General features: G+C 38.4%; 1 protein-coding gene across 1 annotated transcript; it reads left to right on the plus strand.

Moving 5' to 3' along the window:
* Window positions 1-3581: 3581 nt before the first annotated feature.
* On the plus strand, window positions 3582-120451 carry TMEM232 (transmembrane protein 232; the record flags this gene model as incomplete). The annotated part of the gene is made up of 13 exons (XM_083353505.1): window positions 3582-3865; window positions 10312-10423; window positions 11509-11614; window positions 16578-16735; window positions 24822-24921; window positions 28364-28533; window positions 37329-37507; window positions 49951-50074; window positions 50260-50479; window positions 64295-64473; window positions 79345-79586; window positions 114754-114847; window positions 120233-120451. Exons 1-13 carry the CDS (start codon window positions 3732-3734, stop codon window positions 120449-120451), a joined length of 2037 nt encoding a protein of 678 aa, XP_083209631.1. The 5' UTR covers window positions 3582-3731.
* Between the last annotated feature and the right edge of the window lie 167907 nt (window positions 120452-288358).

Raw genomic sequence — 288358 nt, forward strand, 5'->3', positions numbered from 1 at the left:
TCCCTAAGGAAGTCTTGAATCCAATCGCAGATGGCGGGGGAGAATTTCAAGTCAGTCAGCTTCTCGATGAGAATGCTCGGCAGAATGGTGTTGAAAGCCGAGCTGTAGTCAACAAAAAGCATCCTGACATAACTTCTAGGTTTCTCAAGATGACTTGCTACAGAGTGTAAAGCAGTAGCTATGGCATCGTCTGTCGACTTATTTCCCCTGTAGGCAAATTGATGTTTATCAAAGTCCAGTGGTAGGCATGTCCTAAGATGTTGGAGAACCAATCTTTCGAAGCAGACGTTAATGCAATAGGTCTGTAGTCATTCAGGCACTCAACTGCAGTTTTCTTGGGGACTGGGACAATGGTAGCTGCTTTCAAGCACGATGGTACACATGCCGTTTGCAAGGAGATGTTAAAAATCCTTGTCAGGACCCCTGCTAATTGGTCGGCACAATTCCTGACCACTATCCCCAGCACCCCGTCTGGGCCTGCGGCTTTGCTGGGATTCACAGCCTTCAATACAGCTCTCAATTGGTGTTCACACAGGGTGAGTGGCTGAGAGTCAGAAGGCCGGCCAGCAGAGGCTACGGGGTCTGGTCTTTTAACCTCATTGCGGGCGAAGAAGATATTCGGCTCCTCAGCCAACGAGGCATCGGTGCTTGCTATGCTCCTCATGCTGCCCTTTATAAACAAAGTTTATGAAGGAATGCTACCAATTTTCTAATGCGTGGCACTTCTGGATGTAAGTCTGTCAATGTTCCAGATTGTTGGCCACCCAGCTGCTTAATTTGATCAAATAAAGTGCTGCTTGATCAAGAAGTCTCTGCTTGGGTTATCTGATTACATTGATATGTATCTGAAGTTCAAGCAAGGAACTGGGACCTTACACTGCTATCACATAATCATTGTTATGGTGTACAATGGTGTACATTGCCAACAGGGATGTTATAGGGTGCTGTAAGTGACTAGAAGGAAATGGTCTTCTAAGCTATAGCCTCAGTGTCCTTCACAACAGAAGAACTTCAGAACTGCGGAGAAATTATGCCTTTGAAATTTATAGGCGGTGAGAGAAATGTCAGTAAATTCTGATAGTAGCTGTGATTGCTGTTGGAATACTGAGCGACTGATAATGCTCTCATTTATTTGATGTTAGGATGAGAAGGAGAGTCTTGGACATTTAGGCTGTGTCTTTCTTCTAACCTGTCACCAGACAGATTCAGGAGTGTGCAGAACTAATGATAAAAGTTCCCTTTCTAGAAATGTACCCCCGTAAAAACAAATCAGTCAGTGCAGATGACCTTTCCTGAGAAATTCTGCATTATAAGCATAAACACTTAATTCCTGATATAGAATATTTGGTGGAAGCCTGTTTGTAAAGTTGTATTTATCTGATAAAATTGGATCAGATTGATATGTATTACAATTTACTGGTTTTATTTATTTCCAGACTGGAACAGTTTTTATAAGAGGAAATTTATGAGTGTGAAATAATCTATACTATGGATTTAATCATGTTTTCTATAACTGAAGTGGAGCATCTATAATTTCCTAAAGCTTAAATTTTAAAAAAAATCCAAGCAGGATTTCTTGGCAGTCAGTAAGGCATCTAATGTTTTATCTGAGGAATGTCCGAGCTATAGGCATAATATCAGTAGTACTCACAAAGGATAGTTATGGCTTGGCTTATCACAATAAAGTATTAATTATTTGGCACTTTCAGGAGCTTATCCTCTATTTTAAATGTCTTCTCTGTGTATTTCCAGATAATATTTTATTCTGTGATTCTTCTTCCTCTTGTTATAATGTGGGCATGTGGGAGCCTGCAAGATATCTGTATTGTCTGTTGGCTGGCACTCACTGATGCTTGTATGTTTCTGGTTAATTGTTTTAATATTTACATGAGTTTGTCTTTGCTGTTTTAATTTGTGAGGTGCACAGAATCATGTAAGTGAGTTGGGCATCTATATAAATTGAGCAAAATAAAATAAATAATTTATAACACTGCTTTTTTCATAAGGAAGATTTTTTTAAGGAAAAAAGTATAATTGCTGCATTATTTATCTTGGTTATTGGTGCTTTCTGGAAGTATCCTTTATTTTCATTCTCCTAATCCCACTAGTGGTATAAACAAGGGCAATTTTAGTTTCCTAATCTGTTTATGTGGTGGGATTCATAGTAATTCCACTGTCTTTGAGATTCTTCTGAACACAGTCCTAAAGAGAGCTCCAATGAAAAAGGCCACAATGAACTGTACTGGATTTTACTCAGAGTAAATATGCATTAGAGTATGCTGAGAAGAGGCTGTAATCCTGACCGTACGATAGAGTAAATTTTGTCGAACGTATGGAATGATTACAGGTCAGCAAATTTAGGACAATATTCAACAAGGGAGACTTATAACGTGCAATGCTTTGATTGTGATATGGACACTTGGCAACCGGGTCACAATTATGACAGTTGTAGCATCCCATGATCACTTGATCAACATTTGCAACCTTTGCTGCCAGCTTCTCACATGGATAGTCAATGGGAAAGCTGGCAGGAGGTTGCAAGGCACTCCTGTTGTTGCTGCTTTCTCACCTGCCTGTCTGTGGAATCCACCTACCAACCTCTGCTCTGTAGCATTTGCCTGTGACCCCTGACTGTCCACCACTCTCACCCACTGCCCTGCTTGCTTGAGACTCCTGCCTTTTCTTCCTTAGCAACATGTGCAGTCCTGGGGTTATGACAGGAACTGGGACTGCTGGGATTGCTGTTGCTGTATGATACAATTACATGACTTCACACTTTATAACCACGTCACTTAGCGACAGAAATTCCGGTTGCCACTGTAATCTGAGGATTACCTGTATTTCTGATGATAGCATAGGTCGGATCTCCACTATAAGTCCTTAGATAGCAACAGCCTTAAAACCAAAGAATGATTTTAAGGGGATCATCTATCATGTGGTTTCCTTAATGCTACGGGCATAATTTTATTATAAGGTATCTCTGATGTGATGATTACTGTCTGCCTTTTTTGGAGGGGCTATAATAAATTATATATCTGGATAACATCTTTATACAGTATATATCCAGTAACTGTCAATGGTTGCCTCCCACCAAAGTTTTTTTTTGAGAGGTATGTTTTACTTGTGAAGTTTATAAGCAATTATTTTTCTATTCATCAACAGCATAGTTTAAATTATATTTTAGGAATTTTTATATTTTAAATAGTGATGTAAGTTTAATGGACATTTCCATTATTCTATTTGTGGATAATATTGTAATTCTTTGATATTATATTGCCTATCACATATCACTTAATAACATGTAAATCGATTAATCAAACATCAAGCTAGTCTGTTGTGGTGGCTAATTAACTGATCAAGAAGTAATAATGAAATAGATTGGAATAAATCAGTTTGGCATGAATCCAGATGCAATTCAACAATTGTATTTTTAATGTAAATAGCATAACACATCGCAATTTTATTTTAGCTATTCTATTATGAATATTTGATTAACATAAATGCCATTTAAATTGTTTTCTAAGTAGAGTGCTAAAAACACCCTAAGTATTTTTAAATTGCTTGTTCCTTTTAGGATATCCAAATTATTGGTTTTGTTTTGTTTCGTTCTTCAATTCCCTGGAGGACATGACAAAAAACTTTTAAAGTTTAGTCTTGTATAGGAAATTGTAATCTTTCCTTTTGGCTGTACTGTTTTTGTTTTTTTGTTTTAAGACTGAATTTACAACACCATGCCTATTTTAAAAGTGCCAGTGTGTTATAACTTTGGCATTGTGTCCCGTGATGAGCACGAAAAGCTTCATCAGAGACTGGTGACTGAATATCTGAAAAAATGTTCAGCTGATTTCAAGAGAAAACCACTTAGGTAAGTTTAAATATTGATAATTGATGCAGTATTTATACCTTTAGTGTTTTCAGGGTTCTCAATCCATGCCTTAAGCAAAGAGCAAGTCAGCGAAACACTTTGTTAGAGTTTAAATAAAGTGTCCTCAAAATATAGAAAATGAAAGATACGGTGTACAATATGATAGATGGGACATGACTTCACTGTTGCCTTTTCAGCCTATGCTAATAGATTCCTGCACCGTTAACAGCCACTAACTCAGCGACTGTTTGAAGTTATGACACCACTGAATGAATGGTACTTATGATCTGTCCTTGAAATTCTGGCCATCCCAGTACCCCTGTGGTCATCTGATCATGATCTGAGCATTGGGAAACTACATTGGCTTGCACTTACAATGGTTGTGGTGTCTCATGGTCACATGATCACCATATATGACCTTCTCTGCTGGCTTCTCAAAAGTAAAATCAATGGGGAAGCCAGCAGGGAAGGTCACATGTCACTCCTGTAAATCACTCCCATTTCCATCAGGACCCAGATTGTTGGGGGCAATAAGCTGACTTTGTAATAATGCCGCTTAGGGTGTGTGTGAAAGCCCTAATAAGCAGGCATATACATAGAATGAAGGCTACTGCTAAGTTTGTAAAGCCACCCTGAGTCTTCGGAGAAGGGCGGGATATAAATGGAATAAAAATAAAAATAAAATAAATAAAAATAATGACCTTGCAATGGGGACTTTCAGGATTGCTGTCGCTAAGCAGTGCTGTCATGCGATATTGTGCTTTACAATTGCATCACTTGGTGATGGAAATCATGGTTCCAATTTTTGATGTTAACTGAGGAATACCTGTAAATCCGTTCTGGATCATTTTCTGGTGCATGTTATTTACTGCATGTAAATAATACATTCCATAGGTACAATAGCAATTTCTTCTAATGGTGGTATCTATACCACTTGTGAACAGGTGGATACTATTGGATTTCAGTAAGAGATAAGAAACGTTAACACTTGAAGAGTTTTATACAAATAAAAGGGAAATGTAACAACTATCTGCTTAAGGAAAAAGGGGAATAAGAAACCAAAATAATCTTAGCACTTAAATTGAGTTAGCAAAAATAAACCTGTCCTCCGCATTTAGGAACTAAAATATTATCCCATGTCCTGGAATTTACTGGAAACTATTAATAAGATTCATGCTTAAGGAATTAGCTCTCTATTATAACTATAATAGGTGGAGTGAAACTTAGAATAATTACTTAGAATAATATCTGTTTGCCTAAATGAAATAGTAGAATCCATATTGAATCTCATCTGTGAGTCATTATCAGCAGTGTCCTGTCAGTTGAATTTAAATACATTTTAAAAATTGATCTTAAGTTTCCATTAAATGGAATTTTATATGACATTAATTTTCTTGATGAGAACTAATAAAATTAATTTCTGTGATACCTTCTTAAAAATAATGTTATGTATCCAAGTCATCTGCATAGCAACAGCCACCAGGGGGCGTTGGCCTGGACGGTTTTGGCAGGAAACCTAGGGCCAACCCCATTGGCTGGTCGCCTACCTGGCTGGGTATTTAAGGAGGCCAGGTAGCCCTTGTTCCGGCAGTACGCTACCCCCCCCAATAAAGAGCTAAACACGTACTCAGGCTGGCGTCTCTTCCTTGCGTCGGACCCACTACATTACAAATAAAGGAAACAGAAGTTTGCTTGGATAAATTACTGTTTGAAGAGGGTGATAATGTTACTTAAATACACCTCCTCACATCCTTGACTAGGCATAATCTGGAATAACCTTTCTTCTGCAGACTTGCTCCTTTCCTGACTTCACTTCGCTATTTTGTAGAGTGTTTTAGCTTAGATCTTGCCATCAATTTCTTTTCATATAGCTTTTTTATATTGCTTTGTTTTGGTTTTTAATTTGTACTTGGATATTTTAGAGTTACCGTATATACTTGAGTATAAGCCGAATTTTTCAGCCCACTTTTTGGGCTGAAAAATTCCACTTCGGCTTATACTCCAGTCAACAAAAAAAACTTACCGAGGACTTGTGCGCGGCCGAGGCTTTGGTGCTTCCGGGATCGCCCGCACCTCTCCCAAGCCACCGCCGTCCGAGACCTGCCGAAGTTTGGGGAGGTTTGGGGAGGTGCGCGCGCACCTCCCCAAACTCCGCGCCTTGCCTGCCTGCTTCTTTCCGCAGCGGAAAGAAGCAGGCAGGCAGGGCGCGGAGGAACGGAGACTTGCCGACGTTTGGGGAGGTTTGGGCGCCTCCCCAAACCTCGGCAGGTCTCCGTTCCTCCGCGCAGACCTGCCGACGTTTGGGGAGGTTTGGGCGCCTCCCCAAACCTCCCCAAACCTCGGCAGGTCTCCGTTCCTCCTGCCGACCTTTGGGGAGGTTTGGGCGCCTCCCCAAACCTCCCCAAACCTCGGCAGGTCTCCGTTCCTCCTGCCGACCTTTGGGGAGGTTTGGGCGCCTCCCCAAACCTCCCCAAACCTCGGCAGGTCTCCGTTCCTCCTGCCGACCTTTGGGGAGGTTTGGGCGCCTCCCCAAACCTCGGCAGGTCTCCGTTCCTCCGCGCAGACCTGCCGACGTTTGGGAAGGTTTGGGCGCCTCCCCAAACCTCCCCAGGTCTCCGTTCCTGTTTGGGGAGGTTTGGGCGCCTCCCCAAACCTCCCCAAACCTCGGCAGGTCTCCGTTCTTCCTGCCGACCTTTGGGGAGGTTTGGGCGCCTCCCCAAACCTCCCCAAACCTCGGCAGGTCTGCGCGGAGGAACGGAGACCTGCCGAGGTTTGGGGAGGTTTGGAGAGGCGCCCAAACCTCCCCAAAGGTCGGCAGGAGGAACGGAGACCTGCCGAGGTTTGGGGAGGTTTGGGGAGGCGCCCAAACCTCCCCAAAGGTCGGCAGGAGGAACGGAGACCTGCCGACGAGCCGCGGCCACACAGGGTATTCCTGTGTATTCAGGCTTGCAAAATGGCGGATCGAGCCTCTGCTGGCGGCAGAGGCTTGCAGAACGGCGGATCGGCTTATACTCGAGTCAATAACTTTTTCCAGTTTTTGGGGGTGAAATTGGGGGTCTCGGCTTATACTCGAGTCGGCTTATACTCAAGTATATACGGTATATTGTATAAATTGCCAAGAGTTGTTTTTAATTGTGGCAAAATATAAATGCAATAAATAATTATATAAATAATGGAGGAAATGAAAGAGATTCCACCACCTTTAACACTTCTCTAGCCCCTGTTAGTCATCTGGACATTTTCAGCCAAGGTATAGTCTCTCTGTCTCTCTCTTTCATACACACAGACACACGAAATCCATCTCTCTTATCGTAAATATATTGCTATCAGTTGGCAGATTAATAATGTAAGAGAATACAGTACACTTATCATGAAGAGTTCATAGCATCCTATCATTACAGGTTATTCCAAGACTGTGGACAATTGATTATTACATGCATAATTAAATTCATACATCAAGGTGCCTTACACTATATCATCATAGTATATGTCATAGTTTGATACAATGATGACTTCCTAGCAAATACATGGTTAGTGCAATAGACCTAGATACATTCATAAATTATTAATGGTTATAAATGCAATCCATGAAGTAATGTCATTAACTTCGAAGCAGCATGATGGTTAACCATAACTTTAATTAATATATTTCTGTTGACCACTGATATAACATATTACTAGCTTCGTACAGGTGGCCTTGTTTAACAAACACTCATTCAGCAACTATTCGAATGTGACGTGGTGCTGAATGAGTGATAGTTATGATTGGTCCTCAAAATATTGGCTGGCAACACCACTCCTGCAGTCGTGTGATTGCGATTTGCAATGTTCCCTGCCAGCTTTCCACAATGAGAGTCAGGGAGAAGTTGACAAGAATTTGGAAGTCATGATCAGTTGAGTTCCTTGCTTAATGACCTATGTGGAACTACTCTTGTTACTATTCTGCCTTGTAAATAATTAAAGGAGAGAGATACCATTTTGTAAGTTAGTCTTTTTTCTTAGTCTGCTAATAGGAAGTATGATTTTTACTCTTTCAAAGACATTCTGTTCTGTCCCTGATTTCTACTATGCCTATGTATCAATTATTTAATTTTTGCAAGTTTGGTTATTGATTAAAAATTTCTATATTAGTTTCTTAATGAACACATATAGATATGAATTACAATATTATATCAAACATTTAACATCTACAAATAAAACTGAATCAATTACTTCAGGCAATATCAGTCAACTGATTAAACAAAAATGAAAAGGCATAGTTTTACTTTAGAATTTCAAGTGATTCCTATGGCATAACTGCACAAAATCTGATATGTCACAACAATTCCCTGTAAACCACCCTGAGTCCTTCGGGAAAGGGCGGTATACAAATCCAAATAAATAAATAAATAAATAAATAAATAAATAAATAAATAAATAAATAAATATAGGAATATTTTCTGTAGTGAATATACACCCCCTTAACTAAGAGTGTATTTGACATTTTTTTTTAAAAAAAAATCCTAGCTGTTACTTTTCTCCAGAAAAAAAATCCAAACTTGCCACAGGGTGGCTCCTTTGTTTATTAAAAACAAGTCAGTGAGAATCATAGAAGCATTCACAGCAGAGGATAAAATCCAGCAAAATTGATGCAGACACACCTATGAATCTACCACATTATTTATTTCCTTTTTGGGTAAGCAGTCTTAAGCCAACTGTGGAAAAATAAGGAAGCAAAATAAGTTTAAAAATGAAATTATAGAAGAGGAAAGGAAATATAGGACACAATTGATAAAAAATTCAAAATAGTCAAAATAATATGGTTGAAGCTTACAGCATGGCATTGATAAGTGCAATAATTGATATTAAATGACTTTTAGGGAAAACATGCCAGAAATGGAAGGACAAAATTGAGAACCTCTTTTCCAGTTCACCCATTTAATCCAAGAGAAATGAGAATAGGAACTGCCTCCTAATGACAACAGTATCATTTATAAATGTATGTTTTAAAAAAGCTAGGCCTAAATGTCCAGGTTCACAGTGGACTTACCAATTCTTTTTCATAATCCTCTTCTTACTAATTTGTCCCACCCACATGGGACTTCATATAAGAATCTGGCTTTATACATATTTTTTTGGTTTTGTGAAATCAACAATGCTTCTTCCTTCACTGTACATATGTGTGTACTTTTGTGGCTCCAGCTACTTACGGTAGTTAGTTTTTATCCTGGAAGAGATTTGAAATTAATTGTACTTGGTACTTGCAGAGATAGTGAATTCTCTTTTCCTTTGGAAAACAGTTGGGCAAAGAAGGTTTTCAATAGCAGTGGAAATGTAGGAGGGAGAACTTGTTGATGATCACATTGTTTTGGTGACTTTCAGTCAAACACTACTTTGAGCAATTCCAAATGAGCTGCTAACTGTAGGCAGAGCTTCACAGTCACACTGAGAGAGCTTAAACCAGTACCTTCCCAGCATATAATGTACCTGTTACATTTGAAACATGTCAAGTACAAGGGAGAGACAATAATAGACATCTTGTACAGAAAGTGTGCATCCTGAAAGACCCACTCTTCAGAAGACAAACAACTGGCTCTTGTTTTTCCAGTATTTAATAACCATTTGTTTAGTGACCATTCAAACTTTAATAACACTTGCTCAGTGATCATTCAAACTTACAATAGTGCTGAAGGAGTGATACTTATGATCTGTACTCAAAGTTCCAGCCATTGCAGCATCTCTGCATGTGATTGTTCAGCACCCGGATTGACATTATGACATTGTAATGTCACACAGTCACATCATTGGAATTTGTGACCTTCTTTGCTATCTTTCTGCAAGCAAAGTCACTGGCAAAGCTGGCAGGAGGTTGCAAAGGTGACCATGTGAGATTGCACTTAATGATGATGTGGGATTTGTTTAACAACTGGACGTGCAGAACTGCCATTGCTAAATTGCAGTCATGTGATACTGGGCTTTACAACTGCATCACTTAGTAACAGTAATTCTGGTCCCAACTGATGTTACCTGAAGATGGAAGTGGTAAAGATGCACAGGAGTGTACCAGCTAGGAGCTTTGGAAAACTCCATCTAGGCCAAAGCCTGGCCTATTTCATTGCCAAAACTAATGAACAGATTGAATTCTGGACAGCAACTTCTTAAGCTAGATTACTTTCAGGATAGAAAACCAGTATTTCCATCTAGATAGAAGAGTGGCCTGTCACACAGATATATTGTTCTGATCTTACCAGGATAAATTGTTCTGATCTTACCAAGATAGAATTTTCAAATGTGTAGAAGCTATAAATTTTTTTGTAAAAGTGAGACAGCAGCAGATAATCTTAAAGACTGACATTACACAATGGATCTTTTAAAATTAAATAAGTTTTCTGTTCTTTTATGCTTGAAAGGTTAATTCTGTGTATTTGTCCAATTAAATTGATATTCTCTTCCGTATATCTTTCTAGAAATCCATTTGAACTTACTGAAAAATTCATTGAGAATTTCAATAATGCCTCAGAAACAGAAAGAAATGAAGCATTCATAGATCTGGCTAAAAAAATGCTTGCTAGATGCAAGGTTTGTATATGTAGGATTCGTAAAAAGTCATTTATAAAGACCATTTGTTGAACCTAAATATTTATGGTGCTGTTTTAGACCTGAGAATTAATGAAAATACTTTTTACTACATCATATTCATTTTCTTTTTAAAGTTATTCATACAAAGATGTGCAGAAAGGACAATGTTAAAATAATTTGTATTTTAACATCTAAAATGTATAAGATATTGCCAGGCTGAAAATGCTTGAAATACTTGTTTTCTTTTTAAATGTAGTCACGTTGAAGTAATTTCATGAAAACAATCTTGGGGTGAGGAAAGGACATCAGAAAACTTCTTACTTTTTAATTATTGCCTCTTGTTCCAGGAGATGAGGAAAAAGAAATGGCCTGACAGACTTTCCTTTCGTAGTCAAGTTAAATATTGTTATGGCAATCCAGTATAAAAATAAGGCAAAGTTACTCCAACTCTGACAGAATTATGTTTTAAAAGCCTACTCTCAAATGCCCAAAGACGTTTCATTGGATTGGTTTTGGGCACCAGTGCAAGTCATTGCTGGAATGCAGAGCTTGTAATTAATTGCTCTTTGTTGCAAGGCACTTCAATTGGTGGTAACAATATAATTACACTCAGTATTTATCTTCTTATTTAAGTGTTAAGCTGAGAGATGAAAACATTGCTATCTCTGCTAGCCCCTGTATTTTCTTGTCAGCAGTTCATTTTAAACGTTATCTTTAAGTAGTGCTTTGCATACTTTGACAATGCTATTTTTTGTACTGCCATTCATTATGTTTCTGTTATTTAATAGAGCAGCTCCACTTTTCCAGTCTGACAAAAGATGCTACTGCTTTAAGAGTCTTATGCATTCCTTAAGCAGCATCAGCAACATGTATTCCAAGCAGAAGGTTGAAAAATGTCAGGCTGCTTTAATGAATAGCTCAGAGGCACTACACTTGTGCAAGGTCTGAAGAATTTCTTCTGAATTCCTTCCGAATATGCTCATTAGTCTTTAGTTCAGCCCCAAGTCTATTGTTAGTTTTTTTTGGGGGGGGGGCGGAAATGGTATTATAATCTTTTGCTTCTTTCTATTTTATATTCTTGACAGAGACGATTGGGGCTCAACGTATTAGGCTGTGGGAAGTATGTGAATCTTCCAGTAGCATGGACTGAGGCAATAATGTTATCACAGTGCAAAGGAGAAATTAGTGAAGGTATGTTACTTTTTCATTTTAATAGATACACATTTTCTCTTTCTGCTGAACAAATACAGCTAAATTATGAACACAGAGACCTCATTTGAATAAAGTATTTGGTGGAAAGAAGCTATTATGTTTGTTTGTTCAATATAAAAATACACAATTAGCTAAAATACATCAACATACATTTATTTATTTATTTATTTATTTATTTATTTATTTATTTATTTATTTACATTTATATACCGCCCTTTCCCTGAGGACTCAGGGCGGTTTACAGGGAATTAAAAAGTCCACCATACAAAAGTTAAAAACCAAATTAAAAAATATTAAATTGACCCTTAAAAACTTAAAAACTTAAAAACTTAAAAACCCCAATTAAAAATTTCTCCTCAGCCTGGGCCCGAGAGCTCAAAGAGCCAGGTCTTCAGGCCCTGGCGGAATGATCGGAGGTCGGGGGCAGTTCTCAGCTCCACCGGCAGCTGGTTCCAGAGGGCAGGTGCTCCCACTGAGAAGGCCCTATCCCTGGGTGTCACCAGCCGGCAATCTCTCACCGGCGGAACCCTGAGCAGACCCTCCCTGTGGGAGCGCACTGGGCGAAGGGCGTTTGATGCCGGCAGCAGGTGTTCCCTCAAATAACCCGGACCCAGGCCATGTAGGGCTTTATAGGTAATAACCAGCACTTTGAATTTCACATGCTATTGGAATAATGATGTCATTATGCAGATGACTTAAATTGATGCACATGACATAATTTGCTTAACATGCAAAATGTTGCCCTGTTTCTTCAGAAGAAGTAAATCACACAGATATTGTAAAATTTGATCAATATACATTTACCTATCTTGTCTGGACTACATTGGATGCAATAAATCCATACTGGGGGGGCACCTAGAAGGAAATTTATCCTATTGTATCCAACTTTGGCTAAAAGTGATACTGTTAAATAGTGTTTAGGAGGTCTTTGCCCTCCCCATATGTTTCTTCTGAGCAAGATGGACAGAGGTTAACCACTGCAAACATTCCACTCGTTCAGTGAAAAACCATACCGAACTCTGATTCTAACAGCTTGCATTTTGATTCTTATTGTTTTTGCAACTTCAAAACAACATACATTCATTATTATTCATTTTGATTTCATTTTCAAATAAGATTGATTTAGAAATCCTTTTCTGAATTTAGATGTGAATAGGCTGTAATTCAGCATGCGTAAGCTACTGAAATAATTTGCCTTAAATAATGAAAGGCTTTAGTTTTTCCCCCAGTTATTCAATAAATAAAATGATAATTGACCCTCAAGATTATGGAGCATTCTCTAAAATATGTTTTGTTCTCTGTCTTAAAATCCTTGGAGAACAGAATATTTTATTTTTTAAAAAAAATGCTGGTGTATATCTCACACCTAAGCTTTTATTTAAAATTCACAGTAGAATTAAAATAATAATTTTGAAAATACAGGGAGATAAGTAATAAAGTGGTTGGATAAGGGCAATAATAACGATTGCCACATCTGAGATTTTCTTCCTTGTTACCTGAAATATATATGCTGAATGAAAAATAAGTGGTTGGTGATTTAAAGCTAAATATGCAAAGTGAATCGTGACCATATTGTACACATAACTACGCTACATTGTTTTGTTAGTTTATGTATTTATTCACTGCAGAACTAAAATGGGATGTCATTCAAAGAGATCTGGAATAAGTTTGTTATGGTTTATCATGGATAGGAAATAGGACTTTAGAATAGGCCACGGCTTTTCCCAGATAGTTCATTTAAACTGGAAAGCAGCATGCAATCCTGATGAAGCACAGGCTGCTTAATACAGATGGTCCTTGAATTCCAACAGTTCATTTAGCGATCGTTAACAGCACTGAAAAAAGTGACTTCTGACTGTTTTTCGCACTTACAACCATTCCAGCATTTCTAGAGTCATGTGATCAAAATTCAGATGCTTGGCAACTGACTCATATTTATGACAATTGCAGCATCTCAGAGTCATGTGAATTACTTTTTGTGACCTTCTGACAAGCGAAGTCAATGGGGAAGCCAGATTCACTTAACAACTGTGTTACTATCTTAACAACTGCATTGATTAACTTAACAATTAAGGCAAGACAAGTATTAGTAAAATGAGGCAAAATTCACTTAACAAATGTCTCACTTAGCAACAGAAATTTTGGGCTCAGTTACAGTCATAAAACAAGGATTATCTATACAATACTGGATGGGGCTGCAATAGCTCTATGTGTATTTATGCAAATTTTATATATATATATATATATATATATATATATATATATATATATATATATATATATATATGCAAATTATTCAAATTGCTAATAAAGAATTTGGGAGGCTAAGATGATCATTTCGAACTATTTATGTTCTCATCAGTTAGTCATACCCTTTATCTGAGATTCGAACCCGGGCTGATTATATATATCAGGCAGTGTTTTAACCTCCTGAGCCACGGGTTCCTTCTCTCTTATATTAGCTGGAAGGCAAGGCAAATGTATGTTTAAGTATTTGTCAAGGTTTTTTGAGTGGACCTTGCTAATTAACTCTTTCATTCCTGTTTTGGCCCGGCTCAGGGCTTATCCACAGGAACTAGTCAACTTATGACAGCTCATTATTTATTAGCAATTTGAATAATTTGCACAAATAATGAGCTGTCATAAGTTGACTAGTTCCTGTGGATAAGCCCTGAGCCGGGCCAAAACAGGAATGAAAGAGTTAATTAGCAAGGTCCACTCAAAAAAACCTTGACAAATACTTAAACATACATTTGCCTTGCCTTCCAGCTAATATAAGAGAGAAGGAACCCGTGGCTCAGGAGGTTAAAACACTGCCTGATATATATAATCAGCCCGGGTTCGAATCTCAGATAAAGGGTATGACTAACTGATGAGAACATAAATAGTTCGAAATGATCATCTTAGCCTCCCAAATTCTTTATTAGCAATTTGAATAATTTGCACAAATAATGAGCTGTCATAAGTTGACTAGTTCCTGTGGATAAGCCCTGAGCCGGGCCAAAACAGGAATGAAAGAGTTAATTAGCAAGGTCCACTCAAAAAACCTTGACAAATACTTAAACATACATTTGCCTTGCCTTCCAGCTAATATAAGAGAGAAGGAACCCGTGGCTCAGGAGGTTAAAACACTGCCTGATATATATAATCAGCCCGGGTTCGAATCTCAGATAAAGGGTATGACTAACTGATGAGAACATAAATAGTTCGAAATGATCATCTTAGCCTCCCAAATTCTTTATTAGCAATTTGAATAATTTGCACAAATAATGAGCTGTCATAAGTTGACTAGTTCCTGTGGATAAGCCCTGAGCCGGGCCAAAACAGGAATGAAAGAGTTAATTAGCAAGGTCCACTCAAAAAACCTTGACAAATACTTAAACATACATTTGCCTTGCCTTTCAGCTAATATAAGAGAGAAGGAACCCGTGGCTCAGGAGGTTAAAACACTGCCTGATATATATAATCAGCCCGGGTTCGAATCTCAGATAAAGGGTATGACTAACTGATGAGAACATAAATAGTTCGAAATGATCATCTTAGCCTCCCAAATTCTTTATTAGCAATTTGAATAATTTGCACAAATAATGAGCTGTCATAAGTTGACTAGTTCCTGTGGATAAGCCCTGAGCCGGGCCAAAACAGGAATGAAAGAGTTAATTAGCAAGGTCCACTCAAAAAACCTTGACAAATACTTAAACATATATATATATATATATATATATATATATATATATATATATATATATATATATATATATATATATATATATAGAGAGAGAGAGAGAGAGAGAGAGAGAGAGAGAGAGAGAGAGAGAAAACTAAAACTGTTCTAAAACTTATCAGTGTAAATAATATTTAGGTAGCTATTTAATTGATCCAAAGATGCTCTTCTACTTACAGAAGGTTCTTCAATCCAGGCAAGACATGGAATTAGCAAAAATCACCTTCTTTTTCTATATTTTTCATTTGGCAAATCATAAAACTGTCTCTAAAATGTTATGGAATTAAGGCAAATATACGTGTTCCAGAATAACGTTGCAGGATCCAATCTGGGTCAGTCACCAGGTTATGGAATTGTCTGGAATAATCTTTCTTATGTTGGAATCTTCCATAATCAGAATTTCCAGCCAGCAGGACTAAAATATGTCTGTGTAAGCTTGTGAGTTTGAGCCCATATGAGAAACAATTATTGTTTAATAGTTTTTAGAAAGCAAAGATGGTGATTCCCTCAGCTTCCAGAACTCTAAAGCCACTGGAGACTACTTATCTTACAGTCTCCTTGCAGGGAGCTACTGCTTACAATAGTTTGGGGTAATCTGAGTCCTCTCGTTTTTCAGAGAAGAATTCCAAGATCTGGTCTTTTCACAGTTCCTCATTCTGCTATGATCATAAGCTCCACTCTCAGTGGAGTCATCTTGAGTTGAGGGTGGAGTTTCGTTCTCTGAGCTTGTGAGTTGGTTTCCAAACATTTCGTTACCAGGTCAGGTAACATCTTAAGTGGAGTTTAGGGGATGTCAGTATTGGTGTTCTTATGCTTATAAGGCCTTAATGTGGTCAGTAGGTTTTGTGATGGGAGGTCACATCTTGTCTTCTTCATTGCTTCCCAGGGCCTCACATTGCACATTCTTGGTGGCCCATTCAACTTTATTAGATGGCTTTATTATGCAATAGTATTTAATTCACATTCTAGCATAAATATTTCAGCAACTGTTGATCAAAATTATGAGAGGGCTGAGTCTTAATTACATTTTCATCAAAATGATAATCAGAACAGGCAAACAATCTGGAGGAAATTGATTCAACACTTGTTATTTGTTTAGAATTTGGCAAGCATTGTGATGCAGGTGTGATAAGTATTGCATGAAATATTAAGATTTTGTAGACTTGTAAAATAGTAATACCAATCTGAATTTGTTTTTCCTTTCCTTTTTTACTTTAGAAGCTCTTGAGATTCTTGGAATTTCATTGGATCATGCCCCTATTGCTCCAGAACACATCAGTATTTTATTTTTTGTAGCGGAATGCATTTTGTATAAACTCTGTTATGATGCAGCACAGAAATCATATCTATTCTCATGTGAAATCAAATTGTTGAAGGTATGCTTTTAATATTAACACACTGGTTTCTTATATAGATATGTGATCTTCAGTGATTATATAGATCTTATATGCTAATATCCCTTTAGTCTTTTATGCAGATTTGCTCTTTCTGCAGGTGTCAATGCTGCAACTTTGTTTTTATTTGCCACAGTTGGGAGGGGAGATATGTGCTTTTAAGGTTAGACAAAACAATAAATTGTCCTGTGGGAACCAAGGTCATTGCTGCTGGGGTTTTGGCGGGTTGTGCTTTCTGTTAGAAAGCCCTGCCAAAGTAGTTTATTGGGGAATGTGATTAGTGACATGTTACTGGGGTGGGAAGTTCAATTTTGTTACTTTGTAACCTTTGAGGGAATTTCAGTCTTGGTTTCACTTTTGATCCTACCAATACTTTGTAGCCAATATGTTCTTTAAGGACACCTTTTGCCTTGGAGTTCTGTTTTTACTGGTCTCATCTATTGGAACTATGACGTTAGGACTGGGAAAGATTTCTTACTTCAGGAAGTGCATCTGGAGATCACAGGTTCAGATAGTACTTGAAACTATTTTCTGGTTATTTTCTTCTTGCTTTTTTTTTTTTGCTTTGGAATGTCATTTAGACTTTTTTTTTTAGTAAGTAATGATTTTTAGTTAGTAATGATTTTTATGTTTACTGCTTTAAAGAAATATTCCAGAAAAGTATTAAAGAAACATTACCCCCCTTTTAAAAATAAAATGAAACATTTGTCGATGAAGATGAAGATTCTCAGTCAACTAGGTAGAGTTGTCGTAAGTTGAGTCATGGCAACTGGATTTCTTTTCTTTTTTTTTTGGTTTGAAAGTTCTTGCTGCTTATTCAAGTAGCTTCTGAAGAAGAAGCTACTTAGATAAGCAGCAAAATCTCTCAGACCAAAAATGAAAAGAAGTCCAGTTGCCATGACTCAATTTCCAGACAAAATGAAACAGTGTAATTGCTAAAATGATGCTTTACATTAGGATAAACTAAAATAAGTCTACACTTTAGCAGATATACTGCATATAATTACTCCCTGAAGACCCAAGTATAGACTAACTTGATATATTGATTTGTAGACTGCTGTTGCTTCTGAAATCAAACCCAAACTAAGTACCAACTAAGGCCTAGGCAACAATTACACTTCAAAGACTTTGTGCATAAGCTATGTTTTCAGACTTTAAAAATTATGCTAGGATAGATACCCAACCCACCCATCAAACCTGCACACACAGTAAAAAAAAAAGCATGTGCAAAATTACATTTCCCCAAATAATGACAACAGCAACAACAACAATCACTTCAACACTTGGGCAATTCCAGTCATTATATATACAAGAATGTGGCTTGGATAAAGGAGGTGAAGAAGGGAAAAAAAGGAAGCTGAAATGACTTTGAACTAGTCCTATTCTGTCAGCCCTAGGCAGTAATAAACTGCTTTTGAAAACGTTGCCAAAAAACCTGCAGGATGCAGTTGTCGAGTTAAAAATGATTTGAGGACACAACTTTTAAATTTGTATGTGGCCTACTGTTATATTTTCTAGTTTATTTATGTGAAGAAATACATATTAAATTTAAAATGTTATTGTTCCATATATTTACAATTTACTTGCATGCTTACATTGTGGGGCACAAATTAGTGCTTGCTTTGGAAATAGTTGTACAAAGCAAAGTTTTACTATACATATCATTGTTTGTATATTGGTTTTTATTTTTTATTTTTGTAAGCTGCCCAGAGTCACTGAGAGAGAATGGCGGCCATACACACTTTTTCAAACAAACAAGTCGGGAAGTAGAGGGAACATTATAATTGACTGAATCTCTGGGTGGAGATTATTTCATAGGATGAGGTCTGGCATTGAAAAAAAACTGTCTTTGGGATCCTGTCTATCTCATTTATGTATTTGGAAAATCTTTTGTGTCCTCACTTGAAACAGTAGGATGTAATGAAATGGTTCCATATGAAGCAGATGGCTTAAACTATCAACTTTGCAGCTTTTTCCAGAATTCATTGGTTTTGAATAGTCCATAAAACTATGAAATAAATTATCTATACTTAATCCATATTTTAAATATTCGAAAATGGTCCTGTAAAATAATGTTTTTTTCTTAGAAGTAGCTAATATTGCCTTGCATAATAAACTTCTCAGTATTTGTTAGGTCTCTTTATTCTTCCACGCAGATTACCATTAACTATAATATATTTTGTTTGGTCACATATCTTAAAGAAGCAGCAAGAGAATTAGCTATTCAAGGGTGAAATTGGTGCCATGTAAAAGAAAATTTCCAAATGAAGACGTTTATTTCTTAAAGCTGAATTGAACTTCCATAAAAATTGAACGGCTTATGGGGACATTTTGCTTAATGGTATAATGTGGCTCTGAGCTTTAATCATATATATTTTTCTTACCATTTATTAAGCTTTCTTAAATAATTCATTTTACTATGACTTCACTAATTTTTCTACTAAATATTTTTGAGAATCTCACTTTAGCAAGTAAGCTGTTAGTTTTATTTTTATTAGATTTTTTAATCCTGCTTTTATTATTTTATAAGTATCTCAAGGCAGCAAACAAACATAATTTTCCTTTCTCCTCCTATTTTCCACACAACAACAGCTCTTGAGGTGGGTTGACTGAGAGAGAGAGTGACTGGCCCAAAGTCACTCAGTTGGCTTTCAGGGCTAAGGCAGGACTAGAACTCACAGTCTTCCTGTTTCTAGACCACTGCTTTAACTGGAAGTAAACATGAAGCATTGTACAACTTAACAGAACATCAAACTGAATATACATTGGAACAGAACCTACGTGATTAGCATTGCACTACACATCAGATAGTTCACAAAATGTAGCTTCATATCCTAGAACGCAAAGAAACAATGGGGGGGGAGGGGAAGTTGTAGAATAAAAAAAATGAACCTTGCAAATAACCAAAGAGTTACGAATTCAGAAAAATTACTTGCCTACAGATAGTTATGCTATTGAAGAGCCTGAAACCCAGCTAGGTGGCAGCACTTAGCCATTTTTGGTCTCAAAAGGCTGGACCAGCTTAGAACTTGGATGCTAATTCACTAGGACATTTTAATACTATAGACTAGACATGAAAGAGAAAACAAAATTCTCAAAAGATAATGGTCATTTTTTTACCTATAAATAAAAGTACATACTGTAGTTATGTCCAAGAAATCCTCAGGAGTTGGATTGACTTTAGAAGCTGAGAGTAAATAATATTTTTTTCAACACAAACAGCCAGCAAATTTGCTCTGTCATTAATGGATGCTTTGTTTTGTCTCTCATGTACTAACAACTATATTTTTGTCCAGATAATTTTGATCAGCTTATTTTTTGATGCCGTTGGAGTGTTAAAAACATTGTATTCAATCTTATATGCACTTAGACACATTTGGAAGACAAGTCTATCAGTTCTGAGGAACTCAATTATTCTGACATTTTCTACTGACTTTTTTATTACTTTCTTTTCTATAATGATGATGATGTAGGCACTCAATTGTCATAGATATTACTGATTCCTGTCTTCCTCTTAGTTTAATATGCTAATGAAGCAAAATACTGTAATCCCTCAAGGAAAAAAACATTTTTAATCTTTATTTTGGGTTAGCAGGCGAATGATAGATATTGAAAAATTCAGAATGCTTTGCAGCCTCACTCTTGTCTCATCACATCTGTTTTTTTTTGTAGTTATTTTTAGAGAAAACTCCAAACACATGCTGTTTCTTTGTCAAAGATAATACACTATTTTAATTCTTGGTGACTAATAGTTAGATACTATCATTTCTCACTCTGCACAGGCAGGAGCTGCAAATACTGCAGCACCACCTCTGTATGATAGCTGAAGAGTTAAGTTACCCCAAAGGCAACTGGAAGAGTTGAACTGAACTGAATAGTGATCTTCAGTGCAGTGAGGACTAGGTAATATGAACTAATGAAACGAACAGTGCTGCTGACTTTAACCTAGTTCTAAAGTGTGAGCAATGTCTTACTTGGCCAATTTTATAGTTCAATTCACTTTTGGTCTCCCTCCCCCACTCTGACCATCTGTATGATACTGTGATGATACAGTCTGAAGTGCTAAGGCGAGACTTCTGATAATTTTCTTTACTTTTCCCTCTCTTTAAATACACTAGATAACAGCACTATTGTAAGAGCACTAATGTAAGTCTAGACAATGTCGGCTGGCGACCCCCAGGGGGAGGGCCTTCTCTGTGGGAGCGCCAGCCCTATGGAACCAACTTCCCCTTGAGCTCCGGATGGCCCCGGATCTCCAGTCCTTTCGCCGCAGCCTTAAAACACTTCTTTTCCATCAGGCTGACCTGGACTGATGACGGGGATTTTAAAATGTTTTTTAATTTTTAACTTCAATTTTAATTTATTCTATTGGGGCTGTTAATTTAATTCTTTTTAACTTTTGTATCGTATTTTATTGTTGTTAGCTGCCCTGAGTCCTTCAGGAGATAGGGTGGCATATAAGTCCCAATAATTAATAAATAAATAAATAAATAAATAAATAAATAAGTAAGTAAGTCTCCTGGAGACATAGTATCTTAGTTTGGTGGCCAAATAAATATATTTAATAAATAATAAAATAATTCTATTTTACCAGTTTTGTAGAACACATAGAATTAATTATTTTTCATAACTGCTTTATATGGCAACTTTAAGCAACATCTAATTTATTAGATAGTGAGTGATCTTAGAAGATATGATGTAATGTTGTCTGGATTTGCAGGAGGAAGGCAATGCATTCCAGAGTAGCAAGAGACAGCACAGCTTGTGTGGAAGAGAAAGGGTTGAAGACAGTTTCTTCCTAGTAGTTAAATCAGGCTGCTTTAATTTGGCAAAATTTCTGTCTATAGGTGAGAAACTGTTTAGAACAGGGAACCGTTTAGAACGGGGAACTGTTTAAAACAGGGGTGTCAAACTCAATTTCATTGAGGGCCGCATCAGCATTGTGGTTGCCCTTGGGGGAGGGGTGAGTGGGTGTGGCCAGGATGAGTGTGACCTACTGGGTGGGTGTGGCCAGTTCGACATCACTCGCTTCAGGGGTGCCTGGGCAGGATTGGGGCAGAACTCAGGGTCTTTGGCGGAGAGGATGGGACCGGGGTGAGAGCTGGGACATGGTCTCTCCCACTCCCCTTCCTTCCTCTGTTCCTTCCTTCCTCCATCCCACACTTCCTTCCTTCCTCCCTCCCTTCCTTCCTCTGTTCCTACTTTCCTCCCCTTTTCCCTCCCTCCCTCCCACTCCCTCCCTCCCTTCCTCCTTCCATTCCTTCCTTCTTTCCTCTCACTCTGTTTCTTCTTCCCTGTTCCTTCCTTCCTCTGTTCCTTCCTTTTTCCCTCCCTTTTTCCCTCCCTCCCTCCCTCCCTCCATTCCTTTCTTCCTCCCTCCAACCCTCTGTTCCTTCCTCCCTGTTCTTCCCTTCTTCCCCTTTTCCCTCCCTACCTCCGTCCCACTCCCTCCCTCCCTTCCTTCTTTCCTCTCACTCTGTTTCTTCTTCCCTGTTCCTTCCTCTGTTCCTTCCTTCTTCCCTCCCTCCCTCCCTCCATTCCTTCCTTCCTTCCTCTTACCCTGCATTCATTCTTCCCTGTTTCTTTCTTCCTCTGTTCCTTCCTTCCTTCCTCCCTCCCTCCCTTTTCCCTCACTCCCTCGCTCCCTCGCTCCCTCCCTCGCTCCCTCCCTTCCTCCCTCCCTCCATTCCTTTCTTCCTCCCTCCCTGTTCCTTCCTTCCTCCCCTTTTCCCTCCCTCCCTCCCTCTCACTCCCTCCCTCCCTCCCTCCCTCCCTCCATTCCTTCCTTCTTTCCTCTCACTCTCTGTTCCTTCTTCCCTGTTCCTTCCTTCTTCCCTCCCTTTTTCCCTCCCTCCCTCCGACCCTCCCTCCCTCCCTTCCTTCCTTCCTTCCTCTCACCCTGCGTTCATTCTTCCCTGTTCCTTTCTTTCTCTGTTCCTTCCTTCCTCCCTTTTTCCCTCCCTCCCTTGCTCCCTCCCACCCTCCCTTCTTTCCTCCCTCTGTCCATTCCTTCCTTCCTCTCTCCCACCCTCCGTTCCTTCCTCCCTGTTCCTTCCTCTGTCCCTTTTTTCTCACCCTCCATTCTTTCCTTCCTTCCCTCCATTCCTTCCTTTGCCTTCTCATCTCTTTCCTTCCCCCGCACTCAGGAAGGGGTGATGGGAGGGGGAAAGATTGCCAGCACTAACATGCTGCTGCCGGCCATTTCTATACCATGTGGGTGGGCAAGGGTGGTCCCATTGAAAGTGATGCCTCGTGGCTGTGAGGCTGGAGTTGCTGGTGAGGTGGTGGCACTGATCTACAACCTGGTTGCATTCATCAAAGCCAGAATGCTCTCAGCCTAACATCCACTGGAACCAGCAAGAAGCTGCCCCCGTGTCTCTGCCCCCCCCAGGTTTGTGCACAGGAGACGGCCAGCGCCGGTGTCCTGGGTGAAGTCAGCCTGCAGGGCAAGACAGCCAGCAGAGATGCCATTTTCCACTTGCACGTGCACCCAGGGACGGGGTGGTGCTGCCCTGTGGATTTAAGGCTAAGTGCATTCTGGCTTTGATGGATGCAACCAGGTTGTAGATCAGTGCCAACCTCCCCAAAAAACCTCCAGCCTCACAGCCATGAGGCTTTTCTTTCACCGGGACAGACCCCCCCCCGGTGGGATAGCAAGACTGCTGGCAAGAGTTATTATTTTGCAAAGAATTCCAAGAGAGCGATCAGACTAAAATAACATGTCATTTAATAATAATACTAGGTTTGAGGTCAATAATTAATATGAATTTGTTTGTTTAAGGAGTTGCTTCTTTGTATTAAAAACAGATTCCACAATCAATTGAAAACAATTGGTAATAATTGAAAACAAAGCAAATAAGTCAACAAAAGTTTTAAAATAGTATACTTAAAACATAGTTAAAAAGCTATAGTACAGAACAGGGCTTTTTGTCACTACGTTTTATAGTAGAATATATGCTTCGGGGTTTCTTTATTTTTACCTGATGTTCACCATGCATCAAATGAACCACGGTTCATTGCCCTCTGATAGGGAGTTTTTGATTTACCCCCTGACACTTTTCAACCAGTGGTACAGGTACCACCCGTGGTACATTGGCACCTAGCAGGTGGTATGCGACCATTCTAGAAAAGTGGTAGTGGGGGAGGGGAATGAGCTGAATCAGTAGTGGCACCGCACAAGCCTGAGCGAGAGATGGCTGCAGCTGCAGGGCTGTCAGGGCTCAGTGGAAGCACCAGGATCAGCACCAGGCTCCAGCTGGAGCTCGGCACTCATCCTGGCCCTTCTGAGCCCAGAAGAAGCATCAATCAGCTGGAATGTTGCAGCATCCCTGGGATCTTGTGATTTACATTTAGATGCTTGGCAACTGATCATATTTATGATGGTCACAGTGTCCCAGGGTCATGTGAAGTGACCAAAACCTGATGCAACCACCCAGCAGATGGGGGAAATAAAAACCACACACCCTCCACCTCACTCCCGCTGCCAATCCTCAACAGAAATGCTCACAACAATGAAAACTGCTGACAGGAGGAAGAGCGCTGCCAGGCGGGCAGGCAGGTGTCTTGCTCGGCTGTGGCTTGGGGGACACTTTTTTTAGTGCCATTGTAACTTTGAACAGTCACTAAATGTACTGTTCTAAGTCGAGGACTACCTGTACTTCATCACTTTTTTCCTCTTTTTTTTTTTGGTCATCAAATTTTTGACACCTTACTAGGCAACTGGTGGTACTTGGATGTTGCCATATCCTAAAAGTGGTACAATGGGTGAAAAAGTTGAAAAGCCCTGATATAGAACAACAGTGAGCCAAATGAGAATGTCTAACTGAATACATAGATAAATAGATATTTACTAAATTGTTTCTGACAACTTATATATGGAAAAATATGCTGAGAATAATGGTTTCTCTAGTTACAATTTTGAAATGGGGAGTGATGGGGGGGGAATCTCACTCCTTGAACATAAAGACCTACTAAATCAGGAAAAATTTTTAAAATGTTACTAGTGTACTGGGACACTGACAAATACATGGACAGAAAGTTATAGAATAAATACTGTTTTTTTTGACAGCTTGGATTTTTAGTCTTTTTAAGGCTACTACTGCTATATTTATTTGGTTACCAGAGGTTTTCCGAAGAACACAAATCCAGGCTTCACACTGGCTTGAAAGGTATTTTTTTTAAAAAAAACATCTGTTTATTTTTGCTATATTTGTAACGTACTTTTAGAATCTTCTCTGACCAATCTAGTTATGTTACCAAAAAAACATCAAAAGAAACTTGAGGGCAAATCCAGTTTGACATCTTCTATTTACTCCTGCCTATTTAGTAGGAACATGCAACCGTTGACATAGGGAGTGTATCTGGTCTATATTTATATTTTATGTCATCCTTAGACTATTTTTATAAGCTGTGTACAAGTGATTGATTCAAATCTTTGGCAAAAGCAACTGTTGTGTTCCAGCCTATGACTGGCCCTGTTTGAATGTCAGGGAGAACCCCTTTTTATAGTCAACAGGCTGGAAAAAACCCAACCAAATTTATTTACAAAGAGTTCAAACAAAAGTTAAACGAAAAGTTCAAGAGTTAAACCACAGGGGGAGGGCGTTCTCTGTGGGCGCGCCTGCCCTATGGAATCAACTGCCAACAGAACTCCGGACTGCCCCCGACCTTCGTTCATTTCGCCGGGACCTAAAAACCTGGCTCTTTAAGCTATCTGGTCTGGACTGAGGGGTTTAATGTTTTTAAATTGTGATTTAATTTTTGCGGCTAGACTTAATTTTATTTTAATTTTATATTGGATTGTTTTAAAATTTTGCCTTGTAAACCGCCCTGAGTCCTTTGGGAATAGGGCGGTATATAAACTGAATAAATAAATAAATAAATAAATAAATAAATAAATAAATAAATAAATAAAAGTTTAAACAAGAGTTAAACAAGAATAACAGACCAGGACTCTAGCAGAAGATCTTCAAATGATTGCCTTCAGCAACCAGTACCTCCCACACCTTCCCCTTTTATCAGCAGTCCCAAGGTGTGGCTTCTCATTGCCTTCTCCTGAGTTGCCTCACTGCCTTTGGCTCTGCTAGATTGCCTCCTGCTCCTAGCGTCCCTGAACAGAGCCAGCTGTGGATCGTCTTCTTCCAATCCCTCGTGCTCACACGGCTGAGTCTGATGAAGAACAAGATGGGAGGGTGAGAGTCCTGCAATGCATCAGAACCTTCCTCTGACACCAAAGGCTCTCCAAACCCCTCCTCCTCCTCTTCAGAATCATCCGACTCAGCTGCCGGAACCACAGGCTGACGCTGAATCACAACAGCAACCTAGCCTTTTCCAGTAAGCATGGGAAAGAGGGGTGAAGCTAGGAAAAAGACAGGAAAGGGCAGCACTGCTCATTATTTGCTCTTCTGCTGGCAAACAGACAAACTGTGTTAATCTGATTATTCTTGACCTTGAGAGAATATAGGCATTAACAGAAAGGAGTTCTCTTTAAAAGAGGCAACTTAAGACAATATTGGCACTCACCACTCTTATTTATTACCACCAATCCTAATTTCCTTTCTTGGGGACTTTTATTTCTTTAATTTGCTTTTAATCTGTTTTAGAAATAATGTTTATGATAGCATGTGGGAGGATTTCATACAAAGATCATAATTGGTTTCCTAAAATTAATTGTAGGAAGAAGTTGTTTTCCACAGTCTGGTCTGGATTCATTTTGCAGTTTGAAATAAAGTTGTTTTTGCCAATAAACCTTTCATTGCAAGTAAAAATAATTGTTGGAACAATATGGTTTCATCACAAAGATCAGTTCCAAATTATAAATAGAATTTGCTCAACCGAATTACCCTGAAGGCTTTTTATTGTGCTGCCATGATCTATCATGTTCCACAAGAAAGGGATACTGCAGCAGGTTAAATAATGTAGCATTGCACTATTTTCTTAAGAGTTCCCTGAAATGTAAATGTGACAATCTGAGAACGTCATGCTGGTTAATGTGACTGAAAGAGCAGCTAATGGCGTTTGACAACACCAGATCAGTTTTTGCTCACAAAGCTGGTATTTCTAATGAATGCTAAAGATTTCCCTAATAGACATCAGATTTTTGGCATACATATGCATAGCCTGCAGTGACTCAGCAGGCTGGGGGTGAGGGAGGGGGGGGGCGGGGCGGTGCTGTTAATATTGCAGTGGTGTTGCAAACTTGCCTCTGTTGTTGGTTGTCATGGCCACACACATTCATTCGCAAAATCAAGAATATAAAGTCAGACAATTAAAAACAATATCAAGGATATATTTATATCTCCCTCATTAAAAGATCCCCCTCCCCCATGTGCAGTAGCCAATATAAAAAGATAATTACATTTCCCCCAATATATTTCTCAAGAAATGCTGTAATACAGGGGTCTCCAACCTTGGCAACTTTAAGACTTGTGGACTTCAACTCCCAGAATTCCTCAACCAGCTTGGCTGGCTGAGGAATTCTGGAAGTTGAAGTCCACAAGTCTTAAAGTTGCCAAGGTTGGAGACCTCTGCTGTAATATGATATTGGATATAGATTTAAAAAATGACAGTGAAAAAAACTTGGTCCACAAAATATTTTAGTAAAAGCAATACGTACATTTCATTAGAAATACCATTCACAGTTTTGGGCTATCTTTATTGTCCTGATTATATTAGTAATTCTTTAAAGTATAATTTCAGAAAAATTTACATGTTGCAGCATTTTGCTATAGAAAAATCTATTTAAAAAGAAGGTTATTGTTCCACTTGTGGTAGTACAGAAATGATCAAGGGTGTGTTCCTTCATTAGATGTTATTGGACAGCTATTTTTTACATTGTATTAGAGTGCATTAAATATTCTAATTTATAATATTTTTAAGATAGATGAAAGCTGACACTGAAATTCACTGACCTACTGTATACTGAAATGTACACAAAACAGCAAGTTTGTATTAAGCAGATGGCTTAAAGTATCAGCCTGTTCTACTTCATTGTTAGCAGCTGTTGCTTAGAGGAAGCACATTGAATCCTTCCATTTAATAAAGAAGACAATAGCCAGAGAAAAATTCTGTGTACTGAGATTGAGGGATAGTAATTCGGATCTGTAATTTAATATATAAACTGAGTTAATTTGCACTTTCTACATATGAACCAGCATGCACCTACACCTCCATTTCTTTTCTTGCCTAAATATTGGATTGCAGTTCTTTTATAAAAGTAGGTGTATAAAAAAATAAATACATTAGGAAACATTGCAGATAAAAAGACGTCCATTAAAGATGATTACAACCTAAACCAATGTTTTTATACAGATTTTTTTTAAAATCTGCACCAAGAGATGTAAAAAGATCGAGGGAACATTTATGAAAAATATGTCAATAATATAGGAAGGAAAATGGACTTGTGTATCTTATATAAATTATAAATTCTTCTAATAGAATTGTGTATGTAGTATTTTGTCAATCCACAAGAGGTCACACAATATTTATATATCCATTCTAGAAAATTCTTTGCTAAAGATTCTTTTCATTTAATAGTGAAGTTTGATATTACGTAGTATCTAAAATTCAACAGGACAAACTAACATGGTGTTGTTGTTGTTTGTGCCATAGCATTAGCAGCATGTGAAATGTGCTATCAACCTTACCCAAACATTCTTTTTATGGTGCAATTTATGCTGAAGGCTGGAGAAATTATCTGTGAAACAGCAGTGGTTTCTGAATCACAATTAGAATCCCAGGAAAATTTAGAAGAAATGGAGGAAAAACCACTTCTTGACACAGTAGGTAACACATAATTGATATACAATACATCAAGCAGCATTACCACGGTTAAATAAGCATGATTAGTAATTCAGTGAAAGCTATTAAAGCTGAGTTGAAGTGGCAGATTGGCAGTAGTTAAAAAAATAAAAAGATATGGGTTATCCTGGTCAAAGCCCAGTTCTTTGAAATATTCCCTATTAGGAGTATGTCAACCTAAGAATTGGATCCAAATATTTCTCTTCTTAACAGAAGTTTGTAACTTATGGAATGTTGCATATACAACCCATTTACCACAATACAATTTAGGTGGCCTCATCACAGAGACTCAAAATCATACTTAATCTTGGTTCCTAGGTGTATCTCTCTCTCTCTCTCTCTCTCTCTCTCTCTCTCTCTCTCTCTCTCTCTCTCTCTCTCTCTCTCTCTCTCTCTCTCTCTCTCTCTCTTTGTATTTTCCAAAGCTTTCTAGTCCTCAGTAAGAGATGTGTGGGGAGTACACGCTTTGCCTGCAGAAAGACAAAAACTCATGAACAAGTAGCTCTAGATTAAAGCTTAAGTTGGTTTAGACACATAATATGAAGGTAAGAGCTATTGAGGAAGTTTCTGATGCTTGGAAAAAATCAAATTGAAAAAGAAGCTAATAGACGTTAAGCTAGTTAGATGTTGTCATGAGTGCTGTCGCTAATGACACAAGCAAGAGCTTACAAGTATTGAAGAAATCAGTTACTAATAGACCATCTTAGTGAATGATACCCCATCAGTCACAAAAAGTTGGAAGTGACAAAAGTGGAACTGAAAAACTCTTGCCTGAAATTCTGGAAAATTTCTTTTGAGATAGACCTGGCATATATAACCTATTGCTCTTCTTCAGGTGCATATGGCTACTACATTATGTAACTTCTAGTCATGCTTAGAGTGGACCTTAGACCAGGAATGGGAGAGTATGAACTTCTGGATTATATTTTCTGGCAATTCCAGGCGATAAGATCAATGATAAGAAATGTTGAAAATTATCTTTTTCGAAATCAGAGCAGGTTTGCTTTCCCTGCTGTTGATAACTTGTCATTCCCCCCATTTTTCTCAATGGCCATGCTTTGCAGAAGTTATAAATCGAATTATGTGGTGTAAGCAGTGGTGGGATTTAAATAAGTGAACAACTGGTTCTTTGTGTAAATGCCACTTCCGGAAGTCCATTCTGGGCCTGGGCAACAAAAAATTAGCTATCGGTTCTGCTGAAGTGGTGTGAACCAGCTGAATTCCACCACTGGATGTAGGGAATCTTGACACTTTTCAAATGAGCTAGTTTCAGATAAAATAGATCTTTTAATTTCAGGAAAGAAATTATCTGAAACTAGCTCATAAAGGAATCTTGTCAAATACTAGAAAAAAATAACCCACATTTTATGTAGGATAAAATATTTTTGGCAACTGATGGGCCTGGATGAACTATGATCTTTGTTACTTGTTTATTCTTCTCATGACCCTTCTGGCTGGCAAAGGCCTCCTGAGAGGTGATTTGGTTAAGTTTTAGTGGTGGGGAATTCTTCTTTGAGAGAGAGTATGGTTCCTTTACCCCTTAAAGAGCCATTGGTCCATTCTTTTCTCAAGACACTGGACTAACATACGCTGGCTAATTTTTGACCAGTATCCAATGTTCCCATTTTAGGTAAGGTTATTGAGAAATTAGTCATGCAGCAGCTTCATAGGATTCTGTATGAAGCAGAATATCTGGATTTGTTTCAGTCAGATGTCAGGCCTGGGTATGGAACTGAAACAGAATTGGCTGTGCTTTTAGATCAGGCATGTCAAACTCGCGATGTCATGTGACGTCACATGATGTATCATGACTTTTTCCCTATTGCCGGCAACGGGGTGGGCGCAGTTTCAGGATGACATATCCGGCCTGCAGGCCGGCAGTTTGACATGCCTGTTTTAGATGACTTCTGGTGGGAGTGGGATGGGGGTAGTGCATTCATCCTTGATCTCTTGGTGGCTTTCCATACCATTGATCAAACTATTCTTCTGGACTGGCTGCAGAAGTTGGGGGTGGGTGGCACTGCTTTGTGCTGGTTCTCTTTCTTCCTCCATGGACTATTTCAGTAAGTGTTGAATGGGAGTGAGAGGTCCTGCCCTTGAACCTGACTTTGGGGAGTGCTGTTGGGCTGGATTCTCCACTCCTGCTTAGCATCTACATAAAACCACTGGAGGAAATTGACCATAGCCATGAGGTGAGGTACTATCAGCCTACTGATGTTACCAAGTTGTATATCTCCACCCTGGTGATGTTAGTGATGCTGTTTTTCTCTGCACAATAGAATATTCTTTATTGGCCAAGTGTGATTGGACACACAAGGAATTTGTCTCTGGTGCATAAGCTCTCACTGTACATACAAATAACGAAGTATCATTTAGAAAGTTAGTGGAAATTAAAATTGAAAAATCTATTAGGTCATTGATTGTCTAAAAGATTTTATGTTAAAACAATTAGAATATGTGTAAATTAAAAACTATGGATATATGTAAGGAAGTTATTTTCTATGTGACTGATAGGATAAAACTTGTCTTTAAATCTACAAATAGTGCATATGAAGGGAAAAAGAGAGGAAATGTTTATGGTAGCAATTTGAAATCTGTGCTAATGATATCTGTATGTAATTGAATTACTACTACCCAGCCACCACGTTGCTTTTCAAATATGTGAATGTAATATTAGAAAATCAATAAAATTTGTAAAAAAACAACAAATAATGAAGTAATATAATCATAAGATACCAATAATAGAAGGTAAAAGATGAGAAGGATGATAGTAATACAGCCCTACTAGATGGATAAATACTTAGACATAAACAGTGTTATGGGAATTAGGAAATTAGTTGACTGTCAGGTCCCCAAAGAAATGTATTTTAACCCTATGCCTGTTTTCCCTTTTCTGAACCCTTTCTTTGTGGCCTGCCATTCTGTTGGGAGGGGGGATCTTTTGGGATTGCTTGCACTGTTTGCAGGATACCCTTCCCCCAGGGAATGGACTGTCTCTCCCTTATCTAAGAGATGGTTTTCGCTTGGAGCCAGGAGAAATCGAAAGTGAGAAAGACCTTGAGGAACCCACTGAAATGACCAGTTACCAAAAATGATGCCACCTGTGGATTGGCTGGGATTCAAACGAACACTGAGACTCTGGGGGGAGGAGTATTGAATGTTGCTTTTAATATATCGCTTCGCGGGTTTTTCTCTCAGATTCCGCCTTCATTCCCTACTGTCAGTAGCCTCTAATAAAAATTCCTTTTGAGACAATGCCTGTTTCAAGAGTTCTGCTTTCTTGGGAGGCTTAGCTGAGGTAGGCCCTTACATTGACATTCTGACTTGGTTATTGGACACTGTGGGCATCTGTATGGGGACCAACAGCTTGCAGCTTAAGGTGCTTTGGGTTTTGGGGCCATCAGGACCTGGAAATTTACCATATTTGTTTCTAGACAAGGGGGCACTGCCCTAGACAGATCTGATGCATAATCTGGGGGACCTTCTGGGCTCAGGACTCCTGTTCAAAGAGCAGGTGACAGTTGTGGCTAGGAGGGCCTTTGCACAACTTCAGGTTGTTTACCAGTTATCCCCATTCCTGGAATGACTGTGGTCAGTCACTCATACCCTGGTCACCTCCTGCATGGATTACTGTAATGAGCTTTATAAGGGGCTTCCTTAAAGGGCATCCAGACGTTTCGACTGGGGTAAAATGTGATGACAAGGATGGCTACCAGTTTGTTTCCAGGTTCAATTCAAAGTGCTAGTAATTATATACTACTTAACCTCTATTATCTGTCTGTAAGCCATAATGGTGCATCACAAGGCAACAGTTTTTGAAACAAGTTATTTCAAATGGGCTAAGTTAAAGAATATGTCCAAAATTGGGCATCTGTTGTTCCATGGAATTAAAATTGAAGGATCTTCATAAAAGTTATATTTGCAAAGAGAAGCTGGCAGAAAGTCAGAAATCACTTCTGCTCCCACTGCTTTTTCCTCTGCTCATGGTCCTTCCATTTATCTATTTAGGTAACAAGAAATATCTCTAAAATGATGGCTCAATGGGTCATGAGTCATCTAGTGACTATAAAGCACTACACAACATGTGATCAGGGTACTTGAGGGACTGCCTCTCATCAATCAAGTCTACTTGTTTTATCAGGTCTGGGAGAAAAGGCAGGTCCAGTCCAAGAAGGAATGTCATGTGAGGTTTTCAACTTGAAGTTGCCAAGTTTGAAAAATACTGACTTAGAGCAAAGGCAGGTTTTCAAAGAGTTTCAGAATAATTGCAGGTATGACCCATATGGATCTCTGGAGAGATGTCTTTTAGGTAAGCTTATTGGAGAAGGTGTGTTACTTCGGTCCTACTAGATGATATTGTTTAATTGAAGGGACCTTGAGCATGGTCAGCCACAGTGTCCAATCTTACTTAGTGGGCAGAAACTGTTAGACAGTCCCTCATAAATTTAATAAACCTAAACCTAAACCTAAATAACCATGTTCAATCTTTCCTTTGAATTGAGAGGTAGCCTTGACATGTACTCTGATATACAAGCAGTGGATAAACTAAAGGGTTTCTCAGGACCACAGATAAAGAATAAGACAGAGATAGAGTCTAAGCTTCAGGTTTTAAATTAAGAGAACCAGTTTTGCTTTAGGAGATGACAACCTCTGACTTATAGCAGCTAGTGAGATTGTTTGCTGTTAAAAATCATTTGCTGTTGCTGTGACATATGTTTTTGATTCCAGCAAGTTCTGCTTAGCCAACCAGCAGCCCTTCACTTGTACAGTGCTGACAGATTCAATGTCTGCTATTCTGCATGGTTGCAGATATACTTCTCCCACAACACCCTGAAGTGGCTTGGGTGGTTGTTTTTTTTTTTTAGTGAACCATGATATTGGTTGCTGGAGTTTTTCTCATCAGCTGTACTGCCATGATGAATATTGCTTTTTGCCCAGATAAAATAAATTTAAAAGACCTCATAGTAATGAGGCATACATTAGGAACACAGGGAATAGCTTCAGTACCAGGCTAGATGTTATCCATCTAGATCCGTATTGTCTGTTCCAATCTTCTTTGCAAGGTGTCCTACTGAACTTCAAAATACAATTCTTCAGTTTGTTAGGTTTTTTTTAAAAGATAAAAATCTTGCATGAATGATAGCTATATGTTTTGGAAATGACTGATACATTGTGACTGAAAATAATAGGTCTGTGCATACTTCAAACATGCAGAGTCACAGATGTCTAGACATCAAATAAAAATATACTGTTCTCTAAATACAGTATTTATATCTAGTTTTTTTATTATTTAGGACCAGCCTCAACACTTGTCTTAGGGATATTCAGAAAACAAAGAATAAATTCTTATTTGGCTTAGCTGCTGTTCTAGAAGAAATGAATGTTTTTGTGAGATAGTAGGTTTCCCGTTAGTTTATAGTAAGATGCTATTGTGCCTTTGCTTCAGAAGGAGATGGGAGATCCTACCATGTAGGAAATGGGACAAAGCATGAGTTCCTGCCAATGCAGGTCCCTTCACCCCCTAGGACAGAAGAAACAAAGGAAGCCTCCATTTATCCTAGTGCAGTAGCTGATATAGTTAACTCTTGCATTTAATTGATTAAAACCCCACATCTTCATGGATACATTCAACCACAGTGCTGATTTAAAATGGTGCCATCCCTGCTTCCAGAGAGGCCCTTATTTGTATCCTAATCTCACAGGCTTTAATGCAGTGCAGAAGCTGGAGGACCTCTTCTGTATATTTCATTGTGAGCTGGAACGGAAAACTCAAGGAATACAAGGTCTGGAAGCTATTTTATTTTAAATGACTCAGGGCTTCTATTTTACCTTTCCTGGCTTCCTGGAAGATGTTACAAAGATGTGTTCTCCAATTTGGAAAAGTTTGAAGAATAATTTATTGCTCAGAACAATTTAATATATTATAGAAACCGTGCTCCAGTAATAGCAATTGAATCACCATTCTGATATTTTTAGCTGTCTCTTAATAATGTCCCTGAAATCTTTTCTGCTCTGTTACTTTTTATAGAGAGATTCAAAATTATGCCAAAGGAATAGGAGTTGTTTAAATAAGGAAACAAAAAGCAAAAATAGAGTAATAAAAGCAGGCTGTATATGGAACTGAAACACGGCGGTGGATTTCACCTGTCTGTTTATTCAGCTCACATGATTGCTATGGGGATAGACTACCTGTAGAAACCTCAGGCATAAGTGATTACGAGGAGATTTTTGTTTGCATGCAAAACATTCATACTTAGTAAAACCTTCTCATATTAAATATGTGTATCAAATTTTTCAATTTAAGAACTTTGTGAAAAATTGGTTCTTAAAATTAGACAATGAAGAAGCCTTGTATCAACTTAAAATTGTAATTTTGCTCATAAATTTCTTCCTCGATTAATTCAGAAGTACCTTGTTCCCCGATATCCCACCACATTTATGAGAAAGATGCTCTTCTTTTTACATGCTCAGTTAAGCTGAGAATATTTTCAAAATTACTAAACTGGATTAAGAATATTGGGTATCTTTTTCCATATACTGAACTGTTGCAATAATACAGGTAGGTCTCCCTATTCTCAGTACAGCCTAAATATTATAAAACAAACATAAATCAATCATACCCCCCTTGAATTATAGAAATTGTGGAGTTGCACAAAGTTGTAGACTGACCATAGGTAGGGGAAAGTAAGTGTACAGCTCAATGTTTCAGTTAATTGTTTTACATCTTTAATTAAAATATTAAACTTTTAAGATTATAAGGAAAGTACAAAAGTAATAGTTTGCTTGAATAAAAAAGCTGCCACTGAAGTTTTAACCTTCATTATTTGAATAAGTGATAGATTGAATTACAATTATTAAATGAAAAAGTGACATTGTGACACAAGCTTTTGTATCTAAAAGTAGGTAATCTTGATCCAGATAGTTTCAATTTCAAATGATGCCTTCTCTAAATTTATATTAAGACAATTTATATAAAATTGTTTTCATGAAAATATTTTTATTTGCATTTAATTAAAATAAATCTTAATTAAAAATTTTGAAGTATTTGTTCTTTATTCTACTTTTTGTGAATGATTCCTAATATGATCCCCGTAGTTGCTTATGATACAACAAGGGGAAGCATCATGCATCATATATCATACAAAAATGTACCCTCTCTCATCTTTTGCAATATTGCAAAGATTCCTGAAAATGTGTATGTGATACACATGCTTAAAATAGCACAGGGTTGTATGTTAATTTTTTTTCAGGCATCAACCTATGCAAATGACTTCTAATTTGTTTACATATGGAATGCATTCTTATGCTATCTATCAGATAAGATTACAGGACAGTAATATATGACGATAAAGTAGCTCTAAAAAGCTAAGGGTGTCATCTGATTAAGTCCAGTTTTCAAAACCAAGTCACCCTTACTATTTTTTGTTCTAATTTATTTATTTATTTATTATTTAAACTTATATACCGCCCTTCTCCCGTAGGACCCAGGGTGGTACACAAGGCAATTAAGACAATATAACAATACAAAAGTTAATAGCAAATTAAAATAAATTAAATTATCCTTGATTAAATCTAAAACCCTTAACTCTAATTAAAACCCCAATTACAATAGGTTAAAAATTAAAAGTTCTCAGTCCTGGCTGGAAAGCTCAAAGAGCCACGTCTTCAGGTCCCGGTGGAACGAACGAAAATCAGGGGCAGTCCTGAGCTCTACGGGTAACTGGTTCCAGAGGGCAGCCATTTGAAGTGGTGGTAAGACTGTAGTGTGTTGAGAGTAAGAGAAATGCTTTTGTCCATTGTACAAAGAATCCATAATTTCTTTATATCACATAAAACGTATTTGGATTGTTCTATATTTGAAGCTACTCTCTTTTGCAAGTAACTGATTTTTTTGTCATCCTATTTTCCATTCTCATTCTACCAATGTTTGCTTCATCAATTGTTTTAAACAGAATTTTGCTTTTCTTCCCCCCCCCCCATGCCTTCCTTTTTTTCTACATCAGCAAATATTCTGGGTTCTAATATTTTAAGAAAATTGGTATCATCCATCATCTCAGAAAGATGTGTATGTGTTCTTTCTGTATTTTTTTTAAAGTGATAGCCACTATCTCTCTTCTCAGTCCTATTTTGGCTCTATTGAAAGTATATCTGAGTTAACATATTAGGCAATGCTATCAAAAAGAATATGGTAGTGAAAAGAGAACTCAGTCAAAATATGCAAGCCAAATATTAATGGGACTTTTTAGATTCCTATGGAAGTGATCCGAAGCAGCAGATATTGCAAGCTGTGTAGTTTGAAACACATACACACCAGTTTCCACAACAGTTGGAAATTTTCATTCTCCTATAATAATCTAATTTCTCTGCTAATTCTATCCTATGCTGGTAAAACACACGAATCTGTCACAAGATGAATTGGAAAAGTTCCACAGAGAGGAAGCAAGATGGGGAGTTCACACACACTTCTACTTAAAAATTAATGCAATACAATGAAAAATTAACATCGAAGAACAAAGTGACTTACAGCAAATGAAATATTTTATTCTTTTGACCTTTGTTGGGTTTATTTTTTTGAAGGAAACAATAACAGCAACAAAATGCAAACCACACAAATCCATAAAGAAAATGAAATTAGAGAAATTCAGTATGAGAATATAATACAATTAAAATAAAATTTTAGTTAAAAAGAGATGCAAATCTGTGAGGAGAGTTGCCAATTAATTTTTTATTTGCAATGTTTTATTAATGGATTTAACTTTTTTGGTTTTTTTGGTAGACATCCACGAATGCCAGCTCAGCAGCTGAGTTAAATTCCAAAGAAAAGCAATTCAGAATTAAGCAATTTCTTTGGCACAGCCTTCTTGTTTGGGTTTGTGTACATAATGGCAGCTCTGAAATAGATGCAGTCCTCATGCATGTCCTATTCTATAAGGAACAGCTCCATCAAAAAAACTGGTAAGGACATCTTATAACTTGATATACCCTTGATGGAAACCATTTTTGTGCTGAAATGTTAAATAACCTTTATGCCTAAATGTTAATCACTCTAAAGTTGCTTGTCAAAAAGATTTACAATTTTTGTGCCAGAAAGAGAAGCAATTTATGTACTTTGTATTGCTTTATTTTATTTAGAAATTGTTTCTGTCTTTTTGGCTAGGACATTTTACCAGTCTACTTTTATTAAATTATGTCTGTTATTGATACCAACTGCATTTCGTGATTTCAAAGTACAGTATCTGTCACATAGCTAAACAGCTGCAGTGCAATGTGTCAATCTTTCTTCTGGGACCAATACTTGCCTTCATTTTTGGGTGCTCTTTATGCAAAGTGTAATAAAACTAATTTTGCATGCTTACAATTAGTTTTATGCTGGAAATGTATTTTGATTGCTTCTGTTAATTGAAGCCTCAACAAGTTATAATTGCAAACTGCACTCATTGGAACTTTGCCTTATGCTTAAACTATTTTGTTAAGAATTTTTTTTTCAGATATACAAAATTATATGGATTTACAGAAAAGCTAATTATATCCCTGTTCTGTGATTTTGGTCTGAGATCTTTTTGGTCGGTTTAGAAATTGGCATATTGGAGTAAAAGCAATGATTTTTGAGGAATATTTTTGTATTTCTTACGTTTAACAATATGGAGGAATGCCAACTCAGGTTATGTTTCAGCTGAATGTCAATTAGATGTGCATGGCTTCCATTTAAAAATAACTTCCATGGTAACTTTAATTTTATATAGAGCCATGAGTTTTATTTCCATTGAATGGAGGAGGGAAGCATGAAATAAATCTGGCATGATTCAAGCTGCAATTACAGATGTTTCAGGTGTCAGACAGCAATGCAATGCAAGGAGGAGGTTCACACTGTTTTGCTTAGCTTAATCCTATAACCAGGCAAAGCATCCCTTGAAATCTGCACATCTCTAATGTGGATTCTTCATAGTGTTGAGGACCTGGAGGCGCTAGACAAAAGTGAGGAGGCATATCACAGTGTAAATACTTGACAGAGGAGTTACTAGAGTCTAGACTAATCTCACTGAGCACTGGAAGGCAATACCCTAACTATTTGCCCAAGCATCAAGAAATACTTTGCTGATTGTGGTCTGGCTCTTTATTGAATGACTTGTTCATGTAAGGAACACTCATCTCAGCTTAATTGCCTGCTAGACCATTTGTTGCCTTCAGGCTAATAGTTGTGACAGTATTTATAACAGTAATATCTAAGGAGCCACAACATCAACATACTGTAAGTTAGTGAAACAAATTCAAGATGATGGATTATTTCTACTGTTTCTGTGTAAGCAAATCTTCATTAAATTCTCGGATACATATAAAAATACTTGTTTATTTTTGCCTTTTTCCTCTGAAAAGTATTATGCATAATAATAGAATGATATTTCTATATACATTAAGCTGATAGATCTTTTTATAAGACGAAATAGAAGTGTTATGATAATTTGGAAGACTATTATTCTTGTTGTCCTTATAACAGTGAGAATCTATACTTATTTCTAACTTGTTGGCTTAATATTGATAAGCAAAAGAAAAGAAAGCTCCATGTTCTGTGAAATGTGCAATCTTTTTTAATGAACCTTAAAATGCTAATGGTTCAATGGATATAAGAAATTTATCCATAATTGCATGTTTTCAAGATGGAGCACCTAAATGCCATGCTGAGAAATATTATCCATAGATATCTTTTTATCTAAGATAGTGAATTATAGGATGCAAGAGAACATACTACTTTCTTTATAAATGCATACAATGGAATGCTTTAAAATGTTTCCTTTCCTTTCCTTTCCTTTCCTTTCCTTTCCTTTCCTTTCCTTTCCTTTCCTCTCCTCTCCTCTCCTCTCCTCTCCTCTCCTCTCCTCTCCTCTCCTCTCCTCTCCTCTCCTCTCCTCTCCTCTCCTCTCCTCTCCTCTCCTTTCCTTTCCTTTCCTTTCCTTTCCTTTCCTTTCCTTTCCTTTCCTTTCCTTTCCTTTCCTTTCCTTTCCTTTCTTTTCCTTTCCTTTCCTTTCCTTTCCTTTCCTTTCCCACCCCAAGAGCCTCTAAGCCCCATCCCCTCCCCCTTACAAACGCCAGACCCTGGGAGCTCTTGCGTTTATTCCAAAGGGTGGGTGGAAGGAAAAGCCCCTTTCAGCTCCGGCGTGGCTGCAAGTCAACGAGCCCGGGAAGGCACGCCCTCCCCTCTCACTGTGGAGGAAGCAGGGCAGGCTGGCGTCGGGCCGGAGCTGGCAGGGCAGTCCTGTGCACGCGCGTGCTCCCCGGCTGCTAAGGAGTGCTCAGGGAGCCGTGGCAGGCACCTCACACCCTTCCCTCTTGAGGCAGCACTGGCGGAGCCGTCCGGCGTTGGGCGGGAACCGGCAGGGCTTTGCACCATCTGCATCAGACGGGTCTGAATCGGGCTTGTGTTGGACACTTGGCAACTGGCATGTAAGTATTTTCCGGCGTATAAGATGAAAAATCTTGAAAATCTTCTCAAAAGTCGGGGGTCGTCTTATACGCCCAGTTGTCTTATACACCGGAAAATACGGTACATAATTTGCCACCATTTTCATAGAGTGGTCCTATAGAAACAGCAGGAACTGCCCTGTCAGATCCTAGCAGTCTTAAGATAGTTCAGTCCATTTTAAAAAATCTTTGAAGAGGTAGTCCCAGACTCTTGGCTGACCCTGGGAAGCACATGAATGGGAGTGGCTCTTCAGAAATCTACCAATTTATTTTTAAGGTGATCAAGGATCTTTCAGACAGCATTGTAAGGTTTGGAATAATGTGTGTAGAATTATATCCCTGACTGAATGGAAAGCAGATTTGCTCTTTGGCAGAAAAGAGATCACAAGGTGTAGAATTAGCTTGTCTTTATTCACAGCAAGGTATCTATGTTGATTTGGGAATGCATAGTTCATTAACATGCCTGGCAAATAACTCAGAAATCAGAAATATAATCTTCTAAGACAATAAAAAGAATATATTATATTATTTAAAAGGAATGAACTATATGACCCAGAGTTCAGATGGTTTCAACATCGTCTTAGATAAGCTCCAAGTCAGTATAAAGATGGATATAACTGAAGCAAGGTCTTCATGAAATCTTTAACTAAGAAATCTGAATGCAAAAACAAAACAAAGAAAGAAATGACAATTCAAGTGCTGTGATAACTGTAACATTTATACACAACAAAGAGGAAGAACAAGTTTGGTTATGTCAGAGAGTATGTATGGATGAGACAGAACAATGATATGAACTGTGATTTCCACCATGGTCAGCCCACACTCATCTTCTACCTTGGTTAGGAAAGGGATCAGCAGGAAGATGTGAAAGAATGATTTTATCCAATTAAAACAACAACATGTACTCCAGTAGTGTACTCTTATCTTTTCTTTTCTTTTTGCTGCAGAAATAGACACAAACTTACACTTGGTGGGAATTCGGCAATGGTAGATAATCATCCAGTTGCTTTTCACTTAGAAATCAATTTGGAGACACAGTTTAACATCTATCAACATCTTTTCCCACAATGTATGATTTATAGTATCAGTCATATATAGGATCATGGATCCCTTAGTTTTAGGGTGTAATGCAATGAATAGCCAAACCAATTTTATCTAAACAACAAAAATATTTCAAAAGATTACAGGGTTTTGAAATCTGCAAGGAGTTTCGTTTATTTATATGAAAAAAGTATTTCAGATTCAGAGAGGATAGAGTGAACTTTGCAACTTATCATTAACTGAGGAAAGGAGTGGAAAAGACATCACTTTCAGAAAGTTGTCCAAATACTATGTATTCACCTTAAAAAGGTTGGATATCTTGTCTCTGGCAGACTAGATTGTAGTACTACATATGCATTAGGTGTCTTTATAAATATATGCTGACCAAAGTAGCATTGTCATATATCCTAAAACTAATAAGCATGAAGTAAGTCATCTTGCTCTTCCTAGAGGCAATAGTTGACATGAATGAGCCATGCTGTATGAATGGTCTGCTCTTTTGACACCATGACATCTAGACATTGGGCAGATGGTCATCAATTTCAAGAGAGTGGGGAAGGAAGAAGCAGTTGAGAGAAGGTGTTGGCATTATAACAGAGTGGATATCTTCCAATGCTTGCTCCAAGTATCACTTCCGAAATAATGCTGTTCCATTCTCTCTATTCCCATAGAAGATGAAAAACTGGCGTGTAACAGAGACAGAGAAAGTAGTAACTCATGAACTGAAGGCTTTGGAACAGGACAAGATTTGTGTTTTCATTTGGAACAAGACAAGGTGTAATGGGCAGAGGTTTTAAACATACAATATTTCTTTCTTCTCTTTCTCCTCTGATCAGTTAGATGATGCAATCAATTTGATTTCCACAGTTTCAAACTGATGGATCTCTGTGGTGTAAGACGTAACAGAAAAACATGAAATATCCCTTAAATAAAATAAAGAATATTTCAAAATAGAATAAATATCCTTAAGAAGCTCAACAAAGCATGCTACCTCTGTGATAGGAAAAATCAAGAAATTAGTAGAAGCTGCTTCTAGCAGTATGCAAGGAAGCAAGTAACGCTTCTGCCAAGCATTTCTAAGCTCCATGCAATGCAGTACCTATTTATATAAGCACAGTGACTGCAAGGAAGAATAATACATTTTTTCAATTTTAAATATGCTTTGTCCACTGCATTGCTTGCACTCCTGGACTGTGCTGCTTTGACAAAGGCATTATTTAAATTTCCCTTTCTTTCACCAGATTCATTAGATTCATACACTAGATTAATTTATACTAGTATAGTATACTGTTATTATATATCAGTTACTTTACACTTACAGTGGACATTTTAACATACTCTTCTGATGTTATTTCCCCTTACAAATCTGCATTTTCCCATACTGCTTTTATTGCAGTTCTTTGGCTCAGTTATAGCTAGCAAGTATCTTGAGTTTCAATACTGACAGGATCCTACCTGGAGAAAGTACACGTTATTTATATAAGCAAAAAAAACCTGAATCATTTTTAAACTTGTAAATTTAGAGTCAAAGAAAAAGCAGAAGAAAACACAGTGATAATCAAATGAATTAAGAGGAAGAATGATTCTAAGGAAGTAACAGATAAAATAGTTTAAAATTCAACAGGAATGATGTAAATAGGAGATATTTTTATTTGTATGGTTAAATAATAGGGGCATTACATTTCACTAATGTAATTGCTTTTCCATGTGAGTAGGAAAGAACCTTCATAATAGTTGGAGATAGCAAAAGGGTTGAGGTAAAAATTCCATAAAGAATTATTTTGGGAATTGGATCTCTGTGTTTGAAAATCAAGAACTGTGGTAGTTACATCCAGTCCTCAGAGTTCCAGCTGTTGCAACATCCTGCAGTCATGTGTTCATTGTTTGCGACCTTCTTTGTTGGCTCCTGACAAAGTCGATGGGAAGCTGGTAGTAGGTTGCAAATGGGGACCACATGAGGTCCCTCCTTAACCACTGATAGTGATTCACTTAATGACAACAACTGGGAGTGCCAGAATTGCCATCACTGTGGCGTTGTGATATGATGGAGCACTTTATGACTATGTTGCTTAGCAACAGCAGTTCCAGTTACAATTGCCCTAGTTAACTGAAGACTACCTGTAGTTCACATTTGTATGTTTGCAAAATAATTGCTTGTTTTGTCTATAAGTTCCTATTTTGTATCCTGTTACATAGGGTATTGAAATGAACTAAATGTAATGTGTTCTTTCATAGTTAATTCTCTTTTCAAGCAGTACTTGCTGTGAAGTACTATGACTCTGTATAACCCATAGGGCCTACAGCTTAAGACCTGACTCCACTGAATGACCTATAATATTACTAAGATGTTGGTTGAAGTCCTGTGCTGATAGATCTACTTCTGACTGCTAAGTTAGAACAATTCCCTTCTATAATCACTTGTAAAAATATTTAACAGCCTCCCCAATTAAAGAAATCTGAAGTTATTGTTTAAGTCTGAGGCAATCACTTTATTAAATTTATGAAGATCAAGCATGCTTAATTTGTATAAAGATGACTTTAGAACATGAAGTGTCTATTTTTTAAAATTCTGCATCATTTAAGCATGTAAATTAAAAAATTATTACAATAATATAGCATAAACCTGTGAAAAGCATCTTAAGGAAAATAAAAATTGATTTGGCTGGCTAGCTAATTGGCTGAATATTGAAGTTAGCTTTATTAACAGGATATAGTTAGAGGAAATAATGATGTTCATGTATTATGCAAAGATTAATACATCTTTCAGAGAGTGTTTATTATATAAGGGGAAATGCTAAAAAGACCCTATAAGCAGTACCGAATTGCAATTATTTCAGGTGTTTCTTTACTGATTTTTAAAGTGCAGTGTATTTGGTTGTTGTTAGTATTGATTAATTACACACACTTCTGGCCTATTATTATTGCTTGATTCCCTTGGGTTGCCTGTATATATTATAAAACTTGCAGAGTTGCTGGAGCTTTTTAAAGAGCTTCAGTAAAAAAAAAAGCAGAAAAAACCACTTTAGACTCAAGGGTCTTTTAACTGATAGTAGAAAAAGCACAACATGATGGGTGAGATTGTAAGCAAACAAACAAAAAAGTCCAACCCCCCCCTTTAAATCTTGCCTTATTTGGAGGGGAGTGGGGAAGGAAGAAGAAAGGGCAAAAAATAAATAAAAGAATAACAAGAATAATGCTGAAACAGTCAGAGAATAAAGACAAAAGGACAATGAATTTATTTTATTTTATTTATTTTAATTCCATTTATATCCCGCCCTTCTCCGAAGACTCAGGGCGGCTTACAAGCTTAGCAGTAGCCTTCATTCTATGTATATGCCTGCTTATTAGGGCTTTCACACACACCCCAGCGGCATTATTACAAAGTCAGCTTAATTGCCCCCAACAATCTGGGTCCTCATTTTACCTACCTCGGAAGGAAGGAAGGCTGAGTCAACCTTGAGCCTGGTGGGATGCGAACCTGCACTAGTTGCAGGCAGCTGGTGTAACTTAAGGAGGCATTAGCCCACTGCGCCACCAAGCTTTATTGGGGAAGCTAATATGTTCAGAGTATCACAAATGATTTGACATTTATATATACAGAGACTTGAACAAATGAGATCGTTGCTGAATAAAATATGGCTTTTCACTGAGTGCTATGGGAAGCAAAGCATAGAGGCTGTTGAAAAAGCTTAATTGCTCTGTAAAAACTTGCAATAGCTTTGTAGAACAGCAGAAATAAGGCAGGAGTGTTTAGTGTCAAAGCCACTATTACTGTAAAGCACTTTATAAGCACAAACCAAACATCTACCTGAACTTAAACTGCTTTCTAAACATTAAAAAATTGGGCTTAATTGTAGCTTAGTTAAATAGAATAGTGAAATTTTAAAAGAAAAGATAAAAATGATTCATAGTGGGACAGATTTAACATTTACAAGAAGTCATGAAATGCCATCTCTCTCTGGAAACTTCTACTGAAATACTATAAAGCTGAAATTAGGAGTAAAGGCAAATATACTGTAAATGATCTTACAACAACATATCAACAGACAGTAACAGATCAAAACGAACTAAGATATCATCTATCATTATAGATGATGAAGTATTTTACACAGAAATATTAGTTCAATGAAGATCTAAAGGCAAAACCTGCCTTTATAATAAAATAGGTGGTATAGTGCAGAGAACCATTAATTCAATACCACTTGGTTAGAAATGAGGACAGTTTTGCTAACCTCAGTTGCTTTAACAAAGTAGAACTAGTAAATGGAAAAGGAGAAAGATCCCGAACTATTTTCTTATCATAATCTTGTCATCTCGGGAAATTCAGAATATTCCATCTCTTTCTATGGGGGGTGAGTTTTTACCCCCTGTAGATAGGGCTCGCAACTTGGGAGTCCTCCTAGACTCACAGCTTTCTTTTGAAGATCATTTAGTATCCGTGACTAGGGGGACTTTTGCCCAGGTTCGCCTGGTGCGCCAGTTGCGGCCCTATCTAGACCGGGATGCCTCATGCGCTCGTGACCTCTCGGTTAGACTACTGCAACACTCTCTACATGGGGCTGCCCTTGAGGACCACCTGGAGGCTCCAACTGGTGCAGAATGCAGCTGCAAGAGTTGTGTTGGGAGTCTCCCGATACTCCCATGTTACACCTTTACTCCATGAGCTGCATTGGCTTCCAGTTGTCTTCCGGGTGAGATTCAAGGTGCTGGTAATGACCTTTAAAGCCCTACATGGCATGGGTCCGGAATACCTCAGGGAGCACCTGCGGCCGGCATCAACTTCCCTCTGCCCAGTGCGCTCCCACAGAGAGGGCCTCCTCAGGGTGCCACCAGTCAGAGAATGCCATCTGGTGGCCCCCAGGGAGAGGGCCTTCTCTGTGGGTGTGCCGGACTTGTGGAACCGCTTACCGGTTGAGCTCCGGATGGCGCCCGACCTTCGCTCCTTCCAGCGCGACCTAAAGACCTACTTGTTCGAACAAGCCGGCCTGGCCTGATGGGTTTGGGTTTTATTATTGCTTTTAATGTACTGTATTTATTGTTGTTTTGTATTGGGCACTATGTTTAATCTTTTTTAATTTTTGTATCTGTGCATTTTAGTATATTGCCCTGTTCACCGCCCTGAGTCTTTTGGGAGAAGGGCGGTATACAAATAAAATTATTATTATTATTATTATTATTATTATTATTATTATTATTATTATTATTATTATTATTGTTATTGTTATTGTTATTGTTATTGTTATTGTTATTGTTATTGTTATTGTTGTTTTTAGAGTAGTATTTGCACCAGCACTTTGACAGAAAGCCATGAACTAAGTGTTACAAGATAGTCTAGGCACCTAGTGTTATTTAGATGACATAATTGCCACTGGAAAAAAAATGATGTGCTTCATCTGCAAGATAGTGCTGCAAAGGTTGGCAATTGATGGCCTTCAAGCATAACACAACAGATATGAATTCTTTGCTCCTAATATTATTTATTGTAGTTACATCTCTGGTGCACAAAACATATAGAAGCATACAGATAATATTCAACGTGGATTATTCAAGCAATCATAAATGCTCCAAAGCCATGAGACATAGTACAGATATTATGCTTTTTAGGTTTGTGATGCCTCACAATATGGCATCAATGTTGTTACATCATATACTGTAAAAAATGACAGTGAATGTCTTGTTTTTGCATCATGATATAGGAAAAAAAGGTTTGAATTTGGTTTGATGATAAGCATTACAACCAGTGCTTGAATGGAAGGGAATTTATGCTCCATCATTCATCAACAGCCACAACTATTAATCTCCAATCCTTAAGACTTTTGTTTACAGCTGTTGCTCAAATGAAACATTGGAGTTTGTTCTATGGTGGGAACAAATGCAAAAGATATATAACCATGCAAATGAAATAGATAATTTATGTTGTAGAGGCAAATGAACAATCCACAGAATCCACATTATATGAGTATTCCTTTGATATTCCTTTTCTGGTAGAAATTAAAGGAATACTCATATAATGTGATTCATGACTGAGATAATTTGCAGAGAAACTAGGAGAAACCCAATAGAATCTCCAAATCAAAGGTTGGTGGTGTTCTCAGGTGATACTTTACATTCAAGGTTGGACTTTCTCAAACTTAATTTGAGAAAAAAATGGTGAGAGCAGCTAACCTGAAAGAAACTGAAATGTTTTGATGCTGGAGCACAATATATTAACCAGCTGAAAAATAGAGATGTATAGCAAGAGGTGAGTGATATAATTGCAGATTCTACTGTAATTTATGAGTAATCCACCATGTTAGACCTTCAAGGTAGTGAGTGCTAACGTTATTGTAAGGTTACATTAGCAGAATCTTGCAAGACCGAAAGTATTTATTTCTTTCCTTTTATTCTGCTGAAAGTTAGGGCAGGTCCCTTCTGAAATGCTTCCCATGCCTTTCACCTGCTGTGGCCTGAGATATCTTTTAATGCACCAGTTGTCCAGTTTGCTGCTGTCCCTCTTTTCTCCTAAGATCATTCTCATATACCATTGCATCCACCAATAAAATCTACTCCTAATTTATTATAGGAATATGCACTGGAAATTGTTTTATGGTCTCCAATATTATCAGAAACCCTAAGCACTCCCATCTGTCATGTTATCTCTTAAGCATTCCAAAGACACCACAGCACAAAACTGTGTTAATAAAAATGGGTTTGTATGTTAGCAAAACAAATGTAGTATATTGGGTTATTGTTTTTACTGACTGATTAAGCATGTATTTGATCTAGCATACTAGCAGGATCACCCCTAGGCTAAGGTATGCATTCTCATTCTTTCAGATTTATTGAAGCTAGTTAAAAGTTTCAGTAATGATGGGTGGGGGAGATTATACTGTAAAGCTATCTTCATGTTTGACATAATGAAGATTTGTAGGTGACTGCCCATCTATTTCCCATCTGTTTGCAATGAACACTTAAATAATTTCTTATAATAATTTATAGTGAAATTCATATAGATCTGTTTACAGTTCCAAAAAGTGCTCTGAGGCTTTGGGAGATGGTAGAAATGTAATACCTATCAGGAAATACACACACATTTCAGTTCATATATTTTCTGGGGTTGACGTGGCAGAGAGCCAGAAAAGATAGTCATATGATTCAAGAAATTATGCAGCTGAGAGTCCCAGGTGCTACATTTGCATGCACACCTCCTTCAAAACATTTTTTTTTATTTTTGTGTGAAGTACTACACAGTCTCAGTTCACTATAATCATGGATATATCTATATTTTTGCAAGGGTACACTTTATTATTTGAATTTGGAGATATTGTTGCCTCCAAGCTAGCCAATACCTGAATATCCTTTCTGCTGACAGACAGTTGGAGGAATGAGGGGGAATGCTTAGAAAAATTCCATGAGGATACATCAAGATTAATGAGAATTCTGGGGAAATTCTGGTTGGCAACTAAAGGTCTCACAATGGCTAAGATAGGTTAGACCAGTGCTTTTATTGTAAAAGAAAAAGGTGCCAGAACTCACACATGTCATACAACCCGCTTTGCCTACCCTACAAGGTTCCATCCAAAAAAGGTGCCGGAACTCCGTTCTGAGCGTTCTATGACAAGAAAAGCCCTGGGTTAGACAGTTTTAAAGGCTGTTGGACTGTGATGGACTGTGGTTGGTTGAAGAACCTAAATCGATCGAGTAGTTCCACTAATTAAGCTTTCTAGGATGTTAGATGAGATTGTAACAAATCTCACCAAAGTGTGCAAGGGCAGACCTGAGGATTGCTGAAATGGAACAATATCATGAGGAAACATGGCTAGATGACTGTGGTGTCTGGGTTGAAGACAGACAGGTGAAACCAGATAAAATATTTCTTTGCTAGAGACTAACCAGCCAGACATTTATCATTTTTTTTACCTGAGACTGGAGGGGTAAAATGCCAACCAAGTTTATAAGCTCTTTTTTTGAACTTAGAGTGATAAAAATAATTAGACACCTGGATGTGATGTTTGTATATTAGAAAGATATCATGTTGTGTAAAAATTTTCTTACCTAGAATTCTTTTGAGAACCACACATATCTAGACAGAAAAATGTGTAATGTACGATAAATTAAACTATGTTTGCCAAGAGAACATAGCAAGAGACTCACTCATAAAAGAATGTAAAAACGGTCAACTGAAAAGTGAAAAAAAACTGACTAACAATTAAAATGATTATTTATTTCTGAATGATGAACTGTGGTGGTAACACAGAGATTAGAATGCAGTACTGCAGGCTAATTCTGCTGACTGCCGACTGCCAGCAGTTTGGCAGTTTGAGTCTCACCATCTCAAGGTTGATTCAGCCTTCCATATTTCTGAGGTCTATAAAAATGAGGATCCAGATTATTGGAGGCAATGTGCTGACTCTGTAAACCACTTAGAGAGGGCTGTAAAGCACTGGGAAGTGGTATACAAGTCCTATTGCCAAGTGCTATATAAAAAAAGAAAAACTGGAATCTCTATGGTGTTTCCTATCACTGCTAGATCCTGAACATGTGATCCTTTGATATTCTGTGTAGCTGCTTTCCTTCTTCAAATGGGCTTGCTATGTGCTTGGCCATAGGTCTTTTATGCTAGCATATTGGTAGTCAGTAGCCCAACTTATTTTGTTGCTGAATTAATAATGTATAAGCATTGCATCAAGGAATGGATGTATATAATGTATAAGCATGCATCAACAAAACTGCTACTCAAAATGGCTGACACTTAAGAAAATACTTTGCATGGGATATTCCATGCCTTCAACTGAATTTCATGTAAAGAAAATGTGGTACCAGCTAAATCCAAGAGAATTTAGCATTATTTTTTAATAATGTTGCATTTTTCATTCGAAAAAGTAGACTGATATTTGTCCTTATTGATTTGAAATATCTAGGTTGGAATCAGTACTGGCCTTGATGGTACTGGGAGAAAGTGCCAAATTAAACATGTCATGTCTGAAAGTTTTAATGGACCTAGTAAAATATTTTATTTCAAGCTCTGTGCCTCTTCAAAAACAGGTAAGAGCCAAGTTAATCTTGGTGTAGAAAGGACTTGTGTTTATCATTGTCATGTCCCAGATGAGTTCCTCCAAGATCTGCATTGATTCTGCTGCAGCCAATGCTCTGTTAATGTTTCTAAATATGTAGTTTAGAACTGTAGTTTTTTTTACACATTTTGGTTTCTATTTGATTTTGTTGCACAGGAAAAGAATAACAAGAAAAAGATGTCATGTTGGCACTGGCAGGTAGGATACATATATACAAATATCCTGAGAGAAATCTGTTTGCATGGCATTAATGCAGATTTACAAAAAACTGCTTTTCTTGGATTCTGTGACTGTGGAAAAGAACATGATAATGACAAAGAATTAAGAGGAGCAAATTTTCCTGATCTTTTGAACTTCTGCCTTCCATCTGATGATTGTAAGTAGCAAAGTAGTAATTTCCTCCTGCATTATGTATGTGTGTGGTTGTACAGTGACCACACTATGGCTCACATGCACAGATTCAGAGGTGGAAATGGCCAATTTGCTTATGCCAACTGGTTGCTGGTTTTTTCTAAGTTACATCTCTTCTTTGTAATTCTGCATTATATATGTGTATGTGTAGCAATTATTATAAAACATACTACTGAAGATTTGGGAGGGGGTCCAACAAGAAGAACAGGGATGGGGTAAATCCGAAGCTCTTGCTGCCTAATTTAGATAATACTGTTGTCTTTATATTGCAATTCTGAACTTGTCACTTCAGTTGTTTTTAGAAGGCGCATTTCTCCTCACATAGCTCTTGATAACATCAACATATACTGTTCTCTAAAATGAATATTAAAATCCTAAACTTACACATACTTCAGTTCAAAGAAATATTCAAATTACCATTCATGCTTCTTTTTATAAGCGCATGACAACTTGTAATTAATCAGCTGCTTCATACTCTGCTTTTGAGAATAGTTTCAGAAGTTGAGATGTCATCTTGATGAAATTCACATTGATATTACATTCTAAGAACAACTAAATCAAAGAAGTTACAAATTTAATCAGGTAACAATAAGGTTCAAGCACTTTCATAACCAGTTTAGGCAATACTACATCTTATGATACAAAGCTAAAATGAACTTAAAAGATAAATTAAGAGAATTCCAGTTTGCCCTAATGTGAGTATGAGCCACCAACCACTTCTTAAAACTAGGAATGTCCTCTTCAGCCTACCAGAAAAGCAATTTCCTCCTGTCTTTTTCTACTCTGCTTCAAAAGTAGCATTTTCTGACTTGTATGTCATAAGCAGCCTTGTCCAGTTCACTTCTTGTGTTTCATTCCATTGGAGAAAGAGGCTTTCTGCCATCAGTGTCTTCTCCTTTTCAGCCTTTGTCTTACATGGACATTGTTTTTACAAGTTCACCACTGGGATGTGGTGAAACTGTTCACTGATAGAACAGAGAAATGGTAGACTTGACTTTTTCTTTTAACCAGGGATTTCTACTTTTCCCTTTTACTACAAATGCAAGTGGAAATAAGTAATTGGAAAAAAAACCTAGTATCTTGCCTACAGCTTTTTGTCATTTTGTCTTTAATAAAGAATATTAAAGCTCAAGTTCATAAAAGAAATCTAGGTGCCAATAGAAACACGGCCATGGCAGGACCCTGAAAACTTATAAAAATGGTACCGCTTTCTCACAAAGTTGAAATTACCTATGCCACATGTAGGCTAAGATCTAGAGCAGGGGTCCCCAACCCCCAGTCCTTGGACTGCTGCTGGGCCATGGCATGCCAGCAACTGGTCCGCACAAACAAGCAAAGCCACATCCGCAAGATGCAGGCAGCACACAAAACCACACACCCTCCAGTCCACGGAAAAACCTCTCTCCACGGAACTGGTCCCTGGTGCCCAAAAGGTTGGGGACCTTTGATCTAGAGGATGGACATTGTAATGAATCTGATGAAAAGATAGCTTTAAATGTTAAGATTAGGTCTTTGTAAAAAGAAATGTTTTCTGTTTCAAATGTATTTGGTGCATTTTTTCTCCTAGCACTGGTGTTTGAGATAATGGGAGAGGTAAAACACCTGCAGAATTGCTAAATGCGTTCTTTTTTCTCAGTGGTTACTCAATTAGCAATGAGCAGAGGGAAATTAGAATATGAAAAGAATCATTTTTCTTTTCAGCTTGCCTGAATATCTAATGAGTCTCTTTTTCCTCTATTCTTTTTAAAGACCTTTGTTGCAGAACTTTTAATACCACCTTCTCCCCTCTGCATATTCACTTGCTGCGTTGTCAGGGACATATTTCTTTCAATATATTTAAAGTAACAGTTTGATAGCTGCCATGAGGTCATGCAAAGCAGAACTGAAGACAGCCTTCTGATGCTGTTGGGAACTTGGATGAATAGTTTTATAACAGATTTCTTTCAAAATGTCTAGACATGTTTATTAGATTACAGTCCACTTTTTATGACAGTCCTAGCATACCACCATCTGCTTGCCTTTGTGTATCTCTCTGTGTGTGCAATAACAATATGACACTTGGCTATTCTAGCTTCTCTTTTCTCTCTTCTTTTAAAAAATCTGTAATAAATTATCAGTGCTTAACTCAACTGGAAAAGAACCAAATGGTTTAATTGTGAGTAGTTAAACTATGGTTGGCTGGATTGGTAAGGTCTACAATTTATATTGTTAATTTTGAGGTGAATTGAGCTAACACAATTGTTTCGCATGCTGTAACTTAGCTTTCATAAAATAAAGACTTAAGAGAGAAAATAAATTGGGGATGTCTATATAAGGAGATTCCCTGAGATTATCATAGTTTATACGTAAGTTTTTACTCTGCAACTTGTGTAAAAGGAAAAGCAACTGGCTCCAAATTGGATTTTGGAGGGAGATTAGAGTATATGAGAGTGGCTTCTGAAGACAGAAATTCATGTTGACCAATCAGTATCTGATGGCTTGATTGGGTGCCTGTCAATTGTTTTCTATAGTATTATATTTTTTTTTTTTGCATAAACCATAGCAGAATCAGCCCGAGATGTTTACATGTAGTTTTGGGTTGTATACCAAACTTATGCATTACCATTTGTTGATTTATTTGTTGACCTATTTATTTATCAACTTGTTTGCTTCAATCACAAAGTAGCTCTAGGTAGCTTATAGAATAGGATTAAAATATCAAATAAAAATAACGGCATCAGCAAAATAGTACATGGCACAGAACAGGATAGATATCTAATGCAAACATGTTCTTCGCCCTCCACTGCAGGACACTTTCCTATCTTAAGGGCAGTGTTGAAAAACTAGCTTGTTATATTTAATTTCTAAGTTTTACCAAGATATGAATATAAGGATAGCCTTGCTGCATCACACTGCAGGAAGAAAAGTCTTCATCATAGTTCCATCCAAGCCGGGTATAAACAACATGGAGACTGCTTTGGGAAGAGGGTTACAGTTTATTGCAGAAGAAAGCCAGACAGGAAGATGGATCCAACAGAAAAAAAAGGCTGACCACATGTAGGTAGTGGGTTTTTATACCTCTTGGGCTCCATTGTTGGGAGTTATTTGCAGTTCCTGTTTGAGGCTATTTCCTGTGTGTCCTGAGTCCAGGTGTGCCCTTCTAGGAATCTTGCTGATTGTGGGTATGTCCCAGCCCCTGCTTCCCTGGGGCTGGAGTATGTAGGTGTTAAGCCTTCGTCTACCTAAGTTCCTGGCTCCAACCTTCTTGATGGCTCACATTTGCATGTCTATAGAACTGGTTTTCTGCTTGTGGGGAAGGAGACCTGAGACTATTAAGAAAACTTGGCATGCTTTCCTGGTTCAATTTCTTTTTAGGAAATATATTTTTCTGCCCTTTTAATATTTCCTTCTCTGGGGAGCTGACTTCCCTCAACACCATAGCCCATCTTAGTCCAGTTGCTTGAAGAGGATACAGGGAATGTGTCTCCATTAACACATAGGGAAGGGACAAGAACTAATCCAAACACATTCAGCATTCTTCTGCCAAGGAGAGCAACTTTCATTGCTACAGTTCAAATAAAATAATATGTACTTCTCTTTTTAGTATATTGTGGTCTTAGCTTAACAATCTTACACACATTCATTTACAGAGTTTCTTGCAGTTTATTAACTCTTTCGGTAGCTCTCTCCTGTATCCACTATCCACAAAATTGATAAACTTCATCACTAGTTCTTTTCTAAACAGTTTAGATTTATTTGCACTTTCATGCTCCTAGCTTTTTCTACATTATATACTTTGGAGATCTTCTCTCTAACTGCATTGCTTGTTCTCCTCCAGTAGCTTCAGTTTCCTTGCTCTTTACTACAGGTGCAGCACTACCCGTCCATATATAGACAGGCAACTATGAAAGTATGAAAACTCCTTTGCTGACAAATATTCTACTGTAGTTATAAATCTTGAACTAGAATGTAGAAATGCTTGCTCACAAGTGTGCTAATTAAGTACACTAATACATCTGGCAAATAGGCACAGCCCCAATGTTGAGACACCACCTCAGTCATGGCAGCTCACTTGCTACAATCTTCTATGTATTTCAAAGTGAGCCCGACATACAGTGAAGGAGGGGGAAGTCTTGCGGCGGCCCGACAAACCCCCTCCCTGCTGCCGGAAAGGCCGCTGTTGCTGCTGTAGGCCTTCCTCTCCTCACGCTGCCTCCTTATCAGGCCCCCAGTCACAAATCTGGGCAGGGGCAGGGGCCGTCAATATAAAGTTAATAGAAGGCCTCTGATCATTTTTTTATCTAGATTTTTTATAGGGTTAGGGAGCGGGGTGGGTGATAAGGGTTGTCTGGCCTTGGGGGGTGGCCAATCAACCATGGTTCAGGCCGGACTTGGGTCTGACCGCGCGGCGGGAGAACGGGATGTCGCTGTCTCCGGAGCTCACGAGCAGGTCGTGGGATTACCAATTCCCACGACGGGGAATGGCAGCAGGCGGATAGACAGGGGGCTGTATCGCTACCAGGAGGGCCATCTCCGCTACTTGCAAGCGGTGAGGCGCTCCGACCCTCTGCTTCTTCCCCGAGGTTCCGGGAGTGAGGATGTGCAGCCTCCTGAGCTCCGGCTGGTGTATCTGAATGCCAGGTCCGTGGTTAACAAAGCTCCCCTCGTTAGGGATTTAGTTGAGGGTGAGCATGCGGACCTGGCCTGCATCACAGAGACCTGGTTGGGCCCAGAGGGTGGGGTCCCTTTGGTTGACCTCTGCCCACCAGGCTTCCGGGTGCTGCACCGGCCAAGAGCTCAAGGTAGGGGTGGGGGAGTGGCGGTTATTATTAGGGAGACCTTATGTCCGCGGGAGACCACCGTTTCTCAGATAGTCGGGTGTGAGTCTCTCTTTGTGAGATTTGGTTCTGGGGCGCAGTTGGGTTTGCTGCTGACGTACATTTCGCCTAGTCGTACAGCGGCAGCCCTGCCCGAGCTGCTCGATATCCTCTCAGGGTTGGTGGTTGAGTTTCCCAAACTTATAGTTTTGGGAGACTTCAATCTACCATCCCTGGGAGGCTCATCTGAGCTAGCTCGGGAGTTCATGGCTTCCATGACGGCCATGGACCTGACGCAAGTAATTTCTGAACCAACTCATGAGGGAGGCCACACTCTTGACCTGATTTTTTTATCTAGACGGTGGTTGGATGATCTTGGTGGGGGCTCTCCATTTATTATGCCCCTGTCATGGACCGATCATCATCTCCTGCGGATGGTCTTCCGTTTTGCCACCCCCCGCCGTGGGGATACGGAACCAATTAGATGGTACCGCCCCAGACGCTTAATGGATCCTGATAGATTCCAAGCGGCGCTGGGGTCCCCACCTGCCTCCATTGCTCACAGCTCGGCGGATGCCTTAGTGGAAACCTGGGAAAGGGTAGCCACTGAGGCACTTGACCGGGTTGTACCCTTGCGGCCCCTGACCCGGCGCAGATCCCAGCGAGCTCCATGGTTCTCCGCGGAGCTCCGGGAGATGAAGCGTCAGAAACGGGGCCTAGAGAGCTGTTGGAGGTCGAGCCGATCCGAACCCGACTGGTTGCGGTTAAGAACCTATATTAGGTCTTATCTCGCAGCGATGAGGGTGGCGAGGTGTAATTACTTCTCTACCCTCATTGCGTCCGCAGATAATCGCCCGGCCGCCCTGTTTAGGGTGACTCGCTCACTTCTTAATCAGGAGGTGAGGGAGGATCCCTTGCAGGGTCGTGCCGAGGAATTTAGTCAACATCTGTCGGATAAAATCGCTCGGATTCGGACCGGTTTGGACTCCAGCTGGGCAGAGTCAGGCGATCAGGACACGGGCGGTCTTGTCAATGTTATCTGGGAAGAGTTTGATTCTGTGACCCCTGATGAAGTGGACAGGATTATGGGGAGGCTGAGCTCCTCCACATGTTTGTTGGATCCGTGCCCTTCCTGGCTGGTTTATGCAGCTAGGGAGAGGACACGAGGCTGGCTCCAGGCGGTTATATCTGCTTCTTTGAGTGAGGGTTATTTCCCCACCATCTTGAAGGAGGCGGTGGTGAGACCTCTCCTCAAGAAGCCTGCCTTGGACCCAGCTGTATTGAACAACTTTCGTCCAGTCTCCAACCTTCGCTTTCTTGCGAAGGTTGTTGAGAGTGTGGTGGCGCATCAGCTCCCTCTGGTCCTGGATGAAGCGGATTATCTGGACCCCTACCAATCGGGTTTCAGGCCCGGGTACAGCACGGAGACGGCATTGGTCGCTCTGGTGAATGATCTCTGGAGGGCTCGGGACAGGGGATATTCCTCTGTCCTAGTCCTATTAGACCTCTCGGCGGCTTTCGATACCATCGACCATGGTATCTTGCTGCGGCGTCTCAGGGGATTGGGAGTGGGAGGCACAGTTCTTCGGTGGTTCTCCTCCTATCTCCTGGGACGTTCGCAGTCGGTGTTGGCAGGGGGGCAGAGATCGGCCCCTAGGTCTCTCGTTTGTGGAGTTCCTCAGGGGTCGGTTCTCTCGCCTCTCCTGTTCAACATCTACATGAAACCACTGGGTGAGATCATTCGTGGTTTTGGAGTTGGGTATCATCAATATGCCGATGATACCCAACTTTTCTTTTCGACCCCAAACCACCCCAGTGATGCCCTCGCTGTGATGTCCCGTTGCCTGGAGGCGGTTCAGGTCTGGATGGGGAGGAACAGACTTCAGCTCAACCCTGACAAGACTGAGTGGCTGTGCATTCCGGCATCCCGGGACATTCAAAATGTTCCATCTCTTTCTATGGGGGGTGAGCTCTTACCCCCCGTGGATAGGGCTCGCAACTTGGGAGTCCTCCTAGATTCACGGCTTACCCTAGAAGATCATGTAGTGGCCGTGACTAGGGGGGCTTTTGCCCAGGTTCGCCTGGTGCGCCAGTTGCGGCCCTATCTGGACCGGGATGCCCTGTGCACGGTCACTCATGCGCTCGTGACCTCTCGCCTTGACTACTGTAATGCTCTCTACATGGGGCTTCCCTTGAAGACCACTCGGAGGCTCCAACTGGTACAGAATGCGGCCGCGAGAGTTGTCTTGGGAGTTTCCCGGTACTCCCACGTTACACCTTTGCTCCGCGAGCTGCATTGGTTACCAGTTGTCTTCCGGGTGAGGTTCAAGGTCTTGGTTATGATCTTTAAGTCCCTACATGGCATGGGTCCGGGGTACCTCGGGGACCACCTGCTGCCGGCTTCAACTCCCCTCCGCCCTGTGCGTTCCCACAGAGAGGGCCTCCTCAGGGTGCCTCCGGTCAGGGAATGCCGACTGGCGGCCCCCAGGGGGAGAGCCTTCTCTGTGGGTGCCCCGGCTTTGTGGAACCAACTGCCGGTGGAGCTCCGGACGGCATCGGACCTCCGAACTTTCCGTCGTGGTCTGAAGACCCATTTGTTTGAATTGGCCGGTCTGGCCTGATGGGGGAGCTGGGTTTTAAATTGTCATTTTAGATTGCATTATTGTTTTTTAATTGGGCACTGATTTAATCTTTGTTTTAACTTTTGTATAGTACTGTATTTTTATTTATATGCCCTGTGAACCGCCCTGAGTCCCCAGGGAGAAGGGCGGTATATAAATTAAATAAAACGTAAACGTAAAACGTAAATGGAGGTACTGCCGCTGCTGGAGGCTGCCGCTGGGCCTCCACATGCATCGCCACTTCCCTGCCGGTCTCCCAGCGTATGGACTGTGTGCCGCTGCCGCCGCAAGCTACCATGAGCTCTCTGCTGGCTCCACCACCTCCCAGCTGACGGCCGAACATCCGGCTGGGCTGCCGCTACTGCCGCAGGCCTTTCAGAACTCTACAGATACTGGCGGGGCTCAGGGGGTGTTGCAGCTTCACCACCCCCCTCGTTCCTCCATCGTGGAGCAGCCAGTGACAAGGCCGGCCCTCAGGGCATAAGGATGGGACCTTACCTGGTTTATTTTCCTACTTGGCGGCAGATTGTTCGATGTGGGGAGGGGAGGCCTGCAGGACGTGCGGAGGATAGAGGCAGCGTAGGGCAGCAAGAGATGCTTTGCTAGGGAACATTGCAAGGGGGGGGGGAGGAGGGATTATAAAGGATTGTGGCCAGATGCTGGTTTGTGGCCTGGGGGCGGGGTCCTGTCTCCGGATGGCTATGTAAAGCGCTGGGAGCAATTCACTCCCAGCGCTGACTTTGAGCTGAATAAAGCCTTTTTTGTTGCATGCTCCTGCTTGGTGATTCCTGCTTTCATCCCACGAAGGATGTGTTTGACAGTTCTCTTTACCTTTAGCCCTGCTTCTGGCAAGTATGATGACCACAGGATTTGATGAAACCATCAAGCACATTCAAGAGCCAAATTATCTTTTTATTTGTTGTCATACAGTTGAAACTCTGCAGAATTTTGCAGAAAAGTGTGATATCTGCTACAATAAAATGCATTTTTATATGTATAAAAGGTAGAGAACATTAGTTTAATTTAAATGGATGTCTTTTTTTAAGTGCAAAGGTTTATTTGGGTCTGTCCCATTCACCAGTCTGTGTTGAGGCACCTACTATTTTTTTTTCCATCCAGCACCCACAATTTTTCATCCAGCAATCATTATGGAATAGTTTCTGGCTCTACTTTCCTGAATTATTATTTTTTCATTTCTTTATGTATGTGGAAATAAACAGCTGCTTCCCATACCTGCAAAACAACAGTTCAACTACCTGGTAACTTTATGAGCTTGATCTTATTTTTACTCTTTTTTTCCAATAAAAAGTTCATTTATTTGGAATAACCCCTGACAGATTGGAATTTTCTTTTCCCAGTGAGAAGCAAAGAACTTCATTTTAACACCCTTTGTACTTTCCCCCCAGGCATCTCGTAGCTGCTGGCAGTCAGAAATCTGGTATTTTATATTTGTTCCTTCAGCTTCAGCAATTAATTAGGAATCTTATTTCCCAGCTATTGTACTGCAATGGTATTGTTACTATTATCTCTTGTATTCTTTTTAAAATGTAAACTATTACCTCTTCAGCAAAACATCTGATCAAATGCTGTCTATAAACAGGACTGTGCCCTGTGATTAATTCAGTTACTTATCATTGTAAGTAGGTGTGCAGCTAGAACATAGCCACGTTTCCTCCAAAATGAGTCTTACTAAGAGGATTTACAGTTTAGGTAAATATGTGCAGCAGGAATGGACAACTGCAGTTCCTATAATCCTTAACTATTACTCACGCTGGCTTGGGCTGATTGGGGCTCTTGTTCAACATTGGAGAGTCACACTGCTTATCTCCATGTAAAATTGCAAGTTGATACCTTGGATTGATTTGCACTTCTTCCTGCTTGCCCTGCCTGAGGACTTTCCATTTTGGAAGAGCAGGAGTGACTTTCATCATCTTTAGACCAGCCCTAGGCTGTTGGGAAGGTGACCCCCCCACCTGTGATTTCTTTCTCTGCATTAAAGTCATGTTTCCCCCTTTCTGCCTGCTGCACTTCATTCTATTTTACACAGTGGTCTCAGTTCAATTGGCGGGTATATGCTTTGGGAGGGCAGTCGCTATAGTCACTGCTCTCTGCCTCCAGTGGCCATTTCATGCTGGGATGCCTAACCTGAAAGCCTGGATCTTTCTTGTGGTATGTGCATTTTGATGTGTTCGTGTGTACGTGTGCTTGTATGTTTTCAATGGTAGAGTAATGAAATGCTGCCTGTTTCTTTTCACTGAGTGATATTGATATTGACAAGGCTTTTGTCAAGTTTCCCTCTCCAGCCCAAGTGACAGGAAGAACTGTAAAACTGTTTTAGAAACTGGCACTTGCTCTCCTGGCATAGGTGAGAGGAGAAAAGCAGGGCTTTTTTTCCCCCTCATAGAACGCTCAGAACGGAGTTCCGGCACCTTTTTTGGATGGAACCTTGTAGGGTAGGCAAGGCAGGTTGTATGACATGTGTGAGTTCCGGCACCTTTTTCTTTTACAAAAAAAGCACTGGAGAAAAGAAACAAGGAACCTATAGTTGAGGGCCATGTTAACTGTGCTCTGAGCAGAATCTTGTAATCAGAATGGAGGGAAGGAAATGTAGGAAATAATTTCTTAAACTGGTTTAAATCCCTGCCAGTTTACACACAGGAGACAACTAGCTGAAGGCTATGGTGCAGAAAAGCCCTTTGTATGTTTACTAAAAACGGGGGGAAAAGCAGTGAAGCACATTACCTAAGCACGTACCCTGTAAATCACAGGCATGCTCCTTTCCCTTGTAAAGGACAAGCTAACCCAGTAACTTTCATGCAGCCTAGGCCAGGGGTAGGCAGCCTCGGCTCTTTTATGACTCATGGACTTCAACTCCCAGAATTCCTGGCCTAGGCAAAATGATCAGGAGAGAAGTTGATAATTAGTTTCCACTTCTTGTTGCCAAGATGATTACATTAATATGTTCATGAAGTCACTCAGAGTTTAGCTCACCCAAGGAGACTTTGTATCAATTTTCTAGATACAAAGGACAATTAGCTTACCATACCCTTCACTTTAGCAGAGCAACAGCCAACATGCAAAAAGATTGGTCCTTCCTTCCTTCCTTCCTTCCTTCCTTCCTTCCTTCCTTCCTTCCTTCCTTCCTTCCTTCCTTCCATCCTTCCTTCCTTCCTTCCTTCCTTCTCTTTTGTATGGGATAGGAGATGAGGTAATCTTTCTTTGCCCAGGCTACCAGAAGTAATAATCACTGATTAGTTTGACTTTGCTTCTGAAAGGATAGAGAATGAAAAGTATGAAAAGCTCCTAATTGCTGGATGATTATCTAGAATTCTTGCAAAAGAAATGAAGGGAGGCAAACAATTTCTAAGAACCTAAGGGTCATTCTTCAAATAGGCATTCTGTTAAAGAGAATGATTAATTTATGCTACCTCAAGGTATGGAAACAGCTACTAGTTATGAAGACTTAGAAGAATAATGAACATTTAATAGAGGACAAAATTGTTCCTGGCTGTAAATCATCATGGGATTTTCAGACACTGCCGTAGTATTTAAAGGAAACATTTTTGTGTGTCCACATTCTGATTATGGATTTCACTCCGACATTTGGTTGATAAGATTGGACAAGGTAAGCTCATTGCAGAAATCTCTGGGTTTTCATAGAGCCTGGCTCCCCTTTCCTCTCCACTATCTAGTACCCAATCTTTCCAGCTATTTATGGGAAGAGGGGCTCGCCTGTTTCTCTTCCTGATGTGGGAAGGGATGAGGGCCCCTCCTTAATTCAGCCCTTCTAGTTCACTGAATTGCTTTCTTAATGGCAACGCTTGCCTTTATCCAGGACAATAGTGAGCAAAGAAACAAAACCACTTGGTGCATGAAGACAGCACACCTGCAATTGCACCACAGAAACAAGGCAAATGTTCACTGAAGGTTATGCTTCATCTAGCTAGCTATTAAACGAATCAACCTTTTCCTTCTACAAGGCACTGACGCTGCCTACAACAGCAGCAACTAGGACTGCCCTCCAGTAAGGACAGCAATCTTTGCTGATGCGTGACAAAGTGGTTCGGTGTGGGGAGGCTGCTGTTTGCCTCTGTCCCATTTTGAAGATGGGAGGAAAGCAAATTGGTGAGGCTATGGAAAGAGCTCAGTGACAAGTGAGGGAAAAATAATCATCGCTTTCATATAAGGCATTTTTAACGTTGATGAGGCATTGCTGGCATTCAGCTGGAAATGGAATTAAAATTACAGAATGTTGTGTCTGTTGAGGACTAGTCAATTTATTATGGCATACGCTTTTGTGGACTATAGAGCTCTGTAATGAATTTGTATTAATTTTTAAAATGCCGCATGACTCTTGGCTACTTTTGCTGCAACAGATTAATGAAGTTAACTCATTGCATATTAGACACGTTCTGTTGGCTTCACACAGAACATTTAGAAAAGTTCCATTCAGCAATGCTCATTGAACAAGCAAGGTATTTAGATCAGTGCTTACACCAGTGCTTCTCAACCTTGGCTAATTTAAGAAGTGTGGATTTCAACTCCCAGAATTCCCCAGCCAATGGGTCAAGAGGCTGGGGAATTCTAGGAACTGACGTTCACACATCTTAAATTAGTGAAGGTTGAGAAACACTGTCTTAAACGAATCTCAGCAACACTCCTCTGTAGTGTTAATTATTTCAGAAGTGTGTGTAACTGACCTTTTCATTGTACTGGTAGTGCTTAGATGATTTACAACAATGTGCAATTATAAAATAAATCACGAAAGCTGGAAAATACAGTACAATTATTAGTTTACTTCCATGCAGTTTCATTTCATTGCTTCTTGATCAGCACAGCAGTAGCATTACTCATGAATTGCTTCTTAATTGCACCTTAATTAGTGTAATTGGTGAAACAGTGTTATTTTGCAGTACAATGAAAAGAAAAAAAATTGAAATAAATAATTAACCCCTCTTCCTTGTGGAACTGAGTGAGTGGGAATTGTGAAGTTATCACTAATCACTCTATAGAAATGCTGCTGTTCTGAATTGGAAGCAATAAGAACAAGAAACCCAAAGAAAAAAAAGTTAATAAGCAAAAGCCAATTGTTTCAATTGTTCTTTGAAAGTCAACACTTGATAAGCCACCACTGACATTTTGTTGGTTTATTTTTCAAAATCTGGTTTATCGAACAATAGCAGTAGAAAAGCACCAGAGTATAGATATTAATCATATAATCTGGATTCTTTTTAAACAATACGTTCCAAACTAAGTATCTAAACTGGAAGCAGCCACAGAGGAACTGCTGTTACTTTTACTCCTGTGATAATTTGGCCAGGCCAATGGTGAAAGTCAAGGGGGAGGGAAATAGAGTGATGTTAGCAACATCATAGTGTAAGTTGTGCCACTGTTTCACTGAAAGCTGGAACTTTCAGCCTAATGTTTGAAGGACCCAGGTTGGAGTTAGGAAAGTCTGTTAAAGGAATTGCTGACGCAGAAAGTTGCAGCTGCGATGAGTGTAACAGTGGTGGGACATTACTGCCTAGCAAAGAAAGTTACAAGTTAGAAGGACATGTTAGAAGGATGCTAGCTAAGGCACATAGATTATATAAACTTTGGTAACCTCTTGCTTATTATAATAGTAAAGGACACACCCCTTTTCATAAGAGCTTATTTACATAAATATGTGATGTATGAAGAAGGAGGGTAAAGTAGAAGGAGCCAATCAAAAGAAATGTGTGTCAAGGAACCAATGATTGATTCTTAGGGTGTTAACATCCTTAATCATAGCTATATAAAATTTGTATTTGTCCATTGTTCGGAGTCTTGGCTCCTTTAGCTGCTGAGACCCTTTTCCTGGGATACTCCAATAAAAGAAGCTGAAAGTGCCATTCCTCGTGTCTGGTGGTCTTTATTGACTTTGGTGCCAGGCTAGAACCCATTTTGGGTACAACATGTTGAGATGTTGCTTTTCTCAAAAGCCTGTAAATGCCTCTGGCTGAGGCCTACCTTTGCTGGCAACTCTTTCAAAAGTCATAACATTTATTGAACTATTCTGTGTCAGCAGTAACATCACAACCATTTGTGGTCTAAGAAGATGGCTGCTAGGATACTAGTGTTCTATACCAAAGGCTCCGTACCTATAGAATTACCTTTTAAAAGCATTAGCAGCTAATTGAATTACGTACATGGTTAAAATGCTTTCCATAATTGTTTAAAGGAACTTGACAAGCCTAAATTTGGCCTGAGGCTTGTAGAGGTGTCAGCTTTCTGCTTTTGAAGCAGAATTCTAGACTATGTGGATTTCTTGATTTGATCAGGAAAACATTTCTCATATTTTGAGCAGTCATGTTATGGTACCCTGGTCTACCATTATTTCAGATAACGATCCCTTCTGGGTTATACGTTACGGTGTGATCTACAATCTTGTTATCCTGCGTAGTGAACTCTTGGGAGATGTGAATCGAGAAGGATTAAGAAATGCTGTCTGGCGAACTTTACAAAAACAAAAGGGTGCTGAAAAGGATAGTCGAGTCCTGGATGCAGCAAAAGTAGCAGAGGTAAGCTTGAAATTTAATAGATGATTTAAATCATAGTTCAAATAATGTTATTACTTTAATAGCTCTTTTAGGATTTAAGAAATATTACAGAAACAACCATAACCAACTTGTCATTATTATTAGCTTTTCCGTGTAATACTCCTGTCTCTACTCTCCATACCAGAATCTTGTGAATTGGTTTATGCTGAGAGAAGTCTGGCTCAAAGTCACCCACCCAGCTGGCTTGCATGTCTAAGGGAGGTCGAGAACTCACAGTCTCCTTGTTTCTAGATCAGCACCTTAACTACTACACCAAACCTAGCTGGCATTCCTTCATATCTCTGCAGCTTTTAAGGCTGTTTATTTACTTGTTCCACAGCTTTTGTAACTCACCCCAATTCATAGATTCTCAACAGAATGCAACAAAGCAAAAATGTTTGATTTCTTTTCCTAAACATAGCTTTCACTTATTTCTATTAAATGTATTTTTATTTTTTTCACCCAATGCCCCTAACTTCTTTTTGAATTTTGCATTTGTTTTAGAGGACATGTGGCTAAGGTTGATTTCCTGGTTTGCTTTTCATTGGAATAGGATGTAGCTACACAAATAGCCCTTACTATAACAAGAAGGTGAAAGTGGGAGAATATAGGGAAATGTTATCGCTGTATTCCTGTTTTCTAAAATTTCTGGATTAGCTGCTGTGAAAATAACCATTTCTCACCTTTTGATTGGGCTATGTTTCTTCTGTGAGATAGGCATATCACTTTCCATAATTACATCTCTCTCTCTCTCTCTCTCTCTCTCTCTCTCTCTCTCTCTCTCTCTCCTGACCCCCAGTATAAATCACATTCCTGTGTCCTATAGTTTCAGGGAAGCGACAATAGTTTTCAAACTGCTTACAAACATAAAAGCTTATAGTGCAAATGTAGCTTTGATTTAAATATTTTAGCAAGTGGCAGGACTTGAGGAGAGTTGGATTTAGTGAATTTGGACTGAAGACCACCTGGATATAACAGGCTATAAACTAGAATGAGCATATTATACAGGCATTCCTTGACTTATAACTGTAATAGAACCTGATCATTATGGTTATAAGTTGTAGTGGTCATTAAATGAGGCACTATGTGATTGCCCTGCTTGATTAGCACAATCCCTGCTCTCCCCATTACACTTGTTAAGTGGAACATGGAATGCCTCAGGGATGGGAGAGACCTTGGATGGCCTGGCACAGACTCAGACCTGCAACGACAGCACCTATTCAGCTCACATGTGCCTTGTCCCGGATCTCCCAGGGCCTCCCCCTGAAGATATCCCGTGCTTTGCTTCCTGCTGGCTGGATCCCCCACCTTGGGCTTCCTCTGCTCCTGTCTCACATTAGTCCATTTACCTTTTCCAAAGATTGTCTTTGGGAAAGAGAAGCAGCCAATCTTTGTTTGGCCTTCCTCCTTTCCAGGAGCAGCCCCCCATTTCTGGGAGTGGCAGAGGCTATTTCATGCCATCCCAAATGGCAATTGTGACTGCTCTGAAAAAGGTTGAAGAATGGAGTATTTGCAAATCATTTATTTTGCCCCAAAGCTGTGATCTTTTTCATAAAATACAGATAGATGTATGTATCCAAAGTCTGAATAGTAAAACTGAGATGAGATATTAAAGGATAATCAAGATATTTTGATTATTATTTTTCCTACCTTCGGTTTTTCTTAGTGAAGAAATAAAGAGAAGTCATGTAAACAAATAGAAGAGCATATAAACAGCTAAGTGTACATTTTTAAATTATCCAAAGCAGTACACAGCATTCATATGGAATGAATACTGGACTATGAACAATGTAAGCATTGTCTACAAATATGTCAGAGTATAAAAAGAATGGGGAAGTATGTTACAGACAAAAGTATGCATACCTGGACTTTTTCCATGAGCTTTCTCTGTACTTTTTAGTCATTGGAATCAGCAGTGTTCAAAAGGGGTTAAATTGTTTTGAACAATCAAGTCACCTGGTAGGTGTATGGCCATGTAATTGAACAAACGTCTATGCCCTTTGAAATATTAAATAACAGGCATATGAGAAAAGACAAGCATAATTGACCTACTATATGTTGCTTATTGTTTGCTATCTATAAAAGATTATATCTATATATCTATATCTTAAAGCTAGGTCAGAGGCAGAAACAGGCAGAAATAAAATATATGTTAGCATTTCACAAAATGTCATGTAAGGATAACATAATACTTATGTAAAGGCTGTGGGAGTAGCATATCATTTCCAAACAGGGCAATATTTCTCTCTCACAAGGACAAAAAATGTATATAATGTATCTGAGCATTAAATGTCAGGCAGCTTTAAAGAATGTGTCTCCTTTTGAAAGCAGACCTTATTTTTCATAGAGTTAAATGACATTGGAGAAAAGCAATTTATAATTCCAACAGATAAGGAAGATAAATTTGTTATAATCAGCAAAATTTAATTATACATTAAACATTCTGCCTCTTCTTATTATTTTAGGAAATTAGATAAGAAAGTCTGATTTACTTTAACAGAAAGGGAAACAGGATATTTAAATGTAGCTCTAGAGATCATAGAGATATTTGCCTGCTGATCTCACGACCATAGATATTCCTAAAGAAGCACCCTGTCTGTATATTTGAATAAATGCAAACTATGAGCCAAAATTCTGCTTATACAATGTAGGCTCATCCAGTGGTGGGATTCAAATATGTGAACAACCGGTTCTCTGTGTGGATGCTGCTTCTGGAAGTCCATTCTGGGCCTGGGCAACAAAAAATTAGCTACTGGTTCTGCCAAAGTAGTGCAAACTGCTGAATCCTACCACTGGGCTCATCTCCTGAAAAGAAGGGAACAGCTTATTTGGGTCAGTGGGGCAATTAACCTTCAGCCACTTAAGCTCTAGCAAGTTAAGTTTAGCACAAAATAGATCCAGCCATGCATAGGGTTAAATTCATTTCATCCAGTCAGTCATACTGTGAAACACTAAATCCAGCCAATTAGCCTTACATGGCTAGGCATTCAAGAATGGGAAGGCTTGAAAAAGCAATCTTCCATGATAAAATTCACTACTAAGGCATGTCAGCAGAGAACACACTTTTCTATATGCTGGGAGGTTGCATTAACTGGATTTTTCTTTGTCCCTCAATGTGATTTGAAATTTCATTTATTGTTATTTTAGTTACAATGGTAAAGCCAAATAAGTTTTTGTATTTGTAACTAGGAAAGCAAAAATAGAAAAAATAAAAAAAACTTTAAAGCAATTAAATTTGATGTAAGATAAAGAAAAAATATGTAAATGTCACTTTAGATCTTCATCACAACACGTGAAAACAAATTTGAAAACTCTTCATCTCCATAAGGTTACAAATACCTTTTCTTCCCACAACATCTATATGCTCAGCCATAAATCATCAACTCTTCAGGCCTAATGTCAACAAAAAGTCTACAAAGTGTTACCAGAGCTTCATAAAACGTATTTTATTTTAACCTTGATAAAATCAACCAACTTACATTCTTTCCTTTTACTTCTAACAATCTTCACTTTTCATTCATTCAGATGTTGTAGGATTTGGCCTTTCTTCAATTTTTCTTTTTTCCATTGCAAAGGATTTTTGAGGCTGTAGCTAATTTCTTTTGTAAATCCAGTAAAACTCATTATCTACCGCAAGCCATTCTTCTCATCTATCATTTGCATTTCTACTTTGATTTTCAGTACTTTAACCAATTTAAATCTGCATCAGATTTAACCTCTTTTGGATATAGTCTGTCCATAAAAGCAGATATCATTACTGACATTTCTGACATTATAGATGTTAATGCCTTGCCCCATTCTTTCAAAATCTCATTAGGTATTTTAAAGGTTCTAACATTTTGTGTCATTTTGTAAATCCCTATACTAATTAAAAAACAAAGGCAAGGTCTGTTTGGAATTTTTCACCCCCTCTAGTGACCAATTTCTGAAATCATAACATTCCAAAATTCTGTAGTAAACATCTAAGGGTTCCCAGTTTGTCTGGACTCTTAATTCATGCATAACCCTCTTTATCAAAATCATATTCAGCCTTTTGCTGTTTATTTCAAATTCTTTAAATTCTTATAATTATTTTTTCTTTTGTTTAAGAAGGAAGGTAGATTCACCAGGTGGCTTTTCAAATATGTCACTCCGAAGATCTCTAACAGCCTTAAAATAGTAAATAAGCAATTTCTGAAAGTGATTAGAAAGTAACTCAATGTCTTTTAAAAGGCTTCAGAGCTGTTATGTTCCCCAGTGTTTAAACCAACAAGAGACCGTGTCCTGTGGTCCTTGTGAGAAACAGCCATCAGGAGCACAAATGGGTGATCTTCTGTTCTCTCCTTGTCTGGAGAGTCGAGAGTCTTGTCTATTCTGCAGTACTTCGGTCTTTGCCATGATCATTGTCTCTACTCTCTGCAGAGACATGTTTATTTCACCATGCCTTCCAGGTTTTTTTTTAATTGGAAAAAGCAGGCTCTTTTAATACATTGTGGCTGGGATTTGGGGAATTATAAAGCCAGAGGAACTAAAAGTGTTCTTTTAATTCTTCCAAATCACTATCTTAATAAGAGTGGAAAGAAGCAGTGTTTTCTCTCTGCAGGGCAATGCAATATGGGAGCCCTTTCATTGTATATGTATACTAGAACTATTTTTTAAATTTTCTTTTCAAGTTTTATTTGAGACTTCTTAGTCTAGAACAAGAGTGTCAAACTGCCAGCTTGCGGGCCGGATGCGTCAGTTGGAAGCTGCGCCCACCCCGTTGCTGGCAATGGGAAAACAGTCCCGATACGTCACGTGACGTCACGTGATGTCGCGAGTTTCACATGTCTGGTCTAGAACTAACTAGAATTGTGTTTCTCAGCCTCAGCAACCTTAAGCTATGTGTTGACATAAGCTATGACAACTCCCAGAATTTCCCAGCCAACAAGCTGAATTTGGTCCACGCAGCTTAAAGTTGCTGAAGCTGAGAAACACTGACCTAGAAAATGTATTACTAGCATCCATAGAATATAGTTGAAATGGGCTTTAATTACATCCTAATTAATACAGAACAGGTCTTAATTGTCTTTCATGTAACACAGATGAAAGTGCCTGAGAACTTTCTCAAAAAAACTTGTCTTTTTTGAAGCTGACATATCACATTTTCTCTTTTTCACTTTATAAAGCTTAGTTTCTCGCCTCCGATTCATCTTTTTCTTACTCATTTGAACCACTTTCTCTGAATTTCTTCAAAATGTGATTCCCAGAATTAAACATAATACTTTGGATGCAGAAGATAGTGGAATTACTGCATCCAAAGTTACTATTAAGCTTGGAAGAAGCACTAAGAGGATGGCATTTTCTTAATGCTCCATGAAATTACCATAATCAGCCATGCACATTGCATATTAAAAGGTCTGACTGAAAGCAGCCTGAAAATTACTTTAGCATTTCAGCCTGTTTTAAGCGTTGTGTTATTAATCTCAAACTCAGAAACCCCAAACTAAGATCGTTAATTATTGGGCTGAATTGTCTATAAACACATCTTTATCTGATTGTTAAATACAGTCAGGACCACTAAGTGTGAACAGACCAGGTTGATTTGAGTGGGGAACAATGTCTTCTGGCTGCCTGCCCATTATACTGCTTGTATCTTTGCCAGTATTCTTTTTAAAAACATACAGTCTCCTCTTTCTTTTCATTGTTACTGTCTGCCACCTATTGTTTTCCCCCCCATTGTTGTTGCCTCTGTATTCTTGCTGCTACCACTGTCAGTCCCATTTATTTCTTCTGCTTTCTGCCTACAAAAAAAAAAAGTCAGAATTATAGGTGCCACTACATTTCAGGAATTCCTGTTACTGATGCTTTGGCAAAGAACGTAGGGACACAACAGACCATTTTACTTGTTCAAAAAAAAATCTGTGCTTGGTTTCTTTTACATCCCAATGAACTACATCTTTAAAATTTTGCACAGAAGAGAGTAACTTTATTACTGGATTGCTGATTTAGTTTTCTTAATGTTTTTGATCAGATTAGCTGTAATTCATGAAAAATGTAAAATCTGAAAAACATAATTTGTGAACCAAGGCCCTTTCATACAATCAGTTTATAGGAGGATAAGGGAGTGATTGTGACTCATTTCCTGTAAGGAATATAGACAGCTATTTCTTAAATAAAATGATCCTTTTGTATAAGCTTAATTTTCCCTGTAGCCATGACATGACATTTGGAAAGGCCTTTTGTGAGCTAAGACAACATAGTTGCATCCGGTCTTTCAATGAATCCTTTCCTCTCAGCACACTGGAAGACTTAATAAAGAAATATGATTTCTTATTGGCCAATTTGCCTGAGACATGAGCCAAGATTAAAATCAGGTCTGTAAATCCTTTGATATCATGCAGTGAAATGGCTCTTAAATAATAACATGAATATAATTTTTCCTTGCTAATTTTTCTAGTGGCTGTTTATTTTTTTGATATAGTTTATTCTCTCTCAGAATGCCTCAGAAACAGGATCAGGGGCCATAGACATACATGGGATATAAAATATGGCTGTTGTCATCATTGCTATGGGCTCATTTATCACTGAATATTTTATTGTTGGGAGGATGTAAATGACATTGGCATATTTAAAATATCAATTTATCCTCTGATTAGAGGATATGATTCTTTGAATGCTGACCTCAAAGTGCATACATACATACATACATACATACATACATATATATATATGTTTCAAATGTTAACTCTTTAGATTACCTTGCTAGGCCCCAAACATGGGGCAAATCTTTATTTCCTGTTTTCAGCCTATCTTGAAGGCTATCGAACAGGCAGTAGTCACACTGGACAATTCATATATTTGTGTAAATTACTAACAAAGAATTAAAGGGAAACTGAGATGCATTTCTGACTCCTTAGTCATCATCAGTCAGCCATACCCTTCTGAGATTCGAACCATGGGCTGATTGCATATGAGGCAGTGTTATTTGCCTCTAAGCCACAAGGTCTCTCTCGCTCTGTTAGCTTTTTTTTTTTTTCTGCAAGGGAAGATATGTTTCAAATGTTAACTCTTTAGATTACCTTGCTAGGCCCCAAACATGGGGCAAATCTTTATTTCCTGTTTTCAGCCTATCTTGAAGGCTATCGAACAGGCAGTAGTCACACTGGACAATTCATATATTTGTGTAAATTACTAACAAAGAATTAAAGGGAAACTGAGATGCATTTCTGACTCCTTAGTCGTCATCAGTCAGCCATACCCTTCTGAGATTCGAACCATGGGCTGATTGCATATGAGGCAGTGTTATTTGCCTCTAAGCCACAAGGTCTCTCTCGCTCTGTTAGCTTTTTTTTTTTCTGCAAGGGAAGATATGTTTCAAATGTTAACTCTTTAGATTACCTTGCTAGGCCCCAAACATGGGGCAAATCTTTATTTCCTGTTTTCAGCCTATCTTGAAGGCAAATAACACTGCCTCATATGCAATCAGCCCATGGTTCGAATCTCAGAAGGGTATGGCTGACTGATGACGACTAAGGAGTCAGAAATGCATCTCAGTTTCCCTTTAATTCTTTGTTAGTAATTTACACAAATATATGAATTGTCCAGTGTGACTACTGCCTGTTCGATAGCCTTCAAGATAGGATGAAAACAGGAAATAAAGATTTGCCCCATGTTTGGGGCCTAGCAAGGTAATCTAAAGAGTTAACATTTGAAACATATCTTCCCTTGCAGAAAAAAAAAGCTAACAGAGCGAGAGAGACCTTGTGGCTTAGAGGCAAATAACACTGCTTCATATGCAATCAGCCCATGGTTCGAATCTCAGAAGGGTATGGCTGACTGATGACGACTAAGGAGTCAGAAATGCATCTCAGTTTCCCTTTAATTCTTTGTTAGTAATTTACACAAATATATGAATTGTCCAGTGTGACTACTGCCTGTTCGATAGCCTTCAAGATAGGCTGAAAACAGGAAATAAAGATTTGCCCCATGTTTGGGGCCTAGCAAGGTAATCTAAAGAGTTAACATTTGAAACATATCTTCCCTTGCAGAAAAAAAAAAAAAGCTAACAGAGCGAGAGAGACCTTGTGGCTTAGAGGCAAATAACACTGCCTCATATGCAATCAGCCCATGGTTCGAATCTCAGAAGGGTATGGCTGACTGATGACGACTAAGGAGTCAGAAATGCATCTCAGTTTCCCTTTAATTCTTTGTTAGTAATTTACACAAATATATGAATTGTCCAGTGTGACTACTGCCTGTTCGATAGCCTTCAAGATAGGCTGAAAACGGGAAATAAAGATTTGCCCCATGTTTGGGGCCTAGCAAGGTAATCTAAGAGTTAACATATCACACACACACACACACACACACACACACACACACACATACACACACACACACACACGTGTGTGTGTGTATGTGTGTGTGTATGTGTATGTGTATGTGTATGTGTATGTAATACATATATATATATATATATATATATATATATATATATATATATATATATATATATATATATATATATATAGGGACGCGGTGGCTCAGTGGTTTAGGACGCTGAGCTTGTTGATCAGAAGGTCGGCAGTTTGGCGGGTCGAATCCCGGGTGCCGCGTAACAGAGTGAGCGCCTGTTACTCGTCCCAGCTTCTGCCAACCTAGCAGTTCGAAAGCACGTAAAAAATGCAAGTAGAAAAATAGGGACCACTACGGTGGGAAGGTAACAGCGTTCCGTGCGCCTTTGGCGTCTAGTCATGCCGGCCACATGACCACGGAGACGTCCTCGGACAAGCGCTGGCTCTTCGGCTTTGAAACGGAGATGAGCACCGGCCCCTAGAGTCGGAAATGACTAGCACGCATGTGCGGGGGAACCTTTACCTTTATATATATATATATATATATATATATATATATATATATATATATATATATATATATATATATATTGCAAAAGTTACGAAGATTTGTATTTGAGATAATCTTTAAAGCAAACTCAGATTTGTATAAACTGATAATTCATAAACATGTAGTAACATAGAAGCTCTATCTATCTTATTTAATACCATCCCATTCTAATGTTGTGAAACATTAATAATTCTGAATACCACAGAACTACACCCCTAAGTAGTATAGCAATAAGCCCTGAAAAGGGAGAACAATATGTGCTCCAGCATCACTCATCTGGAAAAAAACTAGAGATGTAATTGGTAGATAATGGGGACAGGGTCTCTCAGAAGTTTAGCTATAAAGATATGACTAATTTCATATTAGTCAAGTACAAGGGATTACTGGAAACTTTGGAATTATTCCAGAAATAATCTGAGCAAGCAGTATGAAATATCGTGTAGGATCACGTTTAAGTATGCAGTCTGGCTTGGAAGAGGCTGGGACCACTTCCATCTGAAGGATGGTTGGGAGACTATAAAAAGAAAGCTGTAGAATGTTATCTTTCATTTTCTCCTTACATAACTAGTTATCTATTCTACCTTTGCTTAGATACCTGAAATAGAACTTGCATGATCATGCAATCTTATCATGTGCCATGTCTCTTGAAGATGCTGATTTTCTTTCTCAAGCTGTCCTATGAAACTCTGAAAACATTATGTAAGGACTCTTCATGCTATTCTTCTTCCTATATGTTCCACTGTCATTGCTAAGATCACCCATACTTTTTCCTATAGGTCCATAGTTTCCAAACTGTGATTGCTATTGGAGGTACTGCAGCAAACTTGCAGGACTGCTGCAGGATATTTCAAACTTTTTAAGGCAAAGACACAGCAATATTTGACACTTGTTGGTATTGTGTGAACTACTCATTTGAGGTGGTTCACAAAGCTGACCTAGGGGCACCAGATAAAAATAGCGTGCTAAAAATTTAAATTTGAGAACCTCTGCTGCAGATTATTTAGATCTGAATAACAGCATTTTAATACAGTTATTTTTCAGTGGACTCCTAAGGGGATCTTGGGAAACCCCAATGGTCCTTGGATCATAGCTTGAGAAACACTGCTATTAAACATCTTTATGGTGTTTAATGTTAATATTTGTTTTCTTCTCGAATGTGTCAGAAAATTATACCTTGATTGTTTTGGTGATTTGCCATTAAATTTCACTAACACATTTTCAGTGGATTTTAGGATCTGTAAAAATTTCTAATATGTCTTCAAGTCAATGTCTTTCTATGTTTTGTTTTTAATTTCAATGTCTTCAAATGTCAATTTTCAAACTTCAAGGCCTTCAAAGTGCAACTGACCGTTGAATAAGAAAAACAAGTTAGGGTCTTAGTTAGGGTTGTCAGTTACCGTTTTTTGAACACTTTTTTTGGGGGGGGGGAGTGAGGAACATTACTATATATTTTAAACTTAGTCAGAATAGTTTGAGTTAGTGATGATTCCTGGGAAACTTGGAGTAACAACTTGGCTTTTATGAGCAGTCCTAAAGCATCTGGTGGAAACTGAAGAAGGATCATGTCTAAGTGCTTTCTGCCATCTGCCTCACAATACACAAAACACTCAGATAAAGTGTTGTTTTTTCTTCCAAAAAACGATATCTCACTTCTTATCTGTGACAGTTCTTTTTTGACCTTCTCTTTCTGGTTATTATAGAGAGACTCCTTTTTAAGTAAATCCTTTTACTTTTATTCCCCCAGCCTATTTCTCATTCTCTCTCTTGGTGTGGTCACTGCTGAAGTGAGCACAAAAGAACAAAAGCTATAATGAATACTGGTGAAAAATGAGCTCATCTCAAGGGTCTTTCCCCCCCCCAAGTGATTTTACCCATAATTTGAGAGTGGCTGTTCAAGAAATCCTATCATTATAGAATAATACTCAATGGCAGATGCTGCTTCCCTCAGTCACAGCTTTAATGCCGATAGTACTGGATGCCATTTTCATCCCTGGATTCACTCTTGAGGGTTACCCCATGGTACACTGGAGTTTATTTTGGCCACAGAGCAGATAGCAGGAGCGTTCTGGCCTGGTGTCTTTCCATAAGGAATGTCTCTAGTTGCCATGTTTTTGCCTACTTCTCTAGAACACCATCTGTGAATTTTCCATTCTCACAATAATTCTGTCTATTTTCTATGTGCAGAAATGATGCCATGCTCTCATTGTTTGGAGCCTTATTTGTGGCTATAAGCTTCATTCTCTCTAATGTTAGAATGCCATATGCCATTCTTTGGAGTGGGTATTCGAAAGCCTTGGCTGTCTAAGTTAAGATGTGAAGAACCATATGAAAAAAAAAATTAAATGAAGTGCATTTTTCTCTTTCTGAGAGAACTCTTTCATATGGGTATTGTCCCAGTTACAGTATTGTCACTTATAGTGTGGAAGAAATTCTGACTCTTAAATGATTTGGGAGATGAAACAGCATGACTGATTTCTCATACACTGAGCCTTCTGGGGAAATGGAGTCATCTAGAGTTGAATTCTAAATCCAGACTATAACTAGTTTCATAACTTAAATTTCTAGAATCATAACTTACATTTCCAGTCACAGAAATCATGTCAGTTATACTCATATTTTCCCCAGTGATAGCATATTGTTTGTGCCTGGAGCAGGGAAGACAGCTGGATCCAAAGTAATAAATGAGGAACAACTGGACATTCATCACACCATAAACTGTTCAATAAGACCAGAGTTACTTTATAAAATATGACTTTACTTATTTTTTGTTTCTTATTCTGAAAAACAAGAATATGAATTAGCCACCAAGGACTGATTTGCCTATTTTTATAGTAAGTGATGTCTTATCACTTATTTTTTTTGTAAAACATTGTGTTAAATGTCATCTGGCAAAAGCTCTGTCAGTGGTATGTATTTTATGGTAGCTGTGCAACATGTATGAATGCAGCCTGAAAATTTGAAAAACGAGAGAAGAGGGATGTACCTGGGATTTGAATTATGGTTGGTTGAGCAAGATTGGCCACCTTAAATGGAACATGATGTAGATTACAGACTTTCTCAAATGTTCTGGAAATAAAGAAACAAACTATTTTTGGATATCCAGTTTGGAAGTACGAATAAGTGCCAAGAATTATGTCAAGCTTATATCTATTCTTAAGCTAATCTCATAAAATTTGGAGAGAAAACAAAAAGGGGATAAAAGAGACCATTTTTCTATTAGCAAACCCAGAAGCAATTTTAAATGCTCTACTAAAAAGAGTAGAAGACAAATCAAATAGGATTATCTAGTGCTAAGAGAAGGTGGATTCTGGGAAATACAATCTCTAATTAATGCTCAACATTTCTTTTGTGCAAGATTTATTGTTGAGTTACTTATCTTGCTATTGCAAGATAACCCACCCATCCCAAACTAATCCTACTATATTTGAAAATTATTGAAATCTGAAATAGTAGCATAACATAACTGTAATAATAAGTATGTTACACCAAAATAGAGATCTTTTGTATTTAAGGATACTTTAAGTTTTTTTTAAAAGCATTTCCTGTGTACTATTATAAGGGCTAAAAGATTTAAAAGGAAGCCTAACTGACTCATAAAGGGTTTCCCCCCCCCCAATGTATTAGTATAGTCATCAGTTATTTCTAGTATTTTAAACTCAGCTTGGAAGAAAAATCCATTGTCCTTCTAAGAATAACAATGGAGCTGGTTAAAACACTGCATACACTTTGAAGTTAAAAGGTTCAGCTATTGTAACCTAATAGGGTTTTGTCCAAAAAGTAAAGGCATCTTATTTAAAAATAAGGTGTAAAATAAATAAGTAAATAGCATACAATAGTAAATACGTAAATAATATATAATAAGTTCATAGTATAATAAGTAAATAGTATCTAACAGTGAGTAAATAAAATAATTACATCTCTATGGATTTTATTTAGAAAAAATATTGTCCAGATTACTATTGTGAATCCAGACAGTAATTACAGTAAGAAGTAATTACAGATAAATACAGAGAAGTTCCTTTACCCACTTGGTTGATGGGATGTCATATATTTTTATTTTCCTCTGTAAAGTAAATCAAAGCAGTTTTATTGAATTCTGTGTATGCCCACTTAAACCTTGACTTCAAAAAAAGAAATATTTCACAAAAAAGAGCATAGATTTGCATACTGTACATATGCATTCTCTCCCTCTCTCTCTCTCTCTCTCTCTCTCTCTCTCTCTCTCTGTCTCTCTGTACTTTAAGAAAAAAAACCTATGTCATCACAGTATAATTAAGAACATGATGAGATCACCTGCTTGCCTGCTCTGTGGCTTGTTCAGATGCAGATTGTTGAAAGAAAATTGGAAAGCCCATATTCTCTCTTCTTCTAATTCTCCATATTTAAACTGGGTCTGGCAGTCCCTCGAATGGTAATCTTTGCTCTGAGAAGAATGTTGTATAGCTATAATGTATCCTAATAGCAGCTTGATTAAGCTTCCTTAATTCTTGAGAGGTTAAGCACTTTTGCATATAGCTGTTAGCATGCCCAGGATCTCTGGAAATGGAAGTAGTAATTCCAAGCAGTAAATAAATAAAGGTAAATGTTGCCCCGCACGTGCGTGCTAGTTGTTTACGACTCTAGGGGCCAGTGCTCATCTCCATTTCAAAGCCGAAGAGCCAGCGCTTGTCCGAGGACGTCTCCGTGGTCATGTGGCCGGCATGACTAGACTCCAAAGGCACACGGAACGCTGTTACCTTCCCACCGTAGCGGTCCCTATTTTTCTACTTGCATTTGTACGTGCTTTCGAACTGCTAGGTTGGCAGAAGCTGGGATGAGTAACAGGCGCTCACTCTGTTACGCGGCACTCGGGATTTGACCCGCCAAACTGCAGACCTTCTGATCGACAAGCTCAGCGTCCTAACCCACTGAGCCACCGCGTCCCTATAGTAAATAAATAATTGCATCCAAATGAGGGCATAGACAGTGTAGAAAAAGAACTGTGCCACACAATCCATGCCCACTTCTCAATTCATTCTAATAAGACATAGAATCTCCACATGGTTCTATTTAGACACATAAATCTCCTTTCTCCTGGATTCCCCAAATATGACAAAAGTGCAAACTCCATAGGAAAAAAACTGTGGCAGATAGAAATGAATCTCAATACAGATCTTAATGGAAGACTGGAACTGACCACTCAGCATATAAAAAATTTGCCACAGTGTTAATCTTTAAACTACCTTAGTGCCTATTTTGATGTGAATTTTAATATATTGTTAATCTTTTATATTCTATATATTTTTAACTATCTTGGTACTAGTCAGAGCAGAAACAGAATAAATCAAATATGTGGATAAACATAGAAACCTAGCAACATCCTAAAATATGTGCTGCCACCAGCACATAGGATGAGAAATATGAATTGCAATATCGACAAAATATCTCAAAATAGGTCATTTTGGAAATATTTTGGGGAAATTGTTGATTTGTGCTAATTAATAAATTAGTGATATTAATAAACAATTTGTGATATTAATAAACAATATCAATATTAGCATTTCAAATTAAGCTAAATCTGATTGGGCTTCAAAGAACAGAAATGAGAAATAATGTTATACTTAACACCTACTACATGACATCTTTTGCATCCTTCCTGAATAGAGCATCATTAGTAAATTAAAATGATGTGTCTCCTTTGGGAAAGCCAGTGTGGAATAGTGGTGAAAGCATCAGGTAGAAATTGTGAGACCATGAGCTCTGGTCCTGCTTTAGACACAAAGCCATCTAGGTAACCTTTGGCCACTCACTCTCTTTCAGCCTTAGAAAGAAGGCATTGGTAAGCCACTTTTGAAATCTTACTAAGAAACTTGCAGGCAGTTGCCAGGAGTCAACAGTGACTCAAAGGCATTAAAAAAAATCAAATCTCATTTGGTATTATATATACAGCTCAACTTGCCCAGTAATTTCTTGTTTCAGGCAATAAATAGTATATTTTTTTTCCTCTAGGTTGAAACCAAAGGTCAAATAAACACTTCCCTTTCATCAAAAGAGCCATCAAATTTTACCTATCTCTTGTCACCCCAATGCATTGGTTGGAGAGTCACTACTGCCATGTGCCATCACCTCTTGCCACCCATTGGTCCTAATATACCTTTGTCTCATCTGCCTAAGAGGAAGCCAGTATTATTGCCGCATCAAAAATTGGAGCCAGTGGTTACAGAGAAGAAAAACAAACGCTTGTCTTTAAGGTATGAATTTCCGGGTCCTACTTATTTAAGTATTTAATGTGTTTTGATATCCTTTTAATGCTTCTCATTTTCATCCTCCTCATGGCTTATAAGGTTTTGGAAGGAATATCTGGAAATTAATTAATTGGTATGGATCAGAACTCTGGATGAAGTAGAGATTTGTCTACTTTGAATAAGGTTTCTTTTCTCTCTCTCTTGTTTCACCTTTCTGCATGATTACTAAATTTAAAACTGGTCTTTGAATAATGAAAACATCAGACATGGCAATATCTAAGATTAAAGCTTTTAAAATTTCTTTTGAGAATTCATTCAAGCAAGACAGTTTGAGAAAAGATAATGATAACCCAAGAAAAATAAATGAGATACAGTATATTAATAATATATTCATGGCCTAATTCTGACCGTAACTGTAGAAGAGATTCAAATACACTATTTTAATCCAAGGATTAAAATGTATGTTTTCATCTCAAGGATGATTATGTTAATGAATGTATTTATTCTTCCTGACTATCCCAGGAACATCCTCCCAGAACATTCTTGTGGTTCAGAATACATTTTTTCTTGGAAAACTTGCATTTAATTATTTGATCATACTAAATAATTTGTTCACATTCATCCTCCATGCTCATCTTTCTTTCTTCTCCTTTACTTTTCATTACATATTGACATTCAAATTGAAGCCCTTGAAGGATGTCGATCTGTCTATCCTTTTTAGTCAGATTTATTGGCTCTCCCTAAATTAGTAATCAGAGCACACTATTTGGCAGCCGGGTCTGTATTTTATGGAAACAAGGACAGCAATTGATGGATCAATATTGTATTTATTTATTTTTAAGATTTATAAGATCACCCAACTTTTGGTAGCAGACAACATAAACAAATAAATAATTAAAAGAGAGAGAAAAAATAACAATAAAATACAAAGTATACATGCAAAATGTAAAACATAAAATCATGACCAGTGATGTCATTTAAAGGGGACGGGGTGAGATTTCGGAGTTGTGTGGTTCTGTGATTTTTGTTCCTATAGTTGTCTTGGTATACACCTGTAAAAAAAAATATTCTTGCTTGAATATGGAAAGCCCTGTCTTTAGTTCTATGACATCATTTCTGATGTCTTTAGAAACCATAAAAATAGATTCAGGAATTAGCTTAGTAATGAGTATAGGTTACTTGCCCACAGATATAGCCTGCCGATTTCAAGGTGGATTAGTTTTGCATTTGATCTTAGAAGGATGTGCTTAAGAACATATTAAAAATTTGATGATGACCACATGAAAAAATTGGATAGAGGAATGTAAAAACTAGTCAGCGCAGCAAAAGCATGAATCAATACACAATTGAAAGTGATTTAAAGAGAGTTTGTTACATGATTTGGTAGTGACTATGCTAAGAATTTTGGTGACAATTTAGCAGAGAGCCTGGACACCTGTGTTACATTATTAGGGTACACAAACAACCTGTAAACTGTATTTGTTCATCTCTGATTAAATTGATAATCCTATGGTAAGAATATCACTAGAGTTTTGCAATATTTTGAAGTCTCACATATCTTTGAAATGAAGACCACTTATTACAGGTCAAATAGCAGTGTTCCAATATCTCAGGGGCTGCCACAAAGAAGAGGGAGTCAAGCTATTCTCCAAAGCACCTGAAGGCAGAACAAGAAGCAACGGATGGAAACTAGTCAAGGAGAGAAGCAACCTAGAACTAAGGAGAAACTTCCTGACTATTAGAACAATTAATCAGTGGAACAATTTGCCTCCAGAGGTTGTGAATGCTCCAACAGTGGAAGTTTTTAAAAAGAGATTGGACAACCATTTGTCTGAAATGGTATAGCACGGGTGTCAAACTCGCCATGTTATGTGACGTGTCGCGACGTATCACGACTTTTTTTGCATTGCTGGCAATGGGGTGGGCGTGGCTTTGGTATGATGAAACCGGACCGTGGGCTGGCAGTTTGACACCCCTGCGGTATAGGGTTTCCTGCCTGAGCAGGGGTTGGACTAGAAGACTTGCAAGATCCCTTCCAACTGTGCTATTGTGTTGTACTGTAAATATGAAAATATTCTAGACTAAATTTTGCTGGCAATTAAGTAGCTCTTCGTGTGAATATCAATCAAATCAATTGAAATGATACTGACACTGTCCAAATGTTGATTAGATAAACTGTACTATAATCAAAATGGTCTGAGGTACAAATTTTGTTGATGGTAAAGCAACTCCATTGTCATTCTATTCAGGTAGTCCTTGAGTTATGATTGCAAATGCGATTGAGATTACCATTGCAAAGCAATGAGGTCATAAAGCATGATGTCACATGATCACATTGGTTAGCGATGGCAGTTCAGGTTGCTTTTTTAATCCAAGACATGTGGGCTATTACAGGTGAAACTCGAAAAATTAGAATATCGTGCAAAAGTTCATTTATTTCAGTAATGCAACTTAAAAGGGGAAACTAATATATGAGATAGACTCATTACATGCAAAGCAAGATAGTTCAAGCCGTGATTTGTCATAATTGTGATGATTATGGCGTACAGCTCATGAAAACCCCAAATCCACAATCTCAGAAAATTAGAATATTATATGCAATCAATAAAACAAGGAGTGTACATAGAACAATATCGGACCTCTAAAAAGTATAAGCATGCATATGTACTCAGTACTTGGTTTGGGCCCCTTTTGCAGCAATTACTGCCTCAATGCGGCGTGGCATGGAAGCTATCGGCCTGTGGCACTGCTGAGGTGTTATGTAACACCAGGATGCTTCAATAGCGGCCTTCAGCTCTTCTGCATTGTTCGGTCTCATGTCTCTCATCTTTCTCTTGGCAATGCCCCATAGATTCTCTATGGGGTTCAGGTCAGGCAAGTTTGGTGGCCAGTCAAGCACAGTACCCACGGTCATTGAACCAGGTTTTGGTGCTTTTGGCAGTGTGGGCAGGTGCTAAGTCCTGCTGGAAAATGAAGTCAGCATCCCCATAAAGCTCGTCTGCGGAAGGAAGCATGAAGTGCTCCAAAATCTCCTGGTAGACGGCTGCGTTGACCCTGGACTTAATGAAGCACAGTGGACCCACACCAGCAGATGACATGGCTCCCCAAATCAACACAGACTGTGGAAACTTCACACTGGACTTCAAGCATCTTGCAGTGTGTGCCTCTCCATTCTTCCTCCAGACTCTGGGTCCTTGGTTTCCAAATGAGATGCAAAAGTTGCTCTCATCAGAAAAGAGGACTTTGGACCACTGAGCAACAGACCAGGTCTGTTTTTCTTTAGCCCAGGTAAGACGCTTCTGATGTTGTTTGTTGTTCAGGAGCAGCTTGACAAGAGGAATACGACATTTGAAGCCCATGTCCAGGATCCGTCTGTGTGTGGTGGCTCTTGATGCACTGACTCCAGCCTCAGTCCACTCCTTGTGAAAGTCCCCAACACTTTTGAATGGCCTTTTCCTGAAAATCCTCTCCAGGCTGCGGTCATCCCTGCTGCTTGTGCACCTTTTTCTTCCACACTTTTCCCTTCCACATAACTTTCTATTAATGTGCTTTAATACAGCTCTTTGGGAACATCCAACTTCTTTTGCAATTACCTTTTGAGGCTTTCCCTCCTTACGGAGGGTGTCAATGATGATTTTCTGCATAACTGTCAGGTCAGCAGTCTTCCCCATGATTGTGATTCCTACTGAGCCAGACTGAGAGATCATTTAAAGGCTCAGGAACCCTTTGCAGGTGTTATGGCCTAATTAGCTGATTAGAGTGGGACACTTTGAGCCTAGAATATTGCACCTTTTCACAATATTCTAATTTTCTGAGATTGTGGATTTGGGGTTTTCATGAGCTGTATGCCATATTCATCACAATTATGACAAATCACGGCTTGAACTATCTTGCTTTGCATGTAATGAGTCTATCTCATATATTAGTTTTCCCTTTTAAGTTGCATTACTGAAATAAATGAACTTTTGCACGATATTCTAATTTTTTGAGTTTCACCTGTAAGCAGGAAGTGGAGGGAGTTTCAGGTAAGGAGCAGGGGTGCTGCAGAAGGGACGGGGAAAGATTTCATGTTCTGGCTTTAGTAAGTAGGAAGAACATTCATGCAATTGGCAAGCTAATTGCAGGCATGCTAGAGATGCTTGGGAGACAGGAGCATTTTGGGAGCAATATGTTTGCAGCGAGGCTTGTAAGAACATCAGGAATGCTTGTCTGGAGTGATGGTGACAGAGTGGAGTCAAATGAAGAAGAGTTGTGGAAGCAGGAGAACACATGCACCTGTGCACAACAGCTTACTAGTAGCTAAGGAGATGTTATAATCCAAGTTGACATTCTTTAATCTAGTGCAGGGGTCTTCAAACTTGGCCCTTTTATGACTTGTGGACTTCAACTCCCAGAATTCCTCAGCCAGGCACGCTGGCTGGGGGATTCTGGGAGATGAAGTCCACAAGTCATAAAAGGGCCAAGTTTGAAGACCCCTGATCTAGTGCCTCACAAGAGCTTGAAAGTACCAAGAAATGAGCTAGAGCAGGGGTAGGCCACCTCGGCTCTTTTATGACTCATGGACTTCAACTCCCAGAATTCCTGAGTCAGCTATGTTGAGGTCCATGAGTCATAAAAGAGCCGAGGTTGCCTACCCTTGAGCTAGAGACTTGAAGTGATCAGTAACACTTCAACATCAACATGAAGCAGAAGTCAAGAAGAAGAATTCACAAAGCCAGATGCCCAAGTTGCTTCTATTGTGGGAGGTGGACTCTGCAGTTTACATCCTCTCACCGCTTAACATGCACAGGTGAGGCTTTCTTGCCCAGTGGTTTCCAATCATAAGGAACTGGGCTTGCTTGAAGTCAGCATCTTGTGTTTGTTTGCATGGCACTTTGCCAGGGTGCAGGATTCCCGGGCTAGGATGTTTGCCCTGCTCCTTGTCATCCATGTTGGCCAAAGAAAGATTAGTACTAGCTGAGGAAGGGCCTGAGAGGATATCAATGTTGGATTTAGCTGCTGTTAAATCACTAGGCGCAGGACCCAGTGGGACCCGATCCATTTGCCTGTTGAAGCCTGCCTTTGAGACCATTGCAGAAGCCCAGTGCAGGCTGCATGTGGGTTGGGGGAGAAGGGTGCTGTGTGGAGTGAGCTTAGGAAGGCCAGGGAAGGAGGGCATGGATGGGGTGCATTAGAATGCATAAAGCCCTGGGAAGGAGGGCATTGGTGGGTGTGTGCATATGTCTGAGTACTGGGAAGTCAGCTTTATTTGGGTTAGTGATTCAATACTAATACTAGTACTAGTAATAATGTTGGAAGGAACCTTGGAAGTCACCTAGTCCAGCCCTCCAGCTCAGGCAGGAAACCCTACATGCAAGTAAGTTTGCTTTATGTCCCATTTTCTCTCCATTTGAGGTTCAGGATCATGTCATATCTGATTTTGCTGCAGAGTTACCCCTAATACAATTTAAAAGCCCAGAATGGAAAACCGTTGGCAGAGCTTTTGTTGTTAAATTGTTCATTCCCTTATTTAAAAGCAAAACAATGCAGCTATGTTTTTTCTCCCTAAGAATGAAGTTATTAAAATATTTTGCTTCAAATTTTCTGCCACTGGGACAGCATTTTGTTGGAATAATAAGAACACTAGTAGTAAAGTACAACATGACTCACCATCCCATGTAATTTGACTTGGAGTTCCTGAAGAACATTACAATACTGGTTTTATTTAGATAGAGGGTAATTGAGAAGAGATTTCTGTTAATTATACTTAGGGAACTTAACAAGCAATATTGCAAAGTAGGAGCAAACATAGCAAGCTGTAATTAATCCAAAATACAATAATGCTCCCTTGAACCCAAAGATTCAACCAGAAGCTTCCAAGTTCTTTTGCACGGTTCTTAAAATAAATACCTTTTCTCTTCATCCCCACCCTGTGCAGACTATAAACATATTCCCTGTGGATTTCCTTGCCAGATTGCCTTTGTTCTAAATAGGAAACCCTATTCTAGAAGCTCAGATTAAATAGTATCCATCTTTATAAAACACTCTGTTTGATTCAGTAAATTCATAAAATGTATGCATGGAATAGCACATAGAAGAGAGGATGGGTAATGGGAAGGTTGCCTTATGTCTCATAGCAGTATTTCTCAAAACTGTGTTCTGCAGAACATGAATATCAACTATCTCCAACCAACTTGAAAGGAATCTGATCCCAAGATTCAAAGAAGTTTCACTCTTCAGACAAGTCCCCTATTCATGAGCAAAAGTCCCTTTCCTCAGCAGAAAAAAAAACAATTTAAAAAATTAGCAAACAACTTTGCTAAAAATTCAGAGAAAATATGAGCCTTTAAGTGAAAAAAAAATAGTCCTGCTTTCTTTCCCTTCAGCATAATTGTGTGAAAGTATCCTTCAGTACTCTGTAGGAATGGACTGAATATACAATGTTTTGAAGACTTTGTTAACAAATCTCTTTCCACTCATGAAATATGCAGGCACAGCTCATAGATCCCTTTAAGATTTTTAATCATTGCAATTCTTTAAGGAACATAAAGGACGTTAATTATCTTATTAGTCCTTATTTCAGTATTCCGCCCTCTCCTTTTACAACCATTCTTCAGATAATGGCACATTGGAGAAATCCAAGGTTTTAAAAGGTGCTATGCAAAACCTGTTTTTCCATTAAAACCCAGTTTCCTTGAGGGTTGGCGGGGGCTTCCTTCTTGTCCATCCTGGCATATAGGTTGAAAACTATAAGTATTAAGCTTCATGTTCTTGCTAGCCTTTAGTGAACTAGGGTTTATCATGCAAAGTACATTTTGAAACAACCTGGTAAAGATATGCCATTATTATTATTATTATTATTATTTTAATATTGCAAGTGATAGACTGAAACTGAGGGATGATAACTAGTCTAATCACATCAAGGCAGAAGCAGAATTAGAAGCTGAGACTGCATATTAGGCTGTCAAGTATTTATAATGCCACCTCTGAAATTACACATTTTGCATTTGTTGTTGCATCATGGCCATTGTGTTATGAGAGAATTGAATGAAAAATGAATGATGAGTTTAACATCAGACAGAATAGTGGAATATGACCTGAAAACCTTTTTTTTTTAACAAACAATGTTCTCATAACTATAAATATTCTTGACGGTTGGTACTGTTTTTTTTTGGAAAATATCTAGCAGACTAAAAGAGAATAATAGGGGAGAAGAAAAGGGGGGGAAGAAAAGAAAGTTAAGTATAAAATAAATTTGTTCTACTGATGTCGAATAAATAATACAGGTCAGCAAGCAGAATATGAATAAATGGGGTGCATACAAATATTTTCATTTGCTCAGCCACGTGTGGAACCTTATACCTTTTAAAAGTTTATTTTAGCTAATCTTTTAAAGAACCTACTAAGTTTCAAGGGATTTTTGATTTATATATTGTATGCTGGATCTATGTTCCCTTTCAGGCATAACCATGTTTACATGCCAAATAGAAGTTCTGAAAGTTCTGCAAATAAATAAACTATATAGGGAAGCTCAGGAGAAGACAGCTGACTGCTACTTATTTACAATACAGGTATCCTCGATTTATGACAACAGTTGGGACCAGAAGTTCCTTTGTGAAGCAGAGTAGTTGTTAAGTGAGTCATTCCCAATGTTATGATTTTTTTTGCCATGCTTAAACAAATCGCTGCAGTTATTAAGTGAATCATATGGCAAATCCAGCTTTCCCCATTGACTTTGCTTTCATGAAGCTAGCTGGGAAGGTTGCAAATGGTAATCAAATGATCCTGGGATGCTGCAGCCACCATAAATAAATGCTTTTTGCCAAGTGCCTGACTTTTGTTCCTATGACTTTTGAATTGCTACAACAGTTGTAAGTGCGAGGACTGGTCGTAAGTCAGTTTTTTCAGTTCCACTGTAACTTCAAATGGTTGCTAAATGAATGATTGTAAGGCAAGGAGTAACTGTAAATTAAAATCTGACTTCAGGACTCCAAGACCAACAATGGTGGCATGCACTTTACATTTTATTTCAAATTATAAAAGTCATACTTGGGAATATTGAAAGGAACAAAAACTGATGCATTTCTTGGTCTTTGGCTCTCAGCAAACTGAAAGACATATAAACTAAGGCTGCGGGAAGCTTCAAAGGAATGCTTAGCTTTGAAGAAGTTTTGCATGAAGTAAGGCACTTAAGTTGACTTGTGAAGCAATGTGCTCCCCTCTCTTTTAAAAGCAAAGTGAAGTGACTAAGTGAGACAGCCAACAGTGTATATCAAAACTGCTTAATCTAGTCTTTAGACATCTTGCTTGTTTGAAAGCAAGTGATGTGTCCAGAACTTCCTACACTGTCACATTTTGGACCAGTTGAAATTTCTGGGTAGTCTTCAAGTGCAGTTCCATATAAAGTGGATTACAGTAGTCTATATAGGAAATGACTCCGTCATGAACAAACTTGAGCAGAATGCCACTATCCAAGAGTCTGCACAATTGGCACATAAGATGATGTTGATCTTGGCTGTAAAGAACAGGGACCATGAATTTAAGAAAACTGCCAAATTGTGTCTGAGTAAACACTACTCCATCAATACCGGTAGTTAAAGATCTGTGAAAAACATCTTGAACTAATCATTGTTCTCATTCTTTCTCTCCAGCTGATTGTGGGAGAGTAGAAAGAATCAGTTTCCAGTCTTCCTAGCTAGGGTAAATTTTGGAGTAACAAGTATCCCCTCACCCCTGCTAAATTGCTAGTGCCTCCCCTCCATGTTTTTCTTAATATTTTGTGCATTTCATGAGTGTTTTGCAAAATGAATTCATGAGAAGATAACTGTGATGGGAAACTATGCAAGGAAATAGTAACTTGGAAAAAAAAATATAACAAAAGCACCAAAATCTTCTAAAAGAGCTCTTAAATTATGAAGGTTAATGCCAGATTTTAACACATTTGCAGACTAGTATTTTTCTCAGTTGGTGTAGCCATTGTTGCATGTTGCAATGGTGGCTGGATTGGGGAAAGGAAGAGAGCTAGACAATACATTAAAAATACAGTTTTGAAGGCCAATTTAATGGCTGACTTGACACAAGAACTTGAACGTATAAGATAAGCATTCCCAGTACTGGAACAACAAATCAATTTGAAAATCTGAACAGCCATACTAATTGAAAGAAAAGTACCACTTTTGCTATATTTTGCTATATTTTTTTTAATCAAATGGAAACAATGAAGTCCAAAGCCATTCCTAAAATGGTACAGGGTGAGTCAGAAATCTATGTAGAAGTATTCTCTGGTGCCATTAATACATGATTTTGCTTCCATTCCTTACTACAGGTAGTCCTTGACTTACAACCATTCATTTAATGACCGTTGGAAGTTACAACAGGACCTATAACCGTTTTTCACACTTATGACCATTACAGCATTCCCATGGTCACGTGATTAAAATTTGGACACTTGGCAACTGTCTCATATTTATGATGGTTGCAGTGTCCTGGGGTCATGTGGTCACTTTTTACGGCCTTCTTACAAGCAAAGTCAATGGGGAAGCAAGATTCACTTAACAACTATGTTACTAATTGCAATGATTTAGTTAACAACCGTGGCAAGAAAGGTTGTTAAACGGGGCAAAGCTCACTTAATTAATGTTTCAATTAGCAATGGAAATTTTGGACTCAATTGTCATCCAGTTGAGCACAGGATTACTTGTATATGAATGCCTGCTAGAATTTGTTTAAGTCAGGCATGTCAAACTGCCGGCCCATGGGCTGGATGCGTCACGTTGCAACCACACCCACCCCATTGCCGGCAATGGGGAAAAAGTTGTGATACACCGCATGATGTCACGTGATGTCTTGAGTTTGACATGCCTGGTGTAAGTGGACAGCTTGTTTGAAATATGTTTTTTCTTTGAAATACATAGATAACTGAAAATGCAGCTGAAATGTCTCTTAGAGAAAAAAAAATAGCATTTAGGAATATAGCACTAAATTATATTGATTCAATGAATAATTTCCATTAACGTTTGGATAATTTTGTCAGATTGTTCATTGTTTTTCAGCTGTATCAATATTTGTATTAAAACCTTAAGCAGGGATCTTCAAACTTGGCCCTTTTATGACTTGTGGACTTCAACTCCCAGAATTCCTTAGCCAGTGTGCCTGGCTGAGGAATTCTGGGAGGTGAAGTCCACAAGTCATAAAAGGGCCAGGTTTGAAGACCCCTGACCTAAAGCTTGCAGTTTTAAAGCTCTTAACTATTCATTATGTTTGATGAAAGGCTCTTCCAAAAATTTGGCTCCACATTAAGCCATTACATGGTCTGGATCACAGAAACCTGCACAATCTGATGCTTTCAGCATTGTGCCATCATGATGCAAGCCTATTCCTTTTGGAGATGTGTGTGACATCAATGACAGTCATAAAAATACGGCAAAGCTTATTTTGCACTGGTGAGGTGGTGTTTTCTTCATTTGCCCTCATTGGACTCTGGATATCTCCAGTATTGATTCTCAGGCTTTTCCTACATGGGGCTTGATTAATTCAGAGGATTGTTTGGGAAATCCATGTATCCTGAGGGACTCTGATATCATTATAAGCAACAGCTCTCTGGATGTGACCATTGCTTTCTTTTATTTCCTAAAGCAAAGATCTGCTTTTCTTGATGACTTTTATTAAATTTAGTGGTTTTACTGCTATTATCTTCTGTAAGGCAGAATTATATTAGGCACTAAGGTATTTCTATTCAAAATAAGTATTACTGACTTCAATAATCAATGTAAGATTTCTACCTTATTTACTTTTAGGCTTAAACTACTTTTGCTTACAGTTAAATAATGGTAATGATAATGGTAATGATAATGGCCTATAACAGCATAAACAAGTGCAATCATATCCATATATTTTTGGGAGCCAGGAAAGTATTGCAGTCTAAATATTCCAGGTTTTCAACTGAATCCATTCCTAAACTATATTCTCTCGTTTATATTACAACATTTAGCTGTTTAAAAATAGGAGATAGTCATATTCTCCCTAAAGTGCAGCATCATTTCAAAATGTTGCAGTGTCCTGTCAACATTATCCATTTGTAGCTGAAATATTCTGCATACTATAAATTTTCTCCTGCACTTTGGTACTCTATGACTTGCCTCTAAGTAATTTTAATCCAGTGCTTCTTTCTAAGGCAGCACAGCAGTATCAAACACTAACCATGTATATTTAATAAACTGTCATATTCATTTATCTTCCTGAACAGCCTACATGTTCCTTTCCAGCTGTGCTCCTGCAATTTAAGATTAGTAATTGTTTAACATCCATCATACATAAAGAGAATTGTCCTTACCCACTTAACTCTTGACCAAAGAGCAGTAACTGGAGCTTGTCACTTTCTTTTGTGTCTTAGTTGATGTTTGTGGATGAGAAAGCACAGATAAAAATGTTTAACAGAATCCCCTGTGTTTTTACTAAGTGAGGAAGCAACCTGTACACGATAGCAGAGAGAAATAAATATGTAAAAAAAAAACAAATCACACACAGAGATAAGGCCATTTAATGCATGGTGAATAAAAAGTGGTCTAGTGAGATTTGAACCGGGCAGTAATTGTAGCTTAAATGAAATTGTTTTAGCTTACTTTGGTTTAGCTAATTTAAGTTTTACCATCTTTCTCCGTCCATAAGAGGGAATACTTAATGTGATACATTTCATTTCAATACAAACAAGCAAATGGTGTGAAAATAATGCAAATAAATGAGGTAAACAGACCAGTCATTTAGAAATGGAAATGAAAGATCCTTGGGTCAAAAGCATTGGCAGGAGGGCAGAGGTCGGCCTCGAGGCCTCTTGTTTGTGGAGTACCTCAGGGGTTGGTCCTCTTGTCTCTCCTGTTCAACATCTGTATGAAGCCGCTGGGTGAGATCATTCGTGGTTTTGGGGTTGGGTATCATCAATATGCTGAGGATACCCAGCTTTTTATTTCTACCCCAAACCACCCCAGTGATGCCCTCTCCGTGATGTCCCATTTCCTGGAGGCAGTCCGGGTCTGGATGGGGAGGAACAGGCTTCGGCTCAACCCTGACAAGACTGAGTGGCTGTGTGTGCCTGCGTCTCGGGAAATTCAGAATATTCCATCGTTAATTATGGGAGGTGAGATATTACCCCCCGTAGATAGGGCTCGCAACTTGGGTGTCCTCCTAGATTCACAGCTCTCCTTGGATGATCCTATAGGAGCTGTGACTAGGGGGGCCTTCGCCCAGGTTCGCCTGGTGCGTCAGTTGCGGCCCTATCTAGACCGGGATGCCTTGCGCACAGTCACTCATGCACTCGTGACCTCCCGTTTGGACTACTGCAATGCTCTCTACATGGGGCTGCCCTTGAGGACTACTCGGAGGATCCAGCTGGTGCAGAATGCAGCCGTGCGAGTGGTGGTGGGGGCTTCCCGATACTCCCATGTAACACCTCTACTCTGTGAGCTGCATTGGCTTCTGGTTGTCCTCCGGGTAAGATTCAAGGTGCTGGTTACGACCTATAAAGCCCTAAATGGCATGGGTCCGGGTTACTTACGGGAGCACCTGCTGCCGGCATCAACTTCCCTTCGTCCAGTGCGCTCCCACAGAGAGGGCCTCCTTAGGGTGCCGTCGGTCAAAGAGTGTTGACTGGCGGCCCCCAGGGGGAGGGCGTTCTCTGTGGGCACGCCAGACCTTTGGAACCGTTTACCGGTGGAGCTCCGGATGGCTCCCAACCTTCGCTCCTTCCGACGTGACCTAAAAACATATTTATTTGAACAAGCCGGCCTGGTCTGATGGGTTTAGGGGTATTTTAACGCTTTGTATTAATCTATTGAATTGGGCTGTAGTATTTAATATTTCTTTTAATTTTTATATATTGTATTTTATTGTATTGCCCTGTACACCGCCCTGAGTCCTTCGGGAGAAGGGCGGTATAAAAATTAATTAATTAATTAAATAAATAAATAAATAAATAAATAAATAAATATCATACAAATAAATGTGTATTTATTTATTTGAATTTATTAGCTGCCCCACTCCAATTGACTTTAGTATCTCTATTGGGAAGTAGCTGAGCGCCAATATAAAAAAGTTCCTTACTTTTATAATTATATATTTCTTCACTGATATTATTTTTGGGAAAAAGAGCTTCCAGAAAAATCTTAATTCTTGGGTAGAGTTTTCTGTGCCAAGAGGTAACAGCTATTCTGTTCATTTTAGCATCTTGAACTTTATAACTAACAGTGTAGTGCAGTGCAATTTTAAGATGTGTGGATTCCAACTCTGTGCTTGCTGGGGAATTCTGGAAGTTGAAGTCTCCAATCTTGAACTTGCTAAGTTTGAGAAACACTGATATAACGTCTGCATGTCTACTTAAAAATAAGCCCCATTAAGTTTGGTGAAGCTAATTTTTTATGTAATTTAAAATCTTTTATCACTAAGTTGATTTCTGGACCACATAAAAAAGATTCCAGCCCCAGGAATCTTAAGAAGAGGAAATACATAGCAAGTTACTTTAATTAGCAGACCAAACAACCATGCTGCATTGATTAAGGAAATATGTGTAACAGGCTAATCAGTGATAGAAATCTTTGTAATATAATGAGGAAAGATTGTTAATATTTCCCCTCTTCTGTAAGAAAGATGAGTCAGTATCCAAATTACCTTTTCACATAAGCACAGTAATGCTGTTCACTGTAACTTAAAGTCCCCAATATAGCTAAACTGATTTTGGATATAAAAGTTATCTACTTTTTGGATTTTGGATATAAAAGTTATCTACTAAGCTTAGCATTTATTTTGTCTTTGCAAGGTTAGGGATGATTGTGACTGAGTTATTATAAGATAAAAAACCTTGTCTGAAAACTCAGGGAACTGTTGACCACACTAAACCAGAATGAACCAGCACTGAAAGTTCCTATATTATATCTTCATGATTGTCTCTTGACAAGGGAGGATTAGATATTGTAGGAATCCCTATACCCGGGCTTTAATCTTAAATCCCTAGCCTGTGGTTTTAAAGCCAAACTATGAAAACTATTTGGAAGGAGCGGGGATGTCTAGACAGAAATTGAGTCCAATATCCACTAAATAGTTATCTGTTAAATTGAGGTTTTACTGCATATGTGTTGTACTGATATAGGTTAAGGTTGCATGGTTACATTTATAATTATTATTATGGTTTGCAGCGCTGTCATCCAGATGTTTAGACTGGATTTTGCATTTTTATCCACCTGTTAAGTGCTTCTCAAGGACCTGGGATGGATGGGCAGATTATTTTTTTTTATAGTATTAAAGGAATGTAAGCTGTTCCAAGTGAAGCTGCCTTTTGCAATTGACTGATGATGATTGTGTTAATGCTGATAGTATTCACATGTGCTCCAGATATTTTGGGATTGCAACCAAAGATCCTATTACTATTGGTGCTATCTTTGCTTTATTTTGCCACAGTCATTCTACTTCTATTTGCAGGTCTTTGTAATCTGTGATTTTCTTCAGTTCTTTTGTCACCTGTTCTGCTGTGTTCAAGTATTGCAACATCTGCCATCCAGATCTTTTTCTTTCTTTCTTATTGACAGTTGCTAAGTCTGTGGTGTTACATGGCAGATGCTTGTCTGTTGCATACTAAAGTCCCCCAACACTTCAATGTCTTCATTTTCTATAAACTTTGTCTATTTTATGTTCACACCTGTTCTTGCTAACAGGAAAATGATATTTCTTGCAGAGCTTCCAATGTACCATTCATGCTACTTTTTCATGCTGTTGTTTATAGTAAGTCTGTATGATCTTCTTGGCAGATAACTAGGTGTTTCACTATTTTCTTCCTTCAGCTTCTTTGCAGAGGAAGCAAAGGAAAAATATAATTCGAGACACACAAAACTATGAAGCAATCAGCAAAGAGAACAAATAATCAACTTGAAGCTAACCTCACTATAGTTGTTCATGCTCTGGTCATTTCTAAACTGGAGTGTATAATTTGCTGCAAGTGCAACTTCCCTTAACAGAAAATGCACTGACATCAGACTGTGCAATACATAGCAACAGTATGGTTGGCTTCAGGACTCCCAATTTTTCTTTCTTTAAGGAGCTTCCTTAGCTATTTATGGCCTCAGGGGTGTGTCCCAGGTCTTTATTAACTGTGCAGAAACTCATTTTTGGTTGGATACCGGTTTTGATATTGCTCCTTCCTCCTCTATAGAGATTTAGGTGCAAAAGGAAAGTGCTTTGGCTGTTTCACACACCTGCTAGAACAGGGGTGTCAAACTCAATTTCATTGAGGGCCACATCAGCATTGCGGTTGCCCTTGGGGGGGTGGGGGGGTGTGGCCAGGGTGGGCTCGGCCTAGTGGGTGGGTGTGGGTGGAGTGGGTGTGGCCTACTGGGTGGGCATGGCCAGCTCTACATCATTTGCATCAAGGGTGCCTGTGGGGGCCTAGGCAGGAGTGGGACAGATCTGAGGGTCTCTGGCAGAAGGAGATGGGACCAGGGCAAGTGCCAAGGCATGGTCCATTGGAGGAGCCTCACTGTTCCTCTCAGGCCATGGTGGTGGTGGTGGGGGCTGGATGGTGGCATGGAGGTCAAATGCCCAGCCCAGCCCTCAAGCACCCGCGGCACTAAGCCCAGCCCCACTTTCCCAAGGGGGGTGCCCAGCTGCACTTACCTCCTCCTCAAGGCTGCTGCTGCTGCTGTGCTTGCTCTCCTTAGCCAGGTTGCTCATTATCATTATCATTATCATTATCATTATCATTATCATTATCATTATCATTATCATTATCATTATCATTATCATTATTATTGTTGTTGTTGTTGTTGTTATTATTATTATTATTATTATTATTATTATTATTATTATTATTATTAAAACTTATATACCGCCCTTCTCCCGTAGGACCCAGGGCGGTTCACAAAGCAATTAAGACAATATAACAATACAAATGTTAATAACAATTTAAAATAAATTAAATTATCCTTGATTAAATCTAAAACCCTTAACTCTAATTAAAAACCCCAATTACAATAGGTTAAAAATTAAAAGTTCTCAGTCCTGGCTGGAAAGCTCAAAGAGCTAGGTCTTCAGGTCCAGGTGGAATGAACGAAAATCTGGGGCAGTCCTGAGCTCTACGGGTAACTGGTTCCAAAGGGCAGGCGCGCCCACAGAGAAGGCCCTCCCCCTGGGTGTCGCCCTCCGGCAATCCTTTGCCGACGGCACCCTGAGAAGGCCCTGCCTGTGGGAGTGCACAGGACGAAGGGAACTTGATGCCGGCAGCAGGTATTCCATCAGATATCCCGGACCCAAGCCATTTAGGGCTTTATAGGTCATCACCAGCACCTTGAATCTCACCCAGAGGGCAACCGGAAGCCAATGCAGCTCGCGGAGCAGAGGTGTTACGTGGGAGTATCGGGGAGCCCCCATCACAACTCGCGCGGCTGCATTCAGCACCAGTTGAAGCCTCTGAGTGGTCCTCAAGGGCAGCCCCATGTAGAGACCGTTACAGTAGTCTAACCGGGAGGTCACGAGTGCATGAGTGACTGTGAGCAAGGCATCTCGGTCCAGATAGGGCCGCAACTGGCGCACCAGGCGAACTTGGGCAAAAGCCCCCCTGGTCACGGCTCCTATAAGATCTTCAAAACTGAGCCGCAAATCCAGGAGGACACCCAAGTTGTGAGCCCTATCGATGGGGGGGGGGTAACATGATACTCATGATGGGTATGAGGGCAAAGTCGAGAGGGAAGCCCACTCCCTCTCCATGTGAAGAGACCTGGGTTTGTATCCAAAGCTTCCTTAGCAATAGGATGGGAGACCCCCCCCAAGATAGGCCAGGAGGAGGGGGCAAGGGGATGGTGAAAGGGCAGCAGGGAAGGTCTAAGGCAGGACTTCCCTCAGACCCTCCCTCTCCTTCCTTCGTTCTTTCTTTTTTTCCTTCCTTCCTTCCTTCCTTCCTTCCTTCCTTCCTTCCTTCCTTCCTTCCTTCCTTCCTTCCTTCCTTCCTAGAGTGGTGGGAAAATATTTTAGATTAGGGAGGGAGAATAACAGGCAAGAAACGCAGCTGGGGAAGTGTCATCCTTCATGAGGAATGAAGAAATGCACCATTGCCTGGAAGTGGCCAGCACATGGCCCTTGCCTACTTCACATATCCAGCTTGGTGGGCTCTTGGGGAGGGGATGCCATGAGCAGCATGAGAGTCGATGTTACCTGAGCAATGCTGCCCAGCCCCAGCCTGCCCGATTTTGGCAGGCAGCGGGGTGCTCTCCACACAGTGCCGAGAGGCTTGCCACTTCCAGGCATGAATCTGAAGAGAAGCACAACGCTGCCCAGCCCCTAGCCTGCCCAAAGTAGGCAGGGTCATGTGCTGGCCACTTCCAGGCGATGGTGCATTTCTTCATTCCTCACAAAGGGTGATACCTCCCCAGCGTGCGCCCAGGGGGCAGTGTCGATGCGGCAGGGGCCAGTCCCTCACTGTTTCAAGATGGCCTTGTGGAGCTAAGACTGAATGTATTTCAGCATAGATGGCCACCATTAAATTGTACATTGGCCCCCGGCTGGCCTGGGTCGGGGCATGATTTCCAAAATCATATTAAGGATTTTTCATTGGCCAGGATAACTAACCAGGATAATTAACCACTGCATGTGCTCAGTATATGTAATTTTTTTTAAAAAAAATTAAGAACAAGCAGTTGTTAACAGAAAAGAATACACTGCAATCATATGCTTATCTCATCACATTAATTCTGTGAATGGCCTTATAGAGTGGATAAACATCACAAATCACATTTTCAAATGAGGCAGACTAGATAAAATAGAAATCAAATTATACGTCTAAGATCAAAACTATTGAAGTGGAATGACAAAAGCACTATTGTCATTAATTTAACCTGCAGCCTATCTGAATATTGTTTAGACAAGTTAATCTGCAGATTGAATTTTGTTCTGTTCTATCATAGTCAGCATATGTCATTACTCATTTTCAAAAATATAATAATGCCTCTTTCTGCACATTTTTCAGAACCAAATTATCACTACAAAATAAGCTCTTTATGAATTGAGCACAGCAATACTACACTATACAAATGTGAATACTATTCTTCCCCTTCATGAATGGAATTCATGGTGATGATTGCCACTATATTGTTCACATTGTTTGTGGGAGCAATATCCATCTCTCCATGTTGATTATAACAAAGATGTCCTGCCAAAAGAAAACATTGCAATCCTGTTTCTGCAGAATTTTATTGGTGGGAATAGAGCTGGAACTAGTTTGGAGAGCAGAGTATAGTATTGGATTCTTAACAAGGGAGGAAAGTTTTAAGAGAAAATAAGGAGTTCAAAATCTATTATGTGGTGGCCCTAACAACCAAGAAAGACACATGGAATTACTTCTGTGCAATTTCATGCCTATAGACAGAAATGTTGCCAAACTAAAATAACTATTTGCATCACTATAGATATACTCTGAAAAATTGCTAGGGAGAAGCCTTCTTAACTTTCTTTTTCCCAACCAAAGTATGTTTGCTGCCTCTTTTCCCTCTGGAATGCAGCCCCTCCTTCCTGGGAATCCAAATTACATTCCACCATTTCATGATCTATGTTCCGATACAGTTGTTGGAATCCAAAGAGTATGTCCAAAAACATACTTTAAGCCTATATTTGACTTGTTCCTTTGAATGGCAGGCATATTCTAATTGCTCTTGGCAATTTTAAATGCAATTGCTTTTGGCAGTTTCAGATCTTGCCAGATGTCGTGGAAGATGGCAGTTCAGGATGGCAGCTCAGGAAGGTGAAGTCATGTGACTCTTTGGATTCAGGGCGTTCCAAAGATAGTTGTTGAGGTGCTTGACACAGTTGTTTTACTTACAGTGCTAAGCATAACCTCGTTGTCAGAAATGGCAATCATTTTTCAAAATATTTTTATCCCACCTTTATTATTTTCATAAATAACTCAAGGTGGTGAGCATATCTAATAGTCCTCCCATCCCCTGTTTCCTCCACAACAACCATCCTGTGAGATGAGTTGGGTTGAACGAGAATCACTGGCCCAAAGTGACTCAGTTTGCTTTCATGCCTAAGGTGGGGCTAGAAATCATGGTCTCTGTTACTAGCCTGCTGTCTTAACTGCTAGATTTACCTCCTTCCTCTAAAGAATTCAAGGTATCGTATTGATTATAACTCCATCCATATGGTCCCTTCAAAAGACACTGTAATAAAGGATATATTGAGATACTGTGGTTGATTCAAGATGTCTCAGATAACTGAGTAAAGATTTGAATCCTTTACCTTGCTATAGTTTTGGTTTTGGTTGAAAATTATGTGATGTAGTAAAATAAAATTATTTATGGTGCAATTCTCTTATGACCATGAGATTCTGTAATATTGTCAATACAGTTATGCGTATATGATGCTGATAATCAAAATGGAAAATATTAGTAAAATGAATGTTATTTATTAATTAAATTTATATGCTGCCCATTTTGGGTGACTCTAGGCAGCTTACAATTATAAAGATAAAATCTTAAAACAATATTGATGCTAAAATTAGTTTAAATTTGACAGGATGGGAAGGAAGGGAGCAAGATGCATATGGGGAGGAGGTGGGATCTTATCTTAGTCCATTTTTATGTCATGTTTTTAATTCTAACTAGAAATGAATATATCAATATGTTTTCATGGCACTGTTGTCTTATAGTTGTTTTTGAAGTAAAATGGGTGGCACATAAATTTAATAAATATTAATTATATAATGCTGAACTATCATTTAAATGTGATAATAAGTACATGCCAGAAATGAAAGAATAAAGCACCACCATCTCAGGTTAATATGGTATAATTTTGTATTTTCCCTTTTTGAGGGAAGGTAAAGATAAAGATCCCCTGCACATGTGTGCTAGTCGTTTCCAACTCTAGGGGCCGGTGCTCATCTCCGATTCAAAGCCAAAGAGCCAGCGCTTGTCCGAGGACATCTCTGTGGTCATGTGGCCAGCATGACTAGACGCCAAAGGCGCACGAAACGCTGTTACCTTCCCACCGTAGTGGTCCCTATTTTTCTATTTGCATTTTTATGTGCTTTCGAACTGCTAGGTTGGCAGAAGCTGGGACGAGTAACAGGCGCTCACTCTGTTACGTGGCACTCAGGATTTGACCCGCCAAACTGCTGATCTTCTGAAGTATTACATAAAGCAGGGGTGTCAAACTGTCGGCCCGCGGGCCAGATGCATCACAGCAAAACTGCGCCCACCCCATTGCCGGCAATGGCGAAAAAGTTGTGACACATCATGTGACGTTGCGAGTTTGACACCCCTGACATAAAGGAAAAAACCCAAATCTTAATTTTATCACTAAAGGCTAGTTTTCTATCCGAGTCTTGTCATTTCTATCTGTTATCTTGTATTCTCTTTTGCTTTGGGAAGCTATGAATGAGAATATTTTTAGATTCATATTTACTATATGGGCTTTCCACATCCATTTTCTCAATGTAGGAACAGAACGATCCAAGATGACTTTCATAATTGTGCTCTCTTCCAGCTGTAGCTGGATGTGCAGGGAATTGAACCTATATTAAGTCTTTATTTGCACACATAGTTTGTACTGAGTAACAATCCATTCCCATAGATACTCTTTCATAGCTTACTGTGTTTATGTTACCATATGTATAATAATGAATTCTGACATTTATTTTATCACAAGCACCACAAGAGAAATAAGTTCCATTTATATTTCAAATATATGTTCTTATATTAAAGCTAGTGGAACAAAGTAGTGACAAAGGGTTTTTTTTGTATATGTATATGTATCCTATTTCTATTGCAGACAAGTGCAAGTATTTACATTATAACCGAAGTTCAATTTGTATATACATTTTTCCTTTTCAGCTTAACCTCCAGGGAATCACACACACTTTGACAGTCTCTAATTAGGCCAGTTTCCATCTTAGGCTCACTTGGTTCTTCACCAAGTTTGGGGATGAATCCTACTAAGAAGTAAAAAGAACAAAACTTTTTTATCTTTATCTTTCTTTATCTTTATTAGACTTATATACTGCCCTTCTCCCGTAGGACTCAGGGCGGTTCACAAGGTTTTAAAAATAATAATACAACAATTACAAAAATTAAGAACAGTTAAAATGATTACATTTAGACCTTGAATAAATATAAAACCCCAATTAAAATCCAATTAAAACCCCAATTAATACTCTCAGTCCAGGCCAGAAAGCTCAAAGAGCCAAGTCTTCAGGTCCCGGCAGAATAAGCAAAGGTCAGGGGCAGTCCTAAGCTCTACGGGCAGCTGGTTCCAAAGGGCAGGCATGCCCACAGAGAAGGCCCTCCCCCTGGGTATTATCCGCCGGCAATCTTTTACCGGCGGTACCCTGAGAAGACCCTCCCTGTGGGAGCGCACAGGACGAAGGAAGCTTGATGCTGGCAGCAGGTGTTCCCTCAGATATCCCGGACCCAAGCCATTTAGGGCTTTATAGGTCATCACCAGCACCTTGAATCTCACCTGGAGGGCAACCGGAAGCCAATGCAGCTCGCGAAGCAGAGGTGTTACATGGGAGTATCAGGAAGCCCCCATCACAACTCGCACGGCTGCATTCTGCACCAGCTGAAGCCTCCGAGTGGTCCTCAAGGGCAGCCCCATGTAGAGAGCGTTGCAGCAGTCTAACTGGGAGGTCATGAGCGCATGAGTGACTGTGCGCAAGGCATCTCGGTCCAGATAGGGCCGCAAATGGTGCACCAGGTGGACCTGGGCAAAAGCCCCCCTGGTCACGGCTCCTATATGGTCTTCAAAACTGAAACACGAATCCAGGAGGACGCTCAAGTTGCGAGCCCTATCGACAGGGGGTAACACCTCACCCCCCCATCATTAAAGGTGGAATGAACTGGTTAGTCCGAGATGCCGGTATGCACAGCCACTCAGTTTTGGCAGGATTGAGACAAAGCCTGTTTCTCCCCATCCAGACCTGGACCGCCTCCAGGCAACGGGACATCACGGCGAGGGCATCACTGGGTTGGTTCGGGGTGGAGAAAAAAAGTTGGGTATCATCAGCATACTGATGATACCCCACCCCAAAACCCCAGCGGCTTCATATAGATGTTGAACAGGAGGGGAGAGAGAACCAACCCCTGAGGAACTCCACAAACGAGAGGCCTCGGGGCAGACCTCTGCCCTCCCATCAACACCGACTGCGAGCGGCCCAGGAGATAGGAAGAGAACCACTGCAAAACAGTGCCTCCCACTCCCAACCCCCTGAGACGCCGCAGTAGGATACCATGGTTGATGGTATCAAAAACTGCTGAGAGATCTAATAGAACTAGGACAGAGGAACAACCCCTGTCCCGGGCCCGCCAGAGATCATTCACCAGCACCACCAATGCTATCTCCGTGCTGTACCTTGGCCTGAAACCCAATTGGTACGGGTCCAGATAATCAGTTTCCTCCAGGAACAGAGGAAGCTGATGCACCACCACACTCTCAACAACCTTCACCAAAAAGCGAAGGTTGGAGACCGGACGATAGTTGTTTTAAATCTGTGGGTCCAGGGCAGGCTTCTTGAGAAGGGGCCTCACCACCGCCTTCTTCAAAGCGGCGGGGAAGACATCCTCACTCAAAGAGGCAGATATTACTGCCTGGAACCAGCTCCGTGTCTCCTCCCGAGCCGCATAAATCAGCCAGGAGGGACACGAGTCCAATAAACAGGTGGTGGAACTCAGCCTCCCCATAATCCTGTCCACATCATCAGGGGAAACAGGATCGAACTCAGTCCAGATAACATGCTCAAGACCGTCCGATTCCTCCACATCAGACTCTGCCCAGTTAGACTCCAAACCGGCCCGGATCTTAGCGATTTTGTCCATCAGATGATGACTAAACTCCTCAGCCCGCCCCTGCAAGGGCTCCTCCCTCACCTCCTGATTAAGGAGGGAGCGAGTCACCCTAAACAGGGCGGCCGGGCGATTATCTGCGGACGTGATGAGGGCAGCAAAGTAATTAGCCTTCGCTGTCCTCATCGCCACAAGATAAGACCTTATAAAGGTTCTTAACTGCAATTGGTCAGATTCGGAATGGCTGGACCTCCAACCGCTCTCTAGACCCCGTCTCCGATGCTTCATCTCCTGGAGCTCCACAGAAAACCATGGAGCCCAACGGGATCTGTGCTGGGTCAGGGGTTGCAAGGGTACAACACGGTTGAGTGCCTCAGTGGCCGCCCTTTCCCAGGCACCCACCAAGGCATCAACTGGGCTGTGAGTGAGGGTGATGGGTATAGACCCAAGCGCCATCTGGAACCGTTCTGGGTCCATTAGGTGCCTGGGGCGGAACCACCTGGTCAGTTCCGCAGCGCAGTGGCGGGGGGGGTGACATAATGGAAGACCAGCCGCAGGAGATGATGATCGGACCATGACAGGGGAACAATGACTGGCAAACCCCCTCCCAGATCATCCAACCACTGTCCAGACAGGAACACCAGGTCGAGAGTGTGACCCCCCACATGAGTCGGGCCTTGAATTACCTGGGTCAGGTCCATGGCCATCATGGAAGCCATGAACTCCCCGGCTAACTCCGACGACCCTCCCAGGGAAGGCAGGTTGAAGTCACCCAGAACTATAAGCCTGGGGAACTCCACCACCAACCCTGAGAGGGTGTCGAGTAGCCCGGGCAGGGCTGTTGCCACACAGCTGGGCACTAGATATGTGAGCAACAAGCCCATCTGAGCCCGGGGGCTGCATCTCAGGAGGAGGGACTCACTCCCGCCAATCTGGACAATGGTGGTCTCCTGCGAACATAAAGTCTCCCGAATAACCACCGCCACCCCTCCACCCCTACCCTGAGCCCGTGGCCGGTGTAGCACATGGAAAACTGGGGGGCATAACTCGGTCAGAGCCCAACCAAGTTTCCGTAATCACTGTTTCATGTAGCTGAAGAATGTTTTCTATTTTTCCTCTTCCTTAGTAAGCTGAGGAAGGCTTTTTATTTCCTATTTGCTGTAGATTTCAATTTTAAGGAATCAGTTATTCTTCTAGCATGTTACAAAGTTGGCATTACAAGAAAAGAGATGAGGTTGTGCAGTCCTGAATTTCAAAAAGAGCAGCTTGAGAGAGTGTTTGCATTAGAAAAACTGTCCCAAGAATATATATATCCCAAGCAGATATATCTATTCAGTATGCTTCTTTTAAGTCATTTTTCCAGTAAGCTGTTATAAAAATGTATTCTGTTTCCAAGAAGAAAAACATTCACTGTCAAAGGAAGCCAGAAGCTAGTCATTTGCCAATAATCCCTTAGATACCATTGAGACTGTTCATGAATAGTTATAGGAATTATATACAAATACATGTTTAAGTAGATAGTGCATAACAATGATGTTAAAGCAGAAAAACTCATATCTATCTTTTGAATTTTCCTAAGAACGTTTGAAAGAAGTCCCAGAATAATGCAAAAGTTATAATAATAGTTGTTCAAGCATGTCTGCAAATGAGTCCCTGCTTCCTCCATCCTGTGTTTCTTAGTAGATACCAAGGCAATTTTTATTCCTTGAGTTTCCAAGAAAAACTGTGTCCATAGAATAATAGCTCAGTAGGAAAAGCTGAACTGTATTATAAGAGCATATTTCAACTTGTACCTAAGTTTTGCCCTGTAATTTTTGTGAATTTTAACTGGTCCTTCTCAATTTGTTTCTTAGTAAAAGCTCTGTAAAGGAAAACTTGGAGAAAACTACATATCCCATATTGTGAACTACAGGATGCACAAATATGGCTTATAATATTAAGCTAATCTGTTCCTTAAATTAAGAAGAAAAAGCATGAAAAAGCCCTTAAATATAAGTGAAAATTTTTTCCTGTCTCATGTGTGGTTTAACTTTTTTTTACAGCATAAAAGCATGCATATTTGGAGAGCCTATAAATCTACATGATATTCTTGAGTAATAGATTGCAGCATTAAAGAGCAATCTGTCAGGCAGTGCTGTGGCCCAAATCCTATTCACTGTAATCCTTATTAATGAATGGAGCTGAAAACCAAGAGTGCTAGTTTAGTTGTACTTTTTGTTATTATGCAGAACTATTATTTATTATTCCTGCCCAACAAAGCTGAAAATTAGGTTATTCTTTAAGCATTTTATTTATCACATTTTGACTCATTAATCAGTACAGTACTCAGAATAAAATCAGTGTCAGCTAATCATATTTCTTTCTGACTAAGTATTCATCATATTTATATATTTGAATTTCTTTACTATTATATTAATAAAACAATGAAGTTAATTTGAAATCTGATTATTTATTGAGGTATTAGATTAACTTTCAGTCTTGGAATTGTTGATACTAGAGGTGTTTGGGGATTACTCTGAATTTTAATATGTATTTAGTTTACTAAGATTATCTACACTCTTGGTTGGGGAATGTGAGCCCATTCACATGTTGCTAAACTATACTTTTCAGGTGTCCCAACAGTGTATGGGAGACCAGTAATTTAGAAACATCTGGAGTGAGTCAAGTTATTCATACATGTTACATAACCTGGGAATAGGTCCCATTAAATTCACTAGAATTTAAGTTTGAGGAAACATATATAGAGTATGCTAGCACAGGATTTTATGGGTGTGAGTGTGTTTGTGTAATTGAATGTATGTATATAGTTTGGTGGGTCAAATCCTGAGTGCTGCGTAACAGAGTGAGCGCCTGTTACTCGTCCCAGCTTCTGCCAACCTAGCAGTTCGAAAGCACGTAAAAATGCAAGTAGAAAAATAGGGACCACTATGGTGGGAAGGTAACAGCACTCCGTGCGCCTTTGGCGTCTAGTCATGCCAGCCACATGACCACGGAGACGTCCTCGGACAAGCGCTGGCTCTTCGGCTTTGAAACGGAGATGAGCACCAGCCCCTAGAGTTGGAAACGACGAGGACGCATGTGTGGGGAACCTTTACCTTTACCTCTACTTATATGTGTACATATACACACACAGATATATACATACATATATACATTCAATCACTCACACAAACATACACACATACACATATATATTTACAATATTTTACCTAAATGGTATTTTTCAATTTATAGCTGGCAAAAAGTGCTGTTTTTCCCATTGTTATATATGTCTGTCCCTTTGCAGACTGCCTAGCTACCATGCTTCCTGATTTGAGACATACCATATAGGAAGACTTTCTTTATGGTGTCTTCATGCTTTAGAATTTAATTGAAGCAATGAAAGCCATGGAAGCTTCAGAATTTTAGAAAATTTGTGAAATAATCTATATGATACCTGGGAATAAAGTTATACTCTGTTTAAAATAAACACCTCTGTTTTCACTCTATGTAGTGAGGTAACTCCAAAAACACTGAAACCATCCATGAGAATTTCGCTGAAAATTTATTCTCCTTTGAAAAAAATAAAACAAAATCATATTCTTTTCTTTGAAACAGATGAAATGGTAAAGAATACAATATTTTTAAAGCAGTTTTACAATTTTGGCACAAAAACAGACACTATATAACAGCATTGCTGAAAAAGCCACTGATAAAAATATTTAATCTAGAAATGTATTCATTAACATTGATAAACATTTGATCATTATATTTTATACACTTATTTGTTCATGTATTTTATGCATAAATTATATACTGTACATAGGATTATGTTTAAGTTGTACATGGTTAAGGACTTTTTATTTTTTTAAAAAAACCTTTCACTCTTTTCTGGGTTATGATATTATTGCATTCAAAATTGCTTCACAAAGTTGGGTTCTTCCCCGATGCCCCAGAGCAAATATTGCTCTGATTGTGTCCTGATAGCTGGAAGATGGTCCCAGGCATGCACTGTGGATATGTGGAAGCCTCTTCCAGCTATTGTAAATGTTAAAAGGTAGTCACAGAAATAGGAAGTGTCTTGATGAGGTCTATAGCATATATTTTGTATGTCAGCAAGGCAAATAGGATTGCTTCTCTCGTATGAAATGCTTTGTAAACCAAAGTAATGCATTTCACACAAGTCTGACAGATGTAGCATTGTGCCCCACCCCATGACTGAAAATTAAAGGCATGTAGCCTTGGATTTCACAGGGAGTATGTATAGCAGAGCACAGCACATATGTAGGCATGTATGTAGCAGAGCTATGTAATCATAAGTACCAGGACCCCATGAAATGTCTCATCATTTAAAAGCTTCCACTTTTGCTTTCTCTTCTATGGATATTTTTGCAATAGACAGCTGGTTTATAGGAACACTTATGATAAGGGCATAATGAAAAGTAGCAGATTTTCTTAATATACTAGATAAAATTCCAAATGAGCCCATTGACCCAAAATGGTTGTCTTTCCCTGATATATAATTATTATTGTTAGTAGATAATAGCAACCTTATCAATTATAATTTCATAGTTGAGTGATCTTGGTGAAATAATTACAAATTGACAGCAACATAAATTATACTATAACTATAATAGCATCACTACACCATCATAAATTCACTATATGAGTATAACTTAGAATTACACCTGTGCTCGGCATATCCTGCCCTTGACTTTGTCCAGATAGGCTAGAGTAATTTGGGGATAGGATTGTATTATAAGATTTGAACATATTTCTCATGGATTACAAAACATTAAACATTCATGTTTTTGTACCGAAAGATTAAGTGGTTTTGTAGAAAGTAAGAATACAATTTTGATAAGGCTGGTCTTCTCTAAAATGAGTGCAAGACCCCAAGAATTCATTCTCTTAGTATATCACCAAACTGCTGCTCAGGGAAAATACTATGAGGAGATAATAGTTTTCAAGCAGCAATAGAACCTCTTAGTCTACAAAACAAAGCTGGATAAATATTAATTCTTCCTAACTGACTGAAGATTATTCATGACTTGAGAACAATTAGAGAGTTGTATAATTTGCTAACTAGCTGGAAATAAAGAAAAAAATCATACTAATAACAAGTTGTATAATAGGTGATTTATGAAAATAACAACAATAATAACTTGCCCACAAAAGCTTTTACTTTATACTAAGAAATTATGAATATTTGAACAAAAAATTTCTAAAAGGAATTGCTATGTTTTATTGGGTAGAATAAGATCCCTTTGAAATCAGTAGGACTGTAGTTTTAGTGGGATTGGATCATCAAATCAGGTTACCAGAATTATATTGTATGTTCTAGATGCCAGTTGTACCACAGTTGTGGTTGGGGAATTGCTTAATACCACTGTTATTGCTTCTTATAATTGGAGCTGGTTCCTACTTGTACTTGTCCAAATTTATAGAGGTAGACTTCAAGACTGAGGCTGTTAGAAATTCCATTGAATATATTTAGCACATATCACGCTTAGGTGAACCAAACCTTAAAATAAATTGATAGCAAAGGGACCATGCTGTGAATAAGCAAACTCTCTTAAGCATTCTGACCTTACCATTGAAATCATTATACCTGTGGGTTTCCCTCCCACTGCCCCAGGCTCTAAATAACAGATATAATGATATGCTGACATTCTGGATGGATCAGATCTGCTGTGTTAAACATAAGGGCTCAGAAAACCACTACATGATAAACTCTTGAGAGCAAGAGAGCCAAGTTTGTATCGTCTTTCATTGCCAACACAACTGAGCTATTCTTCCTCAAGCAAACATAAACCTTCTCAGTGCCTGTCCATAAAAGTGAGGCGTTTAACTAATCAGACTCCCTTAATGGCTAAGGTACAGCCGGGGAACAATTGAACCTGCAATTAAGGCTGAGATAGACATGACACTGCTGATGTCAGGCATTGTGACTTAAATAACATTTTCCCAGTAGTCAACTGTGCACAAAAGTGCTGAAAAAGTTGGCAGTGTTTCAGTTGCTTATTATTTATTATGCCATTTTATAGAGGGTTTATTGGCAAAATGCCATAGTTTGCAGCTATCAGCTCCAGACCATTTAAAGCAAACCGTGCACTCACTTTTAAGAATTGAGACATTTGTATTGAGGTGTACATATCTTTCACTACTTAATGTTAAGCCTCATCACCCCCATATTATTTAATGTACATTAGCCTCATACTGTGTGCACATAGTAGTATACTACATATTGAAGGAATTATTATCTGACATGTTTGACATAAATAAAATGACTTCAATTACCAACCTAGCAGGAGGTCAATGTGAAGTCCCTCCTTAAATTAAAAAATTACAATTCAGCACATCTCTTTGTATTTTAAAAAAAGGGAAAACACTTTTTACACTAGGTTCCAATGACAAGCAATCAAAAAAGATTCAGGGAAGCATTAATTTATAATCACGAAACCAGATGAAACAATCAAGCATTTAAATCCAGAAATGAGAAAAAAAAAAGCCTAGACGAATATTTGATGTGCACAGACACACTCTGATGGGCTGTAATTATGGCCATTTAATTGAAAGGATATAATTAAGAGAGTTTATCATTAGAAGAAAAACAACATATATCCTAAACAAAAATAAAATGCAAAGTATATCTGAGATGAAAGGTTTCACTGAAAACAAAAAGGAAATAGGCAACTGTTGCTAACAGTAGATTATTTTTCATATATACGTATCTGATTTCACTGTATAAGAATTGTATGGAAATATATGTATATTAATGGAAAGTATAAGATTGTGACCAATTATTTTATTGTTTTAAAGTATCTCCTGCTATCTTGTGTTAAACAGTTAAATTAATAGTTAATAGGCATACTTTGAGCTTTTGAAGTATATTGTTAAACTTCTCTGTAAACAATCATACTAAGTCCCTCTATCTTGGTCATATCTATCATTTCTCTCTCTCTCTCTCCCTCCCTCCCTCCCTCCCTCCCTCCCTCCCTCCCTCTCTCTCTCTCTCTCTCACTCCCTCTCTCTCTCTCCTATATCTTTCATATATCATCTCTCTCTCACACACATCTCTATGTATTTCAATACATAAGGATTTGCTTAAAAAATCTCCCTGAAAAATATGGAAGCAAGAAAGAACCAAATTTTGGATAAATGGAGCATGATTAGAAGTTTAATATATCATGATTATTATTTTCCATTTTGTGTATAGCCTGATATTTCCTTTCTAAAATATATTTTTGAGTGTCATAATAATAAGAACAATATAAACTACAGTAGAATGAGATAGGAAAAAGAGAATGGGAGAAATAAAAGAAAAAGCTAAAAGTACAAAAAAGTAAAAGGCAGATGAAGAAAAAGAAGAAAATTAGAAAAAATAAAATATAAAAAAGATATAAAGAAATGGCTTCTGATCTTCACAACAGTTGCAAATACAATTATAGTTTAACTTCTGTCTCTAAAGTTTCATCATTATTGTCATCTTTCTATGGCCAATCCTGTCTAATCATAAAAATCATAAATCACATTCATTTTTTTCATTTTAAGCTAAAGTCCATGAGGGTTTAATCTGGTATTTTCTTAATTATTTACAACTCATGTCAGTCACATTTTTACTGATAATATAAACATTAATACAGCAATCTTTCTCAAATGTCAAATATATTTATTTTAATTAATTAATTAATAAAATTATTTATTCATTGTCCACTTCCAAAAAAACTTGAATTGATTTATAATGCAAGGCAAAACAACTATTTAAATGATCAGCAAGTCAGTTTGACTAAGGCAGCTGAAGTAACATCAGCATCTCTATGTTCATAGTGCTAAAAAAAATCTTTAAATCCCTTTTCAATGCTTGGAGGCTGGGGACATTCCTTATTTTAGGAAACTGGCTGTTTATCAATATATATTTATGTCTGTGCGTATGCGCACATACACAAGTGAATGACAGTGGTGAGTGATTTAAAAAAGGCTGTTTTTAATATCTTGTTTAAGCATAAGGCTGTTATGGCAATGGAATGATTTTAAATCTAAGATTATGGCTGATTTCATTGTTGATAAAATATTGAGTAAATTAATAAATGATACACAATAATGGAAATCTTAAATGTAGGACAGATCATTTTTGTTTGCGCCTGGAATAGTTCTTGGGAAAAAAGGACGTAAAAGAAAACAAGTGTATGTTCCTATATGTAAAAGAGGTAGGAGGAGGAGGAGGAGGAGGAGGAGGAGGAGGAGGAGGAGGAGGAGGAGGAGGAGGAGGAGGAGGAGGAGGAGGAGGAGGAGGAGGAGGAGGAGGAGGAGGAGGAGGAGGAATTTCCTTACTTGGACAGAAAGCAGTGTTCCAACCTGCTGAATGATTGAGGGGCAATTTAACACATATTTTTCTATATTTTGGCAGAAATGAGGAAATAAAAGGACAAATTCTTACTTTAAGATTTCAGGAAATAATAAGTTGTCAAGTGGACAGAAAAAATGCCCAATCTGCTTTCCCCTTTCTGTGTTGAGAGGAGGGGAAAAATACAGAGATTGTTTAGCAAACTGAACAGTGATAGATCTGCTAATTATCATCCTAATTAAAGGGCTTCACTTCTTCAAGGCTGCATAGATTTGGAAATTTCAATTACAGATTACGCCAGAATTTTAAGATTATTTCTTTCACATTCAATATAAGAAAGAAAGGCATAGCAGTTTAGTTTGTATGTCTGTGCATAATAATTATCCTTCTGTCTGTTTCTTAAATAAGGAAGCATACTTCATACTCTGGCTTTCAATGAAGGTTAGCAAAGAAGGTAATAGAGGTAGATAAGATTCCATTGTTTATTTTTTTTTAAAATCAGGAGTGCCATCTGCTTACCAAGCATGTGTCCTCTTGACAGCATTTTAAATATTCTTTTTTTTATGTTGCCCAAATTTTGCTAAGTCAGGGGATCATGGAACTACCTAGCCATCCAGATTTGCCTGCTAGTCATCTTCCAATTTGTCTGTGTATTTCTGTCCTTCTCTGTGGGCGCCCCGGAGCTATGGAATCGGTTACCGGTTGAGCTCCGGATGGCGCCCGACCTTCGCTCCTTCCGTCGCGATCTAAAGACATTCTTATTTGAACAAGCCGGCCTGGCCTGATGGGGGATGGGTGGGTTTTTTTATTGTTATTTTAATATTTGTATTCACTGTTTTTAGTTGGGCATATGTTTAATTCCTTTTAACTTTTGTATTTTTGTATTTTTTATATATTTGCCCTGTTCACCGCCCTGAGTCCTCCGGGAGAAGGGTGGTATATAATTATATTATTATTATTATTATTATTATTATTATTATTATTATTATTATTATTATTATTATTATTATTATTATTAATTTGTATGCCAGTTTCACTATAGAAGCTACATTTCCTTTTCTGATTTTATATATTCAATTTCTTTTGCTTCCTCCATTCTTTTACTTACATCTTTCCTGTGTATTCTATAACACTGCTTATACCAAAATGGAATTGTATGATGGGTATGCATGTATGTTTGTGTGTATCCATATGTGTATTTGTATATGTATCTGTTTGTGTATTTGTATGTATGCAAAGCTATGCATGGTAAGAGAGTCAATGGCTGTATAGTGAGCTGACCAAAGGAGGTCATGGAAGCTGCTGATTCAGAAACGTCTCACAATATACAGTACAGAGGTTTCCACCCCGATTCCAACACCCCAAGACTATGAAGCTGGAAAGAGGATGGGTGGGGTCTGATAAGTGTCAAACTGTCCTTTATGAAATTCAGAACATCCAGGAATAATCAGTAAGATGGTACCAAAAGATGAACTGTTGAGAGACTGTGTGATATGGGAATAAGTTGAAGGAGAGAAAGTACCATGGCAAGACAATACCCTTGATCTTGGGATGGCCTATCAACAGATATCTGAGCTGACTGATATTGGTAAATCCTACCAGTGGCTGGAAAAGGTTGGAATAAAAGACAACACTGAAGCACTGATCATTACAGCACAAGAATAAGCACTATGTACTAGATCCACGGAAATAGGAGTCTACTATAGTAGACTGAACTCAAGGTGCAGACTACACAGAGAGCCTCAGAAACAGTCCAACACATAGTGGCAGAGTATAAGATGCAGGCAGGAACAGCACTCACTGAATGGTACAACTAAATAGCTGGCATTATGTACAAATATATCTGTGCAGTATATGGTTAGATCCTCCAAAGTCCAGATGGGAGATTCCACAGCAGGTCATGGAGAATAACAGGGCTAAGATCCTGTGGGACTTCCAGATCCAGACAGACAGGTACTCACCAATCACCCAGATATAATGATAATAGACAAGGACTAGATGACTGTTGTGATAAATATAGTGGTGCCAAATGACAGCAACTTCAGGAGGAAAAAGCATGCTGGTGAAGTACCTAGGCCTAGAGGAGGAACTAGAAAGAATGTGGAAAGCAAAAGTTAAAGTGATGGTAGGAGACTCAGCCTGTGACTCCTAAGCTGGGAGAGTGACTCCAACAGATCCGAGGAACAACAAAAGAACTCTTGGTCCAGAAGAGGGCAGTGGTGGAAATAGCTAAGATACTGTGCAGAACCCTCAAACTTCCAGGCCTCTGGTAAAGAACCTGATATTGATTAGGGACTGAAAGGGATTTTGTTTGTTTGTTTATTACATGCCTACATATGTCAAGAGAGCCAACTGGCAGAATTTGATCACTGAATCATGAACAATGAATATACAAGCTACATAAAAGGACAATTGCACCTCAGTCCAATAGTGACTTGTACAGAGGGGTCACCAAACCTTTTCAGAATAATTATTTACTAACTACTGGATTTTAACTTGATGGTTGACAAACTGGGTGGAAGTTTCTTAATGTGGGTGTGAGAAAAACTGAATCAGCAATAAGCACACAATCCTCCAAAAGTTCATGGAAAGCATAACCAAAGCACTTCCATCTATTTAATCACAGAATAGATGAGGGATACCAGAAGTAGCTATTTTTTTCTTAGATTCTCATTAATTTGGAATCCTTATAGTTGTATGACTTAATTGAAGAAAAGCTCTATCATGGTTATTTCTAATGAGTTTCTATCTTTCACTCTCATCGTTTCATAGTATAGTCCCCTAAAAGGGCTGATTGAAGAGTCCATATCTACTTTAAATTTCATTGGAAATATTGTAATTTTCTTTATTTTTACTCATGAATCATGAACACTGGGCTTGCAAGATTCATCTTAAATTAATTCAAAGCCATTTTTGTGCATATAGCAAATGATCAATTGCATGGCAGGTGCCATTGAATTAGTATCAGAATAAAAATATGCCAAATTTCTCCTGGTGTAATAATACCACCAAAACTTTTAGAGAATTGCCATAAAGGGGCTGAATGGAATATAATAAACCAGATAGGCAAAAATATGAGAAGTGAAAAAAAGAGAAAACTGAACAAAAACATTTTGTCAACAGAACTTGATTATTTGTTAAAACAGGTGATAAAACAGCTATAATAGCAACTTCTCCATTATACTTTTCTATAATTCATTTCTGAGGTTATGTCAACAGAAATGAATGAAATTTCCCTATTGTCAACTGGCTGCTCCTATAGGCAAAGGACAATTTTGGTAATTTGTCCTAAATCCCATAAACATCAGAGCTATCTCGTATAGTTTTCTAGAAGATGGATGAGCAAGCTGTGTTTTAAAGCCCTAAACATCTTAGGCTTAGGATACTTAAAGAGACTTTCATATTGAATTTTGTCTGCTTATTAAAAAAAAAGCAGGGATAGTACTCTGTTTGTAATTGGTTAGAATATATGAGAGGGATTTCTTAGCTGTGACATCTAATTTCAGGAACTTCCTGCCTGCATATTGTTATTTACTTAAGTTCATTTGAACAAACTTTTTATCTGCATGTTGGTTAATTTTGAGTATTCACTTTTTAGTTTGTTTTAGTGTTTAGATTTTTTTTCCTTTGGAAAAGGAAAAACACAGCATATTTTAATGGGATGAAATTATGGAAATGTGTTGATAATGAGCATGTGTTATATTTTAGTCACAAAACTGCAGCAACTAATAATTTTTATGATTATAATTATAACTTAAACTCAGAGTAATTATATAGCCAGACATAAGTACAGAAATAAAATATATGAGATGCAGCTTATAAATGTGGGTTGTTTTTTTTTTACTATATCTACTAAATAGATTGCACATAAAACAGCATTGCACTGGAGATATAACACAGATTTAGAATATTGCCCTCTAGAAAACAACTCATAACTTTTCTTTGGATATGTAAAAGTTAGCATGTAATGGATGTGTGTCTAACTAGTCTTCGCGATATATCAAAACACTGAAAAACTTGATATCTCTTAGGTGTTAACATTTTCCCCTCTTTTTTTTCTAAGGGAAGAACTTTTGCAAGCTGGTGTACCAAAATATCCATATCCCGATTACCTTACACGTACTGATATGGAACTAAGGAGAATCATAAATGCTCAGGTAAGATTGGGGATTGAAATGTATATTTGCATTAATGGAGCCAAAAACTGATAATTTACCACTATCAGTAAGTTTCGGGAACTCCTGAATTTTGGGAAATACACTTTATATTTTTTTGGAAATAATGTATTCTAACCAAGTTTAACTTTGTCATTACTACTTCACATATATATGAAGTTTTGATATATTTATCCATATTTTTAAGAATTGGAAAAAGTTGTCCTACTCTCAACCAGCAGGAAAACACCAAAAGTCTATCTTTTACAGGTTATAGAGCAGGGGTCCCCAACCCCGGTCTGTGGACTGGCACTGGTCCGCGGCATGCCAGAAACTGGGCTGCGCAAACAAGCAAAGCCCCATCCACGGAGTGCAGGCAGCACATGAAACCAGACTTCCTCCAATTCATGGAAAAACCTCTCCACAAAAGTGGTCCCTGGTGCCCAAAAGTTTGGGGGCCACTGTTATAGAGCATAATAGTGAGGATTTCAAGCCCATTAAGTCTAATATAGCTATTCTCAAGGCCATTTATTTTTTGGCCCTCTGTATGGGCTCTGTGTGCCAGATGCTGGCGAAAAGAGAAGACTAAAGAGAATATTGTAAAATAATGAAAAAATCTATACTTCCCTTCTTATGAATTAATGATTTCTTTGGTTATATATATCAAATTGGTAATGACTCTTAAACACATAGATTTTCTTATGGATATACACTATTCATATCACAACAGAAGCAATTTAAAATGAATAGATGTACTATGAATGAACAATAGAAAACATTGTTTAAATATAGTTCTTTACTTAAGCTATTTACATTACACACAGTTCTATCCCATGGGGGGAAAATGTTGCAGGACTGCAGGTGCTGTTTTAGGGTGCAGTCTGACTCTGGAATCAGTCTGTGACTTTGCTGGCCCATATTTTAGAAACTACCTCCCAACCAGTGGAAAATTTGAATATTATTTTCTCCATTTTTAATGAAATATTAGCAAGTTCAACTGATATACAACTTTAACTCATAGCATCAAGGTAGCCCAATTCATCATACAGACATTTAATTGTTTTACACAGCCAGTTAATATGTGAATGAGTTTTTGCATATTTATACAAAAATGAAAATCATCTTAAAAAGTGCCCCCTACAAATTATTATTCTGAATGTTCTCTTTTTTATTGGACACAATATAGTGCCATCATTTTATATTCAAATATTTTAGACTACAATGCTTATAGTAGTCAATATCTGGTATGGAACTGGCATCTGAAAGTACTTACTATATGGTCATCAATATAAGACAACAGCTGATAAATCTCATAGATCTAAAAATATTATATTATTTCCAAGTGAAATATTTGAACTTAACTATTATATTTTCATTGCCAAATTCTTATATCAACATGACAGGAAATTTAAACAATTGGATTTGAAAATACTTTAAATATTTGTTATAGTTTTATTTGCATTCCCAATTTCAGAATGGTAATTATTGACTTTTACATATGTTTTATTGTAAATAAACCTATTGCATATTATTTTGGGATCCATGAAAATTATCTTTCTTTTTAGAACCATGGAAACAGGAGAGATGGAGGGCTAATTAAGAATAACAAATATATGCATTATTAAAGAGACAATTATTCTAACTTTTCCTACTATACACAATACCTTCTGTTCATTTTATAGTTTCACGTTTATTTGAACTATGACAAATGTGTGATAAATAAAAAGTTTGTGTGTGTGTGTGTGTGTGTGTTGCTTTCCTGTATACCATGGTAAAATTTTTTTCATATATTCTTAATGTTTCATAAACCTGGTTTACACATGAAATAGATTTCAGAGATAAATTAGATGAATCGTTTCATGATTTGATGGCACATAATGAATCAATGCATCTTCCCCATTAGTAACATACATACTAAGTGACCTCTCATGTGTTGGATTCCTTTAGAAACAAATATGGCCAATACAATCATCCTAATTGCAGAGGAAAATGCAGTCCTAGGTATGAGTAGCATGAATATAGGTACATCCACTCTGTATATTTCCCAAAATCATCTCCATTATCTATGCAATCCCCCAATATATTCTATATTTGACAACTGAGCTGATTTATTTCCAGTTTAGCTGTAGCATATCCAGGATCACACTGAAGGATATTTTCCATTAGGAAGACTGAAACTCAGCTGAGTAAAGGACTATTTGCATTTCTTGCTTCACTCTGACACTTGTTCTCAAGCCAGATCCTCTGACTTCTCTGTAGAGGTTCAGTCATCAAGTTTTGCATCAAGTTTAAACTCAACCAAAGGAAAGGGGCTTGCTGGCTTTGTTGTGTGTGTGTGTAATCATCAGAGAAGCAAATACAATAGGAGCTGAAAATGTAGAGCAGCTGAAGCATTCTTTGTGTTTCTGTATTGATTCTCTAGGGACAAAGCAATAAAGTTTACTGTATTTTGAGATTTGCAAGAGTAATTGGATAATTTCAGATTGTTCTGGAGGGATGGAGTGTTGAGATGGTGGCAGTATGGAGGCACAATATCAATAAACATTGCCTTCATTCTTGCCATCTTTTGAAGAACTGTGCAGGGCTTCCCATCTTTCAAAAATGTTTAAAATCCATTATTATTAATCCTATTTCAGGACTGAATGAAGGAAATACACTTTTTCTGATATGCTAAACAAGCTGACACATTAATTCACCAAACAACTAAGTGCATTGAAATATATTTTATAACCCCATGATAACCAGAGCAAAAGCCTAAAAGCTTCCTGTTCGGTTACAATACTTCAGTAGGAGATCATTTTATTATTTAAGATTAGTCTGTCCACAAAATAATTGGAGGGTATCCCAGAAAATTAAATTGCATCCCAACAATTAGTCCTTTATTCTATCTGAATCTAATCTGTACTTTTCTCTTAATAATGAAATCATTATGAGTTGCAGTTTTTATACCTAACCCTATGTTTAGGGCTGCCAATAATACAACAGTAATATTGATTCTGAGGCTCAGCATAAGTTATATGGGTTTTTCCTTGACTGTAGTCCTCAACACTTTTATTTTCTTACATATACACTAGACATTGGTGCTATTTGTAAAACTGTACTGGGCACTCATACATGGACACACTTGGTTGGAAAGATCAATGAAATAGTACAGCTTTATAGAAGTAGTCTACATCAATGTTCTTCAAACCTGGCAACTTGAAGATGTCTTTGCTTCTTTTTCTCTCTCTTATGGTTTCACCTCATGCCCTACGTAAGACTCGTAGTTCTTAGCTTTCACTTCAGTCTCAATACATGCCTTTTTGGATCTTCTGCCACCATTTGCATTCTAACATTTTCTACTATCATAAAGATGACTTTGTGAAATATCACACCTCTTTACTCTCCTACTATCGGGTAGGAGATATAGAAGTATAGCCAGCCGTACCAACAGGCTGAAGAACAGTTTCTATCCATGGGCTGTCAGGTTCCTGAATGGGAAATAACTCCATGTGTGATAGACTTGCAGGGTGGGCACATTGTGCAATTAGCTCACATGATGTAAGAAGATGTTGTCACTGTGAGTTGTGGTGGGGGGGGACTTGAAGGGAGGCTCAGCCAATCTCATTGTACACATGTTGTACTTTGATAATAAAGGTTGATTTGATTTATCATATTAATTTACATGCTAATACTTTTGTATTTGTTTAGAAATTGCTTATGGCATTCAGTTAAGTCTAATGTTTAGTAGCTTGCCTTATCTTCATGGTCATTTTACCAGGAAAGAGATGGAGAAGCAAAGGGACACATGTAGGTAAACATAATTGTGTTATGTTTACATACATATAGCTAACCATTAAGTGACTAGCCCTACTCAGAGCCACTTTGTGAGGTTTTTATATATTAGCAGTGGAATGATATGAGAGTTTCATTCTATACCTTGAACTATAATGCACACAGGGAAACATATATTTGATCGTGATACTTGATAATAACAAATGATAGGTGCCTTCTATGTAAGCATTGGAAGTTATCAAATTAAAGCATCTTTGGCAAAGTTGCTGGCTCTCACTGTCTAATGAATGTTTCTCAGTTGGTATAACAAAATAAGAATTGGATTTTTTTTAGACCTGTGGAGATTATTACTAATTCTAGGCCATACCAGAGAAAAGGTATTATTACGATATATACTGTAGTATTAATTATTTCACAGAAAATGTGTGCTCTTCTCATATTAACTGTTATCTTTTCCCCTACTTTCTGAATATTTTTAATGTCACCATCAATAAATTATATAAACCTGTTCTCATTTAGTAATGTATTCTAAAGTTTGATAATATACTGCAGCTATGCCTTGGTCATTTCTAATATTTAAGATAATGACAAGGGGACATCAAAACAGTGATTGTTTCTCAGCAAACAATTACTTCCCTCCTCCCAAGTAGCCCATTTAGTTTTGAGTATGATAAAATAATGCATTCAAAACAATTAATTATTGAGTAGCTCATTGAGGAACCATGAACTGGAAAATAACATGCTTGCTAGTTCATAGGGGGTAAATGTGTTACATTTCTTCTGTGAAGTTGACAGCATGCAAGCTGTGTACGTCTTTCCCTTTCAGGTAATAATGGCAGGCATATTGGGGAAGCAGAACAGTTCTTCTATTCTGACAATTTTCCAGATTGAGATGTGTTTGAATATTAGTAGCTCAGCTTGGTAGTTGGGCTGTTGGTTTGATCTCCGAGCTTGGCGCTTTGGCTGCAAATGTTTCATCTCCATTCGGGGAGACATCTTCAGTGCACTTTGAATTGTGCTCATCTGTCAGAGCACTGGCCTTTAAATACCGTTTTTTGTGTGATGTAAATTGAACACTGAAGGCTATGGCCTAGCATCAACAACCAGCCAATTAAACAGTCTGAAACCAGACCATGACTCAGAAACATCCGGACAAATAACACCCACACCAATTTACATCACACAAAATGTTATTTAAAGGCCAGTGCTCTGATGAGCACAATTCAAAGCGCATTGAAGATGTCCCCCCAAATGGAGATGAAACCTTTGCAGCCAAATCGCCAAGCTCGGAGATCAAATCGACAGCCCGATTTCCCAGATGTTTGGTATTGTTGCTTCCAGGGATTTCAGTTTTAAAATAAAATGTTGATGAAGATGATGTGAAATCATATCTGAAAATGTAGTATATATTTGGTCCTTTTATCTGTTTTTCAAACATTTTATTCACAACTTGTCAGTCAATTAAGCAATATCTTAAGAAATACTGGAAATACATTTCCAATTTTGTGATTTTTCATCTATTATCCATACCACCTGATGAATTTTAAATCAAAGTTTTTATGTAATACCAAAATCTCTATTAAATAATGTATTTTTTTTATTTATTTGCAATAGTGGGAAAGGGAATTGCAAATCAGGCTTAAGCTTGAAGAGAAACTCCAAGAACTAGAGCTTCAGGCAAAGCAAAGATTGGAAGAGGAACACTTCAGGCAAATAATGATATGGCGCTTAGAAAAGCTGCACAAGACAACCAAGCCATATGAACTGCCCTTTAAACACGAAGACCAAAAAGCAATAGAAGCAAGCAGCGGTACTCAGCTGTCAAATGTGTAACTGTCAGAAACATGGAAACCAGCTGTGTAAGAAGATAACTTAAAGGAAAATATATGTATTAAAGCTTCTTTCCCCCCCCCCCCCCATCACACTCCTTTTTTTGAGTTAAAGCTCTGCAATATTGAGTAATGAAGTGTGGATAAGAAAGTGTTAAAGCCATAATTGCTGCTGTATCCCTGATTGCAGTTGCTTCTCCAACTGTTTTATTGTGATGTTCCACATATATGTTTATAAAAATACATCAGAAATCCTATGAGGGAGGTCAGACCAGCTTGAGAATGTTTTTGCATATAAACACAGAAGATGAGGAAAAGATGAGGCACTGCCTCTCATCTTAGCAAGGCAGCTCAGCAAGACAGCTTTTAGGGGCTGCTTTTCCATAAAAATACTCACAGCCTTCAGTTTCACAACACTGATATGTAATGATTAATTGAATTGTCTCCCATGAAATACAGTGTTTATGGGGAATCTTTTTCTGGAACAATACATTCGTGAAACTTGTGTTTCTGGATTGTCTCACACCTATGTTTTTGTTACTGTTTTGGCATAGTCAGATATTCTAAACAAGGTCAGTTGCTTGGTAGTATCTTCATCTAATGTCTCTCTGTTGCCATTAAATTCTTCCTAATCTTATGTTTTCCTCTCATTACTTTTTACCTCCACAAACCCCCTTTCCTTGCTCTCTACTTAATTGTGCTACAAATTTTGCCGTACTGCTTTCTTTTTATTTGTGGGTGTTTTATGCATTTATTCATCCATATTAGTATGCTGCCTGTTCAAGCAACTCAAGACATATTGTCTAATGTATAAACCAGCTGAAAGCAATACCATGTCTTCTGGTGTTCATTTTTAAAGAATTCTTTTTCACACTTAATTTCTGTGCACACATTTGAGGTGATTTTTTTGGACAAATTATGTTGCTCTAAAGCTTCTCACAACTTATAGTACTACACTAAAAATTACAATAGCCACAGTATGCCATAGTTTCTTCTAGGTATTTTAGGCATAGTACATGCCATTGTGGGTACATGCTTAGAACAAAAACCTGAAGTACCAGCACATGTATCTGAAAGCACACAAAGTTTTTGTATCTTGTTTCTCTTTGAGTGTGTCTGTGCAAGAGAATCCTGTCAATTTCCAGTTTCACATATTCAGAATTATCTAGACTGGTCTTTACAGAAGAAGACCGAGGCAGAATAGGAAAACCTGCCATATCTCTTGAAAAATATGGTATTGTCCTTGTTTTCCTCAACTGAATTTGGCAGCTTTATCATGATAAATAGGTGTCAAGAAACAATCCTGACTATAACAAGAATAATAGCATACAGTTGTTCCATATACATTTCCATTAAACCTACAGTATTCTATCAATATGGTCCTTACTATTGAAATTAGGTATCTTGAATGGACAGATGTAATATTCTTCTTCCATCCACAGGAATGATGTTACAGTACACTGTATACTTATGTATAAGCCAAGAATATTAGGTGCCAAAATACACACCCAGAATTGGGTTTGTCTTGACTGTGGATAGGCTTACCCACAAATATATACACTAATATTTTTTTTAAAGGACCTGTATTTCTTGCATATACTTATGCATAAACCCATCTGCTGATCCTTACGTTTTTAACCATGAAAAATGGACAATTGGTGGATTAATCATGGATGAGTCAATTGTGAAAATTAAAACATAGAAACATTTTGAGGGAGGGCTTACCCACATGTAGCCTTATCTGCACAGTGAACTCATACATTGTCTGATTGTCAAATTCCATGACCTAGTTATCAATTTGTAAGGACCTGCCCCAGTTGGTCCCTCAGGAAAGTAACACTTTTGAATCCATTGACTTGAATCAAAAGAACTTTTGCTGAGAGAAAGTGGTTACAGAAGAGTCAGATGGAATCTGAAGATTTCGCACAAAGCACAAAGCAGTTCTTTCATTTTTCCCAAGTCCCAGCCCCTGACCAGTCCACTGGCAACCAATGTGATGCCATGAAGATATTTTGAGAATGCTGAAGTGCAAGGTATTGTAGATAATAGGTCACTCTCAGGGCATGACAGCCTTGGACCCAGGCTGAAACTGGCTAGAAGGGAGTCTGCTCCATCTCCGAAGACAATCCCCCTCCCTAATTCCCAAGTGCTTCAGCAAAGCAAAAGCATCCCCACAATGCCAACATCCCTCCCCCTCCAACAGAATGGCAAGACACAACTGTGGACCTGACACAATTTTTATTCAGTTATTGACTAGCAAATAGAAAAGAAAATCATTACTTAGGATGAAAAAAACAACCCTAGAATAAATACTATGGCATACTGTGCCAACTATAGAACAGTACTTAGTTATGGCCCAAGATTGATCTGAAAATAAGAACAAGTCAGAATGACCAGGATGTACTGTATAGTGTGGAATGGAGAAATTCCTGGCAAGTATCTGCATAGAGGGGGACAATACAAAATAATGTGCTACATTGTTTCAATTATTTCTCCACCACATGGACACAGTCTTTGTTCAGTAGTTCCCTTCAATGTAGGGAGGGTATTGAATCTGGTCAAGGATGGGGCCCTTCTAAATTTTGGAATTCTTATGTGTCTTAAGATATCTGGCTGTTGATATGCAGATTAGCTTAGGAAGATGTTTCTAGGTAGAACTGGTAAATCTGCTTACAGCTCTAAATCAATGGCCCACTATTCATAGCCCATCAGGATGGTGGCTGGCCACATAAAGCCACAAAGCTGCAGATTGGCATGTATTGCCTTGTACCAGGAAGGCTGAAAGCTATTGTCATATTAAGAGGGGTCAAGCATACTGAAAAAAACACAAATTCCTTAAGCCAATAGGAGAAATGAAAATACAGAAGTTGCTATTTTAAGTAGCCAGCTCCATTGCAAAACACCATATTTGGAACACAGTAAGGCACTTGAAAAATTGATCTCAAGAACTTAGACTGAACTCTTTCAAGAGAAAAAAATGATCAGTAGGGGCCCACCTGAATTCCAAAAAGAAGCTGGGCCTGAATCCTAGTCAAGAAGACTTCAATGGCTGCAACTATTTGCTGAGCTTCTTTGGAGAAGTAGAAAGATTGTAAAGCCCATGCTGTCTTTTGTGCACTTAGGTTAACATAAACAGCATGAAATTTTCAGATGCCCATAGCATGAAAAGCATTCCCAGAAATTTAAAGGTCTTGACTTGCTCTATTGAGTGATTATTTAGCTGCCAGATATGCGCCTTAGGGCACTTAGCAAAAACCATGGCCTTGGTTTTGGAGTAATTAATTTCTAGTCAGATTTCTTGACAATGCTCAGCAAGTATATAAAGAGCCTACTTCAGGCCAATGCGTTCTGAGAAAGCACAATATTATCTGCCTACATAAGAACAGATATGTATCTATTTCTCAATTTTGGTGGGTGAAGAGATCCAATTTTCACAGGTGAAAAGATGAACTAGGTCTGTAGTTCAACAGAATATCAACCTCTGAATTTTAGTGTTTGTTACATAAACATATTTCTGTAATCCATTATTTTCTTCCCAAATTTGGTAAGTATAGGACATGCTGGTTGAGGAATTCTGGGAGCTGAGGTTTGCAAGTCCTAAAGTTGCCAAGTATTTATGCATATATATATAATTCATTGCATCATATACAGGCAAGTATTGGTTGCTAAAACCCTTCCGGATGATCTGTGTGATACATTAAATTTGGCCATCAAAGTTATACATTTTGTGAGTAGAATTTTAAATGTAATTTTTTTTGCATCTGTATATGTGGATTTGGAAGCAGATCATAAAGTACTTTTGTTTTATATACTAGCTTTCCAAAGGAACACTTTTGGGATTAGTTGAGCTAAAGGATGAAATAAAATTTGTTCTCAAGCAACCTAAGAAATTGGGGTTATATTTTGCATTTTGCAGTCCAAAAGTGCCAATTTTCATTGGCACATTTAGTGGACAGTTTTGATTCTCTGAACAATCTCAATTTAAAGCTGCCAAGAAACAATTATATCACCATCCCATTAAAGCAGTCACAGAAAAAGAAATGCTCTCTGAAACATTGGAAACAAGTTGAGATGCCTAACTTTTTATCTTTTTCAACATTTTAATCACTCACTGAACATTGTAAAGGGAATATGAAGTACAATATTGCATTTCAACTCAACTATCTCCCAGTTGCATTCATCCACTATTTTCCAAATAGCTTTTCTGGCAACACTATTCATAAATTAGTATGCAATCTCTTCAGTGTTGATGTCAATGCATTGCCAAAGATATTACTAGACGAACTACTCACTATAAATCATAATTTGACTGAAAAAGATAATTTGGGAAAAATTAGACTTGGAGGAATTTTGGATAAAGTATTTCCCAATATGGATGAAAAAGACAAAATTGTATGTTTTGTTATTGTATTTTATTTTTATAAAAAACCCTTTGTTTTTAAAAGAAAACTTAAACAAAGGCCTTCAACAGATATCAACACTGATCTGTGTTGTCCACTTTCTCCAGCCTAGAATTTCTCAGTTCATAAAGATTGAAAACCTTTCTCATTGTATTTATTCTATTCCTGATATTTTTAAATGTTATATTAATATTTTTGATAAAAGTAAAATACTTATATTTACTTTTAGTAATAAAATAAATGTATCAGGTTTGTTTGTTTATTTCTATTTGTAATTGTAAATGGATTTTGGGTATTAAAAGGGGATTGGCTTAAATGGAAGTTTAGAGTGAAGATTTCAAAAAATTGAAAAGCAAGCATGATGCTGCAACGTTTGGGAAACTCCTGATTTGGACCATTTGAACCAAGCTTAGCTTAAGACAGGATTGCAAAAAAGTGGGTCAATCAGCATCCTTTTTGTGGCCCACAGAACCCTGCAGAATTGGGAAATCTAAAAAATGCAAGTTTCTCGTTTACATATGTGGGGATTAGAGATGGTTTAGCTGCCTTAAGAGCAGTAGTGGTGCAATGATTAGAATGCAGTACTGCAAGCTACTTCTGCTGACTGCCAGCAGTTCAGCAGTTTGATTCTCACTGGCTCAAGGTTGATTCAGCCTTCCATCCTTCCGAGGTCAGTAAAATGAAGAGCCATATTGTTGGGGGCAATATGCTGACTATAAATTGCTTAAGGTAAAGGTAAATGTTCCCCTGCACATGCGTGCTAGTCGTTTCCGACTCTAGGGGCCAGTGCTCATCTCCGTTTCAAAGCCGAAGAGCCAGTGTTTGTCCGAGGACGTCTCCGTGGTCATGTGGCCGGCATGACTAGACGCCAAAGGCACACGGAACGCTGTTACCTTCCCACCTTAGTGGTCCCTATTTTTCTACTTGCATTTTTACATGCTTTCGAACTGCTAAGTTGGCAGAAGCTGGGACGAGTAACAGGCGCTCACTCTGTTACGTGGCACTCGGGATTCGACTCACCAAACTGCCGACCTTCTGATCGACAAGCTCAGCATCCTAACCCACTGAGCCACCGCTTAGAGAGGGCTATAAAGCACTGAGAAGCGATATATACGTTTAAGCACTATTGCTATTGCTTAAGTACTGCAGAACCTGAAAACTCTGAATCTCCTCATACCAAACACTGAGTCTTGGCCCACAAGAAGGCAGAAAAGACCCACTTGGCCCTTTGACATGCTATGTAAACCAGATGCTTATCCTGATCGAAATAGAGGGCTGCTTTATACATGTTCAATATCTGGTTATGTCAAGTGGTAAAAATGTGCATACAAGGAACTTACATTTTAAGTTAATTTAATATGTAGGAATTTGCTTAATAAAATTGCTGTACAATAAAATTGTATGAGGCGACTAGTAGTGTTTTGATATTTTTCACTGGACAAAACAAATGTTATTGTACTCTAGAAAAGTAGCTGAGGTTCATTGTAATTTTTCATGTGATTAGCTTTACTGTTATATCTGATGATTACATAAGATATTTTTGATACTAAAGCGATTAGTTTCAGCTAAGTTGTGACAGGTTTTTTTTAATAAGAACTTCACCATTATGATTACCATTACATATTTTCTATTAAAGTATGGGGGAAAGGGAAATATTTGGAGAAATGTTAGAGTTGAATGCTGGTCTGCCTTACTGCCCACCTACTCCTGTACTTCTTTGTTATGTATTCCAGAAACAGGCACAACAATAAATTAGCATGGACACCTCAAAACCTAGGGCCAAATGTTAAAATATTTAGAGTTCTTTTGCAGAATTTTCTTTTGCTCTCCATAATATGTATGTATAAGATTCTGTATGTATCAGACTTTTACATTAATAAGACCACTCCCAAAGCTAATCAAAAAGACTAAAAATGATTCCTCCTCTCAGTTGAGCACATTTTTAAAATAATTGAACTACTGACCCATTTAGTCCAGCATTTGTTCTCACAGTGCTCAACCAATTGCACAAGGAAGCACAATAGTCTTCCAGAAGATTGCCTTCAGAGGCAGTCAGCTATAACTAAGCTGTGCTACTTTATCAATGATAGTTACAATAATTTTATAACTATTATAAAAATGTATAAATAAATAAATTGCTTAGGAGCTTTTAGCCAGATTTAGCTGAAGACAAGGCAGGTTCACCCTACGGGAATGGGGTTCTAAGTAGATGAAATAGCTTCCAAGGATAAAAATTCAAACAAACCAATTAATGCCTTAGACTACCTCATTCCAGGTCTTCTGAGTAATTCCAAAAGTGACTGTTCAGCATAAGGTAAATCCATAGGAAAAGCCACCTGGGATTTGATTCAGATAGGTTTGGTCAGATAAATGTTCTTTTTCTATCCATTAGGCTCCTTTAATCTTATGCTTCAATGAATATGTCTATGGAGATTCTAGGTCATCTAGGTCACGCTTGTCCCAAAGGTGCTTTTTCAAAAGGCAACTGGACTTTGTTTTTCTGGAAAAACTTTGGGGCTTTGATGAATAAGACACATGCCTTCAAATTCATATTGACTACTTTTCCAATATTCTCTGTGTAAAGAGCTTGGCAGGACTGATGAGTCAATTTGATTGAGATTACACTGTATCTTTAACCTGATCGTATGCTTGTGCAACATGCTTAGGTTAGTTAGTTTTAACTTTATTTCATTTGTTATGATTTGGAATGTTGCTCATTCAGTAAGATTCTGATTCAAAGTGTAGTGAAAACCCCTAAAAGGGTTAAGTAGGTAATCAGGTTTAATGTCATGTGCAAATATAGTCACTAAGTATAATGATCATATGGAATTCATTCCATCAAGACTTGTAGAATGGTGACTTTAAGCACATTTCTATTAAAAATAACCTAAAAGATTACCATGCATGAGATGAACATATATTTCCTGCTGTGATCTGTTCCTTTTTGGTATTACTATCATTCAGTTTCCTGGGGGAAAGCATGTGTCTTAATATTTTATGCTTATGTCCCCAATATGCTTGGCTTTACATAAATGCCAATGAGAAGATGTGCATGTGGTACACTATCTTCAAATTGAGAATGTACTCTCCCCTTTCTTTGAAACACGAAAAGCAACCAAATCCACAGAACATATTTCTCCAATTATTCATTTATGAACCCACTGCCATCTGTTCAAAACAGACGGGAATACATATATTAAATTTTGAATATTTATCAAAATGCTGTGCTGCCTATGATATGCTTAATAGTCAGGTATTACAGAAAAGGAAAAGAAAGAAGAAAAATACTGCTAAGCTTGTAAGCCGCCCTGAGTCTTTGGAGAAGGGCGGGATATAAATGGAATTAAAATAAAAAAATAAATAAAATAAAAATATATTCATACTGCAGAAGCAGAAAGGAGTGCCTTATGGATCCAGCTCACCTCTCATGTATCTAAACTATAGCTTGGTTGCCTGAAATTAGAAACATTTGGAAGATTGATTATACTACAGTAAATACAACTGTCTTAATTGATATATATGCATTCTTGGGATTTTATTTATAAATAGCAACGTGAATTTAGAAATGTCAGATTTTCTAACATAAATTCAAATATTTACATAGTATGGCACATTACACTAATAACTACTCTGATCAGCCTTTATTTATTTTTTCATAGCAATGCAAAGTACATTTAGATAATTTGGCTTTTATTTTGTTCACAGGCTTAGCACTAATTCCCATGTTTCCTGCTATTGTATAATTCCTTATTATACTGTACAGCAGCAGTTCCTCATTTTACCTTTTAAAAAGGAATATTTAGCTAACAATTATTGTTATTGTAGCTGTTACTAATATCATTACTGACCTCAAGAGAAGTAAACATCTTCCTGGGTGCTTATAAAACTAAGTTGCACCTCTGAAGCTTTAGTGCACCCCACTACACACTTCCCTCCATGTAGATGCAGTTCCATTGAGGACCACATGCTGAGTATGGCTGGTTAGCCAGCTACAAATCCATCTGGTGGTGATACTGTCTAACCCACATTTTTCTACCTTATCAAGTAGTAGGTTGTGATCTACTTTATCAAATGCCTTACTGAAGTCCAAGTAAATTATATCCACAGCATCCCTCTGGTCCACTAATTTTGTCACCTGGTCAAAGAATGCAATAAGATTTGTCCGGCATGATCTGTTTTTCACAAATCCATGTTGGCTTTTAGTAATGACTTTATTTGCTTCTAGGTGTTTGCTGATTCATTGCTTTGTTATCTTTTCCAGAATCTTTCCAGGTATTGGAGTCAGGCTAATAGGTCTGTAGTTTCCTGGATCTATCCCCCCCCCCTTTTGAAGATGGGAACTACATCAGCTCTTTTCCAGTCCTCTCGTAGTTTCCCAGTACTCCAGGATCTTTGGAAGATATAGTTCAGTGGTTCTGAGATCACATCTACCAGTTCCTTCAGAACCTTAGGGTGTAATCCATCTGGTCCTATTGATTTGAACTTGTCTAGGGTGGACAGGTGCTCACTTACCTTTTTTTTGCCTATTTTAACTTGTGTTTCTAATCTGCTTTTTACAGTACTGCTTTTGATAGGTTGGTCTGTTTTTCCCTTTGTGTAAAGACGGATGCAAAAAAGTTAAGTAATTCTGCTTTCTCCTTGTTGCTTGTCACCTTCTTACCACTTTCTCCCACTAATGGACCAATTATTTCCTTAATCATTTTCTTGTTTTTTAATTGATTGTCAGGATCTTAAAAGAGATACATAACTTTCCAATAAAGCCCATAGTGACTTATATTTCTTTAAATGTTCACAAAAATATAGATGATAAAATAAAAGCCAGTGATATGTTTTAAAATCTGGAAAATTAAAATCTCTGTCAAAATATAATCTCAGTTTGGCCAAATGAAATTCTTGGTGGTATAGCTTCTCATATAAACAGATTATCAATCTGAATAAAATCACTGTTTGGAATTAACATTGAAATCCTTCTTAAAATACAAATTATATGGAAAATAATATTCCTGTTAATCACATTACTCTTACCCAACCAGTTTAATAGAGTTTTAATTCATCAACTAATGTCTATTACAATTTTATCTATATCAGTTAACAGATATTTCCACATATTTTGAAATATTTACTGTAAATATATATAATCCAAAATATTTATTATATTCTGTGCATATTACAAAGCCCAACATGTTTGTTTGCTCTGTTGTTATATTAAATTGTAAAGGAAGTAGTTTTTTCCTAATCAATGTTATAACCTGAATATTTATCAAATTGTTGAACTCTCATATCAAGTTAGGCTACTAAATAGAATAATTATCCAATATTGCCAAATATCATTACCATGTAAAATAATTTATACTCAGAATCTGTCAGTGTAATATCAGTAATATCCTAAAACTGCCTAACACTAATTGCTAATAACTCAAAAATTAAATAAACATGCAATAGAAAGTGAGCTTCTTTGAAAGGTGCTTGGTTGTAACTTATATGATCCAAAAAACATATTATTTACTGTTCATTGCAAGTAATAAATCACAATCCATTAAATAAAAGAAAGTGAGAATCCATATTTACAAATGTCTTACTTTTAAAAAAAAACAACATTCTGAATGTACCAAAAAACCTTATCAAATATTTAATGTAGCAGAATCAAACCTATTTTGATCTATATCAAAAATATCTATTAATTATATGATTAATACTTGTTTATTTTTAATAAATCTAGACTGAGGTGGATAACATATAGTAACACTCTTGACAATTGTTTAGCCAACAACCAGTAGATCTCTTAGTATCTATACTGATTGTTAAAAAGGGTCTATATATTGTGCAAGCCATTTGCTTGACTTAACCAATTCATTGCAGATCTCTATCAAGAAATCTATAACATGTTTATATTATTCAATGGGAAAACTATTTTGTTTGTGGCCTTTTCAGTTTTTCATCAATTGAGTTGTATCTAATATCTCTTATAGTTTTAAGGTGCTTCCCAATCCTCTGATAATAGTTGAATATCAATCTCATTCAAAAATTAACTATTTGCTGTTTATCTATTATATCATCAAGTTTCTCTTCTATATTATTATATTCATCTTCTGAAATTCTTAGTCAATCACTTATTAACATTTTAAATATTATGTTTTGTTGTTTCAGTTGTTTCAATTTTTCTTCTTTTCACTAGATAAATGTATAATAACTGCACTGTGGGGTTCTTTGCACATGCCAGTAAATATTTCTTATTCAATTTTTCATTTATTGGCACCTAAGATTTCTTTTTTTCACAAAGGCATAAATAATGACTCATCCATGTATACAAGTCATTTATTTAAGCAATTTGTAGAGCAGTCCTTATCAACTTTAAAATACATTGTACATGTAAGCTAGTACCACTTCTATTTTTAATTAAAAATATATTCTTAGGAGGAATTGTTTTTGTCCAATTGAAAATCCATTACAAGATCTCTGGCAACAATGAAACAATAAAAAGGTAAATAATTTTGAAAACTATTTTTCAAAGAAATTCTTCTGGACAATTTCTTGTGAGGCCATAAAAATTACTGTAACAATATGAAAATTATATTTCTTCAAAGAGTAATAAAATATGATTCATTATCCAAATATTTTTGAACTGTAACTATATTTATGGATTTATTAAATAAAATCATCAGCTCCTTTTGTATTAATACCAATATATGACAAGCTGTAGTATATCTAGATTGTCCATACAGAGAGTTTGAAATGAGTGTCTATACTTTATATGATTATGCATGCCTTTAATGAATAACCTAATAATAAACTATAATAAAAAGCAAAATAAAAATAAGAAATATAAACCTTAGTGAAAGCTTCCTTGATAGGAGTAGATATATAACCACCATAAATACAAAAGGTTCTACCTATTCTAATTCTTCTAATAAATATACTTAGGGGAATAACAAAATAAAAGATAAAAAAAGATAAAAATATGGAAAATAAACATAAAGTAAGAACAAAAGAAAGAACTTGCATAGGAGATTTACCACCTAACTCCACTCCCTCCTTTTTCCATAATTTTATTAGGTAACTAAATGCCACAACTGTTGCTAAAATCAGAACAGCAACAACAAAGAGGAAGCATAAAAAGGAGAGCAAAAGCAATTCCATATAAAATTTATATGATCAGCCCCACCAAATAATAACTCTAGAAGTATTTAATTACAGCCACCAAACATTGCCCTGCATCTTCCTGGAAAAAAAAACAGAACAGAAGAAAGAGAAACCATTATCATAATGGTCACCTGGCATTTTTAGGTCTCCACTGCAAGGCTGACTACATCTCTGGGAGGAAGAAGATTGATGGCTTCCTGCTATGATTAGTAACAGAAAGCCAAGATTCTTTTATATACCACCAGCTGATCAGGATGATAGCTAGTAGGAATAGAGCTTCCCATGGTGTAGTCTTCATGGTTGAAGGCCACATATTATCCTGATGTAGATTATTCTCTGGAACAATGTTAGTTATGAAATATTTGCTGCGGTGTAAGAGATTGTGAAACAGAGTTAGAGTCCATGAGAAATTATTTGGAGTGCAAAGTAATTGTTAGAAAATCCCCAGGAGGTACAGGGGGGGGGGGAAAGGATGGAAATGGGAATGGAGAAAGGTTGGTGGATTTTTCCCCCCCTGGAACCCAATTTAAATTTAAATGATTGATCTATTCGGAAAGAAGGGAATGGGGAGGACAAAAGAATATAAATAGCCTTTTGTCTCCTCTTCCTTCTCAATTCCCTGCATTTTCCCAACTGTCTGTAGCATGCTTTAGTTACAAAACACTGAATGCTTTAGGCAAACCTCTAGAAACAAACATCTCTTCTGAAAGAACAGTGATTTGTTCTTGTCAGTACAAACAAAAGGAACATGCAGTGCTGAGCCTGGGACATCCTATAAGGTGTCTGATATTTGCAAAACAGGCTTTCTGTTCAAAACCACAGAGAGAGTGCCACTGATTGAATTTGGACCATATGTTCAAGATGCTGTTGGAGAACACCCAGAGCAAGGCAATGCCAAGCATACCTATTGGTGCTTCTACTATATTCCCATTTGGCTTCTGTTTGTTTCTGGATCAGGAGGGGGAATAGCAAAATGCAAACATTTACATAGCAAATATTCCACCGAGAACAGGGCTGGAGGGGAAGAATTATCTAGGCAAAATCTATTACACTCCAACATTTGTTTCAAGGATTTTAAATGTGGCTGATTACAGAGGAAAGTAGCAGAGATTGCTATTTCATTATTTATGAAATGTACCCCTTGCCTTCAGTGCACAATTGTTTTTTGATTGTTTTCAGATTTACAGCAAACACTAAAACAGTACAATAAGTCTTGAATTCAAAAGATGAGCACCTTGTTGCTAAGTGTAAAACCAATTACCTGTACAATAATAACAGTAACGACAATAAACAAGTTTTATTAAGCATTTATTAAAATATATTGTTGGAAGTCAGCATCCATCCACTCTCATAGCAAAGGGAATATTTTGGGGAGTATTAAAAAGGCAGAATATTATATTTCCCCAAAGGAATAATGGAGAAAAAAAGTCTTAGAGGAGGCAGAAATCAACCCAAGTTTCCCCAGGCAGAAACTGAGCAGGTCAGCTTTTAGAAATGCAGATTTTGGGCACACCATCCATAAGCAAAACACCTTCAGCCTCCAGCTGAGGAGATTAGAAAAGAAAGACTCCAAGGACATAAAAGGATTAACCCACCACCATTAGAATACCAAAAGGGCAAACTCAAGCTCAGGTCAAAGTACATTGCACAGGAACAGGAACAACCTCAAATACAAAGCCCTAGAAGGTATAAAAGCCTACCTATCCCAACTCCATTTTGTCAGCTGTCCCAGAACCACAAGCTGTTGTTGGTTCTGTTCTTCAGTAAACTAACCTTCTTTCCAAACAGCCTCCATTTTATTCCCAGTTTGGAAGTGGACATGATTTTTCTTTCAACAATATAAATGTGAAATATTATATTCAATGCATTGGCTGATATATTATTATTAATTACAATGACATATTAAATAAATACAGTATTATTTATTTATTTATTAAATTGATATGCCTCCGATCTCCTCAGAGATGACTCTGGGTGGCTTACAAACATATTAAATAAAATATTAAATAAAGTTAAACATTAAAATAATATTTGTTTATGTTTAAATATATATATTTATACACGTACTCATTCATGGATTTTGAGCCCTGTAAAATTTAAATTGACCAAGAGAATAAAAAAGTCCTTCTGTGGAAAGAACTCAGAAGGTATATTATTGTACTTTCCTGTAATTGAATTGTCTCCAGCACTACAATTCAAAAATGTGAATTTATCTTCATTCCTTCCTTCTGAAAACCTAGTTTTCACAGTTACAAATTAAGGGCTATGTTTTATGGCTATGTAATCATCACTGAACTTTTGAACTTAAGAAGATAAAGTCTATTATTACTTCAACTTCTTCACTGACTTCTATTGGGTTGACATCAACTGTTGATTTAATTCTAAAAGGCTTTTTTTAAGTGCAAAGCAAAAGATTGGTTTTTACACTCTTTTATTTCGCTTTCCACAATGAGGTTCCTTAAGTCTTCCTCACCTCGACCATCAGCATGTCTGAAAATGTTGATGTTTTTCCCAGTAATTTTAATCCCAAATTTTATTTGTTTTGATCCAACAGTTCTCTCAATAAGCTATGCATTCTTTTGATATGTTATAAAAATAAGGTGTCTGCTTTCCCAATTTTGAACCATTTCATTGCTTTATGTCCCATTTGTTGCTTCCCAGTCATCATTCAAATTCTTCAATGGGCAAGTGAAGTGGTCCTCTGTGACCATGTTTTTAAGAGCTACTCACAATGTGTTATGTTCTACAAAGTAAAAATACTGTATATATGCCATTTTGGATTTCCTGTGCCTTTTTTCATTTGTTATTAGAATAGGATCTTGGGTGTCTCTGCCTCTTCTAAATCTAGCTTATATAACTAGCAGTTTTTGTCCTATCAAAATCAGGAATGCTGAAATCTGAATTGCAAATTCTTAAGTATTACCTAATGTTGTGGCAGAAATAAAAACAGAATACATTTTTAGGAAATCTCCCTCTATCCTTATAGATGTAACAGAGACCAGGTTCAGCTTTATACAGTATTTGTATAAAACCATCATAACTAAGGAAATTACGCCTTTCCAGAATATCCCCATCTTTCCTTGCTTAAATAAATTCTCTCCTTAATAAAGGTGAAATGAAATTGACTAGAGGCAGTGGAGATCCAGTCTGTGCAATTGTCTAAGGCAAAGCTAATAAGGAAAAGGCAACAATACAGTATAACTAGGCAGAACTGCAGACACACCTAATCCATCAATGTTTCTCTGCTTGTTAAGAAGCGACAATGGCTATTTCTAGCACTATTGCCACCTTTAAAAAGTGTGATTGACCCTAACAGTAAAACAGCTTTCAGTACACAATCAAAATTTATCTAGTTTCCCTTCTAAGGTTATAAAATCCTGACAACGAATTACAGCCGTAGAATTTCTCACTCTACAATCCAGAATTCTTAAAGGTTTTCCTTTTCTTTTGTTCTGTGTTCCCCTCATTCTGTAATAATTATCCAATAATCTTCCCAGTAAATTGGTTATCTTTCTCCTCAGATTTCTGCTCCATTTTTCACCTTCCATGACACTAATAAGTTGGTTTGATAAATGCAGTTTTTTATAGATGCCAACATTTTTAGCATTGCACTTTTTTTAGTTGTGGAATCTAAATTTGTATTTTCCAGTCCCTTGCCCACTGTTATGCTTTTCCTGTCTGCTTAGCAACCACAGGTGGTCCTTTCACTGCATCATCTTGCAAGGTTTTAAATAGTTTGGCTGGTATTTCATCAACTCCTGCAGCTTTATTGTTAGCAATATTTTTAGAGCACTTAATTACAGTTTCCAGAATGTTTGTAACTGTTCAGTGATTGAGGCTTTGTTCAAGCAGGTTATCCTCACTTAGCAACTGCTTCCAACAGTGACTGCAGTTACAATATGATGAAAAAGTAACTTTGAAAACCAATGTTCACATTTATGACCTTCTCTCTCAGTCATATGTTCATCATTGCAATCAGTTAGTATGTGTTGTCCTGCACCTGACCCATGAATTTGGGTAATTATGTTTTGATGGTCTGATTATTTTGTTTATATTCTTTAGCTGGTAATTCTTCAAGAATTGTAATTCAGCAAAAAGTAGCTTGTGCTCTAAGGTCTTATTTTTCTGACTGAAAGAGCTTCTCCAACTTTGCTTGGAGAGTTCATAATTTTGATTACGGTATTGCACATTTGACTATGTCCATGTATTGAGTCATCTTTGAGTTGTTGGGTCAAGATGTTCGCTATAAACATTCAATTATCTTTGCAGAATGTTATAAGTGTCCTCTGCTTTGTTCTTAGACCATGCTTCAAATTTTCCATTAGTTTGTATGCTATTCACTTTAGCATCTCAGGCAATGCTAATCACATTATTATTGTTATTGTTGTTGTTATTGTTATTATTTTCATTGATAAGTTGCTACATATATATATATATATATATATATCCATCATGGGACAAATCTTATTTCCTGTTTCAGCCTAACCCACGGGCATCTACAGGCAGTAGCCACAGCAGTGGTAGCTCATATTTGTGTAAATTTTTTTGGCTTGTCTCCCTTTATTCTTTGTTAGCAAGCCAAAAATATCATCAGGCTTTAGCTTCCTTCTTCTGGGAGAAGCATGTGGCTGTTAGTTCCTCTTTTTTAAACTGCCAGAGGGGGTGTGTTCTGTGGAGGTGTGCTCTGATTGGGTAGGGGACCAAGTGTATTCTGATTGGGTGGGAGTGTGTTTTGGAAACCCGCCTTGATTGACAGACGAGGCCCAACCACCAAGAATGATACCAGACCCAAACTCATGATAACATCACATGACATCACCACCACACAACCATTCAAAAAGCAAATCCGAACCCACAACGATAAAGACACACAACCACAAAACAGAAACCTAACTACAGCTGCAACATCAGCCACTTTAAACCCCTCCAAACCACACAATAAGCAAACTGACACCCACTATAAAAACATTTCACCACCACAAACACGAAGCCGAACAAAAGCAGCACAACTCACCAGCTCAGTTCTGGAGCTGGCAGCTGAGACCAGCCCATCCACTCAGAACACCCCCCCACCCAATCAGAACACACCCACCATTCAAAACACACTGCCACCCAATCAGAATACACTTGGTCCCCTACCCAATCAGAGCACACCTCCACAGAACACACCCCCTCTGGCAGTTTAAAAAAGAGGAACTAACAGCCACATGCTTCTCCCAGAAGAAGGAAGCTAAAGCCTGATGATGACGGATGAGACTCCGTCGAAACGTTGCGCCCACACCTTTAGTTCTACGCGGGGAAAAACCCGAAAAACCAAGGATCCATATATATATATATATATATATATATATATATAGATATAGATATAGATATAGATATAGATATAGATATAGATATAGATATAGATATAGATATAGATATAGATATAGATATAGATAGATATAGATATAGATATAGATATAGATATAGATATAGATATAGATATAGATATAGATATAGATATATAGATATAGATATAGATATAGATATAGATATAGATATAGATATAGATATAGATATATAGATATATAGATATATTTACCAATACATTATTTTAAACGAATGATAATTAAAATAAATTGTAGAAAAAAATAGTGAGTTTATCTGTGCACTCAATACAAGGAACAGTATAGTCTTATTACTCTGAATTATATTAAAATTATCTAGATTTTCTAAGTATACACATATACAGCTATATCTATTCAGGTTTAGCAAGCAGGTTTAGGAAGCATACTGTATGTGAGAAAAATTATTGACTCATATAATCTCAAGACATTTTGCTGCCAGTTGTAGAGCCCAAAATGAAGCCAGGAGTAAGGAAATAAGTCTGAGCAAGGCAACTAGTCAGGTGGAAAGTACTGAATCCACTTATTTTCCTGCCATTATTTTGTTTTAGAGAATAACAGTCTGCCATATTGTATACATGGTTCTGTATTTCTTAAACTGTTTTTTACTGTTCAAATCTGGTATGGGAGCTTAGTTTATTATCAGTTTAGACCAAACTCCAGCTGTGTCTTCAGATTTGTACCTGTATATGAAATGGAAGGAGCCATCATATTGTAGGCAAGATAATCAGGAGTTGAATTATTACATGGCATATCCTGAAGGGAAGAAGCAATCTTTGAAGTAGCTGTATTCATATTTAGGGGGCAATAACATAACTTTAAATCGCACCTGGAATTTAAATTATTTTAAAACCAGTGTAATACTTATTTGTCTGGTTTGAACTAGTCAATTAAATGCTGAATTTTAAATCAATCATATACTCCATATTACTTCAATCTTATTCAGGGGAAATAAAATAAATAAACTTTTGCAATATCCTGCATTTAAATAAAACTCAGCACTTCATATTCAAAAATAGGAAATTTAAATTGGTAATACAACTGCTAAACCCAACAATGTGATTGTAATGTAAAGTGTATCCTTGGTATATTAAAATGTACAATTTCTATCATAAGTGTCAGCATACCATTTCTACTATTGCAATGTATTGCATTGCTCTATGGCATTTTGAAAAAGGTTTCCTTTTGTATCATTTTAAAGTTATTTATATGAATGTAATTCTCTGTGACATCCTAATAAACTTCTTTCCTTTATCTTAAATACTTGCTTTTTAAAATGAACTTCATCACAGACTTGCAAAGTCAGACATCTGAAATATTAGGGGTTAGATGGCTTTTAAATTCCGTCTGCAAAATTGGATGTTTTTAAATGCCAAGAGTTCACTTAGGAAAAAAAACCCCATATGCAGCAAAATACACACATATACATATTCCAATAAAAAATACAGATAGAAAGGAAGAAGAAGAAAGGAGGAGAAGGAGGAGGAGGAGAAGGAAAGAAAGAAAGAAAGAAAGAAAGAAAGAAAGAAAGAAAGAAAGAAAGAAAGAAAGAAAGAAAGAGAAAGAAAGAAAGAAAGAAAGAAAGAAAGAAAGAAAGAAAGAAAGAAAGAAAGAAAGAAAGAAAGAAAGAAAGTCTTCCTGGATCAGATATTTTAGCTCTTGATAATTTGACATGGAGTCACTTTCACAACTGAGTGATGCATGTATTTTTCCCTATATGCTTATTTCAACCTTATACTTTTTAAAAATAAAACTATGTTTTAATATTTGTAAGCATATTGTATTTTTTTTAAAAAAAATTAAAGACAGATATGCTTTATCTCAAATATTTTCACTCAGACTTCTAACCTATCAATTAGGGCAGTATAAGTCTGAGCCATTTCTGTATATATTATGTCTGTTGTGGACTTAATATATGTTTAACCCTTCATTGCATGTTACTTTCAAAGTAATCTTCCTTAATTGTCATCCTAGCTGTCCAACTAAAGCAAGTAGGTATCTATCCTGGGCAACAGCAGTATAGGAGAATGCAGAAGATCGCTTTAGTGACAACAACAAAAGGATCATTTGATGTATGAAAGAAGGCAATGTTAAACCTTTCCTTCCTTTTATCAATAAAAGTGCATGGACAGACAAGATAAAGTGATTGTTGGTTGAATGCTGAATGATGGGTCCCTCAGGTCAGAAAGTACCTAACATGATACTGAGAAAGAGCTGAGGATCTTCAGAATAATGAGGTTGGCAACATAGCTAATATCCTTAATTTTACACATTAGCAAATAATGCTTATGATCATCCAATATAGATTAGAGACCTATATGGAAATGGAAACAAGATGTTCAGCTGATTTTAGAAAAGGCTAAGGATCATAAAACATTACTGTTGACACGTGGCAGATAATTGAGAAGGCCAAAGGATACCAAAAAGAAGTCAATATGTACTTTAGTGCCTATAGAAAGGCCTTCATTTCTGTCAACCATATCAAGCCATGCAATGTTTTTAGAAAAAAGGGGATCCAAACATAATTTGTTTGCCCTCATACATAATCCATACACAGGTCAGGAAGCCAAAGGCTCAGTGGAGCATGATGTGACATAACTTGTGCTACACTGATGACCTTACTCTGGGCTGAAAATGCAAATGATCTATAAGCTCAAGTAATGAAAATCAAGGACCACAGTGAAAAAAATGGGAGTAAGATTTAGCAAATGACAACAAGTGAAGCAACTAGCTTCAGAATTGAAGATAACCACATTAGTGGTCAGTTTCTGACTTTTAAGATAAACTATTAACAGGAAAGGAAACAACAATCCAGAAATCTGCTGCTAGCTAGCACTTGGTAGGGTATCAGTGAAGTCTTTGAAAAAGAAATTCAGATGCTCTGACATGTCTATACCTACAGAGACTGGAAACATACAGACAAGGCTTTCCCTGTGGCAGGCAATAGATGTGACTACTGGACTTTGAAGGCGCAGTATAGAAAGAATATTGATGTTTTTGTACTTTGGTGTTAGAAAAGAGTCCTGAGAAAATCACGGATAGCCAGGAAAACAAATATATCAAAGCACAATCCAGAGTTCTTGTTCAAGGTACAAATTACTGGCTATTTTATTTTGAAGACATTTTGTGAAAACCCTTCCTCCTTGAAAGATCATTATGAATACATAATAAGACCAATGCTTTATAATGGGAGAGAGATAGGAACAGATTTCATGAATTAATCTTTTAAAGGAGGAAAATATAAAAGCCTTTTCAGTTTTGGACCTTTTATGAGAACTCTAAAATTAGATTTTTTTTGTCCATGCATTTCTTTATTTTTTGTTAGATGAGCTGGGTAGTAGCAATTGCATTTGCTCAAGTGTACTACTGGCATTTTTGTCAACAGTGTTTTAAAAGTAAGGAAGGTAAGTGACTAACTAATTTAGCTCACTCAAAATATTAAGCCACAGTGTGATTTCCACATCCGTATAAACAAGTTGCGGTCAACTTCTGAATGGTGGCAGACATCACTCTGCCTCCAGACCTTCTGGATGGCTGCTACCATTCCCGCCACTAATTTTCCAAAGCTGAAAGTCAAACCAATCAAATTTGGCCATTTTGCTTCTCAAGTTCATCAGCATCGTTTTAAGGAGCTGGGACCTGCAAAGAGTTGCAGGATCTGCAGGCCGTGGATTGTTCAGCATAGCTATAAGCAAAGCAAATGAAATACATTAAGACTTATTATTATACATTATGCCATTAATAACTGCAGATGTGAATGAGAATATTCCATAGGGTCTAATGATAAAATCTACTTCAGGATAAAAGTAAGGGAGATTAAATAGATTAAATAGAACCCTGAGAAAATTAAAACCCAGTTAAAATTAAAATTAAAAAATTCTCAGCCTGGGCCAGAGAGCTCGAAGAGCCAGGTCTTCAGGTCCCGGCGGAATGAACGGAGGTTGAGGCAGTCCTAAGCTCCACAGGCAGCTGGTTCCACAGGGCAGGCGCACCCACTGAGAAGGCCCTACCCCTGGGTGTTACCCGCCGGCAGTCTTTAACCGGCGGCACCCTGAGGAGACCCTCCCTGTGGGAGCGCACTGGACGAAGGGAACTTAATGCTGGTAGCAGGTGTTCCCTCAAATATCCTGGACCCTCGCCATTTAGGGCTTTATAGGTCATCACCAGCACCTTGAATCTCACCCGAAGGGCAACTGGAAACCAATGCAGCTCGCGGAGTAGAGGTGTTACATGGGAGTATTGGGAGACCCCCATCACGACTCGCGCGGCTGCATTCTGCACCAGCTGAAGCCTCCGGGTGGTCCTCAAGGGCAGCCCCATGTAGAGAGCGTTGCAGTAGTCTAAATGGGAGGTCATGAGTGCATGAGTGACTGTGCGTAGGGCATCTCGGTCCAGGTAGGGTCGCAACTGGCGCACCAGGCGAACCTGGGCAAAAGCCCCGCTGGTCATGGCTCCTATATGGTCTTCAAAAGTGAGCTGCGAATCCAGGAGGACGCCCAAGTTGCGAGCCCTATCAACGGGGGTAACACCTCACCCCCCCATCATTAGAGATGGAATAGTCTGGTTGACCCAAGATGCCGGTATGCACAGCCACTCAGTCTTGGCAAGATTGAGACAAAGCCTGTTTTTCCCCATCCAGACCCGGACCACTTCCAGGCAACGGGACATCACGGCGAGGGCATCGCTGGGTTGGTTTGTGGTGGAAAAAAAAAGTTGGGTATCATCAGCGTACTGATGATACCCCACCCCAAAACCACGAATGATCTCGCCCAGAGGCTTCATATAGATGTTGAACAGGAGGGGCGAGAGAACCGACCCCTGAGGAACTCCACAAACAAGAGGCCTCGGGGCGGACCTCTGCCCTCCCGTCAACACCGACTGCGAGCAGCCCAGGAGATAGGAGGAGAACCACCGCAAAACAGTGCCTCCCACTCCCAACCCCCTGAGATGCCACAGTAGGATACCATGGTCGATGGTATCGAAAGCCACTGAGAGGTCTAATAGGACTAGGACAGAGGAACAACCCCTGTCCCGAGCCCACCAGAGATCATTCACCAGCATGACCAATGCCGTCTCCGTGCTGTGCCCAGGCCTGAAACCCAATTGGTACGGGTCCAGATAATCAGTTTCATCCAGGAACAGAGGAAGCTGATGGGCCACCACACTCTCAACAACCTTCGCCAGAAAGCGGAGGTTGGAGACTGGACGATAGTTATTTAAAACAGCTGGGTCCAGGGCAGGCTTCTTGAGGAGGGGTCTTACCACCGCCTCCTTCAGGGAGGCGGGGAAGACACCCTCCTTCAAGGTGGCGGGGAAGACACCCTCCTTCAAGGAAGCAGTTATTACTGCCTGGAACCAGCCTCGTGTCTCCTCCAGAGCTGCATAAACCAGCCAGGAGGGGCACGGGTCCAACAAACAGGTGGTGGAGCTCAGCCTCCTCCTCATCCTTTCCACATCATCAGGGGAAACAGGATCGAACTCAGTCCAGATAACATGCTCAAGATGTCTTCTCTTGAATCCTGATGGAAATGTGAGGAGCCAGGGAAAATAACAGACTACTTGAGAAATGATTATGCAAGAAATGGAGGACATGTTTACATATCCCCTAGCTACTTCATAGCTGAATAGTGCAAGAACAGTATTTGAAAGAATACTGGTAGGGAAAATGCACATATTTTTCTGCATATTATTCACTTCTCAAAGAATAATATATTCACCTTTTATTTTTACAGCAGTGAAGGATTTATTTGCTAGAAAGCAACCACCAGTTTGTTAGGCAGGGGGTGAGAAGGGCTTCAAAGAACAAAACAGCTTATGAATCTTTGGCAAGCATCACTGTTGTTACTACACCTGGGTTCTCTCATAAAACAAGTACTCATATGCCTGAGATAGCTATCAGTGTTAAAAGTAAAGGTAAAGGTAAAGTTTCCCCCGCGCATGCGTGCTAGTCGTTTCCAACTCTAGGGACCGGTGCTCATCTCCCTTTCAAAGCTGAAGAGCCAGCGCTTGTCTGCAGACGTCTCCGTGGTCATGTGGCTGGCACGACTAGACGCCAAAGGCGCACGGAACACTGTTACCTTCCCACCGTAGTGGTCCCTATTTTTCTACTTGCATTTTTACGTGCTTTCAAACTGCTAGGTTGGCAGAAGCTGGGACGATTAACAGGCACTCACTCTGTTATGTGGCACTTGGGATTCGACCTGCCCAACTGCCGATCTTCTGATCGACAAGCTCAGCATCCTAACCCACTGAGCCACCGCATCCCTTATCAGTGTTAGGATCCATTAATCAGGCTTCAGTCAGGCCAGAAGGGTAGTTACAGAATACATCAGTTGCATTCAGATCAAAGAAAAATAAGGGGAAAAAAGTGAGGCTTTTTAAAAGTCACCGTACATTTCTATAATATTGAACAAAAGCTTGTTTCCAAGCTGTTGCTGCTAATAGCATATAAAAAGAAAATAAATATAATGAATGTCTTGGGCATTGTTGAGGAAGATTATTGGTTTTTTTTATCAAGAAGGAAAGTTCTTAAGTTCTGCGTGTTAAGAGGCCAGACCAAATCCTACCCAGAGGAATTTTGGGTGAATTGCGATATTAATTGTAATTAGATTTCACAACTTAAAGCAACTCATATATTGTAGATGGTTCCACCACCCCTTGGAGAGGTACACAGCAACAAATTAGCATTTGTATTGGTTATCCAGTTCAGTGGGCTGTATTATGTTCATTTAATATGCTGCACAGAAGAAATACTCCAAGCAACTTTTGTTTACATTTACATTCTATGGGAGGGAGGGAGGGAGGGAGGAAGGGGAGGAAGGAAGGAAGGAAGGGTCCCATTCCTTTTCCTGATCATCTAAAAATAAAACAGCATGTAAATTATTGCTTCTTAATATAAACATTTTAGTGAATGATAGAAACTCAGTGTTGTGTATGTTAATACTACAGATCACAAGTTAGTTTGGCACAATCTGTGAACCATCTATAATACCTGGTCCTTTTGTTCAAGCGTTCCCAACCATGTTGCTGAAATTTAGTGTCAAAATGACATTGGTTAGGCTAGTAAAAGAAGATTTAAGGTTTAATAAGGCCACTGGGAATCATCATACACACAGCATCAAAAAAGGAAAGAGTTTGAACCAACAGATTTCCAATAGTGCCAGTGCCCCATTCACTATACCCAGCACTTCTCAGAAGACCAGTACAATAAAGACAAAAGCCCCACTTTAGCATCTTACTGCAACTGGTAGGATATGCTTACCCATTCCCTTTTCTGTACAAAAACATAGATTGTGGCCTGAACACTACAATGTTATATTGCCTTGTTTGGAGAAAGGTTCTTGCTGTATAATTCTGTTTCAGGTGGGAAAATGGATGTTTGGGAGGAGAAAATGAAGCAATTTAGTGATTCATTTTTCTTTTTGAAGCCCAGCTTTTTCTAATCTTATGACTTTCACATACAGTATGTTGGGAGTACAATTCATAGAATTCTCAGCCAGAATGGCCAGTTAGTTATAAATTCTGGAAGCTGTAGTCCAACTATAATTGTAGGATGTAAGACTGGGAAAAATCTAGTATTCCAGATCAGCGTACTAAGAAACTTTTAATTTTGTTCTTGGTCAAGCAAAAATAACATATAAGCATCTAAAAAAAATCCATGAGATACTGATGATGAAGGTGGATTTTAGCAAAGCGTTTGGTACAGTTCAACACAATGAACTCCTAAAAAATTGTACGGGCTAGGGATTAACCACATGTCGATTCAGTGGATAGGACGTTAACTCAGGGATAGGTCCCTGTATGATTGTTAATGGGGCTCTGTCTGAACAGAGACTAGTTACAAATGGTTTAACACAAGGCTCAGTTCTAGATGCTGTTCTGTTCAATGTGTTTGTAAGTTATATAACAGAAGGATTGCTAGGTAAAATTTGTCTTTTTGCTGATAACACAAAGGTATATAATAGAGTTGATGTTCCTGGGGGTATTTGTAACATGGAAAATGATTTGGCATTGCTGAAAAATTTGTGGAGATTGCAGTACAGTGTTTCTAAATGTAAAATCATGCACTTGGGGAAAAAAAATCCTCTGCCAGTGTGTTGGGGTACAGGGTTAGATAGAACAACAGAAGAAAAGGGTTTAGTAATGCTCATAGCAGGTAACAGCAAAATGAGCAAACAGTGTGGCCAGGCAGCTGTGAGGACAAACTGACAAACAGTGTGGCCAGGCAGCTGTGAGGACAAATTCTGGGATGCATCACTAGAAAGACCAGCAGGAAATAGGAGGTCCTAATCCTGCTATAAAAGACTTTAGCCAGATCCCATTCAGACTATTGTGCCTAGTTCTGGAAACCTCTCTTAAAAATGATATTGATAAGATTGAGTGAATCCAGAGATGAGTAACAAAAATGGTGCAAAGTCTGAGGGACAAAACATATCAAGAGCGATTGAAGGAACTAAATATGTACAGCTGTAGGACAGAAGGGAAAGAGGTGACATGGTTGAAACCGTTATATATATTAAAGGTGTGAATAAAATTCTAGAAGGCAGGGTTTTTTTTTAATATTAAGCAAAAATCAAGAGCATGAGATCATAACTTTAAACTGACAGGAGGGAAGTTCAAAAGTAATGTTAGAAAGTTTTGCTTCACAGAAAGAGTAGTGGAAACTTGGAACCAACTTCCAGGAGAAATAGTGGACCAGTCATCAATAACTGAATTTAAACATGCTTGGGATAAATACATGTCCATTATCTGACAAAAATTAAAACATAAAATAAAAAATAAAAATATATAAATTAAAAAGAACACCCCCCCCAACCCCCCCTCAGGTTCGATGGACCAGTAGGTCTGTTTCTGCCATCAGTTTTCTATGCTTCTATTTTCAGATGGCAAGGCACTAACCTATTTAATTATACATTGTAATTTTGTTGGGAAGAGATATATAATAGGAATAGGAGAAAAACAATGAGTTATATTCCAGTAGAAAAACTAGCGTTTCAGAGAAAATAGGATCTATTTTAGTGAAGTCCATCATTATGTCACAGCCTTGAGTACAAAATATTCCCTGCAGGAAGGTAAAAATATAAATATTGTAAAATAAGATAAGGGATCTGTGTACCAGGTGTTCCCACATGAGAAAAAAAAGAGATTAAAGACTAATTTGTAAGACAATCTTGTTAAAAATAACCAGAAGCTTATTCGTTTTTGTGCTTGTTGTTTTTGTATAAAGTGCTAAAAATGACACATATGAAGAACTATGAATTTTGAAATATATGTAAAACCTATTGAGATTGTGCAACATCTGCTTACAAAATAAAACGACTATCAATTCCAATGCATATATTTCTATTTCAGACCTTATCTGCTTTGGGGAAGGGGGGAACTTTTTTCCTGAATTAAATATCTATTGAACTATTTATATCAGCCCTAAATAATGATTGTTTATAAGACAGCCTCAGAAATTATTTGAATTTAAGCAAAGTAGCACCATTAAAAATGTATCAAACCTTCACCCAATTTATTTGTGCATACTGCTCAAACCAGTAAAATGTACTTGCGTGTATTTTTTTATTAAGTGTGGTTTTACATTTTTTTATCTATTTATGTTCGACCCTAACAACACTTCAATATAATTGCTCTGTGAGCATCAAGAAATGAGAAAAACCACTAAGTAGAAAACCGAGAAGTAGCTGAAGGGAAGGTAGAGTTAACTTCCAAATGTCTACAGTACAATGTTAACCAACCTCTTTTTTATTTCTGGTATATAATTATTATGGTCCAATACTCTGACATCTCCAAGCACTGCTCTGAGCCAACACAAGGCTCCAAGCACATTAATTTTGAAGGCAATCCTGCCACAGAGATATTTTGAGAACAACATTTCTGAGAAGCAAAATTCCACAGACAGTACCAGTCTTTTGACGAGTAGCACCAGATTTGAGGCTGAGATGCACAAATTATGAATATGATTGGAAACAATTCTGTGTGTATATGAACATATTTTGATAAATATTTTAGCACAGTTTCCAATGAAGAGCAGTTGAAAATGTAGTTGCACATATGTATCATCCCCTGAATTCACTTCACTCTGAATGAAGATTAAAGAGGTTGCTCTACAGGATTAGCAGAACACAGAGTGGAAACTAATGGCTAGCCTGAACTGGTCAGACTTGGACCTGGGAGACCCAGATTCAAGTTTTCATTTTACTGTGGAGATCACTGGCTGGCTTTGGGCCCATCACTCTTTTGTAAACCCAGTTTATCTTGCAGCATAAGGTCAAGGTAGAACTATGATATCTTGCTGCAAAATCCCAGACAATCAATAGGAGGAAGCAAAGATTTTTCTGTATCTCATTGCTATCATCTAATAAACATCTGGAGTTATGCAGCCCAGATATTATAGACCTTGATTGGGGAAGTGTTCCATGAATCACAACTTGAATTCAAAGCAAAGCATAAAAGATTTACATGATATGAAGACCAACCAGTGTACATGTGCCCGAGAAACATTTCCAAAAACTCAGCGTGCTGTGCTATTTCTATGTAGTTCTTCAGTCCAAAAATTTTATTTTAAAAATGCAGTTATCAATTAAGGACTGGGACTATGGTATCCCAAATTTTGAATGATATCATTATGAATTATTTAGTCATCATATTTTTGGATGGCTTTATTTGGTATAAATTCTCTCTCTTGGACTTTTGGAATACACAGCATTTTTAGTTAATTGAATTATTTGGAGCTCAAAATATAATAGTTTAAACATTACTTCAAAAATTGTGGTATACTATTCCTTGAAAATTACATTTTTATCCTTTTTTCTCATATTAAATTTACAATATGAAGTAATTGATTAAAAAAACCCATCTGCTACATGAAAGATTTAGATAGATGTTGAATTTTTATTTTAGATCCATTATGGGGTGATAATGAAGACTATTTATTATTTCCTATAAGAAAAAATAAATATAATTTGTTTCTTGCTGCCCACTAGCAACATCTGTTAATATCTTGTTCTGGGCCATGTTCAGCTTCAGTGACACCTAATTTGGTAGAAGAGATAACTAAATCTTACAAGATAAAAAGGCTCACAACTAGGCTTTATAAATACTTATTATGTGTAAATCTATTTTATATGAAAATTTGAAGACTGAATAAAAATGAGAGATCTCAATATTATGTGAACAATGAGAATTGTATAAAATTCATATAAAAAAGTCAATAGATCTTAGACTACAATTTATTTAACAAAAATTATATTCCAGCTGTATTAGGGCCCATTGCATTTTTATAGAAAAGGTACAAAAATTGTGTTGCTGGATAATAATGCTTCATTAAGACATTTTAATACCTTAAAATACAGTAGTTATTGGATTAGAAAGGTATTGGTGATTTTGATATTTGATATTAGAGAAAACTGAGAATGCCATGGACAGCTAAGAAATTTAAAAAATGGATCATCAAACAAATCAACTCACTTCAGACACAAATAATCAGGTTCAAATTATCTTACTATAGACATATTGTTTTGCCTTTTGGTACTGTCCATAGGGTTGCAGTTCCTTGGACTGCAAGGCGAGCAAACTGGTCAGTCCTAGAGGAGATCAACCCTGACTGCTCTTTAGAAGGCCAGATCCTGAAGCTAAAACTCAAATACTTTGGCCACCTAATGAGAAGGAAGGACTCACTGGAGAAGAGCCTAATGCTGGGAAAGATCGAGGGCAATAGAAGAAGGGGATGACAGAGAATGAGGTGGCTGGATGGAGTCACTGAAGCAGTAGGCGTGAGACACGACTTCGCAACTAACAACAAGAAGACATATTGTGTGAAGACCAGTTCTTCAGACAAGACTTAATACTAGGAAAGGTGGAAGGAAAGAGAAAAAGAGAATGACAAACAGCAATATGAATGGACACAGTTATAATGGCAATGGCTGCACTGTTGGAAAATTTGAAGGACCAGATTAGGGACAAATTGTCTTGGAGAAAATCTATTTATGTGATCACTTACTGTAATCTTTAACCTGATGGCACATAAGCAAACACTTTCTCAAAAAAATAGATTTATTCTTGGAAGAAATCATTGACATTTTATTTTGACTTTGAGGCAAGATTTAATATTTTTGGACATCCATACTCTTTGGAACTATATAAAACTATGTAGACATTAATGAACAATGGAAATGTATTCTTTCAACTAAATACAACTACATGGAAATTGGTGAACAATGAAAATGGATTCTTGAAAAGATAAAGTGTTGACCTAATTAGTGGACTGAAAGTGACATTATTTGCAACTTAAGAACAAAAATATATTATTTATGCATAATGTATAAAAATGCATTAGGCGTAGGCCATTATAATGAAATATGACCATTCTTTATTACAACAGTTGTGTAAAGCTATAGTACATGTATGGGAAGCCCTTAAATAAATTTGAGTTTCTTGCTTTCTTTTTCTCTAATTTTTCCCCTTTTCCTCTGTTGTTTAACCAAAGGCAAAAACATACAAACAAACAAACAAATAAACAAATGAAAACTTTCAGAGGACAATATAAACAGATTAATAAAACAAAATTAATCAATACAATTATGTTCCAACCTCTAGAATTTCTACAAGCTATCTGGAATTAAAGTCTAATTTCTAAGCAAGTCTGAGCAGTTCTTCTTCAGCAGAATTGTAGAAGTAGCTTTGGAATTGACTGTCTTGCATTCTCATATCTTTGGCTTTAAATCTTAGGTCGCTGCGTGTATGGTCAGGTATTTGGAGCCGGGGTGGGGTTTCTCATATTTGCTGGTGCTGGTGATAAGCAGTGCCTGTTCTGTGACCCCAGGTGGTGAGTTTGTAGGGCTTTGCATCACCATGGAGAATAGTTCCAGAAGTCCTATGTTAGCCTCACTCTTCCTAGCAATAAGGCTCATCCTCTTAGTATTTTGGCAAATAAATTAACCTCTAACTTATTACAGCACCCTGTGTGTGTAGCTCCAGCATGTAGGAATTAATCTGTAAACTATCATAAGAATGTAAGGGTGTGACAAACACTTTGTGCACCCAACCACATTAATTTTGACTTTGACCCCCTAGGCAAATCAATATTACGGCAAATATGAGGCAGAAGCAGTTTCTTAAGAGTGGTGAGTGAGATAAAAATCAAGTCACTGTGTAATGGCTAACTAGATGAAAGGCTAAATGTGTGCATTGCTTCTTCCTTCATGCTAGTATTAACACAAGTATCCAATTATGCTAATCTTCTCCACAGCTTTAGGTTGCAAAATTTCTTTAGTGTTTTTTAAAAAGGGGGAAACAAGATAACTTGATGACTTCAAAGAAAAGTAAAACAAGGTAGAGTCTCATTATGTATTGAACATGTCAGGTAGTTTGCATACCTCAATGACTGCTGTTTGTTAAAGGAAGCTTACACAGAATTTGCTAACCCCATACACAGAGTGAGAAGTAATTTCTGCTCTTTTTCCTGCTTTTAAAACAACTTGTTCTAGAAGAACTTGGTTTCTACCAGAACAATCATTGGACACCCTTCTCCTTGAGATCTGAGAAGGCCCTGTCTTCATGGCCTTTTGAAAAGCTAAAGACCTGGTTTTTCCCACAAGCCTTGGATTAATGTGAGGCTGGAGCCAGGGGAAGCTCTACGGTTTTTATACTTAACATGGGTGCATGCTGGAGTGTTGGAGATATTCTCTTTGGTTGGTTTTTATGCTATGCATTATTTTACCTATATACTTTTATTTTTTTAATCATGGTTATGAGCTGTCCAGGGTTATGTTATGTATGACCAATGGCTAGACAAATCTTTCAAATAAAATAAATAAGCAAATTGGTTTTTTTTGTTCTTCCTGCAGTTAGATGAGATATATAAGTTTGTCTAGGAAATGGAAAGGAGCTGTTTACTTTAAAAGTGCTTCTCACTGTCCAAAGAATCCAAGTTATGCTCCAGGAAATGATGCCCACCAGTTTTCAATATCTACTACAGAACATGACCTCACCCCTCCCTCAAACATGCACTAATGATCATTTTTGTTTCACTCAGAGAAACAGGGCAGATGTAAAAACAAGGCTTATTCATATAAATGGTTCGTTTAACACACAGTGAACAAATACATTATAAATTGGCTGTGATAAATGTCTGTGTTCAGCACGGTTATTTATTATGAGCTCCATTACATAAATTGGTTGCAGAATCATAACAAATGCTCTTTATTAATCTTACCTTCCCTGTGTCTGGAGGATGCCTTGAAGCAATTATCTATAGCACAGAATTCAATTCCATTACTGCTGATGGGCAAAGCTAAGCAGGAAACACCCTGGCTTTGCAGCGAGGTTATCCCGCATTGGTTTTCCAACATCTTGCTTCAGTCCTTTTGGCCCTGGTGTGTTATATCACTGCTTTTGTGTACAAGGCCATTAACTCCTCTATCTTCCATTTCAAATAATTTGTGTCCTATACAAATTGTTCAGAGATACAAATTGAGATACAAATTGTTCAGAGACAAGAAAACCTGCCTTTATCCATCAGAGGATGCATTATGTGTAGGGATGCTAAAGATTTCTGTTAAGTTCACATTTTTAAACAGACTGCTCTAATTCATAATCCATGAACTAATCAGAATCAGCTATATTTAATGTGCACATTTTTTAAAAAAAATCATACAACTCTCATATTAAAAAGACAAAATACAAATTTTAGGAGAAATTGCCTACAAACTGATATATTTTAATTTTTTTATTAAATACATATTTTAGATGATTATAACACTTTATAAATGGCAGCATCAAAAGTACTAATAAATTACACTTTATATTTCATTCAATTTTAATGGAAAATGCATTTTATTAAGAGGAGGCTTTGTGTAGGACATGACTACAGTAATCTCAGATCAATTTCACTGACCAATTCATTTCCATGCACAATTCGACCCTAGTTTTGCCTTACAGAGTCCTAAAAAAGCAGAGGTATCTTGGGGGGGTATATCTCTTTCAATATGAATCTGCCCATAATTTATATATACCATCAGAAATGCTCTGAGGAGTTCCAAGACAGTTGGTGAAATTTGTGACGGAATCTTTTTGATATCAGCACCTTGATCAAGGAACTCTATCCTTGTGTTATTTTATTATTAGTATGCAAAACTAAAACAAAACCCACACCTGATTCCCATGACTGTCAGATTACCCAGTACTGATATAAAATTATAGTACCATTTTTTCCTGCCCTCTCCTGTAACTTCCTCTTAATTTAAATTTGTTTTATGGAATCACTAAAAATTCCAAATCTAAAGTGTGTAAATATTGAATCTAAATGTTTGAAAATTTTTAACAAAGAAGCAAATCAATCTGGAAGTGTTAACATACAGAAAGAATGGTTCTGCACCATTTCAGAAGTGAGAAAAACTAAAAAAATAAATAAAAAAATCAAATTATCCTCCTGGATATGAAAATAATTTTCCTTAAATGAATTTTTAATTATAAACTGTTTTCACTCCAAGAGATGTCTAACACTTTCTCAAAGTCTTCTGCAACATTATCTACAATTCAATTGTAATTTCTTGTTATTCTCAAATTTTAAATCAGGATTGAACTGCCAGGATCAGTCACTGTTTTCAGTCAGATCCTCCATCCTTTACTTTTCTTTTTTACAACACAATGTTTCTAGAAGTTAATTATATTTCACATTCATCAAATAGTGAAACTTATAGTTTTCGCATTGAAATCAAGGTCTTCACATTTCATGATTTTCATTTTTCTGTTTGATTAGAAACATAAGCCTTCAACACTGCTCAGCTGTACTTGGTGTTGAGCCCTATTGATTTGGGCATCAGTGAAGATTTAAGCTTAAAATCACATAAGCTTCTGATCGAACATGGGTCACATCAATGTTATTTTTGCAAGTTTTATTATGCTACTAGATGGCTTTAAATTTTGTATTTTCAGACAGTTTGTTCAGTTTTTAGATATATTAAATATATTTAAATTATTATATATTAAATTATATATTAAGATTAAAGCCTAGAATTATAGTACTTTAATGAAATAGTATAAATAAATGAAGTGAGAATGGCATGGTTTACATATTTGTTGTTGTTAGTTGCGAAGTTGTGTCCGACCCATCGCGACCCTATGGACAATGTTCCTCCAGGCCTTCCTGTCCTCTACCATCTTCTGGAGTCCATCTAAGCTCATGCCTACTGCTTCAATGACTCCATCCAGCCACCTCATTCTCTGTCGTCCCCTTCTTCTCTTGCCCTCAATCTTTCCCAGCATTAGGCTCTTCTCCAATGAGTCCTTCCTTCTCATTAGGTGGCCAAAGTATTTGAGTTTTAGCTTCAGGATCTGGCCTTGTAAAGAGCAGTCAGGGTTGATCTCCTCTAGGACTGACCGGTTTGATCGCCTTGCAGTCCAAGTTTACATATTTATGTATTTATTTATTTAGCATATTAATATAGCTGCCTACTTCACAAACTTGAAACTCTGACAGCATACAACACAACAATACTTAGAAATCCCATAACAATCTAAAAACAATAAAAAACAAATAAACAGATACATCCAAGAAACCAGGAGAACAAATATTATTTAATCTCATACAACCATATTTCAGGCTTTTCCTGGAATCCCAAGCCTGGTTGGAAAAAAAAAAAAATGTGTTAGCCATCTGGAAGGAAACTGAGATGGGGTGTATTATATATGTAAACATTCCTTTAATCGAAGTGTATATATGTTAACAGTACAAATAAGAAGGCATCGCCAAAGTATATCTAAGTAAAACCGCCTGACAGGAATACACGCGGGAACTTTGACAGCTGTCAAAGTCCCCCGCACTGCGCAGGCGCCTCCACTGACAGCTCGTGGCTGTCAACTCCGGACCGGGAGGAAGCCTGAGCTGTCAAAGCATCCACCGCACAGCGCAGGCGCAGCCACTGACAGCTCGCGGCTGTCAAAACACCACACCACGCGAAAGCCGGAGCTGTCAAAAGAAGACGACGCAGATTGGTCCTTGCCTGACACGGCGCCAAAATAAACACATCTGATTGGTCCTCGCTACCAGCTGCCGGCTATAAAAGCCGGACAAGTTATTCTATGTTTGCCTTGCTCTTAATAAACCTGTTGTTGAACTAGCCTGTCGTCCCGAGTGGTCCTTCGGCTACTTCACTGGCAACGAGGGTGGGATCGCTCCGGAGCTGAAGTCACGGCCGAGGAAGAGAGTTCCCGGCAAGAGCTGTCACGGAAGTTTTAACTTCCATCGGAGCAACCCAGGACCGGACGACATGGCAAACTTCGGCCGTGTGAGGGAGTTTGATACCCGCCATCCCGAGAGATGGCAATCACACCTCGGCCAAGTCGAGGGATTTCTCCTCGTCAGTAAAATCACTGACGACCGAGCAAAGGCCGCCGCTCTGCTGTACATCAGCGGGCCCCCGGTGTACGACGCAGCCGTCGGGCTGTTCAGCCCAGTGCCCATCACGGAAGTCTCCTACGCTGACCTGGTGGACCAGCTGAACAAGTACTACATGCCAGCTCGTTCAGAACTGTACTGGCGGGTGCAATTCGCACAAAAGAAACAACGGCAGGACGAGCCCGCCAACGAATTCATCGCCGGGGTCAGACACGCCGCGCGGAACTGCTCCTTCCCCGACCTGGAAGACCGCATCAGAGACCAGGTGGTGATCGGTCTGAGGGACGAGAAGCTACAGAAGAAACTGACGTCCAAACCCGACATGAATCTGGCAGAGCTGACCAGGGAGATCATGGCATATGAACACAGCCACAAGAAGAAGCCGACGAACACGACCCCAGAGACCCCCGCGACCGTCTACCAGGAAAGCGCAACCTTCAGCGACAGCGGAGAGTCGGTAGACTTCACCGATGGAGAAGCCCTACAGCGCAGGATGGAGCACCGGCAGCCGAGGAGGGGAAAAACGTCGGACCGCCGTGGATCCAGGAACCCACCACCGCCACCACCGCGTTACGAGCAACGGGCCGCCTGTGCCAGCTGCGGGGGCAACCATGCCCGAGGAAGCTGCCGTTTTAGGAACGCGAAATGCCACAACTGCGGGAAGACTGGCCACATCAAGCCGGTGTGCCGCAGCAAGGGCCGGGACAACATCAATGAGGTGGAGGCAAACCCCCCAGGTAGGCCGGCTGCCCAGGCCAGCAGAGAAACCCCACCAGGCCCCCTGGTAGAGACAATTGACAGGGTAAACAGCATAAGCTCCAAAGTTAAGATCTGGGTCAGAATTCAGGGGGTGCCCTGCCACATGGAGGTAGATTCAGGGTCAGCAGTCTCATTAATTTCGCTGACAACCTATCAGGAGATCTGTCAGAAAGGCCGAAGACAAATTCCCCTGAAACAAACTCAGGTACACCTTGCAGACTTCCAGAAAACCCCTATTCCGTTGGAAGGGAAAGCCAAGGTCCTTGTGCAGTATAAGGGGTTCAAGGGTCCCCTGGAAGTTTTAGTTACGCCAGGGAACCGTACCAACTTGATAGGGCTAAACTGGTTCACTCCACTAGGCATCGCCTTAACGGGGGTTAATACCATTCAAACACCCAGCCTGGAAGCCGTTTGCGAAAAGTACGCCGACGTTTTCGATGGCACTTTAGGGAAATATACAGGTTCCCCCATTTCCCTGCAACTAAATCCAGCAATTCAACCAATTAAAATAAGAGCTAGGAGGGTACCCTTCGCCCTTAAAGAAAAAATTGAAAACGAGCTTGACCGACTCGTGGGACTAGGGGTACTGGAGCCAACAGAAGGGGGAACCTGGGAGACCCCTATTGTCACCCCAATCAAACCTAATGGCGAAGTGAGACTGTGCGCTGACTATAAGGCGACAGTCAACCTAGCCCTCAGCCCCCATGCTTACCCGGTGCCAGCGGTAAGGGACGTATTTGCTCTCATCCGCTCTGGCACCATTTTCGCCAAGCTTGATCTCACGCAGGCGTATTTACAACTGCCTGTCACAGACGACACCGCGGAAGCTCAAACTATTGTCACCCACCGCGGTGCTTTTAAAGTGAAGAGGCTACAATTCGGCATATCTGCAGCCCCGGGTATCTTCCAGGGTATCATGGAAAAGACCCTGAAGGGAATACCCGGGGTCTGCCCCTATTTCGACGATGTTCTCATCGCCGGGGAAAACGAAGCTAGTTTAGCCGACAGGTTGTCAGCTGTGCTGAGCCGGCTCAGAGAAGCCGGTCTCAAACTTAAGCGGGAGAAGTGCTCTATTGGAGTCACTTCTACAGAATTCCTAGGGTATAAAATTGATAGCCAGGGCATCCACCCCACCTCTGAAAAACTAATGGCTATTCAAACCGCACCCAGCCCTAGGAATAAGCAAGAGCTTCAATCCTTTTTAGGACTGTTAAACTTTTACCATGCCTTCATTCCCCACAAAGCCACTATTGCAGAGCCGCTCCATAGGCTCCTAGACAAAGGTACAACTTGGTCCTGGACCAAGGAACATGAGAACAGTTTCCAATCGTTAAAAAAGATTATCTGTCACAGCTCAACTATCACCCTTTTCAGAGAAGACACCCCAATATGCATCACTTGCGATGCCTCTCCCTATGGAATCGGGGCTGTCTTAAGTCACATATTCAAGGACGGTACACAAAGACCCATAGCCTTCTATTCACGCACTCTGACCAAAGCTGAAAGAAACTATGCACAAATTGACAGGGAAGCCCTAGCGATAGTAGCAGGGGTCAAAAAATTTCACGATTATCTGTATGGAAGACCATTTACTATATTTACGGATCACAAACCCCTGCTAGGCATATTTACTTGGAATAAAACTACTCCACAAATTCTCTCTCCGAGAATTTTAAGATGGTCAACATTCTTAGCAGCCTATTCTTATCAACTAATACATAAACCAGGTAAAGAATTGGGTCATGCTGACTGCCTCAGCAGACTGCCCATACAAACCAGGGACTCAGACCCAGCCCCAGCCAGCTGGATTTTAGCAATCTCCCAACTTCCAGAATGCCCCCTGACTGCAAACATTATAGCTAATAATTCAACAAAAGATAAAATACTTGCCAGAGTCCTCAAATGGGCCACAACGGGGTGGCCAACTCAAAACCCACAACCCCAATTCCAACCTTATTATAACAGAAAAAATGAGATTTCAACACATAGAGGTTGCCTGCTATGGGGAAATAGGGTCATCATACCAGAGAAAAACATAGACCAAACATTACACATTTTACATGAAGGGCACCCTGGAATTGTAAAAATGAAGGCGATGGCTAGAAGTTATGTGTGGTGGCCCGGCATAGATAAACAAATCGAAAAGTATGTGGGTGGGTGTTATACCTGTCAGGAGACCAGGAATGAACCACCCCAGGCACCAATCCATAAATGGGAGACTACAAGGAACCCTTGGTCACGTATACATATAGATTTTGCCGGACCTATCCAGGGCCAAAGTTTCTTAATTGTAGTGGACAGCTATTCCAAATGGCTGGAAGTCACGCCCCTTAGAAAAACGACGTCCGCAGCCACTATTCAAGCCTTACGAAAAATATTCGCAACACACGGCCTACCTGATACCATAGTTTCTGACAATGGACCTCAATTCACCTCTCGTGAATTTCAGATCTTCGCTACGAGGAATTGTATTAGGCTGGTCACGTCGGCGCCGTTCCACCCATCGTCGAACGGAATGGCTGAAATTATGGTACGATACACAAAAGAAGCCTTGAAAAAGTTCGTTAAAGGAAACTGGCAGAGGCGACTCAGCCAGTTCCTCTTATCACAACACACAACACCATGCTCTACAACTGGCAAATCACCGGCAGAATTAAGATGGGGGAGGAGGCTAATAACACGTCTCGACAGACTGCACCCTGACACATACCCAGAAGAACAACAGCACCCCCACCCCGCCCGCAAACTCAACCCTGGTCAATTAATATGGGCACGATCATACACAGATAAAAACAAGTGGGTCCAAGGGACAGTAATAAAACAAACAGGGCCCATCTCATACCTTATAGCTACGCAGGCACAGGGCAACATACGCCGCCATATTGACCAGCTCAGACCCAGACAACCACCACACGCTTCTGAGCAACCAACCAGTGCCGACTTACAACCCCCACCGGAAATGCTGCCTATCCCAAACCAGGAAGTTGAACACCAAAACGAAGAACCAGAACCAGACCACCCACCACCCCTTCGCCGATCAACCAGGAATCGAAGACCACCCACCTACCTAAAAGACTATCAGTGGGCAGGTTCAAACATCCAAGAGGAAAGAAACGAACCAGGGGAGGGGTAAGGGGTGTATTATATATGTAAACATTCCTTTAATCGAAGTGTATATATGTTAACAGTACAAATAAGAAGGCATCGCCAAAGTATATATAAGTAAAACCGCCTGACAGGAATACACGCGGGAACTTTGACAGCTGTCAAAGTCCCCCGCACTGCGCAGGCGCCTCCACTGACAGCTCGCGGCTGTCAACTCCGGACCGGGAGGAAGCCTGAGCTGTCAAAGCATCCACCGCACAGCGCAGGCGCAGCCACTGACAGCTCGCGGCTGTCAAAACACCACACCACGCGAAAGCCGGAGCTGTCAAAAGAAGACGACGCAGATTGGTCCTTGCCTGACACGGCGCCAAAATAAACACATCTGATTGGTCCTCGCTACCAGCTGCCGGCTATAAAAGCCGGACAAGTTATTCTATGTTTGCCTTGCTCTTAATAAACCTGTTGTTGAACTAGCCTGTCGTCCCGAGTGGTCCTTCGGCTACTTCATGGGGCTAACCTCATCTTATTAGGAATGTTGTTCCAGAGGGCAGGGGTCAAATCAGAAAAGGTATGCACCTTGGTCCCATCAGATGGAGCTCCTTTGTAGATGGGACCTACACAGCTCGGCAGATGCCTTAGTGGAAGCCTGGGAAAGGACGGCCACGGAGGCACTTGACCGAGTTGTACCCTTGCGGCCCCTGACCCGGCGCAGATCCCAGTGGGCTCCATGGTTTTCCGTGGAGCTCCGGGAGATGAAGCGTCGGAGACGGGTCCTAGAGAGCGGTTGGAGGTCCAGCCGATCTGAATCCGACAGATTGCAACTAAGAACCCATATTAGGTCTTATCTCGCAGCGATGAGGGTGGCGAGGTCTAACTACTTCGCTGCCCTCATCGCGTCCGCAGATAATCGCCCGGCCGCCCTGTTTAGGGTGACCCGCTCCCTCCTTAATCAGGAGGTGAGTGAGGAACCCTTGTAGGGGCGTGCTGAGGAGTTTAGTCAATATCTGTCGGACAAAATCGCTCGGATTCGGACCGGTCTGGACTCTGACTGGGCAGAGTCAGACGATCAGGACACGGGTGGTCTTGTCAATGTTACCTGGGAGGAGTTCGATCCTGTAACTCCGGAGGAAGTGGACAGGATTATGGGGAGGCTGAGCTCCACCACATGTTTATTGGACCCATGCCCTTCCTGGCTGGTTTATGCAGCCCGGGAGGGGACACGAGGCTGGTTCCAGGCGGTTATATCTGCCTCCTTGAGTGAGGGTAGTTTCCCCGCCGCCTTGAAAGAGGCGGTGGTGAGACCTCTCCTCAAGAAGCCTGCCTTGGACCCGGCTGTGTTAAATAACGTCCGTCCGGTCTCCAACCTTCGCTTTCTTGCGAAGGTTGTTGAGAGTGTGGTGGCACATCAGCTCCCTCTGGTCCTGGATGAAGAGGATTATCTAGACCCGTACCAATCGGGTTTCAGGCCCGGGCACAGCACGGAGACGGCATTGGTCGCGCTGGTGAATGATCTCTGGAGGGCTCGGGGCAGGGGACATTCCTCTGTTCTAGTCCTATTAGACCTCTCAGCGGCTTTCGATACCATCGACCATGGTATCCTGCTGCGGCGCCTCAGGGGATTGGGCGTGGGAGGCACGGTCCTTCAGTGGTTCTCCTCCTATCTCCTGGGATGCTCGCAGTCGGTGTTGGCAGGGGGGCAGAGGTCGACCACGAGGCCTCTCGTTTGTGGAGTTCCTCAGGGGTCGGTGTGTGTGTGTGTGTGTGTGTGTGTGTGTGTGTGTGTGTGTAAACCAGGGAAATTTCCTAGTCTGGCGCTAAGTCTTCTTCCTATTTTGGTTGGCCTTCGGATATTTTGTATTCTTGCTTCCAGAATTCCTAGCCAACAGAACTGTTGATTGGTTTATTCTGATCATAAGAGATTTTCCAAGTAGAGAGAAATATTCACATCACCCATTTGATCCTTTAAACAAGAAATACCAGAGACTAAATGTGTAATCTATAGCATGTTAAGTCTGCAGCACAGGAGTCCTTAAGTTTTCATATAAAGGCAAACTTCTTTGTGATCCATTCTCCCAGCCACCCATCAAGCTTTTATTCCCCTCTATAGCCTTGTAAAAAGAGGGTGTCCCATTCTATTTTGTAATTCTAAGATCCAAGCAAGTAGAAGAAAGAATCTAGTAGAGCTTTATTGTCAGGAGAAATTAACTAATTAATCAAATAAGTATAAGCTTTAAAAATATTAATATTTGATACAAATATTTCTCTATACATTTTCTGGCAAGTTCCTCCAACATTATTTTGAGATAACAACAATTCCATAAAAAGTTTTGCATTCTCCATTATTTATTTGATAACCCATCCATGAAACAAAAAGACTACCATTCACAATATTAGCTTCCATTTCCTCAGAGTGATTTATCATTACCTAACCATCCGTTGTTGATACTGCTTATCGTTACCCTTTGCTTGACAGAAAATGTTATACAGGTAATCCTCGACTTACAACTACAATTGAGCCCAACATTTCTGTTGCTAAGCGAGACATTTGTCAAGTGAATTTTGCTCCATGTTATGATCTTTCTTGCCATAGTTGTTAAGTGGATCACTTCAGTTGTAACATGGTTGTTAAGGGAATCTGGCTTCCGCATTGACTATGCTTGTCAGAAGGTCACAAAAGATGATCACATGACCCTAGGACGCTGCAACCATCATAAATGTGAGTCAGTTATGAAGGGTCTGAGTTTTGATCATGTGACCATGGGGATGCTGCAACAATCCTAAGTGTGAAAAACGGCCATAAGCAATGGTGGGATTCAGCCAGTTCTCATCAGTTTGGTAGAACCGGTAGCTAATTTTTTGTTGCCCAGGCCCAGAATGGACTTCCGGAAGTGGCATCCACACAGAGAACCGGTTTTTCACATATTTGAATCCCACCACTGCCATAAGTCACTTTTTTCAGTGCCATTGTAACTTTGAACGGTCACTAAACCAGCTCCTGAAAGTTGAGGACTACCTGTATTATCTTGTAGTGAAACAATACCTTAACTAAAACCAAAAAATTTCAAGGGTATTTGAAGTGGAGAGCATTCTAATTTTTTATGGTTATATGATAACCATAACCATATTTTGTATAAACTTTTACCCAGTTCTGCAGCACAACAAAAATGTCAGTGCATTATATATAGGAAAAACAAAATACTTCGCTTTAAAGGAATTTATAATAGGTATGAAACACTGTGCCGTATCTTTTTTTTAGATAACTCAGTAGTAATGAAAGACAGCCTAAAAAGGAGACTCTGGATCAGTAAGAGTAATAAACAGCTGTTTACCAATAATTGGGTTTTTGTATTAATCAGCTGTTTGTGTTATATTTTTTCATCTTTCTGCAGAGCCAGATAATTAGCTGTTTAGTGCTAACAACTGATCTGCTTGAACGTTACATTCTATCACATGTAAAAGTGCTAAACAGCTAATTAGATGCTGATGGAATATATAGCCAGCTTGGCAATTAGAAGCATCTGTAGATGTCTAAATGAACTTGTGTTTAGATCATTTTCTTTCTTTTACCCCTTTTATTTCTTCCCTTTTTAAAACCAATCTGAGCAGGAAACATGGTGAATCAAACTCAGTTATAGCAATGGATTTAACTTCTTGTCCTCAGAGAACATGTTTTAAAATTTTTCATTTGCCACAGCACCTCTTCATGCTTGTAAGTACATATCTAATACTTAAGAGGGTTCAGGGCATCTTCTAAATTGACAGACATTTGGGGCTTCTTCTGCATGAATTCTGACATGCAAGCCTACTTCTTACCAAAGGTGTCTTGGCCAGGTGCTTTCCAGATATTTTGGGACTTTAATGTTCATATTTTAATATTTGTCTGAATTTACTATGATTTCAGGGAAATGCATCCTCAGTGGAACTGAAGGGCACCAGATGGTAGAAAGATGCTTCCAAGTTGACATTCCCAAGGGTATTGAAAGCTTATTAGAAGAGGTAGCTATTAAAGAATAGCTTGCTTATTTCTTATCAATTGCTAGAGTAGTTAAAAATTATCAATAAGTCTTCAGAGACTGATGGAAGAAGGGAAATGTGTTGCCTCAACTTCCATCTCACAGTGTTACATAGAAAAATGCTGACATTCATCCAGCATTGGTTGAAAGAAGCTATAGTGCTAGTAATTCAGGAGGGCATTCTGGACTCATGCTTGAGGAATATAATGACAAGAATGCTACAGTGTGAGAGGGTATTGTAGTGGCTGACTCTACAATGTCCATATCTGACATCAATATTTATTGTGTAGTGTTGCTTTTTTGTACCTAGATGGTTCTAGCATTGTACTGTAATTAGATTACTAGAAATGAACAAATCAATCTGCCTTATTTGTGTAAACGTTTACATATATTCATATTTAAACTGAACAAATTTCTATATCTTTCTATGCTTTTGAGAAAGCAAACAGCATGAACATTTCTATTTATTTCCATAGGCAATTTTCCAAATATTGTACTTCTATATACAGTACCTTACCCTAATTATTGAAATTTGAATTGATCTTTTTTTAATATGCACATTTTAGCATGCACATTCCCCAAACATGTGGAAGTTTATATGCAACATTCATTTATGTATACATCTTCATACGCAATTTTTGAGTGACAACCATTTTGTTCAGAGAAAGAATACCTTTGGTGAAAAAAAAAGTTTTCTAAACTTTTGTCTCAAATGGCCTGAATCAATAATGTGTGCTCCTCTGATTACAACATTATTGGAGAAATTTGTAATTTGCAGACTTTTAAAATCTCATTAACCCAGTAGTTGATGAGGTAGAACAGAAGATTCCTACATGCTGCTGGAAGAACTATAACTGCTGTAAAGGAATCAATTGGCTTCAAGGGGATACTAAGTCATCATTCCCAAACAAAGTGGAAAAAGCCAGCCATATGTTCTGTATTGCAAGATTAAAGGAACATTTTTTTTTAGTTTAACAACATGCAGTTTTACTGGAAAGGAGTTAAAACTGTGATTATGATAAGTGCTTACTTTAATCAAAGCCCAGAACGTGATGATATAATTATAATTAATGGTTAAAATATAATTAATTCAGTAGCAGAATAAAAGAAAGCAACCATAAAATTTTAATTGATTTATTCAAACAGTCAGAGTTGTAACAGAAATAGTAAATCAAATTTAGCCACACATTTCCTTATAGCTGTAAAAATAGAGCAGATCTTGGTAACCTTTCTAGAAGTTTCAGTTGAGAAGTCAACTGGTGGTAATGTTGCATTCTCCTTGTTTGATCTACAAGGATGACTGGGTAATAGGGAAATTATTCAGTCAAGGTGCCAAAGTTGATAGAATGAACAGTGTAATGGAATATATAGATCTGTCCCAGTCAGCTCCTCTAGCATGGCTAAAGACACTCATGCAAGGGTTTATTGGTAAACAAAAGAAGAAAAAGCACTAAGTCTTGCCATAAAGAATGTATTTGATGCAGAATGGACAGGATGTTTATGAATGACTTGCAGTGGTGAAGAGACTTCTACACAGGCTACCTTTGCAAGTATGCCAAACTTTCTGGAATTTGGGATCAAGTATCTGCTATTTTAATTCTACAATGTCTCTATCAGAAGATAGCAAGATAGTTCAAGCCGTGATTTGTCATAATTGTGATGATTATGGCATACAGCTCATGAAAACCCCAAATCCACAATCTCAGAAAATTAGAATATTACATGCAATCAATAAAACAACGAGTGTACATAGAACAATATCAGACCTCTGAAAAGTATGAGCATGCATATGTACTCAGTACTTGGTTTGGGCCCCTTTTGCAGCAATTACTGCCTCAATGAGGCGTGGCATGGAAGCTATCGGCCTGTGGCACTGCTGAGGTGTTATGGAAGACCAGGATGCTTCAATAGCAGCCTTCAGCTCTTCTGCATTGTTCGGTCTCATGTCTCTCATCTTTCTCTTGGCAATGCCCCATAGATTCTCTATGGGGTTCAGGTCAGGAGAGTTTGCTGGCCAATAAAGCACAGTAATCCCACGGTCATTGAACCAGGTTTTGGTGCTTTTGCCAGTGTGGACAGGTGCCAAGTCCTGCTGGAAAACGAAGTCAGCATCCCCATAAATCTCCTCTGCGGAAGGAAGCATGAAGTGCTCCAAAATCTCCTGGTAGATGGCTGCGTTGACCCTGGACTTAATGAAGCACAGTGGACAAACACCAGCAGATGACATGGCTCCCCAAATCAACACAGACTGTGGAAACTTCACACTGGACTTCAAGCATCTTGCAGTGTGTGCCTCTCCATTCTTCCTCCAGACTCTGGGTCCTTGGTTTCCAAATGAGATGCAAAAGTTGCTCTCATCAGAAAAGAGGACTTTGGACCACTGAGCAACAGACCAGGTCTGTTTTTCTTTAGCCCAGGTAAGACGCTTCTGACGTTGTTTGTTGTTCAGGAGAGGCTTGACAAGAGGAATACGACATTTGAAGCCCACGTCCAGGATCCGTCTGTGTGTGGTGGCTCTTGATGCACTGATTCCAGCCTCAGTCCACTCCTTGTGAAAGTCCCCAACACTTTTGAATGGCCTTTTCCTGAAAATCCTCTCCAGGCTGCGGTCATCCCTGCTGCTTGTGCACCTTTTTCTTCCACACTTTCCCCTTCCACATAACTTTCTATTAATGTGCTTTGATACAGCACTTTGGGAACATCCAACTTTTGCAATTACCTTTTGAGGCTTTCCCTCCTTATGGAGGGTGTCAATGATGGTTTTCTGCACAACTGTCGGGTCAGCAGTCTTCCCCATGATTGTGATTCCTAATGAACCAGACTGAGAGACCATTTAAAGGCTCAGGAACCCTTTGCAGGTGTTATGGCATAATTAGCTGATTAGAGCACTTTGAGCCTAGAATATTGCACCTTTTCACACTATTCTAATTTTCTGAGATTGTGGATTTGGGGATTTCATGAGCTGTATGCCATAATCATCACAATTATGACAAATCAGGGCTTGAACTATCTTGCTTTGCATGTAATGAGTCTATCTCATACATTAGTTTCCCCTTTTAAGTTGCATTACTGAAATAAATGAACTTTTGCATGATATTCTAATTTTTCGAGTTTCACCTGTAGGTTTGATGATTAGACAGGATAGATTAGAACAGGGGTGTCAAACTTCCGGCCCGTGGGCCGGATGCATCTTGGCAAAACTGCACCCACCCCATTGCCAACAATGGCAAAAAAGTCACGATACATCGCAACACATCACATGACATTGTGAGCTTGACATCCCTGGATTAGAAAAAGAAGAGAGTCATGATAAGGTTAAAGTATAGTTGTACTTATAACTGCTATGAAGAATATGAGAAACTACTTCTTTATGTCTTTGTATATTTCTTTATATCTTGATTTTTCTATCTTTTTCTATATTAATACACTTTTAGCTTTTTCTGTTATTTCTTTATTTTCTCAGTTCTAGTTTAGTTTGTAGTAATTCTTAGTATTTTTTAATTTTTAATAAAAATATATAGGAAAGTCACCTTTCAATTAATAAAATCCTTCAATGATTATGGAAATAGTTTACTGTTAAATGTTCAAGCACTCTGAAGTGACCTGAGAAACTCAAAACATAAAGAAAGATGAGACTTGTTTGGATTAAATGATTCAGGACTGATTCACACCTCCATCATGATCAGCAGCTCTATTGTTACATTCAGGCTGACAGGATAAAATATGACCAATGTCAAGATAATGACATATGCTACAAGATTGACTCTTGTGACCAAAAGTCAGCTCCTAAAAGGCATTGGTAGAAAAAAGAACTATAGTTCATATATTACTTTCTCTATGCCACTGTGTCCAAGTCAATTCTGTGGTGTCAGCTTGAAGAAAACCATGCCACCCCCTTCTGAGGCTAAAAATAAATTTAAGCTGCTCTTTGAGCAGCAGGGATAACAGAAAAAGGCAGTAGGGTGAAAGGGAAGAGCAGCCCTTCAGCAGGTTAAAGTGTTTAGTGATACCCCAACCCAGCAAGATGGACAAGTTGCTCACTACCACTTCTTTCTCTAAAGTACTCTTCTCCCTTTTATCTCACTCCTGTGGGCCTACAAGAGGTATTTTGCTCAATTCTCATCTGGTTTCAAATGAAAGACACTAATACAATTCTTATACACTTCTCCAGCGCTCTGGTGGGGTGATTATGATGCTGCCCAATGGTGCGCTTACCAACATTCATTATAACCTTATAACATAGACTAGATGAGCATGGAAGGGTGAGCAAAGAGAACCAAGAAGCATCTTCTGTTGAGTTTAGCAGGAGCAGTGCCTTCCATGGGTGTCCATGGAGGAAAAGGATAAAAAAATTCAAGATGGTGGGTACAACTACTTGATCAAAACTCCACTCCTTTTGACATGAATCTTTAAAAGGGTGAGATTTTAATTGTACAGTTGTGCCTGCCATTTTGATTTTTTTTCCTTCAACCTTTGTGCAGAAGCTCCTAGTGCTTTCTCTATGCAGTAACTGATACCTCAATATGTTATGGAACAGCTTATTGTTCTTACCACTTTCCTTATTCATTTCCTCAGAATGCCTCTGTCTTTTAGGAAGCTTTTTGAAGCTGACACAAATTCTTTGTAACTCTGTGGCTTGTCATGGCTCCAATCCATTTCACTCTTTCTCATGGAGATTATTTGGGGGACTGATGGGGGATCTCTGCCATGAAGTCAGCCTTAATGGTGCTACTATTTGTTTTAGGATATAAAGCAGTGTGATTTCATAGCCCGGGCACTGAAGAAAAAAGCTATATTTTTAAAAGAAGGATATACTGCAGATAAAACAGAAGGAATACTATACTGTTTGGAATTCCTGCTGTACTGTGTTCAATTAAAAGAGGCCTTAGGAAACAATATTTAAATTCAACTGTTTAATTAATAAAGGGAAGCACTTGGCAAAATTAAAAACGTTATTTGAGATTGTTATGGCTTGTTTTAAATGCATGATGCCTTAATGAAAGATAATGTAGATTTTTTTCCTGTTAATAACAACAGCTCATTAGAAATGTAATAATGCCTTTTCGACCATTTTTGAGCTAATAAGTCAATATTTTACATTTTGTTTCTTTTCTCATTTTATTTTGTAGAATAATTGCTGACCTACAAAAAACTATATAAATGTATTCCTTTGCCTAGAACAGTGGTGGAGAACCTATGGCATGCATGCCAGAGGTGGCACTCAGAGCCCTCTCTGTGGGCACGTGCCCTGCCTCCCCACTGCAACCCCCTCCTCACCAGCAACCTACCTGAAGGAGCGGCTCCCCAGGCATGCCCCACACAGGAGCTGGGCAGCAGGGGCAAGACTCCACCCTTGCGCCCCATCACATGCAGATGATGCTGCGGGGTGCGGGCGGAGGGCGTGGCCGCCATGGTGCTGCAAGGCTGCCTGGGCGATCTGTGGTGAGTGGCCCTGTGGGTGGGCAGAGCAGGTGACGGACCGGAGGGTGGAGTGGGGGTGGGCTGGGGGGGTGGGACGGTTTTTGGGCACTTGGTCTCTAAAAGGTTCACCATCACTGACCTAGAATGGAATGCAGCTCTCATGGGTATGCACCAGAGATGTTTCTTTTTACCACTGTAACAATGTAGACCATTTGAATTCTACAACTGTTAATCACTTATGTATTTTGCCTTCAAAGCTAGATCCAGTGAGGAAGCATTTCAAGTATCCATTAGAATTACTGTAAATAAAGAGCAAGAGAAACATAGAAATGTTGGTGATGCTTTCATCTCTACCAGATTTTAACTATAAACATTTCAGAGAAGTCAAGTATAGATTTTAGCAACTGGTTCTGATCCAGGAACTATTGTTCTTCTTAAGCAAATGTGTAATTCCATCCTCTTTTGTATTAATATTTTGGATGTAATTGGTTTACCATTTCTCCTGCAAATGGATTAATGTTTTATCCTCTCAAGTTAGCATGCTAAGTAAATACTACTGCCTTAACAGGATTCAGAAATAGTTTATTTGCATTAGCATGGTTTTTTTTAAAAAAGTTGTCACATTATTGTAATGTGCTCAGGTAATAACCCTGAAGATAAAAGATAATCTGATAAGAGAGCCCAAAGCAGAACTAGAATGTATGGATTTCCTAATTTTCTTTAGGATAAAGGCTGGGAGTGGAATGGCCCATTCAGAATTACAAGATTGTATTATTGTAACAAAATAAAATGAGTTTTAGAATTCATAGTTTGATGTTCAAATCTGGTCCACCTTCAAGGGCTGACAATTATATAAATAGAAAATTGTAAACGTAATGCAATAGATCAACTTTAACTTTTATTTCTCAAGGTTTCCCCCTAAATTGGAGTCAGTTTGGTGTCAAATCTTATGTCCAGTTATAGAATATTTTAAAAGGTATTAGGAATAGTCTAGGCTATGGTCTTCCCAGTTGCAATGTATGGCAGTGAAAGTTGGACCATAAGAAAGGCTGAGCGCCAAAGAATTGAGGCCTTTGAACTATGGTGCTGGAGAAGACTCCTGCGAGTCCCTTGGACTGCAAGGTGATCAAACCGGTCAGTCCTAGAGGAGATCAATCCTGACTGCTCTTTAGAAGGCCAGATCCTGAAGCTAAAACTCAAATACTTTGGCCACCTAATGAGAAGGAAGGACTCACTGGAGAAGAGCCTAATGCTGGGAAAGGTTGAGGACAAGAGAAGAAGGGGACGACAGAGAATGAGGTGGCTGGATGGAGTCACTGAAGCAGTAGGCGTGAGCTTAAATGGACTCCAGAAGATGGTAGAAGACAGGAAGGCCTGGAGGAATGTTGTCCATAGGGTCGCGATGAGTCGGACATGACTTCGCAGCTAACAACAACAACAACAACAAGGAATAGTCTGTAGCAGATTTAGAATAGATCCACCTATGAAAACAACCTGGTTAAATACTGAATCCTTGACTCTGTTGAACTGTTTTGCCACAAACCTATTATTTGGTTGCCTGTTGTAGTGCCTTCTGCTCTTCATGTAAATCTTGGTTTTTCCAGTCATTTAGAAATATGGCAGCCAAAACTAACCAGAAAATTATTCATGCTTTCATACACAGCAGCTGTACAACTGATACAGACTTTATATTTTCTACCTAGATATGGATATGTCCAGTGGTGGGATTCAAATATGTGAACAACCGGTTCTCTGTGTGGAAGCCACTTTCTGGGAGTCCATTCTAGGCCTGGGCAACAAAAAATTAGATACCGGTTCTGCCGAGGTGGTGGGAACTGGCTGAATCCCACTACTGGATATGTCAGATATGCTATCTTGCTATGAAGGCTTTTTATACTCAAGTTGTTTGAAATGTATTTTTTTCCCAAGTTGGCCTTTTCAGATTCCATTTTGTTCTGTGAAAACTAGGGCATTTCGCCTGAATAGGGGAATAGTCCTAGCAATAAATGAGCTGGCGGGTTAATATCCAGTAATCTATATGTGCTTGTATTAATTAAATTAAAGGGATTTGCCCCTAGGGAAATTTCAGATACATGCAAATAATTATTTGACAACCAACTTACCGCTCAGCCAATTCAATATCCTAAGAGGATACCTTTATTTGGCCAATTTAGAACCTTAATTGAAAGCATGGACTAGTTCTGAAGATATCCTATTGTGATTCAAAAAGATACAAATGTACTTTATAATATCTCTATAATAAGAACAATGAGCTAGACCTTATAGTAGAGTGTTGATATAACATAGGTAAATTTTTGTGGAAAAAGAAAGCTTGCATTAATTGATCTTAAACAAATCTTAGCCATTTTTGCCATTTTGAATACAGTGTTCAATTTGATCCCTATATATGTAATGCTAGGGACCCCTTCATTTTATATTTACATATTTACTTATTTGATTTCTATCCTCCTATATATACTAACTCAGGGGTAGGCAACCTTGGCTATTTTATGACTCATGGACTTCAACTCCCAGAATTCCTGAGTCATAAAAGAGCCAAGGTTGCCTACCTCTGTACTAACTCAAAGCAGTTTACATAGCACTGTCTCCTATTTTGCCTGATGACCAACTCCCCCATGAAATAGATTGAGCTAAAATAGAATGATTGGCTCAAAGTCACCAAGCCAGCTTCCATGAATGAAGGTGGACTAGAATTTATTTATTTATTTACAATTTGGGATCAGAATTTCTGTTGCTAAGCTGTTAAGTAGGTCGTACTTGATTTGAAGACCTTTTTTGCTATGGTTATTTAGTGATTCACTGCAGTTGTTAAGTGAGCCATGTGGTCGTTAAACAAATCCAACTTCCCCCATTGATTTTGCTTGTTGGAAGCTGGCTGGGAATGTTACAAATGGTGATCACATGATCCTGCAGTAGTGCAACTGTCCTAAATACATGCCAGTTGCCAAGCACCTGAATTTTGATCAAGTGGATGCTGTTGACCATGTGGATGCTGCAATGGTCATAAGCGCGAGGACTGGTTGTAATTCATTTTTTTCAGTACTGTTTTAACTTCAAACAGTCACTAAATGATATAATGGTTGTACAAACTGCACATACTGAGTTCTCTTTCACATATAGGCAAGAGCACATGTTGACACTTGCTGATGTGCAGCCTATAGTGGCAAAATGACAGGAGAACAAGGAGGAGGAAGAGAAGGGACAGCAACAGTTTAAAGAGCTCTGTGGATGCTGCTGAAAGCTATCATTTATGATGATGCTGAATACCTTCCCAAGAAGCCATCACTTTGCTTGTATATTTAGAATAATTGTCACAGTTTCATAGGTTAGACCAAATTCAGTTCAGCATTATTTTTGTTGAAAGTTGATATAAAAGAATCTGTCTTTTGAAATCCATGAACTCTTACTCTACGTGCTCTTTTTGGTATCATTTAGAAATGTATTTCCTGTGTTTCATGCAATTCTGATAAAAAGACATGCTGAGCCGTTTGGTTTTAAATCTATCTGCTCCAGCATATAGAGCTTTCAATATTTTGGATACTGAGATAGAAGGAGGAGTAAAGGAACAAATCAGAATGTCATGGCCAGCATCTCTCATGAATTATAAGAAGAAAATAATCTAGTAAATGACCTGATTAGTTTTGCAAGTGATTCAACATCATTGGTGGAATGGCTTCAAGTCTCCTTGTGGGAGCCATTCTCTCTTCTACATTCCAAAATGTGCAATGCATACTCCAAATCAGACATGTCAAACACAAGGCCCGGGGACCGGATCCGGCCCGCGAAGTGGTTTCATGCGGCCCACAAAGCCATCCTGGAAACAGTGAGGGAACGGCCCCCACTGCCTTGGCCCTGGCCCAGAGACCCTCCTTCTGCCAGAGACCCTCAGATCTGTCCCACTCCTGCCCAGGCCTCCATAGGCACCCTTTATGCGAATGATGTAGAGCTGGCCACGCCCACCCAGTAGGCCATACGCACTCTAGCCATGCCCACCCAGTAGGCCACACCCACCCTGGCCACACCCACCTGGCCCCTTGAGGGCAACTGCAATGCTGATGCTGCCCTCAATGAAATTGAGTTTGACACCCCTGCTCCAAATGAACAACTCAGAAGGGGAAACTGCTTTGAAAGCAAACCAAAACCATCCTGCAGAACTATTACTATGGTTACAAATAACCCAAGAATCTCTGCATGGGTGTATGAGATAGACTTTTCAAGTCCTCATGATATGGCTTTCTCAGGAAAAAGGACTTAGAGACACCATCTTTATTCATTATTAATGCTCTTTTAGTAGTCTGGGAAAATAACTTAAAAAGTATATCCTTATAGTAGGGGTAGCATTGTAATGTTTTCCAATCTCTGTTAGTGTGACCAGCGGCAAGAGAACATGAATATTTGCTTAAAGCATCTGAAAGTCACTAAGCTATGAGTGTCTGCCTTAGAGTATGGTAAATTGCTCTTCTGGGAATGAGATCACCACCCTTATCTTATAGTATGTTACTCAACTCTATGTTCAGCAGTATTTATCAATGTTGGCTGGAGAATTCTGGGAGTTAAACTCCACACATCATAAAGTTGCCAAAAAGAAGAAATTCAGTAAATGTGGACAGAATGTTAGATGAACAGCCCACACAAGCCTTACTTTTAAAAAAAAGTGTTCATTTTTTCATCAAGGTTGTTTCACTCATGAACTTTTTTTTGCCACTTTTATCCACAAATTGTATGTAGCTTTGTTTTTGAAACAGCTAAGATTCCCTTTTATCTATGAAGCTCATTTGGAAGACCTTGAACTAAATATTATTTCTCAAGCCAGTTGTGCCCCAGAAATCTATCCAATTGAAATGACAATAGTGGGAAATCATTGTATCTTATCTTGAAATATTTAGGAGGGAAAAAATGGAAAAAGAATATGGATACGAATTATTGCTATTATCCAAAGTACTCTTTAATGTTCTTTTCAGTATTTTTGTGCTGTACTAAGTCTTCTGTCTCTCATCACTGAATGCAGAGATTCTTCCATTTCATACACATTTATTTACCCTCCAGCTATTCATTTCATTGAATGACTCCCCAAATCTCCAAAGCTAGAATTATTTGGATCTCTTAGGCCACTAATGGGAACCTGTTAAATCTCATTAGAACTGCTTTGTAACATAAGCATCACAATATGAAGCATGCAAGTCAAGGACAAAAACAGCAAAATATTTTGCTTATTTTTTCTGTCATAGTTTAATATATTACATTTATATTTCTGCCTTTTTAAAAAAATCAATGTCAAATTTATGATCCACAGAATACATTTCAACTGAAGAAAGAGAAACTTATAATTAATATTCTAAAAACATCTTTACTTCTATCAAAATCTAGCACACGCCAATTTGACAATAAAAAAGCAGTAAAATACTATGTAGGCATATTTATATGTTGCAGAACAATGAGTTTTGCATTGGCACAAGCAATTAGGATAGTAAATTAGATTGTCAAAAAGTCAGGTAACAAATATGCATTACAACATATCACATCTCAGCCCGGAGGTAAACATTTTTGAACTTTTCATAAGTATAGATCTGTATTATAATGGGATGGTAAATATATAATGGCAAATGAAATCCTAAGGTACATAATAGTAGCTGGTTTTTTCCTGAAAAAAAATCATTTTCTGATTTGTCCAACATAGGTTAAAATAAAAAAAATAATCAAGGCAGTCAGTTTTAACACATTGCAAGCTTAGTGAGGAAATGAAAGTAACATATTTGTGATTTGGGTGGAGGGGATGATTCCACCTAACCTAAAAGAGATGGTGAACAGATAAAATAATCTTTATTGTCATTTTTTACTGTGAGCACAACGGCACACATCAAAAATGAAATTTAGTTGCCCGCTCTCAAAGTGAAACACATATATGACACACACCTAAAACATACTATATACAACATATCTATAGACCCACACCCCTACATATATGTAACAATAAAATATTAAATACTGTCCATCTTGAATATATAACGGAAGGAGGAAGCTTGAGAGTTCACAAGGTTAATGCTGTATGGAATGAAACTATGGTTGAATCTGGATGTTCTGCTATGGATACCACGAAGCCTCCTCCCAGAAGGTAACAAGGAAAACAGGTTGTGAAGAGGATGAGTAGTGTCCCAGATAATCTTACGTACCCTGTTCAAATAATGCTTCTGTGCTATGTCCTGGATGGGAGGGAGGGAACTGCCAATGATCTTTTTGGCCCTCCTCACCACTCTCTGCACTGCCTTCCTGTCTGAAGCAGAGATGCTTCCAAACCAGACTGTGATGCTGTATGACAGGATGCTCTCGATCATCCCCCTGTAGAAAGTGGTAAGGACAGGGGAAGGAAGATGTGCTTTTCTCATGTGACACAGAAAATGCAGGCGCTGCTGTACCCACTTCACCAGTCGCTGTTGAGTGACTATGCCAGCCTACTCGTTAGCTGCACACCCAGGAAATTGATGCTGGTAACCATCTCCACAGGTGAATCATTAATGCACAGAGAAGTGTGGCTGTGCCTGCCTTTTCTGAAATCGACAATGAAATTGACAACAACCCTCTTTTCAAGATATCATACCTAGATCTAACTGTTTGGACAATTTTCATCCAATCTCCAACCTCCCTTTGGGGGGAAGGTGTTGAGAAGGCAGTAAGACTGCAACTTCAAAGGACTGAGCAGGAAGTAGATGAACTGGAAGTGTTGTAGTCAAGGATTAGGCTGAGCCATAGCATTAACTCTATCAGTATTTGATCTCTCAGCAATTCACTGTTGATCAGAAGAGCCTTCTGAACCAGCTGAAAGGGTTGGAAATGGGTCATACTGGCAGCTAATGGTTCTTCTCTTTCCTCTAAGGAGCGTTCCAGTCAATGTTGGGGGGGAGGGGGAGACTTCTAGCTCTAGGTCTCTGCTTATAGTGCACTGCAGAGCTTAACTTTTTCCACACTTTTATTTAACACCCACCTGAAATCATTAGGTAACTTTATCTGTTGACACAGGGTCAAGCATCATGATCATGCATATCTTTGCCCTACATCAGAGGTCCCCAACCTTTTGGGCACCAGGGACTGGTTCCATGGAGAGAGGTTTTTCCATGGACCGGAGGGTTAGTGGTTTTGTGTGCTGCCTGCATCTCGCGGATGGGGCTTTGCTTGTTTGTACAGCCCAGTTGCTGGCATGCCACAGCCCAGTACTGGTCCATGGACAGGGGGTTGGGGACCCATGCCCTACATCATGCTAATAAAGTGCTTTCCCAGTGCCTGGAGGTTATGCAGATCTGGATAGGGGAAGATCTGGCTTCAACACAACCTTGATAAAGTTGAGTGGTTATGAATTTTAGTGCTCTCGCATCTATGATTTTCCATCATTGATTCTTAATAAAGCTATGGTCCCTGATGATTTCTGCCCAGTCCACCACATTTTACAAAATGAACATGGTCTAGGTTCCCTTGGTAAAGCACTCTCACCTAGGTAGGTTTAATCTACTCCCCCACCTGCCAATTTCTCTAGCTGAAGTTGTCTTCCTTTTTTCTCTCAAGCGTTGTTCTCCAACTTGGCTATGAAAAAAATCCTTCCTCATTTTCTTTTTTTGCAAAAGACTCTATATACAGCCCTATATTTCATACATACTACTGCTCATAAACAATTTTTAACAATTCATAAAGGATAGGAAATTAATAAGAGCCAAATTATAAGGAATATTTGAAGAGTGATTAACCCCGGCATGTCCTTTTTATGGGATGATATTATCCCATGCACCTTACATCATTACCACATCCATTATGACCTTTGGTTTTCCCCAAAATGATGCACTGTTATCCTTGACCACCAAAAGATTGTTCACCAAACCAATATATGGACGTGCTATCTTGGTTCCTTATGCTTTTTCAGGCTATTTCACTATTGGCTCAAATTACTATCAGCTACATAACAAATTCTGGCTATACACCAATGTGCATCCAAACCTTCCATAAAAGAAACTAGATTAGATTGAAATACTCCTCTACTGCATACTTATAACCCGAAGCAAGGTTTCAAGGTTATCCTGTTTGTTAAGGCAGCAAGCAAAAGGCAATTTTCAGAGATGAACTAACTGACTGGCTGATTGATTATATATGCTTTTATGCTGCTTCAATTAAAGTTTTAAGTGACCCAGGCAACAACAATAATAACACAATCAATAATATAAAAATAATAACTGCCTTAATATTTAACAATAATTCAAGCCATAATCATCTGTCATAAAGTATAGCATTGTAATTCATCAGAACCTTACATATCCCAGGTACCTCCAATTATACATGACTCGGTTCCCATATTTTCAAGAGCTTTCTAAATGTCAACAGAAAGAGTGATTATGTTACATCTAGAGAGAGGGCAGGGGCATTAATGACATGCCTTGGATAAACAGATATTCTACTAGAAGAAATCATTGTCTGATATAACCATGTTCCAAGCCAGATAATTCTTTAAAGTTTAACTTAGTTTAATTATAGTTTCTGAATTGTACTTTGGATACAACAATCTTCACACAATACTAATCTTATATAATAATGCCAAGCTGTTTCCAATAATACATAGGCCATTGATGTTGCACTAGTTGAATTTTGTAATTGTAGCATGCACACATAGTTTGCAAGCATAGTTTCATTTAATGTGTATTATGGTAATCCATCCATTAATTGATGGGTGCATCAAAAGGCAATATTGTATTCTTATCAAAGGATGAAACATGTCCTACTTTGGCAGAGATGTCATGATATTTTAGAACAAAAATTTATATTTTATTATACCATAGTATTATATGGTATTTATTAGCCAACCTGTGACTATTAATATTTAATATATAAAGTAGATCTTTCCCTTCTTAGTTTTTTTTAACCTTTTTCTGTTTCTCTTCTTTTTTAAGATTAAGAGTTCTTCTATTTAATTGTGTAAAGTTTTTTGTGTGTTTTGGTGTTGTGTCTATATTTTATGTCTTGAATTTTATTTCTAAATTTAAATTTTAAAAAAGCTTCTTTTGGGGGAACCTAGCCATCTTTGGAAGAGACGCGGTGGCTCAGTGGGTTAGGATGCTGAGCTTGTCGATCAGAAGGTCGGCAGTTTGGCGGGTCAAATCCCGAGTGCCGCGTAACAGAGTGAGTGCCTGTTACTCGTCCCAGCTTCTGCCAACCTAGCAGTTCAAAAGCACGTAAAAATGTAAGTAGAAAAATAGGTATCACTATGGTGGGAAGGTAACAGCGTTCCGTGCGCCTTTGGTGTCTAGTCACGCTGGCCACATGACCACGGAGACGTCCTCAGACAAGCGCTGGCTCTTCGGCTTTGAAATGGAGATGAGTACCGGCCCCTAGAGTTGGAAACGACTAGCACGCATGTGCGGGGGAACCTTTACCTTTATCTTTAGCCATGTTTGAAAACAATCTGTTCCCTGACTAGGCAGGTCTATTGAAGTGATGAAAGCAAGGTTCATGCACTAATATCTGTTCTGAGGGAAGGGGTGGTTCTCCCTGCTTTGGCTTGGTGTGCCTCTTTCCAAAGAGGCCTTTTCTGGACAATATTTGTTCAATTCCAATCTTTCCCTTTTAGGGAAAGTTATTGGAATTTAGATGATTATTATGCATCTCTTATTTCAGTATCAGGAAACTGTGAGTGACTGAATGGGGAGAAAAAGGTAGACATTAACCCTGATGAGTGGCTGTCCTGTGGCAGAGTGGTTGTACACTATATTCTAATTCTAAGAATTCTAATCTGCCAACCTTCCAACCAGAGCTACCCACTTTTCTTCACCAGTTCTGCTCAGTTCTGCTAATACTCTTTGTGAGAGGGCAGGAGAACTTACAACACTCCTCCAGATCTCTATCTTCTTCAACTGCAAGCACTCCAACACAACTATCTAATCTAATAGTTTCCCAATCTCTTAATCTATTCCTTCTAGTCCAACTCACTGTCAGCCTTACAGGGTAGAACAGACAATGAAGCCATTGCCAAAGAAGGTCAGTATTACTTTATTGTAAGAGCTTTACTAACAGAATTTTGCAAGTGTGAATGTACTTCCTTTCTGGCCCATTTTATCTATCTGTGAACCAGAGAAGGGATTCTCAGAGGCATTTTCTCAACTTACTTACTTAGCCCAGGCTCATGCTGTTTTTATTTGAATATTGCCAAGGTAGTAGCTCTTCCTCCTTCCTTGAAGATTCTGTCCTCTACGTTCATTACCTTCCGTCCATTCCTTCAGTATAACCCAATGCCCAGTTTATATTTTTAAGTGTCTCCCCTTTTCCTGCTCTATAATGTCACAGATTTTCTTGATTTTCAACAAACCTTTCTATCTTCTTGAACTGGCATTTTTGGGTCTGATGGCAGCCATTCCATCATTTTATTCTAGTGGCTTTGGGAATTTGGTTAGGCATGGATTGGGGTCTCTGGTTTATTCCTAGGAAGAGACCCCTGATCTGTTTTTTAGCTAATTTTTAAGGGGTTAAGGGGGAGGGTTGGATTGCGGTTTGGGCTGGAATTTGGGGGGCTTCCACCAACTGAAGTTCAGTCCAGGCTTGTGACAGGTCGCAGTGGGATCGGGCTTGGGTTGGGTGCCTCCAGGTCTCCGGAATGGGGGGTGGGGTTTTAATTGCCCTGTACACCGCCCCAAGTCCTTCGGGAGAGGGGCGGTATATAAATCCAAATAATAAATAAATAAATAAATAAATTTCATTGCTAGCAACTGCAGACTCACCCATCCCCAACAGCTTAAGTCATTGCAACTCTGTAAGAGACAGTTTTGTCTTTTCCACTTCACCACCATCCTTGTTGCCTAAAATTTTCTAACTCAATCTGACCCTGCCTTATCTGCATTTTATCTCTCTACTTAGCATGTACACACCATGTCCAGTTCTACCATCAGTCAAGTCGGAACAATTTCACTGTTCCCACTGTTTTCACCAGTCCTCCTTCATTACATAGTCATTTTGTCTCAAATCAACTGCGATCATCCTCTATCAATCTCTAACCACTGTTCTCAAAAATAGATCCTTATGACCTGATTTTCTCTTCTTTCAGTGCTAACTTTTTCTTTTCTTTTCCCAAAAAGCACCCCATTTTGGATTCATGGGATATGATTCATAAGATTCTGAGCAAGCGATATAACAGGTAAAATACATAAAGATGTGTTTTATGATGGGATTCCTAGTACCAATTATTCTGACTGAGTGAGTGTGAAACGGGTGTGCACAGTCAAAAATGACGAGAAGTCAGGTGGAGAAGAAAAGTAAAAGTATTTGTGGGATTGCCTTTCCCCCCTTGTGTCCACCCATCCCATCAGGTCTGCAGGAGAAGCATGCTAAAGATTCCATTAGGGTCCTCTAGCAGGATCCAGGAAGAGAACCTTTTTTTGTCAAGGTACCTGCCCTATGGAATGTCATCCCCCTTGAGATCAGGCTGACCCCTGCTCTGTAGATCTTTCTCAAGGCCTAAAGACATGGATCAGAGTATTAGACACAGCCTGCAAAGTGGTTATATTGATGGTTTATTTGACTAATTGGTATTGCCCACCCCATAATTCTCAGTTGCATAAAAACTTGTCTGTTGTTTAATTGTGGCTGCTCATTGTATATTTATTTTGTGTGCTTGGTTAGTTCTTTGTTAGCCATCCAGAGTCACTTTGATGAGATGGGCACCATATGAATTGTGTAAATAATTAAATGGAAGGAAAAAGTCAGTGCAAAATTAAATGTATGTCTGCCTCAATACAATAAGCAATCAGATTTGAAAAAAGAAAGTGCAGGTGAAAGCCAGGGAGCTCAGCTTGTGGGGTTTCCAAAGATCTAGGCTTTAAATCAGGGTTGAACCGATTTCTTCCAGGTGTATGGATTCTGATCATGAACTGACATTTTAGTCTCTAAATCTCCATCAAAGGAACAAACTGCTGAATGGCATAAGAAGGTCAGATTATGAAGTCAAAGGTTTAGGGAGTTTTCTTAAGATTGCAGTTAGGAGAAGCAACACTGAGTTCTTCATACTTTCTATCCAAAAAAGTAAATCTTGTCTAGTGGTATTAATTACCTAATCCTCATCTGTACTGTTTGGTTCTAATTGACGAGGACTCAGAGTGGTTTAACAATGAACGAGTTTATTGAATACACAAAGTCAACTGTCAACTGTCAAATGTTGCAACCCTTTTATAGAGAAAGCGTTTGAACGGAAACCAATCAATGGAGTCTCTTTTCCCGCTCCTAGGTTGTGGCGTCCAATGATTGCACCTTAATTTCCCGCTCTGAACCTTGCTAAGTTGCAATGTGTTTGCAATCTCTTACTTGCCTTGTTAATAACTATTTACATACACAACACCCCTTACCCCCCAGTTGATGTTATTTCTTTACAAAATCCTTTAGGTATTTTGGTGGCCTATGTATTCTAGAAGGGTATCTGTTACTTTGGCTGCTAGGGACCCCTCTTCCTGGTTGACTGCTTGGCTGCTTGTCACTGCTGGGCCTGGGCTCTGGGTTACTGGCTTCAGATGTGCTGTCTTGTGTATTATTTTGTGTTTGTAATTCAGTGGTCACTGGCCTACTTCGCAGGGGTATTTCCCATTCAATTTGACTGAATTGTTGTTGTTGGGTACGAGGGGATGAGTCATTTTGCCCATCCTCTACGCCACCCTCTGGCCTGTTGTTATCTGTACTGTTTCCCCCTACTATGTTTTGGTCCCCCTCAACTGGCACACAACCACTAGATCTTTTCCTCAGCTGGTCTATGTGTCTTTTACAGATCCTGTTCCCTTCCCCCTCAATAGTGTACGACAGGGGACCTAAGATTTCAGTCACCACCCCTGGAATCCATTTGTCCCCTTGGGCATAGTTTCTGGCCCAGATCAAATCCCCCACTTTAAATGTTCTGTTAGGAATGTCAAATTCAATGTTTGTTTGCAGTCTGTCAGGGTGCAATCTGTCCAATTTGGTGGATAGTCTCCTGCCCCACCTCATTTCAGCTGGACTTTTCCCTGTAGCAGAACATGGGGTCGTGTGCTGAGCCAACAAGAACTCTGCCAGTCTCTGATGCCAGTCACCTCGAATAATTCTTTTTAAAGCGTCCTTCGTGGTCCTCACATTTCTTTCAGCCAATCCGTTGGTGGAGGGGTGGAAGGGTGCTGAAGTCTTGTGCTTAATCGAGTTGGCCTTGAGGAAATCCTGAAATTCAATAGATGTGAATTGTGGCCCATTATCAGACACAATTAAATCCGGCAACCCGTGAGTGGCAAAGAGGCCCCTTAATGCCTGTATTGTTCTGCCTGAAGTTACTGAACTGACCGGTACTACCTCTAGCCATCTAGAGTAGCTGTCAACCACTACTAGGAACGTTAACCCTTGGAAGGGTCCAGCAAAGTCAATATGAATCCTGGACCAAGGATTCCTAGCTTGTTCCCATTTATGTGTGCGGATATGTTGTTGTTCAGGCCTGGAACGTTGTCACAGATGGCAATTGGCAACACATTCCTCAATGTCGTTGTCCAGTCCTGGCCACCACAAGTGACTCCTAGCCAACGCCTTCATCCTTACTATTCCAGGATGTCCCTCATGCAATTCTAGTAGAATAGCTGATTTGTGGATTCCTGGAATAACTACACGAGTTCCCCAGAGTAAGCATCCCAAATGAACTGACAGTTCATCTTTCCTTCTGAAATATGGACTGTATATTTCGTCCGGTTTGGCGTTAGGCCAACCGCTCATGACCCAGGCCATTACTCTCCTTAAGGTGAGGTCCTTATTGGTTGCCTCAGCAATGTCTTTTGCAGTTAAGGGCAAATCAGGAATGTCCTGTAGGGACATTATTTGTCCCACTGGGGCAGGGTCCTCCTCTGTTGTGCTTAGGGGCAATCTGCTAAGAGCGTCTGCATGACCCATGTCCTTACCTGGTCTGTATTGGAGGGAAAATGAGTATGCTGAGAGGAAAATGGACCACCTCAGCATCCTGGGTGACATAATTTGGGGAGTCTGTTTATCTGTGGTAAACAGTCCCAGCAAGGGTTTGTGGTCCGTCAGTATAGTAAAGTTCCTACCATACAGGTAGTCGTGGAACTTTTTAACTCCTGCCACTATGGCTAATGCCTCCCTGTCTATTTGCGCATAGTTCCGCTCTGCCTTGGTTAGTGTGCGGGAGTAGTATGCAATGGGTCTTTGTATTCCTTGGTTGTCTAAGTGGCTGATCACAGCCCCTACGCCATATGGCGAAGCATCGCACGCCAGGTAGATTGGTTTGTTTTCTATAAAGTGGGTTACAGTTGAATTACTGGAAAGGATGTCTTTTAAAGTTTGGAAACTCACTTTGTGCTTGTTCTGCCACTGCCAAGGGGTCTTCTTATCTAAGAGTCTGTGTAAGGGTTCTGCAATGGCAGCCTTGTGTGGCACAAACGTGTGGTAAAAATTTACCAAGCCAAGGAAGGCCTGTAGTTCCGCCTTGTTCCTTGGTTCTGGGGCCCCTTTGATTGCTTTAATTTTTTCAGGGGTAGGGTTGATTCCACTTTTGTCAATCCTGAACCCCAAAAAATTAGTGGATTTAACCCCTATGCTACATTTTTCCTTCTTTAGTTTCAATCCAGCCTTCCTAAATCTACCCAGTACCTGTTCCAGCCGCTCTACTAACATTCCTTCATCCTTTCCAGCTATTAGGACATCATCGAAGTAAGGGCATACTCCAGGTATGCCCTTTAAGGTCCTCTCCATCACTTCTTGGAAGATGCCTGGAGCTGCTGCAATTCCAAATTGCAGTCTGTGGACTCGGAACGCCCCCTTGTGGGTAACGATCGTCTGTGCCTCTGCAGCCTCTTTAGAAACAGTCAACTGTAAGTACGCATGCGCCAAGTCTAGCTTGGCGAAGATGGCGGCGTCCTGGATCGTGGCGAGGACCTGCTTCACCGTCGGGACCGGGTAAGCGTGCTTTTTCATTCCAATGTTGAGGGTGGCTTTGTAGTCAGCGCAGATTCTCACATCCCCATTGGGTTTGAGGGGTGTGACAATCGGCGTTTCCCACAAACCGCCCTCAACAGGTTCTAATACTCCTTGGCCTACAAGCCGGTCGAGCTCGGCCTCGATTTTTCCCTTTAAGGCAAAAGGTACCCTTCGGGCCTTAAGCCTGATTGGTTTTACTGAGGGGTCTAGGTTGAAGTTAATGGGGGGCCCTTTGTACATGCCCAGAGATCCATCGAATACGTCTGCAAATTCATTGCAGACGGATTCGAGGGTCTTATTTTTAATCACTGAATTTATTCCCCCGATCCAAATTCCCAGGGCAGGGAACCAATTAAGTCCGATTAAGCTAGTCCTATTCCCCTCTGTAACTATTAGTTCTAAGACCCCCTTAAACCCCTTAAATTTTACACTAAGGCTGGTCTTTCCTTTTACTTTTATTGGACTTTTTTGAAAGTCCGTTAATTGAATATTTGTTGGACTAAGTGGAATTCTTTTTCCACTTCTTTGTTCAATTCTCTCAAGGGTTTCAGTGGAAATTATCGACACTGAAGCCCCTGAGTCAATTTCCATTCTGCAAGGGACCCCTTGCAGAAGGACTGTGATTTTTAATTTTCCATCCGGAAAATTGTGACCATTTCCCAGCCTTCTCCGATTGATTCGCGCCACCTCCCCTAGATTTGGAATTTTAACCCGGTTTTTAGGGGTCTCCTTGCCACTAGCATTAGGGGTTACCTTACCCTCAGGCCACACATCGACTTCGTTCAGACGGTTGTCGCGAGCGCGGTTTCTGCAGATGGCCTGGATGTGGCCGGTCTTGCCGCATGCCCTGCACTTGGCGGTACGGAATCGGCAGGAGGCGCGGGGATGGTTGCCGCCGCAGCTGCCGCATCGGTTCTGGCTATCGTTGTCGCGCGGTCTGGTTGCGGTGTCCCGCCACGGTCGTTGTGCCCCGGTCGGTTGTCTTTGCGGAGTTGCGGGTTGTTGACGGCGGCCAGGTTCGGGCCCCTCGTTTCTGGGTTGTCTTGGTGCCATCTTTCCAAATCGCCTGGAGACTTCGGCGATCTCTTCCTCCCACTGCTGGTCCACCTCCCCGCAGTCCACATAGCCCTCTTGGTTGATCTCGGGCGCTGCTGCCATGCTACTGCGGGGGGGGTCGCGATACCCGATTGACTCGTACGTTAGAAGTTCGTCGAGCACTTCCTGCAAATCGCTGGTGGGTTTGGCGATTATTCTGTTTTGTAGTTGTTCATCCCGCAAGCCCAGTACTACTCTGTCCCGAATTCTTATTTCTAAATTATCGTATTTACATCGTACTGCGGCTTCCCTGACGGCAGCGACAAATTTTTGTATGGACTCTCCCGGTCTCTGATTCCTCTTTTCGAAGATGCGCCGCCAAAAGAGTTCGGACCTTCGGGGTGTAAAGTGGACCTTTAATTTGGCGAGGAGGTCGGCATAAGGCACGCTAGAGACTGGTTGCGGTTGACACAGTCCGACAGCGACTCTGTAGACCGGTGTGCCGCAGATCGTCAATAATGCCGCCGCTTTTTTACGGTCGTCTGTGATTCCGTTCACTAACAGGAACCCTTCGACTTAACCGATGTACTCTTCCCAATCTTCGGGGAAGTTTGGGTCGAATTCCTTCAATGACCCGATTTGCGCCATTCGGAGAATTTTTTCTTATTCTGCCGCGGCCGCTCGGTTGACTGTGACTCGCTCTGAATTTGCCGCCTTTCGCGACAATTCCGCCAATTCTCTGGTCTTCTGTCGATCCCACCTTCGTCGCCAGTTGTTTGGTTCTAATTGACGAGGACTCAGAGTGGTTTAACAATGAACGAGTTTATTGAATACACAAAGTCAACTGTCAACTGTCAAATGTTGCAACCCTTTTATAGAGAAAGCGTTTGAACGGAAACCAATCAATGGAGTCTCTTTTCCCGCTCCTAGGTTGTGGCGTCCAATGATTGCACCTTAATTTCCCGCTCTGAACCTTGCTAAGCTGCAATGTGTTTGCAATCTCTTACTTGCCTTGTTAATAACTATTTACATACACAACATGTACCTTACTCTACCTTTTGCACAATCTTCTTGAACTTTTTTGTGAATCGTCTTCTATATTCTTGAGCTTAGCCAGTTGTCTTTCTCTTGCTTCTGAATACGCAAATAACACATTCCACCTATATCCATTTCCCTCCAAACCTTTGTTTTAATATTCTACCGAATCGTAGCTTTGTAGTATACACTCCTTTGTCAGGGTCTTACTGTGCATTTGACTGAATGGATACTCTTCATAAAAATGGAAGCCATAATACATGAATTAGTTTTTCAGGTGCCATAAAACTATTACAGTTGGTTCCTCAGCCGTAATTACCAATGTATTTAAATAATATTTGATGTTTCAATATCTATACCATTGTCTCTCACCAGCCAGATTTCCTTTTCTGGGCCTTTTCATGAGTCAAGAACCTCATTTGGTTCTTATTTCATTTTGAAAAATGGATTTCACCCTCAGGCAGATGAGGGGAATCTGGAATCAGAGACTGAATCATGAATTGATGTGAGAATGGCAGTCATTGCCTGAAAAGTCAAGAATCAAGCTACAACAACCTGGATAATTTCTGCATTTTTACTTTGTCCTTCCCATCTCTTATTTCCTAGACCAATCTCTTCTCACTTTCCCCCTTAGGAAGCCAATTTTGCTGCTCTCTTTCAAAGTATATATAGATTAAATAACTGATGTCAAATAATTGCTCAATTTGAAGAGAAATTGATATCTTTGTATAGCTTTACAAATGGTTTTTATTTCTTCTACTATCCTTTGGTAGAGGGCAGTTTCTTCATGACTCACAAGTTGTTCCAAGTTTCTGACATAGAAATGATTAATAGGCACAAATGGTGCCAAAAAATTGTACAGATTGCAATGCTTACGGACGTGAATCATTTCTGTGAAAGGCTGCAAAGAAACATTCAAGATAATGAAACAGTATGTGTTATGGAGAAAGCAGCCGCAACTCTCATTACTTCTAAGGAAACTAATGTTTGGTTATCATATTATCCTTAGAGGATTTTTGGTAATTGTCTAATCTGCAATATAAATTTCATTTGTTACAATGGTTGAAGTAACCACCAAGGATTCCTTCCTGACTACTCTAATTTTCTTTGAGTTTTTTTCTCTTAAAATTTAATAATCACCACTTTTTTTCTTGGACCATTTCTTAAAATGAGTTCATCAAACCAATAGTAGCATAGCCAAAACATGAATAAATTTTTGTAGTAGAACATTTTTTTAAAAATAAATAAATAAATAAATAAGGACTGCTAAAATTTACAAAAATGTATTGAAGACTTTTTTTAAAAAATATATATAACCTCGACAGCAAATAATACAAAGTAATCTTCTCCATGCTGTGACTAACTCCTTTTACCAAATTTTATCATCATAGATCCATGTTATTCATGTTGTTTTTTAATCTGATTTAAAGGAAAGGAAAGGAAAGGAAAGGAAAGGAAAGGAAAGGAAAGGAAAGGAAAGGAAAGGACTACTTTCCTGCAGGATTTTGGATGAAAGTGTCTGCCTTCCAATCTCCCTAGGGTGGACAGTAGAATTTTTCTGCCCATGATTAATGCATAACATGTATCTTTGCTATTCTTGGTTTCCTATGTATAAATCCATCATTCTTCAAAATTGTTACTGTACATCCACGTACCATTTTAGTAGACATGCAAATTACTGTCATATTCAAGGTGAAGCTGTTCAATATGTTTCCAGTATTATCTTGACAAAGGCTTTCTTCTTTTTTGCTTGTTTGCTCTTGTACTTACAAAGGACATTTTGCATGACTTCCACAAAACATGATCACTTTTGATGTCTTTAAAAGGCTTTCACTTTAAAAAATTATTAAGATACAGTTTGATGGGTTTAAGGTTGGATCTAATTTTAACATAGTTTTTAAGCATTGTATTATATTGGGCATGATTATTTAATTCTTTTAACTTCTTTTAACTTTTGTATTTATATTTTGATATTTATTGCCCTGTACACCGCCCTGAGTCCTTCGGGAGAAGGGCGGTATAAAAATTAATTAATAATAATAATAATAATAATAATAATAATAATAATAATAATAATAATAATAATAATAATAATAATACAATACTTAGGAAAGAACTGATGAAATTAATGGATCTTAAATGGAAACTTGTGCATCACATTTTTATAGATGACAAAATCCTTTGATCTCTCAGAGAGTATATAATTGCCACATGACAGGTGACAGAGAGGTCTACTTTGGACAGAAACATTTCAACTTAACTCTCCATTAAAACTTGTCAAACTGTTATCTTTGGGACACTGGAGATCATTTTGGTAGGGCAGAAAAAAAGGGATACATGTCGTCCATATTATCACAACAATTGGGGAGTAGGCTCCTGACTACTATACTCCTTTGTTGGAACATATTAAGAGAGAGGGGTGGTTTGGAATTCTGTGATTTCCAAGCTTCCCTCATTTTGCCCCTTAAATGGTTCCTTTCTGCTTTCTAACTGGAATCTTGATGCTAGACAGTCACGGGTTTTGGAGAGTTCCAGAGAGGGAAAAGCAGAAAGCCATCCAATGGCTATAATCCCCCCAAAATAGATTATTTATATTCCCAAAGCCAAGATTACGAGTACAGTAGATTTCTCCTTCTGAAGATGGAGCTTTTGACATTACCTTAAAATGGTACAGTAAATGCATTCTATGACCCTTGAAGCAGATCACCCTAAGGAATACAAAGATACAATCAGGATGCACAGAATTGCAAACAAAATATGAAAGATCTGTATTAAAAAAGTGACAAAAGATCTGCACAAACAGCTAAATCAGTTTTAATATAAGCAGCATTTCAACTGATATCATTATATTAAATATCATGCAAATATCATTATATTAAAAAATTATGGATAGTAGTATTGAGACAGTATTTTACAAGTGAATCCTGCAATAAAATGTTGCTGTATGGAGATATTTCTGCTCATGGCTTCAGCTATCTCCTTCCATTCCATTCTTCATTTCCTAGTTTTCCATTGCCACCCAATATTCAACAAGCATCATACAGATAGTCCTTGACTTATGACTTTTTGATTAGTGATGACTTGAAGTTTATTTATTTATTTATTTAGTTTTCTATACCACCCTATTCCCGAAGGACTCAGGGCGGTTTACAGGGCAATATTTAAAAGACAATATAAATTAAGATAAAAATAGAATTAAAAAGAATTAAATTAATAATAGCCCAACAATAAAACAATGTTAAAACTTAAAACTAAAAACCCCCTCAGTCCAGGCCAGATAGATCAAAAAGCCAGGTTTTCAGGTCAAGTTACAACGGACCTGCCAAAAGATACTAATGGGCCAGTTCTGAGGTTCCAATGGTTGTCTCTCCCCCACATAGTCACAGGATTGCATTTTGGATGCTTGGCAAATGTTCCATTTTTATGGATGTTTGCAGGGTCCTGCATCACATGGCCACAGAGGTGCGGTGGCTCAGTGGCTCTGGAGATGGTTTCTGCTCCAGCTGTTCGAGTCCTAGCACTGTGTATCTGGATGAGCTCCCATCACTCACTTAAGCTTCTGTCTGCCTAACAGTTCAAAACATGTTCTATGCGAGTACATAAAATAGGTATCACTTAGGTGGGGGGGATGAGCTGATACTCAGTGAAGCTGTCAGATTCCTACCCTCTGAACCTTCCCAGTTTTGGTGCCCATTTGCAGGGTGGCTTCTGAGGAGGGAGGGATCCCCGAATGACTCTGCAGGAAGAGCCGCTTGTCTTTCTTTCTCCCTCTTGCGGCACACCATGGGAAGCACATGAGCATTTCCTACAACAGCGCTGGAACCTTAGCAGCCAAACTGTTATTCTGCAGTTGCATTGTACTCTCCTGGCTAATGTAACAATGCCATACAGTAATAATAAACTAATTCTACTCTATTCTAAGGCTATATAAACATAAAGAAAGCCTGAGAGTATAAATATCTCACTGTCACTTTTAACAGTTTGATTGATTAAGGTGTGTCCTTCCTAGGTAAGTGCTTGGGGTCTCCTGCATCTCTTGTCTGAGGTAGCATCTCTTCCGCTTGTCCCTCAATATGATTCTCATATACCAGGGGTGTCAAACTCAATTTCATTGAGGGCCACATCAGCATTGTGGTTGCCCACAGGGGGCTGGGTGGGTGTGGCCTGGGTGGGTGTGGTCTACTGGGTGGGCATGGCTAGAGTGCGTATGGCCTACTGGGTGGGCGTGGCCAGCTCTACATTGTTCGCATCAAGGGTGTCTATGGGGGCCTGGGCAGGAGTGGGACAGATCTGAGGGTCTCTGGCAGGAGGAGGGTCTCTGGGCCAGGGCCAAGGCAGTGGGGGCCGTTCCCTCACTGTTTCCAGGATGGCTTTGCGGGCCGCATGAAACTACTGGCCCCCGGGCCTTGTGTTTGACATGTCTGTCATATACCATTAGATCTGGTCACGTTCCCTGTTTGATCTATCTAGTAAGGCTAAGAAAAATATGGTAGTGTAAAAATAATTTGTGATAAAGCCAATTATCCTTCTATCCTTCCCTAGAATCATTGGCTAATTCCTCATTAATCAGGGGCCTAACAAAAGTTTGTATTTTGAAAATCTATAAAACACAAGAAGAAAAGAAAAGCTGAAGAAGGGAAACATCTGTCTTTTTCTTCTTTTTTTCTTTTCTTTTTTGCAGGAAGGGAAGGTTGACAAGACTCCACGGTTAGGCTCAGCTGGCTCAAAAGGCATCAAAATTTAGATTTCTGTGCACATTTGGTCACTGTTACTGTTTTTATTAATGAATGTCCTCTGCTGGCTTCTGCTAGTGAGACACCAAGTCCTCTGAATTGAATAAATCACCTGAGACACACTTGTTCATTGGTAAAATGGTTGTGAGTGGGACAATCATACCATCATGAATGAATCACAAACTAGAACCTGCATTGCCTTTATCAAGAGACTCTGACTTCCTGATACTTACAGCTTTCATGTCATATAGTGGAAAAAATGTCTGACCTCCTTGTTCTCTTGTTTGAAAAGCAAGTGGCAGCAAAGCATATTGAGAACAGACAGCATAATGATGGGCCTGTTGGGATTCAGAAAGGCATTCAAAATTTATCCCTTCTTCTAGGCTGCTGGAATTAAGGAGTCTATGTACAATAGAAGCAATGTGGACAAATTGGTCATAGGTGTGGAAAAACATAGTGTGATCAGCAGAGATATATTTATATTTAATTTCTTTTTTTGTATTGTGTTTTACCGGTAACTGTTTTAATAGTTTTGATGATTGTTTGCTGTCCAGAGTTAGTGGTTTGAGATTGGTGGCTATACAGATTGGATGGATGGATGAATGAATGAATGGATGAAATACAGCTGTTGTTAAATGGAAGACAGGTAGAAAACTGAGATATCAGGCATCAAACTTGTCTGTTTTCAGCCAAATTCTCTGACATGACCGCAAGGGCTGTTACTTAAAAATAACCCCTCTTCCCCCTCTCTTCCCCCTCTCTAATATTCCAGTGAGATTTCAGTAGATATAGTGTTAAATATTGATTCTGAAAAGGAAAAAAATGCATGGGACACATTTTTCCATTAGAATGTGATTTTGTTGTACCCAGGGATGCAAAAGAAAACTGTAATTTGCAGTCTTCAAATCAAAACATTGTGATTAATGAAGCCACAATCTAGTATGATAGAGACAGGGATATAATTCATGGAATCCATTAGTAACTCTGCTGAAATGGTTTTATGGATCAAAAATTGCATACAAAAATATGAAGACAAAAGAATGGAATTAATTCAACACAAAGCTTTTTCCCACAGTTCCAAATGTCAAATAGTAAGAAAGAATTAAGGAAGGTTTGTGATTGTAAAGGAGTCTAAAAGGTAAAGGTAAAGGTTCCCCCGCACATGCGTGCTAGTTGTTTCCGACTCTAGGGGCTGGTGCTCATCTCCGTTTCAAAGCCAAAGAGCCAGCGTTTGTCCAAGGACGTCTCCATGGTCATGTGGCCAGCATGACTAGATGCCATAGGCGCATGGAACACTGTTACCTTCCCACTGGAGTGGTCCCTATTTTTCTACTTGCATTTTTACGTGCTTTTGAACTGCTAAGTTGGCAGAAGCTGGGATGAGTAACAGGCGCTCACTCTGTTACGTGGCACTCGGGATTTGACCCGCCAAACTGCCGACCCTCTGAGTCTACCTCCTCCCATTTCCCTAACCCTTTTTTTTGTATGTATGCAGGATCAGTCTGTGTGCCCTGTTGTTTCTAAACAAATAATAATAATAATAATAATAATAATAATAATAATAATAATAATAATAATAATAATAATAATAATAATGAGGAAGGTTTTTATGGAGTCTGTGTTAGCTACTTTGCCTCTGTGGCCACTCTGAAAGATGCAACTTCAGTTACAGATCCTTGAATAGCACTAACAAAAGAATTCACTTCTCAATTACCCTTTTAAAATCTTTACCTTGTTCTCTCTTGGTGTACAGATCAGAGAATTTAATCAATTAAAAAATGAAAAACGGAGAACAATGCAAATAAAAGCCCTTAATATGTAAAACCCTTTACTTTCTTTGATTGCACTGCTTGAAATGTATTTTTGTTAAGAGCTTTCCTTGGAAGACTGTTAGGCTATTCCTGCAGGAAACCCCAAAGCATCTTTGTACTCATATACAAACGACTAATTCCCTAATGAGCTGTGAGGATACACTACCTTGCTAAATATTTTCCCAACAGACCAAAAAGAGATGCTGATAGCAGAAGATATGAACATTTCCTGTTTAATGGAAAAGAAAAGGAAAAAGGCAGCACTGGGGGAAAAATATGTAGAAATGCATTTTGCAAACAGTATAATTAGATATAGGATTATTACTGAGCATGATGACTATAAAAATCAGGTAAACAATGTATCCAGTCCAGAACTGGTGAGATGCGAACAGGTCCATTAACATAAATGCTATGGAAACATAAGGCATAATCCATTGACAAGTTAATGAGTCATAACAAATCAAAGCTTTTTTTATCTAAATTGACTGTTTCCAATTACTCGTTTGATTAAAATTAGGTGCATTTATAAATGGCTGTATCCACATTATTAACTGTACATGTTCCTCCTGTAACAAACCAATGACATGGGAGGGACAACTGTAAGGTCATAACCATTTCAATCACTCTCATGTACGGGACACTGACTGTGAAGAGCACTATAAATTCTATAAATGTCCTTGAGGTATTTTTGGTAAGGTATTTGAGGTAGGGGAAAGTTATAGGAGTTGGGGATTTAGAAAGTTGTGGATGATAAGAGGTGAGGTGTTTGAGTGGATATACTTCAACTATGCTAGGAGTTGAAAGCTGTAATGTGATGACTCATGAATATAAGGCCTGAAGAAGCACAATGCTACTGTGACAGTCTCTGGGATAATCAGAGAGGCAGAACTGTAGAACAGCTGTGATGAGAACAAGAGCTGTCCAGGTCTGTTGGTCTGAACCCTTTGAGGGTGGCTGGAGCAATAGCAGACTCTTCCAATGAGCTGGGCTTGTAGCCATGCTGCTTATCAGTTGTATGGCAAAAACCAACTGCTCAGCTGTAATTGGTCATCAGACAATATGGTAGCAGCAGTCAATTTGGTGCTTTTTCTCTAGATAGCAGAAGAAACAATAGCAGTGAGGTCTGCGGTATAAACCAACTTCTGGATTGTAATGACATGGTGTAGGTAGCTGGATGAGATCTGACTTAGCTTTGTGTTGGTCACTTACCTCCTCCTTTCTGCAGGACAAATTATAGTTGGTGTTGATGGGAATACTTGAGATTTTTCTCAAGGGCCCAGCTTTATGAGTGCTCAGAGATCTCCTCTCTTCCCACTCCTATTTAACATCTACATCATGAGTCTTCAAACTTGGCCCTTTTATGAGTTGTGGACTTCAACTCCCAGAATTCCTCAGCCAGTGTGCCTGGCTGAGGAATTCTGGGAGTTGAAGTCCACAACTCATAAAAAGGCCAAGTTTGAAGACCCCTGATCTACATGAAGCCAGTGGGTGAAATTAGTATGTTGATGACACTCAGCTGTATAACTCTGCTATGGGCCAACGAAATGATGCCACCAAGTGCTTATTACCACCTATAAAGACCTACGTGGTGTGGCTATTTGCAGGGCTGCCTCTCTCCAATTGTTTTTCCTTTCCCCATCAGAACCAGCAGGGAGGACATGCTCAGGGTTCCTTCCATTAAATAATGTTGTCTTGTTAGAGTCAGAATCTTGCCTTTCCTGTTGTAGTGCCTGCCACATCATCCTAATCCTGCTAGCATCTCATGAGAACCAAGTATCTGGCTGTTTCCTACAGTTGGGCTAGGATGGCTTCATGGAATTAAAAACGGGAACCCCCCCCCGAAAAACAACATAATATAGAAAGCCCAACAGGTGTAAGGGAACATTGCAAAAAACCCATCTCCTATGTTACGTCCAACTCAGAGGAGCCTGTCCAATACCAAAACCCCAGTTTTGGAGCTTGTTTAAAGGTATGTGGGGTGTCTCCACTTCTCTGTGCTTTCTACTTTTCTGGTTGATAAATAATGGGAAATAATGAATGAGAGGTTTATTTTCAACTGGTAAAGCACTCTAAAACAAAGCATTCTTTATCAGATACATGAAACCCCCAGTTTCCAGCCAAGCAGCTAAATATAAATAGAACTATTTTGGTGTTCTATTCCTACTTTATACTTAGAAATAAAAGTTGCCGAATCATACTAAGTGGCATTCTCTTTCCTGTCCCCTTGTCTGTCCTTCTGTCTCTGTCTCTGTCTCTCTAGTTAAGCATCTGGCTGGACAAATTTGCTCTCCCTCAGTTTTCAGTTTTCCCATGGAGACCACCTGCACATCTCACAGGTCCTTCTTTTGATTCAGCAGTTTCCTTCAGATAGTGCCCTCCTCCACTTTCAGATGTCTTGCCCAAGGTATCCCCCAAAGACCTTCAGCAATGCAAAATTTGAAACACCCCCCCCCAAAATATCGGGACCTGCAGCCTTCATTGTGTTTTCCTAAAACAGTGAGTTTCAAAATCCAAAGCTGCCTAGAATCCTTTATGATAGAGCCTTGGTGGAGCAGTGGGCTAATGCCTCCTTCAGTAACACCAGCTGCCTGCAATTAGTGCAGGTTCGCATCCCACCAGGCTCAAGGTTGACTCAGCCTTCCATCCTTCCCAGGTAGGTAAAATGAGGACCCAGATTGTTGGGGGCAATTAAGCTGACTTTGTAATAATGCCGCTTGGGGTGTGTGTGAAAGCCCTAATAAGCTGGCATATACATAGAATGAAGGCTACTGCTAAGCTTGTAAGCCGCCCTGAGTCTTCGGAGAAGGGCGGGATATAAATGGAATTAAAATAAAAAATAAAAAATAAAAAAAATGATTTTCCAGCACCTCCTGCTTTCCTTCTAAAAGTTTCTTCCTCTTCTCGTAAGTTCCTTTTTTGAAGACTTCATTTCTGCTAGCTGAGCAGCTACCTTTCCCTTTACTTATTCCAAAAGGAAACTAAGCTACCTCCTTCTGCTTCTACCAGTTAGGCAACCAGAACAGATAGTCTTGTTTTGAGTCTCTTAATAGCTACATGCCAGGATACCAAAAATCCATGAGTGAGAAGATGTTGTCACACCATCTTCTCTAATATACATATACTATATGCCACATTACACAAGTTGATTTGATTTGATTTTAATGCACGTTTCTGGGGGTCTCAAAGGCCACTGCACAATTCAGAGATGTCTGAAACTAGAAGTGCAAATTGGACGGCTCATTTGCACACACACATCAAATGGAATCATCCCTGATCCCTAGAAATGACCAGGGCCTAAAAATGAAGCCTATAAGGAAATCGCCAAATGAAGTTTGTAGACTTATTTAATAATTTAATTTAATAATTTGATTTCTATACCGCCCTTCTCCCGAAGGACTCAGGGCGGTGAACAGGGCAATACACAATAAAAATCGAATACAAAAATTAAAAAGCCATTAAACATCATGCCCATAAAATCAATACATATTAAAGTTAAAACTAGTTTTAAAAACCCAACCCCATCCCGTCAGACCAGGCCAGCTTGTTCGAAAAAGAATGTTTTGAGATCGCGCCGGAAGGAGCGAAGGTCGGGGGCCATCCGGAGCTCAACCGGTAAGCGGTTCCAAAGGTCTGGCGCACCCACAGAGAACGCTCTCCCCCTGGGGGTCACCAATCGGCATTCTTTGATCGGCGGCACCCTGAGGAGGCCCTCTCTTTGGGAGCGCACTGGACGGAGGGAAGTTGACGCCGGCCGCAGGTGTTGCCATAGGTAATCCGGACCCATGCCATGAAGGGCTTTGTAAGTCATAACTAACACCTTGAACCTCACCCGGAGAGCAACCGGTAGCCAATGCAGATCGCGGAGCAAAGGTGTAACATGGGAGTATCGGGAAACTCCCAAGACAACTCGCGCGGCTGCATTCTGCACCAGTTGGAGTCTCCGGGTGGACCTCAAGGGCAGCCCCATGTAGAGAGCATTACAGTAGTCTAGACGACTACTTATGAACTTAAGTTCATAATATGTCTGAGTGACATAGATTTGTACTGTTTAGATTAGCTTAAGACTACATATGCGCTGAAGTTTTTCTTATAGCTATGTCACTAAGATATAAAATGGGAATTCAGCCAGTCAATTTTTCAACATGCTTTAAAACGAAGCAGGGAAACTGATATCTTTTAGGTCAGGTGATCCAGCTGATTGCATGTAGGTTTTCTTTTCTGCCATTCAGATAGGCTAAATTGAAAATCAACCTCTCTTAAACAAACAAGCAATACGTGCCAAAGGATTATTTTGTGTTCAAATGTCTATAGTGCTAATTCACAATATGATGAACCTACCTGTGGAGACTCTACGTTCCCCCTGGAGGTTTTTTAAAGGAAGTTGGCCAGCCACTTTGTGGATCATTTAAATGGAAGTTTCCCCTATCATCGCAGATGGTTGGGTTAGATGAGCCTTGTGCTCCCTCCCAACTCTACAATTTTATAATTTTTAAATATTACAAAGTCTTTACTTTTTTGTCTCTCAACTCTCTCCCATCTGTAATATCTTTCAAACATTTACACTGCTCCTTTATCCGTGGAGAATGTCAAGCTCTTCAGCAGTTAAACTGCACTAGCCCCTGAAACAGGACCCCGAAAGCAAGCTGGAGAAGGGAACCCATGAACAAACATGGGTTCCTTGTAAGGCAGGACCAATCCCTGAAAGGAAATGGCAGACACAGGGAAAACTATCCATATTACAGCCATCCAACAGCACTTGACTTCTTTGAGGTTGGGGAGGACTAGAAACAGAAAAATGTCAGTATGGGTCCTAGACCAGGGGTAGGCAACCTTGCCTTTTTTATGACCCGTGGACTTCAATTCCCAGGATTCTGGGAGTTGAAGTCCACGAGTCATAAAAGAGCCAAGGTTGCCTACCCTTGTCCTAGACTATTCTGAGCACCAGCCTACTACAGTTATCAATCCAAAGCAATATGGATGGGAATTCTGCATCAGCTTTTTTTTTAAAAAAAAAAAAAGCCTGGAGCAGCCCAGGAAATGAACGGCTAGGCAGAAATGCCCATAGAGTTGCTAGTGAAAAGCCTTAGAAATTGGATAGACATGACACGCTACCCCTCTTTGTCAACAGAATTCTTTCCAGAATAGGAATGCTAAAGCCATCAAAACTGTCCTTCAGTTTCATGAATTATACATTGAAAACATAGCATAGTGTTATGTTAATTTATTATTAATCAGAAACCAAAATCACTTTGCCTATATCCAAATGAACAGGGAGAACTCGACATACCATCATAAAAGAGATGTGCTGGCAGCAGTAAAAAATCTGTACAAATTCTGGAGCATTTCATGGATCGTACTCTGGCCACTTTAAAATGTAATAACTTCCCTTCCTCATCTCACTTCCTTGTGATTATTGTTTCTATCATATGAGAGGGCATTCCAAGTAGTTAAAATACAAGTTGGAGCATTCAAAAAGAAAATGTGCTTTGGGTAGATTTGCTTGCTCAGTGAAATACAATCAAGTTATCACGAGCAATGTTTTTTTTTTTAACTGACTCCAAAATGCTCTTTCTAGTTCATTCTTTGTTATGTGTCCTTGCAATCTCTTTGGGCTAGCGCTGTGCATCATGAAAAAAGAAAATCCTTTCTGGAAATTATGTTGCAACAGCAAGAACATATTTTGTCAGAGATGTCTATACTGGATTTTTGTTTATCCAAAACCTCATTGACTTTTCTAAGACTAAAATGCCTCCAGTAAAAGACAGAGGAAATGCACATAGGAGTTGTAAGAACAAGTCAAATTCAGAGTAAGAATGATGAGAGAGAGAGATAGGCAGAAAGAAAGACATATGCAGTGTTTGGGCATCAGTGCAAATTCCAGGCTTTCTATGAAGCTGCTAAATGAGTTTTTGCATGCACAAAGTAAATTTCCTTCACCTTTGATCAGCTTCAAAGAAGGAAGGATGTATTTACAATATTGACAGAATTGTCTTATATGTCCAACAAAGGTAATTAGAGCTCTAATGTAAGCTTTTATTAATAATAATGGGGCACATCCATGTCCTTGTAAACAATACAATAAAAAGCAGAAAAACTATAAAGCCAATTCAAACTGGAATGCCTCCCCCAATTATATTTTATCTCCTATTTTATTTTCTAATGATTGCATCCCTTATATATCACTTTCTTCCCCAGAATGGCTCCTTAAGTCTTATAAGAACAAACCTGAGATTTTACTGGCCCCAACCCTGCTTGCTTTTAGGAAGATCTGATTAATCCCTGAGGTGTTGGTATCCTCTGTTTATTTTCTGGATATTCTGCTACTAGTGATCCTCTAATTCTGTTTTATTGCTGTTTGCTACCTGGAGACATGTTTTGTGCATTGGGGAATCATCTAAATCCAATAAAAAAATAAATTCTGCAGCTACTCATTCCTTTGCTTCTAGCTCTAAGGCAAAGTCAGAAGGCTTTAAAAGGCCACTTGAATTAATGGAGTTGAGTGGGTGAGTGGATAGATAGATTGATTGATTGATAGAGAGAAAGGGATGATCTTGACAGAGATACGTAGGCTCTATTGCCTAGGCAAAAGGAACTGTAACATTTTTCAAGTCCAGAACATGTTATCACATTTGGAAGTGGCTCAGGTAGATATTTCCTAAGTGACTATACAGTACATAAAAATATGAGAAAGGGAGACGTCCATCTAGTGGGAAAGATAGATAAACAGATACCTCAATAGATTTAATATAGGACTATCAATTCATGAGAGATAGAGGTTCTATGTAGAAAGAAAGAAAGAAAGAAAGAAAGAAAGAAAGAAAGAAAGAAAGAAAGAAAGAAAGAAAGAAAGGGAAGGGAAGGGAAGGAAAAGGAAAGGAAAGGAAAGGAAAGGAAAGGAAAGGAAAGGAAAGGAAAGGAAAGGAAAGGAAAGGAAAGGAAAGGAAAGGAAAGGAAAGGAAAGGAAAGGAAAGGAAAGGAAAGGAAAGGGAGGGGAGGGGAGGGGAGGATCTTAGTGCTTCATCCCATACCTTTCCTGTACCTACAGGCTCTAAGATGTTTCTGCAGTGGACTGAGAATGAGATAGAAGTAACATAATGAGGACAAGTAGTGAGAAATGTTCATACCATAGAAGGCTTGATATAAACATGAATCTAATGACTCTAGGTATGGTTTAGATCTTTCCCAATTTGGTACCCACAACAGGGTTAATCTAGACAAGGATATCAAGGATTTTAATTTAATACTTCTGGTGGACTCAATTGCAGATGTCTGTTTATGATCAGTTTGTTATTCTATGTATATGCATGCATGTGTCCATATTAATCATATTAAAATAACTCTTAGGTGAGTGTTGATCAAAACTAAGACTGCTAATAAACTATAAGAGAAATTTCCACAGGAAATTAAAGAACAAGAAGTTCTTTAATAACAGGGATGAAACATCTGTTTCACTGTGACCCAAATATAGATTATATATACTGTAGATTAATGCTAATCACATTACATCTATGATCAGTATAGTACAATAGCCAATTGAATATGTATGTTGATGAGGGAAGTGTTATAAAGACAAGAGTTCACTGAGCTAGATAAAAGCTATGCTCTTTGAATAGATGTTACTATTGATGGGTTATTTGCCTTAGGTGCTATTTCCTAACATTCTAGCTTTCCACTGCTGTTCTTGTATCTTGGTATCTAATTAACATTCTTTGTGTTTGAAAGCTTTATGTCCTAGTTGAAAATTTATTTGTCCCTGTGAAAATGAATTTGGGGAGGGGGTAATTAACTTGACCTAACTAATGCCATTTTTCTTCTCCAAACTCCACCCATTTTTTATCTGTTCCATATATTTGCCCTTGTGGATCAAAACACGGACCCTTCCAAGTTAGAAAGAAAATTAATTATGGAGATGGAGGCTGTAGGAAACTCACAGAAAATGAAAACTTTGTCCTTGTTTACAAAACGACTCTAGCTGACCAAGTACTCACTGTGGCAGGAACGAACAGTTGCCTAAGAAGCACCACTATATATTGACATTTTGGATTTCATAAACATCACATTTACCTTCATCTATAGACAGAGATAAATTGGACAAAGTGGGTTCTTTTAAAGTAGTTCAAGATATGCAACTGAGCAGGTGCACGTGTCTCTTCCCTAACCTCTTAGATTGCAATTATCACTTACCACTTTCACTGTCTCAACATGGCAACACAGAAAATAATAATACAAATGCTTTCTGTGCAATTCTGTTGACTTGTACAAATTTGTAGCAGGAGTCAACTACTGTACATACTTATGAAAGTATGTGCATGTGCTCCAACAACTTGCTTACTAATGACTGAGATTTTTTCCCTCTAGTTATGTTAAATGACACACTGAACCGTTAAATAACAACAGAGGCTGATTTCAAAAATCCCTTAATTAAAAAGAGGTTCACTAGTTTGAAGTATATTATCTTATGTCAATTGAATTATTTTGTCAATCTAATATTAAACACAATTGAGGGAACACATACTGCTTAATGTGGAATTCTCTATCAACCATCAAATATCAAATACTACTGGATATCAATACTGACATCAACATTTATAGAGGAAGATTTTGAGAAGGTTATATTTACTTTGAAAGAGAAAAACCAAGGCTTTTGGATTTGTAAATCAAAAGTAAATCTCTAATCTAGAATTAAAACTTGATGTAACTCCATCACATTTCATAAGCAGCTAGAAGTAGAGAATAATTAAGCTCTTCTTCATTCTGAAATGGGGTGTAAAATGCCCAGACAAAACAACTATTCTAGATACTAGACACTCTTCCTAGACTTAATGAACTCAATTCTATCACACAACAGGGATTCTGGCTACCACAGTTTGTCAGCTTTTCACTGCTTCCTTCTCTGCACTTCCCAGGGAGAGATTCCATAATATTGTAGCAGCTCCATTTGGAGATTTCCTGCTAAGTTTAGAAAGATTTTATCCATTATGAATGAATGAATGAATCTCTTTGAAACCAATAAAGGATAACTTATCCCAAAAGTACAAATTGCATCTAATTTTTAAAAGCTCATTTAGAGAAAATTACAAGTATTGCTTTGAAATTAAAAATAAAATGAAAATAAAGCAAAAACAATTAAAGATGGGATTCTCTCTTATTTCTTTGCTAAATAAAATAAGAACAATTAAAATGATAACTCCCAAGAATACTTTATCTGTGCCAATATATTTCACAGAAGTCCCTTGAAATCAGATAAAATTAATTGATACACACATTTCCAGATTTGTTGTGAGCATCAATGATAACAAAACAATATAACTTTAGAAGATCCTGCTTCTATTTATTTATCACACTGCATTACTTAGCATACTAATTTCAAATTATTTCACATTGTGGAGAAAGAGAGAGAGAGAGAGAGAGAGAGAGAGAGAGAGAGAGAGAGAGAGAGAGAGAGAGAGAGAGAGAGAGAGAATGAATTGCTAATGGAACAAATATAATAAAGAGGTATACTTAATTAGTATCAGTATTTTTTTGTAATTTTAATAACAGAATAACACTTAAAACATCATTAAATGACTGTGATTCTGAAAAGATAAGACTCATTCTGGAGAATTAATGGAATTCATGATTTCTGAGAAATGCTCTAAGGATGCACTGAAGATATTGATATTCCAGTTGAAATCTATCTGTTGTCCTCGTATCTACGTATATACTACTAAAAATCATGTCTGTTTGATTATTTGGAACCTTCAGTTGGATGAAATGGTGCATCCTAGGGCAACAAGTTTTGAACTGACATACCTCAAATAGGCTAACTTACAGTATGGGTTCGTAAGTTAGGAGTCACGAGTCTTGTGGGATTGAAATTTGGCAAAGTTGTAGCCATTTTAATGCTGCTGCTGAAATCAGCTGTGGTCACATGATCATCATTTGTAATGCTCCTTGTCAGCTTCCTAGAACAGGAGTGTCACACTGGCGGCCCATCGGCTGGATGCATCATGCCGAAACCACGCCCACCCCATTGCCAGCAATGGAAAAAAAGTCATGATACGTCACAACACATCACGTTATGTTGTGAGTTTCACACCCCTGTCCTAGAAGGAAAGTCAATGGGAAAGATAACAGGAAGTTAGAAATAATCCCCACTCACATTGCCTTTTTGCTACTTGTAGGCAAAACCTGTTTCTCTGTTTCAGTAAGGAAATATCTCTGAAACTATGATCCAAGAGGTCATGGATTGTCCAGTACTTTCCTGTATTTTCATCAAAAGAGAAAAGTAAACACAATGGAGTATGAATTTGTATGCATCTAGGTATCTCTCTCTCTCTATATATATATATATATTTCACAAGGCAGTCTTTAAAAGTATCTTTTGAAATGTAAAGAAGCCAGTCCCAATTATTTGCATTTCTCATAGATATTGCCCCAAAGTGTTGACCTTTGCCATTTCTTTTTTCCACCCTCCCTAAGAATTATTTCCCTAAAGCCTAAAATTACAAACCCTTTAGCTCCCTGCCTTTAACCTTCTGACAACATTAATTAAATAGAGAAATGTCTTGGCAAATATTAATTATGAACTGCTAGGCTTTCAGAAAGCAAATATGCATTGAATGTTAACATGGACTATCCAGATTTACTAGATATGGAAATCTGTAAGATACCTTTTATCTTTGAATAGGAAGACTAAGAAATAGACCACCTAAAAGAGCATATTGTCTCTTAACATTTCCTCCTCCTCCTCCTCCTCTTCAGCTAGAGTTAAATAGCTTTGCCAAAGATGGACAATCCTATAAAGGTCACTCTTTTTTAAAAATAAAAATGGTAGTGAATGTCTACAGTACAACACATTTCAATGTATTGTTTCTAAACAAAAGCTTAGCCACAGGTTTTAGCTCTGTTTAGTCTGCAGAAAACAAATCAGGTAATCCTAGCATTCTTGGTTACCTATTTGCCACCAAAATTTGACAGCACGAGGTTTAGGGGTTCTGGACCTTACAGAAAAGAGATCATACACATACAACCAGTGAGTCATCCATCCTCCTGTACTATGTGGTATTGGGATAGATCAAAGACATATACTGGAATGATATTTTCCATGGGGAAGCTATTAAAGTGCTTCTCCTTCTCATGCTGCTGAAAAGAAATGTCAGTTCAGGAGTCCAAGTGAAGTATCTCCCCTTAGCAACAATCCCTTCCCCAATTTCTGGCAAAATCATTTGTGGTATCACAGCATGGGCTTCCTTAGCTGCCACAATCCTTGTGCAGTGCAGGTGAGAAGAAGCAGCATCAGCAGCACAATATCAAGCATTACATATAGGTGATAAAATTGTAGATTGCATCAGGTTTTTTAAATCTGAAAATATAGACATCTCCTGGCAGCGAATACATTGCTACCATCAGGAAGAATTTTTAAAATATGACATATATATCCTGGAACCTTATATTTGAAGATGATGTATTCCAGAATATACACCCCAGACCTTTGCTTCATTCCTAAAATGTAGTATATAGAATCAGATACCAGACTGTAGCTCCAGTGAACACATCCTGGTTGAGCAGTAGCATAATCAGTGATTAAGGCCTGGAGTATCACCTTGTCTTTGAGCAACAGCAACAGCAGTCATTAGATTTGATTTCTGCACATTTGGAAGAGAAAATACAGTACTCAGGGTTTTGGCTTCATCCATATTCAGAACTGAGGCAATCTAATCCTGGCTAAAGATGTCTGCAGGCTGAATTTTAGTTATACTTTGGGTTTTATATTTCTTTGTTTTGCCATTCATAGTGCCTTTTTTGCTTTTGTTAAAACCCCTAAGTGTTCATAAAATGCACATTATCACAAGGGTAGTTTTAACAGAATCTGTAAGAAAGTACATTTAAAAATACATATTCAAGTGTTTAGACACAAATTTATATGCAAATGACTGCAAGAAGGCAGAAATAAACATACAGAATAAACATACAGAAAACCAATACAGAAAAAAACATGCACTGATCTGTTCATAGAAATTAGTATTTTGCACAAGTCTTCTTTAACTTTATTGGTTTTAGGCATGTAAATTTGCTGATATATCATCTGAATCATCTAACTTTAGACTTGGGTTTCTGGTGGTAGCAGAGAGCAGCAATTATATGAATCTGCACAAATAGGATTACAATATCTCTTATCAGATAAAGTTTATTTCCTGGCTGGATTTTCCCAAACAGATCTGCCATAACTACAGTGTATACAAATTTGGTAGAATCAAAGTTTGGCACTAGGAGTATTTACGTAAGGAATCGATTTCTTTGAAGATCAGTTCTCTGATAATTTTGCTATGGTTCTAAACGGAGAAGATAGTCAGAGGGAGATATTTCTTCTCAGACTCTGCAGTCTGTGCAAGCTATTTATTGTGCTTATATTCACATAGTCATTTAAAAAATTCAAGTCTTGACCTTCTGGTGCTTATGCATCATTTAAAATCATTTAAAATCAACTGCAAGATGGAAGTGTTCCTTTTCTCCACCTTCTTTTACTGAATGACAATAAAATAAAAGGGAAAATGGGTAAGTGTCCTTCATCTGAAGGAGAGAGAATACAGTATTTGTAGCTCAGGGTTGAAATGAGGGGGTCCTTGGTGCTCTCTGAGCTTGCTTGTTTTCTTGCAGATGTTTCATTACTGTAACTAGGTAACATCATCGGTGCTAGTAAGGAGTGAGGTTTGCTGCCAGTTTATATACGGGTGTCTTGCCTGTCTGGGTGGTGGTCTTAGGGATTCTTTGGTTGGGCTGTTTACTAATCGCTCTTTGGCAGTTTCTTGATTGTAAACAGCCCAACCAAAGAAATCCCTAAGCCACCCACATCCACCCAGACAGGCAAGACACCCGAATATAAACTGGCAGCAAACAGCACTCCTTACTAGCACTGATGGTGTTACCTAGTTGGGGTAATGAAACGTCTGCAAGAAAACAAGCAAGCTCAGAGAGCATCAAGCATAGCTTAGTTATCTATAGTATCTGCATTTCTGGCATTGCTCATCTAGTTATATCATATGTAAACAAGCTGATTAACTAATCAGCCAGTTGCAAATAATACACACTACAGCCTTTCAACCTCCAGATGTGTTGGGACTATATCTCAAAGAATTCAGTGGTCATGTGGACTATGACATACACATCCTGCTCAGAAGGGATGTGAATGAGAAAGGGAAGAGAAAAATGAAAGGTAGAAAAGACAGTAGAGCATACCGTCATTGCCATGCATGACCCGCATAGAAGAGCACATTCCATAACACTTTTTTTTACCCCCAAGAGAAGACAATGCCATCCACAAGAGGCCTGCAGGAGAACAGGTTTCATCATTCTCCTAAAGATATAGGTTCCCAATTGTTGAAGGATCAGGAAGCTCTGAAATGGAGAAAGTCTATTATTTCTCTTTTTATCATGATTAACCTCATCTACCGTGGTTGCTAATGCAGGCTATCTATTAAATTCTTGAAAACTACAATATAACTGCAAGGCTAGTAGCAGTACTCTAATCCCTTGCTCACATTAAAACAAAAGTAAAATATTAAAGTAAAATATTTTTTAAAAAAACCCCAAACTCTTTGCTTTAAACATTAAGCTCTAGACTCTAGAGAAGAGATTGGTGCTTTTTTTTAAAAGGTTAATAAAGACTGCTAATAATTGCTTCAGATACTGGAGAGTACACACTGATTAGCATCAGTCAAGATAAGCTGAGATTTAAATAAAAGGTAAAGGTAAAGGTTCCCCCGCACATGCGTGCTAGTCGTTTCCAACTCTAGGGGCTGGTGCTCATTTCCGTTTCAAAGCTGAAGAGCCAGCGTTTGCCTGAGGACGTCTCTGTGGTCATGTGGCCGGCATGACTAGACGGTAAAGGCACATGGAATGCTGTTACCTTCCCACAGTAGTTGTTCCTATTTTTCTACTTGCATTTTTACGTGCTTTCAAACTGCTAGGTTGGCAGAAGCTGGGACGAGTAATGGGCACTCACTCTGTTACGTGGCACTCGGGATTCGATCCGCCAAACTGCCGACCTTCTAATCGACAAGCTCAGCGTCCTAACCCACTGAACTGCCATTTTTAAAAAAAGTGATGGCTAATAGTTTTGTGAGCTGAAGGCACATGATTCCAACATGCCTATTCTTGAGAAAGCATATCACACACTTATGAATTTTGAGATGGGGGATGGAGAGTGAAAAACAAATTCATTACTGATGAGTCATAAAATAAGTCTTCCTGAAAAATAGATAACTGCCTACTAAATATAGAGATAAGTATTGTTTAATACTTCTTTCCATGATGAAAAAATAATGAGATCAAAGCTCTCAGTATTAAGAAGCACTTAATTAAATAAGCTTATCTCCTTAATTAAACAAAGATAAATTAGATAGAGAAGAATCCTATAGAAATCAAGGTCAGATTGGATATATTCAAGAGAAAAGAAAAATGACAATTAGCAGTACAAATTGTTTGTCCTGGAAGGGTGGGCAGGGGTGAACCTGCCTTGAACTTGTTAGGTACTACTTCTATGGTATATATGGTTGCAGAAATAAAAATATTTCTAGATTTAAAAATTTTTTCAAAATGCAAAAAGTACTTTTCTTTTTGCTCCCATCCTTCCAGGATGACATATTACATTTTCATACTCACAAGTCGTCTTGTGAAGGAGATTAGACTGAGGGATAGTACAGTAGCTTATCCAAGATCACTCACTTCTAACTATTGTTGATTATTACTCTGAGACAACAACTTCACAGAAGCAGAAGGAGTTAACAAGACTTCAATTTATGCTTCCAATCCACCATCATGTCATAACCTTTCAGCCTATATTGTTTTTCTCCCGGGTTTTTGCTTAAGCTCTCCAGTTTATCAATAAATGGATTGGAGTAATGGGGAATTGAAGTCAAAACTTACCCGCTGCTTGCCCATCCTATTGTCTAGAAATGCCAGTCCTGTGTTGTTGTCTTGGCAGAATACCTTATCTGTGTCACTCATAGGAAGTTTAAGAATTGAATCATGTGAAGTGCCTTTGAAGTCGTGCTGCATAGTTGTGGCTGTGGCTTTACTAATATCTTAATCTGACTGCTTCATGCTTTTGTGATGGTTTCTTACTATCTTTTTATTTTACAATGAGACTTTCTTGATCTGCTCACTGGAACCCTTTCTTTTAAAGAAGTCTCAAAAGGATTCCATCATTTGTAAGCCTGTGGAGAAAATATCTCCTCTTTGCATAAGTGTTCAGGCTAATTTGGAACAGAAATCATAAAACTGTGTCAGAAACATATCAGTGACATTTTTCTCTCATATTGTACGCAGGGTCAAGTAGAAATAATTGAGAAAGACTCATATCCAAGTAACATCTCCGGATGTCCCCGGATCTCCAGTCCTTTCGTCGCGACCTCAAAACATTTCTTTTCCATCAGGCTGACCTGGACTGACAATAGGTTTTTTTTTAAAAATAAGGTTTTTAATATTTTATCACTGGGGCTTGTTAGTTTAATCTTTTTTAACATTTGTATTATTGTGTTTTATTGTTGTTAGCCGCCCTGAGTCCTTCGGGAGATAGGGCGGCATATAAGTCCCAATAAAAAATAAATAAATAAATAAACTAAGCCTTTATATTTCATGAAACAAATTTCCCAAGAGATCAAGATCAATGATTTAATTTCTGATTTAATTTTAAATGTATTAACAAAGTAATCATTCATATTCCTGGAGATATTTTCTGGCCATTTTTTTGGCCCATCCTGTAAGATTTGATAGAAAAGGCATATTCCAGATTCCATTTTAATGGGACCTAAGGGATATGTTTCCTATGTCTCAGCACTGTGAGTCAAGTTGTTCTGACTCTGCTATCTTTGAAACAGGCTTTGAAGCCCTGGATTTTTTCCCCAGGCCCTAGGTTAGAAAGTCTTTTTGCTATGGGAATTTATTGATGTATTACTCTCCAGTTTATTGCCTTCTTCTGTTGGTATTGTGTTGACTTTTTTGTACATCATTGTGAGTGAAGCAGTTGATTTTATTTATAAAATAATAAATCATAATTTTGACTTTGAAGAGTTATGTATTTTTTATTTATTTAACAAGATTTCTAAGATGTTCCAATCAGAACCAGTTCTGAAGATTATATAATTCCCATCTTCATAAACTCAGATTAGAATTGGTTAGAATTATATGACAAAATATAATAATAAGAAGTAGGTTTCACTCCTAGTGTTGCATTCAAATGTATTTATTAACAGTTGTTTTGTTTCTTTTAAGTAGCTGAGCAAAGTGTCATAAAAACACATTCTTCTAACTCCATCTTCATTAAAAGTAGCAGAAAAGGTAACTAAGAATGAATGAAAATTAAAAAAAACATATTTATTTTGTTACAAGATGAAGTTGGAACTATCTGGTTACAATCAGATCTTTTTTATCGACTCATGCAAGGAACCTGGCACAGTCACAGGATAATCCTTATGAAGCATGAATACTATGAGCCTAGTCAATATTGCTTGAGGTGAAGAAAGATAAAGCCAGTCTGGAAAGGTCAACAGAGCTCATAAAATTTCAAAAGCACTATAGTGTATTTCTTCTCACAACCACAGCCATTCAATTAAACCAGCAATGGAGAGCTAAAGGAGGAAAAATAATGGGCCAAATTCTTCTAAGCAGTTAGAAGGCTGTAAATCTGGAGCGACTTCTATAAGTGCAGAGGAGTACTTCCAGATTAATTCTGACAAAATGGACTCCAATTTGATTTATGGTTTCCGTTAATAGAATACTTAGTGCCAGCAATATGAATGCAAGGGTATGGTAATGAACTCTGAATCACCAACTTACCTGTTCATATTTCATTGGAAGTATTCAGATCCTGGAAGGAGTTGCATGAAAAGAAAGTGCTGTAGAAATGTGAAACTAAGTGCAGAAAAGAAGATATTAGATGTGCTAATCTATAGCAAACAGTTTCAACAATCTATGTTAATGTCAACTGATGGCATGTGGCCTAAATATATTGTAGCATGTTTTACTGACATTGATGGAAGAATTGTTGATTCAGAGATAATTCTTTGTTCATCCAAATGGTGGTTACTCTAAAATTGCTCTAACTGCAGAGCAAAAGACTCAGATTGGAAAAGAGATCTTATCTTGGTTGCTTAATAGTTCCTACTAAAGAAATGTAGGAAGATGAATGAAACTAAAGGGGCATCGTGGAGTAACACGTTAATCATTGGATAATAGCTTGTGGAAAAGAAATCAAGGAAGTCTTCAACTTTTACATCTTCATTTTATTAGCTTACCTTTTTAAATCAGATTAGGCTAATGAATATTTTACATATCTCTGCAAATTTATGCTAATTATGACAAGCTGTATAGGTATGCAGCCATTTTACAATGTGAATGAAGGAATGGGTGAAAAGTTTGAAATAGACTGAAGTAAGGCCAGCATGAAGCTTGGGATAGACTCAGATCAAGCAAGCATAAAGATGATGAACAGGGTACAAGGGGATACAGAAAGCACCAGTATGTAATGTCAACAGCCCTATTGAGACCTAAGCCTACTGAGACCAAAATACACAGTCTGAAAAGCAAAGGGAACCAACCATATACAAGAGAGCCCACATGGGTATTGCATAATGTTATTGTAGCAGGCTAACTGTAGTTTGACTGAATTGGGGAATGTAAACAATGAACACCTCTAAATGTGGGAAATAAATGGTTCTTTCCATGGTTATAGCATATAATACAGATCCATAAACAATACATGGACAATAATAGAACATCCTGAAATAATTAGGTTATTCATTTTTTTAACAACTATCTTGTGTGAATATAAATATGGATCAGCAAAGATATCTTAAATATGTCCTCCTGTAACAATAAGCAAGAACAGAGAACATCAATATTGCATTTATACTCAATTGCCTTTTATATTAAATATTTTTATCTATTTTCTGTTGATAAAATATCCTGCATCACACTGCCTTAGTTTGATAAAGGGTCCTCCTAATTTGATATATTTATCTGGTCCAGTATTTCTATTTTTGTAAGGAATTGAGAAATCTTGGTGTTCAATAGAACAATACACTTATTCTACAACACACCAAGAAAAATCAGCTTGACTGTTTCATCTATGTTTTCCCTCCCCACAAAATATATCATTGTTCATATCATATTTTATAATAAAGGTTGTTTCATAGAGTTTGAACTTTCTAGTTAAATCTTCTGCTTCGTATTCTATTTCTACTTCAAAAGTCTCTCCTCACAACCCCACTGTGCACCCATCATCCCTAAATAATCCATTTTTGTAAACTCTAATGTAGTTCAGATGGAATTTCATACAGGTTTCAAAAATTCATGTGGCTTTGTTTCTCATGATTTTAGATACTTGACATTATTTGCCATGTGAGTGCAGCACATTATTTTTTTATTTCTGGCTGAATGTCAATATAAAACAGTACAAAATTTGGCTTTGTAAACTAATCCTAAAGTCAACATTCTTCTTTTAGTAATATATATTCTCCTAATGCTTGAAAGTTTAGAACTGGAGACAAACTGTCACTTAAGTTTAGCTAGGCAACCAAAATTCTCATAAATCCCATGAGTGACCAGGGTTAATAATATTTCCCTAATTATTATGAAACATAAAATAGCTCCAATTTTATTTTAGAGAATTGTGCTTGTCCATTGAATCTAAAATCTAAAATTGACTATATGAAGGTGAAATACTACAGTATACCCAAAGCTATTTTTTTCCACATTGAACATGCTGTTTGTACTAAGATAAAGAAAAATATCTGAAATTTGACTACAATTAAAGGCAAACAAAATCAATGTCTTATGGCAGGGGTCTTCAAACTTGGCCCTTTTATGACTTGTGGCCCTTTTATGACTTCCTCAGCATGCTGGCTAAGGAATTCTGGTAGTTGAAATCCACAAGTCATAAAAGGGCCAGGTTTGAAGACCCGTCTTATGGCCTTGACAATATTCTCTAACTTTCACACTACAGTGTGAAAAGGCTTTCAGTCAGAAATATGTAAATACCAATAATTTCTTAGAGAACACTTAGTAGCATAAATTAAAGCTTTCTCCTTTTCTTAGGTGCATACCTACTATAAGTGATAAAGTGATTTGTTAGGAGAGTCATCTTATATTATTTGAAAAAACAACAGGTGCAATATCTAGCTAAATCATCTGTAGGGAGGTCTGGATCCTGCTCTATAATTGACTTTGGCTGGTTGTTTTGTGCATATGGCAACTGTTATGGGGCCTGTTTGTTTACTTATTTGTCTCCAAAACTGGAAGAATACTGATTGGCTGAAAACTGAGGAGTTATATGTCATACAAAAGCAGGGACATTGTTGGTGTGACAAATTGCATAGAGGCCCAGACCAATTTTCAGTTGACTAGATGTACTGTTAGCAAAAAGACTCCTACCAGAATATATACAGATCTATAAATATGTAACTAAATATACAGAGAACAGCATGCTGTTAACTATAAAATCATAGCCAAGGTGATATCAAGTGAAAAGGTGGCACACCTTCCACGTGATCAATGTGTGGCCTCAAGCTATTGTAAAGATTTGGCCACAGTTGATTCAAGTTCAGCTAAATTGCTTCTGTTACTTTGGGCAAAATATTTAACCTGCTTTGGTTTAACAGGGATAAATGAAACTTAAACATGACACAATAATGGTGGAGAACACTATTTTTAAACTGCTGCTGCTGAATTCCCTCCTGGAACACTCCTAACTATAAAGACTGTTCCTCCAGAATTATTTTGTTTTCCTGGGTGATATGATATAAAAAGTGAACCCCAGTAGGCAGCCAGTCCATGTTCAGTATAAGAAAAGGTGTTATACTGAGTCAGATAATTGCACTGAAGGGTTGGCACCGCCTGGCAATGATTTGCTATGGTTTTAAACATGGGCTTTCCTCAAAGCCCTCCTATGAGGTGTCTGGGATTGAATATGTGACTGTCTACAGCAGGCATATCAAACTGCAGGCCCACGGACCACTTGGAGATTTATCTGTGTCCTCAACGTCACCTCAGTGGTGTAAATGGGTGTGGAGCCTTCTTGGAACTGCTGAAAGGACTGTGTTGTGGAGCTGTGCTTTCTGCAGGATGTTTTCTGCCCGGTGTTCCTTCACTGTTGAACACAGGTGCAGGCTTTTGGGGATGAGTCTGTGTTGTCTGCATCTCAAACTGAAGCACAAATGGTTCCTGTAGTTTGCATTTTTTTCTGGAAATCCATTCATACTCCTGTACCATTCAAAGGTGTTCATCCCAAAGTGCATAGCAACCATGACCTGGGAATCTCCATAGAGACTCAAGATATGTAGAACCACTTTAGGTTCTGATGTCTCATCAGGAAACTTTCCCCACTTATAAAAAAAAGCCAATAGAGTTAAATTCTAGAAAGGTAAATTACATTAATCAGTTGAAGCAAAACCAGAAAGAGACATATAGAATCCCCAAGACTGAAAAATGCATTGTGGTCTACATTTGCAGGGGCTAGAGCCAACAGAGATACAATGAAATAGCCTCAGGGCCATGAAAAATTATAGCATAATAAATTTGTTAGTCTTCAAGGTGGAGTAAGACTCAATATTGTTTATGATTCTCTATGTTTTCATGACAGGAAAATATATAAGACCAAACAGAAAAAGTTAGAGAAGTGGAAGTAAGGAAGAACAAGTTTACAGTTCTTATTTATTGGTGTTCATTTATCCACAGGTGGTCTCTGTTCATAAATTACAATGGAAATATTTATAAGTTCAAGTTCACAACTGGTAAACATAATTATTGGTCAGCATGAACCAACAGATTTATATACTGCTTCCTTCTCTAAAGAGATAAGAAAAGAATACAGTAAAATGAGCAAACAATATAACAAAGAATAAAACATCCAGTAGCTAAAATTTTAGAAAACATCAATATAGTAGTTTAATTCAAAAGAAGAAAATTAATTGCTGTCTTTATTGCATCTATAGAATGAACCAAATCTCTTTTTCTCTCTTTCTCTCTCACTCTCATTCTCTCTCACACACTCACATGCACACACTATCATCATCTTCATCATCATCATCATCATCATCATCATCATCATCATCATCTTCTATTTCTATCTATATCTTGATCTATTGGAGAAGTTTCAATATGTCTTCATCTTACAAATATCAGCAAGGAAAGCAAGAGATTTTGTGGATTTTTTTTTAAATGGTGAATAGATCAACATAAATTTTATGAACTAGATAAATAGATAGCCCTTGTTCTTGGTACCAAGAAATATAAGGAAGCTTCTTGTTAGGAATTGTAGTGCAGAGGGCTCCTTGTGCTACCAAGGAGTTGCACAGACAAGGAAGGGTACTGAGAGCAGTAAGAGTCACACAGTAACCACAAGAATACACTGAGTTGTGAAAACAGAAAAATACTTTACTTTTGAGGTGGTGTAAAGAACAAAAGTGCACGGTCAAAAATAAACGGTCCAGGTCATACACAATGGTAACAATCCAAGGAGTATTCCAAAATACAAAGTCTTCTTACCAGTCCAGAGGTCAATACACAGTTGTTCAGGTTTACCACAGTAGTAAACCAACAGTACAGCAAAACAGCAATAGTAGAGAGAGCAGTGAATTCAGAGAGAAAGAAGCTACATTCCTAGCTCCCTCTTATGGCCATGAGAACACTTACACACCCATTGGCCAATTAACATCTTAAAGTCACAACATCATAGTTTATATATTTTCAACCCAACTATGTAGGCTATCACCATATGCCTAACACTTCTCTTATATTTTCCTTACTTTTATATTTTTATTTCCTTTATGCTTCCTTGACAGGTTGTGAGTGCTCCATCATAGGAGGCTTTTAAGAAGAGACCAGACAGCCACCTGTCTGAAATGGTATAGACTAGAATCTCTTGCCTGAGCAGGGGATTGGACTATGTACAGATCATGTATCTGTACATTGCATATGCCTCACTGTAGTTGTATGGCGGGAACCATATGCAAGTTTGCAAGGCAGCCTCTGGTATGCTTGAATAAAACTTTTGTTTTTCTTGTACCTGTGGCTTACTCTTTTTAACATTAGTAAGAGATGCTGTTTATGACACAAATATAACTAAGTCTAGTCTATCCATTTTCTATATTACTAAAAAGTGTTATGTGAAAGCTTCAATTGATTAAAACCATGATTGGGAGTGGAAGTCAGTACATTTAGCTTGGTTATGAATATGGGGTGTAGAATACTGTAATTTGGAAAATAAGAGGAGTAAAAGGTAAATAATGTGAATTAGCAAATGAGTGAAAGAAAATAAAACAGATAAAGTATATCTCTGAAACTCAGAAAAATGTGAAAAGCTACAATATATGTATGTGGAAGTGGATACTAGGTGGTGGCATTGATGAATACTTGTAAAGAACACAAGGTGTGGCTTTAATTATGAACAAAAAATGCAAAATGCAATTCAGAAAGTATGAATTTGTTTTATATATTATAGGCTATGGAAATAGTTGCATGTTACACTTCAGTGAATGGCAAAAATGCAAGAACCAGAAACAAGGTTTTGGAGAAACTGTATAATACTCTAAATTAATTATTGTACTGGGAGAAAACATGGATGAGTGAGAACAAAACAATAGAGTACAGAAAAAGTGACTGAGACTCTTGAGTTAATGAGAATGCTGACTGGTGAATATCTGCTTAGGAAGTTTTGAATATTGGTTTAAGCTTAAAAATTAATATGATATATGTATGAGAAATGAATGAATATAAATGAAAAACCATGACTGATTTGGTTGTTTATGATAAATGTCTGAGGAAAATTAGGATAGGACAGAAAAATGAGGAAAGGTACAGTCAAGACTGAATCCAGGGGAAAAATGGATAGAGGAGAAAGCGGGGGGGGGGGAAATAAATCAGAATAAAAATGACTGTCACTAAGTGAAAGTATGTTGAAGTACTAGGTGGTAGATTAATCTTGAAAGAATATAAATAAAAAGGAAACATAAGAGAAAAGGATTTGAAAACTTGGGGACACAGCAAAATAATTGTCTATGATTGTTGTTGTTAGCTGCAAAGTTGTGTCCGACCCATCGTGACCCCAAGTACAACGTTCCTCCAGGTGACCAACCATCTTCTGGAGTCCATTTAGGCTCACACCTACTGCTTCAGTGACTCCATCCAGCCACCTCATTCTCTGTTGTCCCCTTCTTCTCTTGCCCTCAACCTTTCCCAGCATTAGGCTCTTCTCCAGTGAGTCCTTCCTTCCCATTAGATGGCCAAAGTATTTGAGTTTCAACTTCAGGATCTGGCCTTCTAAAGAGCAGTCAGGGTTGATCTCCTCTAGGACTGACTGGTTTGATTGCTTTGCAGTCCAAGGGACTCATAGGAGTCTTCTCAAGCACCATAGTTCAAAGGCCTCAATTCTTTGGCGCTCAGCCTTTCTTATGGTCCAACTTTCACAGCCATACATTGCAACTGGGAAGACCACAGCCTTGACTATACACACTTTTGTTGGCAGGGTGATGTCTCTGCTTTTTAGTGTACTGTCTAGATTTGCCATGGTTTTCCTCCCCAGGAGCAAGCATCTTTTAATTTCTTGGCTGCAGTCCCCTTCTGCGGTGATCTTGGAGCTCAGGAAAATAAAATCTGTTACTAACTCCATTTCTTCCCCATCTATTTGCCAGGAATTGAGAGGGCCGGATGCCATGATCTTGGTTTTCTTAATGTTAAGTTTCAACCCAACTTTTGCACTCTCCTTCTTCACCCGTAACAAGAGGCTCTTTAGTTCTTCTTCACTTTCTGCCATTAGAGTGGTATCATCTGCATACCTTAGGTTGTTGATATTTCTCCCGGGAACCTTAATTCCAACTTTTGATTTATCTAGCCATGCCTTTCTCACGATGTGCTCTGCATATAAGTTAAACAGGCAGGGCAACAGTATACAGCCTTGCTGAACTCCTTTCCCAATTTTGAACCAATCAGTGGTTCTGTGTCCAGTTCTCACTGTTGTTTCCTGACCCGGATATAGGTTTCTCAAGAGACAAATAAGATGGTCTGGTACTTCCATCTCTTTAAGAACTTGACCCACACAATAAAAGGCTTTAGCATAGTCAATGAAGGAGAAGTAGATGTTTTTCTGGAACTCCCTAGCTTTCTCCATGATCCAGCATATGTTGGCAATTTGATCTCTAGTTCCTCTGCCTCTTTGAAATCCTGCCTGTCCTTCTGGTAGTTCTCGATCCACATACTGTTGGAGTCTAGCTTCTGGATTTTAAGCATAACTTTACTAGCATGTGAAATGAGTGCAATGGTGCGAGAGTTTGAACATTCTTTGGCACTGCCTGTCTTTGGAATTGGAATGTAAACTGATCTTTTCCAATTCTGTGGCCACTGCTGAGTTTTCCAAATTTGCTGGCAAATTAAGTGTAGCACTTTTACAGCATAGTCTTTTAAGATTTTGAATAGCTCAGCTGGAATACTCTTTTTAATCTCTTCTGTCTCTGTTAGGTCCCTGCCATTTTGGTCCTTTATCATGCCCATTTTTGCATGAAACGTTCCCTTCATCTCTCCAATTTTCTTGAAGAGATCTCTGGTCCTCCCTATTTTATTGTTTTCTTCTATTTCTTTGCACTGTTCATTTAAGAAGGCATTCTTATCTCTTCTAGCTATTCTCTGGAATTCTGCATTCATTTGGGTGTATATTTATTTTTCTCCCTTGCCTTTCGCTTCCCTCCTTTCCTCAGCTATTTGCAAAGCTTCCTCAGACAGCTATTTTGCTTTCTTACATTTCTTTTTCTTTGGGATGGTTTTAGTTGCTAACTCTTGTACAATGTTGTGAACCTCCGTCCATAGTTCTTCAGGCATTCTGTCTATCAGATCTAATTCCTATTTGTCACCTCTACTGTATATTCGTCAGGGATATGATTTAGTTCATACCTGAGTGGCCTAGTGCTTTCCCCTACTTTCTTCAGTTTAAGCCTAAATTTTGCAACAAGAAGCTCATGGTCTGAGCCACAGTCAGCTCCTGGTCTTGTTTTTACTGACTGTATAGAGCTCCTCTATCTTTGGCTGCAGAGCACATAGTCAATCTGATTTCTGTGTTGACCGTCTGGTGATGTCCATGTATAGAGGCGTCTCTTGGGTTGTTAGAAAAGAGTGTTTGCTATGACCATCGTATTCTCTTGACAAAATTCTATCAGCCTGTGCCCTGCTTCATTTTGTATTCCAAGGCCAAACTTGCCTGTTATTCTGCTTATCTTTTGGCTTCCTACTTTAGCATTCCAATCCCCCCTGATGATAAGGACATCATTTTTTGGTGTTAGTTCTATAAGGTGCTGTAGGGCTTCATAGAACTGGTCAATTTCATCCTCTTCAGCACCGGTGGTTGGGGCATAGACTTGGACTACTGTGATATTGAATGGTTTACCTTGGATTTGAACTGAGATCATTCTGTCATTTTGGGGATTGTATCCCAGTATTGCTTTTCCTACTCTTTTATTGACTATGAAGGCTACTGCATTTCTTCTGAGAAATTCTTGCCTGCAGTAGTATACCTGATGGTCATCTGAATTAAATTCACCCATTCCTGTCCATTTTAGTTCGCTGATTCCTAAGATGTTCATGTTCAGTCTTGTCATCTCTTGTTTGACCACGTCCAGCTTTCCTTGATTCATGGATCTTACATTCCAGGTTCCTATGGAGAAAAAATCTTTACAGCATCGGACTTTCCTTTCACCACCAGATACATCCACAGCTGAGCGTCCTTTCGACTTTGGCCCAGTCGCTTCATTCTTTCTGGCGCTACTAGTACTAGCCCTCTGCTCTTCCCCAGTAGCATATTGGATGCCTTCTGACCTGAGGGGCTCATCTTCCAGCGTCGTATCGTTTTGCCTTTTGGTACTGTCCACGGGGTTTTCATGGCAAAGCTACTGGAGTGGGTTGCCATTTCCTTCTCCAGTGGATCACGTTTTGTCAGAACTCTCTGCTATGACCTTTCCGTCTTGGGTGGCCCTGCACGGCATAGCTCATAGCTTCATTGAATTACGCAAGCCCCTTCACCATGGGTTTGGGTTTGGGTTTTAACACAGCTTTTAATTACTGTATTATATCGGGCATAATTATTTAATCTTTTTTAACTTTTGTATTTTGATATTTATTGCCCTGTACACCGCCCTGAGACCTTCGGGAGAAGGGCGGTATAAAAATTTAATAAATATAAATATAATATAAATGACAAGGCAGTAATCCGTGGGGAATTGTCTATGATATATAGGTTGAGGTGCTTTGAATATATATAGAGAGAACAGTGATTGCAGAACAAACAGATGAAGGAAGAATGCACGTGAGGAAAGGAATGATAGAATCAACTGATAGTTGGATTTAATAAGATCCTCAAAAGAGAAGTGAAAACAGAAAGCACTGTGCGAAGCAGTAGAGGGACATGGAAGAAGCAAGGAAGTTTGCAAAGATGGAAACTATGGAAAAATATAGGAAGTATGTTTGGCAAAAATTAGATTTAGCTATATTTGTTTTTCTCATGCTTTCAATTTCTTTGCTTAGTTAGTTACTGTATTTTACTTCTTTTTTATATTTTGTATAATGCTGCTTACCCTGAGAGGGATTACTGGGATAAATATATGTCCACCCCATTACTGATATTAACCATTGGTATAACAACCCTAAACCCTCCTTGGTATCATTACTAAAGGATATTAATTAAAAGCAAACAAAACATAATATAATATTCTCCTAAGACAGTATCATAATGGACACCAGAGCATTGGAGAAAGAATATATGCAAATACATTTGCTCCAACTGGTAAACATGAATTAATAATTTAAAAGTAATTTATCCAAAATGCTTAAGCCTAGAAACACATCATATAATGTAAAATTCATCACTTATTTAAATACAGTGACAACATATTCCTGTCTATATTAATCTACTGAAACACAGAAAGTAATCTTGTACAAATGATGCTGTGCCCAGAAAGCTCTTAAGTATAATTCAACATCCCTACAATGTATTATGCAGTGCTTTTTTTGTAAAAGAAAAAGGTGCCAGAACTCACACATGGCAATACAACCCGCCTTGCCTACGCTGCAAGGTTCCATCCCAAAAAGGTGCCGGAACTCCGTTCTGAGCGTTCTATGAGAAAAAAAGCCCTGGTATTATGTAACAACATGCTGTAAGAAAAACTACAAGGACTAATTTCACATATCTTTAAAAAGATATACAGGCAGTCCACGTTTAACTATCACTCATTCATTCAATCATCCAAAGTTATGATGGTGTTGATGAAGAGGTGCTTATGACCATTCCCTGAAGTGCCAGCAACCCCAGACAAAGTCAGTGGGGAAGCCCACAGAGATCGCAAGTTGCTTCTGTAAATTGTTGCAAGGAGCCTGTTCTATGGACTTTGAGATTCTGGGTCTCTCATACTCCATAGTGAATGCCCACCCATACTCCAAAGTGCCCACTCGCTTACTTGGCTGCACTTATGTCATGGCAACACCTCTCTCTCTGCTTCCAAATGAAATAACTGAAGTAGCTCGAATAGCTCAGGGCAGGAGCTAAAAAGTATCTCTCCAACCTCACATTGCAAAGAAACATGAGCTGTGCAAAAGGAACTTGATTGAGCCTTTGTATTTTATTGCAGGTACATGGTACATGGAAAAATATTAAACTAACTGCAAGGGATAGACTTTGAACAGGCAGGGCAGAAAGATCATTGAACTTCTGAAAACTCCTGATAATAGCATGGTTATCCAAGGAAACAAACACATGGATTACAGAACAAATCCATTAAAAGTTGTCAGTTGAGGTGCAAATCCCTAGGCTCGACTTATCATATTTTGGGCACCTTATGCAAAAAAACCTAGTTCTCTGGAGAAGTCTGTAATGTTGGAAAAGGTGGGAAGAAAGAATAAAGCATGTCCAGCAGCAGGGGGGATGGATTTGATTATAGTTCTGATGGGTACAACACCATTGGAATATTTGAAGGGCCTGGTAGGGGACAGATAACTGGATCTATATAATTGCCAAATGTTGACACCAATTTAATGGCATCTAACTATTAGTCAAACGAGGGGGTATATGCATGTAACTGTATGCAACTAGTTGAAACTCAGTTATGCTTTCTTTGCAACAACCCACTGGGTTGTGATAAGCAATTATTTGTCATTCTTTGCTTCACATATTTTTTTGCCAATACAGAAATTATGTTTTCTGTGAATGAGGTTTTATCAGCCCTCTGTCTTGTCTAGGTAAAACAGTAAATTATAACTTGTTTCTCTAAATTACTATTTGTATGCTAATTTTATTAAATGTTACAATAAAAAATAAAAAATAGAAAATGTGGAAAAGAAAAAAATAGGAAGAAAAATGGGAAAGAAAAAACAAAGAATATAGTAAAGGGGAAAAAAAGAAATATAGAGAGAAATAACTTTCCCATCACAAGTATAAATAGAAACTTATCAACTCTGATCTCTTCTTCCCATATTCTATCACTTAGCTATGAACAAATTCTTAAAGCTTCATTGTTCAGTCCCGAGCAGCAAAAGTCCATTAAAGGTTACCTTAAAGCATTTTACTCCATTCTGTACTAGTGAGTCAAATTTAGGTGTTATTTCCATTTGATTGTAATCTTTAGTTCCTTCTGATTTCCCCTAGTGTATAGGGACGCGGTGGCTCAGTGGGTTAGGACGCTGAGCTTGTTGATCAGAAGGTCGGCAGTTTGGCGGGTCGAATCCTAAGTGCCGCGTAGCAGAGTGAGCGCCTGTTACTCGTCCCAGCTTCTGCCAACCTAGCAGTTCGAAAGCACGTAAAAAATGCAAGTAGAAAAATAGGGACCACTACGGTGGGAAGGTAACAGTGTTCCGTGCGCCTTTGGCGTCTAGTCATGCCGGCCACATGACCACGGAGATGTCCTTGGACAAGCGCTGGCTCTTCGGCTTTGAAACGGAGATGAGCACCGGCCCCTAGAGTCGGAAACGACTAGCACACATGTGCGGGGGAACCTTTACCTTTTATACTCCTCTAAGTCCCATCCTATATTGTCTTGAAGAATTCAAAACAACAGCATTTTCCCATGAAAAGGATTGTGTTAATTAATTTGAAAGTCTTAGTTCAAATTCATCTGGACCTTTAATTCACTTGTAATTTCCTAAAATCAAAGCTCTAATCACTCTTTTGTTATTTATCACCCCAAAATGTTTTTTAATAAATAACATTTTAAACTTGTATTTAAAATGTCTTTTGCTAAAGATTGATGGAAACTCACATAGTATCATAAGACATGTCATTCCAAAGTTCCTAATAGCTGAAAAGTAGTTAACAAGCAATTTGCAAAAGTAATTGGAAAAGGAGGTATATTAAACATGTGTCCATAAAAGCTCATCACAGTTTTGGCTAAGATGATGTTTCCTCATCTTCCATAGCAATTTACCTACCAGACACCGCTGTCTTGTAGTCTTGTCAAGACTACTGGATCATTGTGGGTGATCCCAGGTCCTCTACTTTTCCAGAGAGAAATGGCAAAGAGCCAGTCTACTCATTATCTCTTCATTGTGCTGTGTTTGTCAGCTGTGCTCTCAAGATCAAGAAAGTCCCTGTTTCTCTAAATTACTGAACATTTCAAATTGGAATGGGACAACTCACCCCAGCCAACTTGCCTGAGCCATCTCACCAGGCCTAAGTCACCATGGGACAACTCACTGTGGGACAATTCAATACTTCAATTAAAATTATTTAAAATAATTTAAAAACATTTAATTTTTTTGTCTTCACATTTCATTTTGTCTCTCCTTTGGCATTCTTTCTTTAATGATTCTACTCCACTATTTCTTTGATATTATTATAACTCTTGTCCCACGGCAAATTGTCCTGGTGAGTTGTCCCATGGCGAGTTGACCGCAGCAAGTTGACCACAGAAAGTTGGCCACAGAAAGTTGGCTGTGGCGAGTTGTCATAGATCCTTTCCAAGTGTGCTAAAGCAAAACGATTTATGCTATGAAACCCACCACTCTCTGTAGCTTGTCTTCACTGTGCATATTGTCTGGCAGAAAAAGATACATACCTTTCACTTTCTTTCTTGGCTACATAGCCTATAAAGATCATAAAAGCTAAAGCCAAATGCAATGGCATTTCAAAATATTTCTATTATTACTAGAGGGTTATAATAGCATTCAATTTATTAATCCAAAATAACATTATCCAGAGCATAAAGCCAATCTTATGTTTTATAACTGGAGACATTTAGTCCAAAATTAAGTTCTATTTAGTTCAAGAGATAAGCTGGCTTGAATCTAAAATGAGGCAAAGAAGCCAGCTTCAGCTCTGAATTCTAGTTTCTTAGGGTGAACAGAAAAATACTAATATGAGACTTTATATAGAAGTTAATTTCTTCATATGTACTTAATGTCTCATAACCATTAGCATATTAAGGTAAGAAGTAAATTAAGAGTGAATGTGTGTGTACACACACACACACACACAAATATACTGATTTGCAAGAATGCCTTTGTATTTATGAATATACTGGAGGGATAGTAGAAATATCCTAGGGAACTACTTTCCCTTCCTGTATATGGTTGTATTGTGACTAGCCATGACTATGACAACCACTTTATGAATAATCATAACAAACATTGTGAGTGCACACACCACAGACAATCACACATTTGAATGTGACCTAGCTCTCAAAATTGCCTACTTGGGCCTAGACAGGCAATTGGTGTTCCAAACAAGAGTAGGCAGAAAAAAGAACATTTTAAGCAGATATATGATGGAATCAGCTTTAGATTTATTTGGATGCAAAATGTTTCCATTTTCTTGGGGGATCAATTATAGCAAATTTCTTTCCAAGCTGGGTGTCAGAACCCTCAATTTTATTAATTCCTTATATTCTCTGTGTTTTAAGCTGTTTGGGTTCTGCCATTCTCCTATGGAGGGAGGAGGGAAACCAAGCGGCTTTGTAGTGCATGTAGAACGCTTCCTCTATCTGCTTTGATGTATCCTCTTTGGGGTGTGAAAGGAATGCCTTGGGGCCATTGGCCTTGTCTCAGTGTGGAGGGAGGAAACAGCGAACACCTAACAACCTTGAGAGAGGCACCTTATCAGCTTGTTTCCCACAGTTTGATGTCACTTATGGATTGGCCTATTTGAACTGACCGGATGGACAGTAGGGGTGGGGTTATTATTTCACGGGTTTTACCTGTTGATTCAGGCAGGAAACCCTCAGATCCTGCCTAGTTTTCCTGCTGTCTGTATCTGCCAATAAAAGTTCCTTTTGAACTGATGCAAGTTTCAAGAGTTCAGCTTTCTTGGTAGAGAAACAGAGGCCGGTTATTACACTGGGGAAGGAAGGGAGACAAGGAGGGAGGGAACAAAGCCAGGATCTCCTGGACCATAAATTCTGATAAAACTGCTTCCTGAACTTGCAGGCCATTGGAATGGGCCTCAGCATAAATGACTTGACGAACATACTAATGATGGTTTTGCTATCGTAAACTTCCATTTTTGATTCAGGTACCTTATTGTTAGATCTATTAATGTAATTACTAAATGGCTTGCTTAATGTGTAGTGTAATGTAAATATAATATTGGTATAATATTGGTATTAGCACTGGAAATTGTTAGTTGATCTGTTTTCTGCTTATTTAAACTTTTGATACAAATAAAAAATCAGTTTTCCTCAATCTGGTAACTTTCAGACTTTCATACATACATTCCCAACACCCGTGTCCATTGTGATATTAGTTGAGATGGGAGATGTAGAGGGGATGGGATGATGGGATACATAAAGATAATCCATAACTACAGGACTGAAAAAGGCTGCTTTAAATTAATTTTTTACTTGAAGAATTGCTGATGTTATTTTATAGCATACTGTATTGATCTCCTACCTTGATTATTGTTTCTACTTTTTAAACTTAAATTATTTACAGCATAGTGCTTCAAAAACAATTCATTTCTGGAAGATGTGTAATATATTCTATCTAGGAGCTTGAATTCAATGAAATCTTTTCTCATTAGCCATCCTTAGCAAGAGCTATCTTGCTGTAAAAAGAGCTGCTGGCATAATGAAACATTGTGACTCTCTTTCATTGTCCTATATATTTTGTAGCTGACAGATATAAATTATGATTGGAAATGAAATAAGTTCAACATCAGAGGAAGGAAGAGAAAATTGGGGTTATCAGGCTGTTCTGGTGATGTAAATAACAAATAAACATGCACACAAATATACATAAATTGAAATGATAATTCTTGATGTGCCTCTATAGAACAGCTTTCAACACTGTAAATTCAGTTGAACATTTGCTTGTAATCTAGTAGGGTGTTCTCCTATTCAAACAGAAAATAAAATTACCCGAACCATTCGATCTTAGTTGTACAGTTGTTCAGCCTACAGGGACTCGGATGAGCTGACTAACAACTCTTTACCACTTATAACAGCAGCCACCATTATCTGAATTCATTTTTAGATAACTGACACCTGACTTTTCCTTTCCTCCTGTCTTCCTTTGATAGAGACTATGAAAAGGAAAAGGTGCTAGAGCTACCAGCAGCTACTTAGTGCCATAACAGGACAGAATGGTGCCAATGGCATCATCATCCACTAAGAATGATGAATCAGTGACAGGGTAGCACATGGTACACCAATTTCTCTATTGAGATACTAGTTCAGGGGTCTTCAAACCTGGCCCTTTTATGACTTGTGGACTTCAACTCCCAGAATTCCTCAGCCAGGCATGCTGGCTGAGGAATTCTGGGAGTTGAAGTCCACAAGTCATAAAAGGGCCAAGTTTGAAGACCCCTGAACTAGGGAATGAACAAAAGCTGCTGCTTTGAGCTACACCAATATCTATACTGTATATACAATGTACAGAATAAGACAATAATGAACTGTATTTTTGCATGAATTGGTTGCTGCAACATACTCTTGTTGTAATTTCTAGGAAGCTTCCACAGTCAACATTTTTAGTTAACATTTTTCAGCAGAATAGTTCAGAACCGAAAGAAAAGAAAAGAAAAGAAAAAAGAGCAATAGCAACAATAACCATGTTTTTTCCACATTACCTCTCAATGAAGCACATAACATATGCATAAATATTCCAACCTATATCATCCATCATTTTTCTAATGAAATATAGCCAATGTTTCATTTATTGACATCTTATTTTATTAGCCTTCTCCATATTTGTCTCTCTTCCAGAATAACTCAGCTCTGCTCATTATGTGGAGTGAGTTCTAATGCCATTTTGTTAAAAAAATATTTCATTAGTTTTTTTATTTTTACCAGTCATACGTGCTTAGTAAACATGTTTTCTGGGTTAATTTTTTACTTAAAAATACACATTAAATTCCTAATCTATACCCCTTTTTACAGGCTAATAATAAACTATATCCCATATTTCAAATTATTCTGTATCTTCTTTTTCTTTGTCCTTCAATATCGCTCTGTCCATTTCTACACATTTCGTGTTTTTTTGATCCTCTCTTTTTCGGGCAATGTTTCTTCATTTCTCATACACTGAACCAATACAATTCTTTTATTTAAATAAAGATTTATTGATTTTTTTAACAGAATTCAATAGTAATCATTCAGTAAAAACGTGCTGTCTGAGTATCTTATTCACGAATACAAATTAATTTCCTAATCCCTAAATCTTTTCTCTGATAAATTAGAGAAATAAATCTTTTCTTTGATAAATTAGATCCCAAGTTTGAAAATATTCTGTTTCTTCTTTTTTTAAATCAACCTTAAAGTAAATCTGCACATTTCCGCACAGTCTAGTATTTTTTTAATTATTTCTTCTTCCGGTGGTATTTCTTCATTCTTCCAATATTGTGTGAAAATAATTCTTGCCGCTTATATCACATGTAAAATCAAATATGTACTCCAAAGCACCTGAAAGCAGGACAAGAAGCAATGGATGGAAACTAGTCAAGGAGAGAAGCAACCTAGAACTAAGGAGAAACTTCCTGACAGTTAGAACAATTAACCAGTGGAACAACCTGCCTCCAGAAGTGGTGAATGCTCCAACACTGGAAGTTTTTAAGAAGAGACTGGACAGCCATTTGCCTGAAATGGTATAGGGTTTCCTGCCTGAGCAGGGGGTTGGACTAGATGACCTCCAAGGTCCCTTCCAACTTTATTATTATTATTATTATTATTATTATTATTATTATTATTATTATTATTATTATTATTATTATTATTATTATTATTATAGTTTTTCTGGCATTATACCTAGTAAAAAAAAATCAGGTTTATAATCTATGTGTTTCACTAACATTTTTTCTAACCAGTGTGGATTATTGTCCAATATCTCCTTCTTTAACACATGTCCACCACATATGATAATAAGTACCTGGTTTGTGTTTACATTTCCAACATTTTTCTGACATATTTTTAAATATTTTTGCTAATCTTTTTAGTGGCAAATGCCGTCTATAGAACATTTTGTATAAGTTTTCTTTATATGAAGCTGACATTGTCAATTTATAGTTTCTTTCCCACAAACTTTGCCACTTTTCTAAATATATATTATATCCAAAATTCTTTGCCCATATTATCATTGTCTCTTGTTCATCTTCCATTTTGAGATTTAATAGCAAATTGTACATTTTTAACATTAACTTTTCATTGGAAGTTAGTAATGTCTGATCAAACATAGGCTGCTCTTTATAAAATCCATGCTGTTTAATATCTTTCTCATATCTGACTTGGATTTGTAAATGTGACCACCATGTTAAATCGATGCCCTGATTTTCCATCTTTTGCCTGGATTTTAAGTTCCCTTCAGAGTTTAGAATATCTTTATATGTCCATATTTTATTGAGACTGACTAGGTTTGAATGTACAAATGCTTCCATTGTTTTTTATAGATATTTTATTGGTTTTTAACTAACAATCTTCAGTGCCTGGTGTACAGCATGTTGTCTTGGTTTATATTTTAACAAAAAAGGACAATAATAATTAATTAACAATCAATAATAATTACATTTGATAATCCATAATTAATATATTGATTAATGATACATTTCTTTGTTCTTCCCTTCTCCCATTTGTATTCTCCTTCTTCAACCCTAGCTAAAATATAATTAATATTTTTAATATATAAATGATTAGATGTAGGCATTTTTATATTTATACAAATAATAATAATCTCTCTATATAACATTTTTTCCAGTTTATATTATTCTCATAACCATCATCACTTTAGTTTCACATGGATCCTATTTTTATAATTTTTGTTCACTTAAATTCCCTTATATTCAATCCTTATCAATCATAATTTCTTCATATCAGTCATCTAACTGTCCAAATTTTCCCATTTAGGTACATCATCCCAATATTTTATATCATGTATTATAGAAATACTATACTTTTTAATCTATCTTATAGTATCTATATATAGCATCCTTTTTAATCAGTTTATATTTCACTTATATTAATAAAAGTTACATCAACCTACTATTTTAACATTTCATATATTATAAAACATACTATATTGCTTAAAACACCAGCTGCCTGCAATTAGTGCAGGTTCGAGTCCCACCAGGCTCAAGGTTGACTCAGCCTTCCATCCTTCCGAGGTAGGTAAAATGAGGACCCAGATTGTTGGGGGCAATAAGCTGACTTTGTAATAATGCCGCTTGGGGTGTGTGTGAAAGCCCTAACAAGCAGGCATATACATAGAATGAAGGCTACTGCTAAGCTTGTAAGCCGCCCTGAGTCTTCGGAGAAGGGCGGGATATAAATGTAATAATAATAAAAAAAACTCTTATCCTTCTTGTTACAGGGCCCCTTTATGTTCAAAATTCTCTGTTCTTTTAGCCATATTCAAACAAATATTTATTCACGTAATAGTTCATCTGGTAGGGCGAGTCAAATCTCTTGTATCTGTCTCTGGTCTTTTTCTTTTGCCAAGTAATTTTCCAAGTTGATGTAATCCATTTACCCAGCAGTTCCTGTATTTTTACCAATGTTGTTGGGAATACAAAAGATGAAGTAAGTAAGATAAACAGTTTCTGTCTCCCAAACTTTGATGGTTCTCCTGATAATTCCATTTTTCTTGTTGTATCAGAACCTTGCGGATTTTTTCCTGTTTGTGTTAAATTGTAATTCTTTTCCTTTTTTATTTCGTCAATTTGATCATACTCTTCTAATTTGTTTGATTTATTTGTTCATTTGTTGTTATTTCCTGGGTGTTCTTTAATTGTAGATTTAGATTGGAAATATGCTTATTTAAATCATCAAAGTTGTTTCGAATTTCCTCGTGGTTTGAGTCTATTGTCATTTGTATTTGTCCTAACATTACGTATATTTCCTCCTAGAAAGTATTTATTTATCTTGCCTTGAAGTATTGCTTCTGGAGGCCTTTGATTTTCCAGGCTAAGTCCTTCAGGAGAAAATATTGAATGTGGCACCCTGTCATTTTTTTATACTTATGTGATATCCATGTTGTCTCCCCCCCTTCAAATAATCTTTCATCAATGTTTTAATTCAAAATTCAATTTATCAGTCAAAGTTACAGTACAGTATGTTAAACCACTTTAAATCCTCCCTGCAGATTCTCCTCTAAAAGATTAGCCAAAAAGCCAAAGTTTTTCTTTTCCATAAATAGCTCTTAGGTTTAAGCAACACTCCAGGTGGTTTTTTTTCCCCCTTTCAAACACTTTTTAATCTTATAGCTGGCTCTTCCATTGTTCCCAGCTGTCTTCAAGGTTATTTGCAATTCAAAGGAACAACTTTTTCTTTGTTTCTAGGCATTCTGCCAATATCTGAGTCCTTATTGTTAGTGGTCTGTTCTTTGATTCTCCACTAGATGTAGCAGTTATTTCTTTTTCAGTTTTTCTTTCAATCAAAAAGTTATTTTTGTTATATATTTTTATAATTCCATCAAAAAAATTTTAGGCTGTAATCTTGACAATTTTTTAGTTCCTAGATTTGTCCAGACTGAAGTATTTTAAATCAAATTTTAGTATATATCTTTCCTCCTTTAATATTAATTCGCCGCTTCCATCTGTAAGGGAATGGGAATATAGTCCCTGGAGTTTTTCTTGCTTTGGGGATCTTTTCAAGGATTTACATAGTAGATAGAAGAAAGAAGATCAGTACTCTCACCAATTTCAAGCATGCTGTTCACCAATGTTCAGGTTCATGCTCTGGGACTTTGGCTTCAAGCAGCTTGGGCTAGACGCTGATATTATGCTAGCCTTTCTCCTGTCCGGTTCGGAGGGCTTTACCTGGATCAAATGAAGTGATTGCCATCACTTCATGATCAATGAGGTGCCCCTCCTTCACAGTCACCTATTTTGGGCAACTTCGAACCCATCTAGGGTCCCCCAAGCAGGAAGAAACCAGTTGTGAGGAGCAGAGGTCTGCTCTTGCGCAGCCATGCGCTGCGGGTGCAAAACCAGAAATCCAAATGCTTCCATCATTGAAAGCCATCCTGGAATTTTCAAATAAATTTTACATTTTGTTTTTTCCCCATGTTAATGATAGTGCATTTCTAATATAGTGGTTTTGGAAGTATTTATGTATTTTATTTTTTCCATACCATAAAAAAGCATGCCAACCAAGTTCATATCCCTCCAGGTACAGCAATCTTTTATTTCTAAGAGTTATCCATTCTTTTACCCATGTTAGTACTGATGCTTGATAATATAAAACCCATTCTGGTAAGCCAAAACTTCCATTTCCCTTGGCTTCTTATAACATTTTCAATTTAATACTAGCTTTCTTTCCTTGCTAGATCAATTTTTGAATTAGTTTAAATCTTCAGATAATTTTTTCTCCAGTTTTATAGGTATCATTTGAAATAAAAATAGTATTTTTGGTAATATATTCATTGTCACCGTAGCAATTCTTCCTAACATCAACAGTTGCAGATTCTTCCATTTTTCCAAATCAAGCTTTATTTGATTTAACAATTTAATATAGTTATCTTCTTTATTGTTGAACATCTTGTTGTCAAATATATTCCCAAGTATTTGACCTTATTCTTACTGCTATTATTACATACATTAAATATATACTTCCTCATCATATTTTTCTAATATTATATCTAATAAAAATAATTCCAGTTTATAACATCTTTTCTGTCCAGCTCATCTCTCAATTTTATTTGCAGCTGAGGCCATCTTATTGAACCAATACCCTATTTTTCCAACTCTTATTTCAACTTTAGTTTCCCTTCAGTATTCAAAATATCTTTATAGGTTACAATTTTCTCAAAGTTAATGAAGTTTGGGTGAATACAAGCTTTCCTTGTTAAAAGCCATCCTGATATTTTCATATTTCCCATCTCATAGAAAAGTGTGCCATTCTAATTATAAATCATATTTTTTTTAAGTATAATGATCTTTTAATATCCAAGAGTTATTTCTTTTAGCCATATTCAAAAACATGGGATAGGACCGCATCCAATAGGACAAGACCTCTATTTTCTTTAGTCTAACTCTAGCTTTCTTCCTTTGCCAGATAAATTTCCAAATCAGTATATTTAGATCATCATAGAATTTTTTCTGTTTTTATGCATACTATTTGTAGTAGGAAACACCATTTAGATAAGATATTTCTGAGGGGGAGTTCAACCTATTTATATTCATTGAAAAGCTCCAACTTTCCTTCTCCCTCAGCTTCTCTTTTTGTTTCTTGTTTCTCAGTTTCTGATGTTTCTCCTGAAGGCTCTATAATCTGTTCTATAAAGTCTTCTTCCTTATCTTCAGATATGTTCTGAAATTGTAAGGGATGGTATGCCTTTTCTATTTCCTGTATTATCACTAAGTCTTCCATGTTTTTCTTTGTCTGCACCAATCTTTAATTTCCTTCCTTTATATCCTCTGTCTTTGGATCAGTTTCTTCTGGTTTGTCTTCTGTTTTCTGAGTTCCTTGTTCATTCTTTATAGTCGTTTTCTGAAGGTTTTCTAATTGTGAGTTTAAGTTAAGAACTTGTTCATTTAACTTATCCAGATTACCTTTAATCTAATCATAGTTTCTTCTGGAATCTTCTTTATGTGAATTAATTGCCTCTTGAATTAATTGTAATATAGATTGCATTTCCTTCTGACAGTTGTTAGCTTTTTCTCTCTGATATCCCAGGCTGGGGGCTTCTGAGGCAAATACTGGGGATGGTTTTTTACCATTTTTAGCCAGGTGTGGAGCACTCATTTTTGTTCCCACCCTCTATTATATTTCCCAAGTGCTAGGCTTATTTAACACAACCAATCTTATAATTTATACAACAATATACTATTTAAATTTAAATTTAAAATCATCTCATATAGTTGTTATAGTATTTGCATATAGCTTTTATAGTTCAATAAGTTCCAAAATGTAGGTCCACCACCAAAAGCAGTGTTTTGTAACAGTTCTTCTGTCCAGGAATCCAAAAATTAACAGTAAACCAATGTTTGTAGTCCAAAATGTCCAACCACTCTACAATCAGTCCATAAGTCTCTCCCAGGCAAAAGTAACCCAAAAGCAAAAAGTCAAAAGAGAAAGTTCAGTCAATGTTTGTAATCCAAGCAGGTCAACAAGTTTCAAAACAGTTGTAACTTCCACGATGCACAAAATAGCCCAAACTGTTTTTCTCCATTGTCAGCTGCTCTCTGTTGAACTAAGAGCTTCACTAAGCATCAAACAGGTTAAGTAGTTATCTGTGTCTGGGTTTTGTGCCAAGTCCACTCTAAATTTAGCGCTGTACTTCTATGCCACCACTAGATGTCCTTAGGTAACCATTTTCCAGCACTTAAAGCAAACAATTATTTCAACTTTAAAGTTTCTTGAATTTCACCGCAACATTCTTTCAAAAAATAAAAAAATAAAAAATCTTAACACTTTTCTCAGTTCTCAAGTTATCAAAGCTATGTCTTTTTATTACTTCCACTTTAGTATTATGTTCTTCTCTATTTTTGTTCCCCAAAAAGAATTGGACTGCTGTTTTCGTTTCTCTGGAAGGGTAGGGCAAAAATCCCCTTCCTTCTCACACTTGGGGACTTTCTTGCTTTTGGGGAATTGTCTTTTCCAGGGAGTCAAGTATCAAAAAAATAGAGAAAGGATCAATATTCTCACCCAATTCCAAGCACGCTGTTTAAAATCTGCTGGTAAATACTTTCTTTGTTCAGTTGTCAGTAGCTTGGGCTGGCCACAGGAATACAGCCAGTCTTTCCCCTACTGATCTGGAGGGCTTTCCTCAGATCAAATGGATTGACCACCATCTTTCTGTGATCTACGAGGCTCCCCTCCTTCTTCGTCGCCTCTCCAGGGTGACTTTAGGCCTTCTTAGAGCCCCCTGGCAGGGCAAAATCAGCTGTGGGATGCAAAGCCCTGCTTTCCTTCGGCTGCATCATCACAACACAAACCAGAAGTCCTTTCTAATGCTATTTTTTTTGTATCTTCATAGATATGACACTTCCTCCCTTTTACAACTGTAATGTTAATCAAAGCCATTATGTTGCACATTGTTACATACAATACTATGTAGTGCATGTGATTATCAAAAGTAATATTCTGAATATAAAAATAAGAGGGTTTTTTTTAGCCAGGACTTTTTGTTGCACAATCCATATATAAACCTGCATCATTTAATAATAATTGATCTTCCAAAAAGATGACTGGAGAGGAAGTTGAGCTTTTGTAAATGTCAAGATTGAGTGACCTCAGATTTGCAATACTTTTGTAGGGTTGCAATAGCTTCTCTTCCTAACTGTGCCTCTGAACGCTTGTTTGTAAAGAATTTCTCTGTCAGGTTGTTTTTCACAAGGAATCCTGCTGTTATTTGTGCTCTCTGCAGATATCTCTGTTTCACAAAGCCATTAAATCAGATGGGTAAAAATTGGAACATTGGCAAGAAAGATAAGAAAACAAGGATTTTTCACTCTATCACAAAAGTTCTGATAGTGCTGGAAAACAGGCAAATGTAAATATTAATTTTTTCCCCCTGATTTGGAGGTAAAACAAAAACTAAAAAGGGAAAATTCTCCCACCCTTGAACAGTGTTTCTAGCAATATGGAATAGTATTGTTGGAGACATTTACTGCATATTACTGACATAAAATCAGATTGAAAGTTATTCCTTGGAAGGTAAATTCCTGAACTACAGTATGGTCAACACTTCTAGTCCTTATATTGGAAAAGACTATATTTTTTATTTTTCACCCTGTGAAATTAACAGTGACAAGAAAATTTAGTAGAAGAAGGCACTAGCAAACTACTTCCACATCATGTGAAGAAAATTTTATTGATGTGGCCTGTAAAGCACCAGATTAGCTCAAAGGTGACTTAAATTGGCTTACCATCTTGCTCTGCTAGGTACCTTTTTATCCTGCTTAAATCTGAGAATACAAAGAGCAGGACAATCACCAACAATGATGACAAATGTTGGCCTCTTAATCTCACACTTTATCACATAGCTAATGAAGTATAATTATTTATTGCTGGTCAATGTTAGAGCCAATTAGATCTTGGATTAAATGTAGTACTGAGCCAAAATATTTAACACAGGATATATATATATATATTTGGCATATTGAGGGAATAGAAGAGACTAGAAATCCTTCCTCACTGGAGAGGACTTCCAGGACTGGAAATTAGCAACAATTTAAAAACATAGTTAAGTATTAGTTTGCAATTAGTTGGCTACCTTTAAAATTAAACTATTTTCCAGTATGTTTTGTGGACAAAATATAACTGATAGGAATGTTATAAGATAACATTTTTATCAGAGGATTAATAGATTGGTTTTACAGGGAGGGTTTCATTAAGATTGCAGCAAGGGAATACAGATAAACTTCCCCTATTCCACTTTGGTTTGCTGTATGGCTCAAGACCTTTTCCTCTGCAGCCGCTGGTTATATTACAAACAACCCTAAGGTTGCATCTATTCCCTGCCAGCCTGCCAAAACTTCTCAGAGAATCCTTAGGCCAAGCTTTCTCCTTCCCTCTCCTCCCTTATTCCAGTTTGTTCCCAGCATTGACGCAGACTGTCTTTTGCAATAAAGGCTTGAGCAGCCTTTCAATTTTTCTTTAGTATGGTAGCACTGGCTGTAGGTGGGTGTGAGTGCATGACACAAATATACATACGCATTGAGCAATGTTCTCCTTTCTCTGCTCTGGAAGGCTCCTGTTCAGCAAACAGTCCCCTCTTTTTATCTGCTTAGTCTATAGCTCCACCGCAGGAGAGCAGACATCACACACCGATCTGCATACAATTTGGTTTTTCATTCTTTTAGACTGCTATTGCACTTAGTGATGATAAAAAACAAAGTACTACATTTTCACACGTGGATCAGAGCAAAGCAGAATAAAGTGAAACAATTCCTTCCTGTGATTTGGAAATTGTATCTTTGTTGCTGTAGCCTAAGATATATTTGCTCTTTTACACCTGTAACACACCTCTGTTCTTATTCAGTTTGCAATCAATTACTATTTGTTAATCTTGAAACTACCACATTATTTGTCTTTTATTTTTGTTTCTTGTGAAGAATTTTGCTCATGTGTTCAGACTTTCGTTCTAATCTGTCAAGTTATTTATAAATTCCATGTATGTCTTCTAGCATATTGACTGTCCCGTACAATTTTATGTGTTCTACATATTTTGAAAGTACTCTCTGCACTTCCTCTTCTAACTAATTAATCAGAAAATTGAAGAATGGAAAATCAGATTTTTGTGGGATCCTATGCAATAAGTTTCCCTTGTTTTATGAAGGAGTATTGGTGAGCACTTTTTAAGTATAATGTCAGTAGGACTGCATCATGTAAGTGTCATGCTACTGGACCCACTTAATTAGCCTGGAATATTTCAACAAATGCATTGTTAAAATTAAGATATAATTGCATTAGAAGCATATATGTATTTGAATAATAATTGCATTATACAAGCATATATAGAATTATAATTAGTATAATGACATATATTATGTTTTTTTTCTTTGTCATCTCACGTTCATTTTTTGCTATAGCCTTTTTTACATTTTTTTCCTTCTCTTTGACAATTATGTATCACCATCGCTATTATTTTTGTTTTACGCTTTTTTATTCTTAACTTGAAATAAATACCAAAATTAATAAGATGTAATATATCCATAGCATTTCCACAGTTTATTAAGGAAATTATCTGATCAAAACATTAGTTAACATTAATCCTGTTCTTAACAAGGTTAAAAATACCATATATATTTTTTAATTTATAAGTTATTATTTATTTGCAATATTTATACACCACCAACTTTATAAGGACTCCTGATAGTATTCAATGTCCCATGAATAATTGAAATAAATACCAAGACCAATTAATCATAAATGAAAGCATTCACTGCAGTTATAAATTTAACTCTGTGTTAACTAGCGTTCTGAAGGCCACTAGCGAGGGCACCATTTGAATTTCCAGGAGGAATTTATTCCAGAGGAATAAAGTAAAAAACCCCCCCAAAATATTGTCTCTTTTTTACTTTCTGTGAATCTCACAAATGGACAAGGTGTGTATAGGATGGGCGTGGGGGTACCCCCAACATTCCAACTCAAGAATTACAAGTGAATCGAGTGAATTTAGTGGGTTTGTTCTATCTCAAGGAGTAAAGATATCTTGGTATTAGGCTATAAAGGTCTTTAAAGATTCAAACTGCACCGATCTGAAGCTTGGCATTATGTAGGGATAGCATCTCTCAACTACCAATAGGCAGACCACTGCATTTTGCACCAACTGTAGCTTCTAGTTAGCCTTCAAATGCAGTCCCATTGCAGTGCATTCTAGCATTGATGAATTTTGAAGATTTAGTACATAATATAGTCATTTATAGGTTTCCTATAAAAAGTATAACATAAAAACATTGGAGATAAATGTGCAAAGCAGACCTTAGCTCTACAAGGGATATATAATTAGCTTCAATATTCAGTACTTGTTTACTACCTAAAATATCATAAGGCAGCTAGTCAGAAGAATATAAAACTATCCCCAAAGTCTTGCTGGATTTGTTGAGATTCTGTTCCTCAAAGGCCAATTTCAAGAGAAAGCCACAAACAAGGATTGGGTACAATATTGGGTACATATTTTCTTAGGTTTTTTTCTTAAGAAATAAAATATTATTGAAGCTCAGAAACTACTCTTCCTTGCTTTTATTAATGAAGACGGTGATGGGTGAGGCTTTTATTGTACCTTGGTAAGGCTCCCAGAGCCATTAAGGGCATTGACAGCATATAAATGGGATGTATGCATATAGGTGTGCCTGTGTGTATATATATTTATATATACTCATACATCATGTATATATCATTCATAGGCATACTCCTTCAGTAAATAAGAAAATATATAGTCATGACCAGTTGCCATTCATAGCCCATGAATTTTTTTAATCCTCTAAAGCTGTGGAAACTGGTAGTAAATTTGCACTTGGCCATGTACTGTGCATAAATATTTTAGTTCCTCCATTGTAAATCTCCCATTCTTCAAATGATCCTGAGTTCTAATCTTATCAAAAAGGGGGGAAAAACCCCTCCCTATCCAATGTGTCTGCATCATGTAATATAAACACGACTACGGTGTCTCCCTGATATTTTCACTACTGTAAATCAAAAGCCCTGAAGATCAAAACATTTGTTTTATGGACATGCACCAGTTCTTGAATTTAGAGTAGGGCAAAAATAGTCTTTCAAAATAATGTCCTGAGTTTGTGGATAGAGAAATAAGATGGCCACTTTCTCCAAGTTTCTCCAGTTAAAGAGAATTTATCTGTGCTGATGACAGAAGCATCACTGCTGAGAAATCCCAGGGGAGAAATTTTCGTCTTAGGATTCAACTGAAGTGTGTGAAACTAGGAGGCTGCAGACCACTCAAAGTATAATTGCACAGTGAAAGATAGAACACACACAAGTACACTGTTAGCAACCTTGTAACTAAATAAGTGCAAGAATATTTCTCTATCCATTCCCATGAAATTGCTTCTTTTTTTAAAACGGGAATGGAGAGAAAACAAAGCAGAGGAAAGTTTGGCTCAATGCTACCTTGAACATTTTGATAGCCTCTTTCTGTGACTTCTTTAAGTTTAAGATAATATTTCTGAGGTAAGATGATGTGAACTCTATGCAATCTCCAAATAAGCTCACATCAAGGTATCATTAAACAATCTATTTTATTTTTATTTCTTTACTAATGATCCACAGGAGGGATTTTGTGTTTCTTCAGAATGGCCACATGGGGCCAGTGTTTTCATTAAACTGCCAAGATTTCTTTCCTGGTTCGTGTTTAGTAGTTCAAACTCATCAGCAGACATGTGATATTCAGATTTTTTTTTTTTTAAAAAATATCCCCTTATCCCCAAATGGCTTTGCAGTCATTTAAACTTACTGAATGTACATTTTAATGTTCATCCCCCTGATTTATAGCATAGTCATTTTTAAAATAACAATTCTCGACAAATAATAATAATAATAATAATAATAATAATAGTAATAATAATAATAATAATAATAATAATAATAATAATAATAATAATAATAATAATAATAATAAAGTTGGAAGGGACCTTGGAGGTCATCTAGTCCAACCCCCTGCTCAGGCAGGAAACCTTATACCATTTCAGGCAAATGGCTGTCCAGTCTCTTCTTAAAAACCTCCAGTGTTGGAGCATTCACCACCTCTGGAGGCAGGTTGTTCCACTGGTTAATTGTTCTAACTGTCAGGAAGTTTCTCCTTACTTCTAGGTTGCTTCTCTCCTTGACTAGTTTCCATCCGTTGCTTCTTGTCCTGCTTTCAGGTGCTTTGGGGAATAGCTTGACTCCCTCTTCTTTGTGGTAGCCCCTGAGATATTGGAACACTGCTATCATGTCACCCCTCACCCTTCTCTTCATTAAACTACACATACCCAATTCCAGCAACTGTTCCCTATATGTTTTAGCCTCCAGCCCCCTAATCATCTTTGTTGCTCTTCTCTGTACCCTTTCTAGAGTCTCGACATCTTTTTTACATCATGGTGACCAAAACTGGATGCAGTATTCCAGGTGTGGCCTTACCAAGGCATTGTAAAGTGGTATTAGTACTTCACGTGATCTTGATTCTATCCCTCTGTTAATGCAGCCTAGCACTGTGTTGGCTTTTTTGGCAGCTGCAGCACACTGCTGGCTCATATTGAAGTGATTGTCTACTAAGACTCCGAGTCTCTCTCACAGTTACTACTATTGAGCAAGGTACCACCTATACTATACCTCTGCATTTGATTTTCCCTGCCTAAATGTAGAACCTTACTTTTTTCACCATTGAATTTCATTTTGTTAGATAGTGCCCAGTGTTCGAGTCTGTCCAGATCCTTCTGTATCTTAAGCCTATCTTCTGGAGTATTGGCTATTCCTGCCAGCTTGGTGTCGTCTGCAAATTTGATGAGTTCCCCATCTATCCCCTCATCCAAATCATTAATGAACATATTGAAGAGCACTGGGCCCAGAACAGAGCCCTGGAGCACCCCACTACACACTTCCTTCCATGTAGATGCGGTTCCATTGAGGACTACACGCTGAGTACGGCCTGTCAGCCAGCTACGAATCCATCTGGTGGTAATGCTATCTAACCCACATTTTTCTATCTTATCAAGTAGTTAGGTTGTGATCTACTTTATTAAATGCCTTACTGAAGTCCAAGTAAATTATATCTACAGCATTCCTCTGGTCCACTAGTTTTGTCACTTGGTCAAAGAATGTAATAAGATTTGTCTGGCATGATCTGTTTTTGACAAACCCATGTTGACTTTTAGTGATGACTTTGTTTGCATCAAGGTGTTCGCTGATTTGTTGTTTATCTTTTCCAGAATCTTCCCAGGTATTGAGGTCAGGCTGATAGGTCTGTAGTTTCCTGGATCTATTTTTCCCCTTTTTTGAATATGGGAACTACATCAGCTCTCTTCCAGTCCTCTGGTAGTTCCCCAAAGCTCCAGGATCTTTGAAAAATATAGTTCAGTGGTTCTGAGATCACGTCTGCCAGTTCCTTGAGAACCTTGGGGTGTAATCCATCTGGTCCTGGTGATTTGAACTCGTCTAGGCTGGACAGGTGTTCACTTACCATTTTCTTGCCTATCTTAACTTGCGTTTCTATTCTGTTTTTTATGGCACTGGTTTGGGTAGGTTGGACTGTTTTTTCCCTTTGTGTAAAGACAGATGCAAAAAACGAATTAAATAGTTTTGCTTTCTCCCTATTGCTTGTCACCTTCTTGCCACTTTCCCCCACTAATGGACCAATCATTTCCTTAACTTTTTTCTTGTTTTTTATATGTTGAAAGAAGCATTTTTTTGTTATTTTTGACTTTGGTCGCAAGCCTTAGTTCATTTTGAGCCTTAGCTTTCCTCACTTCATCTTTGCGGGCATGGGCTATTTACTGATATTCTGACTTAGTTATGTGCCCCTCTTTCCAATTCTTACACTTGTCCTTTTTATCTTTCAATTTATCAGAGAGTTCTTTATGCAGCCATGCTGGTTTCTTTTGAGAGCTGTTATTTTTCTTCTTTGTTGTTATTGTATTAGACTGGGCCTTTATTATCTCACTTTTCAAAATTTCCCAAGCTTCTTGAGTTGTTTTCCCCTTTAGGATTCTCATCCATGGAATTCTTCCCATGGTCTCTCTAAGTTTATTGAAATTAGCTCTTTTAAAATCCAAGACTCTAGTTGGGCTGTGTTCTATTGCTTGTGCCTCCAGAATGTTGAATTCCAATATTGCATGATCACTTCCCACCAAGGTTCCTGTGGCTTCGACACCTTCTAAACTGCATTCTCCAGCCATTTCCCAGGACACCCCAATACTAGCTCATTTATGAACAAATTTAAAAAGCACCATTAATATAAAACCTTCAGGGAGAATACTATGTGTATTCCATCATTGTGAAAGCTGTTCATTTATTCTTATTTATGTGCTTCTTATTCTTTGATAGGTTATTTTTTGCACAAGAAAACCTTACATCTAATCCCATGACTGCTAAATTTGCTGAGAACTGTTTGTAAAGGGACTCTATAGTAGTAATAAAAATGTTACCTCCCTGTGTAACTACTGTGAAAAAGGCAAGCATAATTTTTATGCTCCAGCAGTAAATACAAAAAAAGGCAAAAATGAATAAGAGTAGAGATGAATAACACTCACTAAGATGTGAGTACAAAAAAATTGGAAAAAATTGAAACAATGTGTTAGGTTTCTTGTGTAAACCGGACGGTTACTGTAGCATTGATAAATCTTGTGAAAACTGTAGGGAATTGTCGTGAGAAGCAAGGAAATCAACCTGTCAGTAACTGGAATGAGTTAAAAGAAGAAACAGAATCCTGAGAGGTTAAAAGTGAATGGGAGGAAATAAAGGTAAAGAGATAATTGGAAAGGGATAATGTGCTTCTTAGCAGACAGGTTACCTACAAGGAAATTAGAACTGGGAACCTCCCAAAGTGCATGGAGGGGAGAAGATTGACTTCAAAGAGTTAAAGGGAAGAAATGAAAGTGATTTAAGGAAACAGATGGCAAAAGTGGTGAAGCTATGGGTGCAAGGTACCTCCACTAAACACTAAAAGATACACAGTGGGGAAAAAGGAGAGAAGCAGATGGGAGCCTAAAGCCAATGTGCTGGAAAAATGGAAAGAACTGTGTTGTAGTGGGAGTAGATCATGGCTGGTTTCAGATGAAGCCTTGTAAATGTGGCCTACTGAGGGGAAGGTAAGAGTTGAATTGCTTGAATATAAACTGTGATTTTTGAGCTGTACTGCCCTGTTTTATTTATTTTATTTTTTATTTTAATTCCATTTATATCCCGCCCTTCTCCGAAGACTCAGGGCGGCTTACAAGCTTAGCAGTAGCCTTCATTCTATGTATATGCCTGCTTATTAGGGCTTTCACACACACCCCAAGCGGCATTATTACAAAGTCAGCTTAATTTCCCCCAACAATCTGGGTCCTCATTTTACCTACCTCGGAAGGATGGAAGGCTGAGTCAACCTTGAGCCTGGTGGGACTCGAACCTGCACTAATTGCAGGCAGCTGGTGTTACTTAAGGAGGCATTAGCCCACTGCTCCACCAAGGCTTGGGGAGGTGAGGGGGAGGTGGTGCAAACGAGGGAAGATATAAAGAAACTGAAATCACTATACAGTATTGTCAGGATAGGCATATGGTTGTCGGTTCTGAAGGCAAAGAGCAAGGTTAAGCTGGTCTTGTCCGTTTATAACAAGAGGCTTTTGTGCCGCTTACTGGATCTGGAAAACCTGCCTATTGCAACCCTTACTGGCAGAAGAGTTAACAACCAAGTTGCCTGAAACAATTAGAGAAGACACTGAAGGGAAGCACCCATCCATGGGAAGATGGCAGATTGAAGGTGGTTCTGCAGAAAAGCAGAGCTGACATTTGCTGACATTAATAAAGAGCCAATTAGTAGATCAGCTCCTAGGACCTTCTCTTGATGAAAGAGAAGATTCAAGATCACCCAAGCTGTTTCCCTTTTGATTTGCTCTTGACAAAGAGCCTGAAAGACAGCTAATTCTGAGGGGGGGAGGGGAAATCAGGAGATGAGGGAATTTCACAATAATTGCTTCAGCCACAAATATAGAGCTTTTTCAAAGGAAACTAAGCTTGCACATTTCTCTTACTAACTATCTCCAGAAATTGCCTATTAACTACATCAAAGAAGTTAGACACCTTCAGAGTGTCAAGATTGCAAATGCTGGGTGAGTGCCTTAATTCCTTAATATAAAAAAAACGTATTTTATAATTTTTAAGAATTTAAAATAAACATCAAAAAGCAAGATGAGGATTTGACCACAGAAAGTGTTAAATGGATTAAGGGCTCAGAAAATGTTGGCATACTGGAATTTGAATATTAAGGTTTTGATATTATTTTCAAAGAACAAAGGCTTGCTTGTGGGAAAGGAAAATTGTTTTTGTTGTTGGAAATAAATAACTTACAATGTGGTGTAGAGATAACTTTGAGGAGCTTCACCAGGAATTATGCTGAGATTTTGAAATAATTATGTCAGCTATGTTGTGTCTTCTTGGGAACAGTCTGTCTCAAGAAGAAGATATTGTAGAACACAGTATGTAAAAAAATCCATTTGAGAACAATATGAACAAGATTCTAAGTAAGAATTCACCATCAGATGCAAACAGAAAATTGGATGAGGCTTTAAAAATTAAGAAGAAAATAAAAAGGAAAATCCCACAGAGTAATTGAAATAATTTATTTTGCTAGAGTCATAAAAAAGCTGCTTGAAGTACTGAAAACATTTGTAACAAGGATCAGCAACTATTTAAATGGATTGTTCTGAAAAACAAAATGAATAAAAAGTTGGTTTATTTGACCAGAGTTAAAATGGGATATGTTGTTATTCTGGGAGATTCTTTTTGGATTTGCTTATACCTTTACAGGATAAGGTATACTAAATTTGGTGATATGGCATTTAAGCTTTTTACTCTACAGCCATTTTATGAATCCTAATTTTTTAGCATCTAAGTGCTAAATTGTTCTGTTTAATTGTTCTGTTTAACACAAAGGGGGAAAAACAGTCCAACCTATCAAAAACAGTACCATAGAAAAACAGATCAGAAACCAAGTTAAGATAGGCAAAAAATGGTAAGTGAGCACCTGTCCAGCCTAGATGAATTCAAATCACCAGGACCAGATGGATTACACCCCAAGGTTCTCAAGGAACTGGCAGACGTGATCGCAGAACCACTGAACTATATCTTTCAAAGATCCTGGAGTACTGGGGAACTACCAGAGGACTGGAAAAGAGCTGATGTAGTTCCCATCTTCAAAAAAGGGGAAAAAATAGATCCAGGAAACTATAGACCTATCAGCCTGACCTCAATACTTGGGAAGATTCTGGACAAGAAGCAACGGATGGAAACTACCCAAGGAGAGAAGCGACCTAGAACTAAGGAGAAATTTTCTGACAGTTAAAACAATTAATCAGTGGAACAACCTGCCTCCAGAAGCGGTGAATGCTCCAACACTGGAAGTTTTTAAGAAGAGACTGGACAGCCATTTGTCAGAAATAGTATAAGGTTTTCTGCCTGAGCACGGGACTAGATGACCTCCAAGGTCCCTTCCAACTTTTTTATTATTATTATTATTATTATTATTATTATTATTATTATTATTATTATTATTATTATTATTTATTGTTGTTGTTGTTATTGTTGTTATTGTTGTTGTTATTGTTATTATTTCAATGAAGTTTGATGAATTTGTTTTTTTTAAGGAGATACTATCTCTTTTTATTATGTTAAACTCTTGTCTTTTGTTTATATTGGGTTGCTGAGATTATCATGTTGTGATATGGAATGTTTTCTTGAATGGGATATGTTATTCTTTGGAGTGGTTTTCTTTGGAGCTGTTGGTATTTGGAGGGGGGAAAATGTGTATTAGAGCTTGTCTTTTTTTAAAAAAAGAGAATGGTCTCTTTTTATAATGTTAAATTTTAGGTTTTGTTCATTTACACTAGGATATCGGGATCTTTTTGCACCTTTTAAATGGGGTTTTGCTTAGAGCTAAGACTTGAGTCATGGAATACTGAGTTTTATATACATTAATTAATGTTAACATTTTATAGCTCTGTTTGGACTTTTTGCTGATAGTTGGGTAAGGAGAAGGTGCTATTTATTTGATCTGCTTATTAGTAAGAGACAGAGTATGGGATGAAGAGTTTATATTTATTAATTAAGAGAAAGTGAAGAGATTATGATACTCTTCCCGCTTTTATGGGGGATGGGAAGAGAGAAGACAGCTAAAGGGTTCTTCTTCCCAGGACTAACTATTGTGAAAACAAAGAGGGGTACCCAGGAACTACATCATTAATTGAACTGACAAATGGGGAGATTTTAAAATTAAACGGGGAATAATGTTCAAAAAAAGCATCAGCCAATCATGCTTCCACCCCAGCTGCATTTAAAGTAATGATGGATGTTAGTGGGGTGGGGGTGGGGATGACAGGAGATTAAACATTGAAAGAAGAAGCAGAGAGACTAGTCTGGAGAAACGCTTCCCAATCAGGGCAGATTTATGATTCTTTAGGGAAGGATTTGTTGGCAGGTCATTCCCCCATTTAATAAGAAATTACCACCTTTAAACATTATTATTCTTAATTTTATTACTTGATTTTGTTAGTCTGCATTCCCTTTATGGTGGATATGACCTTTTGCAAACTATATAGGAAAAATTGAGCTCCTTCACTTTCTACTCGTCATCGCCATCATTATAGTCATTTCTCTCAATTTAGAAAGATCTTCTCATTTTAATCAAATATGATTGCATTAACAATTTTCTACTCGTAGATATATAACATTTTATGGTCCTGTGGAAAGCACCTTGTCCATTTAACATTTTGCATTACTATTTAGCATTAAGTCCTTGATTAGTCCTTCTTTGGATGGTTGCAGGACTAATTGTGGCAGTCATCTATTCTAAGTTCACACAATATGCTTAAACAAGTCATTTAAAATTCTAGATGCTCTACTGTATACTTGCTTAGCTTGGCTGGTTTTATAAACATATAAAATTGCAGTCAGTGTACATGGCTTATATATGCTATATGAAACCAGCCTATTGGGATATTTATATTTCAATATACTGTGCAAGAATGTTAGTTAAATTCTATAACTAAATTAAAGGTGTTGAACAGATCTAGAACTGTAGTGGAAACTGAACCACAACATTCAGACTGTGTGAAAATAATCTAGGTCACACCATGCCTGTAACTCTTTCTATTTGGAGGACTCCCTAGTTCCATTTTTCATTTCAAGATTACCTTATTTAAGGGAAGGATAGTAAGCTTCTAATCTAACACCAAATTTCATTGGTACATAGGACTGTGATCTACAGTGCTTCTGTGGAGAAGCCCATGGTTTTAAAGTTTCTATTTAATAACCTTCTCCTTTTGACATACAAAATGAAATTGCTCCATTTACATGATTTCTGTAAATTTATGTTCAGAGATTATGCATTGGTTATCCCTATTTTACCAGTTACTTACAGCTCACTGACAGATATTATGTGTCTCATATAGAGATAGCTATGCTCCTATAGGACACTGTGTTAGGTTCACCAGTGTGAATGTTAGAGTCTCTGTTTTGGTATATACTTCATAATCTTTACTTTGTGAACTTACAATTTAGGATGCAGTAGGAAACCATCTAATGACAGGTTAAGATAGTATTTTGTACTCAGGGTCTTTTTAAGAGCTCTGGCCATTTCTGTTTCAGGTAGGACAGTCAATATAATTATTAATCCAACTCTGAGCAAGAAAATGTGTAAAAGCATCATAATATTAAGTATATGACTTAGTAATTTATGTTTCATGGCAGACCATGGGAATACATCCTTTCATTATACTGTATGTGCTAAGAGATGCTGACAACTCTATTTACTGGTTTTGTTCAAATTGCCCATTTTATATTTAAAAATCATATACAATTAAAAATGTCCACAAAACATATTTTTATTTAAAGGGAAAGGAAGACAAAGCACGATCAAATCATAACCTATCCTAGATATCACAGAATTGCAACTATATTTAAAGAAGCTTCAGAAACTCCCCCCCCCACTTCCAATGGTTTCTTTGAGTTCCCAGTGTTTTGTTATCTTCTATCATCATAAAAAGTTTGCAATTTATTATCTACATTCTTGACATTTATATTTTAGATGCTTCTCATTTAGCCATAAGTACCCCCCAAGAGGCTTTGTAGATTACCTGCTAGAATCAAGACTAGCAAGGGGTACTCAAAGACTCAAGCAATATGCATTCAGCATAAAGCAAAGACATTCCCAAGGTCAAAAGAGGGAATGTGAAAGCTTATGCATTAATCTGCTTGAGAGTAAAGATAGATAGAAGTGTGGATGGCAGGCAAAATGATAGGATGTCAATTAGAAAACAAAGGGCAAAACATTAGAGAATATTTTAGGCAGAGGGTTTCTCTCTCTCTCTCTCTCTCTTTCTAACAAAAACAATCAACTTCTGTTTTTTTTTAAAATAGTAATTTTATTTAAGATTACAATGGCAATAGTAGGAATTAATGCAAACTAATAAGAATAAAAATAGAAATAAAAAATGCAGTAAAGAAATATATAAAGAAATTACTTCCCCCTTCATCACAACAAGTATAAACAATGTGGGTAACCCAGCCCATTTGTGCATGAACGTGGGGGCTAGTGGCAGCTAGCACCTGTGTGTATAGCCACATGTGGGTGTGTGAGGCCCCGTTTCTGTGTGCATGCACATATGTGCACAAATTTCCCAGCTGCTCCCTTTCCCTCCGGGCCACCAGCATAAAAAATTTGGTGACCTCTGTTCTAGATCATGGACCCATGATATCACCCAATCCTAGGATTTATAAAAGGGTAGTAGATCCATAAGCCTAACCTTGTTGTCCTTGTTCAGACAGTCTCAGAGACTCTTGCTGCCACCTCATGCTCAGTAAAGAAAATCTAAATCCTTTGAGAAAAGCCAAGTGCTGATTTGTCTGCCCTATATTTACTTAGGCAATATAAAGTTACTGTAGGAGCGAACAATGCCAGTTATTATTTAATCTGTGCATTGTTTAATCTGCTATCTGCCATCATCTTCTACAAATAGCATTTTGGCTTTGTCTTTTTGTCACAAACAAGTGTGCATTAGGAATGAGTCATTGGCACATTGATTGAAAATAGGGCTGCAACTAAAAAAAACCAATTTGACAAAAATACATAAAAAATAATTCGATTTTTAAAAAATTCTTCTTTAATTAATTCAAAAATTAATTCTTCTTTAAGTTATCCATCAGACCTTGGGGCTTTGGTTTATGAAATCATTTTTCCAATTCAACAGCATATGTACTTGGGTATGCATTTTGCCGAATGCAGTAGAATTTAGCTTTTACAAGAACTGAATAACTGGCTGGGTGACCTTGGGTGAGTCACTGTCTCTCACTCAATCCAATTCCAGAGAGTGGTTGCTGTGGGGAAAACAGGAGGAGGAACAGGAGGAGTTCTGGTGTGTTCACTGGTGTCTTGAGTTGTATATGAGAGAAAGGTCGGGATAAGAAAATCTAAAAAAGATGTCAGTGTTAATCTTACCTAGGGCTACAACACCTACAGGTAAAACCCAGAAAGCTGCTACCCCAATACATTTGTTGTAGCCCCTTTGTGATAATAACTGTACTGTCATTTAATACCATCATTTTCCCTTTCCAAAGTTACTCTTTCTCAAAGACAGTAGTCATACATTTCCACTAAAATTGCAAAATGCTCCATGGCAGCACCGTTATAGCTGATGTTCAGAGCTGCAGACCCTCAGAGATCATGTGTGAATATTCCTGCTCTTTTAGTGTCTAGAAAAAGACGACAGCTGAATCTCCTCTATGAAAGATACTGAGCAGGAAGTCAGACAAATCAATGTGTATTTCATTTTTTGACTGAGATTTCCCCACATATTGGACCACCTACAAAACATCATCATTATCACCGAAGGTATTTGAGTTCGGGACTGCTAAGTTATAACTGAGGAACATTCGTTTTCTGAAGCAGTTGTCATGTAAATGTGCTATGCAATGTCATATGTAAATGTGGACACTGGTGAAATTGAACAGCCCATGCAGAATGGAATTTGCGTAGACAATTATCTGGATTCAGAGTGCAGATCTGTTGACTGCATTGCATCAGTGGCAATGTGCATACTAAATATAGATGGAATGATCCAGCCTAGATCTTGTCTTGAAAGCAACTCACTCACGTATAGGGTACTGTCAAGCTCGTTTTCTGCCTGTAAGACTGATAGCCCACAATTATTGAGCAGCTGCAGTTTAGCTAGTTTAAATCCATGTTTGTGGGCAAAGTATAACTATGTCAGACAAACAGCAACATATCTTCTGAATTCCTTTGAGGAGGGTAAGTACATGAAGAAAAGATTTGGAAATTTTCCCCTCTTCCTTTTAACTTCCTACTATTAGGAATCTTATAAAGAATCTATGCTATTAACACATGTTTGAGCTCAGTCTGCAAGCGGGGAATCAGCAAAGATCATAAACAGAAGGGCTGTGAAGAGCCAGCAGTTTATTTTCAAGCTCCATATATTAATGCTTATCTAGGTTTTCATGCATTAAAGTCGGAATGTACGCATGGCATAAAATTCTCAAAACTTAGATAATCACGATCCTCTTTGCAAAATCATTTTGATATATAAATTCTCGGACACTAGCATATGCACAATAGTATTTTGGGTTCTATGAAGAAATGGCAAAATATGTAGATATGTATATACATTTTGCTTCAGACATGGACTGAGATAACTTGATAAACATACTATTTAAGTAGATAGTCCATTTATTTGTTCAGTAATGAAAATAGAAAGAAATACTGATACGAGTTATTTATATTATTCTTCTCTAAAATGGTTGCTCTCCAAGATATTAGAATGCAACTCCCATAATCTTCAAGAATAATTATGCTGGTTGGAGAACTCTGGGAATTGAAGTCTTCATGTTTCAAGGAGAAGGCATATAACTATATCCTTTCACTAGCTTAACACTTTTATAAAATTCATTTTTAGTTATGCTACAGAACAATTCACCAACATGGGTACCCTCCAGATGTAAGAACTCCCTTCCAGAATTTTGCAGTCATTATGCCATCATTGAGAATTTAGGAAACTGAATCCATACATTTGAACAATGGTTGGATTAAAGCAGGCATGTCAAACTGCCAGCCTGCACGCCGGATGCATCACGATGAAACCGCACCCTCTGGCAATGGGGAAAAAGTCGTGATACGTCATGCGATGTCATATGATGTCGCGAGTTTGACATGGCTGGATTAAAGAAAGTTAACAGTAATAGGTATCAATAACAGAGTTGGAAGGGACCTTAGAGGTCATCTAGTCCAAACCCTGCTCTCACAGGAGACCTATTTCTGACAGATGGCTGTATTTCTGATAGTTGTATGATAGAGTATGTCAAAATAGCACATAGGCTATACATATGATCGTAACTCTCTAAACTGATCCAACTGAGATAAAAATCATAACTTCATTGTTCAGGAAAGGTGCCTGAATTCTCAAATGACATTCTGTGTTTAGAAAGTTTTATTTCTTCAGCAGGTCTCTAGGTGTGATTACTTGCTGGGATATGACCTTGAAAGACTATGCTTCAATGAGCAGTATGAACAGTGATAATCAGTCATGCCTTGGGGCATATCTGATGAATTGTGTGAGACAACTGCCCAGACGTATTAAGTGGTAACCCTTGCACCTAAGGATGCCATTCTGATAATGCAACTTTACTTCATTGCTTTTTGAAAGCTTGCCCTTCTCTCTGCTATATGAAATAGTGATATGTCCTGAAAAACCCATATAGCTATCTCAAGATTTAATTTAAGATGAAATCAAAAGACTAATTACCTATAAGATCCACTGAAACCAACAAGGCATGATTCAGGTAGGTATGTCAGTAGCATTTTTAATCAGGAACAAACAGTGCTTTTTTTGTAAAAGAAAAAGGTGCCGGAACTCACACATGTCATACAACCCACCTTGCCTACACTACAAGGTTCCATCCAAAAAAAGTGCCAGAACTCCGTTCTGAGCATTCTATGAGAAAAAAAGCCCTGGGAACAAAGATGAATTAATCTCTTGGATGTGATCTAGATTAAGGCTTTCTAATCTGTTTTGTATATCTCACAAACAGGGTAAAATTTCATAAAAGCTTGACTTCATCCACTAGAATTATTATATATTTAGGATGTTGATATATTAAATATTAGTTGATTATTTAAAAGACCATGAGTAGAATTTTGAGCACAATGCGCTCACAGAGTTCACCTCGTTCAGTTACCTATCTACTAAATAAGCAATTATGTTCTTATCGACTGTAATATCCTGATTTCGCATGCCTTGCATAAAATGAGCTTTCATCTACTATATTACATGATATATATCTGGATATGGAAATTCCAAAAGAATGAACCTTGATTACTTCCACAATTTTAAGATGTAAATTTTGCTGATAAACCCTCCATCCATAATAATTGGTTAAGAGTCTTAAAGGAATGGAGCAAAAATTGAGCTGCTGAGAAACAAGAGCTAGGCATCTCAGCCGACTTCCATAGAGCTAGATATAAGTAAAAGTACAAAACATTTTTGAAAGCTCACAGGGAGAACAATAATTTAATAATCCAAGGTCTGAGTATATATGATGGCCTACAGAAAGTGCAGAATGTAGAATATAACTTTGCACAGAAAGTCAGAAAAGACATGATGGACTTTACAACATACACTTTTTCTGCCTCTTGTGCTGCAGTGGCATGTGAGAATGCCTTGGGAGACAGTGAGAAGAGCCACAGCTAGGGAAACAGTTAGATAAGAGGCGGCCTAGTTTGCAGAAGCAATGGAGATGTGGCAAACCTCTCAGAACAGGCCCTCCCTAGTTTCTTGGGCTGTACATTTTGGGGAAAATGTACTTTCAGACTTGACTTAAAAGCAGGGCTTTTTTTCCTCATAGAACACCCAGAACGGAGTTCCGGCACCTTTTTTGGATGGAACCTTGTAGGGTAGGCAAGGCGGGTTGTATGACATGTGTGAATATGACATGTGTGAGTTCCGGCACATTTTTCTTTTACAAAAAAAGCACTGCTTAAAAGATTCTGTTAATGTAACCTTATAATAAAGTAGAATGTGTTATGGGTATCAAGCACAATAAGTCTCACTCCCACTCCAAAATCTTAGACAATAGATAAGATCATCAGCATATTGTGATTCTCCAATAAGACCACTACGATTATGCAAGATTTTAGTGTGAACTGTGAGATTAGAGTGAATCTTTGGTTTGATTTTAAGATGCTAAGTCTGCCTCTTGACAGATGACCTGGATCTTCTAAGACATAGCTTGGTGTAGCCCTTCCTTAGCACATATAGTTTTCAGATAAATACACTGGCTTAGATAGAATCCAGAATAAAGAATTTAATTTTAAGGAATGAGAATATACTGCAACCATTATTTCCATATATCAATTATGACATTAGACAGACATTTTTCTAATTAAGAGAAGTCATAAGAATAGCTTGTAATTGTTTTGCATCTGACTTTAGAAACTCCTGGAAATAAGAAGCAAAAATGAAAAGAAATAATGAAATTGGTTAAAAAGTATGGTTTGTTTTAAAATGTGACTTTTTGAAATTCCTGAAATGGGTAGCTTCTGAATGAAATAATGTTTTTCAAATCTGGCAATTTTAAGAAGTGTACACATTAACTCCCAGAATATCTTAGCTAGCATTTGAAAAACACTGATTCTGTATGGAGAGTTTATTTATAAACACCTTATATAAATATTGCCAATATAGATATTCCAAGAGTGATGGATATAAGAGTGCTGACTAAATATTCAAAGCAGAGGTATGTTGGAATAATGCAAAAGTTTATCGAGCTTCTAGCAGATTCTATCCTCATTGTTTCTTATTATTATCATGAAAATCAGAATACAGATGTTCCATAAATCTTCAGCTATTACGTTTTGGCTTGGATAGGATTGAAGTAATATTTTCAAGGTTATTTATAATTATAAAATTAGGTACAGTTTTTTTAAAAAAAATTCTGACCATTTTCTTCTTTAAACAAATGCGAAGTAATTTGATTTTGTCATTTATTACAAAAAATAATTCTTCCACATACACTGCTCTAGTTATGTTAAATTTGGGGGCAAACTTATTTTTGCAGGTAAGAGGAAATGCAGATTTTTATTCTTTTTAAAGAAATCCTTTATGTATGGGTCTCTTTAAAGGCCATTTAGGAATAAATCTTCCTTCCTTCCTTCCTTCCTTCCTTCCTTCCTTCCTTCCTTCCTTCCTTCCTTCCTTCCTTCCTTCCTTTTGCTTTACTGAAAACTCAAAATATATGCCGCCATTTAGTGGGTTTTTGGAAGTTTGTACTCCAGATATGGTCACCTTACCTCAAGGTACAAGGTTTGTTAAAGGCATGGGGAAAGAGAGGGAAGACCAGCAGCCTGCCTGTGTGTGGAGCCTGAGGTTATTGTCTCCCCTAACTCCCCTGCCTTCAATTTACACCATTAGCACCACCAGCTTTTTTAATCAATGAAAACTGATTAAATCCACCCCCCCTTATTCACCATTCTATCCCATGGGAAGGAATTCTTTTAGTCTGCACAATAAAAGTATTTATGGGTCTTTTTAAAGGCCATTTTTTCCTTCTTTCACTTTGAGAGACAAAATACCACATGAGTCATTCTGCCTTTGGAGTGACAGCTCCCAAGACTTCCTGCAAAAGATATCCTGGTGCCATGGAAAAAGTTTCAGCTACTGTGCTGGACCATTAAGTCTCCAAGGCACCTGAGGAAAACACAAAAGGATTGCCAATGTCAGGTCTGAGAATGCAGAAACAAATTTGAAATATAGAAGAGAATGAAAGGAAATGTCTCTGCAGGGTTGACTAACTAGCAGGATGGAGGAAAAATGAATAGCTTGGAAAAGCAGCTGCCCATCCCCACTCCCTTCTCACATATGCACAGAGTTCTATTTTAACCCCAACCCTGATGAATAATTGGGCTGCTTCCCAGGGTCCTAAGAGCCCATGATGGCTACAAGCCAAGCCATGAGCAAACAAGATATGCAGAAGTGGCAGGCTAAATGAGGCCTCCAGGTGCTTGTTCTATGTAAGCACAACTCAATGTAAATTAGGGAGGAAGGTAATATATTTTACCCTAGTTGCTTATAAAAAAATAAAAAAATCAATGTTCTATCCTAGAGGATAGCAGCAGAAAGATTTCATGAGTAAAAATAAGGTCAGTGATGAAGCAACTCAATGTTTATTAGGTTTTTAAAATGGTTTCTGGGGAGATATTTATAATAGTAATATATTTTTGAGAAGACAAATGTGGCAGGAATTGATAGCATATATATATATATATATATATATATATATATATATATATATATATATATATATATATATGGATCTTTGGTCATTCGGGTCTTTTCCCGCGTAGAATCAAAGGTGTAGGAGCAATGTTTCGACGGAATCCCATCCATCATCATCATGCTGGTGGCTTCAGCTTCCTTCTTCTGGGAGGAAGGAAGCTGAAGCCACCAGCCTGATGATGACGGATGGGATTCCGTCGAAACGTTGCTCCTACACCTTTGATTCTACGCGGGAAAAGACCCGAATGACCAAAGATCCACATACAAACACCCGCAAAAACCTCAGAAAACATATATATATATATATATATATATATATATATATATATATATATATATATATATATATATATATATATATATAACACACACACACAAACACACACACGTTTGTGTGTGTGTGTGTGTAATACACATATAATATACCATTCTCTCATAAACAGCTTTGGCTGTGTCACTGTGTTTTCCATTTGGCATTTGTATATAAGTATGCATAGATTCTATCAGATCTCCAAATGAGGCAATGTATAAACTGAAAGTGAATGCACAATCATTTTAAAAGAAACACAAAGAAAATCATTGGAATGTTTTCATAATTTTAATCCAGTCTTGAAGTTCCCAATCCTCTGAAGTTGCTATTAGATCTTTTTGGCTACTGAGGTTAATTGGGCTTTAGTTAATAAAAAATGCATAAGTATTTCTAGATCTTAGATTCAAGAATCTGAAATAACTCCTCTTCCTTTGTGATCTTGTCTTTAAATCTTCTTACTAGATTACTGTCAATCCTTATGTATGAATGAGAAAAATAAATGTTAGGTGTCCTGGTTATGGAATTCTCTCCCCATTGAGAGAATTTTTGGAGATTCTCCATTTGGAAGGTAGGGGAATATGTTTGTTTCCTAAGGTACTGTAACTGATAAACACCCATCCTTTCTGAGGCTAGAAGAATAGATGGAAGCTGGACCAAAAGCATATCTCCAAGGAGACAATGTAACTGGCAGATTTTTGATAGCATATGATTTGCATGATTAGCTAGGAAGAAGGAAGAAGACCATCAGCTAAAGATTTTCTTACAAGTGATTCATTTTGATGTGTGAGAGATTAATCTAGTGAAAAGAAACCTAGCATTACTCATGTTCTAGACCCCTCCCCCATATTATTGCAATTGAAATTGTTATCCTGAGTACTATATGAATTCTTATGTTCTTCAGAAACAATCCTGAGCTAGATAATTTCTGCCTGTAAAATAAAATACTGAGAACAAGTAGCTTATAGCTTCAACTGGAACTACAAACCTTGGGACTAGATCCAACTCAGGAAAGCAGCTCATTGGGCAAATCTCTCAACTTAACTTAGTCCACAGAGTTGATGTTGGAAAGAGATAGCTAGAAGAGAGGATTCTAACTTAGCTACCTTGAGTTCTTGGTGGAGGAAAGGTAGGATATAAATCTAAAAAATAAAAATGTGAAAGGACATTAAATTAGAATTCCTTTCTGAAAGTCAATTTTGCGTTTCATTTCTTCAGTGAGATAATACTTCAGTATTTGTGCCAATTTCACTTTTAATTATTTAATTTAGCGTAGTTTTTTTTTTAAAAAAATGAAACTGCATTTTGGTTTAGTGTATGCTGATGATGTTTTATCAATTTGCCCTGAGTTTTTTATTTGAAGAGCAAACTGAATGCTGACTTCATATACCAAACTAAGCTGAAGTTATTTCATCAGCTGTCTGGATTCACAGAACATAGTAAACCATAAACCATAAGTCTGGTGTCAAATAAGGGGCTAAACTAGAACCGGATGGATCATATTATGGCTTAATACAGTATGGTGTATGAAATCGGTCAATCTGTAACAGCAGAGCCTTGAACTCCTTTGGCTTCTTCTGAGTGAACTGTGGTAATGAAATTTTGATTGTTGTTTATTTATTTATTAAATCAGTAATGACTTCCAGGGGTTTAAAACAAAAAGGTAACCATAACCTACAATAAAAAGCAAAAATGACTCCATTGCTGTCATAAATCAGCAATAAAAATAGCACAGAAATTAGAACACATTAACAAAGCAATTACAATGCCTACCTTAATTAACACCAACACTTGTCTCTTGAGACCCTAAACAATGTTTTGTTTTAACAGTTTTCTGGAAAAACATCAGAAAATGTAATGTGCTGATCTATCTTCAGAGGAGAGGCTGTTCCTCAGGATGGGGATCTCTATAGGAAAAGACTGCTACTGAACCTCCACATCCCTTATTTCATGTACCTGGGGATCATTTGAAAGCAGCAGAAGCAAAGGACAGGATTGTCTGGGAATCAGATCAGGTTGAGTACAAACGTTGAGTAAAAAACAGTTGGAATCTTTGATTGACAGAACCATCAGTGTCAGCAGTTTGTGACTTTCATAACCGTATTGATGGTCTGCATCCTATAAAAGTAACATACTGTATTTTTAAAGTAATAGAAGGTAATAATATCTTTTCTGTTAATGTTCCAGACTAAGCTATGTTATCAGCCCTGAGGGTAACTGGTGCAGTCCTAAAATGGTTTCCATACTGAATTAAATATTCTCTCTCTCTCTTGTGTTTTGTGCGTATGCATGTTTTTAAAATATTTTAAAAATGATTCTCCCTGTGTGTGTGCATGTGTGTGTGTGTGTATGTATCATTTATCTGTATATGTGTGTGTGTGTGTGTGTATAATGTGTGTGTATGTTTTAATTAATTGTTGTAGGCCGCCAGAGTCACTTTGTGTGAGATGGGCAGCCATATAAAATTTTATCAATGAATAAATAAGAAAGTTCAGCTTGTCATGTTTGATCATGAGTCATCATAATGCTGGAGTCATCACATAATGAATATTTACCTCAGACTTCAGCCTCAGATGCCGCATAAAGGGTGCTATAAATAAAGGATAATCTTTCCTGAAAATAGAAATAAATACTAGGAGAATTTTCTACCTTCAGAATGGAACAAAGTTTTCCAGAAAATAACTGTATTTTGTAGCTTTCTTAGTCATTTACAACAGAGATTCTTTGAGATATTTCTTTCCCAAAGAAGAGTGTGTCCTAATATATTTTTCTAGAAATAATGACTTCACTGTGTGCTTCATTTCCCTTTCTTTTAGTGATCATAATAGAAAAGCTATTAGGAAATTATTTTGCACCTTGAAAGATACTGACGGTTACACTCTGGCATCTCTGAAGAGGACCAAATGTGCTTTTGTCTTTTCTAATCTCAGTGTTGTTTCAGCAGCCAGGATGCTGAATAAGATAATAAGATATTGAATTCTAAAAATAGTACCTGTTCTATCCTTATGTCATGATATCCCTGAGGAAAATTGCTGAATGATTTGCAGGTAACCATTGTTAACTGCTTTTCATATCAGAAGCTTCTAAAAATTGAATTTCATTTTATAAAAAATGTGAGATTTATATTCCCGAGGACTGATCTTTTCTTTGCTGAATATGTGGATCATAGTCTGCTGCTTAAAAGACTCTGCTTCTCTGAAAGGAAAATGTTTTGGCTGTGTTCAAGCCTCAATCTGTCTATGGGCTAGTATCTAGTATTCTTTAATGAGTGCCTTCTTAGGTAAAATAAATTAAATGTGTATTCAGTGGTATATTCTTTTTTGCACAATTGTTTTGCACCTATTAATTAATGAGACATGAAAATGTAATATAATCAGAAGAAATTAGTAAGTATGGAAAGCATTCCATACCCTCTCATTTACACAGGGTATGACTACATTGCCAGGAAGTATCAACAGAATTCTACTTTAACTGCTGATACTTCCTGGCAATATAGCCACATCCTATGTAGATGAGATGATATGGGATGCTTTCCATGCTTTCTTATTTCCTCTGATTATATTTCACTTTTCTTTCAACTGAAGAGTTAAATCACCTTATGGAATAAAATAAACCCCAAAAATGCAAAAGTGGAATCAAAATAATTACATTGTAGATAATTTGATGTGCTCAGTGCCTTGCATGTTGATATGTGTGCATTTAACAACAACAACAACAACAAAGTTGGAAGGGACCTTGGAGGTCATCTAGTCCAACCCCCTGCTCAGGCAGGAAGCCCTATCATTTCGGATAAATGGCTGTCCAGTCTCTTCTTAAAAACTTCCAGTGTTGGAGCATTCACCGCTTCTGGAGGCAGGTTGTTCCACTGGTTGATTATTCTAACTGTCAGGAAGTTTCTCCTTAGTTCTAGGTTGCGTCTCTCCTTGACTAGTTTCCATCCATTGCTTCTTGTCCTGCTTTCAGGTGCTTTGGAGAATAGCTTGATTCCCTCTTCTTTGTGGCAGCCCCTGAGATATTGGAACACTGCTATCATGTCCCCGCTCCTCCTTCTCTTCATTAAACTAGACATACCCAATTCCAGCAACTGTTCCTTATATGTTTTAGCCTCCAGTCCCCTAATCACCTTTGTTGCTCTTCCCTGTACTCTTTCTAGAGTCTCAACATCTTTTTTACATCGTGGTGACCAAAACTGGATGCAGTATTCCAAGTGTGGCCTTACCAAGGCATTGTAAAGTGGTATTAATACTTCACGTGATCTTGATTCTATCCCTCTGTTAATGCAGCCTAGCACTGTGTTGGCTTTTTTGGCAGGTGCAGCACACTGCTGGCTCAAATTTAAGTGATTGTCCACTAGGACTCCGAGATCCCTCTCAGAGTTACTACTATTGAGCAAGGTACCCCCTATACTATACCTGTACATTTGGTTTTTCTTGCCTAAATGTAGAACCTTACTCTGAATTTCATTTTGTTAGATAGTGCCCAGTGTTCATGTCTGTCCAGATCCTCCTGTATCTTAAGCCTGTCTTCTGGTGTGTTGGCTATTTCTGCCAGTTTGGTGTCATCCATATCGTTGATGAAGATGTTGAAGAACACTGGACCCAGAACAGAGCCCTGGGGCACCCCACTACATACTTCCCTCCATGTAGATGCAGTTCTATTGAGGACCACATGCTGAGTACGGCCAGTCAGCCAGCTACAAATCCATCTGGTGATGATGCTGTCTAACCCACATTTTTCTATCTTTGTATCTCTATATCCACCATTTGTTGATTGATGACTTCCAACTATGGATAATACATGCAGCATTGTTGGTGAGCATAACTGTGGTTGGTGGCTGTTTACTATGCATAGCCCGTCCTTGAGTCAGCTGAAGGCCCTACTTTGCAAGCTTTTGCTATCTAGTCATTCCCAAGCTGTATTCAAAGCAGCCAATATCAGTAATGGTGCCAAAGGATGACACCTCAGTGGGTAACCTGTATGGAAAATCTGGTTTAGGTGTTGCAAAAATGTGAGGTTCATTGATATGGTTCCTGAAAAAAATGAACATGGATTGTATGAGGGATTTTTAGGGGAGAATTGAGAATTCCCCATGGTGGGAATAGTGCTAAGACTATGCTGTTTTAATAAAGATGAGTTAGAAGGACAATGTATTAGATGTGAAGTGTCTATCACTGAATTCATACATTATAAGTTTGTGTATGCCAGGTTATGTGGTTGACCATTGCCCATTGTGAAATGTAAATTTATTCCCGTCTAGTTTTCTTTGTATGGGTGTTAGAACTGGAGTTTGATTAGGGTGCTTCAAACTCTAGGTGACTTTCAAGGTTCTCTGTGGTGGATAGATTTTATAAATTTATTGACTTCTATGGTAAGGAGATAATCAAAATTATCTTGTTATTTTTTATAATGAAATGATACTGCTTGCCATGTTATGTAGGTCTAAGAAAGTTATAATATATGCCACCATAATCAGTAACTTGTTAGTTTATGTCAATGTGGGGATTTATCTTGCCATCTTGGGAGCAAATGTGAAGGAAAACATTCATTTTTAACTTAAAGCTGATTTAAGCTTTAAGACATTTAAAAATATTTTTGATCAGCCATCTCATTCTCTATTGAAAGTTATTATGTGTAATAACTTGAAATAATTTGAAATGTTATTGCTAATTTTCAGTGAACATATCTTGAAAACTTTATTTTCAGTGTTAATTTGTTTCACATTATAGCTGTTTTATGTACCTAAGAAAATATGTTTGTTACAGTTTTCTCTTATACATTTAGAATACTTTTCCAGACCTTAGGGGCACTGTTCTTAGAGTTCCCAAGATATGACCATGGTTAGAACATATGTGTAAAGAATCAGGCCTGTTCATATGATTTAACAGATGTTAGAACCAGTGATTTTGTTGAGCCCATGATGACCTATGGGTGGGGAAATATATAGATTATTGATGTAATTGCCCCAAATGCCCTGTCTGATGCTGTAAAACAGCAATATTTAATAAAAAAATATTGATTTCTTGGTTGGATGGTTATTGACACTTCAGTGAATGTACAGGAAAGACTGGCTTTTTTTAAAAAAAAGAAAAGATACATTTGAAGATATTTTAATAGGTATGATTTAGACTTGTTTGTTGATTGTCCCATATTGGCCTTTTATTAATATTGTATTAAAAAGCAGTTAAGATTTAGATATGTGAATATAATATATTCTGCAGCAAAAAATTGGAATTTGTCAACCTGTGCAGAACTTTGGGTATATAATATTGGAGGATGTTTTGTGTGTGCCTGAGAAGAAGGTCAGAAGGAAATGACCTCAGATGAACAATTTCATAGACAAAGAACAGACAGAATAATAGACAAAAAGAGGATGCAGAGTAAATCCTGATTTGTACTCTTCTTTCCCCTTTCAGGTCATGAAGTGCTAAAAAGTCAATGCCATTGGATTTGCCCTGCTAACAAATAAGGCTTGTGATGTAGTAAAGAAAATAACAATGCACAGTTGGAAAGAAACTACAGTCTTACTAGAACAATCTTGAATTGAAGAAATGTGCTCACTTTCATCCTTTGAATTAATCCTTTATAGATATAATTCAAAGACTGATCAATATGACTTCTTGTGGTGAAAGTTCGATCTGTGAACCACTTTACATTATGATTCTACTTGATACTCAGATTGCAAAGTAATTTGTTATAGTTTAGTTCTGTTATTTTCTTTTTGTAATCTTTTTTTACCTATTTCTTTTACATTAGCACATCACACAGTAAAATATTACTAAAAGATATTAAGAAATGAAGCTTTTGGGAAAATAATCAGAAGTCTCCTCAAGATGACAATAACATATAGCTTCATAACATGTGAAATAGGAGAGGCTGTGAATATCCCAACCCAGTGGCTGGCTACAACAATGGAGAGGATGAGGAACAGTAAACTAAATGTGCATCCTGGAAGTTGGAGACTGTGTGGGATGAAGTGGCTTTTCATCTCAAATCATGTAATTCCATTTACGCATCTGTTAGACACCCCCTTTTTTCTCCAGGCCATTCCTATATGAATGCTGTATGTATTATTTAGAGTTAGGTTTGTTTGGTTTTGTTTCTTCATTTTTGTACTATTTTCATCTGCCTTTTAAAATTGACTATAACCCACTTTAAGATTTGAATTAAAAGGAATCACTGTATAAATATTTTAAAAAGTTAAATATTTTCTCTTCTTTTCTTTTGACATACCGTAGTTGCCAGATAATATTTTCTTCTTTTGATTGACATAGTTGCCAGATAAAGTGTAAAATCCCTAACCAATGTTAATCGGAGGCCTGCGTTTATATGTGGTATATAAACATTAATTCTATGAAGCTTTCTTTTTTCAAAACAAGGCAAGGAGAAAGAAAAATGAAATTAATCCGTTCATTAATCTTTGTAATAAAATTGACTAGCAATTTCTTAACTTTTAAACCACAATGAAGTGCAAGGTTAGGAAAGTACATGAGAGTCCTCCCTTCCCTTTTGCTAGATGGAAGTGCTAGGACTAAAATTCTTTGCATTTTTCATTCTGGGTAGTAATTTTTAGAGTTGCAGTCCCAGCATGTCTTTACACCCCCAAATTTGGAAATGTTCATGTAGAGAAAGAGCTGGATGGAAATCACTGCATCCTTGAAGAACATTTTGTAATACTTTTTGATGAAACCTAGCTTGCTTCAACAATCCAGAAAGCTTCAGGACATGTTCAGAAAAATCACCTGTGAACTAGAAAAGTAGTGGGAATTGATCAAATGTACTGTTTACTCTAAGCAAAATCTCCCAATCATGTTTGTTCAGCAGCCAGCAGAGCAATATCTGTGGTTCTGATTTCAAGGTGAAGAATAGAAAACTGATCTATATATCACCATCAACATATCCAGAAATTTACAAAACAGTGCTACAATTGTTCTGTGCTGAAGCAGCAATTGGACACACCATTACTCTACTGGCTGAAGGTAGGTGAGAGCAGGGCAGGTGTGAAACCTAGAACAAGGACAGCAGTGTCACTATCTCATAGCAAGAAGCTGGTTTCAGATTGCAGCTTTGTATATTAGAAATAATGTGTAGAGAAGGAAAACCAAAAGGTAGAAGCATCTCTTTTATAAGAAGATATCTCCTTGAGATTGCTGTCTACATGGAAGAAAAATAAACTTCATTTATGAAATAACTTGTTAACAGAAAAGCCTGGGTTATTTATGGCTAAGATTCTGTCATGTGCTCTTCTCTATTATAGAAGGAGAGAATAACTTAGGAAAGCACCTGAAGTGCAGAGATTAGAGTCAAAAGAGAGAAAGAAGACTAAATTGAAGGAAGGAGGATGTAGTAACTAGTCCGGGAGTACTAGTCTAACCAAGAGGAGCCTTTATGTTACATAAAGGCATGAAAAGAAAGTCCTTTAGCCAAGAAAGGATAGAAGTGAAGAGAACAGTGGTTAATAGATATACATAACTGATGCATGAAAAGCTGAATTCCAACTGCCAATAATAGCCAGTAAAGTTGGCACTAGCATAAATATAATAAGAGATTATGTATGGTTTTTCCTGCTGTTTTCTTGTCTTTTAAGTGAGTAACAGGATGCAAAATATGCCAAAGCCCATATTTCACCTTCTTGGTCTCTACTGTTGTAGGTACTTTCTCTCTTAGGCAGAGTCTGATACTACAAAAGAGCTGGACTCGGACTGATAATCTCGTTGGGAGCATAGGCATCTGATAAAATCCACGATGGTGTCAAAATGATCCAAATTAAAATGCATGATGACAGTACAAAATATGCAATGTTATTTCTTCATGTGGAAAAAACCTAAATTATAGCGGTGAAGAGAAGAAATGATGTAATAATTAAATTGGCCATTGCGTTGGGTATCAAGATAGTTACATCTATCATTGCCCTGCATTGAGATAAAACCTGGGAAATACCTTATAGCTGGAGTGGGTAACTATAGCCTCTTTATGACCTATGAACTTCAACTCCCAGAATTCCTGAGCCAGCCATGGAGTAAGTAAGCAAGGTCTGATATGATAATCAACTACATTTCTAAAATCAGTAACCTATAGCATCTTATAGTGTCATCTAGCCATTGCCCCTAATTACCAAAATATCATCACAGCAACTGTAGGGTGATGCTAAAAATATGATAAATAATTAATGTGAAATTGATCGTAGTCCTGAACCTCATGTAAAATTGTAAAGAAATGTGTAAAGAATGTTATTGAAAAACGCATTGAAATTTAATGGATTAAATCCTGCAGATGGGAAGGTAATTAAGGATGTGTCCCTACATTCATTTCTATGCAAGTAAAGCAACAAATGAATACAAAGGGACTTGATTCAACTAAACATACAGTCTGCAAATACATTTACTCTGAAACAAGCTGCTTTTTTAATTTCCATGTGATTACCCTGGAGCATTGGAATAGAGCCAAAGAAACATTCAGACAAATACATTTCAAGGTTTTGGTAATGGTTTTTAAGGCCCTACATGGCATGGGTCCGGAATACCTCGGGGATCACCTGCTGCCGGCGTCAACTTCCCTCCGCCCTGTGCGCTCCCACAGAGAGGGCCTCCTCAGGGTGCCACCGGTCAGAAAATGTCGGCTGGTGGCCCCCAGGGGGAGGGCCTTCTCTGTGGGCGCCCTGGCTTTATGGAATCAGCTGCCAGTTGAGCTCCGGATGGCACCTGACCTTCGCTCCTTCCGACGCAGTTTGAAGACCTACCTATTTGAACAAGCCGGCCTGACCTGATGGGGGATGTGCTGGGGTTTTTATTGGGGATTTTTATGTTTTTCTACTGTTTTTAGTTCGGGCTCGTATTTAATTCTCTTTTTAATTTTTGTATTCTGTATTTTTATATGTGCCCTGTTCACCGCCCTGAGTCCTTCGGGAGAAGGGCGGTATATAAATATAATAATAATAATAAACAATATTTTAATCAGAATTCACATGTATCTTGAAAACAATGCCAATGACCATTCTCTGATGTGAAAATAATTCTGGGTACAATTGATTTTTTTTCTTCCTCCCCATGTACAGAAGAATTCAATAAACAACAATTTGCTGTGAAAACAATGAGACCAAAAACTGTTCCTTTAGATTGTGCTGAGAGGCAGCTCAAAGGATTTCTACATCAGAACTCAGTAAATATTATAAGTGGAAGATGGGAAGTCTTGACAAAACCTTGAAGCAGAGGAAAGCTTCCATAATTATGTATTTGCCTTAGGGGATTGGAGATAGTAACCAAAGCAATGTCTCCCAGAGATTATTCACCACCTGGGACTTATAGTAAATATGGCTCAGAAATTGGATAGGAATTTGCGAGCTGAACTGGAATTTAAAGAGAAAAGGAATAACATTTCAGCATCTCACAGAAAATCAATCATGCTCTGGGACAGAAAATGGATCATCTCTGAACCTTCCCACAGCCCAGTTCTTGTTAGACTTAAAAGGCTGCCCATTGATCTAGCAAAAACAATTTTCTAATAATTATACTGGCAAGGGAGGGCTCAAGATTTTTAATGAGAGAACTGAAAGGAAGAGCTTAGAAAGCGGAGCAATGCAAGATAAAACAACAGTTAATACACTTGCTCACAGAACAGATATTATTAAACTAAACTGCAACCATATTTTTTTAATCAAGCCAAATGCTACGTTGCCTACAAATTTGCCCACACACGTGACTGTTGTACTTATATTTCCAAAAGCACAACTATATCTAGTGGTTCAAAATAAATTCTGGGTCTGTTTTATGTCACAGTATTGGGCTGTGCTCAAGTACTGAGAAATTTAGGCTCTTAATGATAAACTACATAGAGGAAGCTGCCAATATTTGGGCAGGCCCTTGTGGAAGGCTCCTAGTTTATCCATGTAAATAATAATGAGTGTGAAGTAATGACAAGGGCTTCTACTCTCTTCAGAGACAGTTCATGAGGATAACTTTAATTTAGTAATAAAAGTCTTCCTGTGTTTCCACGAGGACTCATGGGCCCTATTTTCAAACCACACTTGTTTCAGACAGCAATTTGTCACAATTGTCACAAACAGCACAAAATGATACTGAATTAGAAATGCCATTTTGGGAACACAACCATTTACAGACCTTTACTTCTGTAAAGGCAGACTTTGCTTTTCTAGATCCAGTAATTAATTCCCTGAGTAGTGCAAATAAATAAATAAATAAAAATGAATGAATGAATGAATGAATGAATGAATGAATGAATGAATGAACGAATGGTATGCATCATGTTATGTCAAAATCCTAGGAAGTCACCCTAAGGGTACATTTCCACATTTTACTCAGCATAGGTAAGTTCACCACAGGTAAGCACTTATAAGAGTTGGAATAGGTGGGATTGCAGAATGCAGCTGTGTATATCTGCAAAAATATATCTCCTTGAGATATTTTTTACAATGGCCTGCCAATCTGTAGTTCTTGAATTTTTTACAATATAAATCAGACTAAATTACGGTAGACTGAACCTGGCCCAGCTGGACACAAGACTATTATACACTGGTTAGTAAAAGTCTAATTCCTTTCCCAGCCCTTAGTTTTGGGGAAAAAATGAATCCTAAGTACTTACAGATTGTTTGGAGAAGCAGAAATGCTTCAGCAGATAAAGCTTCTTTTTGCTGCTTGATTCTGTTAAGTGAAAGGAAAGTAAAATTAATTAGTTAATACACCTTTGATTCATACATTAAGGTTCACCTAACATGTGCAACCATTCAGATAAGTAATCTTAGTCTAAACAAAGGATTTCAATTGTAGTTAAACTTCTTTACTTTAGTCACAATCTGAATGAATTTCCAACTTTAGATGAGAAGCTAAAATCAATTCAAATATGATTTATTTGTTTGTGAGTGCACCATTTGTTATGCCTACTTATAAAGCTGTTACGTGGGGAAAATAAAGCCTTCCAGGGTATGAAATTGATTTGGTGTTAATTTGTTTGAATCTTGAACATTAAATGTAAATAACACTTAAGATCACAGTGGCCATTTTGCAGAAAAAACAACAACTGAGAAACCTGTAAAATTATCTTCATATGCAGAGAAACTGACATGGAAATTCATGTGGTTCTGTACAAAAGATGACATTGTGATTATCAGGTTTTATTCATAAGCTATAAGCAGTTGGTGGTGACAGGTTGAATCTCTGGTAATTTACCAGAGGCAATGTGTAACTTACTATAGCATTCAGGAAAGAAATTGCTGGGCAAAGAATATAAAGCCTTGATAAAAATATTAATAAGTCTGCAGGCTGTCCTTATGCATTTCAAGTTAACTAGCATCTCTCTACCAGGGGAAGAAATCAAAAGTGTTCATTTTCTCATAAAATATGCATTGGTTTTTTTTATTTTAAAGGAAAGAAGCAAATCAATTTTAGTTTGAAAGGCACATTAAAAATGTAAGCTGAATAGCACAGGATACATTTCACAGAAGAGTGCGACTGCTAACAGTATTTTCTTAACTACCAGAAGAAATCAAATGAAAGCAGTTTGCCTCTGGGGTTTTAAACAGCATTACAATTTATCTTATTAATAAATTTAAAATTAAGTGAAACGAGACCTTTTTTAAAAAAAAAAACCCGTCCTTTTCTTTTGCCCGTTCTACATACTGTATGAGTACATTCACTGAATATGCATAAAACTAATATTCTTAGAGCATATTTAAATAAGATAGCAAAATAGGAATATTGCTAACATTGGATTTGGGGCAATATAGTTGTGCTATCAAATGAACAGTATATTTACTTTCATAGTTCAGTACTATCTTTAGGCAGTTGATTATAGAGACTCAGTTTTCTACGCAGCAAGAAAAATCTCCTATCCTGCAACTTTCATTGTATTATGTGCATTTCTTGCACTGACTCTTGATTCTTTGTTCTCCTTGTTTAGAGGCTCCATGTTCAGCAGCTGAATCCTGGGGCATGTAAATCAGTTATATAGACAAAAAGCACCAATGAGAATACACAAAACACCATCCTTATAATGGAGTAACTGGAACAGGTGATTATACAACGTGTTTTCCAAGATAGTAGAGAAAGTGAGTTCTACCATAGCAGGGAGATGAAAACAATGAGATTGACACTTGCGCATCCATGCACCGTACTGACAAGTTCCTGTATGGTGAGAAAATACTGGACATGAATTCCTCACTCATTCTGGGATCTTTATACATGTGAAATTCAGCTTCAGTACTGGGTCTCTTGTGTAGAATTAAATATGAGTTTGATTCTACTTGGTGCTTCTGGACAGTTATTTTATTCCAGCATTTGTTAAACTTAATGTCATTACTACTTTTGAAGTTACTGGTTGGAAGGAATCAACTGAGGATGGTAAGCCAGTAATCTATTTTTATAGAAAACTGGAGGAAGTTTAATTAATTCTTTTTAATTATTTATGTAATCTCTGGAATAATTAGCTTCAATATCTTGGGAATCCATTGGAACTTTGCTTTAAAGAATATGTAATAAATTCTTCTAATCTTAAAATGAAGCTAATAACATAACACAGTCTATTATTGAATTTCTCAGAAAATGTTTAATAAGGGTTAGCTACAATTATCTTCCTACTTGAGATGCACCTAGGGGACTTGAAACATTCACTCAAACATATCCTCTTATGGCCACATTTTCAGCTGAAATCAACAGGATTTTTAATATTTTAATATGTTGAATTGATCACTGTCTTAAAGCTGCATATATTGTTCTTTTACTGAGAAGTCATGAATAATTTATACAATGCTCAGAGAATAAATGTACACCATAACTATAGTAATGGATTGTTGAGATTTTTAAAAATTAATATTGAATTGTCCCCAACAAGGGCTTCCAAGAAATTTGACAGAATTTTTTTGGACTTTCTTTCTTTCTTTCTTTCTTTCTTTCTTTCTTTCTTTCTTTCTTTCTTTCTTTCTTTCTTTCTTCTGTCACATTGTTAGTACTTTTAAGTGCATGATTTTTCTGTTTAATAAATTAACATTTTTTAAAAAAAAATAAACTGTAAGTTGTTATATCACACAATATTGCACACAATTAGATACATACACAATATTTAATGCAATACAAAACTGAACTTTAAATATTCTTGATCAGACTTAGGAAGCCAACCAAATCATTGGGCCATCTATTTCACTATTATCAATCTGACTGGTAAGGATTTTCCCAGATGACATGCAGGTACTCCTCAACTTACACCATTTGTTTAATGACTGTTCAAAGTTACAACACTACTGAAAAAAAATGAGTTATGATGAATTCTCATACTTATGACTGTAGCAACATATAGTATGTGATCAAAATTCAGGCACTTGGCAACTAGCTCATATTTATGATGGTTGGAGGATCCTAGGATCTGTGATCATCATTTGCAACCTTCCCAGTTGGCTTCTGACAAGCAAAGTGAATGGGGGAAGCTGGATGTCTGCTTGACTCATTTAACATCTAGAGTGATTCACTTAAGAACCTTGGCAACAAAGGTCATAAAACTGGGCATGACTCAAAACTGTCTGACTTAACAACAGAAATTCTGGTCTCAGTTGTGGTTCTAAGTCAAGAATTACCTAGGTTGAGTATATAAGTCATACATAGTGGGGTTGGGGATTATAATTAAAGTCATCTGCATTCTCAGTAACTTCCAGCAACAAAAATTCTGAATATACCTTTTACAAGAAGGCTCATGAACTTAGAATGTATTTATCTACATGTTCCAGGCTTGAATCTGAATAGTAACATCTTGAAATAATATGAAAAAGCTTTTAGTACCCCACTGGAGATATTCAGTGACTTCCTGAGATGAGCCTCAAGCTGTACACTACTGTATGTTCAAGAAATCAATTGTATGCAGCATAATTAAATCCTCTAAGAACAATAAGATTGTCACATTCCAGTCAAAACTCTGATGCTCACAATAATGGATTGTACAATAAAGTATGATTTTAGCAAGTGTTGGAAAAGATCTCTTTCCTATTATCTTTCACACCTTACTCAGAATGTAAACTTTCATAAACATAATTCAGCTACAACTCTTGTCCTTCAGTTTTCGGATAAGCAGTACAAACCAGTATATGTTTGTGAGTGTAATTGTATGGTTCATATATGAATAAAAGGAAAGAAAAAAATACAGGTCAAAGTTTAAACCATATAATTTGCTTTCCTGCTTAGGAGAAATGTTCAAAAATGAATTTTAAAAACAGAGGCAGTCTTTGGTTTATGAAGGCAATGGAGACTGGAATTTCCATTGCTAAGTAATGCAACTGTAATACAGGTCAAAGTTTAAACCATATAATTTGCTTTCCTGCTTAGGAGAAATGTTCAAAAATGAATTTTAAAAACAGAGGCAGTCTTTGGTTTATGAAGGCAATGGAGACTGGAATTTCCATGCTAAGTAATGCAACTGTAAAGTGCAATGTCATGTAACCACATTGCTTAGTGATGACAGTCCCAGAATTCTTGCTTACTGCTTATTACATGGCAATAGTCCTTGTTTAAGGACCACAATTGGGAGTAGCAACTCGATCATTAATGAAGTGGTCATTATATGAAACTACAACTACACTTAAGATCTTACTTGAGCTTTGCTTTGCTTTGCAGACCTGTGAAGATCATAAATATGAGTAGTGGTCATTAAATTACTTTTTCATCACTCTCATAACTGCAAATGGTCATTAAATGAGACAGTTGCTAAACAAGGACCATCTGTATAGAGAAAATTAATAGAGAAAAATATATCATAACAGGCATACAGGTGAAACTCGAAAAATTTGAATATTGTGCAAAATTTCATTTATTTCAGTAATGCAACTTAAAAGGGGAAACTAATGTATGAGATAGACTCATTACATGCAAAGCAAGATAGTTCAAGCCGTGATTTGACGTAATTGTGATGATTATGGCTTACAGCTCATGAAAACCCCAAATCCACAATCTCAGTAAATTAGAATATTGTGAAAAGGTGCAATATTCTAGGCTCAAAGTGTCCCACTCTAATCAGCTAATTAAGCCATGACACCTGCAAAGGGTTCCTGAGCCTTTAAATGGTCTCTCTGTCTGGTTCAGTAGGAATCACAATCATAGGGAAGACTGCTGACCTGACAGTTGTGCAGAAAACCATCATTGACACCCTCCATAAGGAGGGAAAGCCTCAAAAGGTAATTGCAAAAGAAGTTGGATGTTCCCAAAGTGCTGTATCAAAGCACATTAATAGAAAGTTATGTGGAAGGGAAAAGTGTGGAAGAAAAAGGTGCACAAGCAGCAGGGATGACCGCAGCCTGGAGAGGATTGTCAGGAAAAGGCCATTCAAAAGTGTTGGGGACTTTCACAAGGAGTGGACTGAGGCTGGAATCAGTGCATCAAGAGCCACCACACACAGACGGATCCTGGACGTGGGCTTCAAATGTCGTATTCCTCTTGTCAAGCTACTTCTGAACAACAAACAACGTCAGAAGCGTCTTACCTGGGCTAAAGAAAAACAGACCTGGTTTGTTGCTCAGTGGTCCAAAGTCCTCTTTTCTGATGAGAGCAACTTTTGCATCTCATTTGGAAACCAAGGACCCAGAGTCTGGAGGAAGAATAAAGAGGCACAGACTGCAAGATGCTTGAAGTCCAGTGTGAAGTTTCCAGTCTGTGTTGATTTGGGGAGCCATGTCATCTGCTGGTGTGGGTCCACTGTGCTTCATTAAGTCCAAGGTCAACGCAGCCGTCTACCAGGAGATTTTGGAGCACTTCATGCTTCCTTCCTCAGACAAGCTTTATGGGGATGCTGACTTCATTTCCCTGCAGGACTTGGCACCTGCCCACACTGCCAAAAGCACCAAAACCTGGTTCAATGATCGTGGGATTACTGTGCTTGATTGACCAGCAAACTCTCCTGACCTGAACCCCATAGAGAATCTATGGGGCATTGCCAAGAGAAAGATGAGAGACATGAGACCGAACAATGCAGAAGAGCTGAAGGCTGCTATTGAAGCATCCTGGTCTTGCATAACACCTCAGCAGTGCCACAGGCTGATAGCTTCCATGCCACGCCTCATTGAGGCAGTAATTGCTGCAAAAGGGGCCCAAACCAAGTACTGAGTACATATGCATGCTCATACTTTTCAGAGGTCTGATATTGTTCTATGTACACTCGTTGTTTTATTGATTGCATGTAATATTCTAATTTTCTGAGATTGTGGATTTGGGGTTTCCATGAGCTGTACGCCATAATCATCACAATTATGACAAATCACGGCTTGAACTATCTTTCTTTGCATGTAATGAGTCTATCTCATGTATTAGTTTCCCCTTTTAAGTTGCATTACTGAAATAAATGAAATTTTGCATGATATTCTAATTTTTCGAGTTTCACCTGTAAATGTTGTGCTCTTTAGTTAGCAATGGGTGGGAAACTCAAGATGAAATAATCTTGGAAATTGTGAAGTGTTGGCATGTCTCTCTCACACACATGTATATTATACACACACACACACACACACACGTAATTGTATGAGTCTATAATATTTGCTAGAAGCTATACTTCATAAAAAGAAGTCCATAACAGAAAAAATAAATTAATAATTACTAAGTAAAATTGCCTGCAAAATGAGGCATCCAATTTATAAAATTAATTAACTCTCCGATCTGCTATACCAACCCTTATCTCAAAAAAAACCCATGGAAAAGGACTAAAGGAAGTGATCAGTGCACTGGGAAAGAAAGGAAAGAGAAAGCAGGAAATAATACTAAGACAGAGATAAATGATAGGAAATACTGGAATAAATTACTGACAAGAAAAATATATAGATAGAATTAAGTTTTAAACTATTAAGAATTACAAAAAGGGTTAAATCCACCAGGCAAGCAGGCCTCCGAAAGTAATAGTTAACTCTCAGGTTAGCCTTCAAAGGATAAGTAGAGAAGTCTGAACTCATTTCATCTCCTGTCCATATATCACCTGTTTTCAAAGGTGTTTTATACTTTTCTTGGTAGATATAAGATGACCATCTCCCAATCTACCCTCTGCACCCAGTTTGGAGAAAAAGCTCATTTTCCTGTTGGGCAAATACAATACCAGAATGGCTACTGAGATTTCAGTTCCATATAATTCACATTTACAGTTTTACATAATTTGCATTTTGAAGAATGAGGCTAAATAAGAAAGTGTTCACTCTAGTAACTGTTATGGAAAGAAGATATTCACTTTCTAACAATAGTTTTTGGGGGTCAGTGCTGGCATTCTCCTGCTTTCATACAATGGGTTAGACTTTTGGAAATAGAAGTTTATTTTTGTCATTTATCTAATTACAACCTGCCTCCAGAGGTGGTGAATGCTCCAACACTGGAGGTTTTTAAGAAGACACTGGACAGCCATTTGCCTGAAATGGTATAGGGTTTCCTGCCTGAGCAGGGGGTTGGACTAGATGACCTCCAAGGTCCCTTCCAACTTTATATTGTTATTATCATTATTAATTCATCATGCATTCATTTGCCCAGATACAACATACTCTTACCTAGCCACAATTTTACTTGAAAGCACAGAAATAAATGTAAATTAAGGTGTAAAACATTCTGGCTGAACTCTTATAAAGTAGTAATCTCTAGTGACTCAACCAAGGTACTTTGTTCTCCATGCCATCATGATAGCTCTCCAGAAAATGTGATTGATGTTTTAATCTTGGCTACACTGAGTTACTATCAATGCAGAAATAGAACTTGTGCTTTGTTCTGTACAGAAAAAATGTCTTGTGCTGTTTTGTTACCAGTTCTTATTGATAAAAGAAAATTACTTTTCATAATGTATCTCACAGGAGAAGATAATCTTGGTGAAATTCTCAGCAGTAGAAGATATAATTTTGCACTTATTTGCCTACAAGCATGTCAAGGAATGATTATTAATGATTTATATTAAATTACACAATCATTTCTCCACATACCTGACGTCCCACTCTTTTAATTAAATATTATGGAAAGGACATCTATAATGAACTCCTCCTATGCAGCTTTTACAAACTAGAAAATATGGGAGACAGAATAATACAAAGATGTAATAATAATCCCAGTCCTCAGTTATTATACTTTAACCACCTCAAACAATAAAATGGAGACCTTTTATGTGAGGGAGAAATGCTTCTGAGGAACTGCAAGGCTGATTTTGCCATTATATCGTTTAGAAGAAAGATAATTCCTAAAGGTTCTCCTCCTCAGTTTCCTCCATATGATTCCTTGAGCTCTTCTAGACCTAACATCAAGGTCCATTGTTTCCCAGTAAGAAGCTGTCAAGATTCATTAGATTGCATGATACATAAGATACATTACACTGGATATATTAAATTGGATGATAGTCTTGGTGTTTAATATTGATTCCACATTCTAGCTCTCTGTTCTTAGCTCCAACTCCTGATGATCAAACCTTCAATGCTCTAGGATTTTGGCTGTTACTGCTGAAGGCCAGATTGGCTTGCAATAAACCTCTCCTCATACACAATCTATAATTGGATGAGAGAGCTGACCTGGATGTACAAGGGAGGGTGCCCTTCTCAGAATTGTGTGCATCTGGATTTCAAGTGCGGGACTAATTTCAACTTTAAAGTACATGCAGTGAAGTGAAAAACTGTTTCTTCTTCTGGGCATTGGACAACAGCATGAGCTCAGTCTGTCCACAAATAAAAGATCTTAAAAGTAATATGTGTTAGTTTTGATTATTCTATTTTTCTGTTCTGGATGCTTGTTGTCAAAGCTCCATTATTATGTTCCTAACCATTTTTAAGATGCTTAGTGGTGCTTATTTGAGTTGGATGGCCATATTAACCAAATTAATCAAATAAATAAACATTATTGGAAAACAAATCTTTATGACTTATGGGCAAGCCTGCTAAGGTAGCTTTATTAGGCCTTAATTCTTCATTTTAACTCACTGGGAATACATACCCCCAAGACTATATTATCTTGATTTTAATGTGATAGAGAGGCTACTGGTATGCCCGAGCATTGCCTAATAGTTGATATATTATAGTTGGTGTGTATTAATATTATTAAACATTATCTGTAATTGCCACTTTAAATGAAATCATCAATACTCTTGGCCCTTCACTGTCCTTCCATGTAATTAAATGTGATGATGAATGAGTAATATAATAGTTTTATCTTTCATAGAAAAATCTGTGAAACAATGCAGTAGAAAATTGCTGTTGTTCAAGTTATCACAAACTACAGCGTTAGAAATATTTTTCTCTTTGTATGAAGAGTGGCATACGAATGTTAAATTTCTAAATGCTCTTTCATACCAAATTCATAAAGCATTTAAGAAATGTTTTCAGAGCAAGACATAATCTTAGATGTCAAATAATGACTATTATGATTTGTCCTTGAGGATGTCTGGAATTTTAAATAGCAAATTATGGCCTTTTTTCAGGTTAACTTATAAATCTGAATCTGGTATTTTACCCCAAAATGTATCAAAATGCATTTAAATATTCTGAAACTATTTTAATTTTAGATGCAATGCCCTGCACACTTACCCAGAAGTTAGTGCCATTTGGTTGATATGATAGCTGTCTTCTAGTACTTGAAGGGCTGTCACAGAAAAGAGGGGGTTGACTTATTCTCCACAGTTCCTGAGGGTAGGAAAGAAGCAATGGGTGGAAGCTTCTGGGTGGAACTAAGGAGAAATTTCCTGACAATGAGAACAATTAATCAATGGAGCAGCTTGCCTCTCAGAGTTTTGGGCGCAGCATCACTAGAGGTTTTCAAGAAAGGACTGGACAACCATTTGTGCAGGATGATATAAGGTCTCCTGCCATGGACAGGGGGTTAGATTGGAAGAACTCAAAGATCCCATCCAGATCTATGATACTATTATTCTAAATCAACAGAATTTACTTCATCATAAGATAAAGGTAAAGGTTCCTCCACACATGCGTGCTAGTTGTTTCCGACTCTAGGGGCCAGTGCTCATCTCCGTTTCAAAGCCGAAGAGCCAGCATTTGTCCGAGGATGTCTCTGTGGTCATGTGGCCGGCATGATTAGACGCCAAAGGCGCACAGAACGCTGTTACCTTCCCACCGTAGTGGTCTCTATTTTTCTACTTGCATTTTTACGTGCTTTCGAACTGCTAGATTGGCAGAAGCTGGGATGAGTAACAGGCGCTCACTCTGTTACGCGGCACTCGGGATTCAACCCGCCAAACTGCCGACCTTCTGACAACAAGCTCAGCATCCTAACCCACTGAGCCACCGCGTCCCATTTGCTTCATCATAGGCCTGCACTATTAGAAAGTTTGTGGGTTTCCATATATGTATATTTTACTGATAAGTTTTTGCGTGGAGATTTAAGAATTGCCAATGTAAGCCTCGTAACCTGAAACACTAGTAAATATGCCCTTTAATTGCAGGAAAGCTTATTTGTAAAGTAGTGTTTTAGGAATCCACACAACACATGTATTAAAAATAATAAAAAGTTTGTAGGAATTTGCTTAAACTTCATACAGTACTCATAGAGAATATTATTGTTCTGTATTGTTCTGGAATAATGTCTTGAAAAATCCTGTAGCAACTTTAGACACCCATATTTCAAATTTCAGAACCCTACATTAAATAACAGTAAACAAAGCTAATATTAGTTATGCGACACTGAACTAAATGAAAGAAAATACTGCATAAACCTGACATTGAGTCTAGATATCAGGCTGAACCTCTTTCAAAGAGGAATTGTTATCTTTTAGTGTTCATGTGAAAACTAAAGTTCACAAAAATAACTATGGTTTCCTAGAATAAAGATAGAGTTTCTAGGAGTCTTCATGCTTATGGTAACTTACAGTTTCTGAATCCAGGAAAAATGGTTATCTCAATGACTGCTACTAGTGTCAAAACTCGTCCTGCAGCAAGCAGGGCAGAGTGCCGAATACAGGAACGAGAGACTTCCGATGCGATCTGCAAGCACTTTATTCTTCAAGGCAAGAGCCGCAACAGGAAACAAAGCCAGCGTTGGCCGCTACCTGCAGCCAACGCTATTATATACACACTCAAAACCCCCACCCATACTCCACCCAAACACGTCCACGCCCTCCCATTCCCTATAACTGCCCCACCCCACCCCTACAAATCCCTTTGGCCGCCGCCCAACCAGGTAAGCCTCCTCTCGTGCATCGCCGTCACCATGCTCCACCCCCTCACCAACTCCCTGCCGTGCCCAACTCCGAAACCCCCTGTGGTCATTTACACCCGAAGCTCCCAGCCACCCAGGCACCGCGGCGGGAAAGAGCTTGACTCCCAACGAATCCGCTGTAGGTCCCAAACCCCTCCCGGCCGCCGTGAGTGGGCCCGAGCCTCCGCCGGTCAGCCGTGCGGAGGAGGACGACCGGGGCGGCGGCGCGGCCTCCCGAGCCTTCCGAGCCGCCGACGCGCCGCCAGTCAAAGTCAGCTGTGGCGCGGTGGAGAAGGGGGACAACTGGAGCGACGGCGCAGCCTCCCGAACATCCTGAGCCGCCGCCGCGCCGCCAAGCACAGTCAGCTGTTGTGCGGCGGGGAGGAGGATGGCTGAAGCGGCGGCGCGGCCTCCCAAGCCTTCCGGGCCGCCGACGCGCCGCCAGACGTTGTCAGCTGTTGCGTGGCGTCGGGCGAGGGCGGCTGAAGCGGCGACGCGGTCTCTGGAGTCTCCCAGGCCGCCACAGAGCCGCAGTTCCCCGAGGAGGCAGGCTGGTTCAGCGGGCGGTAGGCGGGGGTTGCCGGGAAGGCGGAGGGACCCCCCCTCGAGTGTCGGGCTCCCGAGGCCCAACATGCTGCCCCCTCTACCAGGGGCCCACCTGGAATGCAAGAAGAGAGAGGTGAGTGCTCCGTTATGTGACCTGCTGTCCCCCCCTGGATCCCTCTCGGCTTCCCTGGATGTTTTCGGTGGAACGCGCGGAGAAGGCGTGGCGCGTACACTTCCCCATCCCGCACCCAGGTGGCCTCCTCCATAGGGTATCCCTTCCAGAGCACTAAGTACTGCACTCGTCCCCTCCGTTTCCGGGAGTCCAGGATCTCTTGTACCTCATAGTGGTCGCCGTATACAGGCCCAGGGCCGCCCTTCCCCACTGCCACAGAAGCAGTTGTAGCAGGTTTCAGCAGGCTACTGTGGAAGACGGGGTGTATCTTCCCAAGGAGGGGGGGTAGCCGCAACCTGACGGTGACAGGGTTTACCACTTGTATAACTCGGAATGGGCCGAGATATTTGGGGCCTAACTTTTTGCAGGGCACCTGTAGCCGCAGGTACTTCGTAGAGAGGTACACTAGATCACCTACTTTAGGGAGTGCAAATGGCCGTCTCTTCTTGTCTGCCTGCTCTTTATATGTTTCTGTAACCCGCTCTAACGCCTTCTTTGCCACCCCCCACACTTCTTCCAACCGGTGCATCCACTCCCCAGGTGTGCAGGAGGCCGGGGCACCCTGTTCACACCCTGCAATGGGGACGAATTCATAACCTGAGACTACTTTAAAGGGGGAGAAACCAGTGCTGCTATGCACTGCGTTGTTGTAGGCTACTTCCGCAAAGGTTAGCAGTTCCGCCCATTCAGACTGCTGATATGAGACGTAGCAACGCAGGTATCGCTCTACCGCCGCGTTTGCACGTTCTGCAGCTCCATTTGTGCTTGGGTGATACGCCGAGCTCAGGCCCTGTGTTGCTCCAATATAACGCACGAAATCCCTCCAGAACCGGGCCGTGAACTGTACCCCACGGTCGGAGATGATACGTCGTGGCACCCTGTGGAGACGATATATATGTTGGACAAACAGCCAGGCCAGTCGACGGGCTGAAGGCAACCCCTTGCAGGGGATGAAGTGGACTTGATTCGAGAACAAGTCTATTACTGTCCACAAAACGTTATATCCCCTGCTTTCCGGTAGCTCGACCACAAAGTCCATGGCAATGTCCTGCATGGCTTTCTGTCAAAACTCGTCCTGCAGCAAGCAGGGCTGAGTGCCGAATACAGGAACGAGAGACTTCCGATGCGATCTGCAAGCACTTTATTCTTCAAGGCAAGAGCCGCAACAGGAAACAAAGCCAGCATTGGCCGCTACCTGCAGCCAACGCTATTATATACACACTCAAAACCCCCACCCATACTCCACCCAAACACGTCCACGCCCTCCCATTCCCTATAACTGCCCCACCCCACCCCTACAAATCCCTTTGGCCGCCACCCAACCAGGTAAGCCTCCTCTTGTGCGTCGCTGTCACCGTGCTCCACCCCCTCACCAACTCCCTGCCGTGCCCAACTCCGAAACCCCCTGTGGTCATTTACACCCGAAGCTCCCAGCCACCCAGGCACCGCGGCGGGAAAGAGCTTGACTCCCAACGAATCCGCCGTAGGTCCCAAACCCCCCCCCCCCAGCCGCCGTGTGTGGGCCCGAGCCTCCGCCGGTCAGCCATGCGGAGGAGGACGACCGGGGCGGCGGCGCGGCCTCCCGAGCCTTCCGAGCCGCCGACGCGCCGCCAGTCAAAGTCAGCTGTGGCGCGGCGGAGAAGGGGGACAACTGGAGCGACGGCGCAGCCTCCCGAACATCCTGAGCCGCCGCCGTGCCGCCAAGCACAGTCAGCTGTTGTGCGGCGGGGGAGGAGGACGGCTGAAGCGGCGGCGCGGCCTCCCGAGCCTTCCGGGCCGCCGACGCGCCGCCAGACGTTGTCAGCTGTTGCGCGGCGTCGGGCGAGGGCGGCTGAAGCGGCGACGCGGTCTCTGGAGTCTCCCAGGCCGCCATAGAGCCGCAGTTCCCCGAGAAGGCAGGCTGGTTCAGCGGGCGGTAGGCGGGGGTTGCCGGGAAGGCGGAGGGACCCCCCCCTCGAGTGTCGGGCTCCCGAGGCCCGACACTAGATTAAGATAACTGAGGATGCTTTTTCCTCAAATTCATAAATAGTAATCTTAATAAAGAATAATACCTAACTCAGCTTTACAATTATTGATTCCAGCATCTTCTGATTTGATCCACTATTCTGTTTAGTATGAAAATTCATTTTCTGTACCACATTCTTTTTTTTTATTGAAAAGTTTTACAATACATTTTATCTTTAACAATCCCTCCCCCCTCCCTCCACCCACCCCTACCTAACCCTCCCTATCCCTCCCCCCCTTCCCCCCTCCCCCCCCCGACTTCCCAGAGCTAAGTACAAGGTATAAAAACAAAAAACAATCATAAACAACATATGCTAACAACAATAAACTATTACATCTATCACGCTCTATTCTGTACCACATTCTTCACAAATGAATTTGTGTATCATATTTGTAGAATATATCTTCCATATTTTCAAAAAAGCAAGGACATTCAGTTATAATAAACCTCTTGACAAATCCTATATGTAGGTAATAAAAAATAATAAACATATCCTGGTTTGTTACTTCTGAAAAACATTCTGTTGGAGAATAAAATAACTCAGGCATTCCAGAATACTAAAAAATTATCACACACCCTCATTACATTAACAGATTTACAATGAATTCTAAAGAGATAGTTTTGTTACTGGGTTAAAACCAGTAAAAATAGCAATTGCTGCCAACTTTTTTGCACTCTTAAAACAAAAAACTATAACTCAAATTTGAAAAACTCTGTGTTGGAAACATAACAGTTGATAGTTTCTTATTAATGAATTATTCCAGAAGACAAAGAAAAATGTCTTGCAAATTGCTCTCGATTGGGGGTTTCTGCAGGTTTGGTAAAAAAATAAAGCCAACATAGCAACCACAAGATGCATTAAAGATCTGACTGTTTTCTGTATGTTGTAGAACTTTGATGGATGCAGCTTCACTTTCTTGACCATGTCCTTGGTATTTTATTTGATGAGGATCATTAGTTGAGATCTTTAAAAAGTGTGTGAATAGTTTCATCAGAAAGGCATGTATAAATGATTAAAGTTTATTGGGCTTAAAATGTGAAGTATATTTCTCCTATTTGAAAACATTTTCTATTAGACCTTCTGGATTATTTTTATTCTGTGGCAATTTTATTTCATGTCAATCAAATACTGAAATATTGTGTACAGCAGTAATGCAGACTGCATTTGATGGAGATGGCTGGCCTGCTTAATTGTAAAAATAGATCACTGTATTCCCAGTTCATACCTCTTTTAGTAGTGCTGGTTTGTAAATCCAGAGCATCAGCAAATGAAACTTGAAGCTTACTATAATCACAAACACACAGACTGCAACATTAAGTGCATGTATTGAAACTGATCATGAACACATATCCAGTACTTGTCAAGACTTCAGTATATGGGACTGAATTTTAAACTTTTTTATTCCAATCCCTAACTAAAACTAGAGCTAATGCCCAATGATAATCTTTTCCAATTATACTTCATACAGTGATGTTTTTGAGAGGTGTGTTAACAGAAAAGTATTTAATAACAAAGATTCATTTAAAATAGGGAAAGAATAAAAATGGGAATCCCTCATGTAATATAAATCGACCTGGGAAGTAAATTCATCTGGCTTGATTTATCTTACCACAACTATTCCAAAAAATTCTTTCCTTCATTTATCTCAAAAACAGAAATTTATTCAAATTTACCAGTTGAGAAAGCTTCTGGATATTCTTATACCAAAGGTACCAGGAGTCAGAAAACCACAATTATTACACAATTAACACACAATGATTAAAAGTTTCTAATACCACAAGTAAGTGGATCTAAAGGCAAATTAAAAAGAAAGGGAGAAAATGTTATAGGATAATTGTAACCAAGGTTAAACTTTCAAGACACAGTGCATAATTTCAGGTCTTTTACAGATTAAAGTGTCTCAATGAATCTACAATGGCTCAACAGTCATCTCAGAAAGTTCCAAGAAACTGTATCAAATGTTTTCTCCATACTTAAAGAAATAACAGCTGCTGTACTGGATTAGGTCTGTTCAGTTACTATTAGATTTTAACTAACATAATAGCTGTTTCAGAACTATGAGAGCCCATGAAAAATAAGCTTGAACTGGTTGCACAATGGTTGAAAAAGCAAGATGCAACCTACAGACCAAGATTAAACACTTAGACGAGACGAATATAGCTTCATCTGTACATCCCATTCTCTAAGTGTTGTCCCAATATTATGGGTGGTATCAAGTTGTGATTTAATGCAAATTTGCACCATATCCAATACACTGGAATAATATAGGTAGGGAAGGAGTTGATGAAGAAGCAGATTTTTTTTCACTCTTATTCAATGACTTTTTTTCACCACTTTTGTAATTTATGTAACTTTATTACTATAACACATTTAGGTTCAGAGAAAGAAATGCGTATGAGTCTTCTTCTCCTCAGTCTTTACATTTCTTCCCCTTTTGGCTCCTAAATTGCCAAAGTTATTCAAGCATAGCAAATATGCCCACAAAGCATTATGCTAACATGGAAATAGACATTCACTACAATGTATTGTACTGTGTGGAAAGATAAGATGGTGCTTTAAATTGGGCTTTGAAATATAGCTGGATCTCCCAAACTGTGAAGTATCTCTCTCTTGGGAAAGTGCAAACAAGAGTCCAGGGGACGTGTGAAAAAAGTTTTTAGTTATATTTTTACAATAAATCCACCTTTCCCATAGTTTCATTGTATTCTTTTCATTTTCTTTGTGTTTATTTTGGCACTTGCTTGTTTTAGGAGAGGTTCAAACATTAATATTACACTAAAGGAGGTGTGATGGCCATAAATTGAACAATCTATGAAATATAAATGAATTTAAATTCACTATAAATGGATATAGGGACGCGGAGGCTCAGTGGGTTAGGACGCTGAGCTTGTCGATCAGAAGGTCGGCAGTTTGGCGGGTCGAATCCCGAGTGCCGCGTAACAGAGTGAGCCAACCTAGCAGTTCGAAAGCACGTAAAAATGCAAGTAGAAAAATAGGGACCACTACGGTGGGAAGGTAACAGCATTCCGTGTGCCTTTGGCGTCTAGTCATGCCGGCCACATGACCACGGAGACGTCCTCGGACAAGCGCTGGCTCTTTGGCTTTGAAACGGAGATGAGCACCGGCCCCTAGAGTCGGAAACGACTAGCATGCATGTGCGGGGGAACCTTTACCTTTACCTTATAAATGGATATTTTCTTCCATCTTTGTACAAAAACTTCAAAATGTGCAGTTTTGCATTAAATAGAAAATGCCTTTCAAAAAACATAAACAAAAATCCTCTGAGCATTCCAGGGGATATACAGTAAATAAAATTTGGACAAGGTTAAATATCTCTATGCCTCATGGGTTTAACACAGTCCTTATTGTAGTCTGGGCAGGTTACACTTGCACTGATATAATGATCTTGAACACTGAACTTCTTTTCAGTGTTTTGTTTATCATCCCTTTCCTCAAAGAACTCTGAACCTTATAATCATCCTTGCTAAACATTTGGTAGAAGTTATCTGTAAATGCACAGATATTTTTTTCTTTACAGAGGGTAGACTATAAACATATGAGGAACAATATTTATGCCAATGAGACATATTAATTTTACATATAATGTTGATTCCCTACAGATATTAACCTTCTTCTCTGAAATCAGGATATTTAGGTCTGACTCTTCAAAATACATAAAGCTTCAATACAGTATTATTTTAGAGAACATTTTGTCCTTGATGTAGAAATACTTATTTTATTTAAGAATATAAATATTATTCGGACATCTTGTGTAATCCATAGGATAGATGAAGAATTTTCTGAATAACCAACTGCTAAACCCTAGTTTTTCTGCAGATTAACTGAATGAGCTGAAACTAGCAACTGAAGGTTTGTATTTTATAATAAATATATTATTATTTTCTCACTGTAGTTCTATTTAATTTTGTAGGTTAATCTGGATTTATACAGGCATGCCCCTTCAACTGCTCAAGTTATAATAATAATAGTAATAGTAATAGTAATAGTAATAGTAATAATAATAATAATAATAATAATAATAATAATAATAATAATAAGAAGAAGAAGAAGAAGAAGAAGAAGAAGAAGAAGAAGAAGAAGAAGAAGAAGAAGTTGGAAGGGACCTTGGAGGTCATCTAGTCCAACCCCCTGCTCAGGCAGGAAACCCTTTCAGACAAATGGCTGGCCAGTCTCTTCTTAAAAACTTCCAGTGTTGGAGCATTCACCACTTCTGGAGGCAGGTTGTTCCACTGGTTAGTTGTTCTAACTGTCAGGAAGTTTTTCCTTAGTTCTAGGTTGCTTCTCTCCTTGACTAGTTTCCATCCGTTGCTTCTTGTCCTGCTTTCAGGTGCTTTGGAGAATAGCTTGACTCCCTCTTCTTTGTGGCAGCCCCTGAGATATTGGAACACTGTTATCATGTCACCCCTCACCCTTCTCTTCATTAAACTACACATACCCAATTCCAGCAACCGTTCCTTATATGTTTTAGCCTCCAGTCCCCCAATCATTTTTGTTGCTCTTCTCTGTACTCTTTCTAGAGTCTCGACATCTTTTTTACATCGTGGTGACCAAAACTGGATGCAGTATTCCAGGTGTGGCCTTACCAAGGCATTGTAAAGTGGTATTAGTACTTCACGTGATCTTGATTCTATCCCTCTGTTAATGCAGCCTAGCACTGTGTTGGCTTTTTTGGCAGCTGCAGCACACTGCTGGCTCATATTGAAGTGATTGTCCACTAGGACTCCGAGATCTCTCTCACAGTTACTACTATTGAGCAAGGTACCACCTATACTATACCTGTGCATTTGATTTCTCCTGCCTAAATGTAGAACCTTACTTTTTTCACCATTGAATTTCATTTTGTTAGATAGTGCCAGGTGTCCTCCTGTATCTTAAGCCTATCTTCTGGAGTATTGGCTATTCCTTGGTGTCATCTGCAAATTTGATGAGTTCCCCATCTATCCCCTCATCCAAATCGTTGATGAAGATGTTGAAGAGCACTGGGCCCAGAACAGAGTCCTGGGGCACCCCACTACACACTTCCTTCCATGTAGATGCAGTTCCATTGAGGACCACATGCTGAGTATGGCCTGTCAGCCAGCTACGAATCGATCTGGTGGTGATGCTATCTAACCCACATTTTTCTATCTTATCAAGTAGTAGGTTGTGATCTACTTTATCAAATGCCTTACTGAAGTCCAAGTAAATTATATCTACAGCATTCCTCTGGTCCACTAGTTTTGTCACTTGATCAAAGAATGCAATAAGATTTGTCTGGCATGATCTGTTTTTGACAAACCCATGTTGGCTTTTAGTGATAACTTTGTTCGCATCAAGGTGTTCGCTGATTTGTTGTTTGATTATTTGTTGTTTGATGGGCAAGGAATGGGTGCTTCATGGCCATAAAGTATCCCTGGCTGTTATAAATGGTGGCATCACCCTCCCCCCATGGGCACATGACTGCAATAGGTTGAGTAGGTCAGCTTTACAACCAGTTGCAGAGTTCTGTGGTCATATGACCATAATTTGCAATGTTTTTTTTTCTAGTTTCAAGCAAAAAAAAAAAAGCCTATTCAAATGAATGGGTTTGCTTAAAAACTGCAGTGTTTGCTTAATAACTGCTGTGCTTACTTAATAACCACCATGTTCACTTAATGATGGCAGCAAAAAAGTCTAGAAAATTATTTTTTGGTCATGTAGGTGCCTTGACTTTCAACCATAACAACTTATAATCATAATTCTAGGCTCAATTACAGTTATAAGGCTAGCTGTAATTAGCTATTTATTGAAATATACATTGCAAAACAGACAGACACCCCAGATTTAACAACTGTTGATAGGGAAAAAAACTGGAGAAAATAACAAAATACAAAGAGAAATAGAAGAACTGTGGGAAAAGAAAGAACACTAATACCTAATAGTAATTAGGTCTCTTGGGCGTAATTCTGCATCTGGAGCACCACTTCAACACCAAAGGCATTGTCAAAATTACCATCAGTCAATTGCAAAAGGCAGTTTTACTTGGAACCGCTTACAGTCTGTGACAATGTCCTTAATATTATTAAACAGTATCTTCCTATACCAAGTCTTTGGAAAGGATGGGATAGGTAGACAAAAATGTCAAATCCAGTTTAAACATCTGGCTGACTTTGCAATCAATAATAATAATAATAATAATAATAATAATAATAATAATAATAGTAATAATAATGATAATAATAATAATAATAATAATAATAATAATAATAATAATGATGATGATGATGATGATGATGATGATGATGATGATGATGATGATGTCTATTATTATTATATAAAACTTTTATTCATAAAACATGAAACTCAGTCAACTGAACACTCAAATTGACTGGGACTAATGGTTGACACAGGTTGCTGCCAGCATTCTAGGTATCAACAAGGTATCTCCTTAAAATGTAAGATGTTTCGAGTAGCACAGTTTTTTGTAGCTTTGCTGGAGTTATTGCAGGAAGCTGCAATTTCTTGATGTATTTTGTAAAGTTTTTGGACATAGTTCCCAGTGTCCCAATAACAATGGGTATCACTGTTACACGTTTCATCCATAATCATGCAGTTTCGATGGCCAGGTTGCGGTATTTTGTAATTTTTTCCAGTTCTTTTTCTTCGACTCTGGCATCTCCTGGTACAGCTGTACGCTTCGGTTCTCTATGACTGCAATATCTGGCATGTTGTGTTCCAAATGGCGATCTGTCTGTATTCGGAAGTCCCACAAGATCTTCACCCTCTCATTCTTGACAACTTTTTCCACCCTATGTTCCCATGACTTTTCGGACACAGGCAAGTTATATTTTTTACACAATGCCCAATGGATTAGTTTAGCAACACAGTCATGTCTAGCTTTGTAATCAGTTTGCGTGATTTTGCTGCACTCACATATTAAATGTGAAACAGTTTCAACTTTGTCATTGCAAAGTCAACAATTTGGATTGTCAGTAGATTTTTGTATCTTCACTTTCATGGCATTAGTTTGTAGTGCTTGTTCTTCAGCAGTCAGTATTAAGCCTTCTGTTTCTTTCTTGATGGTTCCCATCTTAAGCCATGCCCATGTCAAGTTGTTATCACATTTTCCTTCAATGTTTTTCAAATGCTGTCCATGCAAAGCTTTGGTTTTCCATCTATTTAATCTGTCATCCAGCCGTTTTTCCTTATATTCTGCCTTTGTTTCTGTTATTTTTATAATGCTCTCTGTTTCCACAGCCTGCAGCAATTTTTCTGTACTTTGATTCACATAGTCATTCAAACTTCGTTTTTCTTCTTCTACAGTTTGGTGGATTTGCAGTAGTCCTCTGCCCCCTATTTTTCTTGGCAGGTACAACCTGTCGATGTCACCTCATGGATGTAGAGCAGGGGTGTCAAACTCAATTTCATTGAGGGCCACATCAGCATTGTGGTTGCCCTCAGGGGGCCTGGTGGGTGTGGCCTGGGTGGGCGTGGCCTACTGGGCGGGCATGGCTAAAGTGCATATAGCCTACTGGGTGGGCGTGGACAGCTGTACACCGTTCGCATCAAGGGTGCCTATGGGGGCCTGGGCAGGAGTGGGACAGATCTGAGGGTCTCTGGCAGAAGGAGGGTCTCTGGCCAGGGCCAAGGCAGTGGGGGCCGTTCCCTCACTGTTTCCAGGATGGCTTCACAGGCCGCATAAAACCACTTCTCAGGCCAGATCCGGCCCCCGGGCCTTGTGTTTGACATGTCTGATGTAGAGCGTGGTGCATATTCAAAAGTTTACGCATTTTCTGGTCTAGGTGTTCCAATTCAGCCAAAGTCCAGTTGATAATTCCAGCTGGGTAGCGTATCACCGGGACTGCCCATGTATTAATGGCTTTAATTATATTTCCAGCATTCAGCTTTGATTTTAGTATTCTGTGGACTCTCCTGATGTATTCCTTTTGTGTTGACTCTTTGACTTTTCCATTCAAGAAGTTATCTGCTTCCAATATGCCTAGGTATTTGTAACCATCATCCTTTGCTAGTGCTTTCATAACACTTCCGTTTCCCAGTTCTATTCCTTCTATTTTTCTGATTTTCCCTCACTGCATGGATAATATAGCACATTTTCCAAGTCCAAAGTCCATTCTGATGTCGCTGCTAAACAGTTGAACTGCACTGAGTATTGATTCAAGTTCAGTGTGGCTTTTTGCATACAGTCATCCATGTATAGTAGATGGTTTATCTTGCCATGCTGGCTTGAGATGTGGTATCCCAGTTTTGTCTTTCGTAATATTATTGTCAATGGAATTAATGTGATGTTGAACAGTAGTGGTGAAAATGTGTCCCCTTGGAAGATTCCTCATCTGATGTTGATTTCACCAATATTCTCCCCATTTGCTGTTAGAACTGTTTTCCATTTTTGCATATTTGCTTTCAAAAATGTACAGATGTTTTTGCTGATTCCAAAGTTTTCCAAACACGCATTAATCCAACTGTGGGGTACTGAGTCAAATGCTTTCTTGTAATCAATCCATGCCATATTTAAATTTGTTTTTCGTCGTTTTGCATTTTAAGCACCATTTTGTCAATGAGCAAATGATCTTTTGTTCCTCTTGATTTTTTATAATTTCCTTTTTGTTCTGCAGGATACAAATTGTTTTCCATCAGATGATTGAATACTGAATTTGCCAGTATTCTTGTAAAAAGTTTGAACGTTGTTGGCAGACAAGTAATTGGGTGGTAGTTGCTTGGTTCTGTGCTCTTTTCAGGGTCTTTCATTATCAAGTATGTTCGACCAGCTGTTAACCATTTTTCACTTGTGGCATTTTGAAGCATTTCATCAAACTGAGTGGCCATGCAGTGATGGTGGCTGGTGAGGTGTTTCAACCAGTATCCATGCAGTTCGTCCAGGCCAGGTGCACTCCAGTTCTTGACCTTCTTTACTTGTTTTGCAACCATATCAGTGGTTATTACAATATTCTCCATTTTGTTTTGCATTGCTTGTTTTTGGATATCTTTGATCCAGGAGGCAGTTTTATTATGTTCCACTGGGTTTCCCCACAGTTCTTTCCAAAAGTTTAAGGTTTTTTCTTTACATGGTAGAACAGTAGTTTGGACTTTATTTTCGTCAAGTGACTGATAGAAGAGGTGCTGGTTTCTTCTGAACTGGACGTTTTCACAATATTGTTTTATTTGTCCTTCATATCTTTCAATTTTCTACACGCTGTTTTAGGTTTTCCATAATTTCCGTTATTGTTTTTTCCTCCAAGTTTATATTTTTTGTATAAACTATTTTTCAGCTTTTTGTTTTTTAGTTTTTCTTTTTTCAAGTATTTCAATATGTTGACATCTCCTCATAGTTTTTTTGTTTTATTTTCAAGTTGAATTTTCCACTTTCGTGTTCCAGTGGGTTTCTTTTTTGGCATTTTATAGCCCAATTCTGCAGTTATAACGGCGGCTGTACTGTACATTAGTTGGTTTGTTTCATACAGTGTGCTGGATGGGATAGAAGTTAAAATGTTGTTCACAGCATTTAGTAAATCTTTCATTCATTTGCTATGCACTTCACGGATGGCAAGCAGTCTTTTTCTTTCTGTGTTTTCTTTGATGTGGTTTTCAATCTTTTCTTTCAGCATTTTCGCTAGATTACTTAGCTCTACACTTTTGAGTTGTTGCACAGGGGAGTCTTCATCCTGTGTGGTGGCTTCTTCCACTGGTTGGTCAGTTTGTTGGTCAGTTTGTTCAGGTATTGGAACAATTTCTTCAGCCTGTTCATCATCATTGCTTGTTGCTTTTTTTTAGCCAATGTTCCTAGATGTTGAATTTCCACATCTGTAAAAACTTTATTATGGATGATGAAACGTCTTTGATCCATTAATCGTTGTTCAGTTACGTCACTTTCTGGGTGCTTTTCCTTCCATAGTTGCATCATTCTTTTTTGAAATCCCCTGGCTGTTGGATCTGCCTGGTAGTAGCATTGGATGATTTCTCGATTTTCTTTCGTTGTCCAGGTTTTGCGCTTTTGTTCCAGTCGCTTTACAGTTGTACGCTCTGGTTCCCCAGCAGTAGCAACTAAGCCCTGTGGCCCATTTTTTGACAGATGTCCAGGAGCCATAGCATCTGATGCGGTCCTTGTTGACCCGGGCGACGACTGATCCAGTATGGAATTTTTTTTATTTCTTCTCATCATTGGTGATGGGAGGTGCCTGGGTTGGTTTATGGTGGCTAAACCACTACCAATCTGAAGACCAGTAATCCCATAACCATAGGGACCGCACCTGATATCTGTCCAGGCCCAGCCACGGGATGTTGATGATGGTGGTGATGATGATGATGGTGATGATGATGATGATATGCAGTCAATGAAGAGGGAGAAAAAAACCCAAAGCTAGTCAGATATCAGCTGAAAATTCTTATTTTAACATTTTAAATTCTCAAACACTGTAAATTAGCATATCAGAGAGAAGATAAAGCTGACATCTAGTTTAAAGCACCAATAACAATTTTTGTATGGAGGAGTACATGCTTTTCTGAAGTGGTATAAATCCAGACAAGTATATATTTATATTTCATCTGTTGTTTCAGAAAAATAGGCCTTAGTTTTGACTAGCATACCCTTTAATTTCAATAAACCTTAATTGCAATTAAAGCCAAAATTGTGGGCATGGAG

The sequence above is a fragment of the Vipera ursinii genome, assembly GCF_947247035.1.
Source record: "Vipera ursinii genome assembly, chromosome: 2".
NCBI classification, from domain to species: domain Eukaryota; kingdom Metazoa; phylum Chordata; class Lepidosauria; order Squamata; family Viperidae; genus Vipera; species Vipera ursinii.